We start from the raw sequence: 286361 nt of genomic DNA, 5'->3' as shown, positions 1-286361 counted from the left end.
GAAGATGAGTCCCGGTATAGAGCTCACCTAGCCTACGTCTGCAGCATGTTTTCTCTTGGGGCAGGGTGAAGGGGGCCACCAAGGACATTGTGAGAAGTGGCTCACTTGGGGGCCACAAAATAAGCATTGTTTCCTTTGAAAACTGTCTTTGTATGTGTATGTGCATATAAGCGGCACTAGAAACCATATTCCTACTAGTGACTCGTAACTCAGAAAGCTTACTTCACTAGGAAGCTTGGGACACATGCGTAGAACAAATTGACTTTCCTTGATTTCCATTTCCCTGACACCCACGTCTGCCCTGTCCATTTTTCTAATAATTTACCGCCTTTTACGTTTGGATTTGTTTCTATCTTTGTGCCATGTGACTGGAAAGCTTTCTGATCACCCCCAAATAGACAGGATAATGAAGAAAACAGCAGATCATTCCATTCAAGTTCAGGTTGGTGACTCACCAGTGAGTTACAGGAGCGTGGTGAACAGGGTAGCTGAATCACCCACAAGCCCATCCAGCATGGGTGGCTGCTCCCAAAAGCTCCATCACTGCACTTCCCTGCACAACTGGCAGATAGATACCATTCTAAAAAGTCTCCCCCATTGTGTTCCAGCCATTGCTGATACTTTATATAAACTCATCTACCAAGGCATTTTGAGTCTGATCAGTCGTACAAGTTTCCTGAGTCTTCTGAGTCTTGTAAGTTTCCTGAGTCTTCTGAGTCTTGTAAGTTTCCTGATACTCTTGGGACTTGTAAGTTTCCTGAGACCTCTGGGACTTGTAAGTTTCCCGAGACTTCTGGGTCCTGTGCGTCCTTCCTTGGAGGACTGTTTCAATTCACAGGAAATACCTTGTCTTTTATTTGACTCTCCTTTAACACTTCTTCATGCTCAGCTTTTCTATCACTGAGCCACATTTTTACACCCAATCTTTCACGTCCAACCATCTTTATAAAACATCTGCATGCATAGCGCTAATATAATCTGGAGTCTCAGGCAACCCATTCTCCATCCAGCATCACATACCAATGAGTACTAATCGGCAACCAAAGGAAATTTTACATGTATTTCAATTTTCCTGCACCAGTCAATGAATATTAATAGGGACCCAACTTAGCACACGCAGATAATCTCTGTGAAATTCTCCCATTTCCTTTTGGTCCTCACTTTGCCAACCCCACCAAACTTTCAACACTCAGAAAGAAAGTGAATCCCCGCTCCCTTCTTTCACCTTTTCCCATGTCTCGCTGGAATCCAGCTTCTGTTCTTTGCCCCCATTCAGCTTTTTTGTTTCCCATTCTGTCTCCAAAATCTTGATTCTGTGTTACACTAGATCAAAACTCCAGAGCTAACACCCTGAATTAAGAAAAGGAGGTCACGACAGGATGTGAAAGAATAAGAGTTTCTTCCAGCTACTCACATAGTTACAAACGTGTGCCTATCATGCATAGAACATATGGTGCCTTAGGAACATCCTGTATGGGGATCGGGAGAAACTGACTTTAGGGCTCTAGGTCCCAAACCCCCATCTGTACAATAAGTAACAGCACCCATTGCTGAGGGTCTTGAGAATGAAATGAACTGTCATATGTAATGTGCCTGCTGTACCGTGGACGAGCAAAGTGGTTACTTGCCCCTTGTGGCTCCTTAGGTGTAAATGGGGTGATGATATATGTCTTCTTCACCTTGCAGGGTCTCTCTAGGGATCAAATTAACAAATGCACAGGAAAGACCTTTCTAATCCACAAAGCGCCTGCTGACCACGTGTGGTGGCTGTGTGCTTCACCGAATGAAGAGACCTAATCCTAGTCTTAACTCTGCACAGTATCTTTCTTATCAACAGTGCTCATCGGGAGCGAATGCTTCTGTGGGCCAATTATCAGGATGCAAATACATACCCTTCTCCACTTCTCTCACCCACCAAGACAACACACATTTTCCAGCTAAGCAAATTCTGCCTCAAGTTCATGGGAAAGGATTTTGTTGTCTAATCCATGTCTAGAGAAATGAGGTAAATATTGCTTTAGCTCACGGTGCGCTCGCTCTCTCTCTCTCTCTCTCTCTCTCTCTCTCTCTCTCTCTCCTCTCTCTCTCTCTCTAGCTCTCGCTCTCGCTTTCTCTCTAGCTAGCACAAGTTGGTCTCAAACTCACTATGCACGTGTGGATGGCCTTTCACTCCTGATCCTCCTGCCTCTGTCTCCCAAATGCTATTATTGCAGATGAGTGCTACCGTGATGGTTTTATACATTGCAGGGAATTGAACCTAAAGTCTTGTGCATGCTAGGCAAATAATCTATGAACTAAGCTACAATCCCATCCTAAGCTCAGTTATCAAAGTGGTTCCTGAGCCAATTGCATCTGCATCTCCTGGAAAATGAAAACGCAAATTGCTATGCCTCAGGACTATCACGAGCTGCCTACTCCAACATGAAGAAGCACAGATCCTAACTCTGGTTCAACTCGACCTCAGCTTTCTCAAACATGAGAAAGTCAAAGGCACAAAAACAATGTGGGGACACAGAGAAAGAAACACGATTCTCCTGTGTGTGTCTGAGTTTGGTTTCTATTAGTTTGATAATAACATTCTGACCAAAATTACCTCAGGTAAGGAAAGGCTTTATTCATCTTCCTGTCTCAGGGGTACACAGTCCACGATAGCAGGGAAGTTGAGGCAGAAACTTAGAACATCATAGCCATAGTCAAGAGCAGAGAGAAAGAAACGCACCTGTGCTTCCTGATTGCCAAACGGCTTGTGCTCAGGTCTTCACCTGTGCAATCCAGGACCACCCGCCTAGGGAATGGTGCCACCCGCAGTGGGCATGGTTTTCTCACATCAATCAACAAGCAAAACAGCCCCCCACAGACATGCCTACAGGCCAGCCTGATCTAGGAAATTCATCTATCCAGGCTTTTTGACTCGGGGGATTCTAGGATTCTAAGTAGTAGCAAGCTACCAATTTAAAACGGACAAGCTTGAGTGGAGCAAGTGTCTTCCTGCATTTAGACACTTAGGGACAGGAGAATGAAGAAAGCAGTAACAGCAAAGAAGAAAGCAACATCAGAAGGAGGCCGTGGCTCTCTGTGGGAGTCAGATGTCTGCCCCCAGGTCCTATCTCCTCACTTTAATCTCTGAGGTGACAGTGTTTGGAGAAAGAAGTTTTAGAGGGTAATTGTATCGGGTTGAATTAGTGTCCCTGAGAGGCATGGAATAAAACCTCCCAGTCCCTAGTTTTGGTTTGGTTTGATTTGGTTGTTGTTTTGGTGTTTTGAGACAGGGTTTGTCTGTGTAGCCCTGGCTATCCAGAAACTCACTCTGTAGTACAGGCTGACCTTGAACTCAGAGATCCGCCTGCCTCTGCCTCCCGAGTGCTAGGATTAAGGGTGTGCACCACCACCACCAGTTTTTAAAATAGATTTTATTTTCTTTTTAATTTTGTGTATCTGTATGTGGATATATGAACCAAGTTTAGGTGTCTACAGTGGTCAGAAGAGGGTCCCTATATCCAGAGTGACAGGTAATTATAAGTTGCCATGCAGGTGCTTGGGAACTAAACCTGGGTTCTCTACAAGAACAAGTGCCCTTAACCATTGAGTCTTCTCTCCTGTTCCGGTATCTGGTACTTGTTTTTGTTGTTGTTGTTTTGGGTTATTTTTTTTTTTTTGATTTTTTGAGACAGGGTTTCTCCGTAGCTTTTGGTTCCTGTCCTGGAACTAGCTCTTGTAGACCAGGCTGGCCTCGAACTTGTTTTAACAAGACAAGCTGAGACACACTTTCCTTTGGCTCAGTGTTCTCCCATCCATTTTGTTTGAGAAGAAACCAGGTTTTGCCTAAGAATAGAGAGAATGGTTGTGTTTCACAACCAGACCAGGAGGGATGTGGGAAGTCACAAGCAGAGAAGGACCAAGGCAAGCAGGAGGCTAGATCTGCAGAGATTTAAAGGGCAGTCCCCTCCCGATCAGCCAACAGGGAACTTCTTTAGAGTGGGAAACCTAAAATCTGGAAGCAGGTCACACCACGGAGTATGAGGGTCTGTTTGTGGAGCATTCTGGAAACTTCAGGAATATTCATAATGGCCTGCCCCATAAAAATGCTCACTGAGATTGTTTTATGTATTTTCTCATTACTGGATCCAAATACCTGACAAGAACCAGTGTAAGGGAGAGAGGGTGTGCGCTGGCTCACAGGTGGAGAAGGAGTACAGCCCATCACGGCAGAAGACACGGATGTTGGTTCACTTTTACTGACCACTGGACACAACCAGAGTCCCCTGGAAAGAGGAAGAGTCTCAACTGAGGCGTGACTCACATCAGACTGGCCTGCAGCTGTTTCTGTAAAGAATTGTCTTGATGGCTGATTGATGTGGGGGCTTAGCTCACGGTGGGCAGTTGCCAGCCTTGGGCAGGTGGTCCTGGGTTGTGCCAGAAAACTGAGTACGCGCCTGAGAAAGCAAGTCAGAAAGCAGCAGTTTTCGTGTCTTCCTCCTCAGCTCCTGCCCTCCTCCTTGGCGATGGACTGCGCCTGGGAAGTGTAAGCAAAATGAGCCCTTTCTTCCCCTAAGTAGACTTGGAGGTGGAGGAAGTCTGAAGTAGGTGACATTAGAATGACAAGCAGTGAGGGAAGAGTATTTCCCACAGAGGGTCAGTCAGGGTAAAGCCCTTAGGCAGCATGTGGAGATCTTTAAAACAAGCAGAGGCTGGTGTGTCAGGACGAAGCCTGCCTGGAGGGGTCTCCTGGAAGATGGAGTCGGACAAGATAGATATAGGAGGCTGGGAACAGATTTGCATAGAGACCATAGGAGAAACTTGGCCATCACTCCGGGGAGGCTGTGTGGAGAAGAGACCTGCTCTGGCCCAAGTCATGCAGTTGCTATGGTTGTAGGTACACAGAAAGCCAGCAAGGAGGCTTTCGAGATGGCCTAGCTGGTAGACGCCTGGTTGCCTGAGTGTGATATCTGGAACCACGCAAAAAAGAGCTTGTATCCACTCGAAAGCTGTCCTGAAATGTAGCCCGAGGCAACAAACCAGAATCAGGGGAGGAAAGCGTTCCCTCTAGAAAGTCAATTATGCGGTCCTTTAAAAAGCTGTCCCTGACCGGGGCAGCCAGCGTGGGTGGCCCAGAGGTTACCCAAGGGGCAACGGTTCCCGGTTCCCCGAGGGGCAGCCAGTCCCACCACCCGAGGCCCTTGGTGAGTGAGAGTCTGCAGGGGGTGAGAGACAGACAGATTCACTATGCATAGAGGGTTTGGGTATAGAGTTTATTTAGTGGAAGGGAAGGAAAAGGGGGGAGGGAGAAAGGGGGAGGGGGAGGGGAAAGAGAGGGGAGAGAGAGAAAGGCAGCCACCTCTTCCGAAGAGGGGCAGGGAGAGAGAGAGAGAGAGAGAGAGAGAGAGAGAGAGAGAGAGAGAGAGAGAGAGCAGGGTGGAAGAGGCAGAAGATTCCTTGCCTCACTGGAAGGGGGGTGAGTGGGCGGGGCTTGTCTTTAAAAAGCACAGAGTACCCAAGTGGCAGGACAAGCCAGCAGCAGATCATAACACATGACCTTCACATAACACCTGTTCTCTCTCTCTGTCTCTCTCTGTCTCTCTCTCTCTCTCTCACACACACACACAGTAGGATCAGAGCTGTGGAGGTAAAGCAAGTTGTCTTTCCTAAGGAAAGAGAAGCGAGGAAAATAGACATCTGGAAGACCTCAAGGTCCCTGTGCCATACTGCCAGAACTACACTAAACACAATGCCATGCCAGTAACTGTGGAGGGAGCGACTGAGGGAGAGTAGCTTCCACGTCAGATACCATTGGAGATCAGGGAGGTGTTAGGAAGGTGGCAGTGGGCACAGGAGTCAGGCAGGAGTGCAGAGAGCAGGTCCCTGAGGCAGTTCCGACCTTGAAGCTCAGAATTTGCAGGTCACTCCTTCTGACTACGGAATGACAGGGTTCTAGGTGGTCAGTCCCATGAGCCCTGAACTCTGGGCTTTTCCCAAGTCCATCATCCTAGAAGCACAAGGCTAGTGATGGAGAAACTCCCTGTAGTCCGTGGGACAACACTTTACCAAGGGACCTTAACAACCTCAGAGCACCACGGAAGCCTGGCATTCAGCTCCCACCCACCCCCACCAAGCAAGTACAAGGGAAGGGAACCTCCTCCTGCAGCCCACTCTCCCCATGGCCCCTGGCAGCTCCCCAGGAACACTGAGCAGTGAACAAGATGGACTTGCTCAGCAGCAGAAAGCCCATCATTGACTTCTGTCTCTGGACCGCCAACCGCAGGGTCCAGACTGCGGAGAACAGATTAAGAAGGAAATCACCTGCAGGTGTTCGCAGAGCGTCCTGTGTGCCTGCGTGGGCTGCTGGCTGCGGGAGGGTGTTTAAGGGGTGTCAAGCAGAGCCTGAGACAAAGGCTTATTGGCCTGAATCCAGAATGTGGAGGTCAGAAAGAGACAGCAGGTGAGTGGGGGAGCAGGCCAAAAAATGAGTGTGTAAATGATTGGTCCACCAGCACCCCATGTGGGTGGCTGTAAAGACACCCTGAGCTGTTCACCCTGGACTGAGGAAACTAGACACCCCCACCCCCACCACCCCTCCCCCCCCCCCCCCCGAGTTCTCAGGGACGGTTAGTGAGGGCTCCTCCCTGAGATCTTAACTGCCTGCTGCCTCCAGCTTGTCCCTGTTTGAGCAGACCTCCCTCCTGTGACCTCATCAGAGAGTAGCAGCATTCACAGTAGGGAGCTGTCGGCTGTGCTGAAACCAGAATATCAAAGGAGGTTGCCTGTCGGGACACAGCATTGACTGCTGGGTTTCCCAGGACCACCTGGGCTCCTCGAGTGGGGCCTTTGTGTTTGCTTCAGAATCTTAAGGACCACTTCATAGCAGCCAGTAAGACAGTAGGACTCCTAGCATTTCTGTAAACAGAGCGGGCTCGCTGGTACGTGGTGTTCTCTGCTGGAGGACCAGAGTTAGGCAACTTCCAATTAGTGTCAGAAGTTTGTGGTGTGTCTGGGAGAAACGCTCGTCACCCTGACATCTACCAAGACTCAGTCGCTGGCAGTTGGTGAGTGTTTGAGAAAGTGCATAAACAGTGTTGGAGGGAGGGGCCTTACACCACACGGAACATCGAATTGAACCACAGAGTTAAGGTCCCGCCTCTGGGTGAACATTAGCTTCCATCACCACTGGAAACCCAATGATGTAAATGACATTTCTGTACAGTGTCATCAGCTTCCCAGGGGTGTGTGTATGCTGGGCACCTCACACATTCTGACAATTCACTCTCACTAACAAATTCCTCCACCCTAGAAATTGACAGTCACTGAGTACAGGTATACTACTCCTCCAGACAACTCAGTACATTTTCTCTCTTGCCCAGTGTGAGTAAAGCTCCCAACCACGCCTACCACAGCCACACCCCTCAAGACAGCACCCTCTCAGCCACGCCACTCGCAGCCACACCTGTCCAGTCCACGCCCTTCGCAGCCACACCCATCACAGCCACAACACTCACTGCACTTTCTCAGTCATGGCCCTCATAGCCACACCCGCCCAATACACTCCCCTTGCAGCCACACCCACCACAGCCACACCCCTCTCGACCGCACCCTCTTAGTCACGCCCCTTGTAACCACACCCGTCCAGACCATGCCCTCACAGTCACACCCATGCAGGTCACTCCCATCACAGCTGCACCCCTCAGGACTACACCCTCTCAGTCACACCCCTCGCTGCCACACCTGTAAAGTCCACGCCCCTCAAAGCCACGCCCATTACAACCACACCCCTCACAATCGCACCTTCTCAGTCACGCCCCTTGCAGCCACACCCATCCAGGCCACGCCCTCCTTAATGGTCTGGCAGAGCAGTGAGTGCCTTATGGAAAGCTATATCTTTCATGCGAGATAGGCTGTCAGTGTTGTGATTTGCTTATGAAATTCTCTCCATGAGATCATGTGTTGAACACTTGGCCCCCCACTGGTGGGTTGGTGGCAGTGCTGGTTTGGGAGATTCTGGAAATTTGAAGAGGTGGGACCTAAGTGGAAGAAGAAGGCCACACTTCTGGTCTCTTGCTTCCTGTTTACCTCCTCCACCACAGGCTCCTAGTGCCATGGTGTTCTGCCCCAGTGTGTGGCGCCTCTCCACAACCAGGGACCAAAATCCCTCCTCCCCTAGGTGTTTCTGCCAGGTGTCTTTTAAGGTAGAGTAGCTAACACAGTAGGGAGCTGTGGAATCCAGGAGAGGGGCAGCCTGCCTTCCCAGAATTCCCGAATCTTGCAAATAAATATCTGTCCATAGTGAGACACTGCTGAGTTAGTCCCAGTTCCTTCAGGGCTGTCCCTCACAAGTCAGAGCACTGGGGATTGGGTCTCCAGACCCTAAGCTAACTCCCCAATGCAGTTTTCCCCTCCCCTCCTTGGTCAGCCTCCCTTCCCTGCTCAAACAGCCATGACTCCGACCACGCTCAGCCATCAGGACCGGTCACATCATTTGAGCTGGAACTTCAGTAACTTTGAGCATTTTGACTTTGCTGAGAGATCTCTGTGACCCTGATTTGACCAAAGCACCCTCCACCGACAAGTCATGTGACCTAAAAACACCTGTCCTAAGCCTGTCGTCTAAAATGGGAGCTGATAGCAAAGGGGTGAACCTCAGGCCAGAGTTCTCCTAGGTGAGATATTGCTGAAGACAGGCAGGCTAGTAGGTTCCGCTTTAAACATACCTTTGCAGTTCTGGGGAAAGACGTGTGTGTGTGTGTGTGTGTGTGTGTGTGTGTGTGTGTGTGTGTGTGTGTAGGTAAATGTACAGTTAGCATGTCACATCTAACTAGTCCTAAAGCTGAGGAAATAGCCCAGTTGATTAAGTGCTTGCAAGCAGGAGGACCTGAGTGTGAGCCTTAGAATTCATGTTTATTGCATCGATTCTGGTGTGGTGGTGCACACTTATAAACCTAGTGCTAGGGACGCAAAAGCAGCGGGATCCCTGGGTCTCCTTGAACAGCTGGTCTACCCTATCAGAAAGTAGTCACTGAAAGACCTTTCCTTAAAATAAAAGCAAAACAAAGGCCAAGATGAACGGTGTATGTAAAACAATAGGCTAGGGTTGTCCCCCACACAAGTGCACGTACACTCACACACAAGCACATAAACATTCAAAAAAACTAGGGTCTGGAGAGATGGCTCACTGACTAAGCGTTCTTGCAGTTCTTCCAAAGAACCTGAGTTCAGTTTCCAACACCAGTTTCCAGTGTCTGGTAACCACCTGTTACTGTGCTCCAGGGCATCTCATACCCTCTTATGCCTTCCACGGGCATTCACATGTATGTATGTGTGTATGTATGTATGTATGTATGTATCTCTCTCACACACAAACAATAAACATAAAATCTGGTTTGGGGTTTTCTGTTGTTTTATGGTTTTTGTTTGTTTAGTTGGTTGGTTGGTCGATTGATTGATTGAGTTTATGAATTAGGGATTCTCTTTGTAGCCCTGACCATCCTGGAGCTCGCTTTGTAGGCCAGGCTAGCCTCTAACTCACAGAGATCCACCTGCTTCTGCCTCCCGTATACTGGGATAAAGGTGTGTGCAACCACTGCCTGATGTAAAAATTAAATCTTAAAGACATGCAAATAAATAAATATAAATAGATAAGCAAACATGTAAATATGGAAAGCGTGTGACTGACACTGGGCAACAGAAGGTCTGAGCTCCAGCCTCATTCCATCCTAGAAGCCCAGGGCATCTGCTCACTCCCCCAAGTTCCACGTTCCTCCATGGAGATGGTTGGCGTTTCTTGTTGCTCTTACTCTCTGCCTGGTGCTGTGCCAGTCACTTGTGTACCCGTGGGGTTCCTTTCCACCCATGGGCATGAGTGATGTTTCTTTTCATCCACATTTCTCAGATAAAGAGACAGAGGTCCAGAGAAGCAAAGGCTTCTTTCCTATGGTCACAAAACCAGCAAGTGGGATCAGCAGGCACCAAAACCCAACCATCAGCACTACCCACCCTTCTGCTGACCTACCACACCCCTGTTACTGACCTTCAGGAGCTGCCACTGCGTGCCAACCTCCTACAGGCTTCATCTTCTCCATGCAGCAGAGGGTTATCCGTGAGAACACAGGTTCTTTTCACAGTGCAGAAAGCGGGGAAGTGTTAAGTGCCTGACGAAGGGGAAGTGAACCGGAACAACACCGGGCAGAGGAGGGGTGGGAGGAGACATGGCCACAGGTGCACAGGAGACCAAACTCCGAGAATCCTGCACCAGATCTATGGCAACGGAAGGGGAAAGCTAGGAGATGTGTGTATTTCCTAGTGAGTCATAAAAAAAATGGACCCAAGAAGAAATAGAAACAGAGAAGGCCACTGAGAGCCAGAGAGACTACGGGATGATAAAAATCCGAGTTATAAAAGGCCCCGGGAACATATGGTTTCACCGCAGAGTTCTGTGTAACCTTTAAAGAACAAATAACCCCAGTGTTGATTAAATGTTTCGCGATCGCAGGGCAAGATAGAACACGGCGGCTCACTTCAGGTAACCAGCGCGGCCTCAGAACCAAAGCCTGAAATAGCACTTACAGAGAAACAACTGTAAATCGATTGTTCTCATAACGGCACATGTGAAAACTAGACATCCAATGCTCGCAAACGGAGTCTGACAAAATGTCAGCATCAAGTGGGTTTTATCCCAGGAACGCACGGGTTTATAATAGAAAAACAATTAATGTAATTCATTATATCTACAAGTTCAATGAAATTTACAAAAGAACTCCAACACAAAAAGAGAACAATTTCATTCTTCTGAACAAAATTCAGAGTGTCCTCCAGGGACAAGTTCTGCATAGATTGTCCAATTCTAAGAGGCCAGTCCTGGACACATGACACATGTACATAGGAGCAACATTGAATGGACTCAGTAGATCATATACACGTGTGTGTGTATGTGTGTGTGTGTGTGTGTGTGTGTGTGTGTGTGCAATTCAAGTAGCAATGATAATTATAGAAAGAGGATGGGGGTGAGAGTTCTGGCTGCTCTTGCAGAGGACCCAGTTCATTTCCCAGCACCCACATGGCAGCTCACACCATCACCATCATGACTCCAGTTCCAGGCGTCTGTGCACCTCCTCTCTGGGCTGCTCAAGCATCATCTGCACAGGTGGGGCAGACACACATGCAGGTTAAATGCCTATATACAGAAAGCAAAAGTAAAATAATTCTTTAAAATAATAATTTTTAAGGAAGAAGAGGTGGTGAATTTGGGAGGTGACAGAGTGAAGATAGGAGCGATGTAGGCGTGGTACTCATGAATGAAGTTCTAAAACGGAGTTTTTATTAAATACAGAGTGTCAAACCAGCTTCTAAACTCTGGGGACTACCGCAGTGACCAAAACAGACAAGAGTCTCCCCTTGTTAAGTTGGGAGAGTAGGTCCCAGTCCCTCGCATCTATCCCAGCCCCCAGGCCTGGTCTGGACTTCAAATCCCAGCAGGTCAGGTCATGACCCATTGGGTGGGGTCAGGACCACTCCCCGGGGTATTTAAGTGATCCCCCAAAAGAAGAACACATGGTTTCCCTTTCTTCCTCCAGGGAATCGTGTTCCTGCGGCTTCCTGGTTTTCCCCTTGGGGCCACCCAAGAGCACAGATCTCCCATTAAAACTGGATATTTCTTAATTTGGCTTGTTTTGATTTGACTTGATTGGGAATTTTTGTGTCAGCAGGGAGCTAATATTAAGAAATATTCCTAACAGTTTTCTCCAAATGAAAATACTCCCTCCTGGGAAGGCAACTCCTAAGACTCAGGAGGCTTGGTCCAGTGAGATGGCTCAGTGAGTAAAAGGTGCCTTCTTCCACCAAGCCTAAAGTTCAATCCCCAGGATTTCTCCTTTAGGAGAGAATCAACTTCCAGAAATTGTTTTCTAACCTTCACACAGATGTACCTAAAATAAAATAGTATGCTGTTTTGGTTTTTTTTTTATTTTTTGGAGAAGAAGAAGGAGGAGGAAGAAGATGATGACAACTGCAATGACTCAGGAAGTTCACAAAACTTAGAAGGCTCAGGAAATACCTGAAAGTTAGGAGACACACGAGACCCCTCCCCATGTTGTAAAAACAGGAAGAGTTCTTCAGTGGAGCTGCCTACAAGTTAAGTGCAGAGCTACAGGGCTGCAGCTACAATGTAGCATAAATTGTAATCCATACTGGAATGGATCTTTAGGTGATACACTTGCCTGTAAGTTACCCTGCTCCTCAACATAGCCCCATTAAACTCACAGATTCACCAAGCTACATTTGGATGGAATCACGTCTTTGATTTATCACCAGTGAATAGATATTTGTTTACGCATTTCCAGGATAAATCACACAACCTGAGGTTGGCAACGAAGGAGAGAGGGAGGCCAGAGACAAGATGCTGAAGGGAAACATGCATTGCGTTGGTAGTGTCCGAGCAAGAGAAGCAACCAGAGCAGGGCCCAGAAGTCAGATGTAGACAGAGTGTTCAGGGAATGTGTCACTGAAAGAGAGGTGAAGAAAGCGAGGGGTTGTCACACATGGCAACAGAACTTCACCAAACAACTGTGGGACAGCAGAGACCACCCAGAGAGAGGCTGTCAACAGGAGGCATTGCTGCTCTGGGCCCAGGCCCTGCCTCATCCCTGTTGTCTCCCTACCCTTGGTAGGCATCATATGGCAAGCCAAATGGGTTCTTACATCAGAATTGCTAAGCTCCACTATGAGTCCAAGACCCAGCAGAGCCTGCAGGTCCAAGGCCAGCACTTGAGGATGATGGACAATGAATTAGTGTCATTCGTCCAGGGCAGCCGCACACTGAGTGCCCAGGACTGAACTGGCTCCAAAGGCCAAAGGCACCACTATGATTCCATTAGTTCCCTTTTTTGTTACCATGACAAAACAACTAACAAGGAGAAACTTCTCGTATGAAAGGGTTGTTTGCTTCACCTCCCAGTGCAAGGGGACAGAGTCCAGCACAGAAGAGAGGGCGCGACAGCAGGAGCATGACAGAGCTGTATCATCACATCTGTAACAGGAAACAGAGAGGTGGACGCTGGGGCTCAGCTCATCTTTTTTATTCAGTCCAAGCCCTGAGTCCCTGGCTGGAGCCATCCACATTTAGGAGGGTCCAACCCCCAGTGCGATTTCTTTTAATTTTTCATTTTTTTTCAGCAATGCATCCACTTTTGAGTCCCCCATGCTCCTGTTAGAAGCCCAGCAGGCCCACTTCTCCAGTGTCATTTCATTAGAATTTTAATAAATAAGCTTGCCAGAAGATGAGAGAGTAAAACAGACCAGGCAGTGGTGACACACACCTTTAATCCCAGTAGCCACACTAGTTGCCATAGAAACCAGGCAGTAATGATGCATGCCCATAATCCCAGAACTAGAGAGGAATATAAAATGGGAGGAGACAGCTCTCAGTCCCAGTCTCATTCTGAGATTTCTGGAGACAGGATTGCCATTTTGGGACCAAGAACAAGGTTAAGAGCCAGTGACTGGCTGCTTTGCTTTTCTGACCTTCAAGTTGAACCCCAATATCTGCCTCTGAGTTTTTATTAATGGCACTTCACACTTCTTCCCCAGGAGGCAGGTTGCAGTGCACTCTCTGGGATGAACAGATGCTTGCTCATTCAGTTTCCCTGAGAAAAGCAGCAGAGCATCGCAGCACGTTATAGACAAGATCACTCATCTTCAGCTGCTCGGCGGGAGCAGGTGAGATGGGGTGTCCAGTCCTTCTCGCTCCACAGGCTGAGGATAGCCTTCAAAGGACCCTAGCCTCCAGAGCCTGGTCCAGGTTGCACCTGTCGCTAGCTGGAAAAACTGAAAGTTGTTTCCAGCTTGCTGAGCCTCCGGTTTCACTCTGTGGAAGTGAGGTGTTAACACCCCCTGAGGTTGTTAAGGTGGTAGGGTGGAGATAATAGTCCCAGGAGGACCACTGTCAGAGCCACTTCTCACATTTGAAGGTCCTTGAAGATCGGCCCTTAGTGATCTTCACCTAATCCTCTCAACACTAAACACTTCCCCTTCCACCTCACTCAGCACTTTGCAATCCCGGTGCACGTGTTAATAAAACCAGAAGGGCAAAGACCTCTAGAAATGCCCTCCCAGTCAAAGTGAACTTTGGTGGGTTGGGGACCCGGTGAGAAGCACTTGCTGTGTAGTCCTGAGCACCAAAGTTCAACTCCCTAGCATCTCTGTAGATGCGGGGTGAGTGTAGCAGCCCCCCTGAGATCTCAGAGCTTAAGAAGCAGGGGACCGGCGGGTGGGAAAGGAGGGGTTGTCCTGGTTTACCAGCTGTAGAATGACCGGGGTGGCTCAAAGAGTGAGTGTGGTGGGGGAGGGTCCTCCATGGGACCTGTGGGGTGGTCAGGATACTTTCCTGGGCAGATATTTTAATCATCTTTATCAAGGAGATAGCATGGACGAAGCCGGGTCCAATCATCATCGTTGCTGACACAAGCATCTCTTGTACTGGCTGGAGGAAGGGACTGCTTTCACTGTGTGCCTCACAACACTCCATGCACCTCACGTGCCGTCAGGGACACCAAGAGCCCTTGTCTAATGCTGGTATTGTGTGAAATTGTTCATGCTCTACAGGAGCCTCTGGGCCGCTAGGAAGCAGGACAGATGCTTGGGTTTCACCAGTGCTTGCTTCGCTTTATTTTCCAAATATCAACAGTGAGCACCAGCAGCTGGAGGCCACAAGTGCCAGCCACTGGTGGTGTGTCACCTGTGCTCTCTTGTTGTGTGTTGTTATTGTTCTTAGGTAGCCTCAAGGTGACCTTGAACTTCTTGTGTGGCTGAAAGTGATCCCTGTCTTTCATCCACCTTCCAAGTTTGTGAATTACAGGCATGTGTCACCACAGATGGGTCTGTAGAGTTGGGATCCAGCCCTGGTCTAGTGTGTGCCACCACACACGGTTCTGTGGAGTTGGCATCCAGCCCTGGTCTAGTGTGTGCCACCACACATGGTTCTATGGAGTTGGTATCCATCCCTGGGATCTAGTGTGTGCTACCACACACGGTTCTATGGAGTCGGGGTCCACCCTGGGGTCTAATGTGTGCTACCACATGAAGGTGTAAGTCACAAAACAATCCCACACCAGTTTGGAATTATGATTAATAAAAGGGTTATTTATTTAAAGGGAAAAACTTACAGATCACCATTCTAGACAACAGCGCTCTGCACGACCAGGAACAAAGTCTAGCAGTGGAGCTGGAAGCAAGAGAGCGAGCACATGGCTACTGCTGCTTTTTAAAGCAAAAGAGACCGTGCCCAAGTGGGCTGGTATCTTAAAGGCTATTGGCTGAAGGAGCAGAAGGAGCTCCTGCAGCAACCACACATGGTTCCTGTGGAGTTGGGATCCAGCTCTGGTCTAGTGTGTGCCAGGCAAGTGTCAACCAACTGAGTTTCATCCCCAGCCATGTTTACCTTGCCCAGTATCCATTTCCAGCCATATCCATGTGCTACCTACATTACCTCCCAACAAAGGTTCCAGAAACCTCCCCAGTATCCGGTGAGAAAACATGGCCTGACTGAGATGTGGTGGGCCCAGGTGACTTGATGGCTGTCCTTTCAGGCCACAGTGAGCCTGAATGCCTGACTCACATAAAGATGGCTTCATTTTACCAATGCTCGGAACTAGCCTGAGAGAAACTTTGGGGAAAAGCCTGACCACATAGACTAGAGAAGTTACTCTGCCCCCAGGGTTGTGTGATCTGGGGCAGGCTGCTCCTCTTACAGCCTGACATGTAGACAAAAGAGGCAGCCTGTGTAGATGCTGCAGAGACCACATGGTTTACAAAATAGCATAGAGTGTTACCTTGCCTGTCCTTAGCAGATAACTTTGGCTGCCCCCTGACCCACAGTGTGCACTGTCTGTGAGTCAGATCAGCTCCAGCCCCTTGCTTTGTCACTGTGGAAAAGTCACTTTTCTGAACCTCATTTTCCTCATTTGTCGAATGGGTTCAATGTGAGAACTGAGTGAGCTAGGGTGTTGCTGTAGGAATTCCTACCACCCACTTGGGTGTGGCGTCTTGTATATACATATACATGATATATATATCATGCATCCGGTCTCCTTTCCGACTGCGGGATTCGGATGCTTTCCTTGTTCCAACAGATGACTGTGATCTGTGAGCCTACCCCTAAATAAATAACCTTCTATTATACTCAGTTCTGAGCTAGTGTGGGATTTCTTTTAAGCTTCCTTCTTCATCTTGTGCCCAAAGTGGATTCGGACTCCACACATCCTGGGTGGGCGACCTAAAGCCCTAACCAGTCCGCAGCCCTGTGTACCAGCCGAAGGCAGACGTCTGCTAAGGTTTGACGGCTTTTTTCATCACCATAATATCACTGTAGAAACACATCTCTAAGTGTGTTTACAAGGGCATTTCCAAAAAGATTCAGCTGAGGAGAAAGACTCACGCTGGATATGAGCAGGGCTGGGATCTCAGACTAAATAAAAAGAAGAAAACTGGGCACCAGCACTGGGCTTCCTCAACTTGCCAAGTAGACACACGTGGCAGCCGCCTCAACTCCTGTGGCCAAGCCTCCCTCACTGGAACCTACTGCAGCAGGCAGAGCTACGAATTCAAAACTGCAGAATAGTGGAGCCCAGAAGCTTGAGGTTCTGATTCCCAGTCAGTCTGAAGCAGGGCACAGGCAGTGAAAAGGCTGTGCCCTTGCGGGTACTGCTCATGATGTTTGGGTCAGGAGAGTCAGACCTCGTGGTACAAGCTGCCTATAGAGAACATGGGGCCTAGTTTTTGTCCAATCCCACACTCTGACGCCTCCCTCCCCTCTGCCAATCCCTGGGTGCCCTGCTTTTCATTTGTGTTCTCTAGCATGTGTTTGTGAGTTTTCAGAGTTCCTAAGTACCCACAGCCATGCAGAACTCTCTCTCTGGCAGAGGCATTTGTCAAAAATGACACTCCAGTCATCCATGCCACCGGGAACAGTGACAGATGCGTTCTCTGGCGCTGCTGTCCAGGCTGCGGAGGATAGATGGGGCTGCTGGCTACTGCTAAGGCAGCTTGCTCTGGAAAAGGAAGCAGAAGACCAGGCTCGAGACAAATTACAGCCAGGTCACTTGCTGCAGCCTTTTCTGGGGGCCACACAGCAGCCCCACACAGTGCCTGGAACTGGTCCAGACCAGATGTGCCCTTGGAGTGCGTGCTTGAGACGCCAGTGTGATCTCTGTCAAGATGCCTTTGGTTAATTCCAATAACCACAATATATAATGTTAGAGCACATATAATGTTCAATCACAGTATCTGATGACTAGGTCTAAGGATGACTAGGACCTAAGACCAGACAGGGCGGGGCTCCTCCAAGGTCACACAGCAAGTGCTCCAAGCAGGGTCTAGCTCCAAGACTGCTGCCTGGGACTCTCATGGCTGATCTGGGACAGCACAGTCCTTGATGGGGTGAGAAAACTAGGGAACAGGCTACCACTGGATGGCAGCATTACGGGCCCCAACAGCCCCACTCGCTTTCCTCTTTCTCCAAACCAGCCCTCCACTGCTTTCTCAACCAAGTCAGCCCAGCCCATGGTCATTAGCCTGTCCCCTGGGTATCCCTGAAGCCAGCTCTCAGTCAGCTGACATTCTGTAGCAGTGCTTATAACTTGTGACAGAAAAGGAAACCAACATCCTAAAACAAACATGGCACAAGAGCTCTCTGTGAATGCTCCGCGCGCAGAGTGCAGCTTCTCCCCCACTCAGGAGATGGTGTCAGGACAGTGTCTGTTTGCCTTCCTGCAGAAGATGGTGTCAGGGACAGTGTCTGTTTGCTCTCCTGCAGAAGTGCCTTTTCTTTGAGTCTTTGTTTCCTCGTCCATAAAATGGGGTGGCAAGTGTGTGTACCCACAGACACAAAAGCCCGGCCGGCTGAGATGGTTCAGTCATTAAAGTGCTGTAGACTATTATCTTATATAAATAAATAAATCTAAAGAAAGAAAGAAAGAAAGAAAGAAAGAAAGAAAGAAAGAAAGAAAGAAAGAAAGAAAGAAGACAGGGTTTCTTTGTGTAACAGTCGTGGCTGTCCTGGAACTCACTTTGTAGACTAGGTTGGCCTCAAACTCACTGAGATCTGCCTGCCTCTGCCACCCAAGTGCTGGGATTAAAGGCGTGCCACCACCCAGCTTTCTCCTCTCTCTCTCTCTCTCTCTCTCTCTCTCTCTCTCTCTCTCTCTCCACTCCCGGTCCTTGTGGTCTGTAATTGACAAGGATGTTTGTGTTCTTTCTGGCCGGTGGGTCTCCACAGAAGGAGTAGAGGTATAAAAGATTGTTGGGCAAAATAGAGGTTGCTGTTCTTCCACCTGAGAAGAAGCCTCCGTGTCTCAACCCTGGCACACCCCCCCCCCCCGCCGCCAATCTCGGCTATTCAGGCTGCACAGGCCATAGTAACCTACTTCTCCACCCGCGCTGGTGTTACAGACATGTGGATCATTCCAATTTTGATGTAGGTGCAGGGGATCTAAACTCAGGTCCTTAGTTTGCACAGCAAGTGGTTTACTGTTGTTGGATGATTTACTGTTATTGGATGTTTTGCTCTTTGGTCTTTTGGGGGGGCCTGCCACTCAGCTCTCAAATAATCAGATACAGAGGCTTTTTCTTATTTATGAATGCCTGACCTTAGCTTGACTTATTTCTATCCAGCCAGCTTTCTTTTCTTTATTTTTTAATTGATTTTATTGAGCTCTACATTTTTCTCTGGTCCCCTTCCTGTCCTCCTCTTCAGCCCTCTTCCATGGTCCCCATGCTCCCAATTTACTCAGGAGATCTTGTCTTTTACTACTTCCCATGTAGATTAGATCCATGTATGTATCTCTTAGGGTCCTCATTGTTGTCTAGGTTCTCTGGGATTGTGAATTGTAGGCTGGTTGTCTTTGCTTTATGTTTAAAAATCACTTATGAGTGAGTACATGTGATAATTGTCTTTCTGGGTCTGGGTTACCTCACTCAAAATAATGTTTTCTAGTTCCATAAGGTGTCATTGTTTTTGTTTTGTTTTGTTTTGTTTTTTGCTGTATAGTACTCCATTGTGTAAATGTACTACATTTTCCTTATCCAGTCTTTGGTCGAGGGGCATTTAGGTTGTTTCCAGATTCTGGCTATGACAAACAATGCTGCTATGAACATAGCTGAGCACATGTCCTTTTGGCACAATTGAGCTTTCTTTGGCTATATACTCAAAAGTGGTATTATTGGGTCTTGAGGAAGGTTGCTTCCTAATTTTCTGAGAAATTGACACACTGACATCCAGCTTGCATTCCCACCAGCAATGCAAAAGTGTTCCCTTTTCCTCACAACCTCTCCAGTATAAGTTGTCATCAATGTTTTTGATCTTGGCCATTCTCACAGGTGTAAGATGGAATCTCAGAGTTGTTTTGATTTGCATTTCTCTAATGACTAAGGATGTTGAACATTTCCTTAAGTGTCTTTCAGCCATTTTAGATTCCTCTGTTGGGAGTTCTCTGTTTAGGTCTATACTCTATTTTTATTGAAATTATTTGTTCTTTTGGTGACTAATTTCTTGAGTTCTTTGTGTATGTTGGAGATCAGACCTTTGTCTGATGAAGATCTTTTCCCATTTCGTAGGCTGTCATTTTGTCTTGTTGACCATGTCCTTTGCTTTGCAGAAGCTTTTCAGTTTTAGGAGGTCCCATTTATTAATTGTTTCTCTGAGTGTCTGTGCTACTGGGGTTATATTTAGAAAGTAGTCTCCTGTGTCAATACCTTCAAGTGTACTTCTCACTTTCTCTTCTATGAAGTTCAGTGTGGCTTAGTCAGCTTTTCTTAAATTATCCCATCTACTTTTTGCCTCTGGGCTTTTACATTTCTCCATTTCTCTATCCCTTTCTTTACTTCTTCCTCTGTGGTTTGCTGTGAAACTGGTGGCTGGCCCCTGGAGTTCTCTTTCTCTTGTTCCTTGATCTCTTTTCCTCCTATCTATTCTCTCTGCTTCCAGCCCCATCTATGCTATTTCCTGTCTTGCTATTGGCCTTTCAGCTCTTTATTAGACCAATCGGGTGTTTTAGGCAGGCAAAGCAACACAGCTTCATAGGGTTAAACAAATGCAACATAAAAGAATGCAAGACATCTTTACATCATTAAACAGATGTTCTACAGCATAAACGAAAGTAACCCTGCATGTATGCCTGCAGGCCAAAAGAGGGCACCAGATTTCATTACAGATGGTTGTGAGCCACCATGTGATTGCTGGGAATTGAACTCAGGACCTTTGGAAGAGCAGTCAGTGCTCTTAACCTCTGAGCCATCTCTCCAGCCCCAAGAAACCCTGTCTTTAAAAATCAAAACAAGCAAACAAACAAAAAATTCAAAAACCATTTGTGGCCTGTAGAGACAGCTCATGGTCACACATTGTTCTTGCAGAGGACCTGAGTTTGTTCCCAGATCCCAATTGTAGCTCTAAAGCAGTGGTTCTCACCCTTCCTAATGCTGCTACGGTCCTTTAATACAGTTCCTCATGTTGTGGGGACCTCAACCATAAAATTATTCATTGCTACTTCATAACTGTAAGCTTGCTACTATTGCGAATTGCAATGCAAATATCTGTGTTTCCCATGGTTATAACACACAGGTTGAGAGCTGAGGCCCTCTTCCAGCTTCTAAGGGTATCTGCGCTCACATAAATATACCCACACAGAGACACATAATTAAGTCTTAAAAATAATAATAAAGATGGAGAGGGAATTGAGGAAGACAACACTCAGTATCAACCTCTGATCTCTACATGTCTACATGACATACACAAATGAATACACACGTTCATACACACACACATCAGGAAGCAGCATCTGGCAGAGCAGGTGCCTGACTGAAGCCAGGCACTAATTCTCATGTTCTTAGTTTCCCTACTGGGAAAATGGGAGGGGACGTCCTATAGTGTAGCGGCTTCCAGCCCAAGCCTTCTGTTGCTCAGCAGCCCTGGTTTCCTTTGCTCCTCCCACTCCATCCTCCTTTCACCCTTCTTCCCTTCTGTGAGTCTGGTCAACTGCTTCCCTCTTGAGTGGGTGGAGCAGAAGAAATCCCAAGAACAGCATGCATTGCCCCTCCCAACCACAACAACTGTAACACACCAGAGAAGCTGGTCCCTGCCCGCCATACCTTCATGACCTGCCTCACACTCCTTCCCAGCCCTCTGAAGTCAGGCTAGGACACCCATGCTGGGAAGGAGTCTTTCTCGCTAGTCAAGCTCTGTAAACACTGGAAAAGTCATTTTCTTTTTCGATCTGTGGGCAGGATGCCACCGAGCCTGGAAGCGTCGTTAAAAAGAGGCCTTGATGAATTTTTTTTCCAGTTATGTTTTGGAGGCTGGAGTGGAGTTGGGTGTTGGCTTATAGTTTTCTGCTGTGTTCTCTCTCTCTCTCTCTCTCTCTCTCTCTCTCTCTCTCTCTCTCTCTCTGGTGCTTTTTGGATAAACACATAAATCAGCATCATCTATATTCATTAGACAGTGTGCCTTGTTCAGTACAAAATTACCCCTGTTTTGCATGATTCTCCCCTTGTGATTAATATAAATGACTTAAGTTAATTATGTTTCTGTTCATGGAAAAATGTATTTGTCAAGAGCTAAAGCATCAATAAGGAATGCAAGCTGTCATTCCAAGGAGGGTTGGATTGCAAATGAGCAACTGGGAGCCCGGGAAGGGAGTCACCCATCTGGGGGTGTCACCCTGATGGAGCAGGCGCGCTTCGTGTTTACTAACAGTGACAAAGGCATTTTTCTTACTTAAACACTGGCATGCCCTGATGAGGTAGATTGATGTCATCATTATTAACCATAATGATACCTCAGACGTGGAGAAAACGGTTTTCTTTGAGATCCCAAGCTGAGCTACACCGATTTAAGTCCATCCGGCCTCTCTTGGGAAATGGATATTGGGCACTTTAACAGCCAAACCCCCAAATGCCCACGGGGAGCAGTTTGCAGAAGCAGAGAGGCTGGTACAAACAATTGGAGTACGAAAGGAGAGACGCAAGCAAAAGCAAACCACAATGTCCTTACGGGATCCCAGAGTTAAAAAGGAAGCTGAGACACTAGACAACTGGCTGCATCCCTGGGCCAGTTTTTAAGACTAAGGCCCAGACAGGGCAAAAATCTTGTTGGGCAGCACACAGCATCTGTGATGGTTCATGCAGATTGTCAACCTGACAGGACCAGAATTGCCTGGGGAAGCATCTCCAAGCACACTTGTCGTCTTGATTACATTAACTGGGGCAGGAAGGCTCACCCTGAATGTGGGTGCACTATCCTGCGGGCAGGATATAGACTGTGTGAAAAGGAGGACGCTAGCTGCCCAACAGCCTTCATCCCTCTGCTTCCTGGCTGGATGCAGCGTGACCAGCTGCCTCACGCTCTTGCCGCAGTGTCTTCTCTGCCATGATGGCTGTACCCTGAACTGTGACTTCATAGAAATCCTTCCCTCCTGAAGCTGCTTTTGCAGTATATTCTGCCGCAGCAACACAACAGCAGCTAAGACAACATGAGTGGCAAGCTGGCTGTGGAGTCTCGGGTTCCGGGCTCGCCACCCTTTATTTCGTTCTGATATTTTCTGCTCCTCCTCTACCACTAAGGGGATAAAGCTCCTTCCCCCTTGAGCAGGTGGCCAATGGCACTAGTAGAGGTGGGGGCCTCCCTCAGGACCATGGGGACCTCTCTGGGTCTCTGGCTTTCTTCAGAGTGTGTGTATGGAATGACCACTTTGAGTTTCCCACAAGCCAGTGCTGAGACAAGAGTAGGGTGTTGGAGGTTCCTGTAAAAGGTGGTACCGGAAGAAACTGAGGAGGGGGAAAGGAAGTGAGAAGGAAGGACAGTCAGTACCACGAGCATTCTTGAGAGCAGCTACTCTACAGTCCTGGCTCACTCCTGCTCGAGAGGCTGCAGAGAATACACCGCTGTGTTGTCTGGGTTTGAACTCAAATACTCGTTCGCTGATACCTCCTTCTGTCCTTCAGTTTCTGTCCACTCCTGTTTATGTACAGATCCTTCTTAGGGAGCTAGAGCTAGAGGAAGCCTTCGAGCAGTTTAGGGGTGGATGGAAAGCAAAGACACTGACTTCAAAAGTCCTTAGAGAGGCCACAGATAAACAATGCGGGCAATGGAAGTCACAGTAGAAACTGCTTCTTCTGCAGGCCTTTGAGCAAAATTCTGAACAAAAGGATCCATGGCTTGAAACACTCAAATATCCCCAGAACATATCTCCTTAGAAAGCAAATTATGACAAACTTGTGAAATAAATGTTTATACAGTTTTTTTTAAAAGGAGCCATGGCACTAATCCTACAGTTGAGTGCTCAGTCTGTTAGAACATCAGCACAGAGGTTCTGGGTAATACGAAGGCTGGGGTGACACTCAGCAGTGTGAAGGCGGGTGGTGGGAGAGAGAGGTCAGGGAGGGTAGCGACTCATCTATAAATAGTGCAGATGGGAGAGAGATGGATGTTCTTCGTATGTGTATATGTATGCATGTGTAGATGGATAAACAGATCAATGAATGGAAAAATGGATGGACAGATGGATGAGTGGATGGATGGATGGATGGATGGATGGATGGATGGATGGATGGATGGACAGTGGATGGACAGATGGATGAGTGGATGTATGTATGTATGGATGTATGTATGGATGGATGGATGGACAGTGGATGGACAGATGGATGAGTGGATGTATGTATGTATGGATGTATGTATGGATGGATGGATGGACAGTGGATGGACAGATGGATGAGTGGATGGATGGGTGACTTGACTGCATGCATGAGTATAATGCATGGGTGGAGGATGGACTGATGGTTATAATACAAGATGGACAAGGAATGGGCAGGTAGCGGTGCACACTGATGGACAGAGAAAAGATATCAGGCTTCTGTGGGAAGAGGAGAGTGCAGAGAAACTCACACATTCAAAGTCAGATTTTGAAGGAAAAGCAAACACAAGACCAAAATTACCCAGTGAGTAGCTGCAAGATAAGGGAGTCGCTGGAAAGCAAATGACCGACTCTGGGCTCCAGGGAATCCTGGACGGGTGAGTGTCCTTAGGTCTCCTCAGTTTTCCCTTCATGGTGAGAATCCAATAACGTTAAAACCATCAACTCCAAGAAACATGTAATGGTTTCACAGGAGTGTTAATTAAACTTGGGAGGTTGGAAGCTACTGAATCATCTTCTCCATTCTATATTAGCATGTTTACTCATCAGGACTCCAGGCTAATTAAAGCATGTCACCACAGTCCATTAGTGAACACCACGGAGGAGGAGAGGCTCGTGGGCGCGAGGATGATTTCACTCAGCAACTCTTCACTGAGCGAGTGCTGTGTGCCAGGCAAGTCACGCGGGCTATGAGAGAACAGCGCAGGTGACAGGCCCCGTGAGCAAACATGGCTTCCACAATGGACCATCTTCACTATTCACAGCCTGAGTGGATTTAGAACCACCTCAAAGTGTGTCTGTGTCGGTGTTTCCAGAAAGATTTGACTAAAAAGGAAAAGATGGCACCAAGTTACTTCTGGAGTCGTAACTGCAGAAAGGGTCAAAGTGAGCTGAGCTCCAGCATCGCCCTTTCCAATTCCCGGACTCTGAGCACAACATGACCAGTCACTCATCTTCCTGACACCATGCCTTCCCACCACACCAAACTAGACCTGTGGTTCTCACCCTTCCTAACGCTGCGACCCTTGGCTACAGTTCTTCATGTTGTGGTGACCCCAATCATAAAATTATTTATTTTATAGCTGTAATTTTGCTACTGTTGTGAAATGTAATGTAAATGTTTGCTATTTGGATGGTCTTAGGTGACCCCTGTGAAGGGGTGGTTCAACCCCCAAAGGAGTCGAGACCCACAGGCTAGACTAGACCCTCAAAAACCAAACTCAGCCCAAGTTGCACTGGGCAGGTGCTGTACCACAGCAGTGAGGAAACAGCTAACACATCTGTGAGTTCTCACCCACAACCACACAAAGCCACCTTCTTAATGACCGTGTATGAGCCAGGCAGACTCCTAGTAACTTCCCACGCAGCTTAACCAGGCCAATCATACGGAAACTGCCAGGAACTGGGCTTAAAATCTATAATCAAAATATACAAGGTGGGGTTGCAAAGATGGCTCTGGGCAGGACTCAGCGGCCTACGGTGGTAATCCGCCGTGCTTCTACAGCCAAAGGGGGAGGGGTGGAAGCAAGAGAACCCCCAAACCTCACAGGTTGTTCACCCGGAAAGAAACAACCACAAACAACAAACACTTCCTGTCTCATACAAGGTAGGAGATGGGACTGGAGAGACGGCTCAGCTGCTGAGAACCCTGGCTGCTCTTGCAGGCGACTTGGGGTTTTTCAGTACACACATGGCAGCTCACAATCAAACATGAGTTGCAGCTCTGAGGGACCTGGCGCCCTCTACTAGCTTCCTAGGGTACTGCATGCACAGTGACCTAACATGCAGACAAGGTGAGAGATGAGGACTGACAGCTGAGTTGTCCTCTGAGCTCCACACGCGCACCTGCATTGCACGCACATACATGCATGCATGCACATGTGTGCATACATCTGAACCCAATCAGCCTTAAAAGAAGAGGTTAGTCTTATCCAGGAACCTTCGGGACTCCAGCAGCACCCCCTCATGGCCCTCCGAGCCCCCAGACTGTAAGAACAGGCTTGCACAGAGTCCCTCAGGAAGAGCTGCCTGAGCGGGATTCCATTGTGTTCATTGCTTCTTAAATTTCACTAGGACTTGCTTGGATGTACAAAGACTAGATAATAGTATAGGGGTTCTGTAATGTGGAGGAACCTATCAAAGACTACCAGAATTTAGAGAAAGGTGGGCCATCTTCATGACTTGGTAGAGGGAAGATATTTAAGCTGGGCTCCCAAAAATTCATTAGCATTTTTCCAGCCAGAAGGAGAGAAGGGAAAGATAATCCCTCAAGGAGAAGTATCCCTGCTCAGGATGGTGTCTTATAATGGTGTGGTGCAGCAGCCATATTGAGACCATGAGGCACCACGAGCACAGGTAGACCAGAAGGATGGAAGGAAGCAGAAGCCTGGATGGACTGATGCTGTGACACCCGCCCCCCAGTCTCAATAGAGAACTGAACAGTCAGGGCTTGTTGTTGTTGTTGCTGCTGCTGCTGCTGTTTTAAGCACTTGGTCAAATTTCTGTTACTTGGATCTGGAACACCATAGTTCCTACATGGCTCCCTCTGGCCCCTCTTCCCTCACTAAGCTGTAGTTCTATCTTTGGCTCCCAAGCCCTCCCACCTAGAACATTTCTTCCTCCACACAGTAGGTACCCAACTCACAGGTGTTAAATTAAAGAGTGAAAAGGGCCACCGACTCCTGAAATGCCAGTATAGGCCATGGCACCTTGCAGGTGGGAAGGATGACTCAGGAGTAAAGCATTTCCTCTGTCAGCTTAAGGACCTGAGTTCAATCCCAGGCACCATGTGTGGGTGTACACGGGCATCATAGTGTGTGCCTTAACCCCAGTGTTGAGGGGGGCAGAGCCAGGCAGATTTCTGAGGCATGCTTACCAGACAGCCAAGATAGCAAGCTCCAAGTTCAACAAAAGACCCTGTCTCAAAACATAACACAGAGATCAATGGAGGAAATACACAATACTGACTTCTAACCTGCACATGGGATGCAAAGAGGAGTCACCAGCACACACACACACACACACACACACACACACACACACACAATTAAACCTTGGCATTTCGATTTGCTTTGCAAATAATTTTTTTTCATTAAGCCAAATAACTCTAGCAGTGGCCTAAAAACAAACATTTAAAACAGGCGCAGCAAAAATTAAGGCTCTTCGCACTGAAAGGAGAGAAGATGTGTTTAACTAGAAAGCACCTGCAGGAGACATTAACATTTCCAAATTAAGGGCGCTTTGCATTTTCGCTGCATTAACACATAACACAGCCATTTAGACATCAGAGGTACACCTCGAGCTTTTCCAGAATGTGTTTGATCTAAGAAAATGAGAAATGTGCACACATGCACGTGCACGCATGCTCGCACCTACATGGACAGTGCTAGGCTCCCACACAATTCTCTGCCTCTGGTAATGACTCATTTGCCATTATAAATCTTTTTCTGGGGCAGAAAGCCTGCAGATGGAGTGGTGAGTGTGCCCTGCATCTCCCCATCATCAGATGGAGTAGTGAGTGTGTCCTGCATCTCCCCATCATCAGATGGAGTAGTGAGTGTGTCCTGCATCTCCCCATCATCAGATGGAGTGGTGAGTGTGTCCTGCATCTCCCCATCATCAGATGGAGTGGTGAGTGTGTCCTGCATCTCCCCATCATCAGATGGAGTGGTGAGTGTGTCCTGCATCTCCCCATCATCAGATGGAGTGGTGGGTGTGCCCTGCATCTCCCCATCATCAGATGGAGTGGTGAGTGTGTCCTGCATCTCCCCATCATCAGATGGAGTGGTGAGTGTGTCCTGCATCTCCCCATCATCAGATGGAGTGGTGAGTGTGCCCTGCATCTCCCCATCATCAGATGGAGTGGTGAGTGTGCCCTGCATCTCCCATCATCAGATGGAGTGGTGAGTGTGTCCTGCATCTCCCATCATCAGATGGAGTGGTGAGTGTGTCCTGCATCTCCCCGTCATCAGATGGAGTGGTGAGTGTGCCCTGCATCTCCCCGTCATCAGATGGAGTGGTGAGTGTGTCCTGCATCTCCCATCATCAGATGGAGTGGTGAGTGTGCCCTGCATCTCCCATCATCAGATGGAGTGGTGAGTGTGTCCTGCATCTCCCCGTCATCAAATGGAGTGGTGAGTGTGTCCTGCATCTCCCATCATCAGATGGAGTGGTGAGTGTGCCCTGCATCTCCCCGTCATCAAATGGAGTGGTGAGTGTGTCCTGCATCTCCCATCATCAGATGGAGTGGTGAGTGTGTCCTGCATCTCCCCGTCATCAAATGGAGTGGTGAGTGTGCCCTGCATCTCCCCGTCATCAGATGGAGTGGTGAGTGTGTCCTGCATCTCCCCGTCATCAGATGGAGTGGTGAGTGTGCCCTGCATCTCCCCGTCATCAGATGGAGTGGTGAGTGTGTCCTGCATCTCCCATCATCAGATGGAGTGGTGAGTGTGTCCTGCATCTCCCCGTCATCAAATGGAGTAGTACAAAAGAAACTGCCATGCTTGTGCAATGGAGCCCCTTCATCTCTGTGAAGGAAAGCAGCTGGACACACAGGGTCCTGTGCTCTCTCAGCAACAGCTCCCAGACTCCTCCGGCAGCCTCATCTGTACTCGACCTCCCCATCTTCTGGTGGAATCAAAGTCTGAAAGCTGAAGGCTGAATGGGGGCGCTCGGGCTTTCTGTTTGACTCAGAGCCATGGAAGCATTTTTCTTATTTGCTGTGTAAATGTTAAGAGGCTTTGTCTGGAAGTCCGGGCCTTTACCATCTCTTGAAAGATGGGAGGTCCCGCTTTGGTGTCGCAGATCTGCACAGCATCAGCTGGTGTCCTTTGCTCAAGGTTTGTGAGGTCTCTCCGTTGCTGGTCCCCACCCGAGGCTGGCCCAAGGTTGTGCGGTTTCTCTTGGCTGCTGTTTCCCCTCACCCCCACCCCCCACCCACTCCCCACTCACACAGTCCCCACCCCCTCACCTCTCCACCCCCCCCCCAGGCTGGTCCACGGTTGTTCAGTTTCTCTTGGCTGCTGGCCCCAGCCCCAGACTGGCCCAAGGTTGTGGGGTTTCTCTCCTTTGCTGGTCCCCGCCCCCAGGATGGCCCCGCCCCCCAGGCTGCCCCAAGGTTGTGAGGTCTCTCCATTGCTGGTCCCCGCCCGATGCTGGCAAACTTCTTCAGGTGCTAGTTGCTTTGTGTTCTCAACAGCTGGACAGTTACTCACATAGGTATCTAATCAGGACTGGGAGTGATTTGGCCACGAGGAGGGCATGATGGGACTTGATGTGGGTGTGTGCACCCCCAGCTTCTCCTGCTACATTGCCTCGGTGGCCCTTGCTTAATGGTTTGTTCCTTATGTCTTGCTCAGCCCGCTTCATATACACCTAGGACCACCAGCCCAGAGATAGCACCACCCCCAGTGAGCTGGGCCCTCCCACATCAGTCATCAACCAGGAAAATGCACCACAGGCTTGCCCATAGGCCAATCTGGTGGGGGAATTTTCCCAACTGAGGTTCCCTCTTCCAAAAATGACTCTAGCTTGTGTCGAGTTGACATAAAACTAGCCAGCACAGAGCCTCACCCACTCTACATGGATTTAATATGTATTGAAGTATCATTGTGGATACTCGCTGTGGGCACTGAATACATAATGTGACCCTGGATAATTGAAACCCTGCCCTTTCGAAGGGGCTTAGGAGACCCCACTCATCACTGAGGCTTTCTAGGCAATTCATGGTCACTAGCTCGTGAGGCTCCCTCTCTGGGGAGCTACTGACTATTAATATTTGCTGGGGAAGGAAGAGACTTTTCTTCAATGGTGTAACCACTAGGAAGGTACCTGGGCCCCAGTGTTGTGTCCCTGTGGATAGCCTGCCTCCATGTTCTAGTAAGTGACCCTGAAGAAACTCATTCATTGAATTACAAAAAGAAAGAAGGGGGAAGGAAGAGAAAGAAGAACAAAGGGAACAGGAAATAGGAGAAAGGAGAGAAGAGGAAAAGAACAGGTGGGAAAGTAGGGGAAGGGGAAGGAGGGAGAGGAAGACGAAGGCGAAGCAAAGAGCAAGGAGGGAGAGGAACAGAAATTATGTTGCTCCTGGGAAGCTTCCAGCCTGCAAGGGAGCATCAGAGAGCTGCCATCTCCACACCCCTAACATGAAGCAGTCACTGTATATAGATAGGGTCACTCATATAGCCCTCTCGGGAGCACTAAGTTCTACCCATTTCACAGAAGAGAAACTGAGGCTCCAAAGGCTATGGAGCATGTGATACAGATGAAAGCCAGTTACCTGCTTATTAGCAGCATGTTCCTGAGAGTCTGGACTTTTGTGATTCCTTCCCCCAACACACACACACACACACACACACACACACACACACACACACCACACTGGAAATCTGGGCTTCTCCAAGGCTGAGACCACATGGTCAGATCACTGGGCTGGCCTCTTCCCTCCCCGTCTGAGAGCCACCGCTCTGTCACTGCTCTGAGGATGGCAGGACCCAACCACAGGGCAGGGCACTCCAGTAGGATCCTCCCATTAAAGCAGCAGAAAGCAACACTATCTCTGAGGCTGTAATGAACTGGCACCCGTGCTCCCTATCTCTCCCAAGGACAAAGAATTGTGATGGATATGGAGTGTTTCCAACTCCATCGTGCCCTTCCCCTCCCACGGGAAATCCTCCTCTCTCACTCCTGTCAGTATCATTTGAGATGTCTCTGGTCTCTTATTGGATGCTGTTTGTCACCATGTCTGGGAGGACTCTGGCAAGCTAAAAGCTAAGGACCAGAAGATGTTCGACTGTTAGTAAACTTCAGCCATATCTATCCTGCCTTCCAGTAAATAGAAAATACTTTGCGAAGCCTTCGGCCACAGGAACCTAGAGACTGGACCATCTCACTCTACACATGTACAGACTAAGAGAGTGGGATGGAGCAGCACTGCTCCACATCTTCATCTGCATCCCCTGTATCTCCATCCCCAGCATCTGCATCCCCTGTACCTCCAACCCCAGCATCTGCATTCCCTGCACCTCCAACCCCAGCATCTGCATTCCCTGCACCTCCATCCCCTGCACCTCCAATCCCAGCATCTGTATCCCCTGCACCTCCAACCCCAGCATCTGCATCCCCTGTATCTCCAAACCCAGTATGTGCATCCCCTGCACCTCCATCCCTTGCACCTCCATCCCATGTACCTCCAATCCCAACATCTGCATCCCCTGCACCTCCAAACACAACAAGTACATCCCCTGCACCTCTAATCCCAGCATCTGCATCCCCTGTACATCCATACCCAGCATATGCATCCCCTGTACCTCCATCCCCTGCACCTCCATCCCCAGCATCTGCATCCCCTGTACCTCCATCCTCTGCACCTCCATCCCCAGTATCTACATCCCCTGTACCTCCAACCCCTGCATCCGCATCCTCTGAACCTCCATCCACAGCAGCTGCATCCCCTGCACCTCTAAACACAAGTACATCCCCTGCACCTCCATTCCCAAAATCTGCATCCCCTGCACCTCCAACCCCAGCATCCGCATCTCCATTATTAACATCCCCACTTTCTCAGAAATATACTCACAAACATTTGTAGAAAGTGTAGGCATCTCTGGACAGCATTGAGCTTCAGCATCAGGCCTCCTGAGTTCACATGCCTGTGTGTAAGCCTTCACCATGTGATTCCTTGAGCAAATTCACTAAGCTCCCAGTGATTCTGTCTGATCATCCTTAAGTAGGGGTGGCCTGTCTGAGAAAGTGGCACAAACTGGCTGTGGTCGCAGAAGCTGTGTATAAAGCAGGCATGGTGGCTTGTGCTTGTAATCCCAATGCTTGGGAAATGGAGAAAGATAGACCCGTAGGGCTCACTGGCCAATCAGCTTAGCCTACTTAGTGAGGGTCAAACTGGCAAAAGACTGTCTGGAGGAGGTGGAGGAGACCACACCTGCAGAACAACACCCAAGGCTGTTCTCTGGCCTCCACATGCAAGCACATACATGTGCACATGCACAATGCACACTCAGACAAACATGTGGAAAGCTTTGAAGATGAGGGAACATCAGAACTGCACCTGCTACACAGCAAGTACTCAAACAGCACCTGGTACACTGATGTGGGATTCCCCTCTGTGTGCTGGAATATGTTGTATTACCTTTGGTTAATAGAGAAGCTGTTTGGGCCTGTGGCAGGGCAGAATAGAGCAAGGTGGGAATTCCAAACAGAGACAGAGGAGAAAAGAAAGTGGAGTCTGGGAGACGCCATGTAGCTGCCAAAGAAGAAAGATGCCAGAAACTTACCAGAAAGCCACAGCCTCATGGTAATACACAGATTAATAGAAATAGGATAATTTAAGTTATAAGAACTAGGTAGGAATATGCCTAAGCCATTGGCTATGCTGTGTTGCAAGTAATACAGTTTCTGTGTGATTATTCTGGTCTGAGCAGGTGAGAAATGAAGGTGCAGTCTCCATCTATAGTACACAGCAAGTGCTCAGACTGCACCTGTACACAGCAAGTGCTCAATAAATATTGGTGTTTTGACAAAGATGGGTGTAGTAGGGACAGTTAAAAGGACAGTGAACATTACAGCCAGGATAACCCTGACCCCGGGAGTTCCAACCATACCTGTTTTCTGGTACATGCCTGCCAGTTCATGAATGCTGGGGTCCACGTAGTGAGGTTCTCAGGGGCTGCTCCAGTTGGGGACTCCTGGCTTATGCTGTTGGTTGTTAACTTTGAGTCCCTTGACTCCATTCTTCCATTTCATCCCCTGCCTCTGACTTCCGGATTCCATGCCCCTTGTTATATGACATCCCTAAAGTGACAAGCCTCTCCAGACAGGAACTGGATGATTGAGGTTGCTGGAGATCAATGGGAGAAAGAGAGAGGAGAGAGACTACGAAAAGGCAGAATGAACCATGTCCTAAGATCAGCTTGACCATCATTGTATGCGAGTGTGTGAATGAATGACACTTGTGTGTTTGTTTCCCAGAGGACAGCGTAGCCTGTAGAGCTGTAGTTAACAGTTGTGAGCTGCCCGATGTGGTTGGTGCTAGTAATTGAACTCAGGTCCTCTGGAAGAGCAGCCAGCACTCTTACGAACCATCTCTCCAAACAGGATAATACATTTTTAAAGCATCAAACTGTATGTTTGCGAGTTGAATTCTATGGTGTGTTAATTACATACGAATAAAGGCTTTTTAAAAAGTCAAGCACAACTACTTCTACTCTTGGGCAAGCTGCCGCCTGAATGGGTCCCGGGAAGTAGAAGGCAGTCAGGATCTCAGGATGCTACACTGATTTCGAGTCATCAGATCAAAGGGGTGGGGATACAAATCGGATCCAAATTTCCAGGTGGGGAAGAAGGAAGGTGGGATGGGTAGTCAGGTTCAGGAGGCCACTGTTGGGTAGATTCTCTGAGACAAACATGGGAAAGACAATGGCCACCTCTACTTCAGCACGCAAGAAAGAGGTTCTAACACTGTCACAATATGGATCTCTGATGAACCCAAGAATAACACCAGTCCATGAGTCAATCAGCCTTGAGCGAGCCCCCATACATAGTAGGTAACACTTGGGATGATGTACACTTGCCACACTCAACCTAGAGTAAGATACCCAGAGGAAACCTTGAAAACATTAGGATTCAAGCCCGCTGCTAGAAAAGAAGACCCCAGAATGTTAACTAATCCCTTTTCATTCCCAGGATGAGGCTAAAATTCTTTAAGTGTGGGATATCCCCGTGTCTGGGAACTCACTATGGCTAACGGTAGCTCCTCCTACTTTGAAGTGACTAAGACTATTAGAAAGATCATATTGATTTGAAATCTATCTCACCAGAGCTTCCTGCCTCTACCTTCATCCTAATCCTATTTACTCCTGGGAATCACAGGAATGTATTCATCCAAAGGGTATCACCGAGCATCCTGTAACCACGTTACAGATGTAACCACGTGTGCATCTCTTCATGTGGTGTGCCAGCCTCTCAGTCCCAGAAGGGCTACTGTGGAGACACTAAAGGTAAGCCACTTAAACTCAATATAAATTGATTGAACTAATTGTTCTCCTGAAATAGGAGGGGGCTGAAATTCCTTCTGAGGTGGTTTTCATAGTGAGAGAGAGCAGGATGGATGCATGGAGGAGCACCCCGAATTAGGTAACATCTAACTCTATATGACCTCGAAAGTCAATCAGAACTGAAAATTTCTAGACTCAGGGACAAAGAGCACAAAAGCAAGTCCACAGGAAGGAACACCGTTGAGCAGTAATGGGGAACTTTATCACACGGACAATCAGAAATGTTCAGGGGTGCAGAGATGGCTCAGTGGGTAAAGTGAGGACGGAGATCAAAGATGGCCCAGTGACTATGGCGGTTTGTAAGAAAATGGCCCCCAAAGGGAGTGGCACTATTCGGAGGTGTGGCCTTGTTGGGGTGGATGTGACCTTTGTTGGAAGAAGTGTGTCACTGTGGGGGAGGGCTTTGAGGTCTCCTATGCTCAAGCTACTCCTAAACCATTTCCTGCTGCCTGCAAGATATAGGACTCTGAGCTACTTCCTCAGCACCATGTCTGCCTGCACACTGCCGTGTCTCACCATGATGATACTGGACTAAACTTTTGAACTGTAATCCAGACCCAGTTAAATGCTTTCCTTTAGAAGAGTTGCTTTGGTCATGGTTTCTTTCAGCAGCAGAAACCCTAAGACAGTGGGTTTGAGAATGAAGGCTGAGGTGGCTCAGAAGGTGAAGTGCTCACCAAGCGTGTGTGAGGATGGGATGACTTTAGGTGTCAGCATCTGCACACACAAGGTCTTCACCAATCACAACAGCCCAGGATCAGGCTAGGGCCCATCCGTGGATGAATGAATATGTGGCGGGTATAAACAGAGGGGTTTAATTTTAACCGTAAGTAAGAACAAAAGATAAATACTAACTGCAAGAAAATGGATGGAACTGCAGCTCAGCACATTAAGGGAAATAAGCCAGGCTCAGGACACAGGTACATCCTGTCTTCTCTCTCGTGTGTGAAATCTAGTCCTAAAAAGTAAAGATTGGAAGACTGGGGATGTAGCTCAGTGGCAGAATGCCAGCCCAGCCTGCATGAGGCCCTGGGTTTAATCCACAGCACCACCAAAGGGGTAGGGGGAGATGAGGGAAAGGAGACAGAAGAAGAAAAAGCAGAGAAAGACAGGATAAGGAAGGAGATTGGAAAGAGGAAGAATACCAGAAAAAGAGGAAAGGGGATGAGAGAGAGTGATGGGGGTAGGTCAACATGATCAAAGTAATTTATCTATTCTTGGAAATCTTATAATAAAAGCCGATATTTTGTGGTTAATATATGGCATGGCCTAGGGATGGTATAGCCATCTCGGCCTATAGAAGCACACTATGATGTCCCTGCAGAGGCAAACTCACAGAATAATACATACCTTGAAGTGTGTCCCCATCATTAGGCCCTGCATGACGGTGGAAGAATAGTGTGAGCAAACACTGCCAGTACAAGCTTGCTTTGAACAAAGCAGTGACAGTGGGTGGCTCAGGGGGTAAAAGCCACCAAGCTTGAACACCTGTAGGAGAGAACTGGCTACCACAAGCTGTTCTGACCCCACTTCTGTGTGCTGTGGCACGCACACACAAACACACATGCACAAATAAATATGAAAATAAAGAGAGAACTCAGGGCAGACATGAAGATGCAGTTTCTAAGTAATTATCATACATTTATAGTACTATGCCTGGGAGAGCATTCTAGCACATGCTCGTAGCTGTAGTTACTGAACAGTGAAATGAGAAGACACATATATTTGATTCTTTTTTAATTTTTAATTATTTTTAGATTAACATAAAAGTCAGATTTTATTACAGCATCTTTGTCTACATGTACTATTTTGCTTTGTTCTCAGTTACTCCCCTGCCCTAAATGTTTCCCTCTTAATTCTTTTTTAATCCTTAATTTTATTTTGTTTATGTTTATGGGTGTTTTTGCTTGCATGTGTGTCTGTGTGCTGTGTTTGTGTCATGCCCATGGAGGCCAGAAGAGGGAGTCAGATGCCCCCACCCCGGAACTGGAGTTACAGACAGTTGTGAGTTGCCATGTTAGTACTAGAATCCAAACCCAGGTCTTCTGCAAGAGCAGCCAGTGCCATCTCTCCAGTGTCTCCCCATGATGTGGGAGTGTCACATATCAATCTGTTGATTTCATTGGTTAAGCAATAAAGAAACTGGTTGGCCCTCATAGGTTAAAACATAGATGGGTGGAGTAAACAGAACAGAAGGCTGGGAGAAAGAAGCTGAGTCGAAGAGACACCATGCAGCTCTCTTCCGGGCAGACGCGATGCAGCCAGCCACCAGGTCAGACATGCTGAATCTTTCCTGGTAAGCACACCTCGTGGTGCTACAAAGATTATTAGAAATGGGCTAAAATAATATGTGAGAATTAGCCTAGAAGAGGCTAGATAGAAATGGGCCAAGCAGTGTTTAAAAGAATACAGTGTCTGTGTAATTATTTCGTGTAAAGCTAGCAGTGTGGGAGGCTGGGTGCCTGGGACGCAGCCCGCCACCCTTATTTCAACATCCCCAACTCTTTCCTGTATCTGCATTTATACCCAAAGTTCCTTAAATGACCATGTGCCATTCCCCTCCCCCAAAAGCAGTTTTACTATGTAAGAAATAAAACAGTGGAAAATTTCCAGTCACTTTGGCACCTCTGGGGACCAGTTGGGCCCTTGGTGGACTTCTTGTGACAAAAGAGAACTGGACCTAAGCAGCATCCCAGAATTGTCACAGAGATAAAACCCGAAAATGCAGGTGAGGAACTTGGAAATTTGTAAATCAGTGTACAGTGTTAGCTGTTGTCAACATTATAACTCACAATTACTTCATCTGTCTCAGAACAGAGAGGCAGAATCCATAACAAGGTAGCACAGGGTTTGACATGGGAACTCAGAAAATACAAGCGTGCGCTAAGAATAGAAAGCTGATGTCCGTAAAAGTCCTGAAGGGATGTTCGCGAGCAAGCTCAGCAAGCTTGGGGAAATGCTTAACAAGAAGCCAAGAGAGAGGGAAAAAAAGCTTACAAGGTAAACCAGGTGCTAACGGTGCTTCCTGCCTAACAAGCCACACACACACAAGGTTCTGTCTTGGTTTTGTTTTAAAAAGGAAGTCTTGCCGGGCATGACGGCTGAGATCTGTAAGCCCAGCACTTGGGAAGCCGAGACAGAATGATCATAGGTTCAAAGGTAGGCTGGGGAGATGGCTTGGTGGGTAGGGTGCTTGCTCATGCCATACAAACATGAGGACCCAGATTCAATCCTAGAATCCACATTAAAACGATGGGTGTGTGGTATGTGCTTACCACCTCAGTGCTGGTGAGGTGGAGATACAGACCCCAGTTCTGCTCAGCTCTAGACCTCAGTGAAATCAGGAAGGCCCATGAGAGACTGTTGTCTCAAGAAATAGTGGTGGGAGTGGGTAGAGAGACCCTGAGTTCAGGTCCCCAGAATGCATGTAAAAAGTCAAGAGAGTAGAAACAGGCAGTTACAGAACAAGGGCATGCATACACATATGCACACGTACACATGGGTGCGTACACACACAGTCTAAGGCCATCATCTGTATATATATCAAGTCAAGTGACACTTTCCACTTGGATTCTAACTAAGGCTCTCAGTGACTACCTTGTGCCTAGAAAATAAAGAACAGTGTCTTAGTTAGGGTTTCTATTGCTGTGAAGAAGCCCCATGACCACAGCAACTCTTACAAAGAAAACATTTAATTGAGGTGGCAGCTTCCTGTTCAGTGGTTCAGTCCATTATCATCACGGTGGTAAGCGTGGTGTCACAGAGGCAGATATACTGCTGGTAACATCTTGATCAAAAGGCAACAGGAAAAGGTCTCAAACACTGGGCCATATCTTTAGCATAGGAAATCTCAAAACCTGCCCCCACAGTGACATACTTCCTCCAACAAAGCCACACCTCCTAATTGTGCCACTCACTATGAGTTTATGAGGGCCAATTACAAACTCCCACTAACAAGAGTTCTTATTCCAAGTTCTAGATGAGTGGGAATAACTCAGCCAAGTTCAACAGCAAGTTCAGATCAGGATGGTAGCCAAAAGTAGACTTGAGGTGGGGAGCCTAAGGGTACCAGTTCTCAGGGGCTGGCTGAGTGTGGACAGCTATCACAATTACTGATCAAAAAGAAAAAGTACACCTAGGAAGGCAGGTGACTATCAGCATGTGGGCACAAAGAACAAAGTGACCATGGCCTTGGCGTCCGCTTACAAATGAGAAAGAGGGACTGAGGTTGAGTGTAAAGCATTTGTATAGAATGCATGAAGGCCTGGGGTCAATTCCTACAACAGATAGATTGATGATAGATAGATAGATAGATAGATAGATAGATAGATAGATAGATAGACAGTTGATAGATAGTTGATAGACAGACAGATGATAGATAGAAAGGCAGATAAACAGACAGATAGATAGATGATAGATAGAGATAGATAGATGAGAGAGAGAGAGAGAGAGAGAGAGCGAAAGAGGGAGGGAGGGAGGGAGGGAGAGAGAGAGAGAGATAGACAGTTGATAGATAGTTGATAGACAGACAGATGATAGATAGAAAGGCAGATAAACAGACAGATATAGATGATAGATAGATAGAGATAGATGAGAGAGAGAGAGAGAGAGCGAAAGAGGGAGGGAGGGAGGCAGAGAGAGGGAGGAGAGAGAGAGAGAGAGAGAGAGAGAGAGAGAGAGAGAGAGAGAGAGAGAGAGAGAGATGATAAAATAGACATGAGTTAGATTTAGGGGAAGAGGGAGAGAGAGAGAGATGATAAAGGCAGACAGACAGACAGAAGTTCTAGTGGGGCTCAAACAGCCCTTCCCACAAGTGTGCAAGAGAAATTCAGAAGAACCAAGTAAGCTGATGTAGCGGTATGATGCATTTGAAGGCAATCTCAGCCATTTGTCTTTTTGGAACGCACTCTTCACACACAAGGCAAGCTACAGTTTCCAAAAAGACATGCCTTTTTGGAGCATGAGTGAAAAGTTGAGTCCTTTTCTCCTCTATGGGAACTCACCATACACACTGCTTTGGTTCTGGGGACTGATCTAACAAAACACCTTAGAATAGGTGACTTCTAAATACTAAAAATGCATTGTCGTGGTTCAAGAGCCTGGAAGGATGAAAATCAAGATGCCTGATGGTTCAGAGTTTAATGAGGGTCTGTTCCACATATGTATGTATGTATGCATGTATGCATGTATGTATGTATAATATATATAATATATTATGTATATTACCCTGTGTACATGATACAGGAGGAGGAGTATGACATGGCAATACGTGGGGCTGGTTCTCTCCTTTCACCTTTACATGAGGTTTGGGGGATCAAGTTCAGGCATAACATTAAGAACACTCTAGGAAGCTAAATCAGCATCCACACATCCAGACTACTAATTATAACAGAAAAATGCATGCAGTACACTTTTAGGTGGCATTTGTTACCTTGTCCAAACATCTCCTGGCCACACAATGAGTTCTTTGGCATCAGACATTGTATCTTCTACAACTTAGCTTGCTCCAGAGCAACTGACACCAGTCCTAGATTGTAACCAAACTTAACAAACGCTGCTGGAACAGACGGGTTCCTGACCCTCGAAAAAGCTCCTGAAGCGGACACTATATGGACATTAGCTGAAATATTAATAATCAATGAGTTTTCTAGGCTGACCAATTAGATGTAAATAAACCCTCTGAGCAGATGGCACCCAGGAGCTCTGAAGAGTGAAATCGCAGAAATGGTAACCAAAGAAAACGTGACCTGTTGTGAGTTGTTTTGGGTTCCTCCTAGAACTTGGATCCTGCTCTAAATCATTCCCAACCACAAAACCACTTATGAAGCGCCAGGAGCCAGAGGGCCCAGAGTCCGACTTCTGCCCCAACACACGATCGTGTGGCACACACATTCAGAGATTACACATAAGGCACTGAGTGTGAACTTGGTGGAAAGTTGGCTGGGATTTTTAGGAAATTTAGACATAGACAAGTTCAAATACTCTTTTGAGGGAAAGAAAACAGATGCATTCTGGAAGGGACAAATTAGAGACCAGGATAATGTAGAGAATTTCAAAAGTCCAACAGCATGGTTGTATGGTTACTAATGTCTCCACCTGCCTGGGCTTTGGTGGGTTGAGCTAAGCCTAGGACCTTGTACCATAGGTCTTACCAAACCCCGCTGACAGTGGACTGGCGGGGCCACCACACTGGCACCTGTGGGAGTGAGCAGCTCTGGGATCTGGTGTGAGCTTTAGCCCTCCTTGTTAGCGCAAGTGGATTAAGAGTTACCATAATGATACACCCCTGGGGCTGTCTGCAGAGAAGTGAGGGCATGTTCAGAAAGCTTTATCTGTTGAGAAGCAACCACTCTAAATACTGGTGGCACAGTCTCTTGGGTTGGGGTCGTGAACTGAAGGCAAAGGAGAAGGTGAGCTGAGCAACAGCCTTCATCTTCCTCTGCTTCCTGACTGGACGCAGTGTGGCCAGCCGCCTCCAGCTCCCTCCCTCATGCCTTCCCTGCCATGATGGACTGTAACCTCAAACTGTGAGCCAGAATAAACCTCTTCTTCCTGTTTTATTAATGTTTTGTGTGGTGTGTGTAGTATATGTACTTATTATTTTGTGAGCATTACGTGTGTGTATGTGTGTACGTGTGTGTGTGTGTGTGTGTGTGTGCCTGTGAATTTCAGAGGTTGATGTTAGGAGTCTTTTTTGGACTGCCCTCCAACTCAGGGCCTCTCACTGAATTAGTGACTCAACAATTAGACTAGACTGGCTGGCCAATGAGCTCCAGGGTTCCTCTTTCTCTCTCTCTCTCTCTCTCTCTCTCTCTCTCTCTCTCTCTCTCTCTCTCTCTCTCACACACACACACACACACACACACACACACAGTTGGGTTTTTCTGATGTTGTATTTTGTTTTTGTTTTTCCTTTTACTCTTTTTTCTTTTGGGAGCCTTCTGCCCAGCTTCAAATATTCACACAGAGACTTATTATTACTTATGAATGCCTGGCTTTAGCTTAGCTTGTTTCCAGCCAACTTTTCCTAAATTATTCCATTTCTCTTCTTCTATATTTTGCCTCTGGGCTTTTACCTTTCTCTCTGTATATCTTTTCCTTCCTTCTTATCTCATGTGTGGCTGAGTGGCTGGCCCCTGACATTCTCCTTTTCTCACTCCTCTCTTCCACTTTTCCTCCTTCTATTTATTCTCTCTGCTGCCAGCCCTGCCTATCTCTCTCCAGCCTCACTATTGGCCGTTCAGCTCTTTGTTAGACCAATCAGGTGTTTTAGACAGGCAAAGTAACACAGCTTCACAGAGTTAAACAAATGTAACATAAAAGAATGCAGCACAGCCGGGCGGTGGTGGCGCACACCTTTAATCCCAGCACTTGGGAGGCAGAGGCAGGCGGATCTCTGTGAGTTTGAGACCAGCCTGGTCTACAAGAGCTAGTTCCAGGACAGGCTCCAAAACCACAGAGAAACCCTGTCTCGAAAAACCAAAAAAAAAAAAAAAAGAATGCAGCACATCTTTGCATCATTAAAAAATGCTCCACCGCATAAACAAATGTACCATTTCTTAAGTTAATATTCCACAACACATACACAGAGGGGAGAGAAAGGGAGAGAAGCCAGCTCTCTAGTCACCTGTGAGAACTCCCGTTCTGGGCTTTTACATGGGTGCTGTAACGCAAACTTGGTCTTCATGCTTACGGCACCATCTCTCCAGTTCCTACACCTTTCCTTCTCGTCTTCGTTGCTATTGTCGGGTATTTTGTCATAGCAACATGAAGAAACTAACACACCTGCGTAGCACAGCAGCTCTTCCCTCTGTGTGACTCCAGGTCACACTCAGATAATGGGGCTTGCTAGATAAAATATAGGACCTCCGTGGAATTTCACAGTAAACCAATCTTGAAGTGTGGTTCCCAGGCATTGGGCACACTTAGGTCTGGGCATATTTAGACTTCAAAATTATTGGCATGCGCTTATATTTCAAATTTACTGGTGCATACTTAGACTTCAAAATTGTTCGGTGTTCCTCTCAAACAAGAGTGTAGCAGGGTATCTATCATTGCTGAGTCAAATGCAAAGCTAAATAAGTCACCATCGATGGAAAAATGGGGGGAGCAGGCAGGCTGCTTGTCTGGCAAGAGGTAGGGGTGGCAGCAGGAAGGACACTGGCCAAGAACAGAGGAGAGGCGTCTATCTACTTATTCATTATTTCGTGAGCGAGATGGAGACGGTATACACGTGAAGGTCAGATGACAACTTTGAGGAGTCTCTTCGCTAGAGGTGGAGTCTCCTTGTCTCTGCACTTCTGACTGAACCATGAGCTTCTAGCCAGTCCTGTCTCTGCCTCTTATCTGTCCACAGGAGTTCTGGGATTATAGGTGGATGCTACCGTGGCTCTTTACAAGGGCTCTAAGGATCAAACCTGAATCCTCAGGCTTAGGCATCAAGCACTTTTAACTACCGAGCCACCCTCCAGCTCAGAAGTCAAGACTGCCAGCTGGACCTGAGCAAAAGTCTTTAAGCCCTCCTCCAGCTGTTACCTGTGGCAGCACAAGGTTACATCTCACCCTACCTCCTATGACCAATGCCATCTTCTTTGGGGGTCACCCAGAAATATCTCTGGATTTTTGTTGGTCCCCACCAAATAATCATCCTCCAACCTCCAGGCTGGACCTTCTGAACCCTGCCCCTTAACGTAGACCCTGCCCCTTAGCATAGACAGGCCAAGGCTTTCAATTCCTGGGGAGGCAGGATACAAAGTCAGGGGAGCCTGTGGGGACATGGGAAGGGTGGCACCTTAATCTGTCAATAAATCTGCTCTGTGGATGGCCTACGTGGAAAGAGTACTTTTTTTTTTTTTTTGGTTTTTTGAGACAGGATTTCTTTGTGGAACATCCATAGTTGTCCTTGGAACTAGTTCTGTAGACCAGGCTGCCCTTGTATTCACAGAGATCTGCCTGCCTCTGCCTCTCGAGTGCTGGGATTAAAGGTGTGAGCTGCCACTGCCTGGCCAGTACTTATTTTTATAGAGATCTTTCCAGGAGAAACGCTGATTGGTATAGATCAGTTTAGGACCTTAGAGTTCATCACCTTCAAGAGCGATCTTCCTCCCTCCTCAGCACAAACATGCAATTTCCAAGCTTCTCACAAGAATGCAAATGTTGTTTACAGCCAACACATGGTGGGTCTTCTGAAGGGTTCCCTCAACCCTGCGGTCTATGATCTATGAGCCTGACTCTCACACAGTGCTCCTCAGAAACCATCCTAGGTTTGGGGAAAGCTCCCTAGCAACTTTCAATGATGCCACTACAGAAGCCGCCAAAAGCATACTTGTGGCTATTGTTAAGACACACAAGTGTGAGTCTCAGGAGGCTTCATCCCTGTGCACTGAGTGTACTAGTCTTTCTGAGCGTCTCTCTTTCCTTTGATGCCTGTGCTTAAATATATGCTACTTCTCTCAATAAACTCCAATACTACTTCAATACACACACACGGATAAAATAAAGAAGGGGGTAGAACTGGGGCAATGGTGCAATCAGTAAAGTGTTTCTCACACAAATATGGAGGCCACTCAATGACCATCAATTGATAAATGAGTAAACAAAATGTGGTATATCCATACAGTGGAATAGTATTCATCCCTAAAAATGAATGTGACTTTACATGCTAATATTTTATCTGTAGCAGAGAGGCTGCACCTAAGCCTGCCCCTGCCTGGCTGCTAAGGCCAAGGCCTGGGGATCCCCTACATCCACCACCATTGCCTCTACCACTGCCTCAGCCACCTCCACATTCCAAGCTAAATTTTGTGATCAAGTCTCTTTGAATCTATTTTACCAATACAGACTCAGGAACCAGATGCTGGGATGAAAGCCTGCTAGTTCAGAGAAGCAGAGAAAGCAGCCAACTGACTTTCCTCCCGTGCCATTCCCCAAAAAAGAGAGCTTTTCCTACTCCTTCTCAAACAAAAACTCCTCCAACCAGATCTCCCTCCCTTCTACTTCCTGTGTGCCTCTCTCTCCAACCTCCTGACTTCCCCTCACTCTCTATGGTTACTTCCAGTCGGCTGGTGGCTTACTCTACCACTTTCCTTATGGAATGTTGTATTTATTCTGTCGTGTTTACAATAGGCAGACGCGCTTGGATTAAAGGAGTGTACTAGGACAGAACCACACCACAATTAGAAGCAGTTTCCTTCAGTAAACACTACGATCTTGGGGTTCACAGTGTGGTCAAATATCCCGCAACATGGTACAAGATGGATGTACCTTAAAAACTTCACTCAACGTGAGATAGCAGACACAAAAATATGATGTAGCATGTGTTTCCAATTATGTTAAGTGTCACCCAGAGCATCAAGTCCACAGAGGCTGAAAAAGTAGGCCTGGGCGGGGAGACAGGTGTCTAATAAATAAGAGGTATGAAACTTTAACAAGGACATCCTAAAGTTGCTTGCAGTGACAAGGCGCAGCATTGTGGACTTACTAAAAGACATTCCATCAGGGGCTGGAGAGACAGCTCTGTAGTTAAGAGCACTTGCTGCTGCAGAGGACCTTCATTCAGGACCCAGGACTCACGGCAGCTCACAGCTACCTAAGACTCCAGGGCCAATGGATCTAATGCCCTCTTCTGGCAGGCACATGTCCCTGAATGACACTAGGCCTAGCTACAAGCCAACACTTGGTTGGGTGTGCAGTGAGATGGCCTGCCAGTGTCTCAGCCTCCCTCTCCTTGGCCAGACCTATATCTCTCCACGTCCACACCAGCCCCAGCACATCCCTGGCCAAGGATGAACACTAAGCCTGGGTTGTTTAGCTAACAAGGAAGACACACTTAGTAGGCACACACTTTTCAATTCTGACAGCAGCCCATGGGACTATTGCCCTTGTTTTACAAATGAGTCATTGAGAGCTTAAAGTAGCTTATCCAAATCTGCTGCCCAGTGACAGAACAGACTCAACCACCAAGTAGCTACAGAATCCACTAGTTTAGACAGAAAGCTAAGCCAAGAACCTGGGGGTGTGGCTCAGTTCTTAGAGCATGTGCCTGGCATGCAGGAAGTCCTGGCTACAATCCCCAGGTCTGCACAAGCTAGGTGTGGAGGCATAATCATGCAATCCCAGCACTTGGGAGGTGGGGGCCATCCTCAGCTACATCCAGCATGGGATTCATGGATTCATTAGATTCTGTTGGGGGTGGAGAAGGAACAGGGGGAATATGGAAGACAAGGAAGGAGGGAGGAGGGGGAAGGAGACAGGCCATGGTCCCCACAAGAGACTGTGCATGTGTGTTTGTGTGTGCGTGTACATGTGTGTGCATGCGTGCACATACATGTGTGTGAGTGTGTGCGTGTATGTGCATGCGTGCACATACATGTGCATCTGTGTTTGCCTGTGTGTGATGCACTGCATGTGTGTGCATGCATTGTGTACGTGTGTACATGTTTGTGTGTGTGTGTGTTTGAAGGTTAATGGAGGAGTAGATAATAGAAGAAAGAAAAAATAAAAGGGGAAGGAAGGAGGAGAGGAGCAGGAGGGTGGAAGGAGGCAGCAATGCCAGGCTCTCCTCCTTGACAGAGGCAGTTCTGTTGAGTCAGGTTCTTGCAGATGAGAGACCAGCCTTAACTAAACAAGTTTTTAATCAGCAGATGAACTAGCCAGAAAATTTATCAGTTCAGAGAATACTTGAGCTTGTAAGAAACTCGGAGCCTCGCATCCGCCGACTGGAGGTCAGTGCTCAGGAAAGGCAGTGTTCTCACACACAGCCTGACTTGTCTGGGTGCCAGAGCCTTGCAGGGTGATCTTAATGGTTCCTGTCGGTGAGCTACAACTGCCCTGCACTTCCTGTCCTCCTGGGCCCACCTGTCAGGCTAAGCGGATGCTCCTGTCAGGCAGACAGTCTCCCTTGGAAAAACACTAACAAATTGCTACTCCTTGGGGGTCCCTTTTCTCTAGCTGGCGTCCAGACTCCCCTTTGGTTAATACATTTGTTTCCCAGATGCGGCACACGGGCATTGATTAGACTTCAGAGCTAATCAGAGTGCACCGTTACAGACACTCGCCTCCGTTAGGCATGAGGGTGTGGGATCAGTTTTTCTTTCTGGGAACAACCACGTACCAGAGAGAACATACTTTACTCAGACCTATGGCTCGATGACACCTTGTTCTCAGACCCATCAATCACTCTGGGGATTTCAGTTGGTTCTTCAGTATCTAAATGGCCAGTGCATAGCATGGGGAGGACAGCAAGCCCAGAGTGGATCAGCACACACTGACTCCCATCAAGGCAATGAGTGAATCTGGGATGGATTAGCACGCACTGACTCCCATCAAGGCAATGAGTGAATCTGGGATGGATTAGCACACACTGACTCCCATTAAGGCAATGAACCAGAATTTTGAAGCAAATTATAGGCTGGGGAGATGGCTTGGGGGATAGAAGTGCTCACTGAAAGAATCTGGAGACCCAAGTTTGGATCCCCAGCATCCACATAAAAGCCAGGCACAGGGCTAGAGAGATGGCTCAGTGCTTAAGAGCATTGCCTACTCTTCCAAAGGTCCTGAGTTCAATTCCCAGCAACCACATGGTGACTCGCAACCATCTGTAATGAGGTCTGGTGCCCTTCTCTGGACTGCAGGCATACACACAGACAGAACATTGTATACATAATAAATAAATAAGTATTTTTTTAAAAAAAGCTAAGCACAGCAATGAGCATTATAAGTGCCCCTCCCCCGACACATACAATGAAAGGCGGAGATAGAAGGGCCTCGGAGCTAGCGGCCAGGCAGTCGAACTGAAGAGTCGAGCTCCTCCTTCAAAGACAGACACTATCTCAAAAAGATAATGGGAGACCGAGATGGCTCAGGGTGGAACACCCTGAGGGTTTTCCAGAGGGCCTGAGTGTGGCTACCGGTACCCACATTAGCTGGCTCGCAGCCACTTATAACTTGTGCTCCAAGGGATCCAACACCTGTCTGCCTTCTTCAGAACTCAAACACAAACCCATTTTACAGCCACACACAGAGTTCTGAGATGTTACCCCATCTTGTCAGTAGGTAAGGCCAGTGGCCTCTAGTTTAAGATGCGATCCATTTGAAGGGAGACCGTGATGCTGATTGTTAATTGTCAGGCTAACTGGACTTTTAATACTGGGTGCACCCATGAAGGCGTTTCTGGAGGGTTTAGCTGAAGATGGAAGCCCATCCTGAAACAGATGAGGGGATGGGGTGGGTGCCAGCACTTGCCTCTCTGCTTCCTGACAACCAATGCCAGGTGCCAGCCTCCTCACCTCCCGTCATAACACCTTCCCTCCACGGCAGCCTGTACCCCTTAAACTATGAGCCAAATGAACCCCTTTCCTTTGGTTGCATTTTGTCATCGATGCTGGTCACAGTCACGATAAAAAGCAACTTACACAGAGATCAGATAGTGATGGGCAACAGGGTGGAGCCCAGGCTCTGCGCCTTGGTGCGTTCGGTGGGCAGCCCCCCCCGTGCTCCCCCATTCCATCCTGGCTCTCACAGAATAAAGCAGTGCACTTCACGTTCCAGTGGGGACTATAGGCAAAGCCTCTGCCCTGGGACTGGCATGTTGTGACCCTAAGTTAATGCAAAAACACCTCATAAATATTCATCGAACCCTACTGAACTGCTGTGTGCTAAGGGAGGTGGATGAAAAGCAGACTTGGCCCCTGTTGTCAAGACACCCACAGTCCTTCTAGAGCCTAGGGATGCTTTGTCCGATACAGCAGTGACTGGCTATGGCCACCCACAGACCACTCAAAAGTCAAGAGCCTAAGAGGTGTGGAAACTGTTGCTGCAAACTCAGAGGATTTATTTCAAAGATGAGATTTTAAAAACTAAAAGCCTCTCATTAAAAAATTTATATTAACTCCTAATATGATACATTTGGGGGCATATCCTCTGGATTTAGTAAGATTTAGGCTTAGTGTACTTGTTACTGTTTAAATGTGACTGCTAGAGGATGTGAGAAGCTGGATGAGGGACTGACTAGACAACTCGGCAGATAAAGGCACTTGCTGCCAAGGCTGATGTCCTGAGTTCAGGCTCCAGACCTCAGGGAAGGAGGGAGCTGACTCCTGAACGCTGTTCCCTGACCTCAACACGTGCAGCGTGTGTGCTCACTCACCCCCCCGTTCACACACACTAACATAATAAACAAAATAAATAAAATACAAATTATGTATGTGTCTCACATCCGTGACACTTGTAATGTTTTTATTGCACAGCCCTAGTGCAGTGGCAGAGGATCAGATAACACCAGAAACAACCGTTTACTGGGGGCTTGGGAGTCCCTGACCCTGCGCTGCACGATCTCTCTGTAACAGGCTCTCCACTTGGGCCATTTCCATGAGTCTGTATAATAAACTCACGCAGGGGCCTGAGAGTATAATTGGGTTGGTAAAGTGCTTACCATAATCGTCATGACTCGAGAATCATCCCCAGAACCCACGTTAAGAAAAAAAACAAACTGCATGGTGATACATGTGTATAATCCCTGTGCTGATGCAGGGGAATGACGATGGAAGAGGCTCACTGGCTGGCCAGTCCTGGTCTCAAAACATGAGGCGGACAGCACCCAGACATAGCCTCTGAGACTGGGCTCTGACCTTCACACACACATACAGAGAGAGAGAGAGAGAGAGAGAGAGAGAGAGAGAGAGAGAGAGAGAGAGAGAGAGAAACCCCTATGGTGGAAGTTTGGATAAGAATGGGCCCCACAGGCTCATGCATTTGAATTCTTGTGAGTGGCACTACTTGAAAGGGACCAAGAGGTACAACCTTGTTGGAGGAGGTGTGGCCTTGTTGAAGGAAGTGTGTCACTGGGGCTGAGCTTAGAGATTTCAAACTCAAGCCAATCCCAGCTTCCTGCTGCCTGTGGATCTGGATGTAGAAGTTATATGAGGTTTTGGGGTAAAACCTCAAGGCCACCTCCAGTGACCCACTGCCTCCTGCAAAGTCCTGTCACTTGAAAGTTCCACCACAAAGTCCCCAAAAGAGTGCCCCTCACCCAGTTTACAGGGAACCTTCATCTGAAACCCAGCAGAACCTCTGCTCCTGTTCTTGTTCCCCTGGACTGGTAGTCCCAGCCCCGTGGGCAGGGTGTGGCTTCGGTTTCTCTCAGCCATGCTCCCTCCCAGCGGTGCTCCCTCCCAGCTGGACTCATTCTCTGGCTCCTTTCAATCCCCCAGGGCTGCAGCCTTCTCTGTGGTTCACAGGTTTCCAGAGTTATGTTGGAACCTCCAGGTTTGTCAGCTCCCCACCGCCAGACAGAATGAGAATTCACAAACACGGGGTAGCAGGGTCTTTCCTTTCAGGCCCAACACTGGTAAATAGAGTGAAGGTTTTGAAAGTCACTGTGCGTTGTGTGACTGGACTTTCCTGACTAAGACAAGTGACTCCTCCTGCGTGCACAGTACACTGGTGTAGCAGAGGACTAGCCCTCCCTGTCTCCAGGACCCATGTCCTTTGTGGAGGCAGCTATCTCTGTTGGAACTGGAGAGGTGTTGTATTCTATAGACTCCGGAAACAGTAGGGTAAGAACGGAAGAACCCAGCAGGAAACCTCAGCCAGAGTGGCCAGGTAGGGCCTGTAGTGGGCTGTTTCCATGAGCTGTTCAAATATCCCTTCTAATGTACTCTAGAGAGTGAAGGGCCTAGAAATCTAGGCTCTGACAGTGTCAAGCTAGAGCTCAAAGGTCTACATCGCCGGGGTTTAATGTAAAGTACCACCATACAGGAGTCACCGAGTAGTAAGAGAGAAGAAAGATGAGCAGCAGAGAAGAAACAGAGAGAGAACGCAGAGGTGAAAACTGAGAAGGACCATGTGAGGAGCTGAAACTGGGTGGGAGTGGGTTAGGATGGGAAAGAGGAGGCGGGTCTAGTCTGGGCGTGGCAAGAATGAAAGGATGGGCTTCGGAGGAGAGGTGGTCTGGGAAGGGACACTGCTGGTCCTCTCATCTGACAGTCACTAGGAGACCTGGGTCTGCTGTGAGGATTTCCTGGACTGGGCTACTTGAGTTGGGAAGGTCCACGTGACTGTGGGTAACACAGGCTAGGGTCCCACACTGAGTGAAAAGGAAAAAGTGAGCTGGGCACTGGCATTCATCTCTGTTTGCTGACAGCAGAGGGGATGTGGCCCATGCTGTCACCCTATGCTGTCACTATGTCCCTGCCATAGTAGACACACCTGGAGTCTAACACCTGGAGTCTAACAGACCTCCCTTCCCAAGCTGTTTGTCACAGCCAGAGAGAAAAACAGTTAATACAGATGGGTGAGCTGAGAGAGTAGTGTGGGCTGAGGGAGTTGGTGAGCTGAGAGTGTGGGCTGAGGGAGTTGGTGAGCTGAGAGAGTGGGCTGAGGGAGTTGGTGATCTGAGAGAGTGGGGTGAGGGAGTTGGTGAGCTGAGAGAGTGGGGTGAGGGAGTTGGTGAGCTGAGAGAGTGGGCTGAGGGAGTTGGTGAGCTGAGAGTGTAGGCTGAGGGAGTTGGTGAACTGAGAGTGTGGGGCAGTGGGGGTGAGGGAATTGGCTCCTCCTGCAGAGCCCCAGCTGACTGGCCTGAGGTCTCCAACTCCCCATTCTCCCCAGCACCTGAACTGATGGGGAAACTGGACCGCAGCCCCTGTGCAAACCACCAGCCCTGTGGCTCTTTGTGAGGTCACATCTGTGCTAACCCAGCTCTCAAAAGCCCTTGTGATCTGGAGTCCGCATTCCTACTCTGGTTTTGCTTTATTCTCTGGCACTGAACGTGACTGACTTCAGCTATTGACAATACCTACGTCCTGGAGCCAACCTGGATGCAGATAACAGAGGAGAGGACAAAGAAAGTGTGGGCTTTATGCACAATGGGCTTTCTCTCAGCCACAAGGGAAAACAAAGCTTTGCCACCAGGAGGGAACCCATGCAGAGGGCATCCTTAAAGTGAATCATGCTACCCTGGAAAGATAAAGAGTACTCGCTCATCATGTGACCTGGACAATAAAATCACGTGTGGGACATGAAAGTGGAATGAGAGCTGCTATGGCAATGAAAGCAGCTAATGAGTGAGAAAGAGGAGGGGCGACTGGGAATGCGCTCTACGTGTGCGTGTGTGTGTGTGTGTGTGTGTGTGTGTGTGTTTGAAAATTCAAAATAATAATGCAATTCCTTGAAAAATAACTACAGTATTTCCCCACTTTTAAAAGCCCACTGTCCTACTTTTACCCCCTCTCTCCCTGTCTTGCCCCCCATCCGTCCCCTCCCTTTATATCCCCCCTCTCTGTCTCAATCCTTTCCTCCCTTTCCCCCCACATCTTTTCTTGTTCCCAGGGCTCTAATGAGCCTTGTCAGCTCCTTTTGTTCCCGGTACCATTGGCCTCATCTGCCTTGCCAGCTCCCTCTCTCAGAGACTCGGTGTCCTTTCCAATTTAATCTGAAATTAGACTCCTCTCCTTTGCTCCTCCACCTCCAGTGGCCTCTCTTGTCATCTATTATTTAACTCAACCACTCTATTATATATGCTCAAGAACCATTACTGAATATGGCTGATGTGAGGCACATCAGAACCCAAGTCAGAAAGTGGGCTCACCTTTCAACCCACTTCTCAGCTCACTCCCATCCTGGACCAAGGACCCCAAAAAAGCCAGCTCCAGGCACAGACCTGGCCAACAAACCTCCATGCACAGCCAGTGACTTCTCAGGTTTGGCATAATGAGAAATTTCAGATAGCTTCTTACAGATTATCTTCCGGGCTATGGAAGGAAAACCCTTCTGAAGGAGGACATTTGAATGAAATTTGTATATGTTTATATAATTTGTATATGTTTATATATAAAATTAAAATTTTTATGTGTTTCTATATAATGAATGGAAAGCAAGTGGGAAGATTGGTCCAGTGGTCTAGGTCCTGTTTGTCCCTTGACCATCACTGGCTTACTCCTGGACCATGCCTAAGACCTTTAAGTCCTCCAAGCCTCAGTTTTCTTGTCTATAAACCCATAGAACCAGACCATAGCTCCTCAGCCTCCTCAGCTCAAAGATTCTAGACTTGTGCTTACCCAGCAGTTTGTCTGATTCCATGGCTAGTGCTCCTCTGATGGTGAGTCCTCCTCTAATGGTGAGTGTTCCTCTAATGGTAAGTGCTCCTCTGATAGTGAATGCTCCTGTTGGTGAATGCTCCTCTGATGGCGAGTGCTCCTCTGATGGCAAGTGCTCCTATTATACTGAGTACTCCTCTGATGGCGAGTGCTCCTCTGATGGCGAGTCCTCCTCTGATGGCAAGTGCTCCTATTATAATGAGTACTCCTCTGATGGCGAGTGCTCCTCTGATGGCGTGTGCTCCTATGATGATGAGTACTCTTATGATGGCAAATGTTCCTGTGATGATGACTGCTCCTATGATGGTGAATGCTCCTCTGATTGTGAGTGCTCCTCTGATGGCAAGCGTTCCCATGATGATAAATGCTCCTAAGATAGTGAGTGCTCCTCTGATGGTGAGTGCTCCTCTGATGGTGAGTGCTCCCATGATGATAAGTGCTCCTACAATAGTGAGTGATCCTCTGATGGTGAGTGCTCCTCTGATGGTGAGTGCTCCCATGATGGATTGTGAGGTACCCACTCTACTGACGATCCTCATTAGAAGGGACTTTTGATTAACCTGGAAGCCCCTCACTTTAGATAAAGAATTCAGGGTTCTGAGAGGACAAGTAGCTAACACAAAGTCACACTGTTTGGAAGAACACAGTGCCACACTAGAATTCATAATTCCAGCCCCAAAATATCCATTTCTTGTGTGATGCTTTTGGACATGGCTACACATATGTCCTCTCTCCTCCTGTGAAGAGGTGGGTCTGTGTCCCCTGCTGTTCTGGATCCCTTCTGCACACAGAGCACTGTGTAGGTTTATTAATTATTTGAAGGGAGACATTACACACACCATAGTGTGTGTGTAGAGATCAGAGGATGACTCTCGAGAGTCTGTTCTCTCCTTCCACCCTGTAGGTTCTGGGGACAGAACTTGCACTGCCAGGTTTGGCAGGGTGTGTCTTTACCTCTGAGGTATCAACATGCTTAGAAGTAAGTCTAGCTATTTGCCAAGGAGAGGGCTTAAATAAGTATGTGCCTTTGTTCTGGCTCTGAGAGCCCCAAGCCTCCACAGAGGAAGCCTGGGGCCACCCAGAGCCCTCTGTGCTGGGGAGCCAAATGTAGACATTCCTGCAGACTTTCCCAACAGAGTCCAGCCAAGAGCCAGCCCAGTCCAGTGCCAGACTGTATCAGAAGTGAGTCAGTCCTCCACTGAGGTCAGGCCAGTAAAGCACTTGTCCCTGCATTGGGCAGTGGGGCGTCTATCTCCCCATCTTCCCTCCTAAACTGTGTTCTGTGAGGCCCCATTGTGTTCTGTGTATCTCTGTGGGCAAATGCCTCACACACAGTGGGCAGGTACTAATTGTCACCAGCAGCTGGGCTTATAGAAAAGCAGCAGGTTTGGGGGACCTCTACTAGGCTAGGGCACAGCCAGTTCCTGTTGGGTACACATCAGGGAACAAGACATGCCTGTCACTATTGGGAAGGAAACAACTGGACCTGCTGGGAGCAGGAAAGAGCTGGACCACATCAGGCTCCATGTGGTGTACATTTTGTGCCTGTTATCCTTGTGAGGACACCTGTCCTGAAACCTTGGGTAAATGACTTATCCAAATATTCATTTAAAACCACTGGCTCCTAGAGAGACGCTACTCTTCAGCGAATACTCTGATAAACTTTGCGACTCCAAGGTCTGGTTCAGCAGCAAGCTGGAAAAGTTCCTGGTTGCTAAGAGACCAGGGACCAAATTACCAGCTCACAAAAGACCCTGCTAAGGCCAGTAAAACAGCAAAACAGAGCCAGGTAGAGAATGGGTCTGTTCAGACATCAAAGTCAGGTAAATACCTAGGAAGTATGCGGTATCTAATTGGGCACGACAATTAAAAATATTCTTCCTGCTGAACCGCCAAGATGCGCTGCAGGGAGCTAAGCTCTGAGGTTTTTGTCTGCTTGAATGAAACAGCAGGGGACCCCCTTTCCAGCCCTGAAATTCCGGATCTAAAAATCAGAAGGAAAAACAAACTGTCCCTGTTGATAAGGAAGCAAAATGAAGTGAAAGAAACCGCCTCTTTTGCAGTTCTCCACCCCAGAATGGAAACAGGGTGCCAGGAGCTGTGACCCAGAAACAGCCTGCACACAAAAAGTCCTTTCAGGCAAGGTCTGATGGCTGCTGGTCTGAGGCCCCCCAAACCACAGCATACCATGCTGACCCTACAGGAGTCACCATGGACACCTTGAGCTTAGCTCTGCATGTGAACCAAGGGTGAAAATTTGCCAGCACCATTAACAGAAGAGGGGGGGAGGGCTAGGCAGGTTCTTCCTTTCCTGGCTGATGACTAACAGATTGCATGCACGCTCCTTTTAATAGTGGAGACGAGCTGGAAACAGTTTAGCTGGTAGGGTGCTTGCCTAACATGCGTGAAGCCTGGGACTCCACCCCCACACTGCATAATCCAAGCCTGGTGGGCCACAAGCCTGCAATCCCAGCACTGGGGAAGTGGAGGCAAGAGAGTTAGGAGTTCAAGGTCATCCTTCTATCCTTCTATCCTGGACTACATAGAGAGATCAGGGCTACCCTGGGTTACATGAGCTCCTGCCTCAACTCACACACACAGACAGACAAACACAGTCACACACACAGACATACACACACAGAAACACACACACAGGCACACACATACATACACACAGAGACACACACAGACACACAGAGACACACACAGACACACAGAGACACACACACAGACACACAAACACAGGCACACACACAGATATACACACACAGGCACACACATGCATACACACACAGACATACACCCCAACAAAGAAGAAGAGAAGGAAAAGATGAAGAGGAGGGAAGGAGGAGGAAGATGGCCATATTTTAACTGTGGTGGAAACAGTCCCCCAGACAAAGTCTTCCTCAAAGCACACAGCTTACATGTATTACCAAACTTGGGGCCTCAATCTGTACCCCAAGAAGTCAAGTTCAGCCACCCATTCTTAATAAGCCAACCAAAAGTGGAAAACCAAAAAAAATATTAATGTGGGCACATCAAGAAGAGGGACAAGAGACCCAATATCTCCGAGTCTAATTTGGGGGTCATGAAGTGAGATTAAATTTACAGTAGAGAGCTAGGAATCTACACAGTAGAGGGCTAGGAATCTACACATATGAGCAGTCCTAGTCAGGTGTGATCCATCAATATCAGAATCTGCGCATATGAGCAGTCCTGGTGAGGTGTGATCCATCATTATCAGAATCTGCACATATGAGCAGTCCTGGTCAGGTGTGATCCATCATTATCAGAATCTGCACATATGAGCAGTCCTGGTGAGGTGTGATCCATCATTATCAGAATCTGTGCATATGAGCAGTCCTGGTCAGGTGTGATCCCATCATTATCTGGATCTGCACATATGAGCAGTCCTGGTTAGGTGTGATCCATCATTATCAGAATCTGTGCATATGAGCAGTCCTGGTGAGGTGTGATCCATCATTATCAGAATCTGTGCATATGAGCAGTCCTGGTTAGGTGTGATCCCATCATTATCAGAATCTGTGCATATGAGCAGTCCTGGTCAGGTGTGATCCCATCATTATCAGAATCTGCACATATGAGCAGTCCTGGTCAAGGTGTGATCCATCATTATCAGAATCTGTGCATATGAGCAGTCCTGGTGAGGTGTGATCCCATCATTATCAGAATCTGCACATATGAGCAGTCCTGGTCAAGGTGTGATCCATCATTATCAGAATCTGTGCATATGAGCAGTCCTGGTGAGGTGTGATCCCATCATTATCAGAATCTGTGCATATGAGCAGTCCTGGTCAGGTGTGATCCCATCATTATCTGGATCTGCGCATATGAGCAGTCCTGGTCAGGTGTGATCCATCATTATCTGGATCTGCGCATATGAGCAGTCCTGGTCAGGTGTGATCCATCATTATCAGAATCTGTACATATGAGCAGTCCTGGTCAGGTGTGATCCCATCATTATCAGAATCTGTGCATATGAGCAGTCCTGGTGAGGTGTGATCCCATCATTATCAGAATCTGCGCATATGAGCAGTCCTGGTCAGGTGTGATCCCATCATTATCTGGATCTGCACATATGAGCAGTCCTGGTGAGGTGTGATCCCATCATTATCAGAATCTGCGCATATGAGCAGTCCTGGTCAAGGTGTGATCCATCAATATCAGAATCTGTACATTTGAGCAGCCCTGGTCAAGGTGTGATCTCATCATTATCTGGATGTACTGGAGAGTTTTATGTCAGCGTGACACTAGAGTCATCAGAGAAAAGGGAGTCTCCATTAAGAAAATGCAACGCCTCCATAAACCCGCCTGTAGGCAAGCCTGTAAGGCATTTTCTTGATTAACGCTTGATGTGGGAGGTACCAGTCTCTGATGGGTGGTGCCTTCCCTGGGCAGCCAGTCCTGGATTCTATAAGGAAGCAGCCTGAGCAAGTTATGAAGAGCTAGGCTAAGCAGCACTCCTCTGGCCTCTGCATCAGCTCCTGCCTCCAGGTTCTAGCCCTGCGTGAGCTCCTGTACTGACTTCCTTTGATGATGAACAGTGATGTGGAAGTGTGAGCCAAGTAAACTCTGTCCTCCCCAGGTTCCTTTGGTCGTGGACTTTCATCGCAGTATAGTGACCCTCGCCATGACTCTGGACCTCAGTCTCTTCCTATTTGGCGCTCTACATGTTGTAAAGCTCTTTCCCGGATTTCTTTTCCCAGCATGAGATTCCTGGAGAAATTCCAGTTTCTTGGTGTTCATTGTTCAAATAATCTGATAGCCAAACTAGGGGCACAAATATCTCTTTAAAATACTTTCGTTTCCAGAGCGGTGGTGGCACACGCCTTTAACCCCAGCACTGGGAAACAGAGGCAGGCAGATCTCTATGAGTTCAAAGCCAGCCTGGTCTACAGAGTGGGTTCCAGGACAACCATGGCTACACAGAGAAACCGTGTCAGAAGAAGAAGAAGAAGAAGGAGGAGGAGGAGGAGGAGGAGGAGGAGGAGGAGGAGGAGGAGGAGGAGGAGGAGGAGGAAAGAAAGAAAGAAAGAAAGAAAGAAAGAAAGAAAGAAAGAAAAGAAAGAGAGAGAGAGAGAAAGAAAGAAAGAAAGGAAAGAAAGAAAGAAAGAAAGAAAGAAAGAAAGAAAGAAAGATCTTCATTTCTGTGGTTCCCTTTGCTACAGGCACACAAACAGTCGGAGAACCCACCAACCCCAAGTGGCTAAAGCTATCCTTTGAGAAAGAAGATGGAAATGTCTTTGGTCTTTGTTTGGGGGAGGGTGTTGTTTTGTTTTACTATGTTCTATTGTCTTGGGTTTGGAGTTTTGATTTTTTGGGAGGAACAAAGTTTCTGTCCGGTAGCCCTAGCTGTCCTGGAACTCACTCTGTAAACAAGGCTGCTCTCTAACTCAGAGATCTGCCTGCCTCTGCCTCCCAAGTGTTAGGATTAAAGGCATATGCCACCACTGCCTGGCCAGGAGGAGAAACTTTAATTGACTACAGAGGAGTCACTATTTTGAGGACCAGAGAAGAAAGGAAGTGAAACAAAAAAAAGTGGGGGAGAATGGAGGACAAGGAGGTAGCAACTGGGGAAAAACTGGACAGAGGTAATAGCTGTTTACCAAGTCGCAGGCTCCGATGTGGCTAACGGCTGTGTGACTGTGTTTCCACTAAACAGCATGTGCCGGGCAGCAGAAGGGTTTCCAAGCTCGATGGATCCAACAGGCATGAAATCACCTCTAGGGAGGAAAATACAATTCCACACACATGCGGCAGCTCCCGTTAGGTCTTCCCCGACAATCTGGCCATCAGACCTTCAGCAGCACACAATGCCTATATTTGAGGCAGAAGAAGGATTAGCCACCCAAGAGAGGCTGTATTAACCATCTCCAATCCTCAGTGGTCCTGTTTCTGTTGGCAAAACAGGCACAGCCGCAGCCACGAGACTGGCTCTGACCTCTTAAACGTGAGCAGAAGTCACAATTCCCAGTGTACATCCTAAAGAGTACCAGGTGCTGCTCCAGCATTGGCCTCTCCTGCTGTCACAGGGAGCAGAAATGTCTAGGTGGTGCTTTGTCTGGCTACAGCTGATTCTCCATGGGTGTATTGTCTAGGCAGGAAGTAAAGTTTTGTTGCCAGGCAGATATCTGGGATGGGATGGGAGGGGCTGTGGGGTCATGGTTTACTAAACGAGCAAAGCTGGCCTGTCTCCCTGAGAAACACCTCTCAAGGACTGTACAGTCTCAGGATGACCCTTCCTCCTCAAGGTAGCTTCTTGTTAGGTCAGAGCAAAAGAAAAGGTAACTTACACACTGTTATAGCTTAGATAAAATGCTGCAGTTCCCTGAGGGCCAGGGAGCCATGTGACAGGTGAGAGACCTCAACAAGTCAGCCAGTCCCAGTCCCAGTCCCATGAGCCATGGCAGGTGAGAGACAAAGACAGATAGGCACGCCATGCAGAGTGAGGTTGGATATTCATTTGGTGGGTTATGGAAGGGAAGGGGAGAGGGAAGGAGAAGGGGGATGAGAGAGACAGAGAGAGGAGGGGGGAGGGGAGAAGGGGGAAGAAGGGAGAGAAGCAGAAGCTGCCTTTTTGGGAGAGAGACAGAAAGGAAAGAGCTGAGGCTGGAAGCAGGAGGGAGGGAATGGGTGGGGCTTGTCTCTTAAAGGGACAGGACAGGCTATTACACACACCTTTGCTGACCCACATCCTCTCACTCTGACAATATTTCCTGCAAATACTTCCTAGTAGTTATACCCAAGCCATTGGGGTTTGCTGCTGAGAAAGCCAACCTAAGAGACAAACATGGCTGCCAGAGGTCTGCAGCAAAAACTGTGGAATGATGAGAGAACTCCTCTCCCCTCCCCTTTTGCAAAGAGCACATCTTTCTCCTGAGTTCGATCTTTTCCGTACCACCTGACTATTAAATGAGGATTTGACCGCCAAGCTTTTGCCTTGGCCCTGACTTCATCCAGGAGCAGAGCCAGAATATAAACTCACTTTGCCGGAAGTACCACATTTTTCCATAACCCTATGAGTGAGGACACCCCAGCTGAGTGAACTGTCCTTCCAGAATTCGCACCTCTCCTCATTTTGAATGTCACAAGCTCAAATGCTCCTCCTTTGTCTTTGTGTACAACCACTCTCCCATAATTCAACAAAGAATATGACAGTGACTTTGAAATTATGTCAAGTCCCTCCAAGGCTGCAAGCATAACTCACAAGGTTCAAAGCCCCAAGATTCCTGCCCCATGCTGCTGCAGGCTTTATAAACTCCTCCTGACTTTATCCTCTTTGTGATGTTTATTATGTCCTTTCTGATTGGAAGACCTCTTTCCTCAATGGAGGAGAAAGAGGCCAACAGTAATTAGCCCTCACTGCCTTCAGTGTCTTTGGTGGACATTAATGATTTTCTCTAAGTAGTGCCTTATGTAATATTTTGTTATGATTTATTTTTATTTCATGTATATGAGTGTTTCATGTAGGTATGTGTGCCACATGCATGCAGTACCAGCAGAGGCTAGCAGAGACCACCAGATCTCCTCAAACTGGAGTTACAGGCAGCTGTGAGCCTTCACATTGGTGCTGGGAACTGAACTCAGATCCTCTGTGAAAGCAGCAAGCACCCTTGGTTGCTGATCCTCTCCAGCTCAATCTTTGCTTGCCAGAAGAGAGACAGCATTCCTCAAGTACACCACCTTTAGCTCTCATGAGGTAAGAACACATGAGGTCAACCACAGCTGGCTTATCCCTCACCCATGGTTTAGAGGACCCACGGACTCTTCCAGCCAATCTTTATCTCCATGGCCACTTTCAAAACAAGTCGGCTGTTTTGAGATCTGTCTGCCATCTCCTGCTGACAGTGGTCACTGTTTGTGTTCATCCCGCCCTTCCTAAGAGAGTATAAGAACTCTGAGTCCTACATCTGCACCCCACTCTAAATCCCCTTTGCTGTCTGTCTTAAGAACTGCTGTGATAGTTAATCTCAGGTATCAACTTGGTAAAATCAACTGAGAGGTGTTTCCAGGAAGAATGAACCAAGACTGGGCAGAACTTTCCAGGGGCCTCCATATGTATAAAGAGGTCCAAGAAGGAAGCAATGCAGCTTTGCCTGCCTGCCCTTGCTCCTTGCTGATGAGTGTATCTACTCTTGTTCCTGAAGCTTCTAATGCGAAATGGAAACTCTTATACCCAGATCCGTGAAGTCCCCCAAAAACCAACAAGGAGACCAAGTCCACATGTCCAATGTATTGGAATAACTGGAGAATCCTGAGCTCAGTTAGAGTTGGGTTTTTATAGTAGTATAGGTGGGGGTGAGGAGTTTCTGAGGTTCACGACCCCTGATTGGCTGACATTTATCTAGGGGTGTCCTGGTGGGTATGTGCTGGAAGGTGATCCTATGTTCAACTGTTGGAACATTAGGCATTTCTTTTGGACTGTCTGTTCTTGGGTGGTGCTCAGTTTGTGGTTCTTTCTGCAAACAGGTATTGCTTCAGGGTAAACTACTGAGACTCAGGCCTCCATTAAACTTACGGATAGCTGAGTCCTACTCTGGCAGGTGATAATGGTTGGAAGTAAAGAACTTCCTTTTGGTGGTCTGTTTCTATTTAGCTTATCATGGGTGGCTCCTACATGGGCTGGTTCCCCGGGAGTCCTCTAGCCTCTAGCAGAAGAGTAGGGTGCTGAGACAACTGTCAGATCATCAGACTCTCCAGCAGGCAAGTGGGCACTATTGGGCTACCCAGCCTGTACCGTGTAAGCCAGTCTAATAAATCACCTTGGTAATACGTAGCCATTCTGCTTCTCTAAAGAACTCTGGCTAACACAGTTGGGGCACTGCAATCATTCCTCCATCCTGCTGAGGAGAAGCCTCACCATCCCTTCTTCAGAGCACATTCATCCTGCAAAGCATCTTGGGGGGCAGTCTCTGGGGTCACAGAGATTTTCAGACTCTCCAGCCTGTGCCCCTCTCCAGTTCCCTGGCATCTGACTCAGATTCTGCCTCCACTCTCACTATTTTTCCTTCCCTTTTTGGGCTTTGCCTTTTTAATCTGACTACGAGATTCATCCAGTTCTTTAGTTAAATAACCCTCTTCACTGGCTCAAGGCTATTTTAAAGCAACCACACTAGGAAAGTAAATGAGAATCTAATGGAGATGGTTCCCTGCAGGGCATGGGTGGGGCCTGCAAAGGAGATGGAAACACGGTGGAGGAGTTGGAAGCAGGGTGAGGATTGGGCAGAGGAGTTGGAAGCAAGACTGCTGTTCCCCTGAGTGCACTTTCTCATATAATATTTTTCCAGCATTTAAATGATTTTGCATACTCACAGCAAGGTTTTTTAAAAGCCCAAAGTTGAATTTTTAACAGGAACGAATGAATCTAACTCTGTATGAAACTGTATAGAAAAATGTCATAAAAGTCAAACAATTCTGGACAGTTTTCTAACCGTCCTCCTTTAAGCAGACACAATTCTAGTTTAAAAAGCAATGTAACAAGGTAGTCACCTGACTCTGAGGGCCTAGATTGCAGAGTGGGCACCATTGTCGTGCTGAAAGTACCCGTGTACATTGCAGGATACAGAGAATCAGTGAATGTGTAAACCTCGTGAAGAATGAGATAGCCGTGTCAGAGGGAACACAAGAAGGGGAGGCAGGACACATTGTGTTGGAGGAGAATTGGAGCAGCAATGAGTAGTCAGAGTTTGTGAGTACTTGTGTGCGCACAGGGTGGGCGGTGTTGCTCATGAACATGTATGTGCATATGCACATGTATGCACATGTCTATGGAGAGCAGTGATTGGTCAGGTGCAGCACGCCGCTACTGCCAGCAGAAGAGACGACTGCAACAGGATCCTTCTCAGAACACCCTTTATTGGAGCACTTACATTTGAGGTTTGAAAGAGGCAAGAAGACCCCGTCCCCGTGGAAGCAGAAGAATATATACGGTGCCAGACAAAGCCCTGACGTGTCATCAACCCAATGGCTCAGGCCAGAATGGAGCAATAAACGTGCTAAATAATGATTGGCCAGATCGAAAGACTCCCCGTGCTGGGGAGGGGAGCTCGCGCGCATGCGCACAAGTTCTCTCAAGTTTGACGTGGAACAGCAAACGGCGCCCAGGCTCCATGCCCACGACATGACAGCGCCATGGTGCGCGCTACAGTCAGGCATCTTTCTTTACTGCTGTGTATCTTGTATTTTTAAGATGGAATCTCTGTTATGATAAAAATCATAATACGGTGTTGTTCTCTGAGAGGCAGCAGTGGGCAGCGAGCCACGAGACCATGGCGGGCCACAAAGGAAGCCAGTCCCACGAGGAGCTGCAGCCATGGCAGATGAGAGACAGAGACAGATAGACAGACTCTATGCAGAGAAAGAAGGTATTTATTTAGTGGGCAATGGAAGGGAAAGGGGAAGGGGGTAAGGGAAGAGCAAAGAGAGAGGCAGATTTCGGGAGAGAGTGGAAGCAGAAGGAAGATTCCCCTTGCCTCAGCTGATAGGAAAGGGAGTGGTGGGGCTTTCTCTTAAAGGGACAGGACAGACCATTACAATCACCTCGCTGAGTCTGGAGCACTCCAGAGATCCAGCCAGACTGGTTGGCCATTGTACTGTCTCTCCTCCCTAGAACTAGGATTATAGGTGCACACACAGAACCTGGAGTTCTTACATGAGTGCTGGGAATCAAACTTCAGGTCCTCATGTTTACAGGCAAGTACTACGGTGACTGAACCGTCACCTCAGCCCCAAAGACAAGACACCCACTAAAAAGACCTACAGATAGCAATGCCCCAAAGCCAGAAGTGGTGGCACATGCTGTAACTCCCAACCTTAGCAGGCTGAGGCAGGAGGGTAGCAAAGGAAGAGAGAAAGCCAGAGAAAGAGATAAAGGGAGGAAGAAAGGAAAAGGAAGCAAGGGGGTGAAGGAAAAGAGGAGAGAAGGGGAGGCGAGAGAGGGAGGAAGGGAGAAAGAGAGCAAGATAGGGAGGGAAAGGAGAGAGCAAGAGAGGAGTAAAGGGAAGAAGAAAGGGGAAAGGAAGCAAGGGGGTGAGGAAAAAGAAGAGAAAAAGGGAGGGAGGGAGGGAGGGAGGGAGGGAGGGAGGGAGGGAGGGAGGGAGGGAGGAAGGGAGGGAGGGAGGGAGGGAGGGAGGGAGGGAGGAGGGAAGGAGGAAGATAAGGGGAGGAGGGAAAGTGGGAGGAAGAGAAGAGGGAGGGAGAGAGGAGGGAAGAAGAGGAAAGCAGGTGCCAAGCAGCAGTACTCCAACAATAACAAGCGCAACAAACAGATCTTGGCTTTTTCATACCATTCTTTGTGAAAGGAGTTAGGGCTCCTCAGGGATGTGTGCAGTCCATCCACAGAGCGGAGAAAGCACAACCCTGGAGCTTTGGGCTATATAGCCAGCACTCAAATGCTTGTGGTGGAGACCTGGCAGCGGCTCAGGGCCATCCTGAAAGGCCAGTCTCAGACTGGGAGCATTAGTGTGTGTCATGACTAAGATCCTGAACTACACAGATTTCTCAAGCTCATGAAGACATGCAAAAGATGGGATATACTCTTTACAGAAGACTGTCGTCCTGGAGGGAGAAGAAATGATGAAATTCAAAAACCAGCATTTTATCATCATGTCCATATAAGGGTCAGCAATATATCTGTTACCACTGGAGCAAGATGGATCAGGCAGGCATGCAGTCTTAAGCTACCTACCCTCAGCTTCTTCACTAACAAACGAGTAAACACGACGGTAGCTGTGACGGACACCAGTTAGCCAGGTGATCAAACCGCCTCTAAAACAGAACCAAGTGACACAAAAAGTGTCCTGTCCATGAGGTGTCCTTGCCAAGTGTCTCGTCTCCCGCATAATGGAATGGTTGGGGAAACCCAGGTCGGGGTTCCCTGCACAAGAACAGTGTCACGGAGAGGGGGTTATGCTTCCTCAAAATACTGCCAGTGGCCACAAAGTCCAGAACGCCAAGGTTCAAGGTTAAGAAAGAGGCACTGGAATGCACGCTTGACTGGGAGAGCAGCTACCAGAGGAGATTTAAATATGAAAGCTACCGTGTGTGAACTGAGGTGGGATGTCCTACTATATGCTGTGAATATGCTTTGCTTGTAATGGTTGATGAATAAAGCTGTTTCAGCCAATGACCAGGAAAAATGGAGCTAGGCAGGTAATCCAAACAGAGATGCAGAGAGAAGGAAGGCAGAGTCAGGGAGACACCTTGCAGCCTTCGAAGGAGTAACATGCCGGAGCATCACTGGTTGGCCACACTTGTAGCGCACCACGGCGCCACCATGTTCTCAGGGTCTGGCACTAAGCCCGTTGCCGTTTGTTCTATTGTCCCTAGTTGGTAAACAACTTCTGCGCACTCTCGCTGCTGGCCCAAGAGTAATTTGATTCCCACTTATCACTTGCTCACACGATCGCCTCAGTGTGGTCTGAGCCAATCGAGCAATGACACGTCAAATGGAGCGATGACACATCAGAGGCGGACCAGGGGCTGTATATATTCCCCGCGTGGACGGGCTGGGGTCTTTTTGCCTCTATCTAAGCTTCAGTCTTCTGTGCTCCAATAAAGCGTGTTCCAAGAAGAATCCTGTTGTGGCGTCTTCTCTGCTGGCGGAGTCGCGCGCTGCACACACTCGTGGCAATACACAGATGAATAGAAATGGGTTAATTTAATTGTGAGAGCTAGTCAGTAATATGCCTGAGCCCTTGGCCAATCAATTGTAAATGATATTAAGTCTCAGAGTATTATTGCATAAGTACCCGTGAGTGGGAAAGAAACCAGTCCATGGGGACCAGCAGGACAGAGAAAAACATTCAGCTACAGTGATCTAATATCACATTGTGTATGTATCTCAGGAGTGATACTGTGGTTTTGTGGGAGAGTAGTTTAGAAGACACACACTGATGTGTTCAAAAGGAAACATTAATATGTCTCCAGTTCACACTCAAATGATTCAGATTTGTTTTGCTTTATTGTTTTGTTTTGTTTTGTTTTTTCAAGATAGAGTATTTCTGTAACTTTGGAGCCTGTCCTGGAACTAGCTCTTGTAGACCAGGCTAGCTTCAAACTCATAAAGATCCACCTGCCTCTGCTTCCTGAGTGCTGGGATTAAAGTCGTGCGCCACCACTGCCCAGCTCATTTTGTTTTATTCAAACAGTTTCTTGTAGCCCATGCTAGCCTCAAAGTTGCTACATAATCAAGGATGGTCTTGAACTCCCGAACCTCCTGCTTCTACACCCGTGCTAAAAGGAAGGGTGTGTATTACTTCCTATGCTTGTCTCCTGTGGTGCTGGAGACTTGACCAGAGCTCCACTCATGCTAGATGAGGGCTCTACCAGGTGAACTACAACCAAACCTATAATTCAAAATTTTAAATAGAGAGAAAGTGAAAAGTAGCAAATATAAATAAAAGACACCAGATGTTTATTGCCTATTCCCCTCAACCTACGTCCAAGACCTAGAGTCTTGCTTTACACCCCAGGGTGGTCTAGAATTTGCTAGGAAGCCCAGACTATCCTTAATTCACAATTGTTCTGGGAATGAGAGAAATGAAGGCAAGCTGCACACAAATAGACTAAAATAATAGCTGCTACTCACATCCTACATGTCTGTGCCTCAGTTTCCTTTTCTGTAACATGGAGATGATTGTGTATACTATAGGGATGCGTAATGAGTTCAAAAAAACTAATTTCATCTGGCATGGTGGCACATACCTTTCATCCCAGCACTCAGGAGCAGAGGCAGGTAGATCTCTAGAAGATTGAGTCCAGCGTGGTCTACATAGTAAGTTCTAGACCAGTCAGGGCTACATACTGAAACCCTGCCAAAGAAAGAGGTGGTGAGAAGGGAGGAAGGAAAGATGAAGAAAGGAAAAGAAAAGAAAAGGGAGGGCAGGTGGGAAAGAAGGAGGGAGGGTAGGCCACTGGTGGAAAAAGCCTGCTGTCGACATGAAACTACCTTTCATGCCTCTCCCCTTCTGTGTGTTCAGCTCCTCTGGCATGAAATTCTACCAACTGTGCTCGAATGGAGGAAACCTATGAAGTCACTATTGTTTACCGGTTTTCACTTCCTGCCTCCTCTGAGAAACCGAGATGCAAGATGTATGAGTTGGACAAACTAGAGCTGAAATGTATTGTGTTGGTGGAGGAAAGACAGGAGCTGAATCTTCCAGAAGCTAAGACAGCATCCTGGAGGTGGGAAGAAGGTCTCTGGAATGGAAGCAATCAAGCATGGGGAAGGAGGAGTCAGGAAGCTCCTTCTCCTCTCTTAGGGGCTGAGGTCAGGTGTCATGGTTGAGACTGTGAAATCAGACTCCCAGAACTCAGACGCTCAAGGTGCCTTGGGAAACCCCCTCAACCTCCCTTTTCCCGCGAGATCTGTAAGGCAACTGTCTCAAGAGCTATCTTTGGGCTCTGATGAGGTGATCCGCATACAGGGCTTAGTCCAATTCCCAGCACTGGAGAATGTAAATGTTGATATTATCATTAATATTTCATTGCTGCCTGCAGCCTGCCTCCTCCAGCAGCTCTCTGCAGCGTCTACCCAGGTCCTAGGGTTCATTGGTGCTCCAGGTGTGAATCACGGTAGACAGACAGAGTCGTATCATTTGTCTTAAGAACATGCCTACCCTTCTTCTAAACAAACATCGGGAGAGTTTCTTCAGAAAAAAAAGACCAGGGAACACAAAGCCCTGGCAGCCCAGCTCCTCCTCTAGATAAGAGAAGTGTCCCAAGGACAAACCTCACCCTTTTTTACCTCAACAACTGTTTGGGGCTGAAGTTATACAGCAGACAAACTTGGGAGATACATAAATTGCTGCAAACCCCAAAGAGAGCAAAATATAAATAACTTTCAAACATCACACCTCATTGAACCCTCAATTTGACTTCTAGATTTTTTTATACAATTATGATACAAGCATGCAAAATGATGTCCATAGAGAGTCTTTCTCCACAGCATTTGTTCATCACAGTGAAGTTCAGAAAGAAACCTAAATGTCTGCTCACTTGTTCAATAAATAATGGTATGTCTTATGCTGGAATATTACACAGCTGTAAAACACAGATTCTAGGGTGGGGCGACAAATGGCTTAGTGGGAAAGGGTGATTACTGACAAGCTGAGGCTGACCCTCAGGACCTGTCTTAGTCAGTGTCCTTTTGCTGTGAAAAAATACCTTGACCACGGCAACTCTTATAAAGGAAAGGCATTTAACTGGCACTAGCTTACTGTTCAGAGGTTTAGTCCAGTATCACCATGGCAGGAAGCATGGCAGCACACAGGCAAACATGGTGCTGGAAAAGTAGCTGGGAGTTCTACAGCTGGATCCATAGGCAGCTGGAAGAGAGAGCCCTGCGGCTGGCTTAGGCTTCTGAATCCTCAAAATCCACCCCCAGTGATACATTTCCTCCAACATGACCACACCTCCGAATCCCTTCAAAAACTTCTCTCCCTCAAGACCAGGCTTTCAGATCTATGAGCCTAAGGAACCTCCTAGAGGGTTCTCATTCAAGCCCCCACAGGACCCATTCAACAGAAGAAAAGAACCAGCTCCAACCGGTTGTCTTCTGACAGCCACATAAGAACTCTCGCTCTAGCATAGACACACACACAATAAAGGTTAAGAACATTTTTTTAAGAGAATCTGGACTGGGACCAGAGCTCAGCAATTGAGCACACACTTAGGACTGAGAACCTAGGGTCAGTTCCCAGCACTGTATCAGAGGGAAATCCAAGACTGTTATGGAAAGTTCTAGCTTGTTTTCCATTGCTGTGATAAACACCACAACCAAAGCAGTGTGGAGAAAGAGAGGGTTCATTTGGTCTTGGTCCATTGTTGAGAAGGAGCAGGGTCGGACCTGGAGGCAGGAACTGGAGCTGAGGTCATGGAGGGCCCTGCTCACTGACTTTCTTGTTCTTCCTCTCTTAGCAGACCCAGAGGCTCCTGACTGAGGACGGCATGCTCACAGGGGTTTGGGCATGCCTGGTGGAGATAGTTCTTCAGTTGCAGTTCCTTCTGCCCAGGGGTGTCGAGTTGACAAAAGTACACCAGCACAATGAGCCATTACTAAGTGGAAAGCAGGAACTACAGAAGAACATGGGGAAAGGGAGCACGTACCATTCCCCTACTTATTTAATATGTGTAACTCTGAAAGAACGCTCCAGAAACCCTAGTATCATTTCTTAGAAAGAGGACCAAGAAGTCGGAAGACAAGCTTGTCCTTGACTTCCTAAATCTTTAAACAATGAGCACAGGTGAAATTAAGAGCACTAGCCTTGGAGTCAGACCTGGTTCAATACCTAGCTGAGTTGGCCCCATCACGTTGGACCCGTCCACTTAATCTGTCTATGCCTCGGCTTCCTCCTATGAATGACATCAAGCCTACACAGCAGGCTGGTGTGAGTACTCTCTGAGATAGTTTGGAAAACAAGACACCATAGGCAAGTATCAAGAGTAAGAGTTATCATTGCATAAATAGAAACTGAGTCCAGAATTATCTCTTCCTCTACTTCAGAGAGTACTGAAGGTGAGGTTGGGGACTGGTGATGGGCAGAACAGAAAAGAAGGAAAAGGTTAATTGTCTTACGTGGACAGGAGGACATAGTCCCTTAGTGCTTATATGCTGAGGAGTTCACCTCACTCATTGTCCCCTTAGCAAGAATCCTGTGACCTGAACAAGACAGAGGCTTGCAGTGTCCTTTTGCACATGGGGACTGAACCAGGGAGGTGCCCATCCACCAGCCATGAGTCTCCGGAGAGCTGAAGAGGATACAGGCCTGGAAAGAAAACAGTGAATTCTGTCTGGTCACATCATCACAGCACCTGAGCTTCCACGCCCACTGAGAGCATCAGAGTGCCTCTGCAGGGTAGCAGGTGAATGAGTGCTTCCTGCACAGTGGCCAGAATGTGGAAGGAACTCACTCCACAGGAACACACGGCCATGCATCTACTACACTCAGGAAGCAGAGATGAATGTTGCTTCTCAGTTGCTGCCTCCTTTTCATTCAGTCTGGGGTACCAGTTCATGGATTAGTGCCACAGAGTGGGTCTTCCATCCCCCCCCCCCGTAGAGGTTAGCTAGATTTGGGAAATAAGCTGGCTAGCTAAAAGATAAAGCAATTATATTTTTATTTGTTATAAGGGAAAAACTCACAAAACAGGAACAAGAAGTCCAAGCTCAGCTGTTCTGCGAGGGAACCACAGAGAGAGAGGGCACCTGGACCAAGCACCCATTTTTTTCCCAAGTCTCAGAAAGCCACACCCTAACCTGGTCCCACCTCTTAAAGATAATTGGTTAACAAAGCTTCCCTATCACCTCCCCTTTTGTCTAAACAAGAGCGAGCCAAACCCAATACAAAACTATGTACAGTAGGAACAGATATCAGGTATAAAATTACAAACAACATAAACAATATTAAACAAGGAACACATGATAAATGTTTTAATAAACATTCTATTCCAAAGAGTCTAAGTCTTGCATCAGCAATAATGTTGGCTAAATCATAAGAGGAAGGTAATTATGGCTATCTAATCTTCAACCCCATCAAAGGCCTGAGAAGAAAGATAATATTACTTGAACAGGCAGAAAGTGCAATCAAGCAGCTTCCAAAGTGAGCAGTGTATGACAAAGACAATTGGCTACCTGAACAATCACTCAAAGTCTCATTTGCAATGTTGAAGCAACCAACTTTGGCTAAGGCCTAAAGTAACTGACAGACCATTTTCAGAGGCAGGGAATTTTTCAGAACTGTATTACCCTGTCTTGGCAATGTTTGGCAGTCCTTTTCCTTGTGTCCTGCTTATCTAATCCAGACACCATGTACTTTGTCAGTGGTTGAGTCATGGGCAGTTCTTTGCCCAAAGGCCAATTGTGCCAAGAAGAAAAGAAACTCCATGTGGAGTGTCTTTGGTGCTCAACATTCTCTCAGGAATAGATTGGTGCTGTCAGGAACAATTGTGTCTTATGTCAACAGAACACTAAGCAATTTTAATGCCATGTTCTACAGATCTTTGAAGTGGTTGAAGATTAGCTATCTAGGCAGAATATAAGCTCTATGTATCTAAAGAACCTAATTAGGGAGGGAGAGATGGCTCAGCGATTAAGAGCACTGTCTGCTCTTCCAGAGTTCCTGAGTTCAATTCCCAGCAACCACATGATGGCGCACAACTATTTGTAATAAGATCTGGCGCCCTCTTCTGGCCTGCAGGCATACATGCAGACAGAACACTGTATACATAATAAATAAACTTTAAAAAAAGAGCCTAATTGATCTGACTTTATGTATAACAAACATGAACAACTATTGACATATAATACTTAATACCTGTATAACTTACAGACTAAGACTTCATGTCAGAATATTAAATAATCTGTAAACAAATGTGCAGCAAATCAGGACAATGACCTCAAAATGTAAACAATGTATAAGAAGTATCTTGATGAGAGGTAAGAATAATATATAATATAATACAAAAATATATCCTAAAAGTTGTATCAATACATAAAATGTCCTAAACAGAGGTAGAAATATGTATGTATACAATCTGACAGAATAACTTTGCATAGGTATACAAATATTGTAAACAGAAATAACAAATATAATTTTAACTTGTATCAATGTACAAAAACTATACCAATGTAAATTACATAAATAATAGTTCACAAGTATTCACTCTATTACCCACTATTATTATTCCTTTTTTTAAAACTCTGAACTTACATAGTTTCCACCCCAACCCTCTACCTTATACAAGTAATAATCAACAACCCCTAAACAGTGTTCCCAATCCTGAGGTCAAACTTTCTTGGGAGAGGGGATCTCATCCTCTAGAATTGCTTCTTGCTGTCATGGGGGTGATGGTCTCTTTATGGGATCCTGCAAAAGTAAAGTGGTGGTTAAGTTTCAAGACTACTGTCTAGTGTAGTTGCAAATGATTTCCAAGCAGTCGATAGGATTTTTTCCAAAGTTCTTATTTGGAGTTCTGGCCAAAACGTCATGAGAGAGTGCATTATTTCAGCAGCTGGTACCCCAAAACCCATCTTATAGTAGCGCTATCAGCATCATGATGTCATCTCAACCAGGTGGAGTTGTTGCTGTGGAGCCCCATATTCTTCCTGGAAACTTCAAAGATTACTGCAGGAAAAGGATCTGTAGGAAACTCTATTGTTCATTGTGGAAAATTAAACATTATTCATATAGACATACATGCAATGAAGAATACAATATAGACAAAATAGTCATGGAGAAAGTAAAATTTTCCCTAAAGTCTTCTTTCTGTACCATACCAGATGGCTCCTGACATGAGACAGAAACTCTGAATGTTTCTTTTAACAACATGCTTGGATTTAGAGAAGTACAGAGCCATTGTCCAGCTCCAAAGCCAGCTGTGTGTGTGTATTTAAATGTATATGTTTCGATCACCTATCATCATAAGTCATATTTCTTTTGCTCGATGATCTTTATTGAATAGTTATTTTTCCTTCTGTCAGTATCCAGACATCCAGGGTCTCTTGAATTCTTGAAGATGTAAAGATAAGATGTATTTTCCTGTAAAGATAAGAACAGAACCCTGCCCAAACCCTGTATGGTTTCCTGTATGGTAACCTATATGGTTGTCACCATTGTAGATGAGCTTTTTAAAACTCTTTTTAAGAGTTTTCTCTTTTTTCAAAGCTAATCTTTATTAATTTTGATGGTATCCATAGTTTTTCTTCCCCTGTGGGAACAAGAGCAAAACCCTTTCCCCAACATAGCACATCTCCCGCTTTCCATTGTGAGGTTAACACATCCTTGAAATACACTTGTTGATTCAACTTGGAGGTTTTTTTTTTTCCATTATCCATTGTCTCTCTGCTTCTGCTGTTCCTTTCTCATTAGAGTTAAGAAAATTTAAGGTTAATAAAGCATTATATAATCTATTTCTGGAGGTATTTTCCAGCCCTGCTAGCTCAGTCGGTAGAGCATGGGACTCTTAATCTCAGGGCCATGGGTTCAAGCCCCACATTGGGCACCAACTGTAGATGGTAGCTCAATTCAGGAAATAATCAAACTAGGTAAAAGATAAATCAATTATATTTTTATTTATTATAAGGGAAAATGTCATGAAATAGGAACGAGAAGTCCCAAACTTAGCTGTGCTGAGAGGGAACCACAGAGAGAGAGAGAGAAAGAGAGAGAGAGAGGACCTGGGCTGCACACCCATTTTTTTCCTGGTTCCAGAAAGCCACACCCTAACTTGATCCCATCTCTTAAATATAATTTGTTAACAAAGCTTCCCCATTACCCCCCTAAACCTTTCTGGGAACACCCTCAACAGACACACCCAGAAGTATGTCTCCATGGTGATTCTAAATCCAGTCAGGTTGACAGGGAAGACTGTCACACTTACCAAGTTTCCCTTACAAAAAATTGATGTTTGCACAGTGTGTTTCTGCACAACAGGCCCTCGTGGAAGGTATAGTGTCTTTTCTTCCATTGGCAAATTCACCAGCCGTGATTTAAAAGTCAGGAGCAAGGATCTGGGCCGGGGGAATAAAAGACCTGGATACAAGGCTAAGGAAAGATTGGCAAAGGTGCTTGCAAAGATGGAGGAAGGTGAAGAAGTGGCTGTCCAGAGTAAACAGTGAGACCAGTGTGTCACAGAGGCAGGGATTTGGGTTGTAAGCCACAGGTTGGTTCTTGTGGGGAGGGGGGGTGCCATGGCAGGTGTGCTCGGTGCCTCATCTACAGATGGCTCTGGGGGGGGTGTCATGGCAGGTGTGTTCAGTGCCTCATCTACAGATGGCTCTGGGGGGGGGGATGTCATGGCAGGTGTGTTCAGTGCCTCATCTACAGATGGCTTGGGGGGGGATGTCATGGCAGGTGTGTTCAGTGCCTCATCTACAGATGGCTCTGGTAGGGGGGATGTCATGGCAGGTGTGTTCAGTGCCTCATCTACAGATGGCTCTGGGGGGGATGTCATGGCAGGTGTTCTCCGTGCCTCACCTACAGATGGTTCTGGGGGGGATGTCATGGCACGGTGTGCTCGGTCCTCATCTACAGGATGGTTCTGGGGGTGGGGGATATCACAGCACGTGTGTTCAGTGCCTCATCTACAGATGGCTCTGGGGGGGATGTCATGGCAGGTGTTCTCCGTGCCTCATCTACAGATGGTTCTGGGGGGGATGTCATGGCACGGTGTGCTCGGTCCTCATCTACAGGATGGTTCTGGGGGTGGGGGATATCACAGCACGTGTGTTCAGTGCCTCATCTACAGATGGCTCTGGGGGGGATGTCATGGCAGGTGTTCTCCGTGCCTCACCTACAGATGGTTCTGGGGGGGATGTCATGGCACGGTGTGCTCGGTCCTCATCTACAGGATGGTTCTGGGGGTGGGGGATATCACAGCACGTGTGTTCAGTGCCTCATCTACAGATGGTTCTGGGCGGGTGTCATGGCAGGTGTGCTCGGTGCCTCATCTACAGGCTGTGTTGCTCCCTTCACCTATGTCTTTCTTCTGAGCTTTAATTGTTCCAAAGACTGAATCAACAACTCTTCATAAGAAATTCAAAACACCTTGACCCCAGGAGTCTGGTGACAGCAGTAAATGCAGAATTTGCTCTGTTGGGATGACCTCCTTAGTCCTCCCTGAAGCACAGAGTTGAGAACTACCTTACCTCCTGGCGGGGGAGGGGGGGCATTTGAACATGCTGGTACCCACAGACACCAGAAGAAAGCAACAGCTCCTAGAGTTAGAGGTGTTTGTGAGCCACCTAATGTGAGCGCTGGGATGGTAAGGAACTCCATTCTTCTGATAGATCAGTAAGAGCTCTTAGCCACTCTGCTACACCTCCAACCCCATCACTTCCAATTTTCTTCCAGGAAATACTCAGAAAAAAAAAGTCATCTAGGTCCGCATACAGGGTCACAAAAATCCAGTTGAAGAAGTCAACCTGATTGTCACTTGCTTCTCTTTTGTTTATAATAGACTTGAACTGCCCTTATTTACTGTTAGGAAGAAAAATAGTTTGTAGTATATAAATCTATGCATATGATAATATATCATAGAATGATGCATAGATACGCACTAAGAAAATGAGTGCAGCTTCCCCTCTCTGTCTGTGGGTTAGTGGTTCCCAGACTCCTGCAGACACACAGTCACACAGATGTTCTCAACCTTTGTGTTAGATGGTATAATAGTTGTATACATACATAGCTCTCTTGCCTCAGGGTTTTTTGTTGCTGTAAAGAGACACCATGGTCATCACAACTCTTGTAAAAGAAAACAATTTAATTGAGGTGGTTTACATTTTCAGAGATTCAGTCCATTATCATCATGGTGAGACAGGGAGGTGTGCAGGCAGACATGGTGCTGCAGCTGAGAGTCCTTACATCTTGACTCAGAGGCAACAGGAAGTGGTCTGTCTCACTGGGCATGGCTTCAGCATATATAAAACCTCACAGTCCACCTCCACAGTGACATACTTCCTCCAACAAGGCCACAGCTCCTGAGTGCCATTCCGTTTGGGTACCATTTCTTTCAAAACACCTGTATATTTGAAACCATCTCCAGATGGCTTATAACGCCCAATGCTATGGAAACATTGTGTAAATAGTTCGTACACTATATTGTTTAGAAGATAATGATGGGAGAAGCGATCATACAGGTTATTTGAACATCCTCATTGCCCTCATTTGCTCTTTTTTTTTTAAATTAGCACATGTGACTGGAGAGACAGCCAAACAGTTAAGAACCCACACTGCTCTGGCAGAGGACCTGAACTGAATTCCTAGCACCCCTGTCAGGTAGTCACAACTGCCTGTAATTCCAGCTTCAAGGGGTCTGACGCCCTCTTCTGGCCTCCACAGACACTGCAGCCACAGTGCATAAATAACCTCACACAGGTGCACATGCATACACATAATTTTTAAACAATAATAATAAACATAAATCTCTAAACTAGCACATGTTAATAATGCAAAATAAAAGGCAAAACAATTAACTTCATTGTGAGATTCTCACGTGTGCAGACAGCATACTTTATTCGAGGTCATGCCTGTTCCTCGGCACGCCCCTTTCTGCTTCCCTCCTCCATGTCTCTTCCTCTTCCACACCATCTTTTTTCTAGCTGCAATCTTTTTTCAAATATTTTTTGTTTTAAGGTTTGTTTTGCTTTCAATTGGGTGTTTCTGTACAGGTTTGTACATCCATGGAGTCCAGCTCTGCTGGAGCTAGAGTTACAGGCAATTGTGAGTTTCCCAACACGGATGCTTAGAACTGAACCCAACTCCTCTGCAAGGTCAGAAAGAGTTCTTACATTGAGCCATCTCTCCAGTCCTCAGATAGTTTTAGTCTGTGGTGTCTGACTCCTCGGACATAGAATCTGAGAGCCTATGTAAATGGTTCTCTTGAAAGACCGGGAATCTGAGGACAGTGTGGGCACACTGTTGTGCCCACGCTCACTCTCCAGTTTTAATAGGCAATAGCCAGCCAGGCGCCAGCCTTGGGGTGAATGGCAAGTCCGGAAGAGCCCTGTGTTCTGTTTTGGTAATTTCTCGGAAGTCTGTTATTTGTTCAAAATAAGAAGCTGGAAAAATTATGTGTATAGAAACAGCCTGTTAAAATTACAGGGCCAGAAAGAATGTGAGGAAGTCCCCTGTAGCTCCCAGCGGTTACACTCTGCACAGGGCATTAGCCGAGGGTTCCGGCCCATAGTGGTTTCTAACGTCAGAATGGGAAAGCAAGCAGTGCTGGTACCCACCCTGTCTCTAATGCTCTCTCCCAGGCTGGCACCATGCAATTTCACCTCCGTCCCATCGCCACACAGTAGCAGCTTCTGATCAGCCAGGTGACTGTAGGGAAAGCAATCTATTTGGACCAAACTGCTCACATTTGAGGAACATTAGGTTTTGCGTTGACACATCTGATCATGTTTACAAAATACCTGTGTGTGCCCAATGTAAGGGCAGCAAGCTGGGCATAGTCATTCATGAGAGACAAAACCTACACAGTTGACAGTCTCTATTCTCACAAAGGTAAGAAGGGAGTCGGTGGTGAAATTATCAGTGTGGTTAAACCTACTGTCCTCACCAAGAAAAACACTGCACTGGGCAAAGCAATTTTTTAAAAATTGCTTGTCACATGAGCAGAAGACCAGATGTGGGAACATGTGCTTAGCCCATTGACAATTCAGGCTAAGGAAAGAAGTCTTTTCCGTGTGCTAAAAGAGCATTCATGTGTTCCTATGTCCACATTCACAGATGTTTGGAGCAAGCCACGGGGCCTCAAATGTTTCCAAAGTCATCATCGTTTTCAGAACTCGGAGGTCAGAGCTGAGGCTGAGAGTGCAGATGCCCTTAAATAAGAGCTGCCTAGGATAACTGTGGGAGAGATATTTGCCAAAACAAATATTTAATGTTGATGAAATGAGTTTATTCTGGAAGCACCTGCCAAGGCATATATATAGTCATCAGAGTCCACAGCAAAACAAAGGCATTCAAGGACACTGCACTGCTGCCAAGGGTGGGACTGGTACCCGGATCAAATCAAGGCTTTTCCTAACCTACCACTCAAAAGAAGCTGAGAGCATCCAAGGGTGTAAGCATGTGCGTGGTTATTCTTGTCGAGGCTGGGAAGCCTGGATGGCACTGATCCAGCAAGAGACACTACAGGGTATTTGCAGCAGGTACCTGACACGTGACAGGAAAGACACATGACTTTCTTTTGCTCTCATGTATGCATATGCAGCGCATGTGTGTACATGTTCCTGTGGTGTGTGCACAGTGTGTGGATTCTCATGCACATGTGTGCCCCTTGGTGCATGCTGAGTAGACGTCGGGTCTCTTGCAGACACTTCATTTCTTAAGACAAGAGTCTCTCACTGAACCTGAGTTCACCAACTGGCTATGCCTTGTGGCCATTGAGATCCAGGGATCTGCCAGTCTCTGCCTCTCTGATACATGGAATAGAGATTGGGCACCTCCACCCAGCTCTTTGGGAGTTTTGTTAGTGGTGGTTGGTTGGTTGGTTGGTTTTTGTTTGTTTATTGAGACAAGGGCTAGCCTTGTCTTAGCCTGGCTCCACAGGTATACCTTGAGGATGACCTTGAGCTTCTGGTCCTCCTGCCTCGCCTCCCAAGTACAGGGTTTAAAGGCAGTACCACCACATCCACTTAGGAGATGCTGGGGATTAAGTCCAGGGCTTTAAGTATGCTATTCACACTTAGTATGTTATTCATACTGAGTCATAATTTCTTAAATGTAATCTGGAAAATCGCTGCAGCCTAAGAAGAAACCAGAGCCGTGTAGGAATGGCGTTCCGAGGAGGGGGTTGTAAACATGTTGACTCATTCATGGGCTTTCACGGGTCTCAGCTGCTGGAGAAATACTAAGACCTAGTGGTAGCCCCCATCCCAACTGGGAGACATAGAGGAAGCCCAGATGCCCCTGAGTCGGCAGTCTTTCCCACGGCTTTAGTTTCAGGGTAGCCCCTACTTTCCACTGCATCCCCCATCACAGAGGCTTCCGTTTAGAGCTACCACACAGGCCATACCGGGTGCTGCTTTGACCTGCTGTTACAGAACTTCAGCTACCCACTTCAAGTCGCTTCCACCAGCCACACCCAGGAGTCTCTGGATGTGCCTCTCAGGGGCCAATAGCACTATCCACCATTCAGTTCACAGGTGCCCTCTGCCCTCAGGCACTCTGGAATGTTTCTGAGTCAGTCATGGTGTTTACTCCGGTCAGGGTCCAAGAACTATCTCTTGATAGTGGCAGATCCCAACCCAGCTGTCCTGAACAATCTCTGTGTGACCTTAGATGACTCTGAATTCTATGCAGGAGGGTGAATGCCCAAGCCAGGGCCAGCCCTCACTGCCTGGGCACCAAAAGAAGACTGCACATAAAGCAAATGCCATTCACCACTTTGGGCTTAGAGAAGCTTTGGGAAGGCCGTCATCGCAGGCGCCAACATTTGCTGAGCAATCAGCCCATGCTCAGCCTTGTGAGTAAATGTATCTAATCTGGACACACAGCAAGGTGCCACAACCACAGACTCCAACAGTAACCCAGTGACTGGCGAAGACTAGAAATGTGTTTCTTTCTCACAAGCTCTGGGGAAGACCTCTTGGTGGTCAGGCAGCTCTGTTCAGGCAGACGCGGAGACACTGGTTCTTTCTGTATGGCGTTTCTCCCATTTCCACGTATGGGATTATCTTCGGCACTACAGAAGCTGAGTACATTTGCTTTGTGTCCCTATGACAAAACACTTGGTATAAATGACTTAAGGGGGTGGGGGGTATTTTGGTTGACGATTTCAGTCCATAGTCCTTGGCTCTGCTGATTGTGAGCCTATGGGGATGCAGAACGCTGTGGCAGTGGGAGCCTGTGAGAACTTGTAGGAGCCTATGTGAGCCTGTGGGAGCCCATGGCAGCCTGTGGGAACCCTGGGAGCCCATGGCAGCCTGTGGGAGCCTATGGATGCCTGTGGCAACCAGTGGCAGCCTGTGGCAGAAACCAGTTGCCTCCATCAAATTGGCCGGTGGGGCAGTTTCTAATGGTTGATGTAGCAGGGCCCAGCCCACTGTGGGAAGAACATTCTCTAGGCAGATGGACCCTGGGCTGTACAAGTTGAAGGTGAGCCTGGAAGCCAGCCAGTAAGCAGCATTCATCCACAGTTACTGCTTCAGTTTCTGATTGAGTTCCTACCCTGACTTACCTTAACAATGGATTGTGGCCTAAAGTGTAAGCCGAATAAACCTTTTTTCCTCCATGTTTTCACTGGCCATGGTGCTTCTTACATCAACAGAAAACAAACCAAAACATCTACTTGCCATATTGCTGTGAGAAAATAGCTGAAGAAAGCAACAAAAGAAAGGGTTTCCCATGCCTCAGTCTGAGGGTACAGTACAACATGGTGGGGGATGGTTACATTGTATCCACACGGGAAGGCATGGAGGCAGCTGCTCACATTGTACCCTCACAGGGAAGCCCACACGAGTGTAGAGGTAGGTAAGGAGGCAGCTGCTCACATTATAGCTACATGGGGAAGGTGTGGAGGCAGATGGTCACATTGTAGCCACACAGGGAAGGTGTGGAGGCAGATGGTCACATTGTAGATACACAGGGAAGGTGTGGAGGCAGATGGTCACATTGTAGATACACAGGGAAGGTGTGGAGGCAGATGGTCACATTGTAGCTACACAGGGAAGGTGTGGAGGCAGATGGTCACATTGTAGATACACAGGGAAGGTGTGGAGGCAGATGGTCACATTGTAGATACACAGGGAAGGTGTGGAGGCAGATGGTCACATTGTAGATACACAGGGAAGGTGTGGAGGCAGATGGTCACATTGTAGCTACACAGGGAAGGTGTGGAGGCAGATGGTCACATTGTAGCTACACAGGGAAGGTGTGGAGGCAGATGGTCACATTGTAGATACACAGGGAAGGTGTGGAGGCAGATGGTCACATTGTACCCTCACAGGGAAGCCCACACGAGTGTAGAGGTAGGTAAGGAGGCAGCTGCTCACATTATAGCTACATGGGGAAGGTGTGGAGGCAGATGGTCACATTGTAGCCACACAGGGAAGGTGTGGAGGCAGATGGTCACATTGTAGATACACAGGGAAGGTGTGGAGGCAGATGGTCACATTGTAGCTACACAGGGAAGGTGTGGAGGCAGATGGTCACATTGTAGCTACACAGGGAAGGTGTGGAGGCAGATGGTCACATTGTAGATACACAGGGAAGGTGTGGAGGCAGATGGTCACATTGTAGATACACAGGGAAGGTGTGGAGGCAGATGGTCACATTGTAGATACACAGGGAAGGTGTGGAGGCAGATGGTCACATTGTAGATACACAGGGAAGGTGTGGAGGCAGATGGTCACATTGTAGATACACAGGGAAGGTGTGGAGGCAGATGGTCACATTGTAGATACACAGGGAAGGTGTGGAGGCAGATGGTCACATTGTAGATACACAGGGAAGGTGTGGAGGCAGATGGTCACATTGTACCCTCACAGGGAAGCCCACACGAGTGTAGAGGTAGGTAAGGAGGCAGCTGCTCACATTATAGCTACATGGGGAAGGTGTGGAGGCAGATGGTCACATTGTAGATACACAGAGAAGGTGTGGAGGCAGATGGTCACATTGTAGCTACACAGGGAAGGTGTGGAGGCAGATGGTCACATTGTAGATACACAGGGAAGGTGTGGAGGCAGATGGTCACATTGTAGATACACAGGGAAGGTGTGGAGGCAGATGGTCACATTGTAGATACACAGGGAAGGTGTGGAGGCAGATGGTCACATTGTACCCTCACAGGGAAGCCCACACGAGTGTAGAGGTAGGTAAGGAGGCAGCTGCTCACATTATAGCTACATGGGGAAGGTGTGGAGGCAGATGGTCACATTGTAGATACACAGGGAAGGTGTGGAGGCAGATGGTCACATTGTAGATACACAGGGAAGGTGTGGAGGCAGATGGTCACATTGCATAGCAATGAGGGAACAAAGAGTTCAGCTCATTCTCTTCTTATTATCAGGTCTGGGACCCCAGCCCATGGACTGTGGGTGCCACCCACACTTAAAGTGGGTCTTCCCGCTCAATGAACCCAATCTAGAAAGTCACTCCCAGACACACCCAGAGGTTTGACAAGGTGATTCAAGATCTGTCAAGTTGACAATTACTCAGCACAAGTGCCCAGGACAAGAAACTGCTCCAGAGAATTTAGTGACTTAACCTTCCTCCATCTAGATCCCATACCCCAATGTTTCTAGAACCTTCCAAAATAACGCCAACTGGGTACCAAGTCTTCATCAGTTAATATTTAATGTTAGAACCATGACATTGGGACATCAGTTGGCCTCTCTGCAGCCAGGGGGAAGAAGAAAGGCAGCCGGGGGAGCCATCATGAGCACTGCAAACATTGGGCATGGAAGTCTCTTGTAACTCTCCACCCCACCTCCATCCTCCACTCTCACACTCATGTAACTGCAGTGAGACAGAGGGATGGATAAAATGGGCCATTGTGATTTTTTTTAGACAGGATCTCATGTAGCCCAGATTGGCCTCAAACTCTCTGTGCAGCAGAGGGTGGTCTTGAATTTCTGATCTTCCTGCTTCCGCCTCCTAAGTGCTAAGATGGCAAGCATGCAGCAGCACTGGTTTATGTGATGCTGAGGATAGAATGAAGGGCCTCCTACATGTTGGACAAGTGCTCTGCCAACAAAGATACACCCCAGCCATACTTCCCTACTTCTGGAGACAGACAGGTCTCTGTACATGGTTCAGGCTTTTTTCCAATGCCAAGTCCTGCTGCTGGGCTTGAATCAGAGGTGATTACCACCATGCCCGGTGTGAAGATTTTACACATACAATATTGAAAATAATTCTGACCCTCAGTCTTTAACTTTCTCATGGAAAGAGCCTCAAGAGACAGTGTATCTGGTAAGCTCTGGGGGACTGTTAGGTGTTTGGACTGGTTTGTTCTAAGAGACCCCCACATATCCACCATTGAAGTTGCCCTTTGGGGCATTGGCTTTGTACAAGGTGAGGGCTTTGGATAAGCATTTTTCTAAAGGTGGACTACAAGGAATTTGCAAAGATTGTGAGTGTGTCTGTATGTGTGCATGCGTGCATGCCCAAGGTACGTCCACTCATTGATTCCCCATCGATTTCCGATCGAGCTAGCATGTGCTCACTCAAAGCTTTCCTGTATTTCTACAGCAACTCAGACGCTTCAAGGAGTGCCTGAACAGTCACATGCCTGCATTCTTCAAGTGTTGGCTGATACACAACACCTAGGGAGTGAGGGGAGGCACGAGGAGGAGCTGCAGGGAAGCAGGTTAGAGGAGAAGGAAGGCCCTCTGGCTTCCAGGTCCCGGAGAGTGTGTTCACTGGTAAATATAACCAATGCGCTGCGCAAATTACTGAAATATATAATCTGTCATCGGAGTGAGTACTTGTCACAGTCGCCTGGTTCCGAGTGCTTATGAAGTGCCAGGTGCCATGTTCAGTACATCACATCCACATGCTCTTTCAACCAGGACCTCCCTGAGGACTGAGGACGGCACTGTCCTGGCGCTGTCAGACAGGCAGATTCAGATCCTACACATAGAAAGGCAACCCACTCAAGGCCACACCGCCGGGAAGGGAAGACTCAGGTCGGAAGCCCAAGCCTGTCTGCTCCCTGACACCATCATCCGCTGCCACATGAACTGCCACAGGCCTCAGTATCCTCACTCACAAAATGGGACATTACAACCTGCTCTGCTTGCCTTATAGGGTCCTTCTATTGGGAAACAGGGGCCGAGATACACCATGGGGGCTGGGAAGATAGCTCGGCTTGTAAAGCGCTCGGCTTGCAAGCATGGGGAGTGGAGGTTAACTCCCAGAACCCATGCTTTAAAAAAGCTACGTGTAATACCAAGCACTGATCCCATCACTGGGGAGGTGGAAGAGGGTGGGTCCTAGGAGCTCTCTGGCCAGACAGAACAACCTTCTTGACAAGGTCTAAGCCAGTGAGAGATCCTGTCTCCAAAAGAAACCAATAAATAATGAAGAAATATATAAGGGTAGATGGCAACTGAGAAATGACCCTTATGATAGCCTACACATGTGTGTGAACCCATACATGTGCGAACATACACACATATACACACACTTTTACACAAGGCAAAAAATAACATGAATCTTTTATTCATTTTTTCTATTTTATTTGTATGAGTGCTTTTTCTACATGCATATCTTTGTATCATGTGTGTGCTTGCTGCCTGTGGAGGTCAGAAAACAGCATCAGATCCTCTGTGGAACTGCAGGTGGCTGAGACTCCGCATAGGTTCTGGGGATTAAGCCTGGCTCCTCTGGAAGAACAGGTAGTACTCTTAACCACTGGGTCATCTCTCTAGTCCTGGACTGTTCAGACTTCTACAACATAATTCAACAGCACTGCTCCCGGGTTCCTCGGGGAGTACCAGAACCTTCCTCCAATATACTTAACAACAGCATGTTGTGTTTGAAAACCTCGGGAGGTAATAGATTCTGTGATCTCATCACAAGACATCAGCAAGTGATGTAAGGCGTGTTAATTTCCTCTACTTAGCCACTTCATAATGTATATGTATTTCAACACAGGGGACTGAAAAAAGAAACAAAGTTAGCTCCTCCACACGCAAACAACATGAGAGGAAGGGCACTCTTTACTTGCCTGGTAGAGAGTGGTTGCACACCAGAGCTCACAGCTGTCTTCACCCCAGTAGAACATCTGGGAAAGAATGTCATCATCACACTGCTCTCAAGAACTCTCACAAAGTCCATGGAGGGAATCCAAGACTAGGGCCCACAACTGGTGTCAAAAGACAAGCCACAGAGAGGGTCACCATGGACGTGAATACTCCCGTCTCCATCAGACATTCTGCCAAGAGCAGCATCCTAACTCCTGACCATAAAGATGGTGAGAGATGGTAATGCTGGCCACTAACTTGGAAGGCAACTGTGATGGCCACTGTTATCCATCAGTTTGACAGAATCTAGAATCCTGTGGTAGACGGCCGCTGGGCATTCCTGGGGAGGGTAAGCCCGGCTATGGTGATGTAGTGAAGAAGTGGGAAGACCGTCCCCTGTGACCGGATCCTGACCTGTAGAGATGGAGAGAGGAAGCTGGGCAGCAGCATCCTTCGCTGTCTGCTTCCTGACTATGGAACTCAAGCTCCTGCTTCTGTGTCTTCCCCACCATGGTGGTCTGCACCTTGAACTGTGAGCCAAATAAACCCTTTCTCCTTTAAGTTGCTTCTGTCAGCTACTTTATAACAGCAACAGAACAAGACAATAGCTGAGGTAGAACCTGGGCTATTTCGTGGCTTATGTGTAAAGTTACAGGGCATCAATGCACAGTTCTTGTTTCCATGCAAGAGAAGCTAATTCTAGAGAATGTAAACAAAGAGAGAGTGTGTCAGGGTTCATTAAACACCTGGGGTCCAGGCTTAGGATCCCACCACTGCCACCGCCGCCACTGCCACCACCACCACCACCGCAACAACAACAACCACCCTGCAGGCTCTGGAAAAGCCTCCATTGTTATATTTTTAGTTTTATCTCTGTGTCTATGTGTGGATCTGTGTGTGCATGTGTGCACACACGAGTGCAGTGCCTCTGAAGAGGGCTTCAGGGTCCCCTGGAGCTGGACTTACAGCTGCTTATGAGGCACCTGATATGGATCCTGGGAACCGAACTCAGGTCCTCTGCATGAGTAGCACACACTCTTAGCCATCTCTGCAGCCCCATTTCCATTGCTCTCAAGAGCTACCACGCAGGCCACCAATCATCCTGGTTAGTCTGTCCAGACAACTGACACATAATGTCCCTGGCTAGGTAGCTTCAACAGCAAATGCAGACACCTGGGGGTCCTGCCAGGTTGACAGTCCCACTAAGCATACCTTCAAGGGAGGCAGAACTTATTTTGACTCCTGGTTTCAGAGGCCTTAGTTCTGTTTCTTCTAGACCCATGCATGCTGAGGCAGGGCATCTCAATGGGATCAACTGGTAGAGTGACATGGCTCATGGGGAACAGGAGGCAGAGAGAGACACAAAGGGACCATGACAAGGCACATTTGTCCAGGGCATGTCCCAGTGACATACTTCCTCTAGCGAGCCCCAACTCCTAACTTTCACTACCTCCCGATTATGTCGTCAAACTACAACTCCATTGATGAGGTCAGAGCCCTCACGATACAATCAATTCCCAGCAGCCCTACCTCCGAATACCACTTTGAGAGAAACAAGACTTCTACACAGGATTCTCTTGCAGAACACTTCAGATCCAGACGACACCAGATGGTCTCTTCAGCCAGAGTGACCGCAGCCTGACTTTGGGGACCCCAAAGCCAGCAGGCAACAAGACAGCTGTGACAACCAATGCCACCTTCTCTCTTGTGCACTTTCGTTTTTATGTCTTAAGACCAGGTCTGCATCCTGAGGGGTAGGCTCAGAGGTGTGCGTCACCACACCTAGATGGCCTAGATACAGGCTTATGCTCACTTACCCGAGATTCCCAGCGCCGGGAGGTCCACTCTGTCTCCACTCTATCCCACTAAGGACTTGTTTAAAATCCCATCTTCGCACTCCACAGCTTCCCAGCATCACTCGCCCTCTCTGATACTATCTTTCCTGGTCTCACCTGCGGGCTGACTACTAATATTCCTGTCCTTGAGATAATGTCTCTATAACCAACTAAGATTTATGTTAGGTTTTTTTGTTGTTGTTGTTGATGATGTCATTTTGCCAGAAGCTGTACCATCTCTACTGATAAGAAACTAGTGTAGATGAGATTAAAACCAGCACGATAAAGATCACCTGCGGATAAGAAAATAAAAGAAAGCCCACCATGATGCTAAGCACAAACTAAGCGCTCTGATAGATACTAAGAAAATGAATAAACACATGTGTAAGGCTTGTTAAGAGATAAATAGCAGGCTACAGATACGGCTCAATGGTTACGAGCACTGGATGCTCTTCCAGAGGACCTGAGTTCTGCTCCCAGACCCATAATGGTGCCTACAGCCATCTATAACTCTAGGGGATCTGATACCTTCTTCTGGCTCCTTAGGCATAAATACACATGGTGCACAGACACACAATGCAGGCAAAACGCCCATACACATAAATTAAATTTTAAAAATTAAAAGGCAATATAGCTCATTAGAAAGCATTCTGGATATTATACCTGTAACTCCAGCAATCAGGAGACTGGGGCAAGAGATGTGCTAAAGTCTGAGGCAAACCTGGGCTACAGTGTGAAATCCCTTAGATAATAGAGGATTATCATGGTTTTCAAAGGTTTGTCTTGTGTTTTATGTGTATGTGGGTGTGTCTGTGTTGAGTATATATCACTTGAGTTCAGTGCTCACAGAAGATAGAAGAGACACTCAGGTTCTCTTGGAGCTGGGGTTACAAGAAGTTGTGAGCCATTTGATGTGGGTGCTAAGAACCAAATTTGGATCCTATGAAAGGACAGCAAGTGCTCTTAACTGCTGAGCCACCTCCCAGCCAAGATGACTGTTTCCTTTCTTGTCTTCTAGTCTTCCTCTATTGTTCACTACTCTTTCTCTTCATACTTTTTCATGATCTCACAGACCCATTGAGACTTTATCTGCCAGAAGGAAACAGGGTGATGCAGGCTAAAGGATGGCCTGAACAGGGAAAGATTGATGGTACACTGCACAGGGGCCTTCGCTGTAGACTATATAATCCATCTCTGATTAGTTAAAGTATAAACAATATATTGTGGAGCCTCCATAGTTCACAAACATCAGGAAGAGCTGAAAGAATACATGTAAGTCAAATATTAAACTCCTCCAAATAAGTGTTTCATGTCCTGCTCCACCCTCCCCGCTGTGCCCCCCCACATACACACACCGGGAGAGAGAGAAAGGGAGGGAGGGAGGGAAAGAGAGAGAATTTAACTGTGAATCAGTCCTGTCTGAGTTCAGTTGGTTGCCAGAATGTCTAAGAAGTGTAGTTTATGTTCTCAGTCTCTGAAACACAAGAAGGTACAAGGTATGTGATGTTGGAAGAGAGGGTAAATTTAATTCACCAACACTGGTTGATGGAGGAAGGTCATTGGTTAAAAAATAAAGAAACTGCTTGGGCCTCATAGGTTAGATCATAGGTGGGTGGAATAAATAGAACAGAATGCTGGGAGGAAGAGGAAGTGAGTTCAAATGCCATGCTCCCCTCTCCAGGGCAGACGCAATGCAGCTCCAACCCAGAATGGACATAGACTAGAATCTTCCCGGTAAGTGCACCTTGGGGTGCTACACACATTATTAGAAATGGGCTAGTCCAGGCACAAGAGTTAGCCAAGAAGAGGCTAGATATAATGGGCCAAGCAGTGTTTAAATGAATACAGTTTGTGTGTTGTTATTTCTGGTGTAAAGCTAGCCGTGCGGGAGCCGAGTGGGACGAAAAGCAGGCCCGCAGCTCCCTCAACAACTGGTGACCTTTGTGTATGTCTCTGTATGTGGGGAGGCCAGAGAACAACTTTGGATGTCACTCCTAAGATGCTGTCTAGCATGTTTGTTTGTTTAGAAAAGTTCTCTTGCTAGCCTGGGATTTGCCAAGCAGCTAGGCTGGTAGGCCAGCAAACCCCAGGGGTCCTCCTTTACCCACCCCCCAGTGCATGGACCACCCAAGCATGTACCACTATGCCCAGCTTTTTAAAATTTGGGCTCTGAGGATCAACCCCAGTCATCATATTTGCAAGGCAAGCACGTTACCAACTATGCTATTTCTCTAGTCTCCTGCAGCTTTTGCTAGGTACTTACTAGTCTTCTCCATTTTATTCTTGAGTTTAATGCAGGAAGCATGCAAGAAAAGTGCCTTCCCTCCGACTCCCACCATCCCTGAGACTCTAGGAAAACAGGGCACTCTTCCTCATTGACTTTTTATCACCATAACCCATGCAGGGCTTAGCATAAGGTAGATACTCAGCAAATGTTAAGATGTATAAGTGGATGAATGAATGGAAGTGGATGGATATGGATGGTTGAATAGATGGATATGCATGGATGGGCATATATGGGTATGTGGGCGGGTGGATGGTCAGATATGGATGCATGGATGTAAGGATGAATGTATGTATGTATGTATGTATGTATGTATGGATGGATGGAAGGATGTTCGAGCACACTATAAAGTTTTACTCTGCTGAATCTATAATCCAGTCTGTCCTAGAGAGTAGCAGTGCCCACTATCTATACATAGAGCTACTTAGCCTTTGGGATGTAACTAGCACAACTGAAGAGATAAATTTTCATTTTATCTTGTTTCCGTAAATTTAAATTTAAGAAAAATTTCGAATTCTATTTTGTAAGAATTTTTTTAAAACTTGCAGTCTATTTGTTGTATTATGTGAGTGTACTTTGTTCAGCTATAAATTTTATGAGAGCTAAATACATCTCCAATATTTCAAATGACTAGTTAACAAACACTGGCTGTTTTCTGTCACTATGCCAAAATTCTTGAGAAGGAAGGAAGGAAGGAAGGAAGGAAGGAAGGAAGGAAGGAAGGAAGGAAGGAAGGAAGGAAGGAAAGAAGGAACGAAGGCTCACAGTTTCAAACGTCCTAGCCATGGCCAATAAGCCTGGTGAGGTGGCTTTGGCAGCAACACAGAGCATCATGGCGGGAGCAGGTGGGAGGGCACCTCATGGTGACTGGAAAGCAAAGAGAGTGGCAAGGAAGAAGATGATAAATCTTATCATGAGTCCTCTCCAAACACTTAACTCCCGAAAGTAGGCTCCATCTCCCCAAGGCTCCATTACCTCCCTCTCAGCAGCACAAGACACACTGGGGACGAAGCCCGTAATACGTGGGCTCTGCAGAGACATCGCGGATAGAAACTACAGTGGTATACAGGTAGAATGTGCTGTAACTGCGGAATGCATCCCAGGTGCCAGGCATTTAAAATGAAAAATAATTTGAAATGTGCCCATGGGCCGGTGAGAGTCGGCTTAGTAGGCGGAGAGAGGTTCTTCTCTCCAAAGCACAGAGACCTGAGCACAGGGCCTGGAGCTCACATAAAGGTCGGCAAAAAGAGTCTCACAAGGCTGCCTTCTGGGTTCCACATATGTGTGCGCCCATCACACACAAAAAGCACACAGCAGCAATGACAATAAATTAGGGCCAGCGAGGAGGCGAAGTAAATAGAGAGCTCGCTGCATAAGGCTGATGGCCTGAGGTCAAGCCCCAGAACCCTCCACAAAAGGCGAGAACCAAGTCCCAAAAGTTGTTCATTTATCCCACACACACCTGCGCGCTCTCTCTCTCTCTCTCTCTCTCTCTCTCTCTCTCTCTCTCTCTCTCTCTCGTACACACACAAGCGCGCGCGCGCACACACACACACACACACAAATTAATTGATTAAAATAGTAAACTTCGAAAGAATTTAAATACACCATTAATTTTTTTGAATGGTTGTATGTGGAAATGATAACCTGGATATATTAGATTTAACAAAATATATTATCCAAATTGATGTCACATGCCTCTTTTTACATTAAAATTTTTATTACATTTATTTCCAGGGGAAGGGAGTCTCACTTGTCTCACAGTGTGTGTATGGAGGACAGGAGACAACCTGCAGGAATCTGTCCCATCCTTCCTCCAGGTGAGTCCTAGGTATGAGCTCAGGTTGTCAGGCTTGGGCAGCAAGAGCCTCTGAGCCATCTCAGCTTCCCTCTTTCTACAGTTTTGAAGCGACTCTTAGGAAATGTGAATGCGTGCATGTGGCTCTCGCTATATTTCAACTGGATAACAAATATCTGGACCTCAGTGCTATCACCCGCGCTCTGAGTAAGTACTGAGACAGTCTTACCTGTGAGCCCTGGAGGCGCCGACTCCACCCCACCCTGTGATCCCCCCTGTCTACCCCCAGACCCTTGCCCATGGGAGCAAGACAAGACAAGGCCTCTGTGACACTCAGGAGAGCAGTCATGAATTTGTTTCTCGGAACCAGACAGGTGACCTATCAAGGGAAGGGTTGGAAGAGAAGCCTCATGTGGCCACCAAGCATTTCTAGTGAAGTCGATGCACAAGAGGGAAATAGCTCCCTGTGACAGGGTCACTGCGTGACATCTCGGTCCAGACTGTGGACTCAAAGGTCCTTGGTAGGCCTCTTCTACTCTTGCTTGGCTATGAGGGTGGAAAGGCCCCATTCTGGTCATCCCAAAAGTTAGCATTAGGTCTTCTGGCACCCACTACCATTCCCCCTCTCTTGACTTTAGTTACTAGAAATATATACTAGTCAGGTGGGAACAATGTAGCCTGCACCTGTCCTGGGACGTCCAAGCATCCTTTTGTCTGCCCTGGAAACTCATTCTGAGAAGCTGGCCTAGGCAGCCTGTGGACTAATCTTGGTTGTCAGCTTGCCTGGATCTGGAATCAGCTCAAATGCAAGCTGTTGTGCATGCCTGTGAGGTAAGGTTAGCTTTGATTTTCTTATTTGGAGTGGGAAAGATCCACCCTACATGTGGGGGCCTGGGGAGTACCTTCCGGTGACAGATAAAAGGAAAGACCGAGAGAAAAAGCTTGGCCTTTTGCCTGTTTGCCTTCACTCTGGCTGGCAAGTTTCTCAACCCCATGGCAGTGGCAGTAGCAACTCTTTACCGCTATCAAACCCCAGTTCCCTGTTCCTCCCTTTAGGCTTCCAATGCTGGACAGAAGACTTAGTGATTCTCCAGGAATCCTCTAGACCTTTGGCACAAACTGGGATTGCTAAGGAACCCAGCCATACGGACTAAACAGCTGCCAGGTTCTCAGTCTCTTTGGTGTGAAGACAACCATGTTGGACTTTTCAGCTCATATCCTATAAGATCTAATAAGCACCATTTTAAAATATATATGTGATATATATGATATATAAGCATATATATCAATATATCCTATATATATCATCACTCCTGTCCCTCTAGCAAACCTTAGCACGCGCCAGAAAGCTTCTCTCCCGTGATGGGAATCAGAACTCCCACAATCCCCCTCTCCTGTAACCCCTGTGGCTTCTGTTTGCTATATAAAATCAATTGTTCCAGAAAGGACTCCAAGGATGCCTTTGATTGGCCTGCAGAGAAGAAGCTGCGGGGGATGGAGGGGGAAATGCCCTTTGCTGGCCAATTCTGAGCCAAGGCACTGACTCGGACAGATCAGCAGTGGCGTGGAGAGAAGGGAGAGAAGGGCAGAAGGTGACAAGTGAGGCTTAAAGAACAGGGAGGGACCGGAAGGGCCCAAATCCTAAGGTTTGCTCCAAGAAGGAGAACTGAGCTGCCTGGTACTGGTCTGCTTTCGTCCCAGAAACACTGCAGAATACTCATCCATACACTGTTACCATCCAAAGTCACTGAAGCCTGGAGAGACAGCTCAGTGGTCAGGACCACAGTTCAGTTCCCAGCCCCCTGGCCAGATGGCTCACAACCTCCAGCTCCGGGGGAGCCAATGGCTTCTTCTGCCCCCCGCTGACACCTGCATTCACACATACACATATCTACACAGAATATAATGGAAATTTTAAAATTGTATTAAAAGTCATACCTATGTGCAAAGTTATCAGTCTTGGCAAAACTTAGTTAAGAAGAAAGGCACTTTTATATATTTACTAATATTGCTCACCATTAAAAAGTACCAAATTTTACTTAAATGTGGAAGTGAACTGTTGGGGCTTTCCAGAGAGATCATCTGTCTTTGGACAAATTAACAGAACTATTGGGAAGCAAGAGTTTTAATAACCAGAACTGTTGACTGGGCAGAGTGGCCTTTAATCTCCAGTCTTTACTTGCTGGCCTTAAAGGAGACTTTGATCTGGAGGGAAATCTGTGCTCATTCACTCCCTGAATAGTTGAGTCTCTTTCAGTAGTTCTGAGGTAGTGACAGGGGATTTGTTTTAATAAAAAAAAGCACACAATGATGGGGGGGGCGTCCATAACTAGAGAGAGACGAAGCAGTGTGAAGCCCTGAGCCAAAGAAGGACAGGACCCTAAAAGGGGCAACTGTAGGAAAAGGAGCCAGAGGCTTAACACACTCAGCTGGAGGTGAAAAGACCTGGGCTGTGAAAGAATGTGCACCCTGAATGCTTCTCAGCTTCGTGTGTGCGTGCGTGTGTGTGTGTATGCGTGCGTGTGTGTGTGTGTGTGTGTGTGTGTGTGTGTGGTGAGAGAGACAGTGGCAGAGAACGACTTTTATGGGAAGGCGTGAAGGGACAGGAGCATGAGGCCAGTAGGTACGACTGCCCTTCTCTAGATCTGCCCTTGAACCCGCTGCCAACCTCCTCACGCCCCTCAGGTGAGCTCCTCAAGGCGGCCCAACACACTCACTCTTGGTGCTCTGGGCACCCACCCTATTCTCCAAGCCCCACCCAAAGGCCTCTCCCATGATCCTCTCTGGAGACTATTCTTTGCTCCGGCCCACCTCAGCGCCCTCCCTTCTCAACTCAAAGCTAAGCACAGCTCCACACCCACTGCATTCCCTAACCGCAGGAAGGCACTTCTAGAATGTTGCACTCAGCTGACAGTACGTGCACATCAATTCGGCAGAACAGACTCCAGAACAAGATCAAAGAAGCCGACATTCCCCCATGATTCCTGCTTGGTGCTGAGACTCAGTGCTCCGTGAATACTTGTGGACTGAGCAGTCTCCATCTCAGTGTGCTTGCAGGGCCACCTGGCCGGCCACGAGAAAATAAAGCAGCATTTTGGAAGCTGACTAGGCTATGGCCATCTCCCAGACTCCTGCGCCCTCTACTGACCAGGAGGGAACCTGCACTCAAGACAAAGTTGGCCAACAGGATAGAGAGTGGTCCTGATGCAGGACTGATGGCAAGGCAGTCTAGCTCAGTCCACCCGGGGCTGTGCCAATGACCCTGAACTCACAGGCATGACCCGGCCTGTTGCAGTACCCCACGAGGCCCCTCAGGCTATGCTTAGAGTTTCTCATCCAGCTGCAGGCCACGGTTCTCCCAAGTGCCTCCGTGCATCGTGGCAGGGCTGCCCCGGGGGGTTCGCTTCAGGTAGTTCTGGATGGCGGAGGCGCAGTCCAAGCGTTCCATGGCGGTCATGAGGTAGTGAAGCTCCTGCAGGCTTCCATTCTGTTCCTCGAACAGCTCCAGGATGGCCGCTGCGGGACTGCGTTGGCAGGACAAGAACCTATCTCAGAGGGACAGGGAACAGTGAGAAGAAAGCAGGGAAACGAAGGAGCAGTATGAGGCCCACCCTGCACCGCTCACTCCCCTGGGTTCCACTCCTCTTGAGCCTCAGGTTCCTCTTACTAAGCTGAAATCCTGCATGAGACAGCATCTGAGTTTGCCAACTTCTTGGCATTGTGACAACGTTGTCCTAGTTAGCTTGCTGTTAACTGGACACAAACTACAGTCATCTGGAAGAGGAAACTCCAACTGAGAAAATGCCCCCATCAGATTGCTCATAGGCAAATCTTTGGGGGCATTTACCTGATTAATGATTGATATGAGATGATGATTGATATGAGATAGATGGCTCACTATGGGTGATGCTACCCCCAGACAGATGGTTCTAGATGGTACAATAAAGCAGGCTTGGGAAAACCATGGGGAGAAAGGCAGTGAGGAACATCCCTCCATGCCTTCTGCATCAGTTCCTGCCCCCAGGTTCCTGTCTTCAGTTCCTGCCTTGACTTCCCTTCATGATGGAATGTCATGAATAAGCAAATAAACCCTTTCCTTCTCAAGATCATCTTGGCCATGGTGTTTTATCACAGCAATGGAAAAGTCAAACTGAGACAGATATTATCTACAAATTTCATGCTTGGGAATCACGCATGTTAAAAAACAAAATGGAAAAATTCTCGCTTTAAATGCACATAGGACTTTGTATTGTGTCTCATGCATAGTTTCCTGTGACGGCCCATCATTGTTTGGGAACCTTCTAGAATCTCTCTTACAATCTCTAACTCCTGACTGCCTCACTCCTCCACCACCCAGCAATGCCCTGCTTCTCCGACCTGTCCTTGCCCCCTTCCATCCTAAGCCTCCTGTCTCCTGGCCCATGCCTACGCCACTTTGCATAGTCTGGTCCCCTGCACCTCAGCTGCTCCTCACAGCTAGAGTGACTGACTCTCCATGGTCCCCTCTCTGATATCTTTTCTGACTCTCCATTCTGCAGCCCTCTGGCCAGACCCAGCTATTCCTGCTTCAACTGTGTGTGTGTGTCTCTTCAGTGTTCCGCAATAGTGATCACACACAGAGGGCACAAGGGAAGCTTGCTGTTGTTCTCGGGTTCTCAAGGCCCTTGCTGTAGATCATTTGTGCTCCTAGGAGGTGAAAACATATTTCACACTGTGTCTCAAAGCTTGATGGCCCATAGACAGGCACCCAACAATTGCCTCAATCTGTTCTGCCTCCAGGGTCTAGCTCTAGCTCGCCCATCCCTGACCACTGCCTTCAAGCCTGGGCTCTGGGACCTGCACATAATTGTTCTTCTACCCATCCCTTTGTGAGCTTCTTGGCAGGGGCCCCAGCCGCATCGCCACTGTGCCTGCTAACACTGCCTGTGTTAACAAGAGGCAGGCTTCCAGCTCCGTGTTGTACACACATCATCCTGTAATCTGCTTTTCCATGCCTTGGGCCACAGTGTGGCGAGCGCTCACTAGCATCAGTGACTTGTATCATTTCTTGTGAAATATTTATTGCACGCCTACCATGAGACAGACGTCATATAACTAACTGACCTCAGGCTGAACGGATGGGTTTGGCATCCTGGGGAGAGAGTGGGGTATTCTAAATTCTACTGAGGCACTGGTGCCCTTCTCTTCAACTGTAAAACTAAAATCCATATAGCAGACACACAGGAGTGTGAACTTGAGGCTGACTTCCACAGAGAACATACAAAAGCTTCCACTCTATGCCTACCCAAGGAATGAACTGGAACAATGACTTGGCCAAGCTTAGACACACAGATGGGGCGGGGACTCTCACACCAGCATCCCAGCAACCCCTGAGGCTCTCTTACAAAAACTGGAATCTTAATGCCTGCTCCCACTTTCTTCCGTCCTGAACTTTAACAATAATTAGAACAAAGCTGTCTCCCGTATAGAGGACTGAGACACTGGGGACAAGTCACTCCCTCAGTCCCTGAGAGAGAGGAGGGTCTTCTGGCCTTTGCCTCCTGACTAAATTGTTAGACAGTTGTAAGTAATTAGAGTCTTTCTTTCCCCAGTTTGGAAGTAAATCTATTTTTATCAATTGCTGTTTCCCAATTTCTTGGGAAGCATAGGGAAAGCAGGTGACTGGTTTACAGAGCTGAGTGGGCTGATAACAGTTACTCTGAAGTCTGAGGATATAGAATCGGCAGACACAGTTGTCCTTCCAAAGGGACTCGGGTGGGAAGATTCACTAACTTTCAAGTCACCTCCTTGTCTGTGGTCCAGTTCCCAGAATGTGCTGAAGTCGCCCCAGCCTAGCCCCCCTTTGACCTCCCTGGTTGCTCACCGGATTTTCATGCCACAGAGTCCCATGTGGGAGGCCAGTCTACGCCAGTCATTCCCAGTGACACTGCTGGGCTCCAACAGCATCTGCAGCTGCTCAAAGAGCTCCGGGGGCAGCCTGCAGCGGGGAACAGGGTGTTTGCGAAAGGAAGGCTCAGAGACCAAAGGCTGGGGAGACAGTTCAATCTGCTTCCACACAATCACGAGGTCTTGAGTCCAACAACCAGCACCCACATAAAAAGTCTGGTGGCATGTACTCGTGACCTGAGCATGGGAGAGAGGGAGACAGGCAGATCCCTGGAGCTTGGTGGTCAAGAGCTCCAAGTCCCAGTGAGAGACTTTATCTTAAAAACAAGATTATGAATTCTGGGGAATAACACCTAAGGTTCACCACTGGCTTCCTTGTGCATGCCCACACGTGTTTTCACACACCTACATACATGAACACACACATGAATGCACACACGCGTGCACACACACACACACACAATGGGACCCTGACGTTCTCCATTCCATTACCTTCTGGGGATGCTGAGGCAGGACTGCCAAACACCCCCAGACAACAGTCAGGCCACCTTCACCTCACCTATTGCATGGGGGAGGCTGAGAGACAGGAGGTGGTGCCGCCCAGGACTCTTCCTCTGAGGCCTGGAACCTGAGGATTTCCATGTACTTGGATTCCAAGCCCTGAATCACCAACAGGGACAGGGAACACACTCAGGGGTCATGAGAAACTCCTCCCTCAAGGGGCCCCACTACATTCCTCATGACTTTCCTTCAACCTGCCACAGCCTTGTCACCATAATATACAGCCTCCACTCCCCGATCCTTCCCCCTCCCACAGCACCCTGGACCCTCTGACTCCAAACTTCAGGAGCTCCTCAGTCAGACTTAGATTTGCCCCTGAGAACAATAAAAACTGCACGGGGTGCATCCTAAGCTGCCAGAAGGCATGAGCAAGACAAGGACACCACCCACTAACAGAGAGACTGACCTCCAACTGTCCTCCCTAAATGACAATGTGTGGTGTCTGCCCCCATCTTGCAAGATGCTACTTTGGGTTTTCCAAAGACTCTCAGACCTGACATGCCTGTCTCTTCTCTGCTGCCGTGGGGAGTGGGGAGATAGCTAACCCCCTTTCCACCGCTCAAGTACCAGTTTCTAGTTATGCCCATTGAAGACAGATGGGGACCTTGGACGAGGCCAGGTCCTCCAGATCCCCTAGCTGTCCTGAGCTGGGAGAAAGAGCTAATGTAGGATTTGAATCTTTTAATATTCTAATGCATCCATCCATCCATAAAAAGTGCTCAAGGATGGAGGGTCAGTAGGGGCCAGCTGATCTACATCCCTTAAAGATCTGGCATGATAGCTCTATGGCAAATGCACTCTTCAGCTACTTTGTTTTGTAATTAGGTCCCTATTCACTGCCTGCTGGACCCTTCTCCCTTGCCCAGACCTTCCACAGGTCCTACAGAACTCACATCCTGGAAGGTGTGCATGGTGACAATGATCTCATTGGTTACTGCCGAGCAGTCTTCATTCTCATTGGCTACAAAAAGAAGCAAGATGGGTAAGAGCAGAAAGTGGAGCTGTAGAACAGGGCGGCTGGGAGGGACAAGCAGGAAGTGAGAAGGGCTCCTGGCGTACCTGCCTTTCTCCGGAAGCAGAAAGAACGGAAGGGGCACTTTCCGTGCCAGATATGAAGGTGGGGAACCAGCTGGCTACTGCTGTCATCCACGTTTTCCCAACCTGGGGAGAGGACAGAAGCAACGGCCTTCGAGGACAAGGCCTTCCACAAGTCTTTAAGGAGGTTGTGGAGGGGCATCAGGATGGCAAGGGGCAGAAGGGTCTCAAGTCAATGGAAATCCAAGAGCTTGAGTGGGTACCTCAAACTGGCCTTGTTCCTATGCCTGTGTCTCTATACTAAACACACACACACACACACACACATGCACGCGCACGCACTCACACACACACGCGCGGCCCTTTAGTCTTCCTTCATCCTCCCATTCTCTACCCCACCTCTTAAAGCAGTTGTATGCCCCAGAGATGCTCCTGTCCAGAACTATACAGAGGATTCCAGCAGGCAGGGAAACTCAGAACATAATTCCCAATCCGAGGTTCCTCTCGCTTCCAGCCTCCCGCCTCGCATCCTTCTAGTCCAGGATGGCTGGCGAGGACCGAGTGGGAGACAGGAATGTGAACAAAGCCAGGGCAGCCTCTCAGGGCTGCGGGAACCAAATCCAGGAAATCATTTCCTGGAAGACTAGAAGGAAGCCCCGAACCGCCCTCCCACGGAGCTTTCCACCCCCACCCCTCGGGCCCCCTCACCCTCAGAGATGTACTTGAGCTTCAGACACTGGTCTGCTCTGGCCCCAGTGAAGTCAAAGAGCTGGCAGGGTCCACGCATGCGTCCACCGTGGGGCTGCTCATTGGTGATAGCCCACTGCAGGGCGCAGGGAGTATTGTTCAGGAAGTAGACACGCAACTGCAGGTGGGTCTGCCCGGGCGCCAGTGGGGAACAGAACACTGCCAGCTGCAGCCACTTGCGGGCTGTCTGACCCAGGGGCGCCTCCAGAACGCAGGTGTAGAGGCTGAGGAGGGAGATGGTGGCGGACGCCCACGCATAAGCACCAGGAAGGCCGGGATCCCAAGATGCCTACCACCATGCTCCTGACACCTAAGGGATCTCTGAGCAGGTGAGGGAGCACTCCAAGTAGGTGTAGAAGGAGGACCAGGTGAGAGATGGAGTGGCTTAAAGAGTCGAGAAGCGAGTGGGCCACGGTGGCTGTGATGGTGAGACTAGTCAACTTGACAGGGTCTAGAAGCACTGCAGACACAAGTCTGGGCACGTCAGTGAGGGAATTTCTCACCTGAATTATTGATGGGGGAAGACCCACCCTGACAGACAGGATGGGGTTCGTGAACTGAGTGAAAACCAAATGAATCAGCAACAGCCACCCCTTTCTCTAACGCTTGGCTGAAGAAGCAGCATGACCAGACGTCCAAGCCCCTGCCTCCATGGTTGACCTGTACCCTTGGAATGTGGGCCCAAGTAGCCTTCCTGAGTTTGCTTTGGTCAGGTGTTTGTCACAGCAGCGAGACTAATACAGTGACTGCCACCTCCTGGGGAGGCAAGCCAGTGTGTATTATCTGCAGCAGAGACAAATTAATCACGGGGAGCCACAATCTGAAGGGGGTCCTGCACATGGTCCTCTGGGGGTGGAGGGTGCCAAGGAAACTGGGCAGCAGAGGACCTCAGACCCAAGAGATGGAGATCAGGCATGATGTGAGCTTGAAAGGAGCAGCCTGCCCTTCCGTTTGGGGGTGGTCCTGAAGTGGGTCAGGGGCAGAGGGAGGCAGCTATGAAGGACAGGTGCGGAGATGGGACAAACTCACTACAGGTGTGTCCAACCTTTTTTTTTTTTTGGTTTTTCGAGACAGGGTTTCTCTGTAGCTTTGGCGCCCGTCCCAAAACTAGCTCTTGTAGACCAGGCTGGCTGTGTCCAACCTTTTGACACCAAGGCACAATGATGTCATCCACAGTCACACTCAAGAACCATACAATTAAATTTCAAAAAAAAAATCTCGGTGTTTTAGGCAAGCCTACAATTCTGTGTTGGAACTTGTTCACAGCCATTTGGGCCGTATGGACTGTGGGTTGGATGTGCCTACTAGACAGAGGGATGGGTTGAATCAGGTGCCTCCAGATAGGCAGAGAGAGAGGGAGGGGGGGGGGACAGGCCAACGAACAAGACTTACCTGAAGTGAGAGAGCAGGATACGGCACTCATCCCGGGAGGTATAAGCCCCCGGCTGACCCAGACGCCTCCAGTTCTTGGCATCCAGCAAGGAAGTATTGCTGGTGTAGGCACAGGCCTGACTGGGCTCCTGGGCACAGTGCTTGAATGTGAGGGTGCAAGGCTTCAAGAAGGAGGCTCCATGAGGGCCACATGCCACCACAGGACTCACTAGCCCCTGTCTGTGAGACAATGATGGGGCATCCGTCAGGTCCCACACCAGAACCAAGGACACCCTCTCCTGGCGACCCACTGCCACAGCACCTGGAGGGACAAAGGGCTGAGGTGAGTCCAACAGGCGAGGCCAGGCAGAGAGGGCAGGGCACCCAGCGGAACACTGAGAGGCTGTGTGAATGAGGAAGTCCACTGTGAGCTGACTTAGAGTCACCATTTCCTTCCATTGCCACAGCCACTCGGATGGGGACATGTATAACTTTCCACACCACACACAGCCTTCCTTTGTTTGGAGACTTGTCGCCGCAGACTGTCTTTAGAGCAAGGCATTTTATTTCCACCTGCGGGGAAGCTGTCCCGAAAGATATGTGGAGACTTATCTTTGGAGAATCTATCTTTGGAATCAAAAAGGCTAAACTATAAATACAGTTTTCCAAATCCAAAGTTATCTGTGGGTGGAGCTCAGATGGGGTACCCTACCTTGCTGCCTGAAGATCTCTGCCAAGAAGGATGCTGGGAGTCGTTACCTGGCGGGATGAGCAGAGAAATGCCTGTGTCCTGCAGCATCAGACATCCACCACGGTGGTCCACCTCTCGAGCAGAATACACCAGTAGCTTATGCATCAGCTTCCGGGTGATGGTCTGGCCCCGAGTGGGCGTGTGGAGCTCCTGATAGAATGCAGCCATCTCCGGTAGTGTTGGGGGTGGGCACTGCCTTGGGGGCTCATATTCTGGTAATGAAGTGGGTGGGAACACAGTCTCCTCTTGGTCATCTGGATTCCTGCAGTCTTTTGGCAGCCACAGAGAACAGTGCCAGCGAAGGCACTGAAGCAGAAGGAAAGCGCTGGCCACAGGTATCCCCACCAACAAAAGGAACTCGAAAGGGTACACAGAACTGTCCTGGGGGCTCATCTGCCTGGTCACGCCTACACCCCTGCACCAGCCAAGGCCAAGGGCCTGCGGGGAAAGTGAGTAGAGTCAGTAGAGCTGTACTAAGTCTCTAATTTGTGGAGGCCAAAGCTTCACTCCCCTACAGGAATGCTCCCCCCCTTATCCCTCTCCCCCATGTAGGTACACACACACATTCAGCAGCCTTCCTGAGCTAGGCATGGTGGTACAGATCTATAATTCCAGCCCTTGTGAGGCAGTAAGATTTGAAGTTCAAGGCCAGCCTGAGCTACAAACTGTCCCCAAAGAAAGAGCTTCCCACAGTTCTCCACAATCTAGGTCAGCAAAGTAAATCCTGGGCATAGAGAATGTATATTCTGAGTTAGAGAACATGAGTTCAAGGTCATATCAGTCACTGTACCTATTACAATTATCATATTGTCCTTACCCACCCAAATATCTACTTTTGAGCCAGTAGAGATACATGCCTATAATCCTAGCAATCGGGAGGCTGCATTGGAAGCCAGCTTGGGTGACATATTCTCTCAAAATCCATCTTTATTTATGAGCACTCATTTTTAAGAAAAATCTGTAAGGGAAAAAAGTAAGCTCCAATCTGATTGATATAAACATGTATAGGCTGAGGGCAGAGCGCTCTGCATGCACAAGGCCCTGGGTTTGAGCCGGAGTAACATGGGGAGAGGGTGGGGAGAGGAGATAGAGAATGTAAACTATAGAGAGGTATCTTCAATAGTGTACATCATAAAAACACAAGCCAATATGTAACTTGACATATTTTATTGGTCACATTACAAAGTGATAATAGGGGCTGGAAAGATGGATAGCTCAGTGGTTAAAAGCATCTACTACTCTTGCAGAGATCTGAGATTCAGACCCCAGCATCCATGTTGGGAAGCTCACAACTGCCTGTAACTCCTGCTCCATGGGATCCAGCACCCTCTTCTGACCTCTGTGGAACCCACATACAGGCATACACTCACACAGACATTCACATACATACACATGGGAATACCAAAATAAATATTTTAAAGTAATAATAATATTTGTATTTAATCCAACACATTCAAAATAGTATGTTGTCAGGCAATGGGTATGAACTCATTAGTGAACTTTCATACCCTATTCCCTGAGTACTTTACCCTTAGGGCAGCTGGGCGTTGCCATAGTTCACATTGTTCCATGACGACTCATGTCTTAGCGAAAGTCTGGGAGAATATACTCCCAACCCGTTCTATTGATCACCACAGAAAATCACAACAGCTGGAGAATACAGGAATGAATTCTGGAAGTCTCTTTATGGTTTGGATTTTTCACAGCAAGCATGTTCTTTGCACAAACTTTGAAATTGTGTATATACATGTCTGTGGAAGTCAGATGTCAGCCTTGGATATCATTCTTCAGGATGTGTGTGCATGTGTGTGTGTGCATGTACGTGTACATACGTGTGTGTAGGTATGTGCCCACAGAAGCCAGAGACATCAGATTCCCCTGGAGCTAGAGTTAAAGGCAGTTGCAAGCTACCTGACATGGGTGCTAGGAATCAAACACCCATCTTCTGGAAGAGCAGCAAGTGTTCTTAACCACTGAGTCACCTCTCCAGCCCCCACCTTGTTTTTTGTTTGTTTGGTGGGTTGGCTGGTTGGTTGGTTTCACTTGGGCTGTTTTGTTTTGCTTTGCTTTGTTTCTTTCTTTGATTTTTTGGGACAGGGTCTCTCACTAGGACTGGGAGCTCACAGAAGAGGCTTGGATGGAAGAACCCAGGCATCCACCTAGCTCTGCCTCCCCAGCGCCAAGATTACTAATGCAAGCCACTATGCCTACATTTTTACTTGCGTTCCAAGGATCCAACTCAGTTCTCATTTGCACACAGGAAGCACACTGACAATCAAGCCATCTCTCCAGTCCTTGGGGGCTTTAGGGGATTTGTTGAGTCCTATGGCTTTGCACTTTCTTAAAGAGGATGGCATGAGGTCATGTGGGAAGCACCTGTAGATGATGCAGCACTATCCAAATGTGTTTATTTATGCCCCTCCACCTGCCATAAAGGTCAGAAGGTAGCTCCCGGGCATATACAGTACAGCATGATCAGCAGAAGTTACAAGTGGAAGCAAAAAGAGAAAAGGATGAAGAAGAAAACTAAGCGGGGCCTTAAAGAGAGAATGAAATGAGTGAGGCCAAAAGCACATGCTTACTGAGGGCCTGGCAGTGGGGGCCCCGGGAACTTAGAACTTTCTAGCAACCTCCAGCATACATGTCAGCTTTCCCTGGATCTGCTCCCATCCCTTTCTACTTCCTCCTTGAGCCCTGCTGATTCCTAACACCCACACACTCTGGTGGGACTGGGCTCCCATTCCCTGCACATTCTGGCTTTGGCTCCTCATCCCTGGGTATGCCCCAGCCCTTGATTGGCTCCCAACCTCCCTGCTGCCAGTCTAGCCTGAAAAGCTCCTCCTCATATGCTGTCCCATGAGCACCACGAAAGGCTCCAAAGGGGCCAAAGATGTCTTGTTCAGCCCTGGAGGAGCTGCCGGGGGAAGGCCATTCCTCCATTTGGCAGCTGGATTCCTTGAGGCGTGATGTCCTCCTCCAAGGAGGCTTCTGTAACTCATGAGTCCTTCACTAACTGGAAAGGCTCCCAGAATCCCCTCCTCTTCGCCAGTCACCTGCAGCCAAAGACCTACAAAGACTTCACTCCCTTTCCAGCCCCTGACAGCCAGGAAGACGCTCCTCTGCACCATCACCATTGGAGATCTGGGAGGGGCCTGTTTCCCCTGCATCCTCACTGAAGATGTGCAGAGGAGATGGGACATTGCTCACTTTATCTTGAAACACAACCTTGAGGCCACAGCCTCAACCTTCTTTAGCCAGGCCACCTGCAAGGCCACAGGTGAATCAGGCAGCTGGGAAGGAAGCAAGCTCCCTAGTAAGCCTCCTCATTCCCTTTCACTATTAATAGCACCACAACTATTAAAAACTGATAGAAGTGGCTTGGCTTGTGTTGTACGCCCATGTGTCTTCGCTTCACAGGTGATGTGGGAGTCTTCTGTTTTGTGTTGCTTTCATTGGCTAACTAATAAAGAAAACTGCTTGGCCTGATAGGACAGAAAATTAGGTAGGCGGAGTAGACAGAACAGAATTCTGGGAGAAAGAAGCCAAGTCAGGCAGTCGCCATGATTCTCCCATCCGACACAGATGCAGGTTAAGGTCTTCCCTGGTAAGCCACACCTTGTGGGGCTACACAGATATTAGAAATGGGTTAGATCAATATGTAAGAGCTAGCCAATAAGAGGTTATAACTAATGGGCCAAGCAGTGTTTAAAAGAATACAGTTTCCGTGTAATTATTTCGGGGCATAAGCTAGCCACGCAGGCAGCCGGGTGCCGGGGATGCAGCCCCACGCTCGTATTACAACACACGGGTAAGGAAGCTGAACTCTTTCTGCCTGCTGCGGGGATGGAGGGAGGAGCAGTGAGTAGGAACTGGAGATGCACGGGAGTGACTAGTTCGAGCTTGCCCCACCGCTCCTTTGCTCCCAGGTCTCTGCAGTCCCACTTCTAGAGACAATGGCATCGGATGGAGAAGGAGCAAACACAAAGAAAGATGGTTCTGCTCCTTGACAACAGCACTTGGGAGACTGAGGCAGGAAGACTGAGTTTGAGGACATACAATGAGACTGTCTCAAAGAAAAGGACGGGGGGGGGGAGTATGGGGAGGAGGGAGAAGAAAGGGGCTAGGGATGGCTTGGCAGCTAAGAACACTGGCTTTCAGAAGACCTGGCTTTGATTCCCAGCACCCCCGTGGGGGTTCACAACCATCTGTAACTCCAGTCCCAAGTGACTGAGTCCCTCTTCTGGCCACTGTGGGCACCACATGATCATGGTGCACATCCTACATGCAGGCAAAACACTGTACACAAAATAAAAATAAGCAAGTGAGAACAAGGAGAGAAAATAGGAGGAGAAAAGGTGGACAGGAGGGGCTGAAAAGGAATAAAGGCATCTCTGGGTTCCCAGGGCAAGTGATGACATTTATGCCCTGCCCACCTAGGCTCCAGCAGCCCAGATGGCTGATAAAAGAGAATGGAATGAGAGGAACCTCTCTGTTTCTATAACAACAGCTTTCTTGGGGCCCACTAAAGATCAGAGTCCAAATCCCCTCCTCCCCATTGGACCAGGTCCCCTTGCCCAGCTGCCCCACCTGGAAAGTTAGCATATAACACTCCCACAGCACCCTGGGCCTCAAGGGAGCCTGTCCCACAGCACCCTGGGCCTCAAGGGAGCCTGCTGATCTCTCTGGCCTGAAGCTGCTCAACTCCCTGCAGCTCAAGCCTGAGGCCAGCAGACCACTCTTCCCCTGGGCCTCAAGGGAGCCTGCTGATCTCTCTGGCCTGAAGCTGCTCAACTCCCTGCAGCTCAAGCCTGAGGCCAGCAGACCACTCTTCCAGACTCCCTCAGCCTTCACCCCATCGCCACCTCTCCACCTCCCCCCATCCCAAGAAGGGAATGGAGCCAAAGTTGAAGGACCAGCTTGCAGCCCTACCAATTCACCATGTTCTCTAACTTCCGACTCCTCAGAACCCAATTCTCCAGCCCAGAGCATTCTGGGTAACGTTTCCTAAAAACAAGGGGCATTAGAATACCTATCATCACCTGCCCTATGAACGAAGACCCAGAATCTCACTGCAAAGATCTGTTCATATCCTGTAGATGCTCAACCCTCTCCTCCTCCCTGATTCTCGCTAGAACACCTGATAGAGTTCTGAGACATAAAAAGTACTGGCCTGAGCTGGGCTTGGCAGCACTAGCCAGTAATTCCAGCTACTCAGGAGGCTGCAGGAGGGGGTCACAAATTCAAAGTTGTCCTGAGCTTAGAGAGAGTTCAAGGCCATCCTGGGCAATGCAGTAAGAGTCTGTCTTAAAAAGTAAGAATCCGGCATAAGGGGCACACCTTTATCTCAGCACTTAGGAGGCAGAGGCAGGCAGATCCCTGTGAGTTGGAGGACAGCCTGGTAGTGAGCTCCAGGCCAGCCTGGGCTACATAGTGAAACCGTGTCTCAAACAAACAAACAAACAAACTAAGTAACAAAAATAAAGAGTAAAAGAGGACTGGGGTGTAGCTCAGTGACGGAAACTTGTGTGCAGGCCCACATTTCTAGGTTCAAACCACAGTACCAGGGAAACAACAAGACAATGAATGAGGCCACAGACAGTTCAGGGTCAGCACTCATGAGCAGAATATACGTTTTCACCAAACATAGAATCACCCACTTCTGACACCAGCCAGCACTGGCCCTTTCTTCACTCCTCTGTGCAGAAGGTCCTCACAGGGTGACAGACTAGCTTAGTTGATCTGGCTCTTCCCTGGGCCCCTTAGCCATACCATCCCTTGCAGCTGCCACACACACACACACACACACACACACACACACACACACACACACACACACACACCGGGGTACCCACCTTAATATCAGTTTGTTCCAAGAGGCCGCTAGCGCACCCAGAAGCAATAATTCCTTCTCTAAGAAACAGAAAGGCCAACCAGACCTGTCTCCAGGCCAGCAGACAAGTGGACTTGGGCGGGGAATGCAGGCAGGCGTGGCCTGCCACTTCCCGGCAGCCCAGTCACGCTATGGAGGGGTGGCGGAGAATGTTTTTGTCTATTGGCAAAGTCCAGGTGAGACCTGGAGTCAGCATACTTCCTGGGCCGGTCTGGAAGGGAGGAGGAAAGGAGGCAGCTTTGATGCAGGTCACGCGTCTAGAAGCCCCCTTCTCGTAGTGCCCTCTGCTGGTAAGCGACGGCCCCTACCAAAGGCTGCTGGTACGGGCAGGAGAAGGGAGGCCAGAGACTGACGCCCCAGTACTCACCTGGGAATCTTGTTCAAATGCAACCGCTGTTTCTACAGGATCTGGCGGGTGAGCGCAGCTCAAAGCACCTTCCGGATGAGCCAGTGCAGCCGATCCTCACACTGAGAGTCTCTTTTCCGCCCTCCCTGCATGGGAAGATCACACAAGTACACTCGCAGATCTGCTCCCCACCCCCGCAGAGTTGGTGGGACACTGCCCTTGGGCTGGACACTTGCCCTAGCTTTTGCTCAGAGTTGGTGAGACGCTTGCTCTTACCTTGAGCAGGAGTTAGTCCTGACACCCTCAAGGCTCTGAGCCCTGAAGAGCAAGCAGAGCCCTGGAGCCCAGAGCGTCTAGGATGAAAGCCCCTGGGGCAGGGAGCTGCCCACCGGTTTGCTGCTGTCTGCCTCTTCAACGCACAGCCATCTTTCCATGGGCTCCTAAACTGACTCCATATCTTGGCTTTGGTGAACGGCACTGCTATAAACGTGGGAATACAGATATGAAAGTCTGGAAAGAGCGGGAAGCAGGGGGTGGGGCGACGCTGGGCAATGGGCTGCAGTTTGATAAAGTAAGTTTTGGTGCCCCGTAAGACTGCTGTGCAGCAGGGTAGCTACAGGGGACCAAAGTGTGCCCTGCACTCCGAAATAGTTAGAAAACAGGACGTTGACTGTTGTCTCAACTTCAGGGATAAATGTTTGAGGAAATTAATATTCTAATTACTTTGATTTGATCATTACAAAATGTATACATGTATCAAGACATCTTGCACTATACCCAATAAATATGTAGTTACTGTGCATCAATCAAAAATAAAATTTTTAATAGTTTTCATTTTTATTTTAGTGTATTATTTTATATGTTTGCTTTTATTCTATTTTGTTTAATTTATGAGTGTGTGTGTGTATATGTGTGTGTGTATTCGCATACCTCCTGTACATGGGAGCCTTCAGAGACCAAAAGAGGGGATCATATCCCCTGAAGCTGGAGTTATAGACAGCTGTGAACCACTTGATGTGGGCACTGGGATCTGAGTTCAGGTCCTCTGAAAGAGCCAAAACGTTCTGTTAACCACTGAATAGTCTCTCCAGATCCTAAATACAATTTTAAAAAGAGAAAAAGAAAAAGGAAAGGAAAGGAAAGAATAGATAGATAGATAGATAGATAGATAGATAGATAGATAGATAGATAATAGATAGCTTATAGATAGTTGATAGCTAGTTTATAGATTGAAGATAGATAGATAGATAGATAGATAGATAGATAGATAGATAGATAGATAGATAGATAGATTAGGGCCGGGAAAATTGCTCAGTCAGTACAGTGTTTGTGTTGCATGCTCAAGGACCGGCTAAGTTCAAAAGCCTAAATCCACATAAAAGACACTGGTAACTCTCTAGAGTGGGGGAGAGACATATGAAACGGTGGGCCAACTGGCCAGCCAACACAGTCAGCTTGGTCAGTTCCAGGCCAGGGAGACGGCCTGTCTCAAAAATAAATAAATAAATAATAAAATAGTGGACTCCAACTGAGAGAGCTGGCACTCAAGACTGTCCTCTGGCCTCCACGTGCTCGTAACATACCCCTCCTCCACATACACACAGGTGTGCACCTGCACACACGTGCATATACGCACACATAAAAGAACATCTAGAAATGGTTTCCTTTCCTAGTTAATTATTCTCTTGTCTTGCATCCCCTTCTGCTTCCATCCCTGGGTGGAGATGGCAGGGAGGGCGGTACCCCAGTAGGTGTCACCAGGGACCCATGGAGAGCAGCCAGCCCTATAAAGGAGACCCAGTGCCTAAAGGACATGCAAGGAAGGGATCTCAGAACTCTGGCAGGGGACAAACAGGGAAGTAGCTGTCTTTGTCACACAAAGCTACCTGAGTCATGCAGAAGACTGGGCCTTGCCAACAGGCAGGGACACTCTCCCCTGTCCCTTTTCAGGGTGGCTGGGAGGAAGCACCAGGCCACTCCCACCCAGACTCCCCACCTACCTCCACTGCCTGCTGCTTTCATCTCTGAGACACCAAGTGCTGAGGGTTGGGAAAGATATGCCAAACCCTAGCCAGGCCAGGCCGAACAGGCCAGCCATGAGGCTGTAGTCAGGGACTGTGTTCACGGATCATGAACTCATTTCCAAATGAACTCATTTCCAAAGCTGGTGCTTGCCTCACACGAAGGCAATCTGGTTCCAGAGGAGCTTTAGGGACATCTAGGGGCCTCTGTCATTCCCAGGGACACAGAGCTGGGTCACAGGAGCAGAGACCATGGTAGGATTGTAGCAGAGACTTGTAGGATTGTAGCTCCAGGCTGGGCTGTTAGAGAAGGTGAAGATTTCAATGTCAAACTCTGAACTAGTCCGTCAAGGGGGCCTCCTCCAAACGCCCAAGTATCAACAGGGCGCTGAGGGGCCAAAGGAGGGAAGAGGAGCAGCTCAGCACTAGAGTGCTTGATAGCAGGCATGAAGCCCTGGGTGCATTTAATCCCTAATCTCTCTCTCTCTCTCTCTCTCTCTCTCTCTCTGTCTCTCTCTCTCTCTCTCTCTCTCTCTCTCTCTCTCTCTCTCTCTCTCTCTCTCTCACACACACACACACACACACACACACACACACACACACACACACAAGTCCTAACAGACCAGGGTGTGGGTGTGTGGACAGGAACACTCATGCAAACAGCCACATAGACTCCCCAACAATGCCACCACCCTTTTCATCTGAGAAAGGGAGAAGAGCAGGAGCCCAGCTCCACCCTCTCCAGTCCCTCCCCCTCTTCTGTCTTGTGTACATCATATGTCATCAGGCATCCGGCCTGGGAAGTGTGTGCCTGAGGTAAGCGAGGAAGTCCTGGGAACCGAAGAGAGGATAGGCACGGTCAATAAGAAGAAGCTTCAGCACCAGATGAGACAGGGAGGTGGGAAGTGGGCAGTGAGAGGCAGTGAGAACCCAGTAGAAAAATGCAAATGGGCTTGATGCTCAACCCTGCCCCAGGAACTTCTAGAATTTGTCCCTCACCTGTGATTGGAAAGGGCGGGTCTGTCGGTCACTCTAGGACAGAAAACAATCAGACTTTTATTTCTGTCAAATTCCGTCGATCTTAAGACAGACGCTGTAACAGCAAGAGCAAGTAAGAAGATTGATACTGACCAGGGCTTTAGTGGGAGGAGCCTAAACATTGGCCCACATGAAAATGGCATACAGAGAAAGCAAATGGGGATGGTATTTTTTATCAAAGACAATGCTGTTGTGTCCTTCAGAGTCAAACCACAAGAAATCTGGACACCTGTGCTTGCAGACCAACATATGGGAATGGGGAGATCACATCCCTGAAGGACCAGGAGCAGGTGAGAATAAATGAGAAGGGAATCCACGGCGTCCGTTGGTAGTGCCTGATGCTGGGCAGCCCAGCCTGGGTGGGCCTCTTGAGTGTGCCAGTCTGGTCTAATGAGATAAGATAGGGGCGGATGAGTGGGGCCACTGGGGGTTATAACCTGGCTCCCACACTCAGAACGTGGCTGCCATGTGAGTTTTCCTGGAGGGTTGCAGTCAGACATCTATTCACCTCAGAAAACACATGACAGAAAATCAAAGAAATGGTCCGGTTAAGTCCAGCCTTGTAAACCAATGAACAAGCCTCATATGCTTCTCCACTCCCTCGAGGATGCCCCCGCCAGCCTCGGTAAGGCACAGTCCTTGAGACTCTACAGGCTTGCTATCTGCCTGGCCAGGTGCTGCCTGTGTTGGGAGAGTTAAGATCGAACCTGGTCCCAATTCACAGGAGTCAGGCGAGAGAAGGAAGCCTTTGCTCTGCTGAACCGTGCTCCCCACTGACTGCATGAGTGGATAATGTGGGGAACAGAAGGCACGGATGCCAGAAAATGGCAGAGGAATGGTAGCTGCAGATGGTTCAGGGGTCATGACTAGAGCTGGGCTCAAGAGGGAGGACCTCCAATGAGGAACTCTGGCCTCAAATTTGAAGGCCTCGAAGAAGGGTGGAGGAACGCTCATCCCAGCATTCTCTCTGCCTGCCCAGACTTTGCCTCTCTACGGTGAATGCAGCTTCAAGGGCCTGTTTTTGTGGGTGTGCCCCTCCTGGGACCCATCCTGATTTGCATGTTCACTCCTAATGATTTGTCCGGTTGGTGTGAGGATGGCAGGAAGCTGTCGTGGTGTCCACCCCACAAGGTCATATTGCCTGTGTGGGCAACCATCTACTCTGTCATGGGGTGAGTGTGTGGCCTTGGAGCCTGCAGGGGTTGAAGGTAATCAACCCCTTGCTCTGTACCTTGGCCTCCAGATGGATGGTACCCCATTGTTTTTCTTTGGGTAGGGGTCCCCCCACAAACAAAAATGCCCTACATTCCCCAGATTCCAGCAAGCCCTCTGCTTCCCCTCTCTCCAACCCTCCCAGCCTTATCCCCAGGATATCTAACCCCTCCCACCCAATTCCTGCCCCCAGCTCTCCCTTGGCTCTCAAGATTTATTTTATTTTACATGTGTGAGTGTGTCTGTCTGTCTCTGTGTGAGTGTGTGTGTGTATGTGTGTGTGTGTATGAGTGTACACTGTGCATGAACACCAGAAGAAGGCATCAGGCTTTTTCGAGCTGCAGATATGTGAAGTTACAAATCACCTGGCAAGGCTGCTGGGAACCAACTGTGTGTCCTCTGGAAGGGCAGGGAGTGCTCTTAACTGCAGAACCATCTCTCCAGCCCCTCCTTGGCCCTCAAATGATTCTTGCACCCACCTTTGCACATGCCAGACTCAGGGTACTTATACTCCTTGGCAGCCAAGAAGCCTTATGCCCGAGGGTCTGGCTCCTACAGAACACCCTGTCTCTGCAGCTATGCCTCCTACCTGGTATGGAAGGACCTGGGAGGGGGCTTCCGGTGGCCCCTAGCACTGCCCCTTGGCCTCTACACTTTCCAGCTCACCCTCAGCTGGACCTTCTTGGTGCTCTTCTTGACAGCCAACAACCCTGGGCTGGTAAGGCACATGATGCTCCATGCTGGGAGAAAAAGAACATGAAACCTCAGGGCTCCACATCAGACAGTGGGACCAACAAGCGGCATGCATGCAATTCCTACAGTGTGCACAGTGCCCCAGGGATGGGATTTCTGGGTCAGAGTATTGTAGAAAGGCAGAGGGTCCTGGTTCCTGACACAGCATGGCTACACCCTCCCATCATTTCTGCCCAGGCCCTCCTGGACCTGTTGCTCCTCTATGGGCTGGTGGCAAGCATGGTGCTCATCTGGCAGCCGATCAACAAGCTGGCTGCTCTGCTCCTACTGCCCTACCTGGCCTGGCTCACTGTGACTACCGCCATCACCTACCGCCTGTGGAGGGACAGCTTATGTCCAGCATACCAGCCTTAGCCATCAAGAAGAGCAACTGAGGCACCAGGGAACAGGAGAGCAGGGAGGTGGTAAGTGGGAGGAGTAGTTGTAGAGCTAGAGACACTTGGTGTGGCCGCTCTCCTTAGACTTTGGAGAAATAGAAAAGAGGAGGATGTTTTCTGATACATAATAAAATCCTGTTGTTGACTTTGAGAGTATTATGTCAAGTGGACATGGATGCATAGCGTCCAGCATCCGGGGCTGCAGAGTGGGAGCCTCCCCCGTAGGAGTGACGAGTGGATGCAGGAACACACGCTGGGGAGGGTGACCACCATGTCTCCTCTCTCATGCCTCCCCAAGCCCAGACCAGGGGTTAGCATTTAACATTTATCTCAGGAACAGAATCTCGTGCCAGCAAGATAGCTCATCAGGTAAAGTCCTTCCCACTAAAACAGAATGAAACCTGATTTCTATCACTGGGGACCACACGGTGAACAGAAAAAAATGAATCCCAAAAGTTGTCCTTTGACCTCCACATAAGCACTGTGATATACACACATATATACACATGTGCATACATGCACACACCCACACCAAATAGATGAACAAATAAATAAAAAATGGAATCTTGCCTAGAGTGTTGGTGCACTTCTGTAACCCCAGGCGCATTCAGGAAATGAATTCAAGGCCATCGTTGGCTATACAGCATAAATTTAAAAAGAAAAAAAACATTCTTAAAACAGTACATAAAAAGAAAACAAAGTCAAAAGGACTTCTGAGGAGGAAGCATGCCGACTCAGCAGGTAGGTGTCTGAGACCACCCAACAGCTGAACTGGATCCCAAGCTCCACATGGTGGAAGGAGAGAATCAAATGCCACAGATTGTCCCCTGACTTCCACACGGGTTATGCTGCAGCGGTACATGTACAGTACAGTACACACACTGTTACAAAATATGTAGATGGAAAATGATGGAGAATGTAGCTCTCCCACCTATTATAAGTCATGCTAAGCCCTGGGGGATGACTCATAGACTCTTTCATTTACAGTTATTAATGTCCGCTCACTACTATTAGGAGAGATTTGAAAAGGGGCATGAGCCCAAGGTGCTGAGAGGTAAAAGGGAGATGAGGGCAGGGCGCCGAGAGCTGAAGGGGAGGTGCTGAGGAGTGAAGGGGAGATGAGCACAGGGCTGAGGGGTGAAGGGGAGGGGAGGGCAGGGATGAGAGGTGAAGGGGAGGGGAGGGCAGGGATGAGAGGTGAAGGGGAGATGAGCACAGGGCTGAGGGGTGAAGGGGAGGGGAGGGCAGGGATGAGGGGTGAAGGGGAGGGGAGGGCAGGGATGAGAGGTGAAGGGGAGATGAGCACAGGGCTGAGGGGTGAAGGGGAGGGGAGGGCAGGGATGAGAGGTGAAGGGGAGGGGAGGGCAGGGATGAGAGGTGAAGGGGAGATGAGCACAGGGCTGAGGGGTGAAGGGGAGGGGAGGGCAGGGATGAGAGGTGAAGGGGAGGGGAGGGCAGGGATGAGAGGTGAAGGGGAGATGAGCACAGGGCTGAGGGGTGAAGGGGAGGGGAGGGCAGGGATGAGAGGTGAAGGGGAGGGGAGGGCAGGGATGAGAGGTGAAGGGGAGATGAGCACAGGGCTGAGGGGTGAAGGGGAGGGGAGGGCAGGGATAAGAGGTGAAGGGGAGGGGAGGGCAGGGCTGAGAGGTGAAGGGGAGATGAGCACAGGGCTGAGGGGTGAAGGGGAGGGGAACACAGGGCTGATGGGTGAAGGGGAGGGGAGCACAGGGCTGAGGAGTGAAGGGGAGGGGAACACAGGATGCTGAGGGGTAAAGGGTAGGGGAACACAGGGCTGAGGGGTGAATGGGAGGGGAGCACAGGGTGAAGGGGGAAGCACAGGGCTGAGGGGTGAAGCGGAGGGGAGCACAGGGTGAAGGGGAGGTGAGGGCAGCAGGAGCTCCTTGACCATCGTTCACTCTTCCTTTCTAGACTACCTAAATGACTTTTCCATTTTTTTCTCCCCATTCCTACTTTTTTCTTCAATGCCTGAGATTTGCTCTTCCACTTCTGTTGGTGATGTTTGCACCTGTAGTTCCTGTTCACTTACCCAGATTTTCCATTTCCAGAATTTTCTTGGTTTACGTTTTCTTTGTTGCCTCTATTTCAATGTTTAAGTCTTGAACTGTTTCCATCACCTATTTAATTGCTTTTTCTTGGCTGTGTTAGATTTCTTTAAAAGATTTATTGTTTTCTCCCAAATTTTTTTTGCCTTTTTCTTGATTTCTTTAAGGGAATTTTTCATTTTCTCTTTAAGGACCTCTATCATCTTCATAAAGTTATTTTTAAGGTCACTTTCATTTGCTTCATCTGCGTTGGGATATTCCAGTCTTGCTGTTGTAGGACCATTGGGTTCTGGCTGCCATATTGGCCTTCAGGTCTTGCTGTTATAGGAGCACTGGGTTCTGGAGGTGCCATATGCCCTTTATGTATTCCTATCTAGGAATACATTCCTGTTCACCCATCTAGGGTTGGGATAGATATACGTACAGGTGTTGATTCTTGTGATGTCTTTGTTAGATGGTCTTTTGTTCCTTTATTGCCTGTTTTCTTTATTGTCTTTTGGCCTGAATTGAGAAGGGTTCTGGTGACTGGTTGGTCCTAAGGTCCAGTAGGTTTGTCTCAGCTGAGGTTTGTGAGGTTTGGGTGTCTAGATCCAGCATATCTTCCTGTTCTTCTGACTTGTGTGGGCTTTACTTGTGCCTATGGAGTCTTTTCTTCCTAGTGGTGTGGATTGTGACTGTGCAAATGGAGACTGTTCTTCCAGGTGGTGTAAGTAGTGATGGTGCCTATAGGGTCTGCTGTTCTCCCAGTTGATGTAGGTGGTGATGGTGCCTATAGCGGCTCTGTTCTCCCAGCTGGAGTAGGTAGTGCTTGTCTAGGGGCTGCTGCTGATGCAGTGGAGGGTTGGCCAAGGGGAGGATGATGGGGCTGGTGGGTTTGGGTGGCAGAGTGAGTCCTAGAGGTGACAGAGTCCAGTGGGTGTTGGGGGTATTGCTGCAGCCTGCCTGGAAGTTTCTTGCCTGTTGGCCAGCTGCTGGGCACCTTTATTTCTGCCTCTGTTTCAAAGTCCTCCTGGTAGAAGGCAGTAGCTGGGGCCATGTCCTTGACCCCTGTACAAGGCTAGAGGGTCCAGATATCTTGCAACAAGGAGTTTCCACCTGAGGTATGGATGAAGGTGTGAGACTACTTTGTAGCACTCATGAAAAGCATGTCCCTGGGGCCCCAGTTCCAAGCCTGACTTTGTAACTTTGAGGGTGGGCTCCTGGCATCCTCACATTGACGGCTCGTCACCATTTCCACCCACTAAAGATCAAGGGTTCTAGACTTAGCTCACTTTTTCGAGGCTAACTCCTGAACTCAGGGGTTATTTGAGCTCAATGTGCTTCCCACGGTGTGGCCTGCGACCTGCGGCCTGATGGCCATGAACTCTAGCCCAGCCAGGCCACCATGTAGAGTGAGGGCAGTAGGGCTCAGTGGTTAGCAGTCTGTCCCTGGAGGCTTAGCTGTGAAATGTACTCCTGACTCATAGCGAAGGTGCTGATACACAAGCCCGGTCTCGGGGCTGAGAGACGGCTCCTTCGGTAAGCCGCATGCTGTGAAAGCATGAGGACCCACAGAAAAGCCAAGCATGTAACCTCTGCGTGCACCTCTGTAATCATGGAGCTGGAATGCAGAGGCAGGAGCATGGCTGAGGCTTGCAAGCCAGCCTAGCACAAGATTCAGAGAAAGACCCTAGCAAAGAAGAAAGAAAAGAAAGAAAGAAAAGAAAAGAAGCCACAGCAGAAGCTGGTGGTGGAGCACGCCCGTGGTGCCAGCACCGGGAGGCAAAAGCAGGTGGATCGCTGTGAGTTCAAGGTCAAAGGTCAACATACTGAGCACCTGTCTCAAAAAAAAGATTAATTAATTAAAATAATAAAGTTGGACTGGAAAGTTAGCTCAGGAACACTTGCTGTTCTTGCAGAGGACGTGGGTTCAGTTCCCAGCACTCACGTGGCTGCTCACATCTGTAACTCCAGTTCCAAAGGATCTGACACCCTCTTCTTCTGACCACCATTGAAAGTAGACACAAAAGCATTGCACATACGCACATGGAAGGCAAAAGACTCACACACAGAAAACAAAATGCATAAATCTTTTTAAAAACAAGCAAAGTGGGAGAGTGATCGAGGAAACACAAGCATCACCTTCTGGTCTCCACACACATATGAACACACAGCCCCAACAAACACGCAAACAAAACCCCCACAGCTCTTAGCTCAAAGGGAATAAGAGCTTATCCTGGAATCATATATGAGTGAGCATGACCCAGGAGCACAGATCCAGGTTCCCCCAATTCCATGTTCCTACGTGGTAACAGTTTCATGAGGTTTTTACAGGAACAGAACAAAGTCATGATCCTTTGCAGAGACCTTGGTGAGGCCAGCAGGCAAGTGGTCAGAGCGTGGGAATCTCTGCTGTAGGTCTCAGAGGATGTCCCAGGACACTCTCAGCTTCGGGCTTGAGGGAAGCTCTTAGCCCTTTAATACATTCCAGAAGGATTTACCTCTGAACTACAGGATGTGGTCAGATGCAGTCGTCAAGGTGGCTAGCTCAAAATAGCTGGCCTCCGGATCTGCACCATCCCAACCTTCCACAGGCTGAAGTCCTAACCAGTCAAATCTCAACACAGGTGTGGGTTTTTTCCCCCGGGGAATGTTCACACTGTCTTGGTCCTCGATGAGTCAGAAGTCAGATGGAATTCAGCCTCACCCATGGATTAATCTGTAGACTACAGGAGTGGGAACAACTAATCAGAAGGAGTTGGTTTCCACGAGCCCCCGCCACCCACCCCCCGCCCCGCCCCATCCCGCCCATTACTTTCTGTTATGAGGCGAGCAGCCTTCACCACCACACACTGCTGCCGTGATGTTCAGCTTCACCATAGGCCCGTGGTAATGGAGCCAGCCAGCCACACACCCGAGCCTCCAAAGCAGAGAGCCAAAAGCAGCCTGCCCCGCTTTGAAGTTGACTTCACAGGTGTTTCCTCGGGTGATGGAAGCTAATTAATACACGGAATCCAACTCAATCGTTCATTAACTTGGCCAGCATGACTTCGCAGCAGCCGGCCTTCACACTCTCATCTGTAAAACTGGGACCTCGCAGCTTTGTGGAGAAGAGCGAATGGAATGATGGGGGAAAGAGCGTGAGGCGCAGAGAGAGGATTCAATCCATGTGAGCCGCTCTAGCACAGAACTAGGGAAGCAGCCGGAGTTTTGAGCCAGGCTGCTCCGAGGTCCCGGCTGGACGTCCCAAACCTCCTAACAGCCAGGAGTCACCTCCTCAAGAGTCGCCTCCTCAGATGGGGGAGCCAGCCTGACTGACAGGGCCAAAATGGCTGGCTTCTGATGGTCTACATTTGTGTGGGTTTGTCTGTATGCCAGGAGAGCTATTATTAAAACCTGGGCTAGGGCTAGCTCAGTAGTGAGGACCTGCCTAGCATGAGGCCAGGGAAATCCCACCCAATGCACTGAAAATCTAACAACTTTGTTTTGCTTGTTGCTTTATTATACATGTAACGTATTAAAGAGTTATTGATTTGAATGTATGCATACGTGTGTGTACCTGTGTGAGTTCAAGCACACCACTTGCATGCAGGTGCCTATGGAAGCTCTAGATCCCCCGGAATTGGAATTACAGGTGTTTGGGAGACACCTGACATGCATGCCAGGAACTGAATTTGGGTCCTGTACAAGAGCAGGTACACACTTTCAGTGGCTGAGGCATCTGCCCAGTCCCACATGTAACTTTTCAAACTAGTTTTAAATCAGGCCAGTATCATGGCTCAGGAAAAGACAATTACTGCCGAGCCCGATGACCTGAGTTTGATCCTCTGGCCCACATGGTAGAAGGAAAGAACTGACTCCCACAGCTTGTCCTCTGACCTCCACATGTACACTGTGACAACATGCCCACACACAAACACACATGTGTACACACACACAAATAAATATAATTAAAATGGGAAAAATAGTTATTTTTGGTTTTGAGTTTGTTTTCTTTTTATTTGTTCTTCTCTCATACAATACAGCCTTCTCTCACTCCACTCCTCCCAGTCCCTCCCTACCTCTCCTCTCCTCTCCCCAGATCTACTGCTCCTTAGTTCCCTTCAGAAAAGAGCAGGCTTCCCAATGATAGCAACTAAACATAAAACTTAGCTAGAAACACTGATTGACAGAGAGTAGGCCTGGGAAAAACATTACATTTTTAATTTTTAAAAAATATTTTTATTACATTTCTTTATGTATTTGGGATGCTTGCGGGAGTCAGAGAGTATCTTTGAGAGCTGATCCTCTCCTTCCACAGTGTGGGTTATGGATATAGAAGTAGGGTCATCAGATTTGGTGGCAAGCAACTTTACCCACTGAGCCGCCTCACCAGACCAAAACAACGACCCTTATCCCAGCTCCATTCTCACAGAGCGATGCTGGACAAGTGAATAGTAGCTGGGAAAGGCTTGCCCTTGTCCTCATCACCATCATCTCAGACAAACACTATAAAATGTGCTAGTATAGATATCACGTTGACCCTCCAAGATGCTGCACACCTATGATCTAACTCAGAACAGGCAGAAGATGTAGTGGCATTTCATTTGTATTTTAATAAATAACGCTTGCCTGAAGATCAGTGAAACAGCCTCACTGGTCAGCCTTACAGACCAGGCAGTGGTGACACACACCTTTAATCCCAGTAGCTACACTAGCTTGCCATAGAAACCAGGCAGTAATGGTGCACGCCTTTAATCCCAGCCCTAGAGAGGGATATAAAATGGGAGAGGACAGCTCACAGACAGTCTCATTCTGAGATTCCTGGAGGCAGCATCACCATTTTGGACTGAGGTAGAGGTAAGAGCCAGTGGCTGACTGTTTTCCTTTTCTGACCTTCAGATTAAACCCCAATTTCTGTCTCTGGGTTTTTATTGATCATGCTTCAAGAAGACACAAGTCTGGGGTCTAGATGCTCTGGTTTTGGACACCTAACCTGCTTTGGAAGCTCAGTTTGAGCTTATCACCTTTTGAGGACTCTGTTGCTGGATTTCTCACCAAAAAACAAAAAAAAAACTGATTCTGGGTCCTAAAGCACTTCCTAATCTACAGAAAAACAATATAAAATATACAAAATGGGCCGGGGAGATGGTTCAGCCACTAAGAGCACTTGATGCCCTCGCAGAGAACTGGAGTATTTTCAATTAGTGTTCTCACTGCTATGACCAACAACTGGAAGAGGGAGGTGCATTTCCACTAACAGCTTAGAGGTCAGGCCCTGCTTCCTTGAGTTTCCAGAACCTCCCCAAGCAGCACCACCTGCTGGAGACCAAGAGTTCAACAGAGAGACTACAGGCAACATTCTATATTCAACCCAAACAGAAAGGTAAGAAAAAGGCCAGAAAGTGTGTGTATAAGTGTGTGTGTGTCTGTCTGTCTGTCTGTCTGTCTCCATGTCTGTATGTGTATCTGCATCTGTCTGTGTGTGTGTGTCTGCATGTGCATGTGTCTCTGTATGTGTGTCCATATGTGTATATGTGTATGTGTGTATGTGTGTGTGTGTCTATGTGTTGAGGCAGGAGCTCATGTACCCTAAGGTAGACCTGATCTCTCTACGTAGTCCAGGATATAATGAACCTTGAACTCCTGACCCTATCGCCTACACTTCCCTATTGCTGGGATTGCAGGCTCATGGCCCACCAGGCTTGGATTATGCAGTGTGGGGGTGGAGCCCCAGGCTTCAGGTATGTTAGGCAAGCACCCTACCAGCTAAGCTGTCTGCAGCCTCTGTCTTCACTATTAAAAAAGAGTGTTTATACAAAAGGAAAGGAAGAACCTGCCTAGCCCTTCTTCTCTCTCTTTTCTGTTACTGATGCTGGCCAATTCTCACCTTTGGTTCACATGCAGAGCTGAGCTCAAGGTGTTAAGGAGATCATGACCATCAAACTCATGTCCCCAAGCTTGGTGGCAATTGCCTTTACCCACTGGGCTGTCTCGGCAGCCCCAAGGTCTCCCACAGCCTAGACTGCTGCAAATACGCTGTGTGGTCAAGGATGGCCTTGAACTGTTGACCCGCCTATTGCCACCTCCAGGGTGCTGGACTAGGAGTAAACCACCTCATGAGTTTATGTGGTGCAGGGCATGGAGTCCAGGGCTTCCTGTAAGCCAGGCGAGTGCTCGACCGAGTGCTGTGTCTTCAGGTTCTTTAGCAGTAGAGGGCAGGTCTCTTGAGTGGGAACCAAGGCGCGAGGGTCTCTTCTCTCACAAATTTCCTATGGGGATCACCAACTGAAAAATAAAAAGATAACTTTTAAAAATTTGGTTTTAAGTTACGTATGTGTGTGTAAATGCCAGTTCTCTTGGAGGCCAGAGATCTGCTTCCCCTGGAACTGGAGTTCCACACCCTGGTGTGGGTGCTGGCAACTGGACCGGGGTCCCCTGCAATAGTGTGTATTCCTAACAGAGCCACTTCTGCACCCCAGGACGACTTTTTTTTTCAGAACCCTAATTTTGAAAACATTCATTATACTCCACACACTCAAGTTACCTCTCATAGCACAAAAGCAGAATGGCTCCATCTTGGCTATGCTGCCTCAGAGGCATCTCCTCAGGACCCCAATCATTATCTAGAGTTAGATTGCTGAGTCCTCCACCCCATGTAGGAACCAATGCTCAGAGGAGCACCAGGAAAGGCCCAAGCCCTTTCTACCTGCATCCATCCTAAAACCTTTCTCCCACTAAGGGCTAAATTCTCTGCCCAAATGTTGGTTGTTAAGCTCACGGCTTCTTCCAGGTGGTCACTGTTGGCCTTACAAGCACCCTTCAAAGAGGGCACTCTTAGTCACTCTAATGGACATTTCTTATCAGATCACTTTCCTCAAAGACTCCAGCGGGGCAAGGCCAGGCAGCTTGAGTGGTGCCAGGAGTGGCCACCCGAATGGAAGACCATGGTGACCAGGACCAGTCCTCCACTGCCCCTGTTTGCCCAAGATAGTGTGCCCCTCAAAGTAAGGCAACTATTGTGTTTTGTGCAGCAGAACACACACCCAGCCTGCGCCTGTGATTTTGGTCTCTTCCCCAAGCCCAGCCTCAGATTCTGGGAGACCCTTGGCCTTCCACCCCTGTCCCCAGCTCAAAGCCTTGGAAGCCTCATGTTTATGTCAACAGAGCGGTTACCAGAGAAGACAGGCTCCTGCCCGCCAGGGGGTGTTTGGTGCCCAGCCCAACCAGTTGTTTGTGTTTCTTGTCTCAGTAGTGACCAGAGGGGCAGCACGCCTGGACCGAGTCTCTGGGCAACACGCTGTTAGGGTCCCAGCTGTCCCCACACATAAAACACACGCTCTGTCAACACACTCCTGCAGTATCTTCTTTCACAGAGTAAGAATTTAAAGTTTCCCCTGATGGGGTTTCTATTTTCCGCCTGCCCCTCTGCTGGCAGCTCCCCTTCCTAGTGGCAGCAGCTCTATGCCTCCAAGACCCAGTGAACAGAGGTCCGCGCCTGGCCCTGGCCACTCCTCAGCCACCAGGAGAACCCTGAGTGTTTTCTGGATGTGAGCCACGGAGGGAAGTCTGCACCTTTTCCTCTGTGTGGCCAGCTCCTTCAAGCCACGCCACTAGCAGAAGAGCCCATGGAGACAGGCCAGTAGTGTCCCCCTTTGGGTTTCTATCCAAACTGTGGGGTGTCTCCACACCTGTAACCCCTACACACCCTGCTGCTCAGTACCAAATATGTCTCAGAGCATGCTTTCTCAGCAAGAACCCCTGAACTCTCCAGCTTCCCCATTCCTCTCCCACCACCACATTCCTTATCTGGCCTGAGGGCCTGGCAGCGGGAGTAACTGACTGAAAAAGGCTAAGAGCATGGCTCTGAAGCCAAGAGTTCTGCCTTCCCTAGAGGTACCATCTCAACCTCCAGGACTCAGTTTTCTTGTCAGTAAAACAGGCACCCGAAACAAGAGCCGCAGGAAATATCCTGGCGAGGAATAAATAAGTTCATCTGCAGGTGTTCGGGGAGTGCCAGGCTAGCAGCCAGGGAGTATGAACGCCATCATTCCGTGTTTACTGAATTCCAGGCATCATGACATAGTGGGAAAAGCCTTGGCAGGCACCAAATCTCTGCACCCCACTAAACTCCTTTTGTGACCTTGAATCAAATGCCCTGCTATGCAGAAAGAAGACTGATAGACCTGTCCCTCCACAGGCTTCAAAGAGGACAGGGTGTGCTAACCCCGAAGAAGAGTATAGGGGCCACTGCATGGAGAAAAGCCAGCTTCCTGGCACCTGCCCCCCTCTCCCCAGATTAGCTGATGCACTCTGGGCCTGCCAGAGAAACTGGCCTGATTTGGAAAGGAGAGCCAGGGACCAGGGAGGAATTCAGGTCCCTAGGAGGTGCTATAAATAGGCAGCATTGGCTAGAGGGCCTCTGGGGGTGGAGGCTGGAAAAGAACAGGGGATAAGCAAACCAGTCTGGGGGAAGCCCCAGGACACTCCCCTGAAGAAATCTAAGGGAAAATTATCTAAAGGAACCATAGAAGCAAGGGCCAGCCTAGGCCACCTCTTCACTTTTCCCCAGAGTCGCTCAGAGCCAAGGGGAGGGTCAGGCAAATGTTGCCAGAGCTCATCACCAGCACCCCGTGGGCTTTGCTCACCTACCCTACACCATCACCTCCATTCCTTAGAGCAACAGCTCAGTAACTTGAGAGGGAAACCGAGGCCCAGAGATGTGAGAGCCCTCCATGGCTCAGGCTAAAATGAAACCGTGGATGGGATTCATTCCCTTCCTTATCCAAGGTTACACATGGAGAACCAAGATGTAAGAACAAGTCCTTCGGGACAAAGTCCTTCCCTGAGGACCAGTGAACAGCTAGGGTTGTCCTCCTGGGCTGGGGGTTCATCTCTTCCACATCGCCTTAGCTGAAAAGAGGGTAAGGGACTCATGTTTACAATGCTTTATTTTTTCCCATGTCTTGTGTGTGTTTATAGTATGTATGTACGTGTTTATGAGGTTTTTTAAAATATGTGTGGACGTGTATACTCATGTGCATGCTGTGGAAGCTAGAGCTGGGATCAGGAGTTCAGCCTCCATTGCTCTTCCATGGAGGCAGGCCTCTCAATCAAACACAGAACTGAAGATGTGGCTAACCTTGGTATGGTTCTAGGGAATCCCATCTCTGTCTTCTGAGGCTGAAACTACAGGCGAGCCAAGATGCACACCTGGCATTGCTGTGTGTCATGAGGACACACACTCTGGTCCTCAGGCCTCTGGCAATCACTTTAACCACTGAGCTGTCTTCCCCTTTAGAGATGTTGAGGAAAAGGTGCCCAGACATAGCCCTGGAAATGAGACTGGACCTAATCAGAAGCCCTTAACACAAGCCCATGTTGATCTTACACAAATCAATTTCCCTTCCAAGCACTCAGTCCCTCCCATAACTTGCCAAGTGAGCCCAATAATTCGCATATGAGACTACCTGAGATGAAGCAAACTTGAGTACCTGATTAATGTCCCAGATGTGTAGACTCAAGCCCTACATATTCATCTCTACATTCTTGATATGCACTATGGCACCTGGCACAGAGGAGCCCTCACTAAATGCTGATTAAATCGAAGAATGGAGCAAATGCTTTGCATCTAAATGCTGTGTGCTGATGACATAGCACACGCTCTCGGCTATTTATCAGCTGTTACTGGCACTGCGTTGTGAACTGGGCACTTCCCTCCGCCCTGTTTTTGAGTCTCCTGAGAAATTTTGTTTTGATCTCTGGATACAAATACTATCAGTAATCAATTTAATAAGTAAGACAAACATGTAATTTGTCATCTGACTAGAAAGCCGGAGATAACATGTGTAGCAAAGAGGCAACAGGGCCATCCTGGGTACTATAAATGCTCAGAACCCGCACGAATGGCACACTATATAGCTCAGAACTCTCTGGAAAAGGGAGTTCCATACCCCACCCATCCTGACTCCTCTTCTCTAGTCTAACCCCCAGACCACTTCCATAGAATACCTTTTTTTTTTTAAGACGATCTCATGTAGGTAAGGCTGGCTTAAGTCTTGCTACCTAGCCAAAGATGATCTTGAGCTTCCAGTTCTCCTGCCTATACCTCCTCAGTGCTGGATTCATGCCTGGTTTATTTGGTGCTAGGAACGAACTCAGGGCTTTAGCATGCTAAGCAAGCACTCTACCAAGTTAGGTACCCAGCCTCCCTACCTCCAACCAATATTTTAGGATCCTCATTTCAACCAGCAGGTGGTCTTGGCCACTTTTTCGTTTTCTTGAGAATTCTAGAGCATTTGTACCACACCAAATATAGAGACTTGGGGGACCTGCTAAACACTCAACACATGAGCTATACACTGCCCAGCTGTCCTCCAATGTCATTTTAGCTCAAGTCCTTCTCTGTCTGGTTTGATTGGCCTCCTAATAGGTCCCTCAGTATCGTATCGTATAGTATAGTATATAGCATAGCATAGCATAGTACAGTATAGTATATATGATATATTATAGCTTGTAGAAGGTCTCTTAAAAGCCCAGGCTGGCCTCATACTCAGTACATAGTCAGTGTTGACCTTGAACTCCTAGTTTTTCTGCCTCCTTCTCCGAAATGTTGGGATCACAGGTGTGTGCCACTACACTGGTCCTGCAAAAACCGAAGTGGGATATGTGGTTCATCAGCTTAGTGACAGCGGCTCCTCCATACCTGCTCTCCCTCTGGCTTCCCTCCTAAAACTCTCCAACCACTCAAGTGTCCTTGCTATTTCCTCAAACATAGCAAGAAATCTCAGAGACTTTGTACCTACCCTTGAAAATTCCCTTGCATACACCTTTCCTTAGCTCCTCCCCCACCCCCTCTACCTCTGCTGGGAACACTTTCCCTTTAGATACGCATATGAATGCTTCCTTTGTCTCCTTCACAGTGCTCCCTGTTTCTTTCCAAAGTCCTTCCCTATCAAAATCTAATCTTGGGGCTAGAAAGATTGCTCAGTGGTTAAGAGCATATATTGCTCTTGCAGAGGACCTGAGTTCAGTTCCCAGTACCCATACTGGTAGCTCATAACTTCCTGCAAGTACACCTCCAGTGCATCTGATGCCCTCTTCTGGCCTCTGCAGGCACCTGCACTCACATGCACATATACACACAGAGAGACATACACACAAGCACACAATTAAAAATAAAAAATAAGGGCCAAGCTGGGCATGGTGGTATGTGCATTGAATCCCAGAACTTAGAAGGCAAAGGCAGGAGGATCTCTGTGAGTTTGAGGCCATCCTGGTCTACAGAGCAAGTTCCAGGACAGCGAGAGTGGTTACACAGAGAAACCTTGTCTTAAAAAAAAAATCAAATAAAATAAATAATAATAAAGGCCAGGCATAGTAGTGCATACCTTTAATCCAAGCACTTATAAGGCAGAGCCAGGTGGATCTCTGTAAATCTGAGGCCAGCCTGGTCTACAGAGAGAGTTCTAGGATAGCCATGGCTACATAGGAGGTTCTGTCTATAAAAATAAGCAAACAAATAATTTAAAAAATGTAAACACCTTTTAAAAATTTAATCTTACTCTTTGTCATTTTTTCTCCTAGCACTTACCAAAAATATATCACCTATTTTACTTAGCTCATTTGGCAGCTGGCCGCTGTGAGCACCAAGAGAGCAGGGCTCTGCTTTGCTCTGTTCTTTGGGCTGTTCTGCACCTCCGTGCCTAGCACAGTTCCTGGCAGAGAACACGCACTCTCACATTTGTCAGATGAGCACAGGGTTGATGAAGGGGAGGAAGGCTGAGCATTTTCCCTTTGGACTAAATGGGATTTTAATCCTACCAACTCCACTTGACCTCAAGCAAGTACCCTAACTCTTTTGTGAGTCTCAGTGTCCCCACGTTTAGTGAGGCAAGAGCACATGTTGCCTGCCGGAGCTATGAAGAACCTTAAATACACGTTTACAGGTAAATGGCTCAACTCACTACCAGGCCCATTTAGAAACTTTGGATCTCAGTAAACTGAGCACCCCTACGGCTATAGGATCAGTGGTCCTCGGCAGCTGGAACGGTGGTTGAATTTGATCCTCAATCGCGCAAACCAGAGTTTGGATCCCAGCATCTGCAGAAAAAGCTGGGTGGTCTTGAGACACCTGTCAACCAGCTTGGATTAGGACAGAGATTTGAGGATGGCTGGGGCTTACTGGCTTCTAGTACAAGTCAGACAATGTGAAGCACGGGTTTGGGGAGGTATCCCGCCTCAAAGAAGGAGCGATAAAGGAAGATTCCTGCTGGTTTCCTCTTCTGGTCATCATACACATAGGTGAGCATATGCTCCCACAGACCACACACACACACACACACACACACACACCTTTAAAAGTCAGTTGCTACCACAACCTGAACTCACAAAGAGCACACGCAGCACGAAGCAGCAACAAACATTCTCATTTCAAACCATTGCTTTCTATCTCGTGCCCTCCAAGACCCTCCTGTCCTGACGCTGGTCCCGAACAGGAATGCCTGGGGTAGCTACAACCACCATCACAGGCTTCATGATGTTTAAGACACTATGAGGGCTTCTCCTCAAATGCTCAGCTGAGTCTGGGTAGTAGCCACTTGAGAACACAGGGTGAGAGGAGAGAGGTGGGGAAGAGTTGGCCCAGCCCTCCCCACCTGCCAGTTTCCTGTCTGCCTACTGATAAATAGGGGAAGAAACAGGGCCAGACTTTCCATTCCCCCACCCCTGTCACCCGCCAGTCATTCAGTTAAAAAAAAAAAAAAGATGAGGGAGTCAGCTCCAGATGAGGGGTGGGGGCCCTGGTTATAAAGCCTGCCGCTGAGGGCCAGAGCACCAGGCTGGTCCTCTTGCTGTCATCCTCCGCCAGGTTTAGCTGCTGACAGCTGCTTGGGACTCTGCCGCCAGGCCCCAGTTGGCTTTGCAACCCTTCTACTTCTCAGCCACACTTCCCCCATGGCTCAGAAAGAAGAGGCCGCTGAGGCCGCAGCGCCCGCCTCCCAGAATGGAGACGATTTGGAGAACCTAGAAGACCCTGAGAAGCTGAAGGAGCTCATTGACCTGCCACCCTTCGAGATCGTCACAGGGTGAGCCTTGTGCGGGGGCTGAGGTCTCCTGCCTGGGAGAGCATGGAGTCTGAGCAGGCTATGGAAGCTTAGGGCAAGAATAGCAGGGCCAAGGTCAGACACCAGCTGCGCAGCAGCCTAGCAGGGGTCTTCAGGGCAGCAAATGCCTCCGGAACTTTCCTACTTTTGGGGGGTGGGGGACAGGGTTTCACCACCTAACTCTGACTGACCTGGATCTTACTACATAGACCAGGCTGGCCTTGAACTCACAGAGCTACTCTTGCCCCTTCCTCTTCGGTGTTGGGATTAAAGGCGCACACCACCAGGTCCAGGAACCCTTGACTTCATGAGGTGACACTCTGAACTCTGTAATCAGTGGGAGGTGGGAGGGGAGTGCCCCCGAGGAAGGGACCCACAGAGCAAAAGTCTATGCGGTTTCTTCATGGCAGTTTCTGATGTGTGCAAACAAAGAACGGTGCCTTCTTGAGAGACTTCAAGAGGAATGGTGGTGGTGTGGGTGCTGTGGAGAGGAAGGCAGAGCCCCGGGGCCTCTGGGCTTGCCTGCAGGTATCGGGCATCGCCTGCCCTGTGCATCTAGCCCACTCCCAAGGAGCTTGTTGAGAATGGTACATCAAAGATGGTCCCAGCAAGACAGTCACCTCTCAGACTGCAGACATTAGGACCTTATCCATAGAGGAACCAGTCACCTCTCAGACTGCAGATATTAGGAGCTTATCCACAGAGGAAGCTTCCCACAAGTGCAGTACAGCCTGGGGCAACTGTGCCCAGATGAAACAGTCCACAGGTGCCTGAGGGAGAGAGTCATGTTCAAGTCCCCTCTTGTCCAGATTGTACCATCACCAGAAATAAACAATAGTAGCCTTTCCCATCCCTCTCTATTCCGAGAAGGGAAGACGCTGCTAAACTCAAGTCAGAGAGAGAAGGGACTGGTGGCAGGCTTCCTCCCTGGCCCGGCTGTGGTTCTTGTCACGACAGTCTCCAGCAACGTGCAAAGGCTGGCTGGAGGCACGCTGAGTCTCACGGGGAAAGGCAAGGATATTCTCATGGGGAGAAGCTGTCCCAGGTATAGTTGAAACTTGCTGCTTTATGCTTGATGAGTAATTATGTAAAAAGAAATGCCCTAGGCCTGGCCTCCGCTTTCCTATTTCTAACATGAGGAAGCTTACTCGACTTGATTCTTAATGTGCCTTCCTGCTCAGATATATTCTGCCTTCTGAGAGAGCCCAGGGGGAAGTGGAGCTGGGTTCCTGAGACGTGAGGAGCCACTGAGCTTCCATTCACTCTTGCTCACCCAGATAATCCTGCTCTCATCCCAGGATTAAGGGAACAGCTGGGCACAGACTAATATAGACACAGGGAAAGCCTAGGGCAGCAGGGTCCTCAATTCCAGGGGCTTGCCTATGGCCGAGGGTCCTTTTACTGACACCTGAGCATGCTGGGCCACGTTGGCCTGGGTTACACACATACTTTCCCCTCTATGCAGCTTTTGATCTCCCAGGTACCGGGGAGAGGTGAGTCAACATCAAAATTAGATTGCTGACTTGAACATGCACTGGGTCCCAGGGCAGTGGAGCCTGAAGGGTCTCTGAAGTAAATGACATTTTTCTAAGGCTTCACAACACACAGTCAAGAGAATGTGTTTATTCACTCTCAGTATAATGCAGAGACAGAAAGACAGACAGACAGACAGACACACACACAGAGAGAGAGAGAAAGCGAGAGAGAGAGAGAGAGAGAGAGAGAGAGAGAGAGAGAGAGAGAGAGAAACGGAGACTCAGGGAGACTGAACAATATATCTAAGATCAAAGAACCAGGAAGTATCCAGCCTCTGGACTCTTAGCCAAGTATCTTGTCCACAGGTCTCCATGGCAATGAGTTATAGGCTTTCCATGACTCAAGGCTTGGAGAAAGGGCCACAGAGGGACTCGGTTCTGGGGCCCCTGTGATCACTTCTGGATGGAGGTGGAGCTCTGAGTGTTCCCTGGACACAGGCAACAGCTGCGCTGATCTGTTGCCTAGGCCTCTCTAGATAAACAGATACATAAAATAGCCCAGGGGTGTGGCCTTGCCTTCACAGGGTCAGGAAATATGGCTGGCCTTTCCTTCCCTGTCCGAAGGTCCATGAAGCCGCTCTTTCCCTAGTCTAGACTCCACGGGGAATGGGTCTAGAATGTTCCTTAGATTTGGACTGAAGCTAGCAGAAGAGCAGGGGATATTCTGGGAAGCACAATCTGAAATAAAGAGGGTTTGCAGAGAAGTGAGGAGAGTGATTTGTGGTGGTTCTGTTTACATGGGGTGCTTCAGATAGACAGACAGAAAGCAGACCTGAGCAGAAGAACCAAGAAAGATGGTAAAAGATTCTGGAAAAGGGTCTAAAACCACAGTGGGTGCCGAAGCCAGACCCTCCCTTCTGGGGAGTAGATTCGGCCCATCTCTTTTCTGTCCTGTATCCAGTGATCTCCACATAGATTTTGGGATCTCCATAGTGCGGGGTTACATGAGAGAAATCAACAAATGTTGGGCTTGCGAAATGCTCAGCAGGTAAAGGAGCTTCACATGCAAGCCTGGCAACCCGAGCTCATTCCCAGAACCCACGTAAAGGTGGAGGGAGAGAACTGATGCCACAAAATTGTCTCTGGACTCCAAACAGGCGGCATGACATGCACAGACTAGTGTCCACACCACACATCATGTGCAACACCCCCCACATACATATACACATACATACATACATACATATATACAAAGATGATTATTATGTAAAAAGAAAAAACCAGCACATATTACAACTTGGGTATTTTTTAATCTCTTTCTCTCAGAGAGCTGGGTCTATTTGTCTCAGTTCCAGAAGTTTCTCTTTCTGTGGTTTGGCTAAGCTAAGGATTACTCTTTGAAAGGTATAACTTGAGGCTTAGAGAAGGCACTATCCGTCAATATCAGCTGTAAATTATTAAGTGTCTACTACTGTTCAAAATCCGAGAGGTTGGATCGCTCCATTATTTGCATACAGAAAATAAACGTCAGAGGGATGGGAACTTTGCTCAAGGGTGGTCAGAATCACAGGGCACGAACCTCATGACCTTAAAGCATAGCACTACCCAAAGCAAGTGACAAAGAAGACTTTCCCGGTGTTTGCCACCTGTGAACTGTGCACTTTCTGCTGGCTTCCATTGGAACAGCTCCCCTGCATGAGAGAAGGAAGGCCTCTCTTTCACGGCTTTATCTTAGCTCTCAATTGGTACTCAATAAATATTTGTAGGATAAATGAATAGACTAATGAGTGAGCACTTCCTCGTGTTAGGCTTTCTGCCAGCCACTGTAACAGGAAGCCAGCTGGAGGGAAAGTTTCTAATGCAGAGAAGATCAGACTATAAAGAGCCTTGCCGTTCTTACCATGGATAGAATTTTCCAGGCTTACCCTTGCAGCGAGCACTGGGGTGCTCTAGGGCAACATGACACCCATCTTTCCATCTCTGCCGGGAGTGGTCCTGGCCCTACCTAACACCACCCTTCTGAGTTTGGCATCATGTATGTTTCTGTAGGGGTTATGGTGGACTGAAGACAAATGGCAGAATGAGTTTCTCTTAACCATGTCTTCCTCATTCTTCTAGATTACTTTTTTACTTTATGTGTATGCATGAATATTTTACTTACCTGTATGTCTGTAAAGTGAACCTTCAACACCGTGTGTGTGTGTGTGTGTGTGTAACACCATTGTGTGTATATATATGCAAGTACATTTGTGTGTACACATTTGTGGGAGTTTGGGAGCATGCATATCGTGGTGTATATGTGGCAGTCATAGGAGAACTCCCTTGAGGGTCGATCCCCACCTTCACCTTGTTTGAGGCAGGGTCTCTTGTTTTGCACTGTGTCTGTCCAGCTAGCTGGCCCATGGCTGCCAGGGAGTCTTTTGTCCCTGCCTTCCTCGTTAGCACAGGAATGCCAGGTCGTACAGACAAGGTACAATCACATCTGGCTCTTCACTTAGGTTTTGATTCAAAGTCCGGTCCTGACTCTTGCACAACAAGCACTTTCGCCACTGAGCGTTAGGTTTTTGGAAGCAGGGTCTCACTATACAGCTCTGGCTATCCTGAAACCAAGTATGTGGACCAGGCTGGTTTCAAATCCACAGAGCTCTGCCGATCTCTGTCTCCAAGTGCTCGGGTTAAAGGCACCAGCCCCCTCAACACTGTTCATAACGTCACTGGTCTCTGGAACACGCTGGGGAGTGGACTGTTAAAAACAGAAAATGGCCCACCAGCCACCACCCTGGCCTTCAGGGAGGTCAAAGCTGTAAGGAAAGAGGATGTCCTGTGGAGAAAGCACTGGCTTCCTGTTTGCCTTAGGCAGAACTTAGTCCTGTAAATCTGTTTTGCTCTACACTCTTCCTCCTGACTAGGACTAGGCTCACTATTAGGATTTATGAGGCAGGCTATCTTGGTGGATCTCCAGGCCAAGGTGTGCCACAAAGATCACACAACAGATCTTATGCAAGAGATTTATTGGGGGTGGGAGGAGCAAAAGGCTGTCTCAGGGTGGGTATATTAGAGACACACACACACACACACACAGAGAGAGAGAGAGAGAGAGAGAGAGAGAGAGAGAGAGAGAGAGAGAGAGAGCGCGCGAGAGGGACAGAACAAGAGGGTGATCTGTGATAATGATGACATAGCTGCTGGAGGTGTCACTTAAGGCAAGCTGGGGGAGCTCCTGATTTCTAGCGCTCACTCTTGGCACCAACATTGAAAGCAGTCTGAGAAAGGTGCTATTGAAAGCAACAACTCTATGGCTCATCGGAGTTACAGACAGGCAGTCTGCGCAGGGGAAACCAAAACAAGTCAGCATTCCATCCGAAGTGGAAGTCCATGGGTTACTTTGTAGCAAATATTTTGTTTTAGTGGAAGTCCATGGATTACTTTGTAGCAAATATTTCTTCTCTGACCAGCTTCTAGGGACTCCAATGCTGCCCCCGTTAGTTGTATATTTGTACTTAGGAAAAACAGATGTTTAAAGCATACACCTTAGAAAAAAAGTACGCACTACATATGCTCACATTTGTTCTCCTTCATTCAATATATATAGGGATTCAGTGTTTTCTCTATTGGCTCCTTGCAATGCCCAGTGTGAGTGGTGCCTTTTAAAGGGACCCGGAATCACTCCTGGGTCACTGAATGAGTGACTAAATGTAGAGAAACAAGCCCTCCCACCATGGTGGCCCTCCAACACACATTCACACATGGGCACATATGCACAAATGCACACAGAGAGACAGTGTTCACTCCTTCTTTAAGAGTGAAATCTCCTGAGGTTGAGAGTAATATTTAGCCATATCGTGTTAATAGGGAAAAGGTTTACAACTGAGAAATTAGATGTCCCTGCTTCCTTCCTTCCCCTCTGGGGCTAAACAGTGTTGGCTTGTCCTGCCTGTCCACAGTTGCCTGAGTCGTGTCATCCAGACCTCTACAGTAATTTCAGGCTTCGTCAGCTCTTTCCTGGTTGAGGCAGTCCATAGGATACCAAAAACAAACAAACAAACAAAAACTCCCTCATTTTGACCTTTGTGCTCCTTCTGACCAAGAAGCCCACGGAGGTGCCAGAGGAGCCAAGCAAGCCCAGGCTCTAGGCAAGCCAAAGAAAAGCACAGGCAGCGGGTCTTCCTTAAGCAGCTAGACCAGAAGGACGGGATGGGCTCTGGGATTGAGAGGGAGAGGGGGAGGGGCGGGGTGGGCTCTGGAATTGAGAGGGAGAGGGAGAGGGGCGGGGTGGGCTCCGGGACTGAAAGGGAGAGGGGTGGGTGGACTCTGGGGCTGCGAGGGAGAGGGGCGGGTGGACTCTGGGACTGCGAGGGAGAGGGGCGGGGTGGGCTACCGGACTTCGAGGGAGAGGGGCGGGTGGACTCTGGGACTGCGAGGGAGAGGGGCGGGGTGGGCTACCGGACTTCGAGGGAGAGGGGTGGGGTGGGCTCCGGGACTGCTGGCAGGACTGGACTAGAAAGGGTATTTATAGTGAGGTGACCTTTCTTCCACTCCCATGGGTTTAGGGTTTCTAGGTCCTCTCTTCATGCTGGGGGGGGGGGGAGAGGGGACAAATGTCAGAGTTTATGAGGGAGGGGCCTCAAGAAGAAGTCAGTTCTCATCCATTCAGTCAGCTTTCTACTGTTGGCTGAGCCAAATTCTTGCTTTTAGTGAGGCTACACTGGTCAAATTGGAAAAAAACGCTTTGGGCATGGGGTGTATGTGTGGAAGAGGGGCTCAAGAAACAAACAAACAAACAAACTGAAGGACCACATGGGGCAGCTACTGCTAAAAGCTTACCAAGTAGTCATAAATACTTCCAAACCCCGCTTCCCAGGATCCATCGTAGAGGGCGACTCCGGTTAGGGAGAAAAGGAGTCTAACAAAAGTCCCAGTACCAAAGCATCAGCTCTGTGTTCTCAGAAACAGGATTCTCAGGAAATGAGGAGACCCCCGAGGAAGAGGTAGAGCTGGAGGGTGGTTTGTGGGAGAGGGAAACTATGCAATCAGGAATATTCCATCTGGGTTCGAAAGAGGAAAGGTAAAACAGCAGGTGGGTTGCTCCTGCTGAAATATTAGGTAAATAGTAAATACTTCCAGCCAGGGATAGAGACACTTAGAGAGCTGAATATAGCCCTGAAGGAATCCCAGGGTTGGGTCCTCAGACAGATCCATCTTCATGTTGGAAACTTGACAGCAAGAGTCGTGGGAACATGGGTGGAAACATTCTGTGACGAGGCAAGGAGGTCAGTCGCTCAGGCTTTCTCGGCAATTCCTCACACAGCCATGCTCCCGGCCGGACAATTAGGGATTCCCCTGCGGTCTGGAGTCTGCTAACCTTTCTGCGGAAAGGGGAGAGGAGGCAGCTAGTGAATCAGTGGTGCAGGGGCGCATCCTGCAGCAGGTGCAGAGTACACATTTATCCTGTGGTGCTGGGGTCTCGCACGCTGGGCAAGCCTCTCACAGAGCCACACCGCAGCCCCAGTGACAGGTACAACAAGGAGAGTAGCCCCTCCGGCTGGCACTTCTTCCCACTCCTGACTTTGAAACTCCCATTTTCTTTGACCTTCAAACCTATATGGGCCTACATTTTAGAAAAACACTCTCAAATAAGAAAACTAAAAGCAATCTTTGAGACCCACAAAAATTATGGCTCAGCAGATAAAGGTGCTTACTGTCAGTCCTGATGACCTGACCCCAATCCTCTGACCCATGGGGTGGAAGGAGAGAAACTTCCCTCACAAATTGTCCTCTGACCTCCACACACAATGGAGCACATGTGCTTCCTCCACATACAGAAACAAACAAATACAAAAGAAGGTATGTATGTAATTTTAAGAGAATACCACGTCAGCTCTGACCCCTTCTCTTTTTACTAACGCCATGCTGTTCTTTAAAATGCCCAGCTACACCTGTTCCATTTACTACCTGATATAACTCTCCATTTAAATCTTGGACGCACCAAGTCCTCGGTGGAAGACATCCAGTGGGCTCTTTTCCTCTCAGGCTGTGCTGCATCAGCCCGGTGTCACCACTGTGGTCTGCCCTGGATGTCACGCTTTTCTTCGAGAACTAAAAACATTTTGTACTACCTCTGGAATCAAGGTTTAACTTTCAGGATCCCCATTTATTCCAAAGCCCGTCCTTATTGCTGTAACCAAATGCCTGGCAAGATGCAACTAAAGAGGAGTTTTTGGGTTCCCAGTCTGAGGAGATACCCTTCCAAGCGGGGGGTGGGGGGGGGTGGGGGTGGGGGGGCATGAGTGAGTAACTGATCACAAGGCATCCCATGGGGAGCTGGAAGCACTGAATGCTGGCCTGCTCACTTTCTCTTTCTCTTTCTATTCAGTTTGAGAGCAAGTTCCAGGACAGCCAAGACTACACAGTGAAACCCTGTCCCAAAACAAAAACAAAATTGCTATTCTCTGTGTGACTTGAAAACTCAACATGATGGAGTGGGGGCAGCACACACCTGCCACCCAGAACTTGGCAGGCGGGCTGAGGCAAGATAATCTGGAGTTTTGGGGCAGCTGGGCTAACTAGACCTCATTAGAGAAAGAAATGAGAGGAAAGAGAGAGGGAAGCTGGGTCAACAGTGAAAATACTGGGGATACTTCCTGGCAGGAAACACACTCAAATCCAGATTATCTCTGTGTTCCCCGCCTCCAGTAAACTTTTGAGCCAAGCATGGTGGTCCACACCTTTAATCCCAGCACTCATGAGGCAAAGGCAGGAGGGTCTCTGTGAGTTATATAGTTCCAGGACAGCCAGGGCGACATAAAAAGACCTTTGTTGTTTCTAAGGGCTGGGTATTTTTATATAGATGTGTATAAGTCACTGAATAGTGTGCAGGTGGCTTTGGAAGCCAGAAAGAGGGTGTCAGAGTTCATGGAACTAGAGTTCCAGGAGTTCCAGGTGGTTGTGAGTCCCTGAACATGGATACTGGGAACCAAACTCACGTCCCCTAGAAGAGCAGCACACTGTCCTAACTGTGCTCCCCCCCACATGGCATCAGCATAAGCAAGGAGAGCTGCTCGACCTAGGCCCTAGAAACAAGGACTCATCATTCCCTTCTTTCCTGCCTTTTCTCCTTAACCCACAGGGAGCGACTGCCTGTCAACTACTTTAAATTTCAGTTCCGGAACGTGGAATACAGTTCCGGTCGGAACAAGACCTTCCTCTGCTATGTGGTTGAAGCCCAGAACAAGGGAGGCCAAGTGCAGGCCTCTCGGGGCTACCTGGAGGATGAACATGCAGGTGCCCATGCCGAGGAGGCTTTCTTTAACACCATCCTACCGGCCTTCGACCCGGCCCTGAAGTACAATGTCACCTGGTATGTGTCCTCCAGCCCCTGTGCAGCCTGTGCTGACCGAATTCTCAAAACACTCAGCAAGGCCAAGAACCTGCGCCTGCTCATCTTGGTGGGCCGGCTCTTCATGTGGGAGGAGCCAGAGGTCCAGGCCGCTCTAAAAAAGTTGAAGGAGGCAGGCTGCAAACTGCGCATCATGAAGCCCCAGGACTTCGAGTACGTCTGGCAGAATTTTGTGGAGCAGGAAGAGGGTGAATCCAAGGCCTTTCAGCCCTGGGAGGACATTCAGGAGAACTTCCTATATTATGAGGAGAAGCTGGCAGACATCCTGAAGTAGGCAGCCAAGCTCAGCCTTCTGTGAGTTTTCCTGGTGCCCTGGCGCCAACTCTGTATTTACTTGGGTAGAAGACTTGAGGTCAGGTGGGAGGAAATATAATTTGAAGGGAGTGCACTCCTCTGGATTAATGGATTGTAGAAACATTCTCAAACATTGTTTTCTGTCCTCTGAATCCCTCTACCTACACCCACATCGTGGGGTTGGAGATAGGGCTCCATCACTAAGAGCACTGGTGCTCTTGTGCGGTTCCAGCACCCATACTGGGTGGCTCACAACTGCCTGTAACTCCCCCAGGGGACCTACCACCTTCTGGACTCTGGATGCACTTGCTCATACTCACAGAGACGTACACAAATGTACATAAACATTAGGGCTGGAGGGATGGTTTTAGTGGTTATGAGCACTGTCATTCTTGCAGAGGACCCAGGTTTGACTCTTAGCGTCCACGTGGTGGCTTCCAACCACCCCTAGCTCCAGTTCCTGGGACTCCAAGACCCTTACTGTGGCCTTTCTAGGTCCTGTTTCCAAGTTCACAACCTCTGTTCTGTAATGCAGAGTTCTCATTCTTGGGAACAGTTTGTTGCTTTTTTTCTTTTGTCATCCTTTTTTTTTTGACATTTTATTGTTTCTTTTAAAAAATTTATGGGTGTGGGTGTTTTGTTTGTATGTATGTTTGTGTACCGTGTGCATGTTTGGTCCACACAGAGAGCAGAAGAGGGCATGGGATCCCCTGGAACTGGAGTTTCATGCAGTTGTGAAGCACCACGTGGTGCTGGGAATCAAACCCAAGTCCTCTGGAAGAGCACCGAGAGCTCCTAAGTTTGAACCATCTCTCCATCTTTTGATTTTAGCCAGATCTGCTATCCTGCTTTCAGAGGGCTGTTCTTTGAGTTGCTCAGTGGTTACTGAGTGGGTGCATAAGGCCAGGGCTTTCTTCTTCTTGAAAACAGTCCAGGGAACTCCTGAAGTGTCAAATGTGATCGGGTGAGAGTAGTGAGCTAGTTTATGCCGGACCGTCTAAAGGGTTAAGAGATGTCTGTAGCTGAAACAGCAGCTCAGAAGTAGCCTCCTACAGATGTCAAGAGGTGATAGGAGAACAGGAAATAAAGACGAGCTGTTTAGGCAAATAATTAGGACACAATTAAGGCCAATTTGGCCTCTTGCTGAGGGTAAATTAGACTCTCACAGAAACAGGCCAATTATCCTCAGGAAAGAGGGTAAAAGGTCCTTCACTATCTTTTGAATTTGGTCTGATCTAGTTTGCCTCTATGGAACCGCTGTGACTGAGCCCCTTTCCACGGCCAGAGTTGCTGATCAAAATCTAGTAATGGTGAAGGCTCTTCACTGCACTCCTACCCGATTTTAACTCTGGAATGACTTCTATATTCATAAAACATGGACGCAGCACGTGTCCATGAAGATCATTCAATTTATGTTTGATGTTTCTCGAAGATGCTGCTTCACAGCCACGCTCTGGAATCCCGATGTTCCGGAGCCACGGATAGGCAGGTATTCGTTATCAGGCAGGCAGGCAGGGTGCACAGACATCCCCAGGCTGAGCATCTTCCTCACCAGCCCACACATTTTCAGTCTGTCCTTTTTAGCAAAAGGACAGTGGGAAGTTATGAAGTAGGTTCACGCTATAAAGTAACCCCTGAAAATACAGAACTTACTCTAACAATCCCCCAAAGATCTTTGTTAGTGTAGGCCCAACTATTGTAACTGTACAGCCAGCATAAGACTCACCAGAATGGTGACCACCAGCTCAACTTTATTGCGGTCTCCATGGGAGAGAGGGATATGGTGGTGTGTGCCGATAATCCTCAGCACTCCAGAGGCAGAGGCAGGAGGATCATGAGTTAGAGGCTATCTTGGGTTATACCAATTCTCAGACTAACCTAAGGTAACTAAGGAGAACTTGTCTCAAAACAAGTCAAAAACAAACAATAAAAAACCCCAAGAATTTGGAGTGGGACTGTAGTTCAGTGGTAGAATGCTTACAAAGCCCAAAAATTTGTGCTGGGGTATGCTTGGTTGTGAAATCCAAGCATACCTACTGGATTCAACCCCAATGCCACCGACAGTAACAATAATAAAAACTAAGTATTGTTATTATATGCCTGTGTTCCCAGAACCAATAGGTAGACTGAAGAGAATGCTACTTTATTCCCAAAACAGCAGCAGTAACTCCCACAAAATATCACACTTTTTATAAAGTTTAATTTTTACTTATTTGTGTGTGGGAGGGGCACATCTCATAATAAACACGTGTAGGTCAAAGGACAACTTGCCAGAGATGTCTTCTGTTTTCACCATGTGGGTTCTGGGGGTGGGTATTGGCAGCAGGAGCCTAATCTGAACTGTCTTGCCAGTCCCTCTGAAGACTTTTACAGGCCACTTCTGCCAGCTACCGAACTATCAAGTCTTTAGGGATTTTAGTTTTCATTAAAATTATGAATTTCACAGCTGATTAAAAAGTTTTAATCTGGGATCATGCTGAGCATTTTAACTGATACTCAGTAAACAATTCAGTATGAGTGGTAAGTACTGTCTAAATCAGCTTGTTTTAAAATACTCTGGGTTTGCTCTACACCGAGTAAAGGTGCTTGCCACCAATCCTGAAGTCCTGAGTTTGATCCATGGGACCCACATTGTGGAGAATTGACTCCCAAAAAGTATTCTTCAACCTCCAAACATGCATACACCCCTCCATACACATAAATTTTTATTTTTAAAAAGAACATTACCCTTCGTTGTGTATACAGATTCAACCAGTATTCTTGAATGCATTAGCACTTCGCTGTGCATACCTGAGTCTTCCAGGTTCCTGAAGGGAAGTTCAAATGTAACAAAAAAGCTGTGGCTGAGCCTAAATGACCGTGAAGAAGAGCCCTTCTTAAAGTCCACTAAAAAGCATTCACTAAAGAAATGTCTATCTCTTATTTCATTTTCTGCTTTAAGAAATGCTGGACCAGCACAGGGAGGCCGAGGTAAACAGCTTTCTGATTGAGACAAGTCTGGTCTGTGGAGTAAGTTCTAGGCCACAGCTACTCAGCGGAACCCTGTGTCAAGAAAAGCAAAGCAAGGCAGAATCTTTATACCCTGTATTTAACTAGAGTACAGAATCCAGGCAGATCTCCACACCAAAGCAGCAAAGGAAACAATCCCAGCGAGCTCAGCCAGGAGCCACAGGAGGCCCTGGAGGAAGCATTCAGGGTCTGTTTAGGGAAGGTACAAAGACACCTTAGTTATCTCAGAGGGTAGGCTGTTGGGGGTCAGCCAGGCTGTCAGTAACACGCTCTGTTTTCCGTGAAGGTCTGTCCGCTGCCACCCAGAGAAGCAGTGACATGGACGGCATCCAGGACATGCCTGTCTTCCCAATTATACTTGGAGCTGGACATTTGACACCAAGCAGTTGTGCTGGAGAAGGCCCTCCCTCGGTGAACTGGAAGCACACCTCAGGCTGTCATTCACTCAACTGTGCCTTTTGTAAAGTGGCACCAGGCACCTGGGGTGGAGGGTCTCACTGCCTCCCCAGGGGTGTTTCCTGAGACAAAGATCCTCAGGTTCAAGGACAGACCTTTGCAAGACAGCGAGAAGTGTTCTGAGTTGGGCTGGGTTGTTGTTGGTTTTTTAAAAGGCAAATTAGTATCATTAATAAAGGAAATAGTGTGCTTTTTCTGGCCTGTTTTTTTAAGAAAGTTGGGCAATGGAAAGTTCCCATGGACAGTGAGTGGAGACGGGGCATGGGGACATTGTATGCAAAGAACCAAGCCGTGACTTAGGAAGGGAAAGCCAGGTCTTGGCAATGAGGATCTAACTCTCTAAGACTCACTTCTCACTATGGTCCTGACCTTCCATTTTTTTCTGAGGACTGGGAAAATGGCAATGGCTAACTGTATAAAGCTCTTGCTGTAGGCGTGAGAACCAGGGTTCAAATCCCCAGAACCCATGCAAAGAATGCAGTAGCATGAGTCCTTAAGCTTAGCAGGTAATAAAAAATGGACGAGATCCCTGCAGATGTGCTAGCCAGCCTGGCACACCCAATGGCACCAGGAGACTGATTCACACAAGGTGGAGGGTGAAGACAGCCACGATGGGGTCCTCTCACCCCATGTGCATCTCTTCCGGAAGGAGATCTAGTTCACCAGTAGAGTACTTGCCTAGCATCTACAAGGCCCTCACTCCATCCCCAGCACTACTGTAAAATCAAGAAAACACTTTTCCCTGGAATTATTTCTAAATGGTAGCTTCTTTGAAGATAATATGGTGGGGGTCACAAGGCTTGGAATTTTGAGATCTCCACACCTCGATGGCCAAGCAATAAAAATTTCCTCCTCACTAGAGAGGGTCCAAAGTACCAGGTTAATGTTCAGACACTGTGAGATTCCAAAGGGCAGCACTGGAAACCACGATAGGATAGGTACCAAGTGTCATTTCCCAAAAGGTTCATGCCTGGGTGCCAGCCACACTCCACCTGGCTTTCCAAGAAGGTTGTGCTCATCTATGGTCAGGCTGTGTCTCCTCTCCTCAGGCTTCACGTGTGATCAATCCCTGGAATTTGACCCAAGGCACTAGATCACACCCCTACTAAGGCCCAGGATGTGACCAATAGTCAATCAAGAGCCCTGCAAAAATAAGCTATAATCCCCCTAAAGCAAGGGAAGCTAGGGCTATCAATCTGACTGAGCATTAAGAGGTTTCTGCGGGGGCTGGAGGTGGTGGGGAACAGTCTAACATGAAAGTCTGCAGGCTGAACCCACTGGAGGGAAAGAGAGTAAAGATTTGCCACAAAGTGAGACAAGATAACCTGCCCAGCACCCTGCTCTCAAGACTTTTCTCCCTACAGGTGTACAGACTCAACAAGGTCCCAATAAAAGCTTTGGTCTCCGTTTGTAATGAACACCCCCCACAGCAACATGCAGAAACCATCCCCAGATATTAAAGTGAAACACTTTCTGAACAGCTGCCTCCTATCAGGCTGCAGTGTGATAAAAACACATGTCTAAAGTACCAAGAGTGCGTCACCAGCGTTTCCCTGGTACTTCCACAAGGCTTTTGTAAAACTTAGTTGTTTTTTTTACACTGGAAAAAACGACCCATTCCTGAGCACCAGCATTCACGCTAGAGTAAAATCTGCATATGCCTGGCTGTGCGGTCTCTCAGAATGACCACGGCGGGGCAGGAGGGTCCTAGCCCCCCAATAGTTCTAATAACAGAATACTGGCTTTCCTCTCCCTCCGCAGACATGCCATTTGGCCTTAGTTTCAGAAGCGGGCCCAATAATTACCGCAGTGCTCCCGAGATCCAGTTAGTTGCACATTACTGTCTTTGGGTAGAAACACGAACCTAGAACCCCACTTGCCACTGAGTCTTTAGAGTAATTTAACCTGCCTCCTGACTAAATTCAGACATGGCCGATCATGTCAACCATGCAGTAGACAGCCAATGGTCCCCACAAACACTCCAGCCCTGCCTCCTACCCAGGGGGACACAATCCTGGTCACACTTACCTCTGACCTTGTTCTCCCCAGTGAACCCGGCTCTTCAAAATTAAGTCAGAGGTTCAGCCTGCCCCCCAAACCCAGAAAATAGATGTGCATGCGCAGAAACTTCAGTGACTCCAACAGAAAGGTTTATTGTTCCACTCCTGTCCCAATAAGCTCCTTGTGACCGTGGAGAACTACATGAGTAACTACAAAACAAGCACAATCCTTCCCTAGGATTATCAGACTAGCATCAAGTGCACAAACACAAGACACCAAAGAATCTCAACAGTTTACCAAGTGTCCCACAATTTCTCCTTAAAAACAAGAGAGTTAGAATCAATGCTGCCACCTAGTGGCCAGCCAAACAAATCCAGTTGTGGACAAGCAAACAGGTCAGGTGGGCTTAACTGGTTTCCTGGCCTGCTGACAGGCCTCAGCCTCCTCCACACTGTTTGGGCATAATGCCCTCCAGTCTTCTTAGAATACAGAATCCCACATCTGGCCTGTAACACAGATTCCCTTACACACTGTCCTCTGCCCATTTTGAGGTCCTACAGCCAAGTAGATGTGACACAAAGACCATGAGCTCATCCCAAATCTCCATCTGCTCAGAGTGTATACACAGTAATTTTGATGTCTGTGGCCTCAAACACCTCTTCGATTATAGCAGATACATTTTCCCACTGCAGACGATCCAAACCACATCCAATCCTGAAAACAAAACAAAAAAGATCTTATCTTTTCCTGGTCTTTTGTTTAAGATCAAGTCTGAAAATCAACCAAACAAACAAACCCCTCCACTGGTTGCGTAGACATATTTAGGAGACTGCCCCTCCTTCCCTCTTTCTTTGGGCTCTATCCAAAGCACAGTTCTCTGGGCTCAGATGTACAGGCCGCCACAGTGAAGAATCTATAGTCAGTTCCTATTGTGAAGCCACTCACCAGTTCTGAGGCAGCCGTCATGTCTCTTTGCTTTCCAATTATTTCTTATTACTTCCCAATTATTTCATTCTTTGGCACAAGGTCACTAGCTCAGTTACCCACTGCTGATGAAGACTAACTTCAGTGGATGGAAAATGTACGTACATTTAAAACACACTCACACCAGTGGAATGTTAAGGAGGCTGCAAGGGAGAGGAGGACCTTTGCAGAAGGAAGGAAACAACCGATGCCCAGAATGCTGGCTGTGGCCCAAGTGAAGTCTGTGACACTGTACTGATCCTCACCTGCCCTAGGGACAAAGGGAAGCTCAAAACTGCCAATTTCATACGATAGCAAGACACTCAACTTCTGCAAGAATAGTGATTTAAAAAAAAAAAGGTTCTGATACAAAAGCCTTGAGTATACTAAAGAAGGGATGATGGGCTGGAGAGATGGCTTGGTGGTTAAGAGCACTGACTGCTCTTCCAAAGGACCCAGCTTCAATTCCCAGCACCCACATGGCAGCTCACAACTGTAACTACAGTTCCAGGTGATCTGACATCCTCACACAGACATATATGTAGGTAAAACACTAACGCACATTTAAAAAAGAAAAAAAGAATTGATATTGTAGTCACACCCAAAGTCGCTTGAGCTTGGTTCAGCACTGACTGAAAACCACTAGGGTAATAGAGAGAAGAGTACGGACCAGTTCCTGAGGAAGCAAAGGGCCACTGGACATCCAGTGTCATTTGAGTCCTCCAAAGGACAGTAGGGACAGGTCCTGCCTGTCACCCACTGAACAACAAGCAGGCACGCAAGCATGAAAGGCAAGAGAGCACTGAGAGCTTTCTGGGCACAAAGTCAACTGGGGGGAGGTGTGATGGCTCAGTCTCCGTTCTGGGATTCCACGGCCTCAAGAGGAGAGGACACCGCTTTAACACAACTCAGGAATTCAACAGCTGTGTCTGAACGCCAAGGACGTTCCCCACAGAGGAGCTGAGGCAGGTGAATGCCTCTCATTACTCACTCTGAATCGTTCAACTCCAGCTAGAAAACAGCTGTGCTACGGCCTCACAGCCAATAGGAAGGGAGTTCTGAGACCAAACCTCCCCAACCAATTCAGTGTTCCATTTCCTTGCCTGGGCATGGAGAGGTCAGTGACTCCATTCTTCAGGCAATGGGACTTCATAGCCTCTAAACTCTTCTGCAGGTTCTCGTAAGTTGGCTTGTGTGAGGCCCGTTTCTTTGTAATCTGGACACAAAAGGAAGGATTCAAACTCTCATTAGCTCCACCCCCCAAAAAAGTGTCAATGAGGAAGCCACCAGATTCCGCTACATCCTCAACCTGAAAGAATAAGCGCTTTTTAAAAACAGATTAATCCCTGGATTCGTCCAGAGCAGGGATGACAGTGTCCTGCAGCCACAGGAGAGCCCACCAATGGCTGAGAAACACTCTGCTGTGTGACAAGGAAAACCACGACACAGGAAAGCTGTGCCTGTTGCCATGCTTATGCGAGGCACTGGAATCTGTGCCAGATAGGCGACACACTTGTGCCAAGGTACCCATACTGCCGGGTAGCACCCCTCCAAGTCCGTTCATTACGCAATCACACTCCCTGCTTTTTGTTTCTCTACAAAAGCAGCAGCGAGAGGTAGTTCTTCCAACGGAAAATCATTCTTGGCTTTCAGGACAGCACTCTCGGGTCAGTGTGTCTCCCGACTCTGCATGCTAACCAGAAAAGGTTTGAAGTGGGTTGTCTCTAAATCGCCCCCACAGGCTATAAGGAAACCACACCTCTTCTGGGGCCAAAGATGGTGTGGAAGGTAAAAATCCCACATCCCCACAGCAGGTAGGAGAGGGCAGGACATTCTGTGGTTCTGCAGTGGACAGGGAAGATGAGCTCCTCAGGGAACTCTCTCGAGACAAGGTGTCTGAGAAAGGGCAGTGGGTCTCCCTGTGTCTGCCACTCTTAGACCACAGGCCTATGGTAGACAGCACAGGAGCCTCACGCCGGAGCTGTGGCATAACCTGATATACCTAACTCAGTGCTCCAAGCAGCCAGCTCCTCTGGAGCTGAGCTGATGTCAAAGTGGAAGCTGTATGGCATCCTTTACTGTCTCGGATGGAGCATCGTGATCAATGCAGGGAAGTCTATTTGCCCATCTATACAAGGTCAAGATTTGGCCCCATCTTACCAAGTAATATATATATCGTCCATCTCTCTTCAGAACAGCCACTTCTCCAGACTTCTTTTCTAAGAAAAAGTTATTTAATAGTAAAAAAGAAAACCGAAACATCCATCTCCACACTTAACGCTAAAAAAATTCCAATAGACCTGAGTATAACTATCCAAATTCCAAATGCACTGTCACCTGTCCATTGAAAAACGCTAATGCTAACTGTCTTGAAAGTGTCTTAGAATGTGCCACCATTCAAAATCGGTCAAACATGTTTATTCAACAAGATCTTTGTGTGTGTGTGTGTAAGTACAGGTGCCTGTGGAGGCCAGAGACATCAGATTCCCTGGGACCAGAGTTATAGGCAATTATGAGATATTCAATGTGGAGGTTAAGAATCCAATTCAGGTCTTATTCAAAAGTATTATATACATTTAATCACTGAGCCATCTCTCCAGAACCCCCTACCCCCAACTTATACCATTTTATATTGTAATAATTTCTCTCTCTCTCTCTCTCTCTCTCTCTCTCTCTCTGAGTCAGGGTCTCTCACTGAAACTGGAGCTCCATGAATCAGCTAACTGACTGGCCAGTGAGCCTCAGAGACTCACTTACCTCCACCTCTCCAGGAAGGAGAAAACATGTCTGATATGTCTGTACTTAACTTTAAAAAGATAAAACAAAACAAAATAAAACACATGGGTTCCAGGGATGGAGCGGACTCCCTCAGGCTTGTACAGCAAGTTCTTTACAAGACGGCATCCTGTCCCCCTTCCCAACAGAGACCTTTCACAGTGCTGTATTGAACATTATGAGGAACATCCCCCCACCTCCTGGGCTTCATACCCCCCACCTCCTGGGCTTCTCTGTGTAACCTTGGCTGTTCTGGAACTTGCTTTGTAGACTAGGCTGGCCTTGAACTCACAGAGAGCTGCCTGCCCAGCTATAAGAAACATTTCTTAAGGTCCTTGGTTATTATCTTACAAGTCTGAAAAGATAGCTGTTCAGAAAAGGGATGGGCCTAAAATGTGTACTGTAAAGCTGTTCTGATTCAAAGCCACTGGTCGAGTGGTGGAGGTGGAGTGGAAGAAGCCGTTTCCAAACTACTCTCCATTGGCTGGCCTGCAACTCCCTATGTTAAACTGGGATAAAGTTGTCTGATACCACTTCCAGTACAAACTACTCTTTGAAGAATAAGCTGAGAAAACCTGGTGTAGTGGTTCATGCCTGTAACATCAGCAGCATTTAGGAGGACTGAGCCAGGACTGCTTGGAATTCAAGACCAGCTTAGGTTATTCAGCAGGTGCCAGGCTACACAGTGAGCCTCTGCTTCAAAGAAGGAACAAATAGAAGAATATTTAGTAAAGGATCTTTGCAGTGGCATTTCACTGTATTTAATAAAGTTTGCTTGAGGAACAGAAAAGTAAAGCAGCCACACAGGCCAGCCTTACAGACCAGGCAGCAATGACACACACCTTTAATCCCAGTAGCCACACCAGTTTGCCAAAGAAACCAGGCGGTAATGATACATGCCTTTAATCCCAGAACTAGAGGATTATAAAAGCGGAGGAGACAGCTCTCAGTCTCTTTCTGAGATCCCTGGAGGCAGGATCGCTATTTTGAACTGAGGTAGAGATAAGAGCCAGTGGCTGGCTGTTTTGCTTTTCTGACCTTCAAGTTGAACCCCCAGTTTCTGTTTTTGTTTATCACGCTTCAGATCTTGACTTCCGAGCAATACATAAAGAACCTGAAAAGCCCTTCAGCTAAGCTTTGAGAGAAGTGAAAAATTAGGAAGGACATTTTTGAGTGTTGGGAGACGAATTAATCTGTAAAGTGTTTACTGCACAAACATGGGGATCTGAGTTTGGTCCCTAGTACCCACATAAAACCTGGGTGTCAGGGTACACATTGTACACCCCAAACTGGAAAAATAGAGATAGGAGGGTGCCGGGGACCAGATGATCAGCTAATGGAGCTAAATGGGCAAGCTCTATGCTTAAAGACATCTCTGGCCTCCACACATGTATCTGCACACTATGAACGCTCTCTCTCTCTCTCTCTCTCTCTCTCTCTCTCTCTCTCTCTCACACACACACACACACACACACACACACACACTCGACAGAGAGACTGGAAACTTTTACAGGAACTCTGATTTGGTGTGGTAAAGATCCACACCAAAGAGGCCATTCTTGTGAGAAAAAGTTAAAAGTACTCAGTGAGAAATCTCTTTGAATGCACAAGTAAACAGGGTACAATGAAGAACAAATTATGCTCCACCAGGACGAACTAGGCTGCGATAGAAACTCAGAACTCACGTTGATTTAACAGTTCCTGCACCCCTCCAAATTTCTTCTTGAAGAGAACAGCTATTCCAGCACCCATCCGACAGTCTTCACTGATACAGTGGGCTAGAGAGTCGGTTCTGGAACATTCGAAAAGATCTCCTTTCACATAAGTGATCTAAAACGTTCAAAGGGAAAGAACCCGCTTGTTAAAAACAGAAAAAGAGTACGCCTTTCAGATCTTCAATAGAACCCCTACCCCGCCTCTTCCTTGCTTCTCCACCACTCGGAATTAAATCCAAACCTTCCTACCTCACAGAATTAGCATGTATATATATATATATATATATATATATATATATATATATATATATATATATATATATATATATATATATATATCTGTAAAGGAAAAATGACGGATGTTCTCTGCTAAGATTGTATTAGCCTTTCCTAAGTAAATCGGCTAGAAATAAACAAGCGGGAGGAGGGGGTTCGACAATCCAATTATTGGTTTAATTAGAAAGTGTTTATGCTTTTGACCTCAATTATTCTGAATTTCACTTCACCGATAAATTTAATAGCAGTCACGCACTCGACTTCCTTCTGGATCTTCATTAAGGCGGCCGGCCATGCTACTGGGTCGCTATTTCCAGAATTTAAGAGTTTCTTCTGCTAAAAGGGAAAGCAAGTAAAAACGCTCAGGCAGCCTGAGCACAGCACGTTCAGATCACCCTGCCAACCCACTTAGTTTCCCCCACTTCCTCTACTTGTACCTCTGAATGTGAGTTCACTCAGCCTTTGAGAGGCAACACAGAAACCGCTTTCCAGGAGGGAGATCCCAAGACACACCTCCTTACTCCAAACCCTCTCCTATCACGATAGGTTTAGCAGAGTCTGGTATTTTCCCAGGGGATATGGCTTAGAATAAGATAGGAGGGACTTTGCCACAGTTCCACTGAGCTGCAATCAGAATGAACCCAACTGAGATGTGCTGAGCGCAGGCAGAGAGGACACCCGCTCAGTGAAAGATCACCTCTCCTGGAGGTGCAGGGAAGTCTGCAACGAGCTACCCATCCTCTCCTCCTACCCTGGGATCCCGTAGGAGAGGGCGGGGGCCATCCTTCACCTGCAAAGGAATCGGCCGTCAGCAGGCCCCCCCGCACGCAGGGAAGTGTCTGAGATGAAACCCTGGTAGGTGGGGAGTTACAGAAGAGACCCCACGCGGAACCAATCCCGCCAAGGACTTTTCACGCACCCAAGATGGCGGCCCCCACCCTTTAACGGGGAGGAAGTGAGCCTCTCTAGCTAGCTAGTGGAGCCCGCTCTCGATGGTAAAGGTTTCAGAATTTCCGGCGGTAAACTCCGTAGTCTCCCGCCGCCGCTCAGGCGTGCGTACCAAGAAGCCGACCCCGCCTAGAGAAGATGAGCGCTTGCGCATTTGGCCTCAGGGGGTGTGTCCCGGTGGCCGCTTAGACTTGGGTTTGCAGTTGGGGGAAAAAAAAGGGGGGGGGAGCGTATTAGCGCCTGCGTGGTACACCACTCAGGGCAGTGTTTGAGAAACGAGTATGGCGCCTCTAGAACGCGCTTGCGTAGTCCTCCAGCGGAAGGCGGAGTCCAAACTAGGAAGTCAGTGTGGTCCCTGGGACGCCTGCGCAGTGCTCCCTCTAGGGGGCGGGGCCAGGCTGGCCGGGGTTATGGGGCGTGGTTTCGAAGGCGCTTGCGCGAAGGCGGTTGGAGGGAGGCCCGATTCCCCTTTGTTCAGATTCGCCATTTTGCGAGGCAGCGGCAGTGGCGGCGGCGGCGGCGGCTGGAGCCTCTGATTGGGTTTCGGGGTCCGGTACTGGAGCCAATCAGCGCGGGCAGCGAACCGGGGGAGCGAGGCACGGTGAGCATGAGGAGCCAATATCCAGCGGCCCAGAGCCGGCCCCAGCGCCCCGATTGGCGGGTCTCGCTGACCACTCAGGAGAGGCCCAGGCGTCCGCCGAGCCCGGGAGTCGAGCCGAGGCTGCCGGAGCTGGGCAGCCGGCAGCCCCGGCTCGGAGCCGGTGGAGGCCCGCAGGGGCGGCCCGGCGTGGGGATGGCACCTTGGAGCCAGGCCCCTCTCCGGGTGCTGGTGGCGGATGCACCGCTGCTTCCCGATCCTCGGGTTCTGGGAGGGCAGGTGGCCGGCCGACCCGCCGCGGGCCGTGGCAGTTTCCCCGGGTTGTTCCAGCCTTATCCTACTACCCGTCCTTGTGTCCCCACGTTCCGGGCCCCGGTGAGGCCCGCGTCCCCTGAGCCTCGAGGCGGTTGGGACGGCAGGTCTGAAGCGCGGCCAGTCGGGGACGCGCAGCGCGGCCTCCCAGACCCACCCCGGGGCCGTTAGCGCGCCCGCCGCGCCCCTTCTCCCGACCCGCCACCCCGGGGCTCCGGCCCGCCGCCGTTTCCACCCCTTTCTGCTCGTCATTTCCTCTCCTCCCGCCCCGCTCGGCCGCCCGTGCCGGCACACCTCCGTGCTGGAGTCTGACCAAGCGCTCTTCCTCTTTTCGCTTGGCGTGTTTGGAACCTCGCTCTTGCGAGACTGACAACCTCATGCATTCTTAATGACGGGACCCACCTCCGTGTGTCCTGTGAGCTCTCTCCCTTTGATGCTCTCTGGTTCCGATTTTCTTTAGCCTTTTGTAGCAGTTCGTGTGAGGGTCCACTCAGCTCAGCCCATTTGTGTCTGTTTTTTCTACCACACTTTCGAATCCCATGTGAACGTTTTCTTAACAGATGTTTAAAAACTTCCATGCCGATTATTTTCCCATCGGGCAGCAGTCTTCGGTGTGCTGCCAGCCTGTAGTCTCTGGCGGGCATCACCCAAGTACTGTAAGGGAGAGGGGGAGAGGTAGGAAGCACGCCTGCTCGGCGGAGATTGGCTGGTGAAAATCAATACTTAGGGGTTAGTGTTCTGTCGGGGTCTAGTGCAATACCGGGAAATGCTGTTTGCACGAAGAAGCCAGCCAGTTTTCATCCGTACTTTGGTTGGGCGGTGGAGGGTTGTTCTCCGCGAGGAGAGCGTATGTAGGCAGCAGATAGTGCTGTTGGGTGAAGAAAGGGCCAGGAGCACTGAGAGTTTAGGCGGGAAAGTCCAGATTGTAAAGCTCTTGCAGATATCACAAAGGAGCCTTCGGAAACACTTCTGACTGGAGCTTAGAAGTGTTGGAGAGGGGCTTTTCTCCCCAACGTTGGAGAGAAAACGTTGCCGACCTAAGGCTTTAATCTCATAATTGGGGCTGGGGAGCGGATGGGGAAGAAAAGGAAATTTTTCTCTGGGAGAGGGACGTTGTTCTTACTCAGGCCAAACATCAGTTCTCAGCTTAGGTGGAGCCAGCCTTCAGGGTGTGGCTTCTTTAGCACCTTTGCTGAGCTCTTAACTGGTGGGTTTGAGTCTTCCTTCTGAAGCGAAACAGCCTGTATTCACTTTCGAGGAAGTTTTTCTTTGTTTAAGTTGTTTCTTCATTTCTTTATGTTCTAGTCTGCTTTTCTATTACTGTGATAAGCACCACACCAAAAGCAGCCTGGGGAGGCTTATTTCATTTCCCAGTCCATGAAGGGAAGTCAAGACTCAAAGTTAGAATCTTGTTTTATTATCTAAGTTCATGGTATATTGTTAGTTGAGAAAAGGAGCATATTTGGAGCCTTCAAAGGCCTTAGTCTGGTCTTTGCCTGTGATTGTCAAGCCTCACGGCTTGTGTTGATGTTATGCTTATTGTAGTTGCATTTCTGAATGCTTCAGCTTTCGAATAACTTCAGATAGATTACCTTTCTAAGTGCTGGCCAACTGCTTCTGTGCCTTCTAAATGGGCAGGGTATATGCTATGGAAGAATGCTTCAGAGACCAGAATAAATTCATTCTCATCCATATTCATTTATATTCTCACTTTCAAAAACACATTTAAAATTTTGTGGAAGAGCTAGACAGACTAAATCCAGCTGGCTCACTTTTGTCATAATCTTGGGCAAAGAAGTGCTTGACGAAGGTAGTGTGTCAGATTGCAGAACAGTTCTGCTGGCTGAAGTGGCAAAAGCAGGTGCCTGAAGCTTTACTAGGGCCAGGAAGCAGACACCATGAGCAGCCTGAATGCTGCTCCAAGCTCCATTGCTCCCTTATTAATGCAGAATGGCTACTATATTTGGAGCCTCATCTGCTTTTGCCCTTCAAAGTACAGTAGGCTTCAATGGCTTGAGAAGGAAGCATTTGTATCAGCGGGATAAACTAGTGAGGTCTGAGTGATACTTGTTAACCATTCTTGCCCATCAAAGCTCCATTTTGCATTTTAATCTGATAAGATGAAGATTTATGGATACTTAGCCAAGAAGAAAGCCTTATGGGAAGGGGACTTAGGGCTAGTGGATATATTGAAATACAGAGAATGTAAATATCTCTATTTTCCACATCAAAATGTAAGCACCGTATATGTCTATATTTTTGGTGAGTTTTAAAAGCTCTACACAAGTGCATACACACACATACCAAAAGGGGAAATGTCGCTTTCCCTAGTAGAGCCACTTGTTTTGGCTGATTTCCTATTGTGCCTGAGGCCTCTAAAGAAACAACTCATTCAACTGGCTCAGAAAAGCCTGGTGTAAAAATCTGCAAATGTAAACATCTTTTCATCTGAAGAGATTAATATCCTGAATGTAGAAAGAACTCAGAAATTAAAAACCAAAATAATCTAAGATATAGTTCTCCAAAGATTACAAATGGCCTGTAGATGTATTCATTAAAAAAAAAACCATACTGAGCTGCCAGGAAAATGCAGATCAAAACTATACTGTAATTTCTTTCACTCCGAGCCGGGCGGTGGTGGTACACACCTTTAATCCCAGCACTCAGGAGACAGAGGCAGGTGGTTCTCTGTGAGTTCGAGGCCAACCTGGTCTACAAAAGCTAGTTCCGGGACAGGCTCCAAAGCTACAGAGAAACCCTGTCTCGAGAAAGGAAGAAAAAAAAAATCTTTTCACTCCAATCAGAGTAGCTGTCAATGAAAATAGAGGATGCTACCATGCATCTTTAATCCCAGCACTCGGGAGGCAGAGGCCAGCGAAAGCCAGCCTGGTCTATAGAGTGAGTTCCGGGACAGCCTGGAAACCCTGTCTCAAAAAAAAAAAAAGAAAGAAAGAAAGAAGAGAATATTGAGGATGGGAGTAGCTCTTAAATATCACAGATGGCAATATAAACTAATTCAGCCACTGAGAGATGTGTCTGTTGTATGTGAGAGAGTATGTGAGAAGGTGGGCTTATAGGTAGTCCAGCTAGTCCAACAATGACTGCCTACTAGTGGAGTTATTGAGTCCTCAAAGCTGCATTTCAGAGGGCCTTCATATATGCCAGAATCTCCGAGAAGTAGGCTGTAACGCCAGTGAAGGAATGGGCTTGCTAGCAAGGCCAAGCAAAGAACAAAGCTTTCTTCTTCCATGTCATTCATATAGGCTGCCACTAGAAGGTGTGGCCCAGATTAAAGGTGGCTCTTCCCACTTCAAATGATTTAATTTAGAAATCTCACAGATGTACCCAATTGCTTTGATTTTAGTTAATGCCAGATGTAATCAAGTTGATGCCAAGAATAGTGTAAGTTCTAGAAAAACTAAGAATAGAACTACATGGTCCTGCTATACCACTCTTGGGGGTACACCTGAAGAAAGCAGAATCAACAGATACTAAAGGCACTGTACTTTATTGCTGTGCCTTCCTTCACAACCACCAAGTTAAGGAATCCGTGTAGGTGCCAATCAATGAGTAATTGGATAAAGAAAAGCATTTGTATACTCAATAGAATATTATACATTAAGAACAGAATTATGTTTTAAAGGAAATGACTGGAACTAGAACATCACAGTAAGGGAAAGAAGGCATATTCAGAACCACAAATACCAAATATGTTCTCTCTCGTATGCATACTCTAGATAAAGTCAGATAAAAAGAAGGGGATTATTTGTAAAGAGAAACATGGGGTCAGTGTTTAAAAACCGTTGTTTTATACAGTGAACACATGCTAATAAAGTAGGGATTAAATTTAGTTAAGTTGCTATTTATATTCCCATTGTAAGTCCACTGTAACCCACACTAAAGGCGTAAGTGCTCTATTTTGGTTATTCCTTGGTTTTTCAAGACAGAGTTTCTCTGTGTAACAGTTCTGGCTGTCCTGGAACTCGGCTCTGTAAACCAGGCTGTCCTCGAACTCACGAGCTCCGCCTGCTTCAGTCTCTTGAGCACTGGGATTAAAGGTGTATGCCTGATTATATGTTGAGTATTTTCCCCCATATTCTAGTGTTGAAATTTCTAGACAGTAAAGTTGAAAGAGTATTATGATGAATACTCGTGTACCTATTACTTACATTCTATCGTTAGCATCTGCCGTATTAAATGCTAAGTCATATTTCCACCTATTTTGTTAGTTTCTTTTTCGAGATAGGGTTTCTCTATAACAGCCTGGAACTCACTATGCAAGCCAGGCTGGCTTTGTACTCACAGAAATCCGCCTGCCTCTGCCTCCCGAGTGCTGGTATTAAAGGCGTGTGCCACCAGCCACCCGGCTTATTCTTTTTTGAGTTGTTACCACTGGAGGAAAACACTTAGGATATAGACATAGAAAAGAATGGCCCTCCATTACTAAGTACTGGGGACTGATCAGTCCCAACCTTGCTTGCCTTGAGATCAGACAAGATCAGGTATGTCCAGGGCTACTGGTATGGATAAGAACATTCTGAATAGGACCCCAGTGGCACTGGAAGTAATCTTAAGAATTGACAAATGGGGTTATGTGAAATTAAGGTTTAGCAGAGTAAATAGCCTGCAGAATGAAAGTTTTAGCATACTACTTCAGATAGGGGGTTAATATCTGCAAAATTATTTGTTTGTCAGAGGCAATTGCTCATCCTTAGGGTTGCTGTCCTCCTTTGAGGCAAGGTCTCTCATTGGTATAGGGCTCACCAATTAGGCTGGACTAGAGCCCCAGGGGTTGAGCTGTCCCTGCCTTCCCAGCTCTGGCTTTATAAACTCACCACCACACCCAGAGTTCTGGACATTCTGGGATCAAGCTCAGGTCTCATGCTCATGAGGACAGTACTTTACCAACTGAATCCTCTCCCCAGTCCAAGAGCTACAACAATTAAACACCAGAAGAAAAGAACTGCCAGTCAGTAGGTAGTCTCTACAGTTCTCAGAACAGAGGGCCAAGGTTTTTCAACGTGACCAACAGTTTCCTTAGCCACCAGGGTAATGTAAATTAAAACTTACCCCATTCCTCCTTCTCACCTGAGTCAGAATGGCTCACATTCAGAAAATAAAGACCCACAAATGCCCTTGAGGATATAGGGAAGAAGAACCTTATTTATTGACACTGCTGTTCATGGAAATGAGTGTGGAGGTGTAGTAATAGGAGTGGTGGGGCTGCGTCCCCCGCACCCGGCCGTCCCCACGGCTAGCTTTACTCAAAATAATTACACGGAAACTGTATTCTTTTAAATACCGCTTGACACATCCATGTTCAGAGCCAAGATATGGAACCAGCCTATACACCTGGGTGGGTAAAGAGGATGTAGGGTATATGTACAATAGAATTTTATCCTGCCATCTTGAACAATGAAATTGTGGGAAAATGGATGCTGCTGGAAGTCGTTGCATTAGGTGAAAGATGCCAAACTCGGGCTGGAGAGATGGCTCAGTGGTTAAGAGCATTGCCTGCTCTTCCAAAGGTCCTGAGTTCAATTCCCAGCAACCACATGGTGGCTCACAACCATCTTTAAAGAGGTCTGGTGCCCTCTTCTGGCCTGCAGGCATACAGACAGAATATTGTATGCATAATAAATAAATAAATATTTTTTTTTAAAAAAAGATGCCAAAAAAAAATACCGCTTGGCCCATTATATCTAGCCTTTTCTCGGCTAACTCTCGCACCTGGACTAGCCCATTTCTTATAATCTGTGTAGCCCACGAGCTGGCTTACCAGGAATGATCTTAACCTGCATCTGCCTGGAGTGGGAGAACCATGGCGACTCTCTGACTCAGCTTCTTTCTCCCAGCCTTCCATTCTGTTTACTCCACCCACCTAAGAGTGGGCCTATCAAATGGGCCTGGCAGTTTCTTTATTGCTTAACCAATGAAATCAACAGATTGATATATGACACTCCCCCATCATGGAGGTATCTCAGGATTAAAAAGATCTAGCATGTGTCCCAGCTTTACCACTTCTAGGCATGGACCAAAGGATTCTATGCTATCTCAGAGATACTTGCACATTCATATTTACTGCTGTTCTGTGTACAATAACAAGGAAATGAAACCAACCTAGATGGGCCACCAACAGAATGGATAATGAAAATGCCATGCATATGCAGCATAGAATTTTATACAGCCATAAAGAAATGAAATCTGCAAGAAAAGCAGATAAATCTGGAAAGTGTTTTGTGATGATATTCTTGTTTATCAACTTGACTGTGTCTAGAGTTAACTAAAACCCAAGTGAGTGGGTACACCTGTTAGGAATTTTTCTTGCCTGAATCATTTGAAATCCAGATCTTTTGAGGTAGGAAGAGTCAACTTCAATCTAGGCCACACCTTCTGCTGGTGGTAGCCTACCTATATAAAGGACATGGAAGAAGGGAGCTTTTGCCTGTTCTTTGCCTGCTTGCTCTTGCTCCTTCGCTGGCATGGAGTGTACTTCTCCAAAATTCCTAACCTATACTGAAGACCAGCAGAGACGTCCATCCTCATGGACTGAGTAATTACTAGATTCTTGGGCATCTTGTTGGTAGACAGCCATTGTTGGACTAATGGACCACAACCTATAAGCCACTCTAATAAACTTCCTACCATATATGTATGGATTCATTCCAGTCTGTTTTCCAGAGAAACCTGACTAATGCATGTTCATTACACAAGAGAAGTCTATAACTCAAGAAAACCTATACGTTCTCCATCCTAGATGGTAGGCAGTCCTCCCTTGGCTTGTAAATATGGATAAGAGAATGTTTGTGTGGGTAGAGATCATATGACTGGGAAGGGCACAAGAGGGGTAGAAGCGGTGCTAAATGTCAGCATTTGGGCACACTGAATATTGTTAGGTACTGTTCCGTTTCTAAGAAACTCCTGAAGTAATGAGCCAGGAAAGGGTCGTTTGGGCTAACCATTTAGGCTATGCTGCAGAATGAGTATACAAAGAATAGTATATATATGATTTGGTGCTAAAGAAGTTTTAGACACCGGTATAGGCCATGGAACACTCCATGTAAACAGACTCTGCTATACCAAGTTTTAAATGTTACTGCTGTGGTGGATACCATTTCTTTGTGTTAATTATGGACTACTTTGAGAGCGTAACTCTCAAAGCTTTGCTAGAGCTTTCCTACTTAGTGCTACTTGATGGAGTTTGAAACAGGGTCTCACTGTGTATCCTGGCTGGAACTCTGAAAAGAGAACACCTGTCCTTGAACTCAGACCTATCTGCTGGGTTAAAGGCATCATGGTGCCCAGGAAGTTTTGAAATTATGTTTTTAGTAGTCATGATTCTGTATATGTTTACGTGTTTGTTTGTAGCCAAAGTCTCACTCTAGCTAGGTTGTCCTGGAATATACTATGTAAGACATCAGTAGTCTTACCTCAGTGGAGATTTTGGTAAGCAAAATATTTGAACTACTTTCTCAGTAAGTAACAAACCTCCAGCTTGAGGTCGTTTGAGGCATATGTAGCTCAGGAGAGTAGCATATTTGGATGCAAGTATATGATACAAATTCTCTAAGGTTGATCTGCTGCCTGGAGATCAGGCCTTGCAACAAAAGATGGCTTAACAGTGCTTCTGAGTGTTACTCTGCTGTGGGACAATGGTCTGTGTCCTGTCAATTATATTCTAAATTAATGCTGATTGGCCAGTAGCCAGGCAGGAAGTAGAGGTGGGGTGACCAGACAGGAAGTAGAGGTGGGACAACGAGAATTCTAGGTAGAGGAAAGTTCTTTCTGCAGTTTCCTTACTCAGCCACAGAAGAAGCAAGATGTGACTGCCTTGCTGAAAAAGGTACTGAGCTACATGGCTAGCATAGACAAGAATGTTGGGCTAATATAAGTTATAAGAGGTAATCAGAAGCCTGAGCTAAAGGGCCAATCAGTCTATAACTAATGTAGACCTCTATGTGATTTCTTTGGGACTTAACGATTGCAGGATCCAGGCAGGACAGAAAACCTCAGACAGCATTACTCTGGTAATATTGAAAGGTGATCACTTTTACTTGCTTAACTGGATTGAGAAACAACAAATTAGTAAGGCACACTTGGGTGTGTCTGGGCGTGTTGCTTATAGGGGATTGCATCCTAAGGGCTCTTGGTACATTTATATGATGCCATTATTGGTAGATGGGGCCTAGTTGGAAGAAGTGGGTTACTGAGGGGAGTATGTGTTCTTGGAAACTATATCTTACCCTGGCCTTTTAAGAGTATTCATTTCTGTGTCCTGTCCACCATGGTGTGAAATATGCTTCTCAACCTCACACACACCCACAGTGGACTAAAATCCACTAAAACTGGGCCTAAAAATCTAATTTTCGGTCACAGCATCACAGAGATAGCTAATATACAAGGTAAGTTGCCAGGAAAAAAATAAGTAGAAGCATTTTTTTTAAAATATTTATTTATTTATTATGTATACAATATTCTGTGTGTATGCCTGAAGGCCAGAAGAGGGCGCCAGACCTCATTACAGATGGTTGTGAGCCACCATGTGGTTGCTGGGAATTGAACTCAGGACCTTTGGAAGAGCAGGCAATGCTCTTAACCACTGAGCCATCTCTCCAGCCCAGTAGAAGCATTTTTTAAATGTGAAAATACAATACCATGTGTTATGTTTGTTTGTTTGGTTAGTCTTTTTGAGGAAATGTTTTATAGCCCAGGCTAGCTCAAAGTCTCAGCCTTCTGCCTCAGCCTCTTCAGTGCTGGGATGGCAGCTGTTTACTGCCAGCCTAACTAATGTTTTATGACTGTGCTATATAGTCCCCCTTTTTTTTAATTGAATAAATATCTTTTGTTGACTTTCATATTAATGTGGCATATAGTTAGAAAATAAATTATTGTGTCATAAGAGAGCCTTTACTAATTGACTCATTTAGGTTTTCTCCTTCCCCTTGTAGTAGGAGTCCTTACCTGCAGCTGCCTGGAATTTGTAGAGTGAAGCTACAGGACTCCTAACGTGGCCGGGCCATGGAGCAGTATACAACAAACAGCAATAGTTCCACAGAGCAGATTGTGGTACAGGCTGGCCAGATTCAGCAGCAGGTATGGGAGCGAGTGTGCTTTGACCACTACAGTACTGCGGCTGGTGGTGCAGCGGCGGGTTTTCTCTGGTTACTCTGTGGGCCCTATCAGACCCTGTAAGTCTAGATCTCATGACTTGTGCTGTACTGGGAACCAGTCTGTTGCCCCTTGGCATCTCTTCTTTGTGAAGATCACTTTAAAAGTAGATTGGCCCTTTGTAACTTACTGAAGGTAAGTCAGGACACCTCTGCTTTACCCTGGGTTCAGTCTACTGTTCCCCTTGTTTATGCTGACTTGTGATAAAGCAAAGGTGTGTCAAAATAGACACACCAGTAGTCAGGTTTCATGCAGTCTGCTGGCCTGTTCTACCAGAGTTTATTTTGGACAGCTGTAGTTCAATATTAGAATAATATTTGGGGTGATACTCTGGATGAGTACATATTGAAAAGGAGCTCCTGCTGCTGCCTTTTCCCACAGTACAGTCTACCAGATGTTTGAATTAGTGCACATAAAGCATTTGCCGTGCTTTTATCTGGGTTTATAATAGCGGACCTTCTCTTTCTCCCCATTCCTGTGCTTTGGGAAAAAAGGATATTGTTTTTATTTGATCACAGGCCAAATACTGTTGTCCTGGGTGTGTTTTTTCCTCAGAATAGAGGTTCACTAAGACAGAATAGAGGAAGTATTGGTGGTGAGTTCCAACCCACTGGTTGAGGAGGGGGGCTCCTCCACATTGCGAGGATTAGCTGAGCCTGGTAGCTCCCCAGCCTTGCTAGCCTCCTCCTTGTCCTCAGTCTGCTGAGGCACTGGCAGCTTCCTGCAGCCTCCTTAAGAAATGGGTCTTGGTGAGGCCTTCCTCAGGGGCAGAGTGGTTTTTGGTGGCTTTCTTCCTGGGAGGCATTCCCCAGGATAAGAAGGAAGTTGGGTGGCTTTCTGAAAACATTGCCTGTGAAGTGGTCAGTCAGTTGAGTGGGAATAAGTCTTCGTTTGGGGATGTAGAAGAGTAGCTTACCAAGACTAGAATTTGGATCACCATGACTAGTTCTTCCTTGGTGATGCTTTAATAACTTTAATAGCACCTGAAATTCTTTGTTGTAGTTTCAAACCTTTAAGACCTGCTGGTTTTGTTCTTGTGACCCTAAGAAAATATAGAAATATTTAACATAAATGTTTAGCAATGTGGTAGAATTCCTATTTCTGGGAAGAAGGACTGCATTATAATTTTGTATTGTAAGTCACAGAAGTGTGTTGTAAGGCCCACTCTGGGGACAGCTTGAAGAGTCCAGAACTCTGAAAGCTCCTATGTGGGGTGAAGCTTTTCAGAGACACGCCCCTCTCCCCCCTCCCTCAAGTGATCTCAAGTCTTGAGCTGTACGTTCCCATTCTGATACATTTCAAGATCTTCCTGTTCCTGTTCTCAGCAGCAGGGTGGTGTCACTGCTGTCCAGTTGCAGACTGAGGCCCAAGTGGCATCCGCCTCAGGCCAGCAAGTCCAGACCCTCCAGGTAGTGGTGCCCTCTCTGATTCTCTGTGAGCACTGCATGAACATCGCCTGTCTGCTGCTGTTTATGTTTGGATCTCAAGTTGAATGGCAAAGTCGCATGCCTTTTGTGCTGCTAACCTGTCTCTCAGGCCAGCATGCCAGTTTCCCATGCCAAGACATCTGGTGACTGCTGTGTCTGTTTTCTGAGAAGTATGTGCTAAGTGTGTTGCTTTAGAAGTACCAGGAAGCAAGCAACAGGAAGACCTTATACAGGTGGCTTTAGAGCTTACTCAGTACTCAGGCGCCTATTCAAGTTTCATGGATTGTACTGCACTGGAGAAGTGGGTGCACACATGGACAGACTTGACTGCACTATTATGTTTTGTTTTTGTTAAAAGTGCAGCTTGACTGTTAAATATTCATTGCACTGAGCAAAGTTTTTCTGAGAACTGAATAACCTTTCCTGTATCATTAGGAGCTCTGCAGAGATGATTGCTTATCTTTTTGATGAGCATTTTTAAGTGCTAGCATAGGTCATGGTGGTAATGCCTCCTGTCCCAGTGCTTGGGATATGGAGGCAGAAAGAGTGAGAGTTTGGGGCCAGGTTGGGCTCTTTTAAAAAAACAAAGCACAGGTTACATTGATAAGCTAAAAAACAAAAACCAACTGGAGTTAACCGATGCTGATGCTGTTCTTCAGCACCATGTATGGTCAATTTAAATAGCCCAAATTCTTTTGAGAGTAGCAGCATTGGTTGCTTCTGGGTCCATTGAGAGCTAAAGGTTTTCCTGCTCTCCCTGTCTTCCTTCCCAGAATTGGAATGACTTAGTGGGACTTCCAAAGCCAAACTAGCATCTCACTTTATAGCAAGTGCTGCTGAGATCCTTTTGGAGGTGACCGCTCCTTCCTGTAAACCAGTGGTTCTCAACTTCCTGATGCTGTGACCTTTACTATAGCTCCTCAAGCTGTGGTGACCCCAACCATAAAATTATTTTGTTGCTACTTCATAACTGTAACTTTATTACTACTATGAATCATAATGTAAATATCTGTGTTTTCTGATAGTCTTACGTGACCCCTGTGAAAGAGTCATTTGACCCCATGGGGGTCGTGACCCCACATGTTGAGAACCACTGCTGTAAGGACTTGACCCTTTCAACCCTGCCATTTAGTAGTGTTTGGTGATGTCACGTGGCCAGTTCTACACATAAATTAAGAAGTTGATTTTGTCTGTCTTCCTGAACAGTTGAATCTCAGTGGGTGTAGCAGCTTTCTGTTCCTGCTTGCTTCATCCTTGTAATACATGAAACGGTGTCTGGGATTGTCGTTAACTACCATAGAATGGGAATGTGACATGCTCTTAACTGTGTGGCTTCTGTCTCATGCATGAGTCCTTGTGATTATCTGTTGTAGACACAGTGAGCTCTTGAGAGTCTCAAATCCTTTATCGCATGCATATATAGCATGTTAGTGGAGAGGGTGATGGATAACCAGAAATTTATTAAGTGTCTTAAATTTATGTCACCTTTGGAGATTGTTGGCTATGCAAGTGTAGAGACATAAGTTTGGTTCCATAAAATTCACATAAATATGTGAGTTTGCCCCTGTAACCCCAGAACTGGGTGGCAGAAACAGGCAGAACCTGGGGCTAGCTGGCTAAATCAGGGGAGACTGTCTCAAAGCAACAGAGTGACACGCAGTAAGAGATGATAACCATTGTCAGCTTGTGGCATCCACTTTCACACAGGGGAACAGCCCACAGTAGCAGCACAGCCATGTCGCCTAAGAAGCTCTAGATTGCATTGCAATGGAAGTGATGGGAATTTTCCTCTATAAGTCTCATCATTTTACAAGAATTTTAAATAGTTCTCTCTCTTACTCCTCTAGTAAGGCTTCTGATACATTTCATAACACAGCACCTGACAGCATTGGTGTAGCAAAGGGGGTTTTAAATGGGGAATTAAGAGAAGAAAATGTGAGCAGATAAGCCATAAAGTCTTTAAAAATCACCAGTTTCTCAGAGGATAGCCCTGAGGTTGAACTACTCCTGATGGTTCTGATGGAGATTGGTAGTGGGAGAGCCTAACCATTTTATCTAGGGCTGATTAATCAACTGCACTGATACTGTTGGAATGGACTGCTACTGGAACTAAGAACGAGTATTTTAGTCTGTTGGGTTACAATAGTTCCTTCAAGCAAAGACAGTCTGCAGTAAGAGTTTTTGAGTTTGTCCTGTTGCTCATCCCCACTTCCAAAGCAACTTCTGTCTGGACCTTTCTCTGAGTTTTCACATTGGGGTTCAAGAGGTGACAGCACGTGCAGTGACTTCTTTCTGGAGTGGTCTCTTGAAGCAGAAGACTTGAAGAGTGGAAACCATTACACACCATAGCTATCTGATTTCAGTCTCTCATTGCTTCTGATAATTAAAATAAATATGCAGATATTTAAGATGCAGAATGCAGAAGTCTACTATGATGATCACAGACTGACTGGAACCTATTTCTGGAGAGTCTTGCTTGGCTTGATTTCGAGGCAGGGTCTTATCAGGCTTACCTAGAGCTTCCTGTGCAGCCCATCTGTTCTCAAACTCCTGAGTGCTGGAATTACTAGCCCGCCCAGTCCATGAGTCTTTAGTAGTAGACTCCTTAAGTAGCAGCCATTCTTGGGCTCCTTGGAGTCAAGTGAAGGTGAGTGAGTGTTTAGGTTTCCCTTTTGCGTGAGGCCCAGGAGGAACCTGCAAGTGAGCTTTCAGAACTCTTCCTATTCAGTCTCTAGAGGCTGTACTTTGATTCACTTCTCAGTTCTCACCATCATTACCTCTCTCATTGCTGCTTTCCTAGCCTTTACCAGAAACCATTCCTGGGTATCCGTTTGAGAAAGCAAACTAGTCTTAGTTTTAAATTCAGCCTGGTTTTGGTGACTAATACCTGATTTATTGAGATTTTCCAGACTCTAGATAGGTTCCATTAAATATCCAACTTGGCACTTAATCAGAAAATCAGGTATCTGCAGAGATACAGTGATTAAGAGCGTGTACTGCTACTGCAGAGGGTCTGAAGTTAGTTCTAGCACCCACGTGGCAGCTCCTAATCACCTGGAACTCCAGCCCCGGGGATCTCACATCCCATCCTCTGCAGCATATGCATATAATCTATACTCACACTCACATTCAAACAGACATGGTGGGGCTGGGTGGGGGGTGCGGGGGGTAAAAAGGCTGACTTTCAGGACCAGGCTTAATCTATGTACTTGGGAGTCAGAGGCAGGAGGATCTGAGTTCAGGGCCAGCTAGCATACATAGAAAGACCCTGCCTTGGGAGGAAAAAAAGGACTGACTTTACTAAGTGTCTTGCCAAACAGGACAGTTCCAGTGACAGTGATTGTCTTGGTAAACCCAATTGTGTCTTGCACTGTTTCATTGTTGGTGTTTTATTCCATTCTAGGTTCAGGGGCAGCCATTAATGGTACAAGTCAGTGGAGGCCAGCTAATTACATCAACTGGCCAACCCATCATGGTCCAGGCTGTGCCGGGTGGACAAGGCCAAACTATCATGCAGGTACCTGTGTCTGGAACACAAGGTTTACAGCAGGTGAGGGTCTTTTTAAAGTACTCAGACTGTACATCAGTGAAGTCTGGTATGACTATGGGTGGTGTATGTATCTGTGTGTGTACAGGTTTACATTACGAATGGGGGCCAGGGGTCAGTGCCACGTGTCTTCACATTAGTTTAGCCAGCTTCCAACATTTTTAACTGAGTTTTGTAGTATTTGAGAATCCTTAAGAAAACTTGGGCAGTATATAGCCTAACAGAAAGATCCAAGAATGTCTCTAAGACGGGGGCCGTGTTCCCTTCTTCTTCCCTTCTACCAGCAGTTAGTCACCTGGAGAGTTGCAGAAACTTGAGGCTGTAGGCATGTCCTTTACAGACTCAGTGGGTAGAAACTGAAACCCACCTAGCTGAAAGTAACTTCCCAGCTGCTAGATCTGTGAAGCAAAGCTCAAGAGGGCCAAGGAACAGTGACAGAATGGTAACAAAGCTGGTGGGAAGGGAGATGGGGATCTGCAGGTGGGCCAGGGTGATAACTTGGTTTAAGTATCTGGGCACCCTGACTTTTGGGTTGGGGGTATTCTTGAGTATAAAGTATTTGGAAATTTTGAGCTGTAGGGCATTCCTAAATGCTTTCTCATTGAATCTTTAGAGGTTTTGTATCCAGTAGTCAAGGAAAATAGGGTTCTGTACATTGAGCAAACTGTTAAGGCTTTTTCCCTTTTTGTCAGTTTACAAGATTTCAAAGAAAAACTTTTAAAACTTGTCAAGTTTCTGATAATACTCTTGGTAAGTGACTATAGCAGTTAAGAAGGGGAACTAGGTTCAGGTACCACATATGATCTTGTGCTTTCCATATTCACTCTGTGAGGTCTGGCACTCCAAAACCTGTAAGCAAAGAAAGTGGGAAGAGGTAGATGAATATTAATGGCAGTGCTAAGTGACAGTGAGGGGTTTGGAACTGAATAGGAATATAATATGTCACATCACCTTATCTATCTACTGCTGTGTAACACATTGATTACAACAAGAAATATTTTGTCACCTTTCTTCTGGCTCACAGTTTAAGGGTACCAGTCCATGGTGGGGAAGACATGGCAGCAGGAGCACAAAACGCCTTACGTTGCATCTGCAGTCGGGAGGCAGAGCAATGGATGCTGTTGGTCAGCTGACTTTCTCCTGTTTTCACTCAGTTCAGGACTCCAACTCAGGGAATGCCACTTGCAGTTAGGATAGGTTTTCCCACCTCAGTTAATCTAATCTAGAAATCCCTTAAAGGGCATGTGTAGTGCTTGTTTCCATAGTGATTCTTTATCCAATCAAATTAATGATTGTACATTTCAGTTTCTGTGGATCAAGAATCTTGACAGCCTATCTCTGTCTCTCTCAAGAACCTGATCAAAGTGTTGACCTTGACTGCCATTAGCTTAACACTTGCCTTGGAAAGAATATATTTTTGAAAGTTCTTTTATTCATTTGTAGAGCACTGAAGTATTTTTAAGCAAATGTACTTTAAAAAAAAATAACCATGCCAACATTTCTTTTGTTAATGAATACCAATTCTGTAATTATTGATATCCCAAACAATACTCAGTATTATTTAATGATCAGAAAAATAGAAATAAACTTTTCAATAATTGATAGCTGATATTAGAACAAGACTCCTGTCCTTCAAAGTATTTATTACTCTGTTGTAATTTTGGGAGAGAGGGTCTTGTGTAGCCCAAACACTAGCCTCAAACTCACTGTGATCCTGAGGCTGGCCTTGTATTCCTGATCATTTCGCCTCTGCCTCCCAAGTTGTAGAATTACAGGCGTGTGCCTCCGCATACTTCCTGGTCTCTACAGGAATTTATTCAGCTAGTTTGCAGAAACCTAACATGTGAGTCTGGAGAGATGGCTCATCAGTAATGAATACTAGGTGTTCTTCCAGAAGACTCAGATTCATAGTGGCTCATAACTATCTGTAATTCCATTTCCAGAGTATCTGACTCCCTCTTCTGGCCTCAGTGGCACTAGGCATGCACATGGTGAATATATGTATGCAGACCAAACATCCATATACATAAAATAAAAATAAAAAAATAAAAGCAAAAATAAGGAACCAAAGGAGTCATGTTGATGCCAATCTTTTTGTGTATTGTATTCCACAGATACAGTTGGTCCCTCCTGGTCAGATCCAGATTCAGGGTGGGCAGGCTGTGCAGGTACAAGGACAGCAGGGTCAGACCCAACAGATCATCATTCAGCAGCCACAGACTGCAGTCACTGCAGGCCAGACTCAGGTGAGTTGAGCAGTAAGCTACCTAGTTCACATCAAATGTGAATGCAGGGGCTAGGTGGTGGTGGTACATGCCTTTAATCCCAGCACTCGAGAGACAGGTGGATCTCAGTGAGTTCGAGGCCAGCCTGGTCTACAAGAACTAGTTTCAGGACAGGCTTCAAGGTCACAGAGAAACCCTGTCTTGAAAAAAAAAAAACATGAATGCAGAAGAAAGCTATCAAAAACATGCTTGGGTTCTCTTGAGTCTTTGGCATCTGTTGAGTATATCATTGTTTTCTACAGACACAACAGCAAATTGCTGTCCAGGGACAGCAAGTGGCCCAGACTGCTGAAGGGCAGACTATTGTCTACCAGCCAGTTAATGCAGATGGCACAATTCTCCAGCAAGGTAAGCTGCCGTTATTGCCCTGGAACTTTGCAGGGCATTCATTTGAGCCTTAGAGACCTGTGAGTGCTTCAGAGTTGTTGTGAAGTCCACACCACATTTAAATAGCAGGGTTCCCACCAGACCTCCGGTGATTGTCAGTTCTTGTCACCATATATGACCAACCCATTGCTGCTTATAGATCAGCATTCCTACAGTTTAGTTCTAGGCCTCTAATCTGATCATATAGTTGTTACAGAGGACCTCTCCCCTAGCTAAGGCAATGTAAACACAGAAGTGTGCCCTAGGAAGAGATGCATACACATAAGAAGTCTAGACTTGGCTTGGGCAGAGACATGCTCACAGTAGACTGCAATACTTTAAGTCCAGAGAAGTCATCTCAGTCAGATTCCACAATGGTTTGGTTGAGACCAAGACTTTGCAGTGTACTAGATGCAGAGGGTGCACTAGCTGTGTGTTATTCATATAGGAGGGAGCCAGGCTGGACTGAACCCTGGCGAGGCCTCTTCCCGTGTGGAAGAACATAGAAAAGCAGCAGTGGCAGCTGTGTTGGTAGTGGGAATGGTGCTGCAGTAGGGAGGCCTCCACATCTTCGTGCCTTTTTTTTTTTTTTTTTTGGTTTTTCGAGACAGGGTTTCTCTGTGGTTTGGAGCCTGTCCTGGAACTAGCTCTTGTAGACCAGGCTGGTCTCGAACTCACAGAGATCAGCCTGCTCGTGCTTTTTTGATACCCTTGTTGGGATGTACAGTATGGGGGGTTGAAGTATAATTTATATAGAACTGGGTCCTAGGCCATTAACAGAGACTTCCAAAAATGAACTCACACAGACCACATTAGCAAAATGGAGTAAAGGGGTAGGAGAGGCTGTTTGTTTTCTCCCTGGTGTTTGTTAGTGCATTTTTCCAGGAGAGTATACGAGAGCCAGGTGGAAGGGACTAACTGTCTTCCCTTCTTTCTGTTCCCGTGTGCCTGTTTTTTTTTGTTTTGTTTGGTTTGTTTTTTTTTTGTTTTGTTTTCTTAAAGTTACAGTCCCTGTTTCAGGCATGATCACCATCCCAGCAGCCAGTTTGGCAGGAGCACAGATTGTTCAGACAGGAGCCAATACCAACACAACCAGCAGTGGACAAGGGACTGTCACTGTGACACTGCCAGTGGCGGGCAATGTGGTCAACTCAGGAGGAATGGTCATGGTAAGGAAAGTGGTTCCCCATTTCTATTCTCTGACACTGAAGCTTTCCATAGGTTCTGTCTCTGAATTGTAAGTTGTTGTTTCTTGTGAAGTTGCTTATGGTTTTAACTTCTTGTAGTTGAACTCTATCCTTCAGGCACTAACAGTGGGCCTCACTCACAAGATATATAATGCCTACCAGTGTCTCAGGTTGTTCTAGACACTGGAGATACAGCAGAAGATAGGTGTAAATGTGCAATTTTATTTAGAATTTTTATGCTACTAATAAGGTTTGGTCTCTTGTTCATGCAGATGGTGCCAGGAACAGGCTCTGTGCCTGCTATCCAAAGAATCCCTTTACCTGGAGCAGAGATGCTGGAGGAAGAACCCCTGTATGTGAATGCCAAACAGTATCACCGCATCCTTAAGAGGAGACAAGCACGGGCTAAGCTAGAGGCAGAAGGGAAAATTCCAAAGGAAAGAAGGGTGTGTATGTCATGGGAAGTGCCAGGCAGGCAGAAAACAGCACAATTGTTCTGCCTGTAACATTGACTAGAATATGGTGTGTTTCCCTGTCCCTTCCAAACAACAGAATGCAGACAGATTTTCTGAGAACAGTGACACACAGTGGCGTATAAGCAAGGGGCTTTCCCCCTTTCTCCTGAAAAGCAATCTAGAGGTAACTTGTCCTCGGGACTTTCTCTTATCTACAGCTGCAGTGCTCGCGTGGGTGCAGTCTGTAATGGCTGTTAAGGCAAAGGAACCCATCTGTCACATTAGCCAGCATCTGATAACCCAGTCTAACATACCTACAGATAGCACAGAAATGATGTCTCCTTCTGAACTGCCATTTACTCTAGCAAACCTCGGTCTGTTGCTGAAGCAGAGGAAGGGTCAATGGTAGGAGGACGATAAACAATCATTTCCCTCCAGTTCTTTTAACATTCATGTTCTTACGGAGGTTATATGGCCAGCAGCTACTATACTGTTCTCCAGAGCTTTCTCCATCGTTCAGCCTTCATTGTTCCTTTGACTTTGCCTCTGTCTGAAACTTTTAACAATTGATCCATGCACTTGGTAACTGCTAGCTCTCACTGTTAACAATCTTATTTTCTTTCTTCAGAAATACCTCCATGAGTCTCGGCATCGACATGCCATGGCACGGAAGCGTGGTGAAGGGGGACGGTTCTTCTCTCCGAAAGAAAAGGACAGTCCTCATATGCAGGTAAGGAGAACCTTTCTTTCTCTGCTGCCTGCCTTCTTTTTAGCAGCGATAAACTCCTACATTTAAGGAAACTCTCTCTCTCTCACACACACACACACCCCGCCCCACAGTGTATGGTGTTGTTGCTTAGTTTCCTCCTTTTTAAAAGCACTGAAAGTTTTGACCCCATGGCCTTTTCCTTATTTTTCTAAATTTTTACTATCAACATCTCCATTCTTTCTATTTCAAGGAAACGTTTTACTTTCGTTTAGCATGCTATATTTGCAGTAGGTGAGTGTTGGGTAGAGTGCCAACCACTCTGGTAAACTTGGTGGTGGTGGTGGTGTTCTGACTGTGGCAACCTCAGGACCATGGGATAGGAATGGCATTTTGTCACCATTTTATACAGCTGAATATGGGTTTTGGAGAAATACATAACTTGTATAAGGTCAGTGCTTAGATGGCTGAGCCTGCCCTGATGGTGCAGGTCTGTCAGCCCAGTTACTCTGTAAGCTGCAGCAGGTGAATAACCAGTAGAGGCCTGCCTGGGCTATACAGTGAGCTTGAGACCAGCTAATTTAATTAGACTTCGTCTCATACTAAGGGTGTAGCTAGCTCAGGAATGGAGAGAATTTGTCTGGCATGCATAAGGCGTGAGGTTCAACCCTATTTCTTCCACAAAAACCCAATCAACTGAATTAAAACCTAGGGGATAAAATTCCACTAATTACCTCTTAGGTGTTTCTGAGTCCATATGTCCAAAATGGAGTGCTTGGTTCATTAATCTATTACCCAAACCAGTGGCTCGTCTCAACAAGTGGCTTGTCACCACCCAATTATTAAAGTTTGGATGGTTCAGATTTTGAAGTTCTTTTGGTTTTATTTCTGAAACATAATTTGAATCTTTTTGCTTATCCCCAGCTAACTAGTGTCAGCCTGGCCTAGTCCTCTTTCTTTGATTTGGATTAATGTATCCACTCTTGTCCCCCCTCTTCACATTTACTGCCTCTTAGTGTGATCTTTGTAAGATTAGCACATCTTTTTCCTCTCTGATTTTTTTTCAGCCATCTTCTATTGTATTTGTGCTGAAATACCCAAAGTCCTGGCTGTGGCCTGTAAACTTGTCTGTCTGTTTCTAGATTCTGTAGTAATAGGAGCAGCGGAGCTGCGTCCCCGGCACCCGGCCGCCCACATGGCTAGCTTATGCCTCGAAATAATTACATGGAAACTGTATTCTTTTAAACACTGTCTGGCCCATTAGTTCTAGCCTCTTATTGGCCAGCTCTTACATATCGATCTAACCCATTTCTAATATCCCTGTAACACCACGAGGTGTCTTACCAGGGAAGATCTTAACCTGCATCTATGTCCGGTAGGAGAATCATAGCGCGTTACTGATTCAGCTTCTTTCTCCCAGCATTCCGTTCTGTTTTCTCCGCCTACCTAAGGGTTGGCCTATCAAATGGGCCTAGGCAGTTTCTTTATTAATAAGAAATCACTCCCACATCAAGCTTTGTTTGCTCTTTTTTACTTGATGTTTACCCATTTATCTGTTCTCTTACCCAGTCCCTTGTCTTCACAGTCTCTGGTCTGTAATACTCTTTTCTCTATCTTTTCTCATGGGTATCTCTTCTCGTTGCATAGCCTAGGCTAGCCTCAAATTTGCAATTTCCTGCCCTGTTTCCCAAATATTGGTGTTATAGATATGTGCACCAAGGACAGTTTTTGTCTCCCTCTTTTTAAGCCTGGCCTAGATCTAAAAGACCTTTAGCTTGCCCCTATCTCTAGATGGAGCTCCTTTTCTCTTGTATTTTCCTATAATTTCCTCCTATCCTTTAATGTATAAAAATCAAGAGATTTTTCTATATGATCCACACTGCTTTCTAATTTACACATCAAAGTAGAGATTTTGTTCTCTTGTGTGTGTTGGGCATAGCTTAAGATCCAGATCTGAACAAATGCTCAGTAAATACTGGTTGAGTTAATGGATTTCTTTTGTTGGCTCGCTTCACTGTCATCAGCATGGATTCTCCATGTTCTTACTGTCTCTTCAGTTGTTCTCTACCAGATAGTGAAGCTTTTGTAGTCTACTCACAGCAGCCTGGATTGCCTGGCCTGTCCACAGGTGACACTGCCAGTATTCCCCTACAGCATGACAGCCGCTCTGTTCTTGTTGCTGTCTGTGCCTGGCTGGTTAGGAACTGCCCGCTGTAGGCCATTGTGTTAAAGGCTCTCATTCCCCATGCTGACTGGAGGATCTTGGTAAGTTCCTCAGTCTTTTAGTCCGTCTCTTCACCTGTGGAGTAGAATACTATTAGGATTCCATTATTTTGAGATCATCATATATAAAATAATGACCCAAAAATACATCATATCATGGTGTTTGATCTGGGTATGCCCTTAAGGGTAGCACAGGTCAGGATGCTTATGAAAGCGGCACTCTATTAACCATGCAGTGCTTGGTGGGGAGCCAGACCAGGCCTTAGTGCTTTTAGGGAATGGGTCTGCTGGCCTCTTCTAGGCTGAGAAAGTTGTATTTAAACCGTGTGTGCAGAAATAGAGATCACTTTGGAGCTTTCGTTTACTCGAAAGTTGTATGGCTTTCCTGGGGGTTAAGTTGTGAGTCAGGAACTCCTGTTACCGGTATAAAGGATTGTTGTGCTGTCTTTGTAGGATCCAAACCAAGCTGATGAAGAAGCCATGACACAGATCATCCGAGTTTCCTAACCACAGGAATGTGGTAGAGCTGATCAGTCACGTTCCTCTCCACTCTTTCCACTGCTCCTGGAAATGGACCGATTCAAATGGGACACTGATGATTGCTCTCTGCCCTTTCTCAGGACAGAAACTGCTTAGCTCAGTATTACAGCTGCAGTGATGGCTGATGAACTGAAGTTGCAAGCCTTTGTCTCACCCTTTCATTCAGGACCTGTTACAGACTGTTGGTGACACTGATCTTTTGTGAATTTGGAGGATACAAGGAGGTATTTACCAGCCAAGCGATACGTACACAAGCACTTGAGTGGTATAAGGCCAGCCAGTCAGCCATTGCAGTAGGGGAGAGCAGCCTGGTCTGTGGTCAAAGCAACCATAGCCCATGCCTTTCTGTGGAGTCTACCAGCATCCATCCCCTGGTGGGATGTCGGGCTGGCTCCCAAACAGAGAAGTTTCCTTCATGTTACGACATGGAGCAACAGACTGAGCTGCCGTCTTCTGTTCGTGTGATGAGAGCCTTGTCTGCCCACATGCCAGGTTAGTGTTTTTCACTTCGGCAAGAAAGTCCAAAGAGGATAATACGGACTCAGGATAAAAGGATAGAAGACCTTGAGGATCTAAGAGGTACATCACTGAATCTTTCTAGCTCTGACAGTGGTCTGTTCATCCCTGTTAACAGGTCATCTGGGCTATCGTTTGTCCTGGGGCCACTTTAAAGACAGTTTAGAGAGTAAGTGGACCTTGCAGCAGATTTTCCAGGTAGAGAACTTTGCAACATCTGTGCTGAAGTATCGACATTTACCGTTGTTCAACAGAGGCAAACGTAGAATTTTTAATCATGGGCTTTATGACAGTGAGCAGGGAATGGAAGGATCTGTGCATTTCAGTGTAGAGAACAAGTGTCCTGCCTGCCCGAGTGCTGTCACAGAGCATGATTGTCCAGTGGCTGGACACCAGGCATGGCTCTTAAGCTGAAGAAACCACATTCACACTGACAACCTTCTGGCGTGCATAAGAGGGAAGTTGGAGGTGTGCTTCTTATATTGTCTGAAAAGCACTGTTTAGGCAGCTGTCCTGAACACAGACTGGACACTGCTGGAGCTCAGAGTGAAGTAGACTGGGCTCCACCCTTCCTCTGTGTGCTGGCCCCGAGGGTGAATGCTCTTCCCATGGCAGCTGATTTCCTTGGTGCCAGTTTCCACTGTTTTCTCCTTTCCCTGAGGCCTTGCAACAAGATTGCACACACATCTGTGCTGTAGGGTTCAGCTACAGATCGGGAAGAAGATTCCTGCAGGGTCAGGAATTCACAGTCCCTGGGGTGAGTTGGGCCTCAGTAATCTTTTCTGGACAAGCACTCTACCACTGAGCCACACACACCCAGCCCGGAATCTGCTGTGCATGCTGAGGCCTGGAGGAGAAAGCCATGGTTGACATTTCAGAAGAGTTAGCTGTATGCTCTGCAATCAAAGTCAAACAGTCATTCCAAAGACTTTGGGGGTTGGTTAAAATACCAGTCAAGTCTAAAGACTGGCTCTTTGACTTTGTTCTGTGTTAAAAATGGGAAAGATTTTAACCTTATAAAGGAACATCACAGGGAGACCAGTTTAATCGGAGAAGCAGGAAGTAAGCCATCGTTCCCTTCTCCCAGGAATCTTGCCATTTCTCCTGGCTTCCAGATGTAAGAGGGGACTAATCCTTTTTTAGTAAATCTACTAAAAACTTCTGGCTCTTGACATGAGCTATTGGCTATTCCATGAGGGATTTCTGCCTTTGTGGCGGTAAGGATTCTAAAGGAAGGAAGGGTTCAGGGATTCCTCAGACCTAATGTCTAGTGTTTAAGCCAGCACTTGTAGAACGCTATTTATTTGTGTCTGTAAGTTTGTACATAATCTTAACCTCATATTGTTGCTGAGTTTCATTTTGAGGAAGGCAAATTTGAGTTTTATTTCCTTTGAAATAGATGCTTGGGTTTCATGTTGTCACTGCATTGCAGTTAGCCCATGACCCTTGCATTGTGGTTATTCTAGCACAACCCATAGGGGGACTCATTTTTATGGATTTTTGTTTGTTTAATTTAGTTCTTTTTACTTGTTCTTGGAATTGTAGTGATGGCTTCAAAGACACAGAGTGAGTCGGGGAGTGGGCTGCTGGTCTCTGCATCTCTGTACTTCCTGAGTGCTTCTGTTGCAGAATAACTACATGTATATATTTTAATTGCACTGGTAATGGGACATACCAGTGTCTAGACACTGCACCAGTAGCTTTTCCTGGCTACAAGGGTGCCTGATAATAATGTCTTGATTTTCCTTTGGGACTCAACTATGTAGGTCTCCCCACCAGCAAGGGGAATACAGATGATCATCGATGTCATTGCAACTGTTTTTTAATAAATTTATAAAAATACTAAAAAGTGGCTTGACTTTATTTTGTTTGGCTTTTGGGGGGGAGGGGTTGTTGCTATTGGTTTGGTTTTTATTGTGTTGGTGGAGGTGCGTTTTGGTTTTGCTTTCTGATATCTGAACTGGCTTTGTAGCCCAGGCTGGCCCCCAACTCAAGATCTTCCTACTTTGCCAGGTGAGCACCCCCACCCCCAGCGTGGATGACATCTGAGGAACCTGCAGAGCCTGTGCCTGGAAATTCATTCATGGTCAAGTTGTGGCTTTAGACAGAAAGATACCAGGTGCCAGACCTCTCTGCTTTGTGGTCTCCTAATTTCCCCCTGAAGTGGACTTCAAAATAAGTAATCATCTGAGTAGAAATAGCTTCTTTCACCAAAAGAACTCTCAGTGTCTCCGCCAAGGTCATTCAGCAAGTTATAAATAGTGCTCCAGAGGACCAGTTTCTCCTGGGTGTGCTCCCTTCTTAGGAAATTATTGTTTTACATTTCAGGAACCAACATGATGCTGTGTTCCTTCAGTGTGGCTTCTAGAAAGCCCATGAGGGTTGGATTGGGTCTGGGAAGCCCACCCACCCACTCCCCATGCAATTAAGATTTGTTCCAGAATCAGACTTACTCTGAGGACTTAACTTTAGAATGTGACGGTACAGGATAACTTCAGCATGCACCTCCATGTCTTCTCTAGCAGTAACAGCCTGTGTAGGAAGGAGCAGTGAAGGGCTTAGTGAGATCTCTAAGCTGAGCCTCTGCCTCTAGGCTCACAGCCTTCCTTGCTGCCCACAGATGTCTGGGTGGGGAGAGACAAGACTGCTTTCTCCGTAGCTCTTGTCTCCTCCTTCGTTCCTGCACACAGCCACTGTTGCCTGATAGGCACTCAGCTCTCTCTGGCACCAAGGTGACCCCAGCTGAGGGGCTAAGAGTCAGATGGCTCCTCCCACCCAAGGCAGGCAGGGAAAAGATGCTCAGGCAGGTTAGTGTATTTTCCACTTATACATGTAAGAAGGCCAGTTCTTCAAGACAATGATGTGCCCCCCCACACACACACACCATGTCTGTCTGTCTGTCTGTCTCTCTGTGTGTGTGTGTGTGTGTGTGTGTGTGTGTAAAATCTCCCACTGATGGGCTCCTGTCTCAGGACCAATCAGCTTCCCCCTTTGCCTGGACAACCCAATCCCCGGGGATATCCCAATTCAGAGGGAGAATGGAACCCATACCACCTCTAAAGATAAGGGAGCCCCAACCCTCAGATTCAGACATTGTTAACATTTCCCATCTACTACCCTCTGCCCAAATCCTGTATGGGGAGAGTGTGTGTGTGACAACAAAATTGGTATTGAGACCTTGCTATTCTTAAATCAGTGGAGAAAATCTGACCGTATCACAGCCTCACAGTTCATAGCCAAGGAGTCACAGGCTGTATCCAGACCTTCACCATGCTCCCACCCACCTTTGCAGAACTCTCATGCTCTCATCTCTACTCTGTGAAGGTGTATGGCTGTGATTGGTGTAATAAAAAGCTGGACAGCCAATAGCTGGGCAGGAGAGATAGGCGGGACTTGTAGCAGAGAGAGAATGCTGGGAGGAAGGCAGAGTTGCCAGCCAGATGTTGAAGAAACAGGATGGGCAGGGACAGAGTAGAGGTAACTGAGCCACATAAAAGGGTACAGATTAAAAGATACAGGCTAATACAAGTTATAAGAACTAGTTAGGAACAAAAGCTAAGGCCGAGCTTTCATAATTAATGTCTATGTCGTTTTCTTGTGAACTGGCAGCCCAAAGAAAAATCTGTCTACAATTTGCTACGCAAACCCTTCAACTTCTGAAAAGGAATTTCCTCTGGACCTGGTCTGGTGTCTTTTTTTTCAAACATTTCTCGAAAAATTTAGTAGTCCTGTTTCCTGAGCTAACCTTCTAACAACCCCCATGAGAAATGAGAAGCCTAGCCACATTGTCGTGGTTCTCCTAAGGGCCATAGACTAGCTGGCCAGTGAGCTCCAGGGATCCCCCCGCCTCTGCCTCCCATTGCTGGATCACAGGTGTGCACCTCCATGCCTGGGTTTTTACATGGGCGCTCGGGATCCAAACTTGGGCCCTCCTGATGTCACAGCAGGCACTTGAGCCACTAAACCACCACCGTAGTCTGAACACTTTGAAAAATATTGTTTCCTAATTGACAGGAATGGCTTAAGATGATACATGGGGTTCAAAGCAGGAAGTTTGAGACATTTCTGGGGTTGAAAACTATCGTGGCCCCAGGAGAGTAGATTTTTGTCTCTCATAGGGGAAGGAAAATTGGACACTGGCAGAGTAGGGTGTGACCACCTGTGCTTCACAGCCGAGGGGTAGGCTGTGACCACCTGTGCTTCACAGCAGAGGGGTAGGCTGTGACCACCTGTGCTTCACAGCCGAGGGGTAGGCTGTGACCACCTGTGCTTCACAGCCGAGGGGTAGGCTGTGACCACCTGTGCTTCACAGCAGAGGGGTAAGGTGTGATCACCTGTGCTTCACAGCAGAGGGAAACTGGGTATATTGTCTGGACACTGTCGCCTGGAGACCACAACAACAGTCACAAATTTATCTGCATGGTTGCTCTGATGCAGAAGTTGGGTGAGAGTGAGCCATCCTGGGCATTTCTCAGAACCGTGGAGCACTAGGGAGAATGGTGCCAAATGATGCCACGCTCCTGTTCTAGCTTGGATTTCCAATAAAGTAGTCTTAACTGGACACCGTTTCTCATGTGTCTGAGTAGGGTTTCTCATTCACAGCTCACATGGGTTTTCGTGTGTGTGTGTGTGTGTGTGTGTTCAAAAGAGCATTTGGGGAAGGCTTTGGCTATACATGGTAGAGACTCTATTAGAAGGAAGGGAATGATGGGAGATAATCAGTTATTCAGTCTGACTATATGTATTGTAAGTAACCATGTCAACAAAGCATAGCTGTCTGCCCAACAAAGGAAAATGTCACCAGGATGAAGAGACAGCCTTCAGAACGAGGAGAAAGTCTCTGTCCAGTGTACAAGATTCATGTCCAGGATGTAGGAGATAAGGGAGATGGGTCAGCAGGTAGGAGCCCTGGCTGTGAAATTCCCACGACTCACATCAAAGCTGGGCAGGGATGGCGGCTTGGGACAAAAAAAAAAAATGTATCCAAGATATGCTTATACATAAACTGCAACAATCAAACACCAAATGCCTTGAAGCATCCCATCAACACATGGGCTAATAAAAAGGAGCCTTTGATGAGGAAATGAAAGCTTTCACCCAGAGTCCATCTTCTTAAAAGGGAGTGGAGACGCTAACTTAGGAAAAAGGAAAGGAAATAGGTTGTTCTGGTTGTAGTGTCCACCATCACCTTTCACCGGCCAGTCTGTGTTTTATAAAAGCATCCTGATGCAGACACTGGTTGTGGCTTTGGGGACCCCTGGAGCATGTTAGGATATAGGAAAGCACATATATGTTAGGTGGTAATAAACATGGAGGATAAAAATGAAGTAGTAGCAGGGGGTGTGGGATTCTGGGAAGTCAGTTTTAACCAAGTGCTCAGAGAATGTCTCACAGAAGAGTCGTGTTAAAGCCAATGCCTGAAGAGATGAAAGCCGTCTAGGACAGGAGTGGATGGGCACTGTGGGGGGCTGCATGCTCACGCCTTCTGTGTAGGAGGACACTGTAGGGGGCTGCATGCTTAGGCCTTCTGTGTAGGAGGACACTGTGGGGGGCTGCATGCTCAGGCCTTCTGTGTAGGAGGACACTGGGGGGCTGCATGCTCATGCCTTCTGTGTAGGACAGGCCCTGTGGGGGGCTGCATGCTCATGCCTTCTGTGTAGGACAGGCCCTGTGGGGGGCTGCATGCTCATGCCTTCTGTGTAGGACAGGCCCTGTGGGGGGCTGCATGCTCATGCCTTCTGTGTAGGAGGGATGGTGAGCATAAGAGATGAGCTCAAAGGAACAGGAGGGATATATTGGCAGATACTGTGGGCCTCCTAAGCCACTGAAGGGCTGGGTTTTTGCTCTAAAAGAAATGGGAAGTCACTGGTGGAGTCTACAAAGAGAGCAAAGTTTACTTTTATTGTATGTGGAAGGGTTGCCATGGCTTCCCAGTGTTGTCACCGGTTTGACACGGGGCCTCTTTGCTGTTTGTCACTGTGGCCTTCAAGGCAGTTGGCCCAGGAACGTCTACAATGCTCCTTTCCAGTTTCCCATCTCACTTTATTAACTAACACTAGAATCACAGGTGTGCATATTAACTAACACTAGAATCACAGGTGTGGATATTAACACTGGGCACATAGGTGTGCATATTAACTAACACTAGAATCACAGGTGTGGATATTAACACTGGGCACATAGGTGTGCATATTAACTAACACTAGAATCACAGGTGTGGATATTAACACTGGGCACATAGGTGTGCATATTAACTAACACTAGAATCACAGGTGTGGATATTAACACTGGGCACATAGGTGTGCATATTAACTAACACTAGAATCACAGGTGTGGATATTAACACTGGGCACATAGGTGTGCATATTAACTAACACTAGAATCACAGGTGTGGATATTAACACTGGGCACATAGGTGTGCATATTAACTAATACTAGAATCACAGGTGTGGATATTAACACTGGGCACATAGGTGTGCATATTAACTAACACTAGAATCGCAGGTGTGCCTATTAACTAACACTAGTGTCACTGGTGTGGATATTAACTAACACTGGCACATAGGTGTGCATATTAACTAATATTAGAGTCACAGGTGCACTAGAATTACAGGTGTGCATTTGTTCCAGCCTCCAGCTTTCACATGAATTTTGGGGGCTTGAACTTGGGTTCTGGCGCTTGCTTACACAGCATTCCTTTACCCCCATAAGCATCTGCTCAGTCCATTCTGGATTCTCTATTGAGAACAATCTGAAACAGGCCAAAGAAGGAAGAAGAGAGACCAGTCAGGAGACTGTTACAGCCAGACAATGAGTGGCATAGCCCATGATAGCAACAGAGTGGGAAGGGGACCTTGTTGTCTAGACAGAGCTAGCAATATTCACTGTGATCCTGTTCTGATATGTGCTTATCATACCAGAACAACAGTCAATGACAATCCAAGATCTATGTTGGGGGAGGCTGCTTGTTTGTTCCTGGCTGCCCAGATCACAAAAGAATCACCCAGAAACTATATTAATTGCAATACTGTTTGGCCAATAGCTTAAGCATATTGCTAGCTAGCTCTTACATCTAGAATTAACCCATTTCTGTTATTTTATTATTTTACCATGACGCTCATGGCCTACCTGCAAGGTTCCAGCTCCACCTACTCTCTCCTCCTCTAGCTGCTTGGAACTCCTGCCTTGCCCTACTCTGCTAAGCCACTAGCTGAAGCAGATTTATTCATTGACCAGTAAATGCAACACATAGACAGAAGGACTTCCCATAACAAATCTATATCCTGAGTCTCAAGACAAATGTTGAATTGTCCAAAAGTCAGAATTATATGCTATTCTCTTGATACTAAGGGATTTTAAAGAACCTCTCAATGTAGTTACTGATTCACAATATGTAGAAGGAGTTGTTTTACATATTGAAACCACTGAATTTATACCAGATTGACTTCATTATTTATCCAGGTTGAAGTATAATCAGGAATAGGCTTTGTCCAATATACATATTGCATATCTTATCCCAAACGGGTCTGCCAAGTCCTCTAGAACAAGGCAATGTAGAAATTGATTGATTATTGATTGGAAATGTGCTGAAGGCCTCAGAATTTCATTAAAAAATCACATCAACAGCAAAGGTTTAAAAAAGGAGTTCTCTATTACATGACAACAAGCTAAGGAGATTATGAAAGATATCCTACTTGCTCTTTCTATAACCGAACACCACTACCTGAAGGAAGTAATCCAAAGGGTACTCAAAGGAATAAAATCTGGCAGATGGATGTAGAATTTGGAAAATTAAAATATGTACACCACACCACTGACACCTATTCAGGTTTTCAATGGTCAACTGTTTTGAGTTTGGAAAAGGTATTCACACATTTACTAGAAGTTATGGCCATGATGGGTATACCCACACAAATAAAGGCAGACGTCTCTAAGAAAATAAAAGGGTTTTGCTTATATATAAAGCATATTATATAATATAAAGCATATTATAGGTATACCACACAATCCAAAGGTCAGGCAGTTATAGAAAGAGCAAACTGAACTATGTTAAACCAACAGAAAGGGATGTAAAATACTCTCAGAAATAGATTGCATAATTCTTTATTAACCTTGAATTTTCTTAATGTAAATTAGAAAAGAACATCGACTGCTGAGAAACATCGGATAATAGAAAAAACTTCTGATCATCCAGTGTATTTCAAGGATGTCTTGACCTCAGAATGGAAACCAGGAGATATGTTATGTTGGGGAAGGGTCTTCACTCTTGTTTCTACAGAAGAAGAAAAGTTATGGGTACCATCAAAATTAATGAAGATCCAGTTTGAAAAGAGAAATCTCTTGATAAAGAGAAATGACAGCTCATCCACAGAGGTGACAATCCTACAGGTGGTAAGGAAACCCCACAAGGCTTGGGGCAGGGCTCTGTTCTTGTCTTTGCAGGTAAATATTCATCTTCAAAAAGTCGAGAGACCTTGGACATCTGGATGCCTAGAGAAGAAAAGAATCTTCTTCAGAAAGAATCACCAAGTAAAGAGAAACCTGACTGATGATACCAATATCCTCTGTAGGGTAAGATATCAATACCTAAACATACATATAATAGTAGTCTTCATTTATTAAAAATCAAAGCTGGCTTTGGAGTTGAACACTGGCTATTTTTCTCTAAATCTAAGCATGCTGTTAAAAGAAAATAAAATAGTTTCTGTCTCATATCAGGAGACATCTGGTGTAGGACAGAAGGAAAAAAATCTAGGGACTACTATTTTATTTCTCCCCATACCTATTATTGTCTCTATGGTACCTTTCTTTTAATATCTGTGTATGTGAATAATGTTTAAGTTTTCCACAATGAACAATAAATTTTCCTCCAGTAATCTTTGAAGTTTCCAGAAAGGAGATGGGTCCCCACAACAATGATTCCACCTGGTTGATATGTTGTCATTCTGATAATAGCATCACTTTAAGATCAGTTTGGGGTTACAAACTGCTCAAGACTAGCTAACATGGTGCACCTTCTTACAACGTTCTGGCCAGAACTTCAAATAAGAACTTGAGAAAAACCCTACTGACTACTCAGAGACCCACTTTGGGTATTGTCGCATGTACTATAAATGCGACTGAAAAGCATAGAAGGGCCTCCTAGCTGCTGGATTTGCTTCTAGTTCCCAGCATATGCAGAGGACTTTGGGTCACTACTGTTTCTGTGAGTTTATTCTCAGATAAATAAACTTTTGTTATACTCTATTTCAGGCTATTGTGGAACTCTTTTGTACACCAACACAAAGTATCCAATTTCCTATGGAATTTTTTCACAACCCTAGTTTTGGTTGATGCTACCCCACACTCTTGTCTTCACTATCTTCTTGCTCTACCCCCCATCTATTCATATGTGTCTGCCTTTGCCTCCAGTAGACTCACTCAAGAAGCAGCATAATAAGGGCAGGGTATCTGGAGTGAAAAGGAAACAAGAGCTTATTTGGAACTTACTAATAAGTTCTTCTGTGCCCCCTCCCAAGCCATTTGCTTGCAGGAAAGTAGAAAGCAGCAGTGTTCCGATCTCATACACTACCCCAGGCGTTTTTCCACCTTCTTTGCCTAGACACAGTCCTGATCCTGGGCACAGATGTTCTCTGTATAAATAGAACTGTGATGAGATCTTGAGGATGTTAGATTGCTTCGAAAGTGTAAGATTCCCCCGCTTTTCCTGGACCAGTTTCTTGTCTTTCTGGCAGCTCAGCAAATTTGTTCTGTTTCATGTGCAGGAAAGTTGATGGACATACATCCTCCAAGGTCATAATGTCCTTGACCTGACCCACTTCTCTGCTTGTTTAGACTTGCTGCTTTATAAGGAAAGTAAATCTTAACAAACAAAACTTTTGGAATATTTTTTGTTTTCTGGATTTTTCTTGTTTTGGTTTTTTATTTGGAGGGGGGGTTGTGGTTGTTTTGCTTTTGGTTTGCTTGGTTTTAGGTTTTTAGGGGGTTCTTTTGAGACAGGGTTTATCTTTGTAATGGCCCTGACTGTCTTGGAACTTGCTTTGTAGACCAGGCTGGTCTTGAACTCAGACGTCCTCCTGTCTCTGCCTCTCATGTGCCACCACTGCCCAGCTGTTTTTGGTATTTTTTTTGCTTGTTCATTTTGTTTTCTTTTTTTTTAATAAGTATGAAGTTGGGTGATATGGTAGTTTGAATGTAATTGGCCCCTACAAGGAGGTGTGGCTTTGTTGGAGTAGATGCGGCCTTGTTCAGGAAGTGTGTCATTGTGAGGGTAGACTTTGAAATCTCATCTATGCTTAAACAATGCCCAGTGTCTCAGTTCACTTTCTGTCACCTTCAGATCAAAGATGTAGAATTCCCAGCTCCATCTCCAGCACCATACTGGCCATGCATCACCATGTTCTCCATGATGATAACAAACTGTAAGCCACCCAATTAAATGTTTTCATTTATAAGAGTTGCCATGGTCATTGTGTCTCTTCACAGCAATAGAAACCCTAACTAAGACAAATGGGTAGAGATTTGGGGAAAGATCTGGCAGGAGTTAAGGGAGGGGGAAACATGATCAAATACATTGTGTGTGTCTTGGGTTTCTATTGCTGTGAAGAGACACTATGACCTTGGCAACTCTTATAAAGGAAACCATTTAATTGGGACTGGCTTACAGTTTGAGAGATTCAGTCCATTGTCATTATGGCAGGAGCATGGCAGCATGCAGGCAGACATGGTGCTGGAGGAGCTGAGAGCTCTACATCTTGATACGCAGGCAGCAGGAAGTGAACTGACACACTGGGCATGGTTTGAGCATACCCCCCATACTGACACACTTCCTCTAATGACACCACACCTACTCCATCAAGGTCACACCTCCTAATAGTGCCAATCCCTATGGGTCAAGCATTCAAACACTTTGTACCTATTCAAACCACCACAGGGTGAAAATGATTTTAATGAAAAACAAAAAGGGCAAATCTTATACAGGGCTCTGATATATTCCCGAGGAATCCAGAACTCAGATGGAGCCTGAGGTTTGGAACACAGATAGTCATGAGTCTGTCCCTCAGGCATAGTCTGTGCTGCGTCTCCTGCAGTTTTCAGGTGTCTTGGGTTGTCTTTGCTCCCCACCCCGAGTTCCTACCTTGACAATATATCCTGGCACAGAAGCCTTCTCTGCCCATAGGATTACTGTACTGGCACATAAATGAGTATCTGCATTTCAGTCAACACTGGGTGTTGCTCAGAGGGAAGACTAAAACACATCTTTGTGTATAGCCATGTCCACACCTCCCTAACCATGTGGTAATGTCTCATTCTGGAATTGTGGGAGAGGTTGGAATTTTAGGGCCACACACAAGTTATTGTACCCTATTGCAGGACGTTTGATCACACTGTGAACCCCACGATTGCATTATTTACTGGGAAAACCTATTTCTAATTGTGGTGTGGCTCAGCCCTAGGACACACCTTTAATCCAAGAGCTTTCTGCTTAGATACTGTAGACAGGATTAAATAGAGTCAACCATAGGTCAAGAGGCAGAGCAAGCAACCATTGACAGAAAAACCATAGAGAGTCAGGAGGATGGATAGAGAGATGCATAGGAAATAGAGGAAGTGACATTCAGTTTGAGGAGTTTTGTTTAAGATGGTGTAGGAGAAATATCTTTCTAGGACACTGGCAGAGGAGAAGAAGCTGGATGCTTTCTCTGCCTCTCTGAGATAGCAGGTTTTCACCCTAGCATCTGGGTCTTTATTGGTAAAATCGAATGACTGAGATTTTTTAAAAAAATAACAGTACCATTTCCTCCAGAGGCTATTCAATATTTTGAATAACTCTATATTTTAAAAACCAGGGACTCATTATTTAGCCCAGCCACTCTGGAACTCAAGATCCTTCAGTCTTAGGCATATATATACATATACATATATATATATATTCTTCTACTTCAGTTTCTTTTCTATTTTATTATTTACTTTTTAAAGGCATTCTTTCCTCATTTTACATGCCAATCCCAGTTCCCACTCCCTTTTCTCCTCCCTCTCCCCCGACCTTTCCCCCACCTCATCCCCATGGGAGGCAAGGCTTCCCATGGGAGTCAACAAAGTCTGGCACATCACTCTAAGGCAGGAAGGACCAAGGCCCTCCCCCCCTATATCCAGGCTGAGCAAGGTATACCTCCATAGGGAATGGGCTCCAAAAAGTCAGTTTATGCATTAGGAATAAATTCTGTTCCCACTGCCGGTGGCCCCACAGACTGCCCAAACCTCATAACTGTCCCCCACATTCAGAGGGCCTAGTTTGGTCCTATGAATGTTCCCATGTTGTCAGTCCAGGGTCTGTGAGCACCCACTAGCTCAGATCAGTTGTTTCTGTGGGTATCCCCTTGTGGTTTTGACCCCTTCTATCACAATATTGCTCCTCCCTCTCTTTGACTGGACAATGAGAGCTCAGCCCAAATTTAGCTGTAAACCTTTGTATCTGCTTCCATCACTTGCTGAATGAAAGTTCATGTTTGTCTTTCTGGGTCTGTGTTACCTCACTCAGGATGGCTCTTTCCTAGTTCCATCCATTTGCCTGCAAAAAATAGTAGCTCTCCTATATACAAATGATAAAGGGCTAAGAAAGAAGTCAGAGAAACATCAGCCTTTACAATAGCCACAAATAACATAAAATAAAATACCTTGGGGGAAATACTAACCATAGAAGTGAAAGACTGTATGAAAAAGAACTTTAAGTCTTTGAAGAAAGAAATTGAAGAAGATATCAGAAAAAGGAAAGATTGCCTGTGCTCTTGGGTAGGTATGATCAACATAATAAAAATGGCAATCTTACCAAAAGCAATCTACAGATTCAATGCAATGACCCTCAAAACCCCAGCACAATTCTTCACAGACCTTGAGAAAACAATACTCAACTACATATGCAAAAACAAAAAAATCCATGATAGCCAAAACAATCCTGTACAATAAAGGAACTTCTGGAAGCATCACCATCCCTGACTTCAAGCTCTATTATAGAGCCATAGTTAAGAAAATAGCTTGCTATTGGCACAAAAACAGACAGGTGGACCAATGGAATTGAATTGGAGATCTGGATAGCAACCTACACACCTATGAACACCTGATTTTTGATAAAGAAGCTAAAATTATAAAATGGAAAAAAGAAAGCATCTTCAACAAATGGTGCTGGTATAACTGGATACCAACATGTAAATGAATGAAATTAGATTCATATCTATTGCCATGCACAAACTCAAGTCCAAATGGATCAAAACCTTAGCATAAACCAAGCCACACGGAACCTGATAGAAGAGAAAGTGGGAAGTAGCCTAGAATGCATGGGCACAGGTGACCACTTCCTCAATATAACCCCAGTAGCACAAACACAGAGAGAAACAATTAATAAATGGGACTCAGGAAACTGAGAAGCCTCTGTAAAGCAAAGGACACAGTCAGTAAGACAAAGTGGCAGCCTACAGAATGGGAAAAAAACTTTACCAGCCTCACATTGGACAGAGGACTGATCTCCAAATATATAAGAGAACTCAAGAAACTAGACATCAAAATATCAAATTATTCAATTAAAAACAGGGTACAGTCCTAAACAGACAATTCTTAACAGAAGATTCTCAAATACCCGAAAGATACTTAAGGAGTTGCTCAACATTCTTAGCAATCAGGAAAACACAAATCAAAATGACTCTGAGATACCAATCTTACACCTGTAGGAATGGCTAAGATAAAAAATACAGACGACAGCTTATGATGTAGAGGATGTGGAGTAAGGGGAACACTCCTCCATTGCTGGTGGGAGTGCAAACTTTTATGGTCACTTTGGAAATCAGTGTGGCAGTTTATCAGAAAATTGGGAATCAATCTACATCAAGGCCCAGCAATATTACTCTTGGTCATCTACCCAAAGGATGCACACTCACACCACAAGGATATTTGCTCAGCTGTGTTCATAGCAGCATTACTTGTAGTATCTAGAGCCTGTAAACAGCCTAGATGCCCCTCAACCAAAAAACGGATAAAGAAAATGTGTTACATTTACATAATAAAGTACTACTCATTGGAAATTATAGTTTGTTATCACCAAACCTAGCTTCTGAAAGCTTTTAAAGACATTTGCCACCTAGCTTCTGTCTTACTGAAATTATTTTTGTGCCCATCCCTTAAAAGATGTCAGCTCACAGACTGGGGGCTCGTTTAAGAGTTAGAATAGCCCAAGGTGAGACTAAGTATCACTGGTCCTCACCTGAAGTCTCCTTGAAGGTGCATCAGCAGCCTTTATCTTTCTCCAGCATCCTAGCTCTGACTGTATGAGCGTTAGAGGCTTACATAAGTGTGCTGCAAAGTTTTATGTCAACTTGACACAGGCTACAGTCACCTGGGATGAGGAAACCTTGACTGAGAAGATGTCTCCAGAAGACAGGGCTGGAGGTAAACCTATAGGACAATCTCTTAGTTAGTGATTGATGGGGACAAAGATCCCTGAAGGGATGAGGCTGGAACTGGCAAGTTCAGGGTCGAAAAGGAAGTCAGGAGCAGGTGACAGAAAAGAGCAAAGGCTTGTGACATTTGCAGCATTCCTCTACAATGGAGACCACAGGGCCTACAAGGCAGGCCCACTGCACAGTGAAGCTGTCCCCTGCCCAGCTGAGCAGGGGACCTCAGAAGAGGCTGGGTGGCGGGAGGGCCTGTGGGAACTGGAGGCCTGGGGAAGAAGGTTTTCTGGCAGGCAGTGTTCTGGGCTCTGGCTCTCCTCACCCCGCTAACCCTTCTTCCACAGCCCTCTGGATAGCTGGATGTGGAAGGGCATCATTGCTGGTGTGGCAGTGGCCGTCCTGCTACTGCTCGTGTTTGTTGTCCTTGTGTGATGTGGGAGTGTCATCTATCTGTTGTTTTCATTGGTTAACTAATAAAGAAACTGCTTGGCCTTTGATAGGCCAGCTCTTAGGTGGGTGGAGTAGACAGAACAGAATTCTGGGAGAAAGAAAGCTGAGTCAGGCAGTCGCCATAGCTCTCCTCTTCAAGATGGATGCAGGTTAAGATCCTTCCCGGTAATACACCACTTCGTGGCGCTACACAGATTATTAGAAATGGATTAATCGAGATGTGAGAGTTAGCCAGTAAGAGGCTAGAGCTAATGGGCCAAGCAGTGTTTAAAAGAATACAACTTGTGTGTTATTATTTCCGGGGTTAAGCTAGCATGTGGGATCCGGGCAGGAACGTAGCCTGCAACTCCTACTACACTTGTGGTCCTGTACCTCAGGAATGCTCGAGGAAGAGCCCAGAAAGGTGAGCCCATGTTGTTTGTTTTCCCATCAAGGAAAGTGTCCAATTGGCTCCCTTTTCCTTCACAAGGTGGCAGACCTGGTGGTCCTGAATGAGGGGGATGCGGTTGAAGGGACCAGTTCTTCACAGCCTTCAGGTTGACTTACCCACAGGTGCCCCAACTCCCCACCTATTTGCCAGGATTTTGGATCATATACTTTTTCATCTCAGTTTTTAAAGTTATTTTATTTCATGTGTATGGTGCTTTGCTTGCATGTATTTCTAGGCACCATGTGCATGCCTGGTGCCTATCAGACCACCTGGAACTAGAGTTACAGAGAGTTGTCAACCACTCTGTGGGGCCTGGGAATTGAACCTGGGTTTTATGAAGAGCAGCCAGTGCTCCTAACTACTGAGCCACCTCTCCAGTCCCTACTTTTTTCAACTTTGTGATTAGGGACTTGTTAAGTCTACATAAAGAACTTTCTGGTTAATGATATTGAAGTGCATGTTTATATCATTTTAAAGTTTCGCCTTTCTCAGTATGAGGAAGGAAGTGCAGAGATGTATGTAGGTCAAGAAATACAAAGTAGCAACTATGCAGAGTGAATGAGTCAAAGGATTTAATGTACAACACGAAGATTATGGGTCAGAATAATACATCATACCCTATATTTTGGCCACATGAGTGGCTTATGACTGCTCTTGCCAAAGTAAGGATATGGGTGTGCTGTTAGTTTTTTCATTGTCAGCTTGACATGTGTAGAATCACCTGGGAAGACAGTCTTACCGGAGAACTCTCTAGATCAGGTTAGTCTGCGATCATGGCTACTGCAGGAGGGGATTAGCATGATTGTTAGCTGATGCGGTAAACCTACCATGCAGGCTGCACCATTCCCCAGGCAGAGGTTGTAAACAGTGTAAGGAAGGAGTTAGCTGAGAGCAGACAAGCAGAATGTGTCTTCTCTTTGCTCTTGGCTGCGGGTGTGGTTTGTCTAGCTGCTTGAGTTCTTCCTGAAATGATGGACTGTAACTTGTAATTGTTAGCAGATGAGCCTTCCCTCTCCTGAGCTGCTTTTCTGTCAGGGTGTTTGTCATGGCAACAGGGATCAAAGCAGGCCAATTCATCGTTCTATGTTATTAACCATATTGTATATTCAGCATCATATAATATGTCATGCTGTGGGACAATGTTTTTTTTTACCCTGTCACTTGTATTATTTTTAATAAAATGCCCGTTGGCCAATAGCCAGACAGGAAGTAGAGGCAGGGTGAGAAAAACAGGAGAATTCTGGGAAGAGGAAAAGTCAGTCTGCAGTCATCATCCAGGCATAGAGGATGCAGATGAGAACGCCTTGCTAATGAAAGGTACCCAGCCATGTGGCTGACACAGACAAACATTATAAGTTAAGATGTAAGAATTAATTAACAAGAAGCCTGAGCTAATAGGCCAACCAGTTGATGATTAATGTAGACTTCTGTGTATTTCTTTGGAACTGAAAGACTGCAGGATCTGGTAGGACAGAAACCTCTGTCAACAATTGGTGCCCAACGTGTGGACAACTGCATCCACAGAAAACCTGAGAGAGCATAGGAAATAATTCTAGACAAAAAAAAAACAGCATTAAGCTTGGCTTCTTAGTATCAGTAATTTCTCAGGTTAGCTCTCTTTGCTAGAGGCAAGCACATTTCATTTAAGAGAGGCTTCCTGACTCAGCTTTAGCTGCTAAACATTGCAGTTGTTTTAAGAGGTCCTGCCACCAAACACTTAAATGGTGTTTATGAATTGCTGACAACATGCTTCTTTGTGGTGTCAGGGACCTTGACATTCCATAGAGTTGTGGCAATAAACATGGCACCAGCCAGTACCTATGCCATGAAACTAGGCTCTCAGAAAGCAAGCAATGGGTTTGATCCAGCCATCAAAACCACGGCTTTAATCCTAGCCATATTGTTTAGCAAATTAAAGACTCATGTGGTCAGAAAAAGAGAGATATACAGTAAAGATAGATTCAGATGAAGAAAACCTCTAAATGGTTTACAGTGTGTTTAAAAATATATGTGGGCTTTTGAGAAAAAAAAATAAAAAATAAAATAAGAAAGAAAGTAGTTGCTTTGCTGGCACACACCTTTAATCCCAACAATTGGAAAGCAGAGGTAGGCAGAGCTCTGTGAATTCAAGTTCAGCTTGGTCTACAAAGTGAGTTCCAGGACAGCCAAAGATACACAGATAAATCATGTCTCAAAAAGCCAAAATTAAAAATAAACATAAAAGAAATAGAGTTTAAAATAAAGCTATGTAAAGATGAAAAATACACATAGAGTCTGGATATTGTATGTTATTGTGTTGTATTTAAATTGATGGCTGAGGAAGGAGCAAAAGCTGCTGAAAGATATTTGGTTATAAATACTGCTGGATTAATCTAACATATATACTTTGAAAATGCCTTGACTTCAAAATTGAAGTCAAAAGGTATGTTACTTTGGAGAAGAGGTTTTGGTTTTGTTTCCACAAATGAAACAAATGAAATGAAATGAGAGGCTGTGGACTCATTCTGTGCTAAGAAAAATCATGTTTGATCAAGGAAGGCCCCCTGAAGAATCTCCAATAGGAGCAGATGGTCTAGATATCCAACATTTCAGAGGACTTCTGTTGGAGTTTCCTCTGAGTTCTGCATCCAAAACAGTTTCAAGACTGCTGGCTGAGGTGATCAAGCCTCACGGAATTTTCCAGTCAGTACTTGACCATAATCTTAAATTTTCTTTAGGGATTATCAGTGCCCCCAACCAGCAGAAAGTAGCTTGGAAAAAATGCCCATATTCCCCCAAAATGTATTATGGATATTTATCTTTACTTAGTGTTGGTTACAAGATATTATGAATAATGATCTGGACAAAAAAAAACTAAACAAAGGATATTAGATTCAGAGTTCTTGTTTTTTTTAAAGGGGGGGAATTGCTATAGGACAATTGTCTTTTATCCTGCCACTTTTATTATTTATAATAAAATGCTGATTGGCCAATAGCCAGACAGGATGTAGAGGTAGGGTGACAAGAACAGGAGAATTCTGGGAAGAGGAACAGTCAGTCTGCAGTCATCATCCAGACTTAGAGGACACAGATGAGAATGCCTCGCTGATGAAAGGTACCAAGCCACGTGGCTGACACAGACAAAAATTATGGGTTAAGATGTAAGAATTCATTAACAAGAAGCCTGAGCTAATAGGCCAACCAGTTTATGATTAATGTGAGCCTCTGTGTATTTCTTTGGAACTGAAAGACTGCAGGACCTTGTGGGACAGAAACCTCTGTCAAAAATGTAATCTATATTATTACATAAACACATTTCAAAGTTTATATAATAATGTTTCCCTTTGTGGTACGAAGAAAAGAACCGAGGCCCCAGGCATGTTAAACACACACTCTACCACTGAACTATGCCCTTAGTAAACATTGAGGGGCTGGGGTATGGCTCACTGGGTGAAGTGTTTGCTGTGTAAACATGAGGACCTGAATTGGACATCCGGCACCTATATAGAAATCGGAGCACACACTTGTACTCCTAGCCTTGGCGAGGTGGAGACAGGTTCTCCAGCTTGCCCACCAGATTCCCCAAAACAGCAAGCACAGGTCCCAGTGAGAGACTGGGACAACAACGTGGACAGCTCCTGAGGGTTGTCCTCTGGCTTCTATACACATGTGCACACACGTACACATGCCCATGAACATGCACCCCTCACACTTACATACTTACACCCCCAAAAGTGAATGTGGTACAAATGGAAAATTGTTTTCCCTCAGGATTTTTATTTTTTAAGTTTTTTTTCCAGACAGGGCTTCTCTGTGTAGCACGAGTTTTCCTGAAAGTCAGTGTGTAGACCGGGCTGGCCTCAGATGTAGAGATCTGCCCACCTCTGCCTCCTATGTGCCAGGATTAAAAACATGTGACACCTTGCTCATATTCTCCCTCCTTCTGCTCTTCAACTGGACCTTGGGAGCTCAGTCCAGGGCTCTGATGTGGGTCTCTGTCTATTCTATGGTGATATTCAAGAACCTGGATATAGGGGGGAGGGCCTTAGACTTTCCACAGGGCAGGGTGCCTTGCCCTCTCTTAGGAATGGAGCAGGGAAGGGTATTGGGAGTGGGAGGGAAGTGGGAGGAGGGGAGGAAGTGGGAATTTTTATTGATATTAATTATAAAGTAATAAAAAAGGAAAAAAAAAGACATGTGATACCTCTACACCTAGCTTCTTCCAGTTCTTGAGGGACTTGTCAGTCTTCCAAGTTTTGGGTTTTAGCATTAATCCCACATGAACTCCGTGGCCTTCAGCTGACTTCTGCCTCCTTTGCTGCTTTGTTCTGCCCTCTGTGCACACATATTTATTCTCCACGTGCCCTCCAGACAGTTCTGGACAACAAGGTTCGACTGTGTGAGTGGAACAAGAGCTCCTGGAGCTTGGGAGTGTTGACTTTCCAAGCTCTATAAAAAAAAAATCCTTAGGGAAGAGAGAATCTCAGAATTCTATATGCTTGGTTTCCAAATGTCATGAAATCAGTTCAGTGGGTCACTGTGACATTTTGCAAGCACAGGCTGCTGAAGCTCACTTTCTGGCAGGGACCTTGAAATGCCATAGAGTTATGGCAGTAAACATGGCTACAGCCAGTACTTCAGCTATGAGGCTTGAAGGCTAAGTAATGGGCTGGATCTAGCTGCCAAAGCCATGGTTTTAATCCCACCCATATTGCTCAGTAATTTAAAGGCTCGTGTGGTCAGAAAAAGAGAGATACAGTAAAGAGAGATTCAAAGACAAAGAAAATTTCTAAATGGTTTACTGTGTGTTAAAAATATATGCAGGCTAAAAGTTGAAGTTCTTAAAGTAAAAAAAAAAAGGAAGAGAGTTGTTGGGTGTGGTAGTACACACCTTTAATCCCAACACTTGGGAGGCAGAGGGAAAATGACCTCTGTGACATCAAGGTGTGGTAGCACAGGCCTTTAATCCCAGTGCCTAGAAGGCAGAGACAAACAGATCTCTCTGAGTTCAAGGTGTAGTAGCGTACACCTTTAATCCCAATGCCTGGGAGGCAAAGACAGGGGGATCTCTGAGAGTTCAAGGACAGCCTGGTCTACAGAGTTATTCCACGACAAAGATATATATAGAATATAAAAATAAAAGTAAAAATAAACAAAATAGAGTTAAAATAAAGCCATACAAAGATGGAAAATAAACAGAGAATTTTGATACTGTATGCTATTATGCTCTCTTTGAATTGTTTGAATGCTGAGGAAGGAGCAACAGCTGCTAAAAGATATTTATTTATAAATGCTGCTGAACTAATCCAACATAGATATTTTGAAAATGCCTTGACTTTGAAATTTGGATCTAAGGACATGATGCTTTGGAAAGGAGTTTCTTATTTTGTTTTCACAGAGGGTGAGAGTCTGTGGATCGCTTCTATCCCAATATGGTATGATGGACCACGTCCTCCTGAAGGGTTGCCGTGAACACATTCAAAAAATTACTTCACTCAACTGCCAACTGAGATGACCCTGGCACACAGGTTATACCATGAAAGACCCAAGTAACGACGCCCCTATACAGCAGGAAGCAGTTTGGAGAGAAATAACTGTGCCCATATTCCCAAATATTGTTTATAGATGTTCTTTTACATTTAAAGGGGGATATGATACAGATATGAATAATTTGCATTGATAAGGATTTTGCTTTAGTGATTTAAATTTAAGGTCAATTTTGTTATATGTATATGTGTTTCTGTTCTTGATTAAGGTATCATGATTGTGTAGTTCATTTAAAAATGTAATGTATATAGGTTGTTAATAGATAATTATCTATAATAGTCAAGTTTGTAGTCATGTTAGTTAGATTTTCTAGATGTGCATGTATATAATTCAGATAGGCATTCTTCATATCTTTCAAAGGCTAGAAAATATGGCATTTTAAATGTTTTAATAACTTAGGGTTTTTCATGACAATGAGACACATCTGCTCCTGGCAGCACCAGTCTACTTCAAGAGGAAGATGGGCATTGAAGAGGATCCTTATGGAGTTTGATAGCCATTTGGGCAAGAAACTGCTCTTGCCTGGACTGATGCATAAACTGGACACAAAGAACCCGCAGAGAGGACTACTGAACTTGCCTAAAGGTGAGATGATCTTTTGGGGTTCCTGACTCATGAAAGAGTCTGCAAGACATTCTTCAGGACAAGCAGATAGTGACTGCCTTTGGAATTTCCTGCTTCATGGAAATGTCTGCTGGATGCTATGGGTCTGTAGGCTGAAGATGGATGCCCCAACAGTACAGAGGAACTTTGGGTGACTTTCCAGGCAGCAAGATGTCTCTGTGATTTCTAGAGTTTTGTAAGTTGCTTACTTCTTATTTACTTAGGTAATATTATATCCTTCTGGAGTCTTTGATGGAGTTGAAGAATAGATAGATAGTTATAGTTATAGTTTTCCTTTGTTATGATAAAAGATAAAGTATATATAAATATTGTAACTGTAATTCTTGCTTGATAACTGTTTTGTTATATGTAATTTTGCTATGTTAAAGTTAAAGCCTTCTTTTTTTGTTTAAACAGAAAAAGGGGAAATGATGTGGGAATGTCATATATCAATCTGTTGATTTCATTGGTTAAGTACTAAAGAAACTGCTTGCCTCATAGCTTAGAACATAGGTGGGTGGAGTAAACAGAACAGAATGCTGGGAGGAAGAGGAAGTGAGCTCAGACTTGATAGCTCTGCTCTCCGAAGCAGACGTGATTCAGCTCCGACCCAGGATGGACATAGGCTAGAATTTTCCCGGTAAGCGCACCTTGGGGTGCTACACACATTATTAGAAATGGACTAGTCCAGGTGCGAGAGTTAGCCGAGAAGAGGCTAGATATAAAGGGCCAAGCAGTGTTTAAAAGAATACAGTTTGTGTGTTGTTATTTCGGGTAAAGCAAGCCTGCAGCTCCTACTACAGTGAGTGACCTGAAACTAACCAGGAAGTTGACTGGGTTTTTGCAGAGCAGACACAGGCAGCCAGCCTATCAGGGTTCCTAGAAACCTCCGGATATTACTCAGTGCTGAGGGCTTGGGAGCTCCCCACGCAGAATCCATCCTTTGGCCAAGCCCTGGGCTCTCCTCCATCAGGGTCCCAGCCTGGTGTTGCTATGGGAATTGGGTGAGATGATACGTAGGACATCCTCACTAAATTTCTGGTTTCCTCACAGTTGAGAACGAATGTCACAACATCTATGAAGAATTTCCAGGTCAGAAGGAGGAAACCACTGTAAGTAGGAGTGACTCTCCTCTGGGACGTAGGGGGCCTAGATTTCCGGTGGACACCTGTCATCGTGAGCTGTGCTTTCCAGTGTGCACCTGTCATCGTGAGCTGTGCTTTCCAGTGTGCACCTGTCATCGTGAGCTGTGCTTTCCAGTGTGCACCTGTCATCGTGAGCTGTGCTTTCCAGTGTGCACCTGTCATCGTGAGCTGTGCTTTCCAGTGTGCACCTGTCATCGTGAGCTGTGCTTTCCAGTGTGCACCTGTCATCGTGAGCTGTGCTTTCCAGTGTGCACCTGTCATCGTGAGCTGTGCTTTCCAGTGTGCACCTGTCATCATGACCTGTGCTTTCCAGTGTGCACCTGTCATCGTGAGCTGTACTTTCCAGTGTGCACCTGTCATCGTGAGCTGTGATTTCCAGTGTGCACCTGCCATCGTGAGCTGTGTTTTCCAGTGTGCACCTGTCATCGTGAGCTGTATTTTCAAGTGTGCACCTGTCATCGTGAACTATCTTTCCGGTGTGCATCTGTCATTGTTAATCTGATCTGTGTTCAGTTTCTGTTTGCTTTAAGTGGTGACTGCTCATGTCCTCATGACCTGTTTATGTGTTTCCTTTTCTTTATTTCTTCTCCTCTCTCCCCAAACTCAATAGAGAGAGAAACAGAAAGACAAACAGATAAAGATGAGACAGAGGGGGAGGTATTTGGTAGAACCAGTTCTTGCCCATCACCTTTATAGGAGACAGCCTTTCCTGTGTCTTAAGACACAACCAGTACAGACTAGCTGCCGCTGGTCCAGTCAGTGTGGGAAAATGAGATGAACCATGTCCCCTAAGTCCTCCTGAGGACTGGATGGTGTGGGTATCTCTGTCTCCCCTGCAGACCCAAGACTCTTAGTACTAAAGATGCCCAGAACTAGAAGGCTCCAGGCCACCTAAGCGAGCTCTCTTTAGAAACTAAAGTCAATTCCATGAAGTGCGTCTCTAAACTCAGCCCTCGTCCAGTTTGAATGTGCACAAGATTCACATGGAGAACTTGTTGAAAAGTTCCTTGAAGGGTATGGTAGCAGCATTTATGAGGCTGAGGCCAGATGGTCTCCAATTCAAGCCACCTTGGGCAACCTAATGAGATCCAGTCCACAAAGCTTGGGGCTACAGCTCACTGGTAGACCTTGCCATGCAAATGCAAAAACCTGTGCTCCATCCCCAACATTAAATATATGCAGATTACTGGTTTCTTACTCCCTACCACAAGGGTCTATGTTCCATGGATTTAGAGTGAAGCCTATTTCCTGTTTGGAGCAGGAACTTGGAGAGGCCAGTTCTTGTCGGCTCAGTGGCAGGAAAGGCAACTTTCCCGACACCCCTACTCAGAGTCTCTGCGGGTCCAGTGCCACACCTCATATCTTTGTAAAGAAAAGGATTATTTATTCTTAGTTTATGTTTATGAGTGTTTGGTCTACATGTATGTATGCCATGTGTATACGGTGCCTGAGGTGGTCAGAAAAGGGAGTCAGATCCCCTGGACTGGAGCCAACAGACCATTGTGAGCTGCCATGTGGGTGCTGGGAACCAAACCCAGGTCCTCTAGAAGAGCAGCCAGAGCTCTCAGCCACCTACCATCTCTCCGGCCTGTGTTCCAGTCCTGTCCCTCTGCCCTGTTCTGGTGACTCTAGGGCCATTGGTGACTGCAGCTGCTCCTATATCAACAGACGTCTATTTACTTTGATCCTAGGACGTCAATCAGCAGATCCTGTCCACTGAGGACACGGAGGCCATTTGCTATGCTTCCCTCATCCACCTAACCACGCAAGCCTTCAGGACTCCATCTCTAGCAGTTCCAAGCCCTACCAGAAGCCATCACCTGACTCCCTTCTCTCTGTGGAATATGCTAGCATCTCTAGAAACAGACTCCAGCCGGCCAAGGCAGCTGCCCAAGAGGTGGAAACCAGGAACTGAGGGCTGAGCGCACACGGCAGAGCAGGCAGGAATAAAGCTGCATCGCAGCAGAGGAACAACTTCCTGCAGTGTAGTTGGTCTCAGACTGTTGGGGCCACACTTTCTTCAAGGAGGATGACGATCTTTATGATGGAGAAGGCTCATGGGTCCCTGGTTGCTCCCCTCTGGCGTCCTATAGCCAGTGCTGCTGGGACAGTCTACGTGCATAGAGACCTGGGCCAGCGCCTTTGATGATGCTCGCCTCCCTTTGGTGACCACCACTTCCCACTGGCTCTTGAAACCCAGGCAAATTGTGTAAGTTCTCCAGGAACTCGAAGTCAGCTGAGGAGATCTGCTCAACCGCCAGCTCCTCCCCACACCAGCCTGTTACTAAAACCATCCCCGCTCGGGAACTCTGGTGACCCTGCCAGAAAGAAAACTGAAATGTGGGCAGTGCCCTTCACTGGCCTGTCTTCAGAGGCCTTTCCACCCACAGCAGAACCAGGGAGCTTCTTCGCCATAACCGGCCACATGTCTTGGCCAGAGTACAGAGGGCTCCTCTGCCGTCTGGAGGACCGCCATTCACCAGCTGATGGTGTCTACTGCGCCATCTATGCCACACCCTCCTGCCAGGTTCCTCGGGAAGAAGATGCCATCTGTCCTCAGCCTGAGGCTCCATGCAGACTCAGACTGCTTGCCCCTGTGAGACAGGCACTCAGACTGAGGGAGGCGGGGCATGGGAAGGACTGGGATGCTGAGTGCATCTCTGCTCCTGGGGACCCTTCCTTCTCATGTCCTCCTCCAGCAGCACAGGTTTCAGTGCGAGAGACTGGGTGATTCCTACCCCTGACAGAGTCCTGTCTTGCCCTTGGGTCATTGCTCCTTGTCACTTCTTGACTCTCACAGGACCTTTGCTCTGGGTCTGGGTTTCAGTCTACATTGTCCTCTGAGAACCCATTTTTATTGCCTGTTCCTTGAATTTGTTCTCCTGCCGATGGCTCGTCCTGGGGGTTGGGCTCCTCATGAACTGTCAAAACCCAAAGGTTTTTCTCTGGCTGGAACTCCTAGAGCTGACTATGCTGTTTTCACTGGGCGGTATTGATGGATAATTGGGAAAGCCAGGCTCTACACTCAAGCTTGATGCTAGAGAGACTGAGTCTAGGATGTAGCTGGGAACACTTGCAGTGTGCCCTTACCTCTATATGGATGAAGAACCCAAACACCCCTATGTGTGCACATTCCTCCATTCTACAGTTAGCTATATACTACATTCTACAGATGGACGTACTCTGAGTCCACAGGTAAGCAATGGTAGATGGAGATCCTGGTGTTTGTACCACTGTGTTTCTGGTCCCTGCTCTCTCAGGAATCTCTTTGTGTATGTATTGGGGGAGGCATGTGACTCAACAATGACAGTCATGGCTTAGCTGGAGGGATGGATAGGGGCCAGGATAGGACAGGGGAGCAACCTAAGTGACAGGAGCCTCGAATGCAGCAGGGACAACACAGGTGCAGCTCACTCTGCTGAGAGGTTCAAGGTGAGCAATTCCTAACCTGCCATCGGCTCCAGAGAAGTCAATTTGTGATCCTCCTCTCCGCTCTACAGGAGCAACCACTGAAGGCCTGGGGGCCTTTCCAGAACATGCCCTCAAGATTTCCAGATCCTGCTCTCACCTCTCCTGCCTCAGGGTTCTACAGCAAGCCAGCACCCCATACTAGGGGTGTCTGAGGAGAAAAGGGATGTCTTAGTTTCATTTCCTGTTTCTATGACAAAGCACCCAACAATAGGACCAAGGGTGAGCTGGCCACACAGCCGAGGGCACAGTCCACAGCTGTGGGAAGTTCTGGTCGCAGGAGCCGAGGCAGGGTGTTGTAGCCGCAGTCAGTGAGCAGGCAGCCCTGACTGTCAGGGCTTGGCCCGCTTTCTCTTTTTTTATTTGCTTTTTGTTTACTTTTATTTCTCTGTGTGTACAGGAACCACATGCATACAAGTGCTCTCGGAGGCCTGGCAGAGGGCGTCAGAACTCTGCATCTGAAGTTACAGGCAGCTGTGAGCTTCTTCTGTCCCTCCTGCCTGGGTACTGGCAACTGACCTTGATCCCTCTGGGAAAGGAAGAGGCACCTTAGCCTCTAAGCGCCCAGAGTCTCTGCAGGCCCCTCCCCTTAATGTTCTTTTAAATCATGCTTTAAAGCTTTCAGAAGTTTATATGCTCATCTCCTTGGTGAGAACATCCCAGAGCAGAGATACTTCTTGATCCTTTGCCTCAGAGAGGCTTTAAGTCCCCTCCCACAACCTTCTTCAGCAGTCCCTGAGGGTCAGCCTTAGCTTTCCCTCCCTCTTGCCCAGGCCACAGGTGAAGACAGCAACTTCAGCCTCTCCTTTTACACCTCAAGGCCTGTTTCAAGTCACCTCCCAGGAGAGGCTTTGAGTTGTGTCAACAGCTGCAGCAATAAAAGCAAAATAAAAACAAACACCAGAGGCTGGGCATGGAGGCTCACACCTTTGACCACAGCACTCAGAGGTAGCTCTCTGTGAGTTCAAGGCCAGGCTGGTCCATGACTGGGTCAACCAGGACTACACAGCCAGATTGGATCTCAAAACAACAGCAGCAACAACAATAGAGCTAAAGATGAATTTGGGGAGCAGTCTAAGGGGAGAAAGTGTGGACTTACCCTGCCAGAAGCCAAGACTCAACACAAACCTGTTCGTGTTTACCACTGTGTTTGGAATGGAGAACTGACTGAGGCAGCTGAGCTGGGAAGAGAGAAATAGGCTGCTGCTCTTAGAGAGTGGGAGGTGTGGAATTTGATGGAGCAGAAATTCCCAGTCAGGGGAAAGGCTGGCACAGCCATCATCTGCCCATATGGGGGAAATTAAAATTAGATTCCTATCTATGTCTTACACAAAAATACATTCCAGATGGAGCAGAAGTTAAATGTGAAGAGCTGAACAATAAAATCTTTGGAAGAAAATATAAAATGAAATGGTCAGGGTGTCACGTGTCTTTAATGCCAACACTCGAGAGGCAGAGGCTGTAATGGATTATTTAAAATGCTGCAAGATCTCTGGCTGTGGCAGGCAGCGGGCCATGTGGTGGCAGGCAAGTGGGCAGGGGGTCTCAGGAGCAGCCAGTCCTAGGCAGGGTCTGCACATGAGACCATGCCGCAGGTCTCCGAAAGTGGCTGATCCCGAGCAGCGAGCCACATGGTGGCAGGTGAGAGACAGACAGATAGGTATGCCACGCAGAGTGGGGTTGGATATTTACTTAGTGGTTATGGAAGGGAGAGGAGAAAGGGAGAAGAGCAGAGAGGTAGATAGATTGGGGGAAAGAGGAGAGAAGGGAGAGATGGAAGCTCCTCAGAGGGAGACGAAAAAGAGAGAGAATTCAGTCTGGAAGCTGAAGATCAGCCTGTCTCAGCAGATGGGGGAGGGCGTGGGTGTGTACTGTCTCTTAAAAAGACAGAACAATCATTACAGAAGTAGGTGAGCCTCTGTGAGCCTGAGGCCAGTCTTATCTACACAGAGCTCCAGGACAGCCTGGGCTACATAGTAAGAACCTGTTTCAGGAAAATAAAAGAGTTTGTAGATTTTAAGGTAGAATATTTCTTACATGTCTTCAAAGGTACAGACCTTAAGTCATATGTTTGGGTTTGTTAACACTGAGAACATAAGTACCAAAGGAGATTCTACAAACACAACAGTATATGGTGAACCCCAATATCTGGAGCCTTACATTTTATACTGAAACAAATACATCAGGAAAAGTAGGTTGCAAATCAGAAAATGTAAGTAAAATGGAACAAAGACCCTATGAGTCTGTCTAAAAGTCAGAAATATTTGTATTCTCATGCTACTATTGATTTTGTGAAACCTCTTAATGTAGATGCTGATTTGCAATATGCAGAGCTGTTTTGCATATCGAAACCTCTGGATTTATACCAGATGATACAGAATTGATTGTAGTATGGTGTGGGACAATCTTTGGCTGTCCTAGAACTCCCTCTGTAGACCAGGCTGTCTTTGAACTCACAGAGATCCACCTGCCTCTGCCTCCCAAGTGCTGGGATTAAAGGTGTGTGCCACCATACCTTGAACTCACAGAGGTCTGCCTGCCTCTGTTTACCAAGTGTTGGGATTAAAGGTGTGTACCACGACACCCAACTACTCTCTTTCTTTCTTTTTTTTTAAGGACCTTTAGCCTGCATATATTTTTAACACACTATAAACCATTTAGAGGTTTTCTTAGTCTTTGAATCTTTCTTTACTGTATCTCTCGCTCTCTCTCTTTTTTTTTTTTGACCACATGAATGTTGCGGGAGGTCCTCCCGCTCCTCCAACCTATAGCTGCTGAGATACCAGCCCATTGGGGCGTGGTCTCTCTCCCTTTAAAAAAGCGGCCACTTCCCTCTTCTCTCTCTCTTCACTTTCTGCTCCGCTGGCGACTAGACTCCTTTCCTGGTTGTGTAGAGGGCTGTTGCCTGGGACAGTGATCTGTAAGTTTTTTCCCCTTTAAATAAATACCACCCTATTAATCATAATCCCAAACTGGTGTGGCATTGTTTGTGACTTACGCCTTCACATGAGTCTTTAATTTGTTAAGCAATTTGGAGAGGATTAAAGCCATGGCTTCGACAACTTGATCCAGCCCATTCCTTAGCTTTCTAGAATTCCAGGCTCATGGCTGAGGTACTGGCCAGATCCATGTTTATTGCCACAACTCTATAGCTTTTCAAGGTCCTTGACAGCAAGCAAGCTGCAATAGTGTGTCCACAAACAACACTCAAATGCTCTCTCTGTAGTTGGACCTCTTGCCGCAAAGAGTCAGAGTTTGCACTGGCAGGATGGCCCAGAAAGCCAGCATTTTAAAACGGAGCAGCTTTTTTCCTGCTATCGCTGAAAACCAAAAAGCATGCAGTCAGCTTTTATCAACACCATTTGAGTGTTTCATGGCAGGATCTCTTAAAGAGCTGCAGGATTTTGCAGCTAAAGCTGAGTCAGGAAGCCTCTCTTAAATGAGAGCGCTTGCTTGCCTCTAGCAAGCAGAGCACAGAGAAATTGTTGCTACCAAGAAGCCATGCTTTACTCTATTTTTTTCTGTCTAGAATTACTTCCTGAGCTCTCTTGGGCTTATGTGGATGCAGTTGTCCACATGGGTGCCATTTGTTGTCTGAGTTTTTGTCCTACATAGTTTCTGTCCTCCCACCAGGTCCCACAGCCATTTAGCCCCAAAGAAATCACACAGAGGTCTATATTAATGATAAACTGATTGGCCCATTAGCTCAGGCTTCTTATTAACTCTTATAACTTATATTAACCTATTATTCTTATCTATGTTAGCCACATGGCTTGGTACCTTTTTCAGCAGGGTAGGTTACATCTTCCTTCTTCTGTGTCTGGGCAGTGTATTATTTATTCAGTTACAAGAAATAATCGGGAAAAGGAATCATCCCATATATAACACACATCTGATACATACAGGTCTGCCAGGCACTTTAGCACAAGGTAATGAAGAAATGAATCAGCTATTGATTGGAAATGTACTGGAGGCCTCAGAATTTCCTAAAAACATCATGTAAATATCAAAAATTTGAAAAAAGATTTTTGCATCACTTGGCAACAAGCCAATAAAATTATAAGGAAATGTCTTACTTCTTATTTATACAACCAAACTCAACTATCTGTAGGAAGTAACTCAAAGGGTACTCAAAGGACCTCGCCAGGGGCCGTCCACGTAAGGTGGATATGATCTCCTTCAAACTTGGCCTCCAGATCTGTGACTTTACTGGGTGGGAACACATGAGTGTGGTTGCCACCGGGAGGCGCTCCAGACACGGTAAACGACACTCCAGAGGTTAGTCTTCTGAAGTCTTCCACTGGAGCTTCTTCTGGAACCTCAGGTCTGGGTGGATTCAGTGTAATTTGATCTACACTCCAGCAACAACAACAAACAACAACAAATGACTTTCTATATTTTCATGTCTGTTCTTGTAGATTGATCTCGCAGCGACTCGGTGCTAATGTTGATTAACAGCCGACATTGAGAAGTGACAGTGTGTAGGGAAAGAAAAGCTTGTTTTAACATCACTTTGAATTGGACGAGGGAACATTACAATTCTAGCCAAACTATATTTTAACCAATCTCTGTCTAATACTTGTCCGTAAATCTTTTGAGGACGCGAGTTGTGTTTTATCCATATTTGCAACTTCAGCCTCTAGCACTGAGACTGCATCATAGAAGATGCTGTGTGAAGCTTAGAAACATAAACAGAACAAGGTGGGTGTTAATAATTTGCAGAAATACAGTCTACTGGTCCACTGGACCTGAATTTGATTTTGAAGCATTCAGATGATTGATTACAAGGAATTATATCCTTGACTTTTCTGTAGTCGGTTATGTTTCTGATGCTTGTTGCGTTCTTCAGACCTAAACCACACATATTTCTGTTTGAGTGTTACCATTTTCAATGTAGCCTGGTATATAGAGAGACTTGTTCGGTTGTTTTAAATGTAGTTTAGTGATATGTTTTCTTGCCTGGGCCTTGACTTTTAGGCTGTATCTCCCATTCGCATGGTACTCTGTGAAGTGTCTTGAGTAGATACCATCGTTTTTGAGTGTATCAGCACCTTGGCATTGAAATGTAAGAATTAGTCATCTAGTAAGAACAATGACAGTTGTGACTGTGAGCACAGGTGATGTCGGTGACGTCACAGATAAGGGAGCACAGTTTCAGGTCCATGAGTCCTAGGGTCAGACCATTTTGCCTCCAAGCCTGTCTTGGTCACATGATAATCCCGCGGTTTTGGAATCATTCAGTCCTTTTATGGTGCCCATTTGCTTAATAATAGCTGTTCTTTATTTCATATAAGAAACTTATCCAAAGAAGAAAATAGAAAGAAAACAAAGTGCATTAAGACGCCGACAATGGAGATGGAGAAAAATTGGCCTCAAGTTCCTTCCATGGGTAAAGTTAAATTGCAAGGGAGCTTTAAAGATGGCAATGGTACTTACAGCCATGCAAAGGTTTAACACATTACAAGTAGACTTCGCGCACATTGAAATACAGTTCTTAAGCATACAGAGGAAGCATTGAGGGGAGTGCAGTGAGAGAATTTTAAATTCAGTGTCGATGCCAGTTCCCATTACCTGCCCCGTTGTCCCAGAGCTCCAGTGTGACTTGATGTCCATCTTCGGCTTCTATAATGGCCGTGACATTGGCTCCCACAACAGGCAAGAACCCTTGGCTGACTCGGGCGTAAACAATCATCGGGCTAGGGTACCGTGCTGTGTCTTGACTCATGTGAGCAGTCACGATGACTGGGAGCGTGGTAGGACTTTTTGCTCGAGTGGTCACTGTCACTGTTAGCAACTGAGATATGACATTCTTATTTAAGAGGCTGTAAGTCCATGTACCTGTCTGGAAAAAAATATATTTTAAGAGCTTTGATAGTATTTTCTTACTCTGTGCTTAGGATATATAATTGCCTAGAAATCTAAAAAGAAGGATAATAATTACTTTTGTGATGATGGGAATGGAACAAGCTATGCTGGTGCACTGCTCAGGTTCTGCCGCAGCCTAAATAATGACTTTTAATATCTGAGTTTATAAACTAATAGCGTGAGAATGAATCCTTATGTGTTCCATTAAGCTTATTTTTAAGATGAATTATCTGGTACTGTTTTAGTATTGAGAACATAGAAGGACACTTTCTTTTCTAACATAAATTGATAATTGATGAAGACCAAAGAATAGACTCACCTCTGCGATGCCTGGTATTCGAAGTCGAGCAGAGTATATATTTAGCTTATCGTCTCGGAAGTCTGAGATTGTGTATTTTTTTTCCTTTCGTATCATGAAGAATAATGTCTGGCTTTTGTGCTGTCCAGGTGACAACAAAGAACGTGTCGTTGCCAACGGTGCTGTGCACCAGCACTGTACCATTTATCCTTCCCTTCCCTGCAATAGTCAAGGCTTTGCTCTCCAACTGTTAGAGAAATAAAAAAACAGACATGCTAAAACCTCAAAGTTGTTACTATGGAATTCTAAAATTTAGTTAGTTCAGTGTAATTTTAAGTTTCAAGAAAGTATTTCAGTTAAAATTAAATATATTTCAGTCAAATCATAGTTAAGGAATAAATTAAATTATTAAAATTACAAAGAGTAAAAATAATCTTGTAAGGAATCAAGGACTGTAGGAGCCACGGAAAGCAACTTCGGTAGGGAAGTGCTTTCTCCGTACAATGGGACTGCTCTTAAGGAAGAGGTGTTAGAGAATAGTTAATAATTAGGATGATGGGCGTTCACTGCAACAGTTAGAAGACAAAGGGTTTTGCTGACCTGCAGAGCCTGCTGGGCGATGTTGCCACTCCTAGATGAAATCCCACTGAAAGCATCGATAAGGCCGTTTATGTCTTCATTGGCATAAAAGCGAAGCCCTCCTAAAGGGGAGTTTTAAATGGGAAAACCCCATTTACTTTGTGCGGTCATTGATCAAGTCTTTAACAGTCTATCTAAGATACTTAGCTATACTCCACAAAAGATTACTTTTCAAGATCCTCAGCGTTGTAGTGTCCCAAGCAGAATTCTAAAATCACTAAAACCTTGCTCAAAAGAAGTGTGATAAGAACAGAGGGAAATTTAAAGTATTGAAACATTTTTCTAATTGATCATCAGTCACCAGAAGGAAGTGCATGCTATCTTAGCAAAGTCCAAATAAAATATAAGACCACAGAAATGAAATTTAAGCCCAGTTCTTAGAAGTTAATGACTCGTTTTTTTAGTTGGATCAAAACCATATCAGTGATAATTCAATACTGACGGTTTAGAATGAAGTAAAGATTGATAAAGATAGATAATGGAGACATTAAGGAAGAGGGAGGTTACTTGCATGTAAGAAGCTAAGAAAGAATAGGTTGCCGAGGAGAAATGATTGCTTAGAATATGATATTCATACATACTTGTAGAACTAATAAATATCAGCAAACCCACCAGCAAGATTACTGAAGTAGCCTGCACAAGGCTTAGAGTTCGTTAGGACCTGACAGAAATACTCCACGATGGGGTGAGTTCTGAATGGGCATCCAGTCAGGACTCTTAGGCAAATCATTTCTAGCCCCTAGGTTTCCCTTTGCGCTTCCTTAGAATTGGGATGTCCAAACATTTGTTGTGGGCTCGGATGTGTTTTTAAACTGAGAAATAGTCATGGATGCAGTTGAGAAACCATAGAGAACTAGGTTCTGATTAGCGGTATTGGTTGAAATCAGGGGAAGAATGACAGCGGATAATGGAGAACGTGAGAAGTCCGCAATGGAAGAGTGGAAGGGAGGAGAAAAGAACCTATGTGGGAAGAAGCAAAGATTAATTTTGAGACGGATTTTCTTTTGAGCAGTTTTCAGTGTATTGGAAAGAACATGTGTGGCAGAACAGACTACAGACGATTGCCAGTCCAAACTCTATTCTGAAGTGTACCGGTCATGGTTGACAGAGCCTCCAGTTCTTTGGCAGCGGAAGGCCCCAGAGCGATGGTGTGGATGATGGCACCACTGTGTTTGACCTCCTCAAAGCAGGAACTTATTTGATCATCTTCCCCATCTGTCAGCATTACGATCTCAGAACCGGAAGTCGTCTGGTTACTGGAGGTAAATTGCCTGAACGGGAAAAGCCGCATTACTAATCACAGGAAAATAATTTCTGAATAAGTGAAAAGCAAGAAGGAACTGCGGTTTAGTCCTGGGGAAGTCGTTATATTTCTGCTTTACAGTGAGCTGAAGAGAACCTTTGTGTTATGGTTCCAAGCTGCAGTCTTGGTTTACTCAGTCTTCCCGCAGAGAGCAGGAAAGGGTGCCGCTTTCTTCTCACAGATGACTGTTTTGATCAGGTTAGAATGTTATTCAATGAGGAGCCCAGGAACTCACGACCCTTGCTGAAAGTTAAAAATAGTCAATGGCAAGTGATAGTAATTAATTTGCTTTTTTAACCTCGAATCCTTTTCTGAGCCCTTTGCAAATTGAAGTTCCACCACTAGCTTCTCGAGGCAGGTTTGCGCTGATCTCTAGATAGGAGCTCTCATTGATCATTCTTATTAGATGATTTTGGATTGTAGCAGTGCTATCAAATGTGACCATGCCAACCAAGGATTCCTTTTCAATAATTTGAATTAAATACAACTCTGCTGCTTGGTTCATTCGGACGAGACGAGTGCTGTTGTTTCCCTGTAAGAAGAGAAAAGATAGATAGATGAGCAACTCTGGAGTCTCTCAACACCTTGTCAGATCGGTGACACACAAAAGTCACCAAGGATCTTGATAACAATTCATTGGTGCATTTTAAAGTTTAGCTTCTTCATTTCATTAAAAAAATAAAATCTAAAAAAAAAAATAAAATCTAAGAAAAAAAATCGTTTGGAGTTTTGACAGCGGTTAAGAATTCCCACCCTCATCTGAAGAGAAACAGAGGAGGAAGAATGGGTTGGGAGAAGGGAGGAGAAAGAAACCTTGGTTGGGATGTAAAAACAAAAAGGTGAAGAAATAAAAACTCAACAGAAAAGAGTCCTTCTGTTCTTGCAGAGGATCTGGGTTCCGCTACCAGAGCCCAGATGTGGCTCACATGGACTGTGCCTCCACTTCCAGAGGATCAGATCCTCTTTTGGCCTCTGCAGACACGAGACACAGTGGCTCACATACACACATACACATAAACACATATACACATAAACACATATAAACATATACACAGAGGCTCACATACATATATACAAAGTGGCTCACACAAACATATACACATAAACACATATACACACATACACAGTGGCTCACACACATATATACACATGAAATAAAATAAATAAACCTTAAAACTACTAGTTATTTATAAAACTCTTACATTTTTATCTAACAATCTATTAAATAATTATCTGAATGAAATATTTTTTTAAAATGTATGTTTTAATAAATACCAATTAGAAAAACATCAAAGATGTCCAACTATAGGAACTTGATTAAATTACATTATATATATATGACATAATCATTAAATATGATGTATCTCTTTTTATTTTTTGCCATTTTCCTTTTATTGAAAATAAATTACTCTCCCATAAAATATATCCTGATTAGAGTTTCCCCTCCCTCTACTCCTCCCAGTTCCTCCCCACCTTCTCTCTCCTCTGGATCCACTCCTTTTTGTCTCTCATTAGAAAAGTACAGGCTTCTAAGAGATAACAACCATACATGACAAAATAAAATATAATAGGATGAAGAAAACTAAGATATTGGACATGGCAACCCCACAGGAGGAAAAGAGTCCCAAGAGCAGGCTCAAGAGGCTCAGGCATTCTCACTGTCAGGAGTACCATAAAAACACTAGGCTAACAGCTATGTCTTATGTGCAGAGGACCTTGTGTGAACCCAAGCAGACCCTGTGCTTGCTGCTTAGCAAGACTGACATACGATTAAAATCTTTCATAGAATCATTTTTACATTTTAAATGCATGTTACAGAAACATACAAAATATAACTGCATTTTTTGAAGAAAAAGGTAAACATTAAGAATAAGAAAAGAATGAAGTGATATGTTTGATGGTATAATCATGGATAATTTCCCTTTTTTCCCCTTTTTTTACTTTTTTCTGAGATGAGATCTTGCTAGGTTGCCCAGGTTGTCTTAAAACCAACACACACAGAGACGTTCCTGTTTCAGCCTCCTGAGTAGCTAAGATTAGGTAGGCACCATTTCACTTGACTTCATTTGTATGTGTGTGTGTGTGTGCACATGTGCAATTAAATTTTTTTTAGAGCTAAAAGTTATGAGATAAAATTATCCATAATCTTATAACCTCCCTCTAATCATCATTTTTATCTTACCGTTTTATTGGCATAAACATATGCATGTGAGTTTATTAAAACTAAACTAAAATTAAATGATATTTATATTTTAAAAATATTTATATTTAACTTAAGTACTTAATTTAAGGAATTCAATAGAAAGTGACTTATGGCACCCATGCTTCCAGATTTGTCCAGCACCAAGCAGACCACTCGCTGTTTGGACTTCAGCAATGAAAATGTAGGTGGAGGCGGTGCTTCCACTCCTCCCACGGGAGAGGCATTCCAGAAATCAGCAGACTCCTCGATTACGTCCCACGTGCTTCTGCGGTCGCACATTTTATTTTGCAGGTTTGGAGCTTCCTTATTGTGGGTTTTTTTCTGTGCAAAATTCAACCACCTGAAAAAAAATCAATGAATGCACAATATTGTAAAAACTTATAAGGGATTACCTTCTTTTCCAGATATGAAGTTAACTGCCACATGCATCCTGAACAGGATTTGTCTGTCTCCTGATGAGAATCACTTTGTAATCGATTGTTTGGGCACCCATCTTATGCGCTTGGAGGGGAAGTGGGCAATAACATCACTATGTGCAGCTAACGCTTTTTGGAGATTTCAAAGTTAGGCCGTCAGTGAAGAATGGCGGCTGCTCATGTGATTGAGTTCCTTGTTTCCTCACCTAAACTTTTGTGGATCTCCCATCCTGAATGAAATTTAAGGGAAGAGTATTATGGCTCCTGGTAACTTCTGTCCCCTAAAAGCAGCATAGGAGAGATGGCTGTTTTTTGTTTTGTTTTTTGTCTATACCCCACATCTCCATAGTTAGCTCAGAAACTTGAGGACAGGCACTAGAGATCGAGCTTGTTATTATTAGTCCTGATATAAACAATACCCTTGAGAAATAATAAAACCATAAGAGATGTAGACATTTCTCTGAGAGATGAATCGCATTTAATAATTCTGCCAGTGGAAGTTTTTATTACTATAAACCATGAAAGTCCTCTAGGTTTTGAAAACCTGGAGGAAGAAGGAAGAGCATCCTCATAAACAAGCACAGTGTCCAGAAAGGGAACATCCTACAGCAAGGTCGCAGAAACTGCTTTTAATAGTCATTTCATTACTTTCGTCCCCAAACACCACACCTGCAGATTTAAGCTCAGATACAGACTTATGGGCATATGTGCCTTAGTTTAAACGTCTAAATGCATATTTACATGTGAGAGTGTTTGTTTCTGCCATGGCTCAGATTAAAATCTCCCAAATGGGGTTGCGTTGAAAAGGGGGAAAATGTGCATGCGAACAAAGCAGTGCTTCGCCTCACTTCCGGGTGTGCGCACGCTCTGTCTGTCTACCTGGCCCCTCTCCCCCTGCCATGACCATTGTCTGAATCAAGTCCCTCATCTGCCAATGGCTGTGGCTGCCCAGCCCGCGTCCCTGCCTCACTCAGCCTCATCCCATCGCATCCTCGCCTGGGCATCGTATCCATTCCTGGGAGAATTGAGCAGCGGGCTCTTCATTTGTCTAAAGATGAGAAAACCCTTAGCTTTTTAAGTGCCCGTTTGTAGGCTCCGCCCCATTTCCCGCCTCCTGCTGGGCATGCATTCCCTGCTTCTGTAGAACTTCTTTCAGTCTCGAGACTATTCCAGAAACCTTCACCTGAATTCCCATTCACCCTAATGGTAATTTTGCATAAATCAGGAAAAAGAAATTCTATTGCAGGTTCCCATCTCCCTATGAGCTTTAGAATCTTCAGTGACTACGATGGAAATGTTCAGACGGTTCTCAAAGTGTACAGTTGCACGGACCAGCTCTGCCTTGTCTTACTTTTGTCAGTCTGTCTCACTGCATAGACGTCTCTCCCTCTGACAACTCTGCCAAGTTCATACTCATTTTCAAATCCCAGCTAAAACTCATCATTCAGAAGCCACATTCTGACTTTACAGTAACACTGCTTCCTGTATCTGTGTCTCTTCCTGCTTGGTTTTAGATTTTTTTCTCAGTACCCCCACCGTTCTCCTTCCATTAGTTCATCAGAAAAATTTATTTTTAATTCTTTACTTCGTGTTAGCTCCTAACACAGCACTGAGCTTGAAACAGAGAGAAGGATGTTAAGGGAAGGAATGCACGGAAGAGAACATTCACTATTTCATGTCGTGTATGCTCTGAGTCAGAGCTCAGAGCTCAGGGTTTGGTATGTGATAGGTTTAATCTGTAGCATGATAGTTAGAAGCTAGTCCGGTGCTGGATAAGATATCTGGTTAAAGTACAGTACTTTTTTCTGAGTAGAGTCTTGTGGAATCAGCATCCCTGTATACTTGCTCAGGTGCAGAGGTGTCTTCCTTACTGCTCGGGTCCCCACAGGCAGCAGGAGTTATGTCCTCATAGATACATGCCTTGGCAATGCAGCATTTGGGACAGGCAGTGTGTTCTGATCATCCCCTTGTGTCAGGGGATTTCTTGTCTGTTTTGGTGCTGAATTCTTTTCTGATCTAGACTCAGCCAGGTAAAGTGAACTGTCCTGTGTCGGATATTTCCTGAAGGGAGATCCATTTAAAACCTGGGCTAATTTACAAGTTTCAGAAGAGAGCTTCAAGTCTATAAATTGACTTGAACTTTCACTATTGCCTAGATGCCACAGCAATTTTAATTCTATCAGTGAGGTAGTATTTGTTGCTAGTAAGTTAGTATATAAGGAATCGCTTATTTTAATTATGCTGGTCTTACAATTTAGATATGTAACTTTAATTTGTATCTTAAGTACTTTCTTATCTAAGATATTCTTACATTTGCATGAACTTTTACTATGCAAATATGTTATGTTTATATGAGTTAGGACTGGACAGTGCAGCAAAGGAAATAGCCGACAGTAAACAGACAACCTTCACCAAGGCAAAAAATGCAAACGGTGTACAACAAAGATTTATGAATTTTTAAGAAACTCAAAGAATTCAGTGGCAAAAATTGCCCAGCAATAACATGATTAAAAATCATGAGATGATCCAAATGGGAATTTTTCAAGAAATACATGCAATGGCTGGTAGGTATATGAAAAGGTGTGCATGGTCAGTAACCATCAGGTAAGTGCAAATGAAAGCCACAGTGAGATATGGCCTCACTCCTGCCACATGGCTGAAATAATAAAAGACAAAAAGAGAGTGCTGGAGAGGGTGTGAGATATATATCCAAAGAAAAGGAGACCAGTGTGTTTCAGAGATAACCAACATGCACGTTAGTCCCAGTGGTCAAAATATAGACTCAACTTACAGAATCAAGACTTTGCATGAACATTATGGAGTCCTTGGCAGTCTGGGATTTGTCTGGGATAAATGTACATTTGGGTTCAAGCAGTCCTGTCTTTGAATCTTGCCGGCATTGCCTTGCTATGCAGCTGCGTCCCCGACATTCCTGGACCACGTTTCTGCCAGAAATGCCAGTGGAGCATCTATGGTAAAAGAATTGGGTTACTTTTGTGGGGCTAGCCATTGAACCCAGGGTCTGTGCATCTAGGCAAGCCCTCTAGCCACAAAGTTATACCCTTAGCTCCAGTTTTGACGAGCCCCATCCTGTTTTTAAGTTGAACCTGGGGGAGTCAGCAATAAAGACCAATGTTCCAAAACCCCTTTTTTTCAGTGGCAACGCTGCTTGATCATGTACAAACATTTCTTTGACAAAAGTAGGCACAATGATTGCCTGTACATACCCCTGACTTTAGTCAATACTGTATTTTCACTGCACACTCTTAAACATCCATTGGCTTCCTGGTATGATCAATAAATCTATTTTCTCTGTGGTTATGGGATAAGACAGTAATTTTAAACTTACATAGATATCATAAAGATTAAATTAGTTACGAATTACAGGGGATTTTTTTTAGTGAGGAAAGAAAGTCAAAATATATTTAAAATCTTAAATTTCCAAGTATAAAATATATGGTTTTTAAATATATAGCAATTTGTAGTTTACAGTTTTATAATCAGTTAGTTGATTATAAAAGAATTGGAAGAGCAATGCATCAAACCATTGGGTTTCACAATAAAGATAATTGTTATATCCCTGTCAGAGGTTAGGGTAGAATAGGAAAAGGATTCTGAAAACTTCTTTATATGTATAATTTCCTCCTATTCATACTTCATGACATTAGCTGGTTACACGCATTTGTTTGTACTGCAAGGACAACGGAGGTTGTTATGCCTTCCAAGAGAGGTGGCTCTAGGGTTGGCCCTGAAGCTTAGCTTACTCACGGTGAGACTCGGAGTTTCTGTGCCCAGTATAGGGAGCTCGGGAATGTGGGCCTAGAGCCTTGCTTTCACCAATGTTTTTCTTTTTTATGACTGATCACAAGGGAATGCATTCATGTTTAATGTTTTAAATGCTCATCATTTGATAATCCGTTGATAGTTTTGACTTTGTTAGAGAATTACAAAAGCAAAACAAAACATTATCCACAGTCTGAAGGATCTTCAACTCTATTGGGGAAAAAACAAAAGTCCTCGGCAGCCAAGGCTGGTTAGTAGACGCCTGCGAGAGGCGCATGCGTACTCTCTGGGAACTCTCTTCCAGGCCTCTAACATGAGGAACAGAAAGACCAAGAGGAGAAATAATTAAGGTTGAACAGGCATTGTCTAGGCAAGGGGTAGTTTTGTGGCGTGACAGTCGGGGTAAGAGGCCGTGCTGAGAGCAGCCCAGCCTGGGTACAAGACTCCAGGCAGCTTGGCACACTGCACACCGCAAAGGGGACAGGATTAGACATTTCTCTATCGCCTGATCTAACTGACATTTTTTTCATAGTGATATTTCCTCCAGACACTGATTCCTATTGTTCTCAACATTTCTTCAATGTTCTACGTGTTTGCTCCCTTTAATTTAAATGTCAATACCACACACAGAGCTTGAGTACATCAAACCCCAGAATTGTACTCAAACTACCCAACACAGACAGTTGAAGCTATATGCAAAAAGGTGTAGAATCAGTTTAGGTTACGCTGTGATACCTTGTTTCTTCGAGAACATTCTTTCCAGACATGTAGAAGGGCCGGTCTGTGTTATATTCATCAAATACTCCCCACCGGAGATGGGCCCACTCATGGACAAAGACTCTGCCTGAGAGAAAAGATTGTCATCTGTAAAACTGTAGTTAAAATAACTTAAGTATGATTTCCACCTACTTAAAATTCCTTGCTCATCTGCTAACCTGAACTGGAGAACTCTAAAAATCAACATAATTCCATTGCTCCAAAAAAAAGAAAAAAAGAAAAAATAGAATGAGAACTCATTTAGTTATCAAATTTGTATATACAGCAGGTTGATTATAATCAGTATATTTCTAAATGAAGGTATTGCTTAATTCTTGCTTTTCTTATAGTCCTGAAAATTAATAGCTGTTGTTTGCTTTTCCTCAGTGGAATTAAGAAGTATAAAATAGATATTTCTACCTCGGGGTCCATAGATACATAATTGTCAGCCAGTAGGAAGTTTGGAGTGAAGTGTATGTACTGTCCTCTGTCTCCACACTGCCCATATTGAAGCTTGTAGGGGTCATCTCCATATTTCAGGTAAGGGTCAGCAACTATGACATCTGCCTAAAATGCAGAACAAACCCAGTCAGATTTCTAGAGTGCTAGAAACGAGAGATTTTACAAACAAGAATCATCTCATGTTCACCCATAAAAGCTATATTTCTAGTTTACTCCCAACATGATTAGCATTTACCAAAATGTACAAGCATTGACCTGTAAAAGGCAAAGGAAGCAGAATAGGAGGGGGATGTGACACCTACTTTGTCATATGATTCTCGATTCGGCATTGAGTACTCGGATTTGGACTTCCGGGTTATTGGGACCAAAATGCTTACATTCCTGAAATAAAATCTTCTTTGGCTGGCTTCAAACAGGTAAGTAGAGGCTTGGGTTACCATTTCCTGACAAAATTAAAAGTACCTTGTGGTAACAACATCACACAACAAAATCAGCATTAATGTATGTACACAAACCAGAAGCAAATTAAAACTCCTTTCCCTCAAACAAAATAATTTTACAAAGTCTCTTAAATCTGTGTTTCTTTTCTTGTGCCCAAATTCACGTGTGTTTTTGCCTACTGAGGTCAGCAGTGTAGGCTGGAGATAAAAGTGAAGATGTTGGGTTAGTTACAGAGGTAGTTAGAAGTCTGTGCGAGATGGCTGGAAAATGGTGTGGAGGGTTAAGAGTTTAATTTAGCAGTTAGCAATCTGTAGCCTACAGCAGAAGGGAAGAGTTGCCAAAGAGGATCATAACCAATGTCCCTGGCTCCTAGAGCTGACAGGACAGCAGATTTACATTGCACTGGGCATCCTCAGCTGGACATTCAGAAATCACTGAATTCTTGCTTCAACTGGAGTACCAATGAATAATCACTAGGAATGGTTGTTCTCCTCATACTGCTGCTTCTGATGGCTTGGATAAGATTATAAAAGTCCTCCTGGGAAAAGGTGAGAAAGTGAATGCTGTCAATCAAATGCTACACTTCCTCTTTTGTGCAGTTTTGACAAACGAGCGTGAGATCGCTGTCATGTTATTAGCAGGTGGGGCTGGTGCAGATGCAAATGGTGAACATATGAGGAACAGCAATGAATCCGATGCATTGCCACCAGCAGAGAGCTACTGAAGATGCTTCTCCCGCTCTAGAAAACTGCCACGAATACCCAAGAGGCAGAGGGTAACACCTCTCTACACTTAGCCTGTGATGAGGGCCGAGTGGAAGAAGCAAGGTGGCTGGTGACCCAAGGAGCAAGTACATACACAGGTGATGAAGAAAAGACACCCCTGCAAGTGGTCATAGGTGGCCTGGGTTAGTACTCCAACAGACGGTGGAAAGTTGGGTGACTTGGATTTACTCCTCTTATGTTTTGTTGTCTCTAGTGTCCTGGGAATCAATGTATTGTGTACAGAATGTCTTTCCCGGATGATGAAGTTTGCTCACATCTGAATCTTATGCCTTTAAGGCCCCAGTTATATGAATTGAGAATTTAAAGTTTGGCAGATTGTTATACTTGATGTTGACTTTGTTTTTAATGAACATAATGTTTTTTTATGCATATTTTAATGTGCATAGAGAAGAGGCAGCTGAAAATAAGTGCAATGAACCTTTCTGATTAACATCAAGTGTAATAACAGGCAAAGTCTCACCAGGTGGTAATAAAATATGAAGGTCTGATTGGTTTCAGTTTTGTCACTTATTTTATGACTATGCATCTCTAAATTTCTCATTTGCATAAGAGTTCGAATCCTTGTGCCTCACCACATCTTGGTGTTACCAAGAGCATCTAAGAATAGAGTACACATGCTACCTGCTGATACCATTTATTACAAGTAGAAACACACTGACTTCTAACGCGTCAAAGGTTCTCTTTAAAGTAAGACAGGTAAGGATTTTAGGTTTTCCAAAGTTGGGCACGTAGGAGCAACTGGAGAAATGCGTAAAACAGCAGCTACTAAGGTTTAAGAGTATATTTGCTGTAGACTTTGTAAAAGCAGCATCATTAAGATAAAATATGAGAACTTTTTCCCACTTGCTCTAAATCTATTACCTTAACTAGTTAATGATTTACTTAGGGTTTGAACACTGATTTTAATGTATAATAAAAATATAATGATAAGCAGATGCTATCATGACCATAGGTAATATTGCAGACATGATAAACACAGGCAAAGCGGCCTTAGTAAAAAGAATTACTGACATGCAAATATGCAGCTAATACAACCCTTCTTACCTTTATGCTTTTGATGAGTCTTTCATCTTCTGACACACTGGGGTTTATTGCAATGACCACTCCCTCGTACCCATTGTTGCTGATATGGACCAAGGAGCTTTGCATCTCCTGCAGGAGATGCAGGCTGAGGAGCAGAAGGACCTTCGGACCTGGCACCATGTTTGCACATGCTAAGCGAGGTGGCCGCGCAAGGAGGGTATTTATGTGTCTGCTCCACTCAGGAATTTGGATGGCGACCAGAATATTTGCATGGGTAGAGTGAAATACTCCTATTTCTTGTTGACCTTCCTTGTTGCATTCATTCTACAGACGTCGCTGCTGAATGGCAGTGGGCATTATGGTAGGTACATTCATTGAGGAATTTGGATGACGACCAGAATATTCGCATGGGTAGAGTGAAATACTCCTATTTCTTGTTGACCTTCCTTGTTGCATTCATTCTACAGACGTCGCTGCTGAATGGCAGTGGGCATTATGGTAGGTACATTCATTGTACTTTGGAAGACAGCTAAGGCAACAGCCATTTACTGAAGTGAGCCATCTTTTTGGGTTGTTTGGGTAGTTATCCTCATAGTTGTGGGTATTTGTCATTGCCATGACCACCCCCCCCCCATCATCTAGCAGTGGAAGCCTAAGTCTTCAGGGTCTGTTCATAGTGAGGGGTGAGCACCAGGAAAGGGCAGATGAAAAGGCTTGTATTAAAAAGCAAACAACAAACAGGACTGAAGTGGGAGTGGCAGTGGTTTATGACTTCATATTGGTTCTTGAGATGGGCATGGTGTGAGCACAATGCTCCCAAACGGCTGTGGATCAAATGCAGACTTTCTTTTATTACTTTCCGTGATAGTTACATGTTTGTTTCAGCTTTCAAATGGTATCGACGTTCGAAATCCTTTTGTAACTTGAGAACTTAATAGACCTCACCTAATATTTCTTTCTTTCTTTCTTTTTTTCTTTTGGATTGAATAAAGAGCCTTACAGCTTGAGACAGTTGTCCAATGTCATGATGAGCTGGCTCTGGAGTCAGATCAATGTGAGCCTGACTCCTCATGCTGGTCGCTTAATAGTCACGTATTTCTTTGTTAGGGTTGTGCGATTCTTCCTTAAGCTTTGTCTGTTTTCAAAATATCTGAATTATTATGAAATGCTGGCAATGCTAGATGAGTTAATCTAGAGAAAAAACTTCATGCACGTGCCTTGACTCCTGACACCTCAAGAAATAGCAGACATGGCATGCTAAAGGCGATTTGTTAATCAGCTTCTCGGCTTTCATGAGTAAATTTTGTAAAGCTGTAAAGATTGTCTTGCAAGCTTTAAATGGGGGGATGGAGAGCTGGCCAGAACTGTGGGTGCCAGAGTGAAATCTGCAACTTCTTGGGGTGCCATTAGCACTGTCTTAGTGTTGCTAGTCCAGTCAAGATGTGGTACCATTTATAAAGTCCTCCTAAAGAAATGGCTTTCTTTTCCTTGAACTTGCTTGAGCTGCTGACATTTTGTACTGGTGGCATTGCTTTGGCTGTTTTGACAGACACAATATCTTTTCCTTACTAGACTGTAAATTAGCTTGGAGCTAAGGGATTTATTTTTAGCTTCTCAGCCTCAATTTTGTTACCTGTAAAGTGAGAATAGTAATACCTGTTCCAGGAGTTTTGTGAAGCTTAAGTGATACAATGTGGGAAGCTGGATTTAGTGGGTGGCACTTCGTCGTACAAGCAAGCAAACAAAACAATAAAAGAAAAAAAAATCCTATGGAAGACTTTGTTATGCTGTTCCGGTACATGGCAGACCTTGATAAATTCACATTTATTCTCTGCTCTTCCTTATTCTTTTAAGTTTATGTGAAAAAAGCAAGTGCTTCATGTGCCCTCCCTAGTGCTCTGCCTTCAAGTACAGACCCGAGAAAACTCTGGCATTGCCTCCAAAGATGTCAAAGCCATGTTGCGTGGATCAGATTGGATGAATAGAGGATTCAAATAAGAAAGAGTGAAAGATGTCACTGAGCACGAGGAAGACAAATTTGAAATGGTTTCTCATGATGAAGGAATCACAAGAGCACTTGGGGAGGGTCATTCTTTACACAAGGGAAGCATGGAGAAGCTAAGTCACCCTAGGTTACAGTTTCAGAAAGGGACAGCTTTGGGCTTTACAATTCACCTAAAAGCTATGGTTTGAAAAAATACAAAACATATGCTATTTTTCCAAAAGGATGACTTAAAATTATTTTGAGGGTTTGTGTTAAAAACAGTACTTGTGAGTTGGAGACTCTAAAGAATGTGGAGTGCCTGGACTGACATTGTATGAGATAACTTTTATTCTGTTTCACTCAGGTTCTATGATGGGGTCTTCAGGCAGCTTTGACTTAAAAACTTAAGTTTAAGTAGAATCCCTTCAGTACCCAGTTACCCGTTTTTGATAAATACAAGGCAGAAAAATATTTTCAAATTTGTAGTGTATTGAAATCAGTTTCAGGAACACATCACTCTCTACAGTAATATAGAGGAATCTCACATGAAAGAAGCCTGTCACAGAGCGAAGTGCACTACAGGACTCCACGTGGGCAAAGCACACACACAGAGAATTGTCCACGCTACTAGATCTGAAGGCTACGGTTACCTTGGTGAAAGGTGACCCTGAAGAGACCAGGAAGGCCATGTCTGGAAAGCTGGCAAACGATCTTCTTTCCATATTGGTCTTCACTTTGTTATGAAAACATATATGACCAAGGCCAAGGTTTCCATTTAGTAGGTCCAGAGAAGAGATTAGGAAGCTGGTTGAACAAGGTATCACATAGCATAAATATTTTTGATTACCTTCCTTGGCCTGAGCCTGTGCCTCCATCCTTACCTCCTTATTCATTTGACGGTTGGCTATTGAGAATTTACCATAATTCAGTTCTCCTTTGTGAATTATGATTGACCTCTACTCTCATATACCTAACGATTAATGGAAAAGATAAACAATAAATATTCTAAAATACCAGCTAGTGTTAAATTCTTTACATATCTTTTTATAGTGGAAACTTCATAGTGACTTTGCTATTGCTCAAAACTGGGTGTTAGGAAGAGAAAAGGAATCACTGAAATCTAGTGTATGGAACAGGAGTTGCAGAAATGCCCAGTGGATCAGTGCTGTTACTTATGTGAAGTAAAACAGGGCAGGGAGGGGCTGCAAAGAATAGTTTTTGTTGCTTTTGGACAAATTTGTTTCTTGTGTCTTTCGAAGTGACTTGAAACTGTGTATAGCTGTAAGAATGGTTATCGGGTAAACTAAAATCAAAAGAATGTTGGGCAGAGGTGAAGTTCATGTGAGAGCTGGATAAACCTACATACCAGATAAAGGCTGGTTGGACAAAGAAGAGGAAGTAAGTCCAAGCTTGTTATTGTAGAAGCATCGAGAATACAGTTCAGTTATCTTTGTTTTCCTTATTTAGGTGGGGGTGATTTAACATTTCTCTTTGGGGGAATCATGTTTCCTCCTTGTAGCTTATGTGTTGAGCATAGGGTGGATACTGGTTCTTTTGTTGTCCTTTTGCCAATGTAGAGACTGATTCATTTCAGCTGATACTCGAGAGGAAGATGAGCAAATATTTATTGAGCATGGTGATAGGTATCAGAGTTGTGATGATGACTGAGGGATTATCTCCTGCCTTAAAGGATCTCACCATGTGGAAAGAAGTCAGCACAAGTACATAGCCATTACAGTACGGAGCTACAGCAAGCCTAGAGTAACAGGACGTTGCCTCCTTTGGGGAAGGAGGTTGGGAAAGATAGAGCATCCTCCACAGGAAGTTCAGGACCTAGATTAAGACACAGAAATGAACATGATTTACCAGGTGACTCTAAGCTATGAAAATGGGGGACAATGGACAGTGACCATCATGGAGAGTGAGAATAGACTCAGGTTCCTATGAGAGTAACTGACATAGTCGAGAATTCCTAGAAGTCCATGGAGGGCAGATAGAGCCCTTTGCACGGCAAGAGGAAATATGAGAATAGAGACTGGAAGGCTAACTGGGAGAAAGCCTTGAAGGACATTGTCAGTTACACAGGCAGGTCTCACTCTGAGCATAATGCAGAGGCTAGTCCGGTTGGAGCTGCAGAGTTTCACTTTAGAGGATGGGGCAAGGCCCAGTGATAATGAGGCTCCTTCATTTGCCAATGGTGTGCTTTCTCTGCTGGGTGACTGAAAGAAAGCAATGAATGAAGCAGACATCCTCACTGCCATAGAGACACATCTACACTTTTAGATTTTATCTAGGAGCCTGTGTGGGATGTATCCTGTATCCAGGTCAGTGAGGAGTAATGATGGGGTATAATATGAGGGCCTGCTCGTTGGGGTTTCTGTCCTGCCCAGTTCCCACAGCTGGCAAGTCCCAAAGAAAATCTCACAGAGAGTCTATATTAATGATAAACTGATTGGCCCATTAGCTCAGGCTTCTTATTAACCCTTATATATTATATTAACCCATTATTCTTATCTATGTTGGCCACATGGCTCAGTACCTTTTTCAGTGGGGCAGGTCACATCCTGCTTCTTCGGTGGTCTGAGAAGGACTGGGGAAAGAGCTTCCTTCTTCCCAGAATACTCCTGTTCTCATTGCCCCACCTCTACTTCCTGTCTAGTTTTCCCGCCTATACTTCCTGCCTGGCTAATGGCCAATCAGCATTTATTTTAAAACATAAGTGACAGATATAGAATTGTTCCATTTCTTCCGCACCAATGGGGAGGTTAGACAAAAGATAGAAAGACCAGGTAGGGAGTATAGTTTCTATTGGCAGGTGATAGATACAGGCTGAGATGGCATAATAAAAAGAAGAAGAAGAGGAATCTTCTTTTAAAGAAAAGCTTTTTATGTGTATGCATGTGCCTGAGTGTATGTATTTGCAGCACGTGTGTGCAGAAGCCCTTTGAAGAGGATGTAAGGGCAAGACTTGTTCAGTGACTGAGTGTAAGTGGTGAGGAGCTTGGCAGATTATAGGATTGGCTCGTGGTCTCTGATGTGAGTGGCAGGGCAGTGAGTGCTTTTCTTAGCCTGAGAGAGAAATTCATAAGGTATGGATGAAGATGGTGAATGCAGTGTTTTAGAATTATAATGTTTTCCCACCAACAGTGACAAAACAGCTAACCAAACCAAACCAAATCAATACCCAAACAACTTTCTGTAATGTATCCCTAAATTTGTATGTCTACTTTTGGTTCAAAAAAATTAAGCTAGTTAGTCATTTTCCCAAACTCCAAATTATATTGTTATATTGTTTCTGGGAGACATAGCTCTCTGACTATGCAACCAGAGTGAGAAAGGACACAACCATTTGATCATGCCAAGCTGACTCACCAAGGCATAGCAAGAAATTTCTATATGAGGTGGTCAGTGGATACTGCCTCATAGAGTCAGTCAGCAAGCTGGAAGCTGTGAGTGCCTGTGACCTTGTGACCCCTCATCCCTCACTGAAAGCCTTGACTTCAGAAGCACAAAGATGGCCTCTGAGCATAATAACACATTTGTTAACTAGTTGGATTTTCCTTGGACCATCAGCTCCCAAATAATGACACGGAGACTTCTTAGTAAGTATGAAAGCTTGACTTTAGCTTAGGCCTGTTCCCAACTAGCTCTTATAACTTAAATTAACCCATTTAGATTAGTCTATGCTCTGCTGTGTGGCTCATTACCTCTCCTCCATATGTCCCACTTTCTCCATGTCTGGCTGGTGAGTCTCTGCCTCTTTGATTCCTTCCCAGAGTTCCTATCTCTGTCTGAAAGTCTTGCCTAGCCTCTCCTGCCTAGCTATTGGCTGTTTAGCTCTTAGTTAAACCAATCAGAAGGTGACCTGGCAGAGAAACATCTTCAGAGTGTACAAAAAGATTATCCTACAACGTTAACAACTTTAACTGGATTGATTTTAACAAAGAAAGAAGGAAGAGTAGGTAAACAGAGCATATATGTACACATAATTATTTCAATTATTTTACTGAGACATAACAGAGACTAGTAGAGATTCTATAGTTAAGGGAAGTTTAACTTGAAGAGGCAAGAAGTATTATAGGAACACACACATAAACATAGAATTGACATATGAGAAAAAATTGGAAAGATTTGTGTATATGAGTCTGGGACACTGTTTCCATAATAATTTCCAATTCTATCAATTTTCCTGCAAATGTCGTGATTCCATTTCTTTTATGACCAGTTATTTTAAACTCGATGTGTGTCATGTACACCATGTCTTCTTTGCCTGATCATGTTGACGAACATCTAGGGTGTTCCACTTTTTAGCCATTGTGAATAAACATGAATGTACATGCATCTCTTTGATGGGACCTAGAGGCTTGTGTGTGTGTATACCCAGGAGAGATTCAGTTGGGTCATGTGGTACTTCTTGCTTAAAATTCACCAATTCCCATTCCCACCAACCATGAATAAAAAGTTCCTCTTTCTTCACATCCTCTCTGGCATTTGCTGTTATGTGAAGTATTACCTTGTTCTAATTGGAGGATTGTGATATCTTGTGTCCATTGGAGGATTGTGATACCTTGTGTTCATTGGAGGATTGTGATACCTTGTTCTCATGGGAAGATTTTGATACTTTGTTTTCTTTTTCTTTTTTTTTAATTTATTTATTTATTAAGGATTTCTGCCTCCTCCCCGCAATCACCTCCCATTTTCCTCCCCCTCCCCCATCTGCTCGAAGAGCAATCAGGGTTCCCTGACCTGTGGGAAGCCCAAGGACCGCCCACCTCTATCCAGGTCTAGTAAGGTGAGCATCCAAACTGCCTAGGCTCCCCCAAAGGCAGTAAGTGCAGTAGGATCAAAAACCCACTGCGATTGTTCTTGAGTTCTCAGTATTCCTCATTGTCCGCTATGTTCAGCTAGTCCGGATTTATCCCATGCTTTTTCAGACCCAGGCCAGCTGGCCTTGGTGAGTTTCCAATAGAACATCCCCATTGTCTCAGTGTGTGGGTGCACCCCTCCCGGTCCTGAGTTCCTTGCTCGTGCTCCGTCTCCTTCTGCTCCTGATTTGGACCTTGAGATTTCTGTCCGAAGCTCCAATGTGGGTCTCTGTCTCTGTCTCCTTTCATCGCCTGATGAAAGTTAATATTCAGGAGGATGCCTATGTGTTTGTCTTTGGATTCACCTTCTTATTTAGCTTCTCTAGGAACATGAATTATAAGCTCAATGTCCTTTATTTATGGCTAGAAACCAAATATGAGTGAGTACATCCCATGTTCCTCTTTTTGGGTCTGGCTTACCTCACTCAGGATAGTGTTTTCTATTTCCATACATTTGTATGCAAAATTGAAGAAGTCCTTGTTTTTTACTGCTGAGTAATACTCTAATATGTATATATTCCATACTTTCTTCATCCATTCTTCCGTTGAAGGGCATCTAGGTTGTTTCCAGGTTCTGGCTATTACAAACAATGCTGCCATGAACATAGTTGAGCATATACTTTTGTTGTATGATAGGGCCTCTCTTGGGTATATTCCCAAGAGTGGTATTGCTGGATCCAGGGGTAGGTTGATCCCGAATTTCCTGAGAAACCGAAACACTGCTTTCCAGAGTGGTTGCACAAGTTTGCATTCCCACCAGCAATGGGTGAGTGTACCCCTTTCTCCACAACCTCTTCAGCAAAGGCTATCATTGGTGCTTTTTATTTTAGCCATTCTGACTGGTGTAAGATGGTATCTTAAAGTTGTCTTGATTTGCATTTCCCTGATCGCTAGGGAAGTTGAGCATGACCTTAAGTGTCTTTTGGCCATTTGAAGTTCTTCTGTTGAGAATTCTCTGTTCAGCTCAGTGCCCCATTTTATAATTGGGTTGATTAGCCTTTTACGGTCTAGTTTCTTGATTTTTTTATATATTTTGGAGATCAGACCTTTGTCAGTTGCGGGGTTGGTGAAAATCTTCTCCCAGTAAGTGGGTTGCCTTTTTGTCTTAGTGACAGTGTCCTTTGCTTTACAGAAGCTTCTCAGTCTCAGGAGGTCCCATTTATTCAATGATGCCCTTAGTGTCTGTGCTGCTGGAGTTATACAAGGAAGTGGTCTCCTGTGCCCATGTGTTGTAGAGTACTTCCCACTTTCTCTTCTATCAGGTTCAGTGTGTTCGGACTGATATTGAGGTCTTTAATCCATTTGGACTTGAGTTTTGTGCATGGTGATAGCTATGGATCTATTTTCATTCTTCTACAGATTGACATCCAGTTTTGCCAGCATAATTTGTTGAAGATGCTCTCTTTTTTCCATTGTATACTTTTAGCTCGTTTATCGAAAATCAGGTGTTCATAGGTTTGTGGATTAAAGTCAGGGTCTTCTATTCGATTCCATTGGTCGACTTCTCTGTTTTTATGCCAATACCAAGCTGTTTTTAATACTGTAGCTCTGTAATAGAGTTTGAAGTCAGGGATGGTAATGCCTCCAGACAATCCTTTATTGTATAAGATTGTTTTGGCTATCCTGGGTTTTTTGTTTTTCCATATAAAGTTAATTATTGTCTTCTCCAGATCTGTGAAGAATTTTGATGGGATCTTGATGGGGATTGCATTGAATCTATAGATTGCTTTTGGTAGAATTGCCATTTTTAGTATGTTGATCCTCCCAATCCAAGAGCAAGGGAGGTCCTTCCATTTTCTGGTGTCTTCTTCAATTTCTTTCTTCAAAGACTTATAGTTCTTGTCAACTAGATCTTTCACTTCCTTGGTCAGAGTTACCCCAAGATATTTTATGCTATTTGTGGCTATCGTGAAAGGTGATGCTTCTCTGATTTCCCTCTCTGCTTCCTTATCCTTAGTGTATAGGAAGGCAACTGATTTTTTGGAGTTGATCTTGTATCCTGCCACATTACTAAAGCTGTTTATCAGCTGTAGAAGTTCTTGGGTAGAATTTTTGGGGTCACTTATGTATACTATCATATCATCTGCAAATAACGAAAGCTTAACTTCTTCCTTTCCAATACGAATCCCCTTGATCTCCTTATGTTGTCTTATTGCTATTGCTAGAACTTCAAGCACTATATTGAAGAGGTATGGAGAGAGTGGACAGCCTTGTCGTGTTCCTGAGTTAAGCGGGATGGCTTTGAGTTTCTTTCCGTTTAATTTAATGTTAGCTGTTGGCTTGCTGTAAATAGCTTTTATTATATTTAGGCAGGACCCTTGTATCCCTATTCTCTCCAAGACCTTTATCATAAAGGGGTGTTGAATTTTGTCGAATGCTTTTTCAGCATCTAATGAAATGATCATATGGTTTTTGTCTTTCAGTTTATTTATATGGTGGATTACATTGATAGATTTTTGTATGTTGAACCAGCCCTGCATCTCTGGGATGAAGCCTACTTGATCATAGTGGATAATTTTTCTAATGTGTTCTTGGATTCGGTTTGCCAGTATTTTGTTGAGGATTTTTGCGTCGATGTTCATGAGTGAGATTGGCCTGTAATTCTCTTTCCTGGTTGAGTCTTTGTGTGGTTTTGGTATCAGAGTAACTGTAGCTTCATAAAAGAAATTTGGTAATGACCCTTCTGTTTCTATATTGTGGAATACATTAAGGAGTATAGCCATTAGCTTTTCTTGGAAGTTCTGGTAGAATTCTGCATTGAAACCATCTGGTCCTGGGCTTTTTTTGGTAGGGAGGTTTTTGATAACAGCTTCTAATTCTTCATGACCAACAGGTCTGTTTAGATTGTTCACCTGGTCCTGGTTTAACTTTGGTATATGGTATTTATCTAAAGAAGTGTCCATTTCTTTTACATTTTCCAGTTTTGTGTTATACAGGCTTTTGTAGTAAGATCTAATGATTCTCTGAATTTCCTCTGTGTCTGTGGTTATGTCCCCCTTTTCATTTATGATCTTATTTATTTGCGTGTTCTCTCTCTGTCGTTTAATTAGTTTGGATAGGGGTTTGTCGATCTTGTTGATTTTCTCCAAGAACCAGCTTTTTGTTTCATTGATTCTTTGGACTGTTTTCTGTGTTTCTATTTTGTTGATTTCAGCTCTCAGTTTTATTATTTCCAGTCTTCTACTTCTCCTGGGCGCGTCTGCTTCTTTTTTTTCTAGAGCTTTCAGGTGTGTTGTTAAGTCCCCAATGTATGCATTCTCCGTTTTCTTTAAGTGGGCACTTCGTGCTATGAACTTTCCTCTTAGCACTGCTTTCATTGTGTCCCATAGGTTTGAGTATGTTATCTCTTTATTTTCATTAAATTCAATTTCTTCCTTGATCCAGGTGTGGTTCAGTAGTTGACTGTTCAGCTTCCATGAGTTTGTCAGCTTTCTGTGGGTAGCATTGTTGTTGCCTTCCTACTTTAATCCATGGTGATCAGATAGGACACAGGTGGACACTGATATTTTTTTGTATCTGTGGAGGTTTCCTTTGTTTCCAAGTATGTGGTCAATTTTTGAGAAGGTTCCATGAGCTGCAGAGAAGAAGGTATATTCTTTCCTATTGGGTGGAATGTTCTATAGATGTCTGTTAAGTCCATTTGCTTCATTACCTCCAATAATTCTCTTAATTCTCTATTAGGTTTCTGTCTGACTGACCTGTCCCTTGGAGAGAGAGGTGTGTTGAAGTCTCCTACTACTAGTGTGTGTGGTTTGATGTCTGCCTTGAGTTCTAGTAATATTTCTTTTACATAAGTAGGTGCTTTTATATTGGGGGTGTAGATATTCAGGATTGAGACGTCATCCTGATGAATTGTTCCTGTTATGAGTATAAAGTGACCATCTCGGTCTCTTCTGATAGATTTTAGTTTGAAGTCAGCTTTGTTAGAAATTAGTATGGCCACACCTGCTTTTTTCTTAGGACCATTTGCTTGAAACACCTTTTCCCAACACTTTACTCTGAGTAGGTGCCTGTCTTTGTGGTTGAGATGTGTTTCTTGCAAACAGCAGAATGTTGGATCCTGTTTTCGTATCCAATCTTTTAGCCTGTGCCTTTTTATAGGTGAATTAAGACCATTAATATTAAGTGATATTAATGACCAGTGGTTGTTTACTCCGGTTATTCTTATTGCTTTTGGTAGTAGAGATTGTGTGTCTCCCTTCTTTGAGATGTGCTGGTGAAGGGTCACTAGATGCCTGAGTTATTGTAGGCAGTGTTGGCAGTGTTGGATTCCTTGGGTTGCGATTTTCCTTCTATTACTTTCTGTAGGGCTGGATTTGTGGCTACGTATTGTTTAAATTTGTTCTTATCCTGGAATGTCTTGTTTTCTCCATTGATAATGAACGATAGCTTGGCTGGGTATAGTAGTTTGGGTTTGCATCCATGGTCTCTTAGCTTCTGCAGTACATCTATCCAGGACCTTCTGGCTTTCATAGTTTCCATAGAAAAGTCAGGTGTAAGTCTGATCGGTTTACCTTTATAAGTTACTTGCCCTTTTTCCTTTGCAGCTCTTAATATTCTTTATTTAACCTGTATATTTTGTGTTTTGATTATTATATGGCGAAGAGATATTTTTCTTTGATCCAGTCTGTTTGGTGTTCTGTATGCTTCTTGAATATTTAAATGAATATCTTTCTTTAAGTTGGGAAAGTTTTCTTCCATAATTTTGTTGAAAATATTTTCTGGGCCTTTGAGCTGTGACTCTTCTCCTTCTTCTATTCCTATTATTCTTAGGTTTGGTTTTTTTTTATTGTGTCCCATATTTCCTGAATGTTTTGTGTTGAGAATTTGTTGGCTTTGCTGTTTTCTTTGATCTGTTCATTTATTTTCTCTATGGTGTCCTCAGCATCTGAGATTCTTTCTTATATCTCTTGTATTCTATTGATTATGCTTGTTTCTGTAGACTCTGCTCGTTGACCTAGATTTTCCATAACCAGCTGGTCCTCAGTTTGTATTTTCTTCCTTGCCTTCATTTCAGTTTTCATTTCCTGAACTGTTTCCATTACCTGTTTGATCGTTTTTTCTTGGTTTCCCAGGGTATCATGTACGTATTTACTCATTTCTTCAAACTTTTTGTTATACTTCTCATCCATTTCTATAAGGGCATTTTTTATATGTTGTTTAAGGGACTCTATTGCCTTCATAAAGTCAATTTTTCCACTTCTTCTGTGTTAGGTTGTTCAAATACTTCTGTTGTAAGATCGTTGGGTTCTGGAGTTTTCATGTTGTTTTTCAGATTATTGGGTGAATTCTTGCCTTGGCGCCTGCCCATCTCCTCCTATTGAGCCTATCTAATGGTTCTTTTAAAAACCGGATCAGGTTTCCCTGCTGGCCAAGGGCTCCGCTTACAAAATGCCCTCGCTCTGTTTCCTGGTTCCTGCCGCAGGCCAAGAACCCTCTCACCCCTCCGAAGGGTCTTCAGGATCAGGACCAGGCTCCTCGTTTGCCAGTGACCTGGCCAACCAAAGGCCTACCTCTTTGATTTAATTGCAGTAGGGCGATCTGCTCTCCTTATTGCACGCCTGTCCCCGCCGCTTGCGTCTGCCGCTGCTCCGGTCCCCCAAAGCCTCTTCCTGAATGCGGTGTCACTCTGCCGCATCTGGCCACCACGCCGCTCCGCCTCTGTGTGCTCTGTGCGTCTGGCCGTCGCGCCGCTCCGCAGCATCTCATACTTTGTTTTCATTGAAGGATTGTGATACCTTGTTCTCATGGGAAGATTGTGATACTTTGTTTTCATTGGAGGATTGGGATACCTTGTTCTCATGGGAGGATTGTGATACCTTGTTCTCACTGGAGGGCTAGGAATACTTCCTGCAATGAGAATCTTCTCTTCTCAGCCCACTTTCTTTCTCTCTTTAGCTGATCTTATCAATAGGCTTGAGCTTCCTAGGTGTGCCTCTGAGTGACGGGTTAAAACAAGTCTATGACATATTTTGCTTTTCTCTGGAAAAAAGTCAATAGACTTTAGTTTCAACCATTCTTTTTTAAGATGAGCGAAAAAGTGCATAGGTGTTTATATTGAATTGAAAGACAAATAGGTGGAATCTGACTTTTAAAAAGCAGTATCTTCCTGGGCCCAGTGAGATGACTGGGAGTAAAGACATTTGCTGCCAAGCATGACAGCCTGGGTTTGATCCCTAGGACCCACAGGACAGAAGGAGAGAACCCATGCCCACAAATTGTCTTCTGATAGCCACATGCATGCAACAGCACACACACACAGTGCCATAACATTATATATATATATATGTATATATATATGTATATGTGTATGTATATACACACACTCACATGAACACATTCATGCATACGTGCACATACATACACAAAATCAATAAAATAAATAAAAAGAATTAAAATAGCATCTTCTGTATCCATGAATGGCAGTAAGTATGACCTTCACTATGATAGTGTACAGTTGCCGATTTTGAGTTACTGTAATACCATTAGCTTATATTGATAACACCAAGACCACATTAATTTTTTCCCTATAAATATTGCTGATTTGTTTTTTTATGTTGTGTCTTGACTACTTACACAGATACTGTTAGTTTCTCCAAGAAATTTGAAGTATGATTTCAGAAAACTTTGGCATCAGAAAAAAAATACAGAACTAGAGATCAATATAAAAACAGTTTTGTCACCATTTATTTTAAGTGAATAAAATTTTAAATTTGTAGTTTTTCATGAATGGGTGTACTTATAAACATTCTTTTAAATCCTCTTGAAACTATTTTTGAGTTCATGATCACATAGGATGTACTTAAAAACTCAGAAGTATCCTTTTATTTATGTTGCTTTTAAAAACGATGTTTCAGTGTTTGATGAGGACCTTCTTTTCTTCAGGACACAGACAGTGGCACTTAGAATAACACAGACAACTGCAAGGGAGCCGACCACAGACAGCACGATAGTGGAGACACTAACTCCAGACTGTGGACTTTCACCAGGACTCCCGGGACTGTCAGGACTCCCGGGACTGTCAGGACTCCCGGGACTGTCAGGACTCCCGGGACTGTCAGGACTCCCGGGACTGTCAGGACTCCCGGGGCCGTCAGGACTCCCGGAGCCATCAGGACTCCCGGGGCCGTCAGGACTCCCGGGGCCGTCAGGACTCCCGGGACTGTCAGGACTCCCGGGACTGTCAGGACTCCCGGGACTGTCAGGACTCCCGGGGCCGTCAGGACTCCCGGGGCCGTCAGGACTCCCGGGGCCGTCAGGACTCCCGGAGCCATCAGGACTCCCGGAGCCATCAGGACTCCCGGGGCCATCAGGACTCCCGGAGCCATCAGGACTCCCGGGGCCATCAGGACTCCCGGAGCCATCAGGATTCCCAGGGCCGTCAGGACTCCCGGGGCCATCAGGACTCCCGGGACTGTCAGGACTCCCGGGGCCATCAGGACTCCCGGAGCCATCAGGACTCCCGGGGCCATCAGGACTCCCGGAGCCATCAGGACTCCCGGGGCCATCAGGACTCCCGGAGCCATCAGGACTCCCGGGGCCGTCAGGACTCCCGGGACTGTCAGGACTAGCATCTGCTTGAGGGATGAATACTGTTACTTGTGCGATGTTGGACAGTTCTGAACTCAAATCGCTTCTGTCGACACTTTTCATGGCAATGAATATGTAGGTTGCATTTTCTTCTGAGATGTTTTCTGGTTTGAAGGCAAAGGTTTCCTTGGAGTTGGCCTCCTTTGGTAACAGGTCAGTGGTATTCACTTGAAGAGCCTCATCAAAATTGTTTCTTAGGGCAGTAATATTTTCACTTATTCTTATGATATACTGTTGAGCTAAGAGAAATGTTATGGGTTAGTTGCTGCATCTTACCATGTTAAATTTCTTTGTAGTTATTCTCAAAAATATTTAACATGTAAAGTATGCTCATATCGAAAGTCTTACCTATTTTTCAATAAAAACTGTCTGACTTTTAATCACTTGCATGAAAAGCAAGATCTTCTTAATAAATTATAAAGTATCAGATCATAAAATTCCCACTTGGCTGAGTTCTCAGTGAGAAACCACTCTCACTTGTAACCTGTCTGCTATTGCATCACATTGGACACACCTCACCTGAGTCAAACCTGCATGACTCTTTGTTCTTACCTTTTCCAGTATCAAAATTATCTCCCGGTGCTGTCCATGTTAGGCTGATCTCTTCCCCATCAAGCGCAGCCTGAAGGTCTGTGATTTGACTTGGGGGGTACAGGTCAGGCAAAGGACCAGATGGAACATCAGATACGATAAATGCACCTCCAGATGCTGCTCTGCTGAAATTCTCCAGGACTGGCTGAGTAGCCTCTGTTGTTTCAGGTCGTGGTGGGTTCCCTTCAATTTCACCTGCATTTAAAATTCTCTAGTTTAAACTGCATGAAACTGAGCTAGTGTTTTTGGAGTTTGGTCAATCAACTTCCTGACCCTACCTGTTTTTCTTTTTTTCTTTCCCTTTCCCTTATATAGCTGGATTTTATTATGTGCTACAATCATAAGCATTCAATTAATGGGAAATGTCTTCCTCCAGAATCCTTACCAAGATGTTATCAAATAAAATTGGACAACAACTTCCTTTGAAATGAAAACTTCACTGAATAAGAATGCTATGTAATTTGTTATATGAATTAACAAAACAAAATAAAAATAAATCCAAAACCAAACAAGGTGGCATTAAGTTTAGGCGAGCCTCAAATGCACTTAAGTAGGCAAGGTTAATCTTGAAATCCTTGTCCTCCTGCCTCTGTCCCCTAAGTGATGGGGTCACAGGTGTGTGTCACCATGCCTCACTAGTATAAGCCTTAAGAAAAGTATTGCTTTATTCTCAAGTCATTTCCGATTAGAAACGCGTCTAGAGAAATCAATGCCAGTTCTATCCTTGACACTCAGATGACATCCTTCCTTCCATGCTGGACGTGCTAAGGAATGATGCTCCTGATTTACTCCATTGCTTAAAAAGACCCCCAAAGTCACAAGATAAGGAGCAAGGAAAGGAAAACTTAAAACCATTGAAGCTCATGGAACCCAGAGGACAGATTTTCCCACTGGCTGGCACTGCAACTCATAGTATAGTGGGCTGCTTCCTTTATCCTGAGCTGAAAGGTTAACACATCATTGTTGACATGGAAGGGTGTTCCACACTAACCTAATAATAGCTGATACGTTTTCTGTGTCTACTGTTTGTGAGACTTAGATTGAGTTAACTCAGAGACAATTATATGAAGATCTCATTCTAGAAATGGGGAAAGTTATATTTTGAATTGTAAAATGTTTGGAGCCTCCATCATATCAAATTGCGAATATTATTCCCTGGGTTTATGATAATGTGAGTTACTTACCATTCACTACCCAGCCCGGGATGTAGGCGGCTCTACTTGACGGATGCCGTAAGCTTTTCCTGGCAGAATTTGTTCCTCCGTCAGCCCGCACTTTTAAGCTGTATATTCCATTTTCTGAATAAGCTGTGAAGTACCTGGAGTAGACGCCATCATCCTTGAAAGTATCAGCCCCTTGTTAAAGATATAGAGAAATAAATTACAGTCATGGTAACAAATGAGGAGCTGGTGTATCAGCCCCTTGTTGAAGACAGAAAGAAGTAAATTACAGTCATGGTAACAAATGAGGAGCTGGTGTGCTTTCCAACCGCACAGGGGCTGCTATGGGCATATTCTTGACCCTCATTTACTATTTCACATTTGAATGGAGTATATTTCCCTCATGCCCTGCCTAAATAATACATTATTGAATTGTATATCCTGTGGAATGAACACATCTGCATTCATGTAACACGCTTATGCACAATGATAATTGCATGTATATAATAAATATTTAACGTCTATTTTTCTATGTCCTACAAACGTATACAGAGGCCATAGACTCTTCTTACAATTTCTCTGCCAATTGGTTGACTTTCAATTTTCTTAATTATTATTATTATCATTTCAAGGTCCCTGCTACGGTAAATGCATCTTTATGCAAGATTTAATTGTCATCACTTATCATAGGCAACTAAATATACTTATTTTGCTTCATAATAAATAACTTCTGTGTTTCTTTCCTTTTTTTAAAAGTCTGTGTTCTCTTGTTTAATTATTTCTCTAGTCCAACATAGGAAAACCCATTTTCCCACTGGAATAAATACTTGGAGGATCTCAGAAATAAGTACACTCATGAAATTATGAGCATTGAAAGTCACCTGATAAGTTGTGAACTGTATTTCCCATTCTAATCAGAAGAGGAGAAAATAAGGCTCTTGCATTAGCAGTCTCTGTATTGCTCTAGAAGCCTGGGGATTTTTAGACATGCAAATTTCCCACACTATCTATGGCAGCACCTCTGCTAAAAAATTCTCTTTTTAGCAAGTCCTTCAGATGATTCCTCTGTATAAAAAAGTGTGATGATGCTTGCATCAGCTATTGTTAGTCAAAGTCTTATTTGTTCTTCCAGTAAAGGCATTTCAAATTAGCTTATTTCCCAATGAACTAAATGCTTATCTTCCTTCAATAAATGAAGCAAGAATCATGCAGTTATATTCAGTGTAGATGGGTTTGTGGGACTGCAAAGAGGTGGGAGGTAGTTGTAGAATTACCATTGCAATTAAAGAAAACATGGAAGTCAATCCAAGAATGTTGGAACATTTCTGCCTGGCAGCTTATCTCAAGAGCTGGGCATCATGAGGTTACCTCCCTCCAGCAGAACTTCCTGTGTCTATGTGCCCTTGTCTGGAGAATGTCCCTGGGCCTGGAGGACTGACCTCATCTGGAAACAGCCTCTAACCCAGATGCCGGCCTCTCTAAACCAGATGCCTGACTTACCTTTAGCGTGAACCCTGAGATAGATCCCTGCTAGAAGGCTCCCTTGCTGCACATATGGTAACTAAGACTTGTGCTAGGTAGGAGCTGGATGATCAGAGTGTGCCACTTAAAGCAAATTAGGGTTTGTCTCCAGGCTCCCCAATCCTATATATTCCTTATATACTGAAATAAAGTTGAGCTGATTCACTGAAGACTGTCTTCTGGAAGCCTGTCTCTGTTCGTGCTCATGGGTCTCATACAAAGCTTTCTTTCACCACTACTGCCTCTGGGGGAGAAAGAGGACCCCCCCCACAATGACAGTCAAATATAGCTGAAGACAAAATTGTAAGATGATATATTGCAAAATGCACTGATAGACAACTTTACTAATTCCAGTGTAGACCAGACTGGTTATTTTGTTCACTGACTTCAACACAAGGTTCCATTTACAGAACCCACGGAGTGCAGTGAGTGCCCCACTCACCCTACAGACCGGAGGACAGAGAACAGCCAGCAAAGGTCCTAGCTTCCTGCCAGTGAGACCTGGCATCTGATGCTGCAGAGCTAAGTCTTCCTCTATGTGGTGCCTCTACCTTCTTCCGGGTCCTGGCTCTCATGACTAAGTGCTTTGTTTCAGCTGTGGGGACTCACTCTTGCTTCTCTCCCTTTCCCTGTCAGGATGCCAGGTTCTGTACCCCTCCCACAAAATTATTTGTGCATTGTCTTGGATGCTTTGACAATGCTTTCTTGGTGATGCTCCTCCAAGAAGCATGTAACTGGAATTCTTGCTTATCTTCTCAGTCTTTTGCATGAGCCTGTCTTAGCTGGAGACAGGCATTGCCTGCAAAGATTACGAACATGATTTTGGCAGCAGATGACATTTATTGAATGGTTATCAAGTGTGAGACGCTTGCTAAACACTTTGTAGGACTTACCTGATTGCATTTCCTGCTGGCCTTGCTATTCATCTAGAATCTGTCTGTCTTAACTCATCAGGTTCCCATCTTGTTGTACCCACTGCCTCAGGAACCATAACACACTTTGAACTATAACAATATAGGCTTATCCACAAAAGGCTGCGGCTTACCTGCACCATTGTCCAGCAGCTCGAGCTCTTCGATGATTCCACTATTCGATTCTATGATAGCTGTCACGTGGGCTCCGATGATGGGTGTGTACCCTTGTAGAACTTCTGCATAAACGATCATAGGGCTGGGGAAACTGCCGGTGTCTCTGTTCATTTTAGCATTTACAGTGATGGGTGACACAGAAGAACTTGCTGCTCGGGAGCTTACTGTAATTGTTAGTATTTCTTGGTCTGATTTGGCTTCAAGGTTGTAAGTCCAAGTGCCCGCCTAAATATTTCGATGGAAACATGCAGTAAACATTTAGACTCTGACTATATTGTTTTTCCATTATGTGATTTTAAAATAGATCACAGAAGTTTTGTGGTTTTACAAAGATCTTAATTCTTTGTAAATTGGAAATGGTTCAGACAGGGAGCCCAGATAGTGCTGAGCATGGTGTTCACCTTCTGTGATTTCTCCATTGGAAAACAGTGCCCTGATAAGTCTGCCTTGCTGTGCCCTCATTCTTTGGCCTCAGTATCAGAGAGTCTCTGTTTCCGCGAGAATCAGTGAGAAAAGACGGCACACCGAATCACACAGACTCTTCATGTTTCTTCCTCGGTGTTCTCAGATACCTTCCTTTCTATCAACCCATAAATTCATTTTACCTTTACCTGGACATCACAGTTTTTAGGATTTCACAGGTAATGAAAGTATATAAATTTTATTTTCATTTTGAAAATGGTAAAATTGTTGGCAGTCATATTCACAATGACTTTAGGGCCTCTTTGGGAAAATATTAGTTGAGGGTAAATTGAAAAGCTAGTGGCTTACCTGAGCTATTCCTGGGATACTGAAATAGGCCATTTTGGAAGCTGTGTCCATTGTGAAATTTGTGATTTGTGTTCCTTTGGGATCCCATAGAGAAATGCCAGGAGCTGATCTCATCCATGTCACAAGAAAGAAAGTGTCCTTTCCCACGGTGCTATCAATTACCACAGTGCCATTCAGCCAGTGATTGTTGTCCAGTTTAACTCCTTTACTTTCAAGCTGTTTAAATACAAAACATACAAACAACAATCACAACAAAACTTAATGACTACAGAAGAAAATGGTTTTATTCTTCTGTCTTCTCCAGATAATTCTTTATATTTGCTCTGGAAGTCATCTTACAAATTCTTAACTACCTTAGAGTTCTCTCTCTTTTCCTCTCCCTCCTTCTCAAAAAGGGTTCTTATGTTGTCATGCTTGACCTGGTCACCCTATGTGGTGGATTCAAATTCCTAGCATTCCCCTTGTCTCTTCCTAACAACAGATTTGCCATCTTTCTGAAGTCTTCTTTCTATACGACAGCTACAAGGTTAGAAATACAGGGGCTGAAAAAAGGACAGGGTATAATAGGACATTCAAAGGGGAAACATCAGTTGGAGAGTTGAGGCTGTGATCCTGCTATGTGTTCTTAGCTTTCTGGGAGAATGCTCGTGCTGAATTTTGGCATCAGAGGATGCTAAAACCCACAGAGGGTTGGTCTAAGCTATGTGTATATGTGACATGCTTACTCATCTGGCTGATGACCCAAATTACACTTGGGGTAATTAGAGTATTTTAATTGAGGCAGAGTAAAGGCGTCCAAAGAAAAGCAAAGACAGGTAAGAATCTGGGATAGGACACTTGTCTAGTGCATTGGAGACTTTAGGTTCAGTTCCTAGGAAGACGAAAAAGACAGTTGAGACAAGCTTTCTTGGATAGATTGTTAAAGAGAAATCTTTAAGTAATTTTTTTCACATAAGATTGAGGGTGAAGCATTGCACATGGAGTCTGTTCAAAAAAAGGAAAACTGGTTGTGAAGGATAAAATCCTGGGAAAAGAGAAAACAAAAGCCAGGTCTTTCTCTGAGAGAAGACATAAAGGAGTGATTCATCTTTGTTGAAAGCTCTTAGCTGAGGAGAGTCAACATATTACATTATTTTTAAAATCACAAAATTGCAATTGCGTGTTTATCATGTAAACATAATGTTTTGAAACATTATAAATGGGCCAAGAGCTAATTAACACAAGCATTTTCTCACTACACATTGAGAATACTTAAATTCACTTTCTAATCTATTGCACCAAATATGATATGCATGCTATCAATTATAGTAGTCATTATGCTTAATAATACATCTCCTGAACTTATTACCTAACTGAAAGTTTGTATCTATTTCCTAACATCTCTCTGATCCTCACATCTTACCAGTTGATGCTTATTATGGTTTTTATTCTTTTCTATCAATTCAGCTATTTTAGATTTCAGGTATACATGAGACCAGACATCTCATCGTTTTATGCTTGGCTTATTTCACCTAACATGATGTCTTAGGCTATCCAGCTTCACCCATGTGTGTGCTTCCTAGGGGTGTCATTTTAGGAAAAATAGAATGTATCATTTCTACTCCATCCCAACCTCAACCCCAAACAGCTTCAGTCCTAATAGAAAGAAAATTCTTTCAAGCATAACTCTGTTGCCTAAAATTTTGGTCCCAGGTTAAGCAGGCAAGACTTTAAATGGATTTGGAGTAAATATGAGTGTGAATGTCACCCACACATTTTGCCTCTTCTTCAGCAAGTCTTTGAAAACAAGGTCATTTTGGTCCCACAATGGCATTAAGAGAAATGAATGTGGGGCACAGTTTTTCCTTTGTATTCCAAGCACCACCACCAAACCCAAATTCCCATCGACTCAGATGATTGTACCATGCTTCCAGCTGGTCCCCTTTTACCTTTGTTATTTTCACCCATCATGTATATGAATACAGCTTGGCTTTGAAAATTTGTGCTTTCTTTTTGTTTTTCTCTATTTAAAAACTTACCGCAGGTATCTCAAGTGAGAAAGAAGGAATTTATCTCTACTCTTTCTACACATTAAAAAAGCCACCACCTAAAGTTTTGAACATATCTTATCTATAAATGTCTCCTTTCGCATGGTTTCACGTGTTCTGCCCTTGTACCTTTTCTTGGTTATGGCAAAAACAACCATAAAACCTCTAGGGATGGGAAAACGCTGACCTGAATTGACTTCTGGGTGACATCAGCATTTTCTGAAGTAAGAGCTCCAAAAGCATCCATGAGACCATTGTTCTGGGCTACATCTGTAGAACTGTCAAACGAGCCTCCTACAATGTGAATGAGTAAGTTTTTTTGTTTTTGTAGAACACGTGTATTTATCACATTTTAATGATTAACAAGGTAGCAGTTAAAATAAAGTCAAAGTTTCCATATAGATCAAGTAAATTTTCAGAAAATCGTTAAGATCATCTCTGAAATGTTAATTGACTATAATGCATCCTAACTGTGAAGCAAAACCCACCTTATTGCCTCAGTATAGAAACCTCTGTTGAATGAGGTTTGTCATTTTGTTGTTGTTGACAATGAAAGGCACTACAGTTGTGCATATTTAAGCTCACAGATTTTATACAGTCCTTTAGGGGAATTATTAACCCTTATCTACATCATTTAGATTTTTTTCAGAAGAAAATAGATTAGAAGCAGAGAATTGGAAAGACGAAAGAGTTGCTGTATTGAGGTATCTTGCCAACAACTGGAGCTGTGGAGATGAACTGACAAGCAGTGGAGACAAGTTCAAAAAAAGCACTATTGTTGGTTAGAGTATTTGTGACAAAATAAATTGTATAGATGGCCATAAAAGTGTTTGAAGTGTTAAGAATTTGTATAGCAAGCCACAAAAAGCAAGTGTATATATCTGTTACCATGAAAGCTAAATCAGTGTAGTAATTGATACTTGTATTATTGGCTCTGCATTCTCTACTGTGTTTAAGAAGGTACTAGAAGTATGTAATCAGTTTCCACCACATATGTATATTAAAATAGCAGTCACCACAGTTAACGCTTATCAAGAAATTTTGTATTTTCTCATTGCCTTTTTTTCCTGGGGAAAAAAAACCCACACTTTGTTCAAGTCCCAGCTTGGAAACCTCCACTTTTACAACATGTTGGGAACATGGAAGGCTTGTTTGCCTCAGTTTAACTCTATTCTATGCTTTTGCTGTTATGAAGGAGTGTGAGCCATGTGTTTGGATTGACAGTTTTACGTGCTTTTCCAGTCTATTGAACTACGAGGTAATGAGGACAGAGGTTGTGTCTGTTTGACTTTGTTCTCCAATCCCTGGCCTGACTTTTGCAGAATGAAGCTTAGAAGACGTGGTTGAGCATCAGTTCTATATTCATATACAGCAATTGGAAGTCTGTAATATGGAGATCGTGTTTCACCTGTTAGATCGCTCATGTTTTTCACAGCGTGCTCATAATTTGGTCCCAAGGCAATGAAGTGAACTACGGATCCGCTCTCTTTCACCTCATCAACACACTCTTTCGCAGTGCTGTCCTCCCCATCACTCATCAGCACAATTTCAGCTCCATTGATTTCGAAACCTCCAATTTTAAGTACCTGCAAGCATAATTCAGAATACCATTATTATACTAGATCAGCTATCCTGAAGGAGAATTTACAAAAAGAAGTTGAATAGAAAAAGTGTAAGAAAGAAGAGATAATTTCTATTTTAGAATCATAGAATTTATACTCAATGGTCCTGGGAGAGCACAAACATATTATTTTTCTGTCTCCTAAATACAGGGGATATTTGTTCAACTGAAAGATAGGTGGGCTCAGGCATCATGAAAAACTCCCATGACTAAATGACAGAAGCATCTGAAAAACCCAAGCAAATAGATATTCAAAATATGGACTGCATTTTCTTCCCCTGATACACTCTGAACAAGTCTACAGCATACAAAATCAGTTGTACATACAGCCAGATGCATTAAATATCAATGTTAAAAGGTAATAGATTCTGCCAGGTGGTAGTGGCACACATCTTTAATTCCAGCACTTGTGAGGCGGTGGCTCATGAATCTCTGATCTGAGGCCAGCCTGGTCTATATTTCAGGACAGCCTGGGTTACATAGAGAAACTCTGTCTCAAAAATCAAAAGACAAAACAAAGCAAAAATGGTGATGGACTCCAAATTAGAAATCTTTTGGATACTTAAATAAATGTTCTAAGCATGTTGAAGTGAGAGTTATTTACATTTACTTGAGACAGGGTCTCATGTTTCTCATGCTATCCTCAGATGATCTAGCCAAAGATGACCTTGAATTTCTGATCCTTCCAAGTGCTAAGGTAACATATATCAAAGTTTCTCTTTTTTGTGTGTGCTTTGTCTTAAGCCTTTTGAGATTATTTATGTCAAAATGAGGAGGCAAGTAAGAACAGCAGCTTCACAAAGAAAGGCTCTAAAAACAAAACAGAGAACAAGATGCATTTGCAGTAGATTTTCACCTCGAATGCACGTCGGATTCCACTGCAGATGGAGGTCCCTCCACCGGCACTTGAAGGCAAGAGTTCCCGAAGCTTGCTTCTCTCAGCATCACTGTTTATTTGGATCATCTCACTTTTAGTAGTGGCCTGGCTATTAAAGTGGACCATTCCTACCCAGGACCCATCTTCAATGATCTGAATTAGAAAATATTGTGCTGCTTGCTTCAATCGATTGAGGCGATCAGAAATCTGATTGAAAAATGATAAGGAGAAAAAAACTAAGTGATTTTCAATTGGGTGGTAAGGGCAGACCTCATAAAAGGGGTGCATGAAGTTTATTGGCAAGAATGGTCTATAACTATTAATTTGTACTGTCAAAGAAAGCAATTGTAATTTTTTAACTGGTAAATATATGAAGTGTGGTTATGTGTAGCATGGGACACATAAGAAGGGGTTCCCAGTCGCTAACTCCCCAAGTTAAAGGTGCAGCTTGCATCGACACTAAGGCAGTGACTCTCATCTTAGTGGCACAATTCCCACTGTGGCCACTCCTGTTAAAATTTATAACCTACAGTTCAAACCCCAATCAGACTTTCCTGGTCTCCAAACACAGCTGAACTGACCAATTCAGGATGGAGCAGTCTCCTCAAGGGTGAAATTTACCTGAGTTCCAGGTAATTCTGAGAAGGTCGGTCTGCCCTGTCACCTTCTGCTAACCTTCCCCACTGCTTCTCCTCCAGTGGGCTGACTGCATCGGCTTTTTGCTAACTCACCAGCAATCATCTCTCTTCACTAGATGAATACCTGGAAGGCACACTTCATGCATTTGTTTTCTCTAGATCCTCCTTGCAACCCATACCCAAATTTGCTTGGGACCTTCTTGAACCAAATCACAACAAAGCCCCTACATATCCAGAGCTTTGCTCTACCTGCTTCTCTGTTGTTTTTGTCTTCTTTCTTTTCTGTTTTTTTATTACGTTTGGTTTGTATGGTGAGTGTGTGGCTGTCCAAGGATACTTGTGCCACAGCACACATGTCATGGAACACACGCAGAGGTTAGAGGGCAGCTACAGTGAGTCAGAGCTTACCTTCCACATTTGAACCCGAGTTTGAACTCAAGTCGTTAGGCTTAGCTGCGAGTGCCTTTACCCACTGAGCTGTTTTCTGCCATTATTATTACTATTATTATTATTATTATCTTCATCCCACCAGCCCGGTTTTGCCTTTAACCTGAATCTACTAGTACCCTGTCTGGAGTAGGCTCCTCATCTTTGAATCAGCAATCTCTTCTCTTGTAAGACATTTCTAGGACTACTCACATGTGGGACTTCTGAGCATTCTTTTGTCTTTCACAAACCCTCATGTTATTGAGGCTCATTTCACCAATTTCTATTGCTCTTTGCCCTTTCAGCAACCACCTTCCCTTATCCACTGAAGCTTTAATTTCTGCTTTAGCATGCCCGTCCCTTTGCCACTGTGCAGTCATTCTGAATACTTTATCACATGACATCTGATTATTTGTCACACAAATGTTATGAACTCTGGATTGGATGTGGTTCAGGTTCCTAGTAGAATTCTTGCTCTGACTAAGAGAGGCAGATGCAGTGTTGATAGAATATTCAGAAGTAGAGATATGCAAAAGAATCAGCAGCTTTCAGTACCCTACGAGTCCAGTCCTTCTCCTGACAAAAACCAGCCTCTCTCTTAAGTTTTAGATGGCAGGATTGATGTAGGCAGATAGGAAAGGGTGAGGGGAGAGAAAACATTACTAGACTATAAAAATATCTCCTTGTTTGGTTTGCTTTCTAAGACAGGCTCCCACTGTGCAACCCACAGACATTGAACTTGCTTAGTCTCCCAAATTCTAGTATTACAAGAACATACTTCCACAGCTCATCCAAAAGGAACTATGGACTTCTCAAGAACATGCACCTCTGTTTTCAAAGTCTAGCACAATGCCTGCTATTCGGTGCCTGATAACAGAATAAAGGAAAGACTACATGGAGCCATTTGTTCTTCACGGTGATGCTGTTCTTTTTATGTCTGAGGAGAGCACTTGAGCAGCTGGGAAATAACAGGATACCATGTTAGGCATTCTGCTCATTGATCTTGTCGCTTAAGCTGAACTGGAGTCTAAGCACACACTAATATACAGCAGTCTCATTTTTCCCTCGTGTGGAGGATCCATGGTTAAAAACAATGTTATTTCAATATCGTGTTCCCACTAAAGGGAATTCCTTAGGTTAGCTGATCTTAGATGCCTTTCTCTAAGCAAAATATTTTTTCAATATCTTTCAGGTTATGATCTCAGGAAGTAATAGTACTTTATGACATCATACAGTTTTTAAAAATCCACATAACAAGTAGTGTTGAGGGTTTTTTGTTTTGTTTGTTTGTTTTTTGTCTTTCAGTTATCCCCATTCCTACCCTATAAGACAAAATGAGACATGAACTTACAGTCATACTCCCAGACACATCAAGAACGAGGCATGCGATTCTCTCATGGATTTTCAGCAGCGAGAAGGTGGGTGGAGAGGGTGGCGTGTCCATGGGCACGTTGTCAATAAAATCCTCAGAACTGCTGATTACGTCCCATGTGCTTCTCTGATTGCACTTTTCATTATGTAGACTTGGAGCCTCTTGGTTATGGTTTTCATCTTTGCAGAATTCAGTCACCTAAAAGTGTAGTAAAATGTAGAAAATTACTATTTCATGTACTTAAAAAACAATCTGAAAAAATAAAGCGAGTGTATGTTTGGTGTTAGGATGTCAAAGTAACTAAGCTAGAAAAGTGGCAGTAGTTGATTCTTTGCTAAGGTCCAGGACCTCACTAGCCATGGAAGCTGGTGATGTTGACAGTACCAAGCTTGACTCAAATCCAATTAGACAGCCGTTGGCCGCCACCAACCTGTTGAGTGACATTATTGCACCTTTATGCTTATCTTGCCATGCTGGTCATTGTCCTGACTCATAGGTGTTGCAGTTGGAGAACTGTTTAATTGCTTCCCTCCCTTGGCAGCTTGCATAGTTTTTTTCTGGAACCATAGAAGTTAGACCACAGGAAAGAGGCTCTTAGGTTAGAATCAGCTTAGGTCATCTGAGTCCTATGCCCTGAATGTGTGGTGTATTCAGCAATAGGGGCTAATTATCAAGGTCTGAAATGTAATCAAGGGCTGCATCAGTAATATATTGATTGGGCTGCCCTGACCAATCACATGGTACTGGAGTTCTTGTTAGTCTGTGGTTCATGTGTAGGGGCACTGCTAGCCCGTGTCTTAACCCCTCCTCTCTCTGTGTGTATGTGTGTGTGCACATGTGCTTAGAATCTTATATAAATAAAAATATGAAATAATATGATTTCTTGAGTCTTAAACAACCACGGTGCGACTTGTCTCTTGTCCCTCATCCTTACATCCACAGATAGATGTAGTGGTACTTCATCAAAGAAGTCTCTTTTTACAATAATGGGGTCCATCCCAAAAACCACAACTAGATACAATGAAGAGATCAACAGATCTTGTGGAGCCTAGCCCCAGTGGATAAATCTACATCACAGCTCCTGCATCTATTGTTGTTGAATATTTAACTATGTAAAGATGTGTTACATTTGTCTATGTTGTGGAGTATTACTTTAACTGTGTAAAGGTGTGTTACATTTGTTTCAGATGCATTTGTTTAATTATAATGATGTGTTGGTTTGTTTCACTTTGCCTGCTGAATGGCCAACAGCTAGGCAGACAGAAGGATAGATGGAGCAAGCAGAGAAAATAAATAGAAGGAGAAATCTAGGCTTGAGAAGAATGGGAGAGAAGGAGAAGAGAACAAGGGAGAGAGGTACATGCCTGGGGCAGAGTCAGGTAACTGACAGCCAGATATGATATGGAGACAGTGGGAAAGTAAAGAAGAAAGAAAGAGAGACAGACACACATACACACACACACACACACACACACAGAGAGAGAGAGAGAGAGAGAGAGAGAGAGAGAGAGAGAGAGAGAGAGAGAGAGAGAGAGAGAAAGGGGAGAGGTAAAGTTCCGAGGCAAAATGTAGATAAAGAGAAACAGGTTCAGTAACAAGAGCTAGCAAGAAAGAAGCCTAAGCTAAGGTGAGCATTCATAACTAGTAATACATCTCCACGTCATGATTTGGGAGCTGGTTGGTGGTCCAAAAGAAAAAGCTTGCTATGATCAGGGAATATTTTGAAAAGGAGGTAGGAAGATTGTAAGATTACAAGAGTCAGAATACATGGAAGTCTGCGGAAGTCTCTACTAGAAATGGCCACATAAACAATACCCAGACAATGGCAACTTCAAGGGACATGTTAATGTGGATGTGGAGGACCCAGACTTTCAAGGGCCCTACCCCTAGTCAAAGAACCACAGGCAACTGGTGGTTTCTGGGAGGAGTATTAAAAACTTATTTTTTTTCAAAAACAAGTCAGGTGGTGGTAGCACACACCTTTCATCTTAGCACTGAGGAGGCAGAGGCAGGAGGATCTCTGTGAGTTTGAGGTCAGCCTGGTCTACAGAGTGAGTTCTAGTACAGGCACCAAAGCTACACAGAAAAACCCTGTCTCGAAAAACCGAGAGAGAGAGAGAGAGAGAGAGAGAGAGAGAGAGAGAGAGAGAGAGAATGTATTTAACAAATATGCATTACTCAAGTGAAATATAATTAACACTGAAGTAGATTTAATATTATAATAGTTAAGAACAATTAGCTAAGTATTAATGTACAGAAGTGCTAATAATATATAATAGCAGATAAGTACTTACCGTGTATCATTGAACTCTACATCAATATACTTATTTCTCATGTCATATTTAAGATCAACTGTATCTCAAGTGATTTATGATAAGTAAAAATCTTTTCCCACTTTATAGTCTTATTATACAAAAGGTTCTCAATTCAGGAGATCTAATTTATGGTTTCTCACAATGTTTATGCCACTGAGGCTATATTTGAGATGTGGCAAAGTGTGCTTCAAAAATTTTTTCTATGTGAGGTTCAACATAATTTTTATATGCTGAGGCCTTTGGCTCATTTAAACTTAAGTTTTGTACATGGAGATGGATATGGATCTATTTTCATTCTTCTACATGTTGGTGTCTAATGAGGCCAGCATTATTAGTTAAAATGCTTCCTTTTTCCATTTTCCTATCTGTAAGGCAGACTTAAAACTTAAGAGGAGGATAGCTTACAAACTTTTAATTAGATATCCAATGGTTAAAGCTCTAGTTATAATATTCTTATGGGAGACCTTGAGCCAATAGATAAAATTCTTACAAAAAACAGTTTCCAATATAAAGCTTAAACAGACTGCCTAACAGGTACTCAAACAGGTAAAATATAAATCAACAGGTAAAGTATACAATAATCAATAAATACAGTATATTAATTATAATTCAGCTATGGCAAATGTGTATATTAAATATAAAACTTATTCTACAACAGTTTTGCTAGTTAAGATATTAAACTCTTAATTTAAAACAGTAGCCTGTCTGATACAAAAGGACAGGATAAAAGCTAAAAAATGGTTTGACAAAATATTGACTATAATCAATGTTTCTTATACTAAATAATAGATTCATAAATAATTTTAAAACTGATTCCTGGACAATTGCCTTTACTCAATTCAAAGGCAAAAATCTTTTCCCAGATGATCATTGCTACAATTCACACAACTGTATTTTGCTAATGTTATAGCAAAAAATCCCTTAAAGAATTTTATGCTAAATTTTACAAATGGCTCTTCCAATAAAAAAAACTACATATATGGTTAAAGTAAAAAAAATTGTAAAGCGTAACAAAACTCCTTAAAAGCAACTCATAAAAGTTGCAAGCAGATCTTGATGCAAACGGGTCTGGCGTGATAACACCAAGCTAACCTTTACTAAGGCAAGGTGGAAAAGCCCTTGCAATACATTATAAAAAAAACCCGACCTATATATATTTGGGGTCGAGGATATGTTTGTGCTTTTTTTCACAGAAAAAAAATAAAATCTGGACCTGGATGATGTCGAGGCTGCGGACATCCCACAGAGGAGTTCCAGAGGCAACTGGGGAGAGGTCCTTGGTCTGGTCTTTCCTGTCCCCAAGGAGAGGAGTGCCTGATAACAAAACCTGCTATGCCACTCTGCAGGGTGTCAATTCTGCCTCCAGAGTCCAGGGAGACCTGACCCGCCTGAGATAATTGTTAGGATGTGCTTCAGATAGCTAAATCCAGCTCACCTCACCCAGAAATCCCACCTGCCCGGAAGCACAAATGCTGAGCTCCTTCTACAGTTTAAACTCTGTTTGCTTTGGAGCTGAGATGCAGACTAAACATCTGTTTTAATCTTTGGGACACACAACTCATTTTAATTAAAATACTAACCCCTCTTCACTTAAGAAGGGGAAAGATTGGGGTTCTTGTCACTGTTGCTCAGAGACTGGAACTGGTGGTATTTAATAACAACAATATCTGTCATTGTACTCTTACTAGAATTGACCTAATGATACTTATAACTACTTATAGATGTTGGGAAAGGTTTGACACACGCTGTAAAGTGTTTGGGTTTAATGCATATGTTAAAAATTTTAGATTTTGATCCTTTTTACACTGCCCTAATTGTTGGCAGGCAGCACACGTAATTTTATGTGGAGTAGGCATTTAGAAAGGAGGATACCTAAGGCCAGACTAAAAGGTAAATACTGGGTTTAAAAATAAACGCCCTTTCTTCTTGTCTGGAAGATGGAGTTATTGGTGCCCAAATTATATCATTATATTTTTTGTTTGAGGAGCTCCTCACAGTCTTTTCATTAATGATAGATGCAGGGGCCCAATGACGGGAGTTAGTGTGGATCCTCGCCTAAACAGCACACCATACAGAGGTTGTAGAAACCGGCTCAACATGGCATGGTGCCAGGCATGAGAAAGTGCCCTCCACATGGCCTAAGACAGGGTGCCCTGTGATCTGCTTACTTTAAATCTCGCTAGATACCTTTTATTTGAGGAGCTCCAAGGACGGGTGACTTGTGGCAGGACATTCCCCAACCTAAGACAGGGTACTGGGAATCCTAAGACGGGTAAGGGGAAAAAACACCTGGTCCCCACTCGACCTAAGAATCATAACACACCCCTCTGTTCCCAGGAGAGGTAAATTGCTTCACCATTCGAGAGAAGGGTCTCTCCTTGTCCCAGTCCCTTCTCCTTTAGATCTGACACCATGGTTGACTCTGACCTGGTACCCTCCACTTAATAGCTGCCTGTCTTTATAAAAAAGGGGGGGGGGAATCTGTCAGGAGCCAATTTCCTCCTAAAATCATTACAGGAACCATCACCCTGGGGAGTCTGCAGAGAACCCCACACCCCTAATTGTGTTAAGAATCGTTCTATTGACAGAGCCTACCCCACACCCAAATTGGCTGTTAATGTTAATCTGTTAGCGGAACCCGCCCCACATTCCAAACTATCTAGAGAACTAGGTGTGTTATCTCCTAGTTGTGACTTCCTGGCCTACGTGACCAACGAGGACCATGTGACCAACGTGAACCACGCGGCAAGAGCCCAGGCCCCTGTGCCCACCCCCCAACTCCTTACCCTATATAAGCTGTACCCCATCTCTAATAAATGGGGGCTCTGAAGCATGGCCTCCTTCTTCTCTCTCAGCTCATATCTTACAGATAGTGCCTCTGCGGGACCCTGGAATAACTGAACTGCCAGGCGGGTTACAAACCCCTAGACTAAGTAACCCGCCAAGGCAATCAACAGCCTAGCAATGTAAAGTGCCTAATTTTCATCTGAATCATCGTTATAACTCTAAGATGAATGAAATCAGACAAGTCACTCTGACACAGTGACAGGTGTACTTACAGATTCGATGCTTTGCATGTACATTATGGATGCCTTTTCTGATTGATCTTTATCAAGAAAGAATTGACAGTCTCCTTCATATAATTTTGTGGTGGAATTAGTTCTGCAGTTTCTGTACGTACAGCTGTCTCCTTGGCATCTTGGGACCGTATTCATACCGGTGATACCTAGAGTACACCTAGAAATATAGATGTGAATCTTAGAGACAGCAGGCATTTATTTGAAAAAGTGGTCTTGCTCACACTGAGTTTGTGATACAGTATTTCTTTTGTATCTGCTATGACCTTCCCACACTGATGGCAAAGGTTAAGGAGGGCATCACAAAACTACATGTTCTCTGGTTATTCAAGGAGTATCATTTTATCCGGAGGAAAATGTGGCTGGAATCAGAGTGAGGTACTACCAAGAAAAGCAATGGAAGAAAGAATGATAGGTTTGTGTGTTATTGCATGGGGTGGGCATAGGTGGCAGCGATCCTAACAGACAGACCAGGCTTTAGCTGCAAGTCATTTCATCGGCTTGCAGTTCAAATCCAGCAAGAGAATTGTAGACCTAGTCATTTAGGGAAGTACATAAATATGCCCATGCCACTATTGTTCCAAAACTGAGGAACATAATGATGCCATCCATATGACCAGTTGTAATGATATCCTGTAGCAGAAATGACATGTAGCAGCATCATGACAAAAACAGAATATACCCAATACCTTCTAAGACTTGGCGTGGGGCTTCTGCGGCAGGTCTGCACCTTTCACCTCACCCCCTTCTCTGTGACAAGAACCCCAAACCAGGGGGATTTCAAGAGTGATAAGGATGCTGACACTAAGTTTTAAATTCATTTTCTCCAACTATTCTGATCTTTTAATTTCAGAATCAAGATAATGGCCTGTTATTAGTTATGATGCTACACTGATATTTTAAAATGATCTCCATAAATCTCAAAGAAGTTCTGAACTGGCTCCTTGCAGTTGCTTGACTTCTCACCCAGCCCACATTTCACTCATTATGTAATCTGAATAACTTTGATATCTCAGCATCTACCTGGTCTAGATGAGTTCTGGCATCTATGGGAGACATGTGTAAATAAAATATGTCCAATAGCCACGCAAATGCTTGACATTGACATTGAAGCTATGTTTTTTTGTTTTGTTTTGTTTTTGTTTTTCCCAAGAAAATGTTTCTCTGTGTAGCTTTGGAGTCTGCCTGTCCTGGAATTCTCTCTGTAGACTAGGCTAGTCTTGAACTCACAGAGATCTACCTGCCTCTGCCTCCCGAGTGTTGGGATTAAAGGCTTGCACCATCATCACCACATTCAAAGCTATATATATTTTACAGTCATCACCTTCAAGGATAATGGTCTAAAACAAGCATAAAACAGGCTTGGGATATTGCATCTGCTATGTGCGTTGGGACAAAAATGAATGCTTGTCATTGGAAAGTAATATAGGGCAGTTAAAAGCCTATTTGTGAGGTCATTCCAGGGTACTTAGGAGTCATACCTTGTTGCTTCAATTTTCCTTGATGAAGCGGCATAGTATGGCTTCTCTTCATTGTACTCATCAAATACTCCCCAGCGAAGATGGGCCCATTCATGGACAAACAGCCTTCCTATAAGAAAAATTTTCAGCTCCTTTGTCTCCATAGCCTGCCTGCAGCAAGCAGGGTGGGCCCTTTGTTTGAGAGCTACACAAACAGCACGGAGTTTCGATCTGGGCACCGGGTGAAACAGTATTGTGGTGAGTGAGTGCTGCGGCAGCCGGGAACAGGGAACTCAGAGGTTCCTCAGCCTGCCTACACTTCCTGGTCATCCTACAGGGGCTATACTGCCCTATACCTCCTCTCTCTTCCTATCCCATCCAGCTTACATCCAGATCCCCCCACCCCCTGTCTCCCTCCCTCCCTTCTTTGGCGGCATAGCACCTCCCAGCTCAGCCTGCTCGGGCTCTGGGACGGAACCCGAATCGGGTGGGCAAAGGGGAGGGCAGCAGCTCCTTTGTCTCCATAGCCTGCCTGCAGCAAGCAAGGTGGGCACTTTGTTTGCGAGCCACCCAAGCAGCACAGAGATCCGTTCTGGACACCAGGAGAAACATCACTAGGGAGTGACATCACTGGGAAGGTACTTCAGTGGGCAAGAAGACCTGATCCTGTAAAGGAAGATCCATAGGGGAGCATTCGGAGGAAAAGATGGGCAGGCGCCAAGGCAAGAATTCACCCAACAATCTGAAAAACAACATGAAACCACCAGAACCCAGCGACCTTACAACAGAAGGACATGAACACCTGAATCAAGAAGAAGTAGAAAAAACTGACTTAATAAAAGTGATAGAGGCCCTTAAACAGCATATAAAAATGCCCTTATAGAAATGAATGAGAAGTATAACAGAAAGTTTGAGGAATTGAGTAAATCAGTGAATGATACCGTAGGAAACCAAGGAAAAACAATCAAGCAGATAATGGAAACAGTTCATCACTTGAAAACTGAAATGGAGGCAAAGAAGAAAACACAAACAGAGGGCCGGCTGGACATGGAAAATCTAGGTAAACGAATAGAGAATACAGAAACAAGCATAACCAGCAGAATACAAGAGATAGAAGAAAAATCTCGGATTCTGAGGATAACATAGAGAAAATAAACGCACTGATCAAAGAAAACAGCAAGTCCAACAAACTCTCATCACAAAAGATTCAGGAAATTTGGGACACAATAAAAAGACCAAACCTAAGAATAATTGGAGTAGAAGAAGGAGAAGAAGTGCAGCTCAACGGTCCAGAAAATATACTTAATAAAATTATAGAAGAAAACTTTGCCAACCTGAAGAAAGATGTACCTATGAAGGTTCAAGAAGCATACAGAACACCAAATAGGCTGGATCAAAAAAAAAAATCCCCTCGCCATATAATAATCAAAACACAAAATATACAGAATAAAGAAAGAATATTAAGGGCCGCAAAGGAAAAAGGCCAAGTTACTTATAAAGGTAAACCTATCAGACTTACACCTGACTTCTCTATGGAAACCATGAAAGCCAGAAGGTCCTGGATAGATGTAATGCAAAAACTAAGAGACTATGGATGCAAGCCCAGATTACTATATCCAGCCAAGCTTTCGTTCACTATAAATGGAGAAAACAAAATTTCCAGGATAAAAACAAATTTAAACAATACGTAGCTACAAATCCAGCCTTACAGAAAATAATAGAGGGAAAATCACTAACCAAGGAGTCCAACAATGACCACAATAACTCAGACATCTAGAGACCCTTCACCAGCGCAACTCAAAGAAGGGAAACACACAAACCCTACTACTAAAAAAGTGACCGGAGTTAACAACCAATGATCATTAATATCACTTAATGTTAATGGGCTCAACTCACCTATAAAAAGGCACAGGCTAAGAGGTTGGATACAAAAACAGGATCCAACATTCTGCTGTTTACAAGAAACACACCTCAACCACAAAGACAGGCACCTACTCAGAGTAAAGGGCTGGGAAAAGGCTTATCAAGCAAATGGACCTAAGAAACAAGCAGGTGTGGCCATACTAATTTCTAACAAAGTTGACTTCAAACTTAAAACAATCAGAAGAGATGGAGAGGGACATTTTATACTCAGAAAAGGAACAATTCATCAGTGATGTGGGAGTGTCATATATCAATCTGTTGATTTCATTGGCTAAGCAATAAAGAAACTGCTAGGCCCATTTGATAGGCCCACCCTTAGGTGGGTGGAGTAAACAGAACAGAACGCTGGGAGGAAGAGGAAGTGAGGTCAGACTCCACAGCTCTCCTCTCCGGAGCAGACGCATGAGAGACGCCATGCTACCTGCTCCAGGGAAGACGCACGCTATGAAGCTCCAACCCAGGATGGACTTAGGCTAGAATCTTCCCGGTAAGACCGGTGCTATACAGATGATAAGAAATGGGCTAGTCCAGGTGGGAGAGTTAGCCTAGAAGATGCTAGGTAGAAATGGGTCAAGCAGTGTTTAAATGAATACAGTGTCTGTGTAATTATTTCGGGTAAAGCTAGCCGGGCAGGTGGCTTGGGGTGTTGGGGATGCAGCCCCGCCGTCGCTCCCTTATTACTACAAATGGCGCCCCACGTGATGGACTAAACCCACTTAAAAAACCTGAGAAGGCTTAAAAATAATGGAGAGAGAGTTTAACATAGATTTTTGCTGTTTGTTGGTGGCGTGCTGTAGAGAGATTTCCTGATTCAGCAAGAGCAGCAGAAAAAAAGCTGCGTTATTTTAAAGTGCGGCTTCCTGGGGCTTTGCCACCAGTGCAAACTCTGGCTTTATGTTTGTGTTCCCGCTTGGGATCGGAAGGAGAGAGCTCTGAGACCGTGACAATGACTGGGCAGAAGGCAGAATCAGGCTTAGGCAGGCGGAAGAGCATGGCGGATTCCTGCCGCCATACAGGGACGTGTTTTCAGACTGCGCAGTGCTCTGCGTGTCAGATTTGGATGTAACTTGGATGAAAAGAATTTCTGTGCTGCACGCTCAGTCTCAGAATTAAAGTGCTGAGTGCCGCTCCTACCTGGTAGCATCAAGAGGCTTCCTGACTCAGCTTTAGCTGCAAAACCCTGCAGCTCATTAAGAGGTCCTGCCACGAAACACTTAAATGGTGTTGACAAAAAGCTGAACGCATGCTTTTCGGTTTTCAGCCGTAGCAGGAAAAAGCTGCGCCATTTAAAAATGCCGGCTTTCTGGGCCATCCTGCCAGGGCAAACTCTGACTGTTTGAGGCAGGAGGGCCGGCTACCAAGAGAGGATTTGAGTGTTGTCTGTTGTAGCTTGCTGGCTGGCAGGGACCTTGAAACGCCATAGAGGTGTGGCTATAAACATGGCTGCAGCCTGTATATCCGCCATGAGGCTGGAAAGCTAAGGAATGGACTGGATCTAGCTGGCAAAGCCAAGCCTTTAGTCCTACTGATATTGCTTGGTAAATTAAAGACTCATGTGGTCAGAAAAACAGAGAGAGATACAGTAAAGAGAGCGTCAAAGACAAAGAAAAATTTTAAATGATTTACTGTGTGTTAAAAATATACGCAAGCTAAAAGTTAAAGTTCTTAAAGTAAAAAAGAAAAGGAAGAGAGTTGTTGTGTGTACACACCTTTAATCCCAAACTTGGGAGGCACAGGGAGATAGACCTCTGTGACTTCAAGGTGTGGTAGCAAACACCTTTAATCCCAATGCCTGGGAGGCAGAGACAGGCGGATCTTTGAGAGTTCAAAGACAGCCTGGTCTACAGATATACGCTCAAAAAGCAAAAAGTTAACCTAGGAATGTCACAGCTTAGATTCTTAAGCGTCTAGTGATTTAAAGGCGTAAATCAAAAGTGCTCCTGGATAGTAAAAAATTGCAGATTCACAATAGGACAGATTCAGACCACTAAATGAATCACACTGTTGGATGAATGTACGTTGGCTTGGGAGAGAGAAGAAAAAGAATATAGAGAATAAAGATAATGGTTTAAAAATAAAAAAGTAAAAGTAAAGTCTTTAAAGAGACAGAGTACAGATAGTTATAGATATAAATAAAAATAAGCCGCGTAAAAATGGAAAATTCACAGAGAGTCTGGATTATGTACATTGTGTTTTCTTTAAAATTTTTGACTGTGAAGGAGCTAATTACAGAGAGACATTTCATTATATGGGCTGCCCGGTGGAACCAGAACGGATATCATGAGGGTATGATTTCAGAATTTGGATCTAAGGACATGATGCTTTGGAAAGGAGTTTCTTATTTTGTTTTCACAGAGGATGAGACTCTATGGATTTCTTCTATTCCGATTTGGTATGATAGACCACGCCCTCCTGAAGGGTTGGTGTGAACACCTTCAAAAAATTGCTTTGCTCAACTGCCAACTGAGATGAAACTAGCACACAGGTTATACCATGAAAGACCTAATTAACGACGCCCCCATTCAGCAGGAAGCAGTTTGGAGAGAAAAAACTGCGCCCATGTTCCCAAATATTGTTTATAAATGTTCTTTTACATTTAAAGGGGGAAATGATATAGGTATGAATAATTTGTATTGATAGAGATTTACGGTCAATTTTGTTATATGTATAAATGTTTCTGATGTAACTTTTACTTGATAACTGTTTTGTTATATGTAATTTTGCTATGTTAAGGTTAAAGCCTTCCTTTTTTTGTTTAAACAGAAAAAGGGGAAGTGATGTGGGAGTGTCATATATCAATCTGTTGATTTCATTGGCTAAGCAATAAAGAAACTGCTAGGCCCATTTGATAGGCCCACCCTTAGGTGGGTGGAGTAAACAGAACAGAACGCTGGGAGGAAGAGGAAGTGAGGTCAGACTCCACAGCTCTCCTCTCCGGAGCAGACGCATGAGAGACGCCATGCTACCTGCTCCAGGGAAGACGCACGCTATGAAGCTCCGACCAAGGATGGACTTAGGCTAGAATCTTCCCGGTAAGACCGGTGCTATACAGATGATAAGAAATGGGCTAGTCCAGGTGGGAGAGTTAGCCTAGAAGATGCTAGGTAGAAATGGGTCAAGCAGTGTTTAAATGAATACAGTGTCTGTGTAATTATTTCAGGTAAAGCTAGCCGGGCAGGCAGCTTGGGGTGTTGGGGACGCAGCCCCGCCGTCGCTCCTTTATTACTACATATCAGGATGAAGTCTCAATCCTGAATATCTATGCCCCTAATATAAAAGCACCCACGTACGTAAAAGAAACATTACTATAATTCAAGGGAGCCATCAAACCACACACACTAATAGTAGGAGACTTCAACACTCCTCTCTCACCAATGGACAGGTCAATCAAACAGAAACCTAACAGAGAAATTAGAGAATTAATGGAGGTAATGAAGCAAATGGATTAACAGACATCTATAGATTATTCCACTCAAATAGGAAAGAATATACCTTCTTCTCTGCAGCTCATGGAACCGTCTCGAAAATTGACCACATACTCGGTAGCAAAGCTAACTTACACAGTTACAAAAAAATATTAGTAACCACCTGTGTCTTATCAGATCACCATGGATTAAAGTTAGAATTCAACAACAATGCTACCCCCAGAAAGCCTACAAACTCATGGAAACTGAACAGTCAACTACTGAACCATACCTGGATTAAGGAAAAAATAAAGAAAGAAATTAAAGTCTTCCTTGAATTCAATGAAAATAAAGAAACAACATACTCGAACTTATGGGACACTATGAAAGCAGTGCTAAGAGGAAAGTTCATTGCACTAAGTGCCCACTTAAAGAAAACAGAGAAAGCACACATTGGAGACTTAACAGCCCACCTGAAAGCTCTAGAAAAAAAAGAAGCAGACTCACCTAGGAGGAGTAGAAGACTGGAAATAATCAAACTGAGGGCGGAAATCAACAAAATAGAAACACAGAAAACAATCCAAAGAATCAATGAAACAAAAAGCTGGTTCCTGGAGAAAATTAACAAGATTGATAAACCCCTATCCAAACTAATCAAACAGCAGAGAGAGAATACACAAATTAATAAGATCAGAAATGAAGAGGGGGACATAACCACAGACACAGAGGAAATTCAGAGAATCATTAGATCTTATTACAAAAGCCTGTATAACACAAAACTGGAAAATGTAAAAGAAATGGACACTCCTTTAGATAAATACCATATACCAAAGTTAAACCAGGACCAGGTGAACAATCTAAACAGACCTGTTGGTCACAAAGAATTAGAAGCTGTTATCAAAAACCTCCCTACCAAAAAAAGCCCAGGACCAGATGGTTTCAATGCAGAATTCTACCAGAACTTCCAAGAAAAGCTAATACCTATGCTCCTTAATGTATTCCACAATATAGAAACAGAAGGGTCGTTACCAAATTCCTTTTATGAAGCTACAGTTACTCTGATACCAAAACCACACAAAGACTCAACCAGGAAAGAGAATTACAGGCCAATCTCACTCATGAACATCGACGCAAAAATCCTCAACAAAATACTGGCAAACCAAATCCAAGAACACATTAGAAAAATTATCCACTATGATCAAGTAGGCTTCATCCCAGAGATGCAGGGCTGGTTCAACATACGCAAATCTATCAATGTAATCCATCATATAAATAAACTGAAAGACAAAAACCATATGATCATTTCATTAGATGCTGAAAAAGCATTTGACAAAATTCAACATCCATTTATGTTAAAAGTCTTGGAGAGATTAGGGATACAAGGGTCATACCTAAATATAATAAAAGCTATTTACAGCAAACCGACAGCTAACATCAAATTAAACGGAGAGAAACTCAAAGCCATCCCGCTTAACTCAGGAACACGACAAGGCTGTCCACTCTCTCCATACCTCTTCAATATAGTGCTTGAAGTTCTAGCAATAGCAATAAGACAACATAAGGGGTTCAAGGGGATTCGAATTGGAAAGGAAGAAGTTAAACTTTCGTTATTTGCAGATGATATGATAGTGTACATAAGCGACCCCCAAACCTCCACCAAAGAACTTTTACAGCTGATAAACAGCTTTAGTAATGTGGCAGGATACAAGATCAACTCCAAAAAATCAGTCGCCCTCTTATACACAAAGGATATGGAAGCAGAGAGGGAAATCAGAGAAGCTTCACCATTCACGATAGCCACAAACAGCATAAAATATCTTGGGGTAAATCTAACCAAGGAAGTGAAAGATCTATTTGACAAGAACTTTAAGGCATTGAAGAAAGAAATTGAAGAGGATACCAGAAAACGGATGGACCTCCCTTGCTCTTGGATTGGGAGGATCAACATAGTAAAAATGGCAATTCTACCAAAGGCAATTTATAGATTCAATGCAATCCCCATCAAGATCCCATCAAAATTCTTCACAGATCTGGAGAGGACAATAATCAACTTTATATGGAAAAACAAAAAACCCAGGATAGCCAAAACAATCCTATACAATAAAGGATCTTCTGGAGGCATTACCATCCCTAACTTCAAACTCTATTACAGAGCTACAGTAATGAAAACAGTGTGGTACTGGCATAAAAACAGAGAAGTCGACCAATGGAATCGTATAGAAGACCCGGATTTTAACCCACAAACCTATGAACACCTCATTTTGATAAAGGAGCTAAAAGTATACAATGGAAGAAAGAAAACATCTTCAACAAATGATGCTGGCACAACTGGATGTCAACCTGTAGAAGAATGAAAATAGACCCATATCTATCACCGTGCACAAAACTCAAGTCCAAATGGATTAAAGACCTCAATATCAGCCCGAACACACTGAACCTGATAGAAGAGAAATTGGGAAATACCCTACAAGAGATGGGCACAGGAGATCGCTTCCTATGTATAACCCCAGAAGCACAGACATTAAGGGCAACATTGAATAAATGGGACCTACTAAAACTGAGAAGCTTCTGTAAAGCAAAGGACACTTTCACTAAGACACAAAGGCAACCTACTGACTGGGTGAAGATCTTCACCAACCCCGCAACAGACAAAGGTCTGATCTCCAAAATATATAGAGAACTCAAGAAACTAGACTTTAAAATGCTAATTAACCCAATTAAAAAATGGGGCACTGAACTGAACAGAGAATTCTCAACAAAAGAAGTTCAAATGGCCAAAAGACACTTAAGGTCGTGCTCAACTTCCTTAGCAATCAGGGAAATGCAAATCAAAACAACTTTGAGATATCATCTTATACCTGTCAGAATGGCTAAAGTCAAAAACACCAATGATAGCCTCTGCTGGAGAGGCTGTGGAGGAAGGGGTTCCCTCATCCATTGCTGGTGGGAATGCAATCTTGTGCAACCACTGTGGAAGTCAGTGTTTCGGTTTCTTAGGAAATTCGGGATCAACCTACCCCTGGACCCAGCAATACCACTTTTGGGAATATACCCAAGAGATGACCTATCATATGACAAAAGCATTTGTTCAACTATGTTCATAGCAGTATTATTTGTAATAGCCAGAACCTGGAAACAACCTAGATGCCCTTCAATGGAAGAATGGATGAAAAAATTATGGAATATATACACATTAGAGTACTACGCTGTGGTAAAAAAAAAATGACTTCTCGAATTTTGCATGCAAATGGATGGAAATAGAAAACACTATCCTGAGTGAGGTATCCCAGACCCAAAAAGATGAACATGGGATGTACTCACTCATAATTGGTTTCTAGCCATAAATAAGGGTCACGGAGTCTACAACAGGTGAACCTAAAGAAGCTAAGTAAGAAGGTGAACCCAAGGAAAAACATATAGTTATCCTCTTGGCTAAGGGAAGTAGATAAAATTGCCAGGGAGAAAATTGGGATCTTGTGGATGGGGTGGGATGGGGGTAAGGGGAGATGGGGAGAGAAAAGTTAGAAGGGAAGGAGGGGGGGACTTGGGGAAACAGGAGGATTGGGATAAAGAAGGTTGGACAGGGGAGCACGGAACCACAATTCTTAGTTAAGGGAGCCACTTTAGGGTTGGCAAGAGACTTGACCCTAGAGGGGCTCCCAGGTGCCCAAGCCGAGGTCCCCAGTTAGTTCCTTGGGCAGCTGAGGATAGGGAACCTGAAATGACCCTATCCTAGAGATATTGACGAAGATATTGACGAATATCTTGCATATCATCATAGAACCTTCATCTAGTGATGGATGGAGATAGAGACAGAGACCCACACTGGAGCACTGGACTGAGCTCCCAAGGTCCCAATGAGGAGCAGAAGGAGGGAGAACATGAGCAAAGAAGTAGGGACCACAAGGGGTGCACCCACCCACTGAGACAGTGGAGCTGATCTATTGGGAGCTCACCAAGGCCAGCTGGACTGTGATTGAAAAAGCATGGGATAAAACTGGACTCTCTGAACATGGCAAACAATGAAGGCTGATGAGACGCCAAGGACAATGGCACTGGGTTTTGATCCTACTTCATGTTCTAGCTTTGTGGGAGCCTAACCAGTTTGGATGTTCACCTTCCTAGATATGGACGGAGGGGGGAGGACCTAGGACTTACCACAGGGCAGGGAACCCTGACTGCTCTTTGGACTGGAGAGGGAGGGGGAGAGGAGTGGGGAGAAGGGGAGAGGGGTGGGAGGAGGGGGAGAAGAGTGGGAGGAGGGGGAGGGAAAGGGGAGGCTGGGAGGAGGTGGAAATTTGTTTTTTTTCCTTTATTCTTTTATCAATAAAAAAAAAATCAAAAAAAGTAATAATATAAAAAATAAACAACATAAAGATGGAAAACATGCAGAGAGTCTGGATTATATATATTATTTTGTTTTCTTTGAATTTCTTGACTGCAGAGAGACATTTGATTTTGGGGGCTGCTAAGCTAAACCAACATATATTTTAAAAAGTATCTTGACTTTAAAATTTGAGTCTAAGGACATGTTACTTTGGAAAAGAAGTTCTGCTTTTGTTTCCGCAGAAGATGGGAACCTGTGGATTCCTTCCAGGCTAATGTCATTTGATGGAACAAGACCCCCTGAAAGGTCTCCATAAACCCTAAAAATACTTTGCCCAACAAACAACAGGAAGCAGTTTGAAGAAAACAAAACCCAAATTCCCAAAATTGTTGTTTATAAATGTTTGTTTTTATTTAAAGGGGGATATGATATAGAAATGAATACTTTACATTGCTATGGCTCTTGGTCTATTGGTACAAATTTAAGATCAAAGTTATGTGTATATTTCTACTCTTATTTAGAGTATTACATTTATGTATAAATGTTAGAAATTTTCTTAATGCAAGCTCTCTGCCAATGCAAAAATCTCAATCAAGCCAAATCACAACAAGCCAAATTAAAAATATCCAGGTTTAATTAGATTCCTGCATTCTCGGGTGGCCCTGATGGGGAACCAGGAAGCCGCAAACGTGACCACCAGGGGAGAGGAAAGAGACCACAAGGGAACTTTCCAGGGAAGCAGTTTAAATAGATTGAGGAAGTGCTCGCTTCGGCAGCACATATACTCAAATTGGAACAATACAGAGAAGATTAGCATGGCCCCTGTGCAAGGATGACATGCAAATTCATGAAGCTTTCCATATTTTTCCTTCATCTGGCAATGGATGGAGATAGAGACAGAGACCCACACTGGAGCATCGGACTGAGCTCCCAATGTCCCAATGAGGAGCAGAAGGAGGGAGAGCATGAACAAAGAAGTCAGGACCACAAGGGGTGCACCCACCCATGGAGACAGTGGGGCTGATCTATTGGGAGCTCACCAAGGCCAGCTGGACTGTGACTGAAAAAGCATGGGATAAAACCAGACTCTCTGAATATGGCGGACAATGAGGGCTGCTGAGAAGCCAAGGACAATGGCACTGGGTTTTGATCCTACTTCATGTTCTGGCTTTGTGGGAGCCTAGCCAGTTTGGATGTTCACCTTCCTAGACCAGGATGGAGCGGGGAGGACTTTGGACTTTCCACAGGGCAGGGAACCCTGACTGCTCTTCAGACTGGAGAGGGAGGGGGAGAGGAGTGGGGAGAGGAGGAGAAGGGTGGGAGGAGGGGGAGGAGGGGGAGGGAATTGGGAGGCTGGGAGGAGGCGGATTTCTTTTCAATAAAAAAATAGATTGAGGGAGTGGTCAAGATTTTGGGGGGCACAGGGATGGGGCCTCCAAAGATGGAAGCCAGAGATTGAGACTTGGGACTTACATTCCAGATTGTTTGTGTAAGAGGTAAAAGGAAGCTGAGGTGATATTTTGTCTAACATTTAGGCTCTCTTAGAAAAGGGGGCATTGACTCAAGTCTGGCTACTTCCTGCAGGCATGGGACAACATGAGGAAGGGAGAGCTAGGTGTTGGTGGGTCCACACTCAGTGAGAGATGTGGTTGGAAAGGCATCCCATGTACTGTCATCCCGGAGACACCACGAAATTGTTCCTTGCGGGAGGTGAGAAGGCAGGAAAAAAATATTGTTATCACCAAAGATGAGTGTGCCAGGATGAGGAGCAGTTAGGCCCTTCATTGAGGCACCTTGGAAAACTGGAGAGTGGAAGGTCCTGTCTGCTGGTCAGATCAAGTATCCTGAGTAGGTGTCCACTTGAGCCTGGAGAGATGGTACCAGCATGGGTGTCCCAAGAGCTTGGAAGCCGAGTGGATGGTGAGGATTACCGTGTGAGGACCTGCCCATTAAGGTTTGAGAGACCTAGGTGTTAACTGTTTCAGGAGTACTTTGTCCCCTGGGGAGAGTGAGGCAGGTTCAGGGGCATTTGGGTCCACTAGTGTGGAGGCAGGGAGACAGCTGTCAGCATGTGAGCAGGAGAAGGGGCCTTAAAAGGGAGAGATAGGGTAGGTACCCCACCAGTGGAGGAGTTTGGACTAAGAGGTGTTGATTAAGGAGAAAGGGCCTGCCATAAAGCAGCTCAAAAGGGCTCAGCCCGCCGGGTGGTGGTGGCGCACGCCTTTAATCCCAGCACTCGGGAGGCAGAGGCAGGCGGATCTCTGTGAGTTCGAGGCCAGCCTGGTCTACAAGAGCTAGTTCCAGGACAGGAACCAAAAGCTACAGAGAAACCCTGTCTCGAAAAATCAAAAAAAAAAAAAAGGCTCAGCCCATAGGGGAACATGGGGTGGCCCTGAGGCAAGTAAGGGCAATTGGGAGAAGGGAGGGGTTAGCTCTTGTTGATGAATCCATTGGTCCTCGCCACCTTTCCCGAGAATTGTAGATAGTAGGAGGTATGGAATTTCCAAGAGATGTTGAGAGCTTCTGACACAAACTCCATGACCATGGAAGTGAAGGCTGGCCCGTTGTCTGTTTGGATGGTTCGTGGGACACCAAACTGAGGAATGATGTGGTCCAGTAGTACCTCAGCCGCCACACCTGCTGTTTTCTAGGAGGCCGGAAATGCTTCTATCCATCCTGTTAAGTGTCCACAAGGGTTAAGAGATCACGAAGTTTTTTATGAGTAGGCATATGAGTGAAATAACCCTGCCAATCTTTGCCCAGTTGGTGCTCACAAAGCTGGTGTAGAGACTGACGTATGTGGAGAGTCCCTTGTGGGTTGGCCTGGGCACATCTGGCAGGAGGAGTGAACCTGTAAAATAGAATCTTGGAGATGGGTGGGGTAAAAAAGAGGCTCCAAGAAGTGGAACAAAGTTTTGGGGAAGCAGCTAAGGATATCTCGACCCAGTAAAGGTGCTGGGCAAGCAGGTATTACTAAGAAAGAATGAGGGAAAAATTGTCCTGCAAGAATGCAGGACAGTGGCAAAGTTTTAGGTGGGGAGAAATAGGTCCCATCTACCTCCATAACTGAAATTGGTGAGGGGAACATAAGGCCTGAGTGAGATGTTAGAGCAGAATGGTAGCTCTCATGTCCAAAATAAAAGTAATGGACTTATCAGCTACCTGTGCCTTTACCCTAGGCTCAGATAGTGTTACAGGATTATACCAAATCTGAGCAGCATCAATCCTCTGCATGGCTGGGAAGTTCGAAAGCTGGCACAGTTTCACTTGCTGATGTTGGTGAGGCTGGACCTCTGTGGCATGGCATAGAGGACAAGCCCACATGGGAGCATTGTGATTTCCAGTGTCCAGGTTGCTGGCAGATAGGGCATAACCTCAGAGGAGGCATTGTGCAATATCATGCCACATGACCATTTAGGCCACATTTGAAACAGCTTGCCTGTGAGGTTGACTTAGGCTGGGCTCCATCAGGGTAGAGTCTTGTGGTTGGCTTCCCTTGTTCCCCTTCCTGCGACCTTAGGGCAACTGCTAAGGCCAGGGAGGGTCTGTAGGTTAGCTGCTTTTTATAGCCTCGTCTGTTGGGAAGACCAGCTTTTTTTTCTTGGGCATTAAAAACTTCAAAGGCCATTTTCACCAATTTCTGTACAGGAGATTAGGGACCTCCTCAACCTTTCTTAACTTTTAAGCAGAAGGATTAGTAGAAAAGGCACCTAGCCACTTTTCTATCTGAGAGAGATCTGGAAGAGAAAAGGGAACATGAACTTTCATAATGCCATAGAGTCCTGCCACCTCCTGGAGAGGGCATTGGAGGGTGGAGCTATAATGGGAAATGATATGGGAGGAGACTGGGGAGGATTGGGAAGGGTAGCCCAATGCGCAGAGTTGGTCGAAGGGTGGGGAGATGAGGTAAGAGGGTGAGGGGAGGAGGAAGGTGGGTAAGGTGGAAATTGACCTTGAACTTTTGGATTGGGAAGGGATGGGGGGAGACCGGGAAGGAGCGAAATGTGGAGAATGTTGCTCCACAGAAGGGGATTGGGTAGTGTGGGCTTGAGGGAGTAGGGGAGGGGCCAGTGCCTCTGGCTGCATGATCCCGCTGGAATTGTTGGGTTCCAATTCCCAGAAGACTGCATATCCACATATAACATGTCTAATCTGCATCTCCACTCATATCGATCTCCTAACCACTTCCCCATGCCTTGCCATCCTCATCCCTCTCTGTCTACTCCTTTGTCTCCTTCCCATCCCTGCTTTCCTGACTTCTTCCCACCCACTGCTCCCCAACCTCCTCCTTCACTGCCTTATACTTTCAAGTACTGACTAGCAGCCAAGAGCAGGGACCCTGGAGCCAGACACACTGGGTTCAGATTGGAACTCTGCAACTCATTAGCTGTGTTTGTTGGTGTTGGTGAACTGTCTAGGTGAGCAAGGCTGGAATTTTCACAGACAGTTCCTGACACAGGAACTTTTCACAGACAGTGTTTGTCTTGTAATTTCCCAATGTGCTCAGCATCTGTTACAAACTGTACTGAGAATTCTGAATCTTGGTTCCTGCTCAGGCTAGTGGCATGCACAAGGCTCCCAGTCAGTCCCACAGCACAAAGGAAACAGCAAGCATACTACAATGTACTGTGTTGGCCAGCATTCGTTCTTCTCCCTTTTAATGTGTGTGGTGGTGGCGGGGATTGTGCTAGTTTGAATGTATTTGGCCCCAATAATCTCACAGAGAGTGGTACTGTTGGGAGGTGTGGCTTTGTTGGAGTGGGCATGGCCTTGTTGGAGGAAGCGTATCTCTGTGGGGGTGGGCTTTGAGGTCTGCTGTGTTCAGGATACTTTCCAGTATATCAGTCAACTCCGTTACCTCTGAGTCAAGATGTAGGACTCTCAGCTCCAGCACCACATCTGCCTGCACGCTGCCGTGCTCCTCGTCCTGATGATACTGGCCTGAGCTTCTGAAACTGTAAACGAACCTCCTCAATTAAATGTCTTCCTTACAAGAGTGGCTGTGATCCTGACAGAAGTGCTCATTCACATGTGTGTGCCTTCTTTTGAGCGGCCCAAGTCAAACTTATGCGCCATGTCATTGTCACAGTACTGGAACCCCAAGCCTCATCCCCTCTCCCTTGAATCTCTTGTTCCAATAAGAGCACATCTTTTCCAGTCAGTTTCAGAAGAAATTCCTGACAGACATTAGAAGTCCTTCTACCTCCAGCCTCCACACCCACTTCCTTCTGCTATAGCCACGCCCACTTCCCCTCAGGGATAACTTCTCTGAGCTCTTCCCAGGCTGCAGTACCTGGCTACCTAGCTGGGAAATGCAGTTTTGGTGAGACTAATGTCTGCAAAGCCCTTTCATCCTGAGTGCTTGACAACGCTATGTCTCTCCTGAGGGAATGTGGTGTGTTTCCACTCCGTCCTTCCTCCTGTTTCTTCACACTCTTTTCTCCCATGCTGCACCTGTCCCAAGCCTCCTTTAACTTATCAGTAACCATGCCCCCAACCCCTCACACCCAACAGCCCAGCAAATGTTGTCGCCAACCATAGGCCACTTGCTCACAAGGTACAGAGCAGAAGAGATTTCTAGACTCAAGCCAATGAATCGGTACCCTCTGGCATCATGCTAGGGGCAGGAAGTAATTTGGAGCAAGACCTTCTGTTCTCACCTGCAGTGGTCTGGCCAGAGGAGAAGCCACTTCCCTACTGGCAATGCAAGCTCAGGACCAGAGTCTTCCTAGTCTGTAAACCAGGTGACGAGTGAACGCACTCAACCATTAGGAGTTCACATATTGGGGCCAGGGGAGATGATGGATCCATAAATAAGGGGCTTGCTGTGTAAACCTGAGGACCTGAGTTCAATTCTCCAACATCCAGATAAAAAGCTGGTGCCGCAGCAGATGCCGGTAATCCAAGCTCTGAAGAGGTGGAGAAGGGAGGTCCTTGGGTTTCTCTGGTCAACTAGCCCATTTCATTAGGCCAGGGTCAGGGAAAGACCTTGTTTCAAAAAGTAAAGAGACTGCCATTGACCTCTTGGTGCACACACACACACACACACACACACACACACACACACACAGAGTTTGTACACCATCAGGGTTTATTTAGTTCCAAGAAGTGGCAGGCAGAGTTCTTCTCCAAGCACCTCAACCATATCTGAGCACCATGTTCTATGTCCACTAAGTCGAGGGACTCAGTCCCCTAAGTCACTACTTGCTAACATACTTTAGGCATGTTGTATGGCTGCAGAGACTGCCCCAGGGCTAATCCCTGGCATATAAATTAAGGTATATTATTTAACTGGGTGGGTAGATCCTGAGCAGGCTCACAGGAAGATCTGTCATCTTTGTCCCCTCCCAGGAAGACAACTGTGGCATGTGTCACAGGCTTGGATGGCATCAGAACCTTAGGAGGTAGAGGGGGCTGTAGGGGCGGGTCTGGGGATTTCCTTGATGGAGGATCAACGGGAGAGCTCGTGTAGGTGGTGTCAAAGGAAGGTGGTGAGTCTAGCCTCACATAGGGGATGTCTGTGGGCAATCCGGCAGCCAGTCCAGAGTCACTGCTGTGGGGGACCGCTGAGGAGGGCTCCTGGAATAAAAACAGGCAAGTTACACAAAGGAACTGTGCCAGGGTTCCCTTTGATGGGACAAGGAGACCATATTGGACCTGCTGTAACAATCCAGCATGTCAAAGGGATGAGCGGCCATTCCTTTGGCCAGGGATGGTAGTACGCACATGTGCATGCACACACAAACTCTCAGAACTCAAGAGTTTAAGTTCAGCCTGGTCTACATAGTGAGTTCCAGGCTGGCCAGCAGTATATCCAGTGAGAGCCTATCTGAAAGATAAAACAAAACAACAGAATATCTGGGAGTTGTGCACACTTTTAAGCCCTGAATTCAGGAGGCAGAGGCAAGTGGATGTCTGTGAGGTCAGCCTGGTCTACATAGTAAGCTGAAGGCCAGTCAAGTATAAAGAAACCTTGTCTTAAAAACAGAAGTGAAAATACCCTAAGCCCCGAGGAAGGCAAGGGTCTGGACCATGGTGAGTCTGTTTTTCCTCCACCTGCCCAGTAGTGTGATGGGTGAGGGAAATCCACAGAGGTCTCTTACCATGCCTGAAGCACCACTGCTCTGGGACCCGGCACAGACACCAAGCCTATGTCCTGGCAGCAGAAAACAACAGTCTAGTCCCTTGCAGTGTGGCTCCAAGCCCCCCAAAGCCTCCAAAATCTTTGTTAGTGCGGACTCACTTTCCCCTCTCCCATCTCTACTCCTAACCCCTCCACCTCGCACCCCACAAGCCTGTCTTGCTTCCCTGCCCACTCTCAGCTTCTCCAGCTGCCACCACACTAAGCCTTCCCGCTGGAATTCCCTCCTTTATCCTTTCTCCTCCAGTCCCACTTCTCACTTCATTGTCCCTCTTCCGCCTGCACTAGCTCAGTTCCCTTCCCTTTTTCCCTCCCAGCCACTGGGATTCCAGCAATGGGGACTGGTCTAAAGAACGGAAAGATTTTTCATATGGGAAGCACACCCGATCTCCTGCTCTCCTCTTCCAAACTGAGCCGCTGGAGGAGGAGGATAGCTTCATACCTTTCTTTCTGGCCAACACAGCAAACAGCACCACAGCCACCACCAGCAGGCCCAGCAGAAGCACTGCAGCACCCCAGATCAGATGGATACTGAGAGACACAAAGGGATAGGCTGGGTTTAGCCCTGAATCCCGAAGTGAACTGCCAACCAAGAGCACTGGAGTAGTGGGAGAAACTGCCACTTTCTTTGGGAACCATAAATGGGAGGTAATGGAAGGGAGCTTGAGGGTAGGCCCGGATCAGGGAGAGGAGAGACACATTTTCACAGTGAGCCACCAGAGTGAACGGATGGTTGCTGAAATGGATAGAGGTGAGAAGTTCCCCAGCAGTAGAATGAGATGATTTTTAAAATGTGTGTGTGTGTGTGTGTGCATGTGTGTGTGTGTGTGAGAAAGAGAGAGAGAGAGAGAGAGAGAGAGAGAGAGAGAGAGAGAGAGAGAGAGAGAGAGAGCCCGAGAGCCCGTATATGCACATCCCATGGAGCTAGAGTCACGGGCTGTTGAGACTGCTGGCAATGGACTCTGCCCTCTGCAAGAACAGTAAGGACTCTTAACTGCTGAGCCATCTCTCCAGCCTCATCTGGTCTGGTCTACAACTGCAAACCAATTGTGTGTTAAGTACCCTCTTCCCCTGGCCCACACCACTGTTTTTGGCACCTTTTCTCATGCCTTCTGAACTCGTGAGGACCAGCACTCCCCGCGGGGTCCAGGGAGGGGTCCTTTGGCAGACTTCCAGTTCTATAACTCTCCTTCTCTTCTGCCTCCTCCTCTCCTGGGCCAGGAACTGAGGCAGAAGGAAACAATCCGTGAGTGCAGAGTCCTTGTGGAGCAGCTTCCACGGCCCTTACTAAACGCTCAGGGAAGACTCAGGAACTCTGTGAAGATCAACTTTAAACCATCAAGGAAGGTGTGGCTGAGGAAATGGCTCAGTGGGCAAGCATGAGGTACTGAGTTCAAATCCTCAATACTCATGTAAAAACGCTGGCTATGGACCCCAGTGCTGGGGACCAGACACAGACAATTCCCTCTCTGGCCAGCCAGTCTGTCCAGGACGGTGAGCTTCAGGCTGAGGGTCTCAAAGTAATAAGGTGGAAAGTGATAGAACAGGACATCCCGTATCATCCTTTGATGCTGTGCGGGCCTTGCATGTGCACATACACCCACACACTCGTGCACACACACTCTTGTATACGCACATACACCCACCACACACTCTTCTATACACACACATCCAACACTTGTGTACACACACATATGTCCACACACTCATGTATACACACACATTCCTGTGCACACACATATGTCCACACACTCTTGTATACGCACATACACCCACCACACACTCTTGTATACGCAAATATCCAACACTTGTGTACACACACATGTGTCCACACACTCATGTATACACACACACTCACATTCCTGTACACACACATATCCCCACACACTCATGTATACACACATTCCTGTACACACACATATACCCTCACACTCTTGTATACACACATTCCTGTACACACACATATACCCTCACACTCTTGTATACACACATTCCTGTACACACACATATACCCTCACACTCTTGTATGCACACATTCCTGTACGCACACATATACCCTTACACTCTTGTATGCACACATTCCTGTACACACACATATACCCTCACACTCTTGTATACACACATTTCTGTACACACACACTTGCACTGGAAGGCACAAAAATTAAATTCTGTTATGTGCTTGAAATTCACATCAAGAAAAACAAAGCTAGTTCAATCTTGGGAGAGCTGAAGGAACACACAGGGGCCACAGAGATGCTGTGACGGAAAGTCCTGGGAGGGAGAGGAGAGGGAGGTGGAGGAGGAGGAGGGGAAGGAGAGGAAGAGGGGGAGGAAGGGGGCTGCCCACTTAGCTCCTTATCTCCAGCTTCCCAAACAGTTCCGGTGTTGCCACTCAGTCACAGAGCTGTCAAAAAGGCATCTCCCCCAATGCCTTCCAAAAGGGCCCCACACCCCAAGTTCCCAAGAGTCCCCACCTCAGGCCATCCCGACTACTCACCTGGTGGAAGCACCAGCAGGGAGACTCTATGCAGAGTCTGGGGCCCTGCGGCTCCCTCCACCACACAGCCATACTCCCCTGTGTCCTCCTCCTGCAGGGTCACCATTTCAACTTGCAGGAGCCCCCCACCCAGGTCAGTGAGGAATATGCGCCCACTTCCTGGGGCTCCTCGGACCACAGCTGAGGTCACCAGTGGCTGGCACTCTTCCTGCGAGAACCGGCACCACACCTTGGGAGCCCTCACATCCTGGAGCCGGTAGTGGCACTGCACCAGAATGGATGACCCCACGGGTGCCTGCAGCACCTCGGGATGGCTCTCGGCTGAGCCCTGACCTGGGGAAGGAAGAGAGGTGGGAGTGAGGGTCGGATAGAAGCAGGCAGGGGTTCTAGCCCACCCTCTGCCATAGAGATGTGGGGATCCAAGGGGAAGGTACAGCATCTGCGTTACATCTGGCTGGGGACGGAGGTATGTGGTCCGTCTTCACCTTACCTGACAGTCCCAGGAGCAGCAGCAGCAGGTAGCAGCCCATGGCTGGGCAGACAACAGTTCTGTGTGGCCTCCTCACAGACACTGCAGGCCCTAGGGGGCAGGAAACATCTGTTTCATACAGTCACGTGAGCTCTCCAGTAACCATAGAGGCCAACAGAGTTACACGGGTGGGAATCTCCGAGGTTGGGGGCAGGGAGCTTCTCCAGGGCTTGCTTGGCTCAGGGCTAGGAAGACCCTGAGAGAGTGGTAGGCGAGTGTGAGAGAGGCGGGAAGAAGGAGTCTGACTTCCCACCCAGGGGAATAGTGAGAGGGCCCAGCTCCAGGAAGGCAGGAGAAACTCTGTCTTTTTTAATTAATTAATTAATTAATTAATTTATTATACAATATTCTGTCTGTGTGTATCCCTGTAGGCCAGAAGAGGGCACCAGATGTCATTACAGATGGTTGAGAGTCACCACGTGGTTGCTGGGTATTAACTCAGGAACTCTTGAAGAGCAGCAAGTGCTCTTGACCTCTGAGTCATCTCTTCAGCCCCTATTCTTTCTTTTAAAACAAGATTGATTTTTATCTTAAGTGTGTGAGCGTTCTGCCTTTATGTAAGTGCCCCGAGTGTATGTGTGTATTACTCGCAGAGGCCAGGAGAGGGGGCCTGAACCCTGGAACTACAGATGCTTGTGAACTGTTATGTGGCTCTGGAAACAGCCTGTGCCCACTGCAAGAGCAGCAAATGCTCCTAACCACTGTGTCATTGCTCCAAACCCATTTTTCTTGACATTTTTAATTCACATGTTCTCTTTCTTAGTTTTCAAGCATTATTGTAATATCCTACTTTGTTCTCCGTGAGTATTCCCACCTCTGTATGTGGTTTGACTGTATGTGCAAAGAGCCCTTATGCTTGAGTGTGACTGAGCAGTGAGCATCCCTCAGGACTAGAGACTGGGAAACAGACAGAAGACTTGTACATCCTTCACTTGCCTTTCTAAATACATTTATACTCCAAAGCAATGGTGTCTGTCTGTTTCCTTCTCTGTCTCTGCATCTCTCTAAAGAGGACGGTGAATCACTGTGCCTGTATGTTACTTTTCTTATAGCTAACACAAAGTCACCTTAAGAAACGAAAGGTTTATTGGGGTTCGCCATTTCAGGAAATGCTGGTCTGTTTTCATAGCAGAGGCATAGCAGCAGAAACATGAGGTGAGGCTACCCCATGGAGGTAGATAAGAAGCAAAGACAGATTTGAAGTAGGGCCCAACTGCTGTGCATCTAAAGATTCCATACATTCTAGACCTACCTGCTGTGAACTGTGAGGTCCACACCCTCAGCACCACCTGCTGGGAACTGTGAGGTCTACACCCTCAGCACCACCTGCTGTGAACTGTGAGGTCCACACCCTCAGCACCACCTGCTGAGAACTGTGGGTCCACACCCTCAGCACCACCTGCTGTGAGCTGTGGGTCCACACCCTCAGCACCACCTGCTGGGAACTGTGAGGTCTACACCCTCAGCACCACCTGCTGTGAGCTGTGTGGAGGTCCACACCCTCAGCACCACCTGCTGTGAGCTGTGTGGGGGTCCACACCCTCAGCACCACCTGCTGTGAGCTGTGTGGGGGTCCACACCCTCAGCACCACCTGCTGTGAGCTGTGTGGGGGTCCACACCCTCAGCACCACCTGCTGTGAGCTGTGTGGGGGTCCACACCCTCAGCACCACCTGCTGTGAGCTGTGGGTTCACATTCTCAGCACCACCTCCTGGGAACTGTGGGTCCACATTCTCAGCACCACCTCCTGGGAACTGTGGGTTCCACACCCCTCAGCACCACCTGCTGGGAACCATGTGTTCACGCACATGAGCCTGGGGGGCATTTCAAACCCTAGCATTCTCATACTTCTTGACTGCAAGTCCATTTGGGGGTCCCGAGATTCGGACTCACTGCCTGTAGAAGAAACATCTGATCCCAAAACTGCCCTGGGGAGCTGGGCATGACAGAGTTTGTCAGAACTCAAGCCACATGTAGGGATGGTCATATTGCCCTGGTGTGGAAGATGAGTTCAGAGAAGTGCAGAAGATTTTCTTCTCTCTCTCCCCCTCCCTTTCTCCCTCTCTCCCTCCCTCCCTCCTTTTCTCCCTCCCTCCCTCCCTCCCTCCTCTCTCCCTTCCTCCCTCCCCCTTCCTCGATCCCTTCCTCCCTCAGTCTCTCTTCTCGCTCCCTCAGTCCCTCTTCTCTCTTTCTCCCTCCTTCCTCCCTCCCTCCTTTCTCTTCCTCCCTCTTTCCTTTCATTCCCTCCCTCCCTTTCTCTTCCCCTCCCTCTCTCCCTCCCTCCCTCCTCTCCCCTGCCCTATAACTCCTCTGCTAAAAATGGAAATATTTTAAAGAGACACTCCCGTCCTATCTTTCAACTACCAGCCTGGTCATGGAGGCTGCTTGTTTGTTCCTGGCTGCCCTGACCTGAAATAATTACACAGAAATTAATTAAATTAATTAAATTTTTATTAATTAAAAAACTGCTTAGCCTATTAGCTCAGGCTTCTTATTAACTAACTCTTATATCTTAAATTAACCCATTCCTATTATTTTATATTTTACCACGAGTCTTGTGGTTTACCAGTAAAGTTCCAGGGCATCTGTCTTCTTTGGCAGCTACATGGCATCTCCTCAACTCTGCCTACTCTCTCTCTCTCTACAACTCTGCTTGGATTTTCCACCTGGCTTTACTCCATTAAGTCATTGGCTAAAAACAGCTTCTTTATTAACCAATGACAATAAAACATTCCCAGCACACAGAAGGGAATCCCACATCACCAGCCTATTAAACAATGGACTCCTGAGGAATCAGAGTTGCCCCTGAGATGCCATGGTGGAGGAAGGAAGAGCCCGAAGCCTTAAGCAGTGCTCAGAGGGGAATTTGCCTCCCAGGGAGACTTCACACAGTTATAACAGTCATCAGGTTATCTTGCCACAAAGTGATGGTGGGCAGAATGGCACCTGGCAGAGATGCCTTACTCATGGCTCTTCCCTCTCTTCAAGTCCAGAGCTCACGCTAATACCCCAAAGATAGATGCTGGGGAGATGGCTCTGCAGATAAAGCCCTTGCTGCCTAAGCATGCAGACAGGAGTTTGGATCTGAGAACCTATCTCAATACTATTCCAGGCGTAGCAGTCCACCTGTAGTTCCCTCCACCCAAAACAGAGATGGGCTCCCAGAGCAAGCTGGCTGGAGAGACGAGCCATGCCACCAGCTTTGGTAGCGATCCTGCCTTGGTGATTTCTCTCTTCTTTTGAGTTAGTCACACTTTGTAGCTCTGGCTGACCAGGAACTCTGACCAACTTGAACACAGAGAACCTTGAACCTCCTGCCTCTGCCTCGCTAGTGCTGGTATTAAAGGTATAAGCCACCACAACCAGCAAGGATGATTACTGACAATCATTACTGACAATGGAACCTTGGGCATCCATATGTACAAATGTGCATCCACATATGCATACTCACACATGCACGCACACACACACGCAAACATACATTTCATGTCTACACAAGAAAAATGGAGGGAAAAAATGAAGATGGTCTTGGAGGTCACTGGTCTAGTCGCTGTTCCTAGTGTGGCCACACTAGGCATGTTTCCTTTCTCTGCTCTTCCTCCCCGTATTTGTCTTTAATTGACTTACTGTGGGAACCAGGCTCCAACCTCAGCAGCTGAGCAAAGTGCCTGCCCTCCCTTCTTCCTCTTCGTTTCTTTCCTCCCAGGCACAGTTTGTCGATGTCCTAAGTACCTGAGAGCTCAATACATTAAACCGAGACTAGTAGAAGGGGTGATGGAATGACCACAGGAACTGAGGGCTTCCTGGGATACAAGACCCTGAATAAACCTGGACTCTCTCCTGTCTTGACACCGCAGGCCAGCCTTGGACTTCTTCCACAAATAGTTACAGAGGTGTTGTGTGTCATGGGACTGTGTCAGATGTTAAACCGAGATCTTCATATCAGTATGGTTCACTGCTGGACCAGTGGGGCCTGGAGGGACCCTGGCCTCCAGGGAAGCATGATGCTGCTGGGTTTTACAGTGAGAAAGTCAGTGTTTGTCGAGGACTTACAATGTACTGGACACCTAGTCAGGGAGTTCCACAAATGTTATGTCTTTTTACTTCACAAAAACCCAGTGACGACACAGAATGACTCAGCGAACGAAGCTGCTTGCTGACAAACAGAGCTGTGCTCAGACGTGTGCCACATGTGCACATGGGAGTGTGTGCGTGTGTGCGTGCGTGTGTGTGTGTGCATGTGTGTATGTGTGTGCATGCACGTGTGTGTGTGCGCATGCACGCGTGCAGATGTTCATAGAGAGGTGCCTGAGGAGGTCAGGAGAGGAAGTCAGATCCTCTGGAGCTGGAGTTACAGCCACTGTAAACAGCCACTGAGAACTAAACTCCCATCTCTATAGGAACACCAAGTGCTCTTAACTACTGAGCCTTCTGTAGTGGTTTGAATGAAAATGACCACACTAGGCTCTGTGGTAATTTGAATATAATCGGTCCCTGTAACCTCATAGGGAATGAATGGCACTATTAGGAGGTGTGACTTTATTGGAGTGGGCACGGCCTTGTTAGAGGAAATATGTCGCCTTGGGTGTGGACTTTGAGGTTTCCTATGCTCAAGATACTGCCCAGTCTCTCAGTTGACTTCCTATGCCTACAAAATGTAGGACTCTCACCTACTTCTCCAGCACCATGTCTGCCTGCACGCTGCCATGCTTCCTGCCATGATGATAATGAACTAAACCTCTGAAACTGTAAGTGAGCCACCATAATCAAACAATTACCTTGATAAAAGTTGCCGTGGTCATGGTGTCTCTTTCTAGCAATAGAAACCCTAATTAAGATGGGCTCATATATTTGAATGTTTGCTTCCCAGTTGATGGACTGTTTAGCAAGCTGTCTTAGTCACTTCTATTGCTGTGAAGAGACACCAGGACCAAGGCAACTCTTATGGATGTGAGCATTTGACTGGGGCTTGGGGCTTGCTTACAGTTCAGAGTGTTAATTCATTATCATCATGGCAGGAAACAGATAGGCATGCCGCTGGCACAGTAGCTGAGAGCTTTACATCCTGATCAGCAGGCAGCAGCCTGACCGCGCGTGAGACAGAGAGAGAGAGAGAGAGAGAGAGAGAGAGAGAGAGAGAGAGAGAGAGAGAGAGAGAGAGACTCCCTCTTAGTCTGGTGTGTGGAACCCCAGAGCCCATCCTCAGTAACACCATCTCCCATAAGGTCACAGGTACTCTAATAAGGCCACACCTCTTCTAAAGGCCACACCTCCCAAACAGTTCACTTGCTGATGACTAAGCCCTCAAATAGATGTGCCTATGTGGGCCATTCTCATTCACAGAAGTTAAGGAGGTGTAGCTTTGTTGGAGAATGTGTGTCACTGGGTGCAGCACGAATAATAAAAACCCAGAGACAGATATTGGGGTCCAGCCTGAAGATCAGAAAAGCAAAACAACCAGCCATTGGTTCTTACCTCTACCTCAGGCCAAAATGGCAACCTGGCTTCCACGAATCCTCAAAATGAAACTGAGTGGAGACCTGTCTCTTCTGGTCTTACATTCCTCTCTAGTTCTGGGTTTAAAGGCATACACCACTACCGCAGGGTGTCTATGGCAAACTAGTGTGGTTACTGGGATGAAAAATGTGTGTCACCATTGGCCAGCAGGGCTGTTTTACTCTCTGATCTTCAGGGAGGCTTTATTTATTAAAATACAACTACAGCTGGGGGTGAGCTTTGAGGTAGCAAAAGCTCATGCCAGCCCCACCCCTCTCTCTCTCTCTCTGCCCTTTGCTTGTGGATCAGACCTCAGATTAAGGTCTCAGCTACTGCTCCAGCACCATGCTCCCCACCAAGGTGCTCATGGACACAGCCTCTGAAACTTGAAAACCAGCCCCAATCAAATGCCTCCTTTTATAAGTTGCCTTGGTCATGGTGTCTCTTCACAGTGATAGAGGCACTGTAATGAAGACACTATCTCTCCAACCCCTAAAAATCATTTAAACCCCTGTGAAATTGACCAGGAGGGCATTGGTTGACTAATTGCTTGGCTGATCTATTTTTACAATCAGCCAACCTGTCGTGGGTTGAGGAACCTCTTACTACAAGCTGTCGGGAAGTAGAGATGAGACTAAGGTCCAGGATCTATCTACTTCTCAGTCCATGGTGATCCTTAGTCCAAGGCTGGGCATCTCCATGGTCACTCGAACACTGAGGTGGGCATCTCGGACATGGATGAGCAAACTCCAAGAGGAGAGCGGCCACCGTTCTGCGTGTCAGGCATGTCCCAGGGAGCCTCTAAGACCCACTCCACAGCCTGGGGCTCAGGACAGACAGTTGAGAAGGGTTTGACTTGACTGTGGGCTGGATCTGTGGGGGTGATGTGATAGACTTAGGATACAATGAGGCAGTTGGAGAAACCCAGCAGGCTGAGCCAGCATCTCAGAGCTCCAGGTCAGGGTCTGTGGTCTAAGTGGGAATGTGCAAGGCAGGTTTGGAACCCCAGGGAGGGCTATGTGGAGTGAGGCTGGAGAACACATAACATGGCAGATGTTTCCCATAATTCCAAACTCATTTAGACGGTAAAGCATGCGCACGTCACCATGGCCACATGGATTCTCGGGTGTCCACTTCTCAGGACCAATGGAAAGCTTGGGTGTGGCTGGTTTAATCCCTCCTCATCTGGGTCCCTCAGAGAGTTCTATACACTCTTCTTTAATCTTGGCCAGGGTGTTAGGTGTGTGTTTGTGTCCACATGAAATTGGGCTGTGGGCATGTGTGTGGGGATATCCATGGGCATGTCTGTCTTGGGCACGTCTGTGGGTATATCTGTGGGTATGTCTGCGGGCATGTCTGCAGGCATGTCCGTGGGCATGTCTGTGGGCATGTCTGTGGGTATGTCTACGAGTATGTCTGTGGGGATGTCTGCGGGTATGTCTGCGGCCATGTCTGTGGGTATGTCTGTGGGGATGTCTGCAGGTATGTCTGTGGGGATACCTGTGGGTATGTCTGTGGGCATGTCTGTGGGTATATCTGTGGGTATGTCTGTGGGTATGTCTGTGGGGGATGTCTGTAGGTATGTCTGTGGGGATACCTGTGGGTATGTCTGTGGGCATGTCTGTGGGTATGTCTGTGGGTATGTCTGTGGGGATACCTGTGGGTATGTCTGTGGGGATACCTGTGGGTATGTCTGTGGGTATGTCTGTGGGCATGTCTGTGGGTATGTCTGTGGGGGATGTCTGTGGGTATGTCTGTGGGGATACCTGTGGGTATGTCTGTGGGGATACCTGTGGGTATGTCTGTGGGTATGTCTGTGGGGATACCTGTGGGTATGTCTGTGGGCATGTCTGTGGGTATGTCTACGAGTATGTCTGTGGGGATGTCTGCGGGTATGTCTGTGGGGATACCTGTGGGTATGTCTGTGGGTATGTCTGTGGGGATACCTGTGGGTATGTCTGTGGGCATGTCTGTGGGTATGTCTACGAGTATGTCTGTGGGGATGTCTGCGGGTATGTCTGTGGGGATACCTGTGGGTATGTCTGTGGGCATGTCTGTGGGGATACCTGTGGGTATGTCTGCGGGCATGTCTGCGGGCATGTCTGTGGGTATGTCTGTGGGGATATCTGTGGGTATGTCTGTGGGTATGTCTGTGGGCATGTCTGTGGGTATATCTGTGGGTATGTCTGCGGGCATGTCTGCGGGCATGTCTGTGGGTATATCTGTGGGTATATCTGTGGGTATGTCTGTGGGCATATCTGTGGGTATGTCTGCGGGTATGTCTGTGGGTATGTCTGTGGGCATGTCTGTGGACATGTCTGCAGGTATGTCTGTGGGTATGTCTGTGGGTATATCTGTGGGTATATCTGTGGGTATGTCTGCGGGCATGTCTGTGGGTATGTCTGTGGGCATGTCTGTGGGCATGTCTGTGGGTATGTCTGCAGGTATACCTGTGGGTATGTCTGTGGGTATGTCTACGAGTATGTCTGTGGGCATGTCTGTGGGTACGTCTGTGGGCATGTCTGTGGGTATGTCTGTGGGGCATCCTGTGGGCCTATCTTGGGCATGTCTGTATGGATGTCTGTGGGCATATCTGTCTGGGGTATGTCAGGGGGATTGTCTTGACTGTTAGCAGAGGTGGAAGACTCAGCATTAATTCAGACAGCATTGTTCCCTGCACTGGGCCTGGAACTGAACAGGGGAGGAAAGCTAACTGAGCAAACAGGCAGGTGGATGCATTTGTTTCTCTCTGCTTTTAGCTAAAAATGTAATGTGACCAGTTGCTTGAGTTTGCCTCAACTTCCCCAAACTGATGGACTATGACTCGGAATAGTGAGCTGAACAAGCCCTTTCCTCCCTATGTTACCTTTGGTCAAGATGTTTCATCACAGCAGCAGAAATGAAGAGACGGACATGTCCTGTCTGTTACCTTTGCCTCAAATTCTTCCTGCCCACAATGCCCTCATAGTTCCTAATTTCCTTCAGGTGTCCCCTTTGACTGTCCTGCTCAAAATGGCACATTCCATCTCCTCTGTATTTGGCTTTATTTTTAACTTTTCGTCGAAAGTTTTTGCTTTTGAACATAAACCCCTTTACGGTGTTCATTGCCACCCCACCAGCTCCTCTCCCTAGAACAAGAACTCAAGTGCAGAATTGCACTGTGTCCCCAGGCTTGGATCATGCTCAAAACATGTTGCAATGCACTTGTCCATAAATGTGCTAGCAGGACAGAGCTAGAGGGAAGGGTGCCGAGAATGTGGAGGGAAACTTGGATTTCCAGGCTCTGCTAGAGACGGTGAATGTGTCCCCTCCTTCCCTGAGCTTCCATTCCCTCTCAGTACATCCAGGGGCATGGACTGTGTCCAGCTCAGCTACTGTGGCTCAGTCTTTGTCATTCCTCCAGAGGGGAAGCTGGGAGGTGAGAGGATGAGTCAGAGGGTTGGCCGGCCCTCAATGGCAGAAGTGGGAGTGGCGAGGAAGGAGCCTGGGGCTGGGGGTGGGGCAACTGTAGGAGCTGGTGGAGAGAATGCCAGAGGGGAGGAGTAGGAAGATGAGCAGCTCTCCCACAGAAGGACTTGGTGATCAAATTTAGGGAAGGGAAATGAGGATGAGAAGATCGACCTGGCTGGAGCCTGTGGGACGGAAGACATGGTACTGCGGTGGTCGGTTTTAACTCTCATCCCGACACAATCTAGAGTCACCCAAGAAAGCCTCAAAGAGAGGTTGTCTAGATGAAGCTGGCACACAGGCATGTCTGAGGGGGTGGAAAGATTACATGTTGACAGATGTGGAAAGGCCCAGCCCACTGAGGGTAGCACCATTCCCTCAGCAGAGGGGGGCTCCTGGGCTGTGTTAGTGGTAACGGTACAGAGAGGAGCTGAACACAGGTATTGTCTGTGTCCATTCCCTCCCTGCTGCTGACCGGATGTGCTGTGACAAGGTGTTTGAAGTTGCTGCTGCCTTTACTTCCCTTCTGGGATGAGCTGTAATCTGGAATTGTGAGCTAAAATCAATCCTTTCTCCCCTAAATTGCTGTTGGTCAGTATTTTACCACAGCACCAAAAAGGAAACTCAGTTATCTTTGGACCCCAGGCCTCAAGTAAGGTACCTTTTTTCCTTTTTTCTCATCCAAATGCATAAATTCTGTGGTAAGTTCATGCCTAGCATGAACACGACCATGAGTTTAGTCCCACAGAAGACCTTTATGAGGCGAAGAACCATCTAGAAAGAGTGGATAGTCCTGGGTTGAGTGTTTAATGCCCATAGCCCAGCAGCGGACAGGTAACCTTCTAGCACACAAACACGTGAGTACTCCTGCTTCTGGGAGAGGTGGGCTTTGGCATGATTGTTCCTGCTTCTAGGAGAGAACGGGTTTAGGCAGAAGTAGCCTCTGAAGCCAAACTAGAAGAAGCAGAAGTCTTGGTTCCATGGGGGAGAGTACCCAAACTGGATGGCTCATGGGTGGACTTCAGGGGGGCTTCTCTCAGGATCTCTGGGTCCTGCAATAGACACAGCTCAGTCCCTTCAATCCCTGCCCTGTCCGGGCCTAACAGCCCCCAGCTTGCCCCACTCACCAGTCAAGATCTGAAGCTGGTGCCCAGCTTCACGGCTGCAGTCCAGCCCACTGGCCACAGGTGACTCCAGCTTCTGCCTGCCCCTGGCCACAGCCCAGAGGATGCTGGCTGTAAGAAGCTTGCTGAAGAGGACACAGACCAGGAGGAGGAGAATGGAAGTGGGTAGGAAGGAAGTCTCTCCTGATTGGCTCCTTAGAAAGAGAAGGAAGACTACAGGTGACCTACTGGGTGAAACCTGCCCTTAGAGAGGGAATAGAGGAACCAGAGATTCCTAGGGGCTTGGCCACACTATCTCTGGGATGGGACTTTATGGAGCTCAGAGGAATCACCTGCTGAGTGCACAAAACACATCCCATTTCCCTGCTGAGCTGTTTCCTGTGGTATGCTATGGTGCATGCGGTGCGCAGGTATGCAGCTGTACACATGCAGAACACATGCAGTTGTAGAACACATTTCTGTATTAGTACATAGGGAAGGATGCACCTGCACATGTGCTCAGTGTTTGTATCATTTCTATATTAGTACATGAAGCAGCTAGGATGCGTTCTGGTTCTTCTGAAGAAGCAGAGTCCCAGGGCTCATGGTTTTAAGCTGAAGTCCTGAGACTTCTTGCTGAGAGCAGGAGCCTGGGGGGGGGGGGCTGCTCTTTCAGAATTCTGGAAACTGTCACGAAGGCCTCCAGTTTCTTACTATCTAAGCCCAGTAGCGTCAATGCACTAGCAGGTGGGAGGGAACTTACACAAGACTACACCTGGGGTTTGCCTGATCTGTTGTCCTGGGACCTCCATCCCCAGTCACCGCCAGGAGTCCGAGGGGGGACCACCACTGTACCTGGAGGTGCTGTGTTCCACTTGAGCACCCTCAAAACTCTCTGATTCCTCAGAGACCCAGCGATCTCCAGCATCTTGGTCATCTAGAGGGTCTGTGAGAGACAAGCCATGAGATCGCTGCTCCTTTAGGGCACTGTCTGTCGGGGAGCACCATATAACTCAGGAAGTAAAGAAAACTACAAGGCTCAGGAACCTCATGAACCTTTACGAGATTTATACACACACCCTAAGCCATTACAGCTATTGGGGAGGAGAGACTCAAACTAGGACCAGCTCCATACAAGTTGTTCATGGAGCTCCAGAGATGCAGGGAGCTCTGGGGATTTAGGTAGCTCCAGGGATTTAGGTAGCTTCAGGGATGCAGGAACTCCAGGGATGCAGGGAACTCTAGGGATGCAGGGAGCTCCAGGGATGCAGGAGCTCCAGGGATACAGGAGCTCAGGGATCTAGGGAGCTCCAGAGATGCTGGGATGGGCTTTTGGTGACGCAGCTGCTTTAGAGCTGCCCATAGATAAACCCTCCTCCATGCACTTACAAGTAGCCCCAGTAAACTCACTAGTTCACTGAGCTTGACCTGGGTGGAACCTTTTCTTGAATCCGTTGCTATTGGCTAATCTGGGACAGAATTTGCTTATGTCTCCCAGGAACAGTCACACAAAAATGAGGTCTGTCCCAAGGATCAAGCAAAGGTGCGACCAGCTGCTGTACTCACCTGCCAGCACCTCCACCAGAACCTTCTGGAGAATATCAATCTCCCGACCTCGGAGACTCTGACACTGGTAGAGACCCGCGTCACTGGCTTGGAGGTTTCGCAGAGTGACAGTGAGGGTTCCAGCCAGGGCGTCATCCGTGATGACCGTGCTCCCATTCCGTTTCCTCAGGAAGGCCAACAACCACACACCGTGTGTGCTCACCACACGCTCGCATGGGCCCTCCTCAGCCAGCTGGCGACACCAAGCCTTGCGTCTCCCCCAGTGCTTCAAGGAGTCATAAGTGCATGACACCCGCAGGGACTGGCCAGCCACGCCCTGCAGCACCGTTGTGTTGAGGGCTCGGGACAACTCTGCAGAGGAGACTGTCACTTGTCACTTCATCCACTCAAGCATTCACTGAGCATCTATCTGCCAGGAGCAGCCTCTGCAGGCAGGACCCTTAAAGAGCTTAGGGTGTCTAAGCAGAAGGTGGCACACCTGGGGTCTAGGGTCTGCTTTTCTTACAAGCTTCCCAGACACCTTTGGGGTAGCTCCAGGGATGCAGGGAACACGGTGTACACATGATCATCAGAATAATCTCTGTCCACTCTTTGTTTGAAACAGAGTATCTTACCAGTATACAAGAAAAGCTAATGTTTATAGTCAACGTGACAGGTTCTAGAATCATCAAGGTGGCAAACTTCTGAGCTTGCATGTGAGAGACTTTCTAGATCAAGTTAGCCTATGGGAATATCGATGGAAGAGTATCTGGATTCAGTTCATTGGTGTGAGGCACCCGCATTCCATGGGCGGAAGTCCCCCGCTACATCAAAATCAAGAAGAGAGCCCAGCAGCTGCACTCTTCTCTCGGCTTCTTGACTAAGTATACAATGTAACAGCCACCTCCTGTTGCCATGCCTTCCCCGCCAGGATGGAATGCATACCCCTGCACTGCGAGCAAAACCAACCCTCCTTTCACTGAGTTGCTTTTCTGAGATATTTTGTCACAGCAACAAGCTGTAACTCCTACAGTAAGGAACTCCACCACACAGACCAAGCTGACCTGTGCGCTTCTAGGGATCTGCCTGTCTCTGTCCCCCATGCCTCCATCCCTGAGAGGCAGGCACATGCCACCGCACCAGGCTGTTCTCAAGGGTTCTGTGGGTCCAAATGCAGGTCTTCATGCTTGCAAGCCAAGCACTGTGTTGACTAAGCCATGCCTTGCTCTTAAAACCCTTCTGGCTCTATTTTAGACATCTTCCCTCCTGTCGTATGGGACCAGATTATCTCTTTTCCTTTCTTCATCTCAGGAGAGCAAAGTTAATGGATCAAAGGGTGGTTTCCTAAAGGTCTGGGATCCCCTTCTCCCTGCCCCTGCATCATGTCCTCTCTCCAGTCGTCCATACTGGATGAGTCTCCTTTCCTGACCTTTAACTCCCAGCTTCCCTGTTTCTGTGGCTCTGTTCCTCTTTTTGGAGGACTTGTCTCAAAGCTATTTTGGGGGAGACATGTGTCTGCTATTTTGGGGATCATCTTGGGGTAGGGTTGGTGGCATTGGAACACCCGCCAAGTTGAGGCCAGAGCAGGGGGACAAAGGTTTATCTAAACTTTCTGTCTCTTGCATCTTGTCTCCAGCTATTACTGAGATGGAAATACAGAAGGTGGGGTCAAAGATCTGGCAGCCGCCTTTTGGAGTAGAGACCTCATGTGTGTGTTCTCGCCACACATCTGCCCCTCTACCCAGCTGCCTCCAGACAGGCTAAGGCGCCTTACATCTCCCTCTACTTCCAGATGCTTCAGCCTCTTCTCTCACCTGGGTTTGTCCACTACTCTTGGGCTGCAGGAGGTACCCAGCCCACAGTGGGAGGAGGCAGTCTGTCACACTTGAGGACTCAGTGGTAGAGCCTTCAGCATCCTCAGCTCCCACTGAGGTCAAATGTGGGAAGCGCTGAGGAGGATGCAAATCCCAACCCAAGTCTCTCCTCCTTTAGCCTTCTCTCCCATTCTGCCACTCCATTTATGCTTCAGTGCTCCTTGAGTGTTTAAGGGCTCTTAGCAGCGCTTCCACAGGCCCCCACCCGACAGCTAGTGCCGCCCTCACAATTCCTGCAGTGACCAAGTACAGTCAAGCCTTAGCCTTCCCTACATGTGGGGGTTGATCCTGGGAAGGATGGTGCGAAGAACATGGACCAGTGGGGAAGAAAGCAGGGCCAAACAGGACACTTGAGCATGCCAGGACTTCAGCCTCCTTCAAAGTACCCCTCCGAAACACCCCCACCCCCACCCAGCCATCTGCTCAAGGAAACATTGTAGAGGGCAGGTCCCACCTGTGATCAGCAGCAGGAGAAACAGGTGGAGAGGCCCCATGGCTCCCTTCCTCGGCCAGCCAAAGAGAACAGATGTGGCTCCGGAGTCCCTTGTGCAAGATCTCGTCTTTCCCTTGTAGTGCAGAAAAGAGAGGACCAAGCCAGTCAGGCTCAGTCACAGGAACTGTGTTCCTGGATTGAGCAACGGTCAGGACGAGGGTGGGCGCTATGATTCAAGGAAGGAGAGGACATGAGGGAGGAAGGAAAGAGGCCTCCGCAGTCTGGCTGAAGGGCAGATGCCTCCCGCGGTGCTGCCAGGCTGGCCCTGCATGGCTGTCGCCAGTCAGGCTTTTAGATTCTTCCATCTCCTTGCAAAACCTCCCCTGGGGGCTCTTATCCTCACACTGTGGCCACAGTGTCCCTCATCCACTGGTGCCAGCCTCTCCTGGAGGACAGCCGCTTCTTGTGAGGTTGGCATGTCACCAGCTCCTGCCTACGACCTCATTGGGTAGGGCAGCAGCTAGGGACATAAGCTAGAGGCAGACTTTTTGTTTGCTGTGTGTCCGCTCAGGCCTGTAACCTCTCTCGCTGTGCTCGCTGTGCTTCTGTGCGTCTGTAAGATAGGACCATTGGTGATAAGCAAGTTTATCGGGGGCGTCATGGGGTTTGCTACAATCAAGGGTCCAGATGCACAGAAGCCCTCAGCAAGGGTTAACTGTGACTATTACCTCAGTCAGCAGGGGATGGGGAAATGGGCAAACTCTGAGTGTGCTTTAAGAGTCCCTTCCCTAGGGCTGGAGAGATGGCTCAGTGGTTAAGAGCATTGCCTGCTCTTCCAAAGGTCCTGAGTTCAATTCCCGGCAACCACATGGTGGCTCACAACCATCTGGAATAAGGTCTAGTGCCCTCTTCTGGCCTGCAGACATACAGACAGAATATTGTATGCATAATAAATAAATAAACAAATAAATAAGTAAATATTAAAAAAAAAGAATCCCTTCCCTAGAGAAATGTAAACAAACTCCATTCCCTCCTCATGCGCTTCTTCAAAGCCAGAAGGAGCTGGTGTGATGAGCACTTGTGAGCCCCCATGTGGGTGCTGGGAACCTAACCTGGGTCCTCTACAAGAACAGCAAGTGCTCTTAGCCACTGAACCATTTCTTCAGTCCCCAGCTAATGAGCTAATTGGGCTTATGAACAGAGCATGGGTGAAGGGAAGGGCGGCCCGCAGGAGCAGAGTGGCTGTAAAGCAGCTGCAGTGGAAGTCTTCAGATAGTATGGATGATGCTTCCCTGTGGTCACATGGGTGGACTTTCCTCCCCAGGCAGTTTCATGAGTGGCTGTAAAGCAGCTGCAGTGGAAGTCTTCAGATAGTATGGATGATGCTTCCCTGTGGTCACATGGGTGGACTCCCCTCCCCAGGCAGTTTCCTCAACCAGTACACTACAATCCCACCCCAAGACTCCAAGGTCTCATGCAATTAGGGCAGAATTGCATGCAGGTGGCTTAGAGAAGTGGCCTCCATTGACCTCTCCACCCTCCTTCTATGAAGATATGCCAACAATTCATAAGATGGGCTCCACAAGCAGCCAAAGCTTGTCTGACGGAGATGGCAGCTGCTTTCAATAAACTTCCTCCTCTGCAGAGCTGGGTGTCCCCAGGGCACACATGTCCACACAGACCCGTCTTGAACTTCTGGTCACCCAGTGGGACAGGCCGAGCATTCCTGGAGTTCTGGAAGACAAGGATTCCACAGACACAGAGACCTCCATGTGCCAAGGCACAAAGGTGTCTGGTGAGTCAGGGGTAGAGCTCAGGAGATCTGGAGGCATTTCAGCCTGAAAACTGAGCTATGCCAGAGGTCCTGAGGAAAGAAGCTGGGAGCCTACAGGTGCATTACCTGGCTTCAGTTCTGGCATAGTTCTCTGTTCTCGGGTCCTTCTGGGATGGACCATGTGACAGGGAGTGTCATCTGGAGATGGGAACTCCTGGGGAGTAAAAGACAGTACTCCACAACAGAGCAAACAGCTCAGCTTGTCAGGGTCTAATGCGGGAAGTGGCCCTGTATCACTGTGTGTGTGTGTGTGTGTGTGTGTGTGTGTGTGTGTGTGTGTGTGTGTGTATGTGTGTGTGTGTGTGTGTGTGTGTGTGTAGGTCAAAGATGTCTTTCCTCCAAGACTCTCCACCTCATCTTTTGAGTCTCTCACTTGGCATGGAACTCATCAGTTGGGCTACACTGTCTGGTCCATGAACCCCAAGGATTCACCTATTGATGTGGGATTCCCCTCTGTATGCTGTGAATACCATTGGTTAATAAAGAAGCTGCTTTGGGCCTATTGCAGCACAGAATAGGGCAAGGCGGGAATTCCAAGTAGATAGAGGAGGAGAGAGTGGGTGGAGTCAAAGGGATGCCTTATAGACACCGCAGGAGACTGATGCAGGACGCTGGGCGGAACCTTACTGGTAGGCTACAACCACGTGGTAATACACAGATTAATAGAAATGGGTTAAGATATAAGAGTTATCCAGGAATATGCTTAAGCTTTTGGCCAAACAGTATTGTGATTAATACAGTTTCTGTGTGATTATCCCGGGTCAGGAAGGTCAGGAAAGAACGAGCAGTCTCCGCCTACAACCTATCCCCACCTGCCCATAGCTGGGATTATAAATGTACAGCACCATGCCTGGGTCCTCTCTCTCCCAATGACTGCATCTAACTTTAACAATTAAAGAATTATGCTACATAATTTTATATACAATGAATAGCAACATGCTTGATGATATATCCATCCCAAACCAAGAGTGTGAGGACAGAAGATATTTTTAGCCTACTAGCCCTTTAAAATATAGTTATTTCGTGAGTTTTGGAATCAAGACCTATCCACCCATTGTTGCACATTTTGTACGTGGTGTGTGCCCCTCACCAGGGATCTTCTTATGACACAATGAGAAAACAGCGGGGTTTTCACCTAACTCTTTATGTATGCTCTGGAGACCAAGTTTATGTCCTCATCTGCAATGACAGAGCCTTCCCCAGCCCCTGCAATACCATATGCATTTTATAGGTTTAAGAAAGTAGGGATACACTCTAGTCAGCACAGCATCTCTGTGCCTATTTTAGTCTCCCTGTAATTTTTTTTCTTCCCTTGTGCTTCATTTGCTAAGGAAACCAGATGGCTTATCCTGCAGGGCTCCCTACAGTGTGGCCTGCTGACTCACACCCCAGTGTTCCCCTCCTGCTCTGCATCCCAGCACTTCCTTAAAATGGCCTAACTGTGGAGTCTTTGCAGATCTGGCTCTGTGAATTCTCCACAGGCGTGGTCCCAGGGCCTCTTTTCTGTGGGGTTCTGGGGGGTTCTTTTCTGTGACAGTTGCAGTTTGTGCTCCAGTCATTTGTGGGAGCAAATGCTCCTTCTTCGTGGGTCGCTCAGCACTCCCGTGAGACACGACTTGCTGAGAAAAACAGGAGATGCCTGCAGGAGAGATTGCTCAGTGGGATTAGTAGTGGCTGTGTGATCCCCATGCCCTGAGTTCAACCTCTGGGATCCACTCAAGGGAAGAAGGGACAACGAGTTGCGCTTTGACCTCACACTCATGCTCATACATGCTCACACGTCACACAGATATACATTAGTAATAAGTAACCTTTGAAAATGACGAAAACAAAAGGCAAAGGAGCAGGCTGCAGTGTACCCCCTAATCTCTCCCTAGGAAGAGGCTGCGGTGCACACCCTAATCCCACCATAGGAAGAGGCTGCAGTGCACATCCTAATCCCTCCCTGGGAAGAGGCTGCAGAGTACTCCCTAGGAAGGTTGAGACAGTGAGGCTCCATCCCCAAATAAAAGACAAAGGGGGGCTTCATTCCCTCACTTATAAACTGTTTGTTGTTCTTTGTTTCTGTTTGATTTTTTACAAAACTGTATTGTTTTATTGAAACTCTAGTTGCCATTAAGATTTTTTTAAAATTTTTTACAGAGGTATAAATGAACAATTTAAATAGATTTGATTCATTTAAGTTTATTGTTACAGACCAGGCTGGCCTCAGACTCAGAGATCCACCTGCCTGTCTCTTAAGTGCCGGGATTAAAGGCGTGTGCCACTACTCCTGGTCCTGTTGTTGCTCCTGTTGCCATGGGCATCACTCAGCCTTCTACACTGGTTAGTTCCTGAGACCTTTGGGCTGGTGTAATCCCGCCAGCTTCCTTACCATCTAGCATAACAAGATGTCTGGGTCTGTCTCGTTCACTTCTTGCTAAACTTGGATCAGTCCATTTTGGGGAATGCTGTTTCCATTTTCAGTGAAAATTGGTATTTTAGTGCCAGGGAGGTGTCTTGGCATCTTTTCCTGTGGCTATAATAAAATACTCAGACAAAGGCAGCTAAAATGGGAGATTTATTTGGCTCATGGTGGGACGCCATGGCAGCAGGGGCTTGAGGGTTCCATCACCCACAGTCAAGAAGCAGAGAGAGACAAATTACAACTCCCTTTTCCTGTGTTTTGTTTTTTGGCTTTGTT

At 46.1% G+C, this 286361-nt stretch overlaps 8 protein-coding genes, 1 non-coding gene and 1 pseudogene across 38 annotated transcripts; 4 read left to right on the top strand and 6 right to left on the bottom strand.

The window, feature by feature from the left end:
• Nucleotides 1-88775: 88775 nt before the first annotated feature.
• Nucleotides 88776-105305, bottom strand: Unc5cl (unc-5 family C-terminal like). Its single transcript, XM_075980949.1, has 9 exons — nt 105156-105305; nt 99312-99741; nt 98574-98874; nt 97143-97405; nt 96459-96560; nt 96293-96360; nt 95398-95498; nt 94816-94929; nt 88776-92497 (listed from the first exon to the last, which is right to left on the bottom strand). The coding sequence occupies exons 2-9, from the start codon at nt 99694-99696 to the stop codon at nt 92275-92277; spliced, it is 1557 nt and encodes a 518-aa protein (XP_075837064.1). The 5' UTR covers nt 99697-99741; nt 105156-105305; the 3' UTR covers nt 88776-92274.
• Nucleotides 105306-108356: 3051 nt separating this feature from the next.
• Tspo2 (translocator protein 2) lies at nt 108357-111085 on the top strand. 2 transcript variants are annotated; one of them, XM_075978945.1, is made up of 4 exons: nt 108807-108888; nt 109578-109770; nt 110387-110528; nt 110741-111085. In XM_075978945.1, exons 2-4 carry the CDS (start codon nt 109598-109600, stop codon nt 110915-110917), a joined length of 492 nt encoding a protein of 163 aa, XP_075835060.1. In that variant the 5' UTR covers nt 108807-108888; nt 109578-109597; the 3' UTR covers nt 110918-111085. The 2 variants fall into 2 exon arrangements, 1 of the variants encoding a protein (XP_075835060.1); XR_012911254.1 differs by lacking the exons at nt 109578-109770; nt 110741-111085 and adding an exon at nt 108357-108376 and having other exon boundaries at nt 108802-108888; nt 110387-110434.
• A 14701-nt stretch (nt 111086-125786) lies between these two features.
• Apobec2 (apolipoprotein B mRNA editing enzyme catalytic subunit 2) lies at nt 125787-138886 on the top strand. Its single transcript, XM_075980948.1, has 3 exons — nt 125787-126046; nt 134666-135229; nt 138525-138886. The coding sequence occupies exons 1-2, from the start codon at nt 125916-125918 to the stop codon at nt 135207-135209; spliced, it is 675 nt and encodes a 224-aa protein (XP_075837063.1). The 5' UTR covers nt 125787-125915; the 3' UTR covers nt 135210-135229; nt 138525-138886.
• A 1936-nt stretch (nt 138887-140822) lies between these two features.
• Nucleotides 140823-148801, bottom strand: Oard1 (O-acyl-ADP-ribose deacylase 1). 21 transcript variants are annotated; one of them, XM_075980930.1, is made up of 6 exons: nt 147344-147507; nt 146681-146760; nt 146119-146263; nt 143819-143877; nt 142762-142874; nt 140823-141409 (listed from the first exon to the last, which is right to left on the bottom strand). In XM_075980930.1, exons 2-6 carry the CDS (start codon nt 146717-146719, stop codon nt 141307-141309), a joined length of 459 nt encoding a protein of 152 aa, XP_075837045.1. In that variant the 5' UTR covers nt 146720-146760; nt 147344-147507; the 3' UTR covers nt 140823-141306. The 21 variants fall into 21 exon arrangements, with proteins under 21 accessions (XP_075837045.1, XP_075837062.1, XP_075837058.1 ...); XM_075980947.1 differs by having other exon boundaries at nt 143819-143872; nt 147215-147480; XM_075980943.1 differs by having other exon boundaries at nt 146119-146225; nt 147344-147476.
• Nfya (nuclear transcription factor Y subunit alpha) lies at nt 147841-172551 on the top strand. Of its 9 annotated transcripts, none has more exons than XM_075980918.1 (10): nt 147841-147973; nt 157231-157375; nt 158779-158862; nt 162281-162427; nt 164539-164670; nt 164952-165057; nt 166096-166244; nt 166535-166708; nt 167346-167447; nt 170100-172551. In XM_075980918.1, the coding sequence occupies exons 2-10, from the start codon at nt 157301-157303 to the stop codon at nt 170151-170153; spliced, it is 1023 nt and encodes a 340-aa protein (XP_075837033.1). In that variant the 5' UTR covers nt 147841-147973; nt 157231-157300; the 3' UTR covers nt 170154-172551. The 9 variants fall into 9 exon arrangements, with proteins under 9 accessions (XP_075837033.1, XP_075837031.1, XP_075837032.1 ...); XM_075980916.1 differs by having other exon boundaries at nt 166078-166244; XM_075980917.1 differs by having other exon boundaries at nt 158776-158862.
• Nucleotides 172552-200898: 28347 nt separating this feature from the next.
• Nucleotides 200899-214922, bottom strand: LOC142853773 (calcium-activated chloride channel regulator 3A-1-like; annotated as a pseudogene).
• Nucleotides 214923-229680: 14758 nt separating this feature from the next.
• Nucleotides 229681-246756, bottom strand: LOC142854008 (calcium-activated chloride channel regulator 4A-like). Its single transcript, XM_075979151.1, has 9 exons — nt 246648-246756; nt 241253-241471; nt 238817-239044; nt 237748-237925; nt 236527-236633; nt 234313-234528; nt 233499-233766; nt 230957-231127; nt 229681-229967 (listed from the first exon to the last, which is right to left on the bottom strand). Exons 1-9 carry the CDS (start codon nt 246669-246671, stop codon nt 229681-229683), a joined length of 1698 nt encoding a protein of 565 aa, XP_075835266.1. The 5' UTR covers nt 246672-246756.
• An 11783-nt stretch (nt 246757-258539) lies between these two features.
• On the top strand, nt 258540-258646 carry LOC142855233 (U6 spliceosomal RNA). The gene has a single exon (XR_012911488.1). It is a non-coding gene; the product is annotated as a U6 spliceosomal RNA (small nuclear RNA).
• Nucleotides 258647-263861: 5215 nt separating this feature from the next.
• Nucleotides 263862-267976, bottom strand: Treml1 (triggering receptor expressed on myeloid cells like 1). The gene is made up of 6 exons (XM_075978944.1): nt 267908-267976; nt 267418-267750; nt 266018-266144; nt 265363-265451; nt 264883-264935; nt 263862-264358 (listed from the first exon to the last, which is right to left on the bottom strand). Exons 1-6 carry the CDS (start codon nt 267945-267947, stop codon nt 264053-264055), a joined length of 948 nt encoding a protein of 315 aa, XP_075835059.1. The 5' UTR covers nt 267948-267976; the 3' UTR covers nt 263862-264052.
• A 9701-nt stretch (nt 267977-277677) lies between these two features.
• Nucleotides 277678-282018, bottom strand: Trem2 (triggering receptor expressed on myeloid cells 2). Its single transcript, XM_075978943.1, has 5 exons — nt 281866-282018; nt 279559-279909; nt 278848-278938; nt 278017-278207; nt 277678-277941 (listed from the first exon to the last, which is right to left on the bottom strand). The coding sequence occupies exons 1-5, from the start codon at nt 281903-281905 to the stop codon at nt 277898-277900; spliced, it is 717 nt and encodes a 238-aa protein (XP_075835058.1). The 5' UTR covers nt 281906-282018; the 3' UTR covers nt 277678-277897.
• Between the last annotated feature and the right edge of the window lie 4343 nt (nt 282019-286361).

Source organism: Microtus pennsylvanicus, chromosome 7, assembly GCF_037038515.1.
Source record: "Microtus pennsylvanicus isolate mMicPen1 chromosome 7, mMicPen1.hap1, whole genome shotgun sequence".
In the NCBI taxonomy this organism is placed as follows: domain Eukaryota; kingdom Metazoa; phylum Chordata; class Mammalia; order Rodentia; family Cricetidae; genus Microtus; species Microtus pennsylvanicus.
The sequence above is the reverse complement of the archived record's forward strand: the minus strand, read 5'-3'. Positions and strand labels throughout refer to the sequence as shown.

Bases quoted from the DNA above. Each gene is read 5' to 3' on its own strand.
- Unc5cl (XM_075980949.1), bottom strand. From the start codon at position 99,696: ATGAGCCCCCAGGACAGTTCTGTGTACCCTTTCGAGTTCCTTTTGTTG. The intron at 98,875-99,311 runs GTAACGACTCCC...TTGTCCCTCCAG, and splicing joins TTCTCTGCTCATCCCGCCAG to GTGCTGTGGCAGTGGGTCGC. The intron at 95,499-96,292 runs GTGAGTTCTGTA...TTGGTGATTCAG, and splicing joins CCATGCACACCTTCCAGGAT to GGCTTGGAATCCAAGTACAT.
- Trem2 (XM_075978943.1), bottom strand. From the start codon at position 281,905: ATGGGGCCTCTCCACCTGTTTCTCCTGCTGCTGATCACAG. The intron at 278,208-278,847 runs GTACAGTGGTGG...TCTCTTTCTAAG, and splicing joins GTGGAACACAGCACCTCCAG to GAGCCAATCAGGAGAGACTT. The intron at 277,942-278,016 runs GTGAGTGGGGCA...TGTCTATTGCAG, and splicing joins CCAGCTTCAGATCTTGACTG to GACCCAGAGATCCTGAGAGA.
- Treml1 (XM_075978944.1), bottom strand. From the start codon at position 267,947: ATGGGCTGCTACCTGCTGCTGCTGCTCCTGGGACTGTCAG. The intron at 265,452-266,017 runs GTGCCAAAAACA...TGTGTCTCTCAG, and splicing joins TTCAGAAGGCATGAGAAAAG to TATCCATCTGATCTGGGGTG. The intron at 264,936-265,362 runs GTATGAAGCTAT...TTCTGCTGCCAG, and splicing joins TGTGTTGGCCAGAAAGAAAG to GACATAGGCTTGGTGTCTGT.
- LOC142854008 (XM_075979151.1), bottom strand. From the start codon at position 246,671: ATGTACATGCAAAGCATCGAATCT. The intron at 241,472-246,647 runs GTAAGTACACCT...CTACACTTTTAG, and splicing joins ACATGCAAAGCATCGAATCT to GTGACTGAATTCTGCAAAGA. The intron at 239,045-241,252 runs GTAAGTTCATGT...TTTTTCAATCAG, and splicing joins ATGTGTCTGGGAGTATGACT to ATTTCTGATCGCCTCAATCG.
- Tspo2 (XM_075978945.1), top strand. From the start codon at position 109,598: ATGCAGCTTCAAGGGCCTGTTTTTGTGGGTGTGCCCCTCCTGGGACCC. The intron at 109,771-110,386 runs GTGAGTGTGTGG...CTGTCTCTGCAG, and splicing joins ACCATCTACTCTGTCATGGG to CTATGCCTCCTACCTGGTAT. The intron at 110,529-110,740 runs GTAAGGCACATG...ATTTCTGCCCAG, and splicing joins CAGCCAACAACCCTGGGCTG to GCCCTCCTGGACCTGTTGCT.
- Nfya (XM_075980914.1), top strand. From the start codon at position 157,301: ATGGAGCAGTATACAACAAACAGCAATAGTTCCACAGAGCAGATTGTG. The intron at 157,376-158,775 runs GTATGGGAGCGA...TCCTGTTCTCAG, and splicing joins CTGGCCAGATTCAGCAGCAG to CAGCAGGGTGGTGTCACTGC. The intron at 166,709-167,345 runs GTGTGTATGTCA...TTCTTTCTTCAG, and splicing joins AAATTCCAAAGGAAAGAAGG to AAATACCTCCATGAGTCTCG.
- Apobec2 (XM_075980948.1), top strand. From the start codon at position 125,916: ATGGCTCAGAAAGAAGAGGCCGCTGAGGCCGCAGCGCCCGCCTCCCAG. The intron at 126,047-134,665 runs GTGAGCCTTGTG...CTTAACCCACAG, and splicing joins CCCTTCGAGATCGTCACAGG to GGAGCGACTGCCTGTCAACT.
- Oard1 (XM_075980930.1), bottom strand. From the start codon at position 146,719: ATGGCCGGCCGCCTTAATGAAGATCCAGAAGGAAGTCGA. The intron at 146,264-146,680 runs GTGCGTGACTGC...TGAACGTTTTAG, and splicing joins AAGATCCAGAAGGAAGTCGA to ATCACTTATGTGAAAGGAGA. The intron at 142,875-143,818 runs GTAAGATGGGGC...TTTTGTGTCCAG, and splicing joins GACGATATATATATTACTTG to ATTACAAAGAAACGGGCCTC.